The 202,140-nt window shown below is 54.7% G+C and overlaps 15 protein-coding genes, 2 long non-coding RNA genes, 2 other non-coding genes and 3 pseudogenes across 51 annotated transcripts; 11 read left to right on the top strand and 11 right to left on the bottom strand.

The window, feature by feature from the left end:
- Nucleotides 1-1,052: 1,052 nt before the first annotated feature.
- Nucleotides 1,053-7,690, bottom strand: HS3ST6 (heparan sulfate-glucosamine 3-sulfotransferase 6). Its single transcript, XM_016136598.2, has 2 exons — nt 7,278-7,690; nt 1,053-1,806 (listed from the first exon to the last, which is right to left on the bottom strand). The coding sequence occupies exons 1-2, from the start codon at nt 7,688-7,690 to the stop codon at nt 1,191-1,193; spliced, it is 1,029 nt and encodes a 342-aa protein (XP_015992084.1). The 3' UTR covers nt 1,053-1,190.
- A 10,170-nt stretch (nt 7,691-17,860) lies between these two features.
- Nucleotides 17,861-22,125, bottom strand: MSRB1 (methionine sulfoxide reductase B1). The gene is made up of 4 exons (XM_016136596.2): nt 21,989-22,125; nt 20,138-20,286; nt 19,707-19,821; nt 17,861-18,767 (listed from the first exon to the last, which is right to left on the bottom strand). Exons 1-4 carry the CDS (start codon nt 22,041-22,043, stop codon nt 18,736-18,738), a joined length of 351 nt encoding a protein of 116 aa, XP_015992082.1. The 5' UTR covers nt 22,044-22,125; the 3' UTR covers nt 17,861-18,735.
- Nucleotides 17,861-29,485, bottom strand: RPL3L (ribosomal protein L3 like). Its single transcript, XM_016136595.2, has 11 exons — nt 29,373-29,485; nt 28,694-28,886; nt 27,327-27,495; nt 25,923-26,058; nt 24,431-24,617; nt 24,177-24,337; nt 23,883-23,984; nt 23,264-23,359; nt 22,945-23,064; nt 21,989-22,642; nt 17,861-18,767 (listed from the first exon to the last, which is right to left on the bottom strand). The coding sequence occupies exons 1-10, from the start codon at nt 29,373-29,375 to the stop codon at nt 22,586-22,588; spliced, it is 1,224 nt and encodes a 407-aa protein (XP_015992081.1). The 5' UTR covers nt 29,376-29,485; the 3' UTR covers nt 17,861-18,767; nt 21,989-22,585.
- Nucleotides 29,486-30,005: 520 nt separating this feature from the next.
- On the bottom strand, nt 30,006-30,114 carry LOC118607041 (annotated as a pseudogene).
- A 1,478-nt stretch (nt 30,115-31,592) lies between these two features.
- On the top strand, nt 31,593-34,044 carry NDUFB10 (NADH:ubiquinone oxidoreductase subunit B10). The gene is made up of 4 exons (XM_016136593.2): nt 31,593-31,858; nt 33,156-33,294; nt 33,479-33,618; nt 33,876-34,044. The coding sequence occupies exons 1-4, from the start codon at nt 31,711-31,713 to the stop codon at nt 33,977-33,979; spliced, it is 531 nt and encodes a 176-aa protein (XP_015992079.1). The 5' UTR covers nt 31,593-31,710; the 3' UTR covers nt 33,980-34,044.
- A 104-nt stretch (nt 34,045-34,148) lies between these two features.
- Nucleotides 34,149-36,137, bottom strand: RPS2 (ribosomal protein S2). Its single transcript, XM_016136590.2, has 7 exons — nt 35,911-36,137; nt 35,732-35,821; nt 35,318-35,425; nt 34,891-35,064; nt 34,647-34,806; nt 34,349-34,440; nt 34,149-34,263 (listed from the first exon to the last, which is right to left on the bottom strand). Exons 1-7 carry the CDS (start codon nt 36,085-36,087, stop codon nt 34,183-34,185), a joined length of 882 nt encoding a protein of 293 aa, XP_015992076.1. The 5' UTR covers nt 36,088-36,137; the 3' UTR covers nt 34,149-34,182.
- Nucleotides 35,131-35,264, bottom strand: LOC118607185. Its single transcript, XR_004952724.1, has one exon. It is a non-coding gene; the product is annotated as a small nucleolar RNA SNORA64/SNORA10 family (small nucleolar RNA).
- A 114-nt stretch (nt 36,138-36,251) lies between the features above and the next one.
- Nucleotides 36,252-40,121, top strand: RNF151 (ring finger protein 151). The gene is made up of 3 exons (XM_036226225.1): nt 36,252-38,253; nt 38,570-38,666; nt 39,356-40,121. The coding sequence occupies exons 1-3, from the start codon at nt 37,997-37,999 to the stop codon at nt 39,836-39,838; spliced, it is 837 nt and encodes a 278-aa protein (XP_036082118.1). The 5' UTR covers nt 36,252-37,996; the 3' UTR covers nt 39,839-40,121.
- On the top strand, nt 36,569-36,694 carry LOC118607203. Its single transcript, XR_004952738.1, has one exon. It is a non-coding gene; the product is annotated as a small nucleolar RNA ACA64 (small nucleolar RNA).
- A 1,208-nt stretch (nt 40,122-41,329) lies between the features above and the next one.
- On the top strand, nt 41,330-51,233 carry TBL3 (transducin beta like 3). The gene is made up of 23 exons (XM_016136587.2): nt 41,330-41,466; nt 42,869-42,920; nt 43,004-43,099; nt 43,185-43,232; nt 43,343-43,484; nt 43,580-43,664; nt 43,748-43,918; nt 44,018-44,093; nt 44,175-44,268; nt 44,355-44,536; nt 44,624-44,765; nt 44,857-44,915; nt 44,999-45,102; nt 45,604-45,751; nt 45,843-46,073; nt 46,146-46,216; nt 46,302-46,458; nt 46,538-46,596; nt 46,866-46,969; nt 47,065-47,136; nt 47,224-47,382; nt 47,466-47,587; nt 48,134-51,233. The coding sequence occupies exons 1-22, from the start codon at nt 41,426-41,428 to the stop codon at nt 47,573-47,575; spliced, it is 2,403 nt and encodes an 800-aa protein (XP_015992073.1). The 5' UTR covers nt 41,330-41,425; the 3' UTR covers nt 47,576-47,587; nt 48,134-51,233.
- NOXO1 (NADPH oxidase organizer 1) lies at nt 47,377-50,116 on the bottom strand. Its single transcript, XM_016136594.2, has 8 exons — nt 50,051-50,116; nt 49,866-49,946; nt 49,602-49,677; nt 49,334-49,508; nt 48,976-49,157; nt 48,774-48,887; nt 48,299-48,416; nt 47,377-48,217 (listed from the first exon to the last, which is right to left on the bottom strand). The coding sequence occupies exons 1-8, from the start codon at nt 50,114-50,116 to the stop codon at nt 47,950-47,952; spliced, it is 1,080 nt and encodes a 359-aa protein (XP_015992080.2). The 3' UTR covers nt 47,377-47,949.
- Nucleotides 51,234-52,580: 1,347 nt separating the features above from the next.
- GFER (growth factor, augmenter of liver regeneration) lies at nt 52,581-55,689 on the top strand. Its single transcript, XM_016136588.2, has 3 exons — nt 52,581-53,439; nt 53,831-54,027; nt 54,935-55,689. The coding sequence occupies exons 1-3, from the start codon at nt 52,678-52,680 to the stop codon at nt 55,095-55,097; spliced, it is 1,122 nt and encodes a 373-aa protein (XP_015992074.2). The 5' UTR covers nt 52,581-52,677; the 3' UTR covers nt 55,098-55,689.
- Nucleotides 55,690-55,818: 129 nt separating this feature from the next.
- On the top strand, nt 55,819-61,929 carry SYNGR3 (synaptogyrin 3). 2 transcript variants are annotated; one of them, XM_036226224.1, is made up of 4 exons: nt 55,819-56,337; nt 59,772-60,009; nt 60,274-60,416; nt 60,508-61,929. In XM_036226224.1, the coding sequence occupies exons 1-4, from the start codon at nt 56,320-56,322 to the stop codon at nt 60,715-60,717; spliced, it is 609 nt and encodes a 202-aa protein (XP_036082117.1). In that variant the 5' UTR covers nt 55,819-56,319; the 3' UTR covers nt 60,718-61,929. The 2 variants fall into 2 exon arrangements, with proteins under 2 accessions (XP_036082117.1, XP_015992077.1); XM_016136591.2 differs by having other exon boundaries at nt 55,819-57,818.
- A 908-nt stretch (nt 61,930-62,837) lies between these two features.
- LOC118607355 lies at nt 62,838-62,956 on the top strand (annotated as a pseudogene).
- Nucleotides 62,957-63,990: 1,034 nt separating this feature from the next.
- On the bottom strand, nt 63,991-75,664 carry ZNF598 (zinc finger protein 598, E3 ubiquitin ligase). 4 transcript variants are annotated; one of them, XM_036226223.1, is made up of 12 exons: nt 75,413-75,664; nt 70,265-70,377; nt 69,416-69,545; nt 68,831-69,042; nt 68,503-68,720; nt 67,902-68,028; nt 67,087-67,274; nt 66,865-66,949; nt 65,979-66,754; nt 65,287-65,437; nt 65,020-65,170; nt 63,991-64,932 (listed from the first exon to the last, which is right to left on the bottom strand). In XM_036226223.1, the coding sequence occupies exons 1-12, from the start codon at nt 75,629-75,631 to the stop codon at nt 64,582-64,584; spliced, it is 2,721 nt and encodes a 906-aa protein (XP_036082116.1). In that variant the 5' UTR covers nt 75,632-75,664; the 3' UTR covers nt 63,991-64,581. The 4 variants fall into 4 exon arrangements, with proteins under 4 accessions (XP_036082116.1, XP_036082115.1, XP_015992070.1 ...); XM_036226222.1 differs by having other exon boundaries at nt 67,893-68,028; nt 75,413-75,663; XM_016136584.2 differs by having other exon boundaries at nt 67,893-68,010; nt 75,413-75,663.
- Nucleotides 75,665-75,770: 106 nt separating this feature from the next.
- Nucleotides 75,771-96,252, top strand: LOC107506060. Of its 4 annotated transcripts, none has more exons than XR_004952674.1 (5): nt 75,771-76,336; nt 88,609-88,833; nt 90,527-90,694; nt 91,536-91,610; nt 92,315-96,252. It is a non-coding gene; the product is annotated as an uncharacterized LOC107506060 (long non-coding RNA). The 4 variants fall into 4 exon arrangements; XR_004952675.1 differs by having other exon boundaries at nt 75,772-76,336; nt 91,536-91,597; XR_004952672.1 differs by lacking the exon at nt 90,527-90,694 and having other exon boundaries at nt 75,783-76,336.
- Nucleotides 96,253-100,486: 4,234 nt separating this feature from the next.
- Nucleotides 100,487-100,605, top strand: LOC118607069 (annotated as a pseudogene).
- Nucleotides 100,606-100,732: 127 nt separating this feature from the next.
- On the bottom strand, nt 100,733-104,390 carry LOC118606806. Its single transcript, XR_004952636.1, has 2 exons — nt 101,283-104,390; nt 100,733-101,159 (listed from the first exon to the last, which is right to left on the bottom strand). It is a non-coding gene; the product is annotated as an uncharacterized LOC118606806 (long non-coding RNA).
- Nucleotides 104,391-104,467: 77 nt separating this feature from the next.
- SLC9A3R2 (SLC9A3 regulator 2) lies at nt 104,468-115,325 on the top strand. 5 transcript variants are annotated; one of them, XM_016136574.2, is made up of 7 exons: nt 104,468-104,830; nt 107,293-107,493; nt 112,652-112,831; nt 113,108-113,261; nt 113,339-113,382; nt 113,924-113,986; nt 114,190-115,325. In XM_016136574.2, the coding sequence occupies exons 1-7, from the start codon at nt 104,618-104,620 to the stop codon at nt 114,346-114,348; spliced, it is 1,014 nt and encodes a 337-aa protein (XP_015992060.1). In that variant the 5' UTR covers nt 104,468-104,617; the 3' UTR covers nt 114,349-115,325. The 5 variants fall into 5 exon arrangements, with proteins under 5 accessions (XP_015992060.1, XP_015992059.1, XP_015992061.1 ...); XM_016136573.2 differs by having other exon boundaries at nt 113,924-113,989; XM_016136575.2 differs by lacking the exon at nt 113,924-113,986.
- Nucleotides 115,326-116,127: 802 nt separating this feature from the next.
- On the bottom strand, nt 116,128-122,649 carry NTHL1 (nth like DNA glycosylase 1). Of its 5 annotated transcripts, none has more exons than XM_016136582.2 (6): nt 122,537-122,649; nt 120,471-120,709; nt 119,565-119,735; nt 118,476-118,635; nt 116,403-116,508; nt 116,128-116,323 (listed from the first exon to the last, which is right to left on the bottom strand). In XM_016136582.2, the coding sequence occupies exons 2-6, from the start codon at nt 120,543-120,545 to the stop codon at nt 116,200-116,202; spliced, it is 636 nt and encodes a 211-aa protein (XP_015992068.2). In that variant the 5' UTR covers nt 120,546-120,709; nt 122,537-122,649; the 3' UTR covers nt 116,128-116,199. The 5 variants fall into 5 exon arrangements, with proteins under 5 accessions (XP_015992068.2, XP_015992065.2, XP_015992067.2 ...); XM_016136579.2 differs by lacking the exon at nt 122,537-122,649 and adding an exon at nt 121,761-121,985; XM_016136581.2 differs by lacking the exon at nt 122,537-122,649 and adding an exon at nt 121,852-121,961.
- TSC2 (TSC complex subunit 2) lies at nt 122,627-157,603 on the top strand. Of its 14 annotated transcripts, none has more exons than XM_016136559.2 (41): nt 122,627-122,795; nt 123,942-124,028; nt 125,607-125,717; nt 126,650-126,794; nt 127,832-127,949; nt 128,390-128,438; nt 128,863-128,988; nt 129,345-129,418; nt 130,568-130,694; nt 131,528-131,671; nt 132,571-132,708; nt 133,288-133,391; nt 133,805-133,904; nt 134,993-135,148; nt 135,622-135,738; nt 137,477-137,599; nt 138,478-138,584; nt 138,801-138,951; nt 140,177-140,299; nt 140,791-140,925; nt 142,267-142,456; nt 143,333-143,426; nt 143,640-143,742; nt 144,045-144,139; nt 145,401-145,529; nt 146,926-147,090; nt 147,353-147,505; nt 147,646-147,758; nt 148,237-148,452; nt 149,712-149,915; nt 150,635-150,703; nt 151,953-152,083; nt 152,683-153,176; nt 153,437-153,512; nt 153,755-153,841; nt 154,849-155,035; nt 155,413-155,552; nt 156,734-156,812; nt 156,881-156,972; nt 157,063-157,161; nt 157,295-157,603. In XM_016136559.2, exons 1-41 carry the CDS (start codon nt 122,658-122,660, stop codon nt 157,463-157,465), a joined length of 5,460 nt encoding a protein of 1,819 aa, XP_015992045.2. In that variant the 5' UTR covers nt 122,627-122,657; the 3' UTR covers nt 157,466-157,603. The 14 variants fall into 14 exon arrangements, with proteins under 14 accessions (XP_015992045.2, XP_015992046.2, XP_015992053.2 ...); XM_016136560.2 differs by having other exon boundaries at nt 133,802-133,904; nt 146,929-147,090; XM_016136557.2 differs by having other exon boundaries at nt 122,658-122,795; nt 133,802-133,904.
- A 43-nt stretch (nt 157,604-157,646) lies between these two features.
- On the bottom strand, nt 157,647-201,623 carry PKD1 (polycystin 1, transient receptor potential channel interacting). 5 transcript variants are annotated; one of them, XM_016136554.2, is made up of 47 exons: nt 201,216-201,623; nt 187,613-187,684; nt 187,423-187,494; nt 186,996-187,165; nt 186,043-186,714; nt 185,738-185,921; nt 184,647-184,867; nt 184,196-184,311; nt 183,641-183,767; nt 183,074-183,312; nt 181,734-182,489; nt 180,778-180,909; nt 180,665-180,673; nt 180,407-180,582; nt 180,043-180,176; nt 175,861-179,477; nt 175,484-175,633; nt 174,235-174,378; nt 173,827-174,106; nt 173,522-173,735; nt 173,283-173,442; nt 172,767-172,919; nt 171,942-172,086; nt 171,122-171,742; nt 170,799-170,955; nt 170,230-170,482; nt 169,931-170,126; nt 168,531-168,701; nt 168,305-168,448; nt 168,006-168,216; nt 167,780-167,906; nt 166,711-166,827; nt 166,567-166,616; nt 166,154-166,338; nt 165,954-166,047; nt 162,957-163,075; nt 162,672-162,874; nt 162,402-162,596; nt 161,853-161,992; nt 161,329-161,441; nt 160,937-161,084; nt 160,693-160,818; nt 160,321-160,495; nt 159,895-160,185; nt 159,666-159,800; nt 159,287-159,592; nt 157,647-159,191 (listed from the first exon to the last, which is right to left on the bottom strand). In XM_016136554.2, the coding sequence occupies exons 1-47, from the start codon at nt 201,419-201,421 to the stop codon at nt 158,724-158,726; spliced, it is 12,894 nt and encodes a 4,297-aa protein (XP_015992040.2). In that variant the 5' UTR covers nt 201,422-201,623; the 3' UTR covers nt 157,647-158,723. The 5 variants fall into 5 exon arrangements, with proteins under 5 accessions (XP_015992040.2, XP_015992038.2, XP_015992042.2 ...); XM_016136552.2 differs by having other exon boundaries at nt 171,942-172,104; nt 201,216-201,421; XM_016136556.2 differs by lacking the exon at nt 181,734-182,489 and having other exon boundaries at nt 171,942-172,104.
- Between the last annotated feature and the right edge of the window lie 517 nt (nt 201,624-202,140).

Raw genomic sequence — 202,140 nt, 5'->3', positions numbered from 1 at the left:
GCTGCTGCTCTGAAAATCATCCCTCATTCTGACCCTGAAGCCCAGGACAAGAGCGGCACCAAGTAGCCCAGGGTGGAAAGGCCGCATCAGAGCCAAGGATCTGATATGGACCCCAGGCCTAGGGTGCAGCAGCCACGGCCATGTCTTACAAGGCCCCAAGGCAGCACGAGTGTGCCAGGCCTGGACCTAAGGGACCATGGAGGTCATTGTCAGGACAACTGGTGGGGACCTGGCAGACAGCACTGTGGCCAGGAGCATGTAACAGTCATTACTGAGGAGCCTCACATTTCCGGGGAAGAGGGGTAGACAGGGCACCCCAGCCTGCCTCGGTCTGGCTCAACTAGGTTAGGAGCTGAGCAGGCAGCTGGGCTGCAGATGGGCTTTCATCCCTGCCCATCCCCACCCCTCCCAGCCGGGTAAACACAGAACTAGGGCGGGCATCAAGGGCCTGAAGGAGTGAAGGGGCCCATTGAGTAGGTGTGCCCTGAGGCATGGGCCGGGTGTGTGGATGGGGTCTGTGGTGCGGGCGTTGCCTATAGGCCCAGCCTGGCAGGGCTACGTGGGCAGCTGCTAGGAGGCCGTAAGAGGCACACAGGAGTCACCCTGCAGGCACTGTCCAGCAACTCCACCAGGTTTCCAGGAGGGAGCATCTACTGGGCACTAAGACACCGAATCAGCGGAGGTCGTGGGTACAGCCCAAAGAATAGGACAGACCTAGCTTTAATCCTGCCTCGGCACTCTGGTGGCCAACCTGGGGCCTCAGTTTCCTCATCCAGAGAATGGGACAACCCAGCTCCGTGTCTCAGGGCTTGGAAGAGAGCCATAAGATGGCCTCCAGAAACACTAGGGCTATGCTGTGAGTCCCTGGGCAGGCCCTAAACCTCTCTGAGCCTCAGTTGCTCATTCGTTTCACACCTCAACGGGTGTATAAGGGTCAGGTTTGAACCACTCCTGGCACTCCAACAGTGCCCATTAGAGTTAGCTGGTGTGATGATCATTTCCCTAGGCAGTGGCACCTCCGGCTCCCACCCTCCAACCTTTAAGGTCATGTGGAAGAACACAGATCCAAACTTTATTTTTTAAATAGTTTCCTCTACCCAGAATGTGCACACAGCCTGCTCTAGACGGATAACAGACATAAATTAAGATTACGGAGTGTCCCCAGGCAGGACATGAGCCGGCCTGGCCTTTCAGTCCCAGCCGAAGTCCTGGCCCGTCATCTGGTAGAACTTGTGGTTGAAGGGCCTATAGAAATCCCGCAGGCGCTGGACCAAGGCCTCGGGCACTCGGGGGTGGGGCCGACCCTTGGACTTGCCCAAGCAGCGGGGGTGGCTGCTCCCCTGGGCCTTCTTGAGGCAGGGGAAGCCTTTGGTGGCATTGAAGTAGAAGTGCTTGTCTGTGACAACCCGTTTGAGGCCCAGAAAATCCTGCACGCGGCCAACCTCTCCAGCTGGGTCACTGACCAGGCGCTCACCACTGACGAACAGAAAGTGGGACAGGGGAAAGTAACGCAGCCAGTTGTCCAGGTGCTGGGCATAGAGGCCGATGCGCACGGCACTCCAGGCTGTGTCCACTGGGCCCAGGCCATGGCGGAAGGCCAGGGCACGGAAGCTGGGCAGGCCTGGCGTCTTGGAGAGTGTCTGCGCATAGTCAGAAATGGCCCGAGTCACAGGGTTCCGCACTACCACGATCAGCTTCATGTCTGGGGACATGCCGTGGATGCGGCGAGGAGCCTCACGAGTCACGAAGTAGCTGGGAGTCTTCTCCATGGTGATCTGTCCGTCCAGAGTACGTGGCATCAGGCTCCTGTGGGATAGGTAGGTGGAGAGGTGGGCATGAGCCGATGCTAGTCCCCCTCAAGCCTTCCATATAGACCATTCCCAAGGATGGGAGACTCACCTCCACTTCCCAAGGAAGCTCCAAACCTCCAAGGTAGGCAAACCACCCAGACCAGACCCACCCATCCTCAAGTGTAAGAGTAAGCAGCCTGGAATGTGGACTATGAGAGCACCCAGCCCCAGCACAGGCCAGCAGTGGGTCCCATCACGCCGGGCTACCCACCTTAGCTAGAGTGTACCCCAATCCTGACTCTGCTATGCCTCCCACCCCAGAACAAGCCCTGAGAGGCCAGTGGCTTAAACTTGCTGCTCACAGGGCTCTGCCCATCCTCCCTACCCCTCAGGCCCCAGCACTGTAATTACCCCAGGTCACACTTTCATTAACTGGCTGATGCATCCCCTAAATTAGGCCATTAATTATTGATAAGTATCTGAAGAAGGGCAGCCACCCTTCCTCTCACTGTCTCCCCTGCATAGCCTCCCTGCCCCCACCCTTTGATTACAGCTAATTCTCATTCACTGAATGCCTAAAGTCCCCAGCACAGCCCAGCACATTGGAGAACAGTAAGGTGGCCTGGGAACCCATCCCAAGACTCTAGCCCCCCAGGGCCTCCCAGACCTGGCTCAGACCCCAGGATGCAAGGCTGTGACTGCAGCATTTCTGATGATTTTTCTCATTCTGACCACTGGGAGGACACTGAACCCATCCCAACATTCTGGGAGAGCTGGCTGATGACAGCCCCATGACTGCCCCAAACTTGGAGAAGCCCCTCCTGAACACCTGAATGGGACAGACCAAGTACCCTGAGCACTGTCCTGAGACCAAGCTTCGCCTGCCAGCCAGGTAGTACAGGGCGAGGTAGGGCAGTGCACTGCAGGGCCAGCTGAGCAAACAACTCAAGAGGGAGGGTTAGAGGGAAGGTTGAGAACTAGGTCAATGGAGGCAGAGGCTGTGGGATTTGTACTAGGAAGGGGCCGTCTCTGCCTGAGGCCTTGCCCCGCCTTCAGTCCTCTGAGGTTACTCTTCACCGCTCCCCCCACCTCACCCCCCCCACACACTGCACCTCGCCTCCACTGGCAGCCTCCAGGTCTGTCCTTGGCGCCCACCAGGAGGGTAATTAATAGGGCAAAGTTCAGGTTTCATACAATCTAAGGGACCCCCAGACTCAATCCCCTGGGAGGCAGGGCCCCCAATCTCCTCTTTCTGCTCAGACCCTCAATGAAATTCAAGCCTAGTGAACACACAGGTGAGCAGACTCACACCCTAAGGTGCCTGGCTTGGAGGATATGGCAGGGGTGGGGGGTGAGTCTCTGGCATGCCAGTGGCTTCTCTGGTACCACCCATGGCTTATGGGAAGATGGGTGGGCTGCATGACCTTCTGGCTCTGGAAGCTTCCCCTACCCCTCAAAACGAGGCTGTGGGCAGAGCTGGTCTAAAGGCATCATGGAAGACAATTTCGTTTCCCCATCATGGTGACAGATGGAGCTCGAACCTCCCTCCACCCCACTCACTGCCCCATTTCATTGACAGGAACATAGAGAGGGGGTGAGAGGTTCGGGGAGTGGGGGTAGACCCTGGCTCATACCCCTCCCACTCTTGTACTGCATCCTCTAGAAGGAGGGTGTCAGCTTGGTCTCTGGTCCCAGAGCCCCTGCATTCACACCCTGCTTCGTGCCCTGGGAATCAGGTGGGAACAGCACCCAGGCCTCCTGGGATAAGTTCAGTAAGACCAGGGGTGAGGGGGTGTGTGCAGTAAGTGACAACGCCAAGGGCTGAAGCCAGGGCTGCAGCCTGCAGTGATCAGCTCAGGGGACCTCCCCTATTCCATGAGAGGGAGTCAGAAGAAGGGGAGTCTCCCCCACTGAACCTCACCGCTGAGACCCACGAAGAGAAGCCTGTGCCAGGACAGACAGGCTGCCAGGTGTATTAGAAGTCACTGTCCCTCCCTTCATTGCCCTCCTCAGGAAAGAAACCAGCACTGATTACTCTCGGGCCCTTCTCTCCCATCTTTGACACCCCTTTCCCATCCCTTTCTTTCCCGAGGCACCAAATGACCCCAGGAGCACACCATCTTTACCCTCCCAGACTGGGTACTTTGAGTCGTGAACATCCCACACACACACAAAACGCTTCTGCCTGGGGGGAGGGAGCTGCCAGGAGGAACGCTGCCGCGGAAGTCAGAGAAGCAGAGCGGGGGAGGTGCCTCCTGAACCCAGTCGTGGAAGGGGGACGGATATGGGGAGGAGACACAACTTTCTGGGCCCACTCTTACAACAAACCAGCTTTGAGATCTAAGATCTTCGGGATCAATTATTTATCCTCCCAGGCCCTCAGCAGACTGTCCTGCCAGGGTACAGAAGAGGGTGGGGATGGGGATTTGGGGGGATGAGAGAAACAGGACTCTGACCTCCATACAGCAAACATCTGACAAATTGTTCCCCAGACCCTCCCTCCCTGCTCATCTGGTCTGCATTTCCCTGCGGCTTCCATCCAGCCCCCAGCCACTCTCCCTCCTCCCTCCTCCTCTGTCTCATCCTCCTCATGCCCCACACCTCCCCTGGGCTCCATCCAACCCAGCCTGGGACCCAGCAGAAATCAGTTAGTGTTCCTGTGTGGAACCATAGGGTGCTGAGGGTGGGGCATTGGTCCCAGTTGTAGGAGCCTCTACCCTAACACAGGGAGAATAGACCCATAGAAGCCAGGGGCCCACCCCCCACCTACTCAGACTCCCACTCCCTGTGTTAGCCCCAAGGGGTTTCCACAAGTGCACCCCTCCTGTCTCCTCTCATTTTTCCCAAATACTATGGTCAAAGTACAGCCTCACCTGCCCCCAGACAGGGCAGTCCTCCTGATGAGACATTGGGGTGCTTGTACAGGGGACCCAAAAATCTACTAAACAGAAGATGCTCAGTGAGTGAGTGAATAGATGAGCAAAGGCTCACTGAGTGTGGGGGTACTTGGGGGGTCACAGTTCCCAAGTTAGAGGACCCTCAAGAATCTGAGGGGTGGGCTAACTGAAGTCCAAGGGCAGGGAAAGATTCGGGCAAAGTCAACTTTGGGCAGCCTCGGGATCCACCTGCTCAGGCCACAGGAAGGGCCAGTGTCACTTCCTGGAATGAGGAAGTGGGGGAAGGTGTCCCAGAAACTCAACTGGGGGCAGTGCCACTCCTCCCCTACTCACTGCCCCAACCCCCCCCCCACCCCCACTTCACCCCCACCCCACCCCCACTGCCCCCCCCCCCACACACACACACATCCAGAACAGGGCTCTGCACTTAGAGGAGGTTTACCCAGCATCCTGAGAGCAAACAACGCTGCCAGACTGTGCCTGGGGGCTAGGCACCCTCTTTGCAGCTGGGCAAACTGAGGCAGAGGTGGGCATTTTCAGAGGCTCATTGCACGCTCAGAGTAGGTTGAAGGACAGACAGTTTTAGAGACACAGGACACCTGTGAGAACACCAAGTCCACACTTACACATGTCAGCACATGGCCACCGTCCCTTGAGGGCGCAGGGTCACATGCACTCCAGAAGCTCAGCCAGACTGACTCCCATTAGCTCTGCACAAGCCAGTAAGGGGTAGGGGTTAGCCAGCCTTACCTCAGGGACAGCTCTGGATTAATGGGGTGAGACCACCAGGACCTAACCCTCTATATCCTCTGTACCCACTCCTCCCCCCAGTGGAGGTGGCTCTAAAAACAAGGAAGGAGGTGGTCTCTTCTCCACTAAAGTTAAATACGCTGGTGAATCCCTCGGCTCCCATCTTGGGCACTCCAGTGTCCCAAGAACCCCTCCCCAGAGCTAAGAATCTGAATGTCAGTCTGGGTCTGGTGCCTGCTGCCTCTCAGGCCCTTTTGTCCTCCCAGACTTGTCCCTCAGAACTGGGGCATATGCCCAGGGCAGCCTGGAAGGGGTCTCAGGATCCCCAGCTCTTTTTAGGACTAAAACCGGTTCTAACCTTCCCTGCAGCTATTCATTAGTCCAGTTCAGTGTCTCCCTCCAACTCTTTGTAGTCAAAACTCTTGGGATAGATCGCTGTGGGCTGCGAAGTTTGCATTACAGTTAACAGTGTGTCTGTCCTTCACCTGCCCCTTTCTCCCCACCTCCTCCTCCTTCTTGCTCCATCCACTTCCTCCTCTGTCCTCTCCACCTCATGGAGAGATTGGAAATGCTTTGAGATGCCAGTGACACTGTCAGAGTGGGCAGTGAGCGGTCTCACTGAGCTCTGAAGATGCCAAGATTCAGCCAGTAGGGCCCATGGATGGACCAGCTTTCCCGCATCACCATCCAAATTCCCTAGAAACCCCAACGGCAGCAACCCTTCAGAGCTCAGGAGCCAGGACCCCTGTTCTCACTGGGGCTCCTCCAAACCCATGAGTGGTTTTAATGAAAAAGACAAAGATAGCAAATGGGGGTGGGGTGAGGAATCTAGAAACAGAAACTGTGCACCTGGAAGTCAAGAGTCTGGGTCCTGCCACTCCCCTCGCCACTGCCCCAAACGCCCCCCCACACACACACACACACCCCGCCACTACCCACTAATTCACCAGGTGACCTTGAGCAGTATCCTCTCTGCCCCATAGGGGCTGATCCCAAGTCTGGGGATGAAGGAGAGTCACAGGGACTGGAGTGACTCACACTCCATCTGTAAGCCCTCTGTCTGCCCGCAGGAAGGGATGGCACACCGCGGGCCGTGCACATCTGATGAGGCAGCCGGCAGGGTCTCACACTCAGGCCTTCAGTGAGAACCTCAGCAGGGTGCAGCTGGCGGTCCACCAGCCCCCAGAGCAGGCTGCTTCAGCTGGGGCTGGGTGCTCCCCCACATTCCACACCGCACTCCAAGGCCATCCCGGGTTGGGGGCGGGGCAGCTATAGAGCCCAGGACATGAAGCTGGGGTCCCAATTCCCACCCCTGGGCACTGACTCAAAGGCACTTTTCTCCTTAAAGCCCAGACTTTCTCCAGACGCTCAGGACCACTGAGGATTCCTCTTCCCAGAATCGGAAGTCTTGCGGGGCAGTTGCTTTCTAGGAGGCTGCAAGAATCCTGGAGCCCCCGTCCTAGGGTAACTGAGCCTGACGCATTTCTAACGCTCCACAAACCCCACTGCCTTGAAACTGCTTTCTCGGTTGGATCACACCCCCTCCTCTTCAGTCTTACAGAGAGACCTCTGAGCAGCCCTGAACCAAGACTTCCCCTGTAGTTTTTTAAGTTTCTGGGAGACCTCCGCCAGTGACCGCCCCTCCTTTTCGTAAAACCCGCAGTAGGAGGGCTCAAGCCTCGGCTCCCCTACCCAGGCTGGTCTCAACCCGCGATGCTCGCTCGGACCTCTCTCTGCCGCGTCCGGCGTGAAACCCCAGGAGCGCACTACACTGTTTTCGGGAAGGCACCCGCCAGGGCGCGCACGGAAGCTGATGGGGTGGAAGGGCCCGGGCGCTCACCGGTACCAGGCGAGGCCGCGCTCGTACCACCTGTCGAAGAAGTGGGGCTCGGAGCCGAGCGCGCGGACGTCAGGGTGCAGGCGCAAAAACTCCAGCAGGGCACGCGTGCCGCCCTTCTTCACACCCACGATGAGCGCCTGCGGGAAGCGCCGGCGACCGGGGCCGCTGGCCACCGGCAGGACCAGCGCCCCCGGCGTGAGGGAGGCGCGGGGCGGCTCGGCGGGCGCCGGGGCAGGCACAGGGACGCGGGCGGCCGGCGGGCAGCGGCCTGGGAGGGCGCAGAGGCAGTAAACGCCCAGCACCAGCGCGGCGAGCAGCAGAGGCGCACGGGGAGCCCGCAGCACCGCACCCGGCCCTGCCCCCGCGCCATGGCCGCCTCCAGCCCCGCCGCCCAGGCCGCCGCTACCTGCCATCGGGCCGCACCGTGCCCAGGACCAGGAGTGGGGGCTGCAAGAGGGCTCGCATCCCGGTCCGCGCAGCGCTCAGCCGGCTGGCGCCCGGCTTCTGCTCTGCGTCCAGCAGCCCCACAGTCCACGAGCGGGCGCGGGGCGGGGCCGGAATGCCCCGCCCAGACCAGAGGCCCCGCCCCACCTGTGCCCCTGCCTGGCCTGGGACACACCAGCACCCATGGACTCCGCAGCGCGACTCCGAGCCTCAGAGAATACCTGGACGCCCCCGCTGGAAGACCCTGGGTTCCGGCCCTCTCGGTTCCAGGTCTTCGCCCTTTCGTTCTGGGATGAGACGTCGGTCCGGTCTGAGGGCAGTGACAGGAGTGCGCTGTGGGCCTCAGCACCCGCTCTTAGAAGGCCGATCCCTCCCCTCGCTCACCAGGGAGGCGCGGTTGGTTCACTGGCTGAGCAAGTGAGCCAAGGAGGCACGTGGACACAGGCCTATTGCGCAGAGGGGTTCCCTGAGAAGTCTGCGGTGGGAATGAGGGGCACCTTACTGACAGCTTGCCATTCGTCAGGGTCACAGCTCTGGTGGCTGAAGAGGGCTAGCCAAATATTATTACTATTTCAGAGTTGGGAGACAGGCTCAGGGAGGAGAGGCGTCTTGTCCAAGAGCGCAGTGAAATTCCAACTTCAGTCTTCCGACCCTTCTACAGTGTCACCATCTGTCCGCACAGCCTAGTCCACCTGAGGTTGCGCTGGGGTGTCAGTGACCCATCTCTGACACTGGCAAAATGGCTCTGATTGGAAATGTGAAAGACTCAGGGAGACTTGTGCTGGGAGAACTAGAAGGAGGAGCCCAGGGACTGGCCTAGGAGCTCCCTCTGAGAGGCAGTGAGATTCAAGGGCCACTCACAGTTATGGAACTTGCTGGGCACAGGGCAGTCTGCAGGAGATTTATGCACCCCTAAGTTCACTGAACCTCCAGCATAGCGTAGAGAAGGAAGGCAGGGAGGAAAACTGGGTGGGGAGAAACTGAGCCACAGTCCCATGAAGAGACAGACTTGGATTCATGTCCTCTCTCCGCCACTTCCTGGCAACATAGTTGGTGTTGGGTGTACACGTGCCCACCAAAGAGGCCAGCCTCTCTTCAGCTGATACTCAGGGGCTTCTGCTCTGGGTTCTGCTCATTAATGAGCCATTCATGGGCCTAATGGCATTTGGGCATGTCCCAGCAACCTGGGGCACCTCCAAGGGACAGGGAGCCTCCATGACCTATAAACATTTTCAGAGCTCCCATGCAGAGGCAGCCCTGGCCAGAGGAGGACATGCAGAGCCAATGGGGTAAAGACCACTGACCGAGGCCCCAGCCAAGGTTCCAGACGCCAGGCCTGCACCAGCTTGTCAGGGAAGGACTCAGCCAGGAACCCTGTAGGCGGGTTGTTGGTACAGCAATATCTGGGGTGCATGCTGGCACACGCAGGGTCACAGGAAGTTCTCGTCTAGCAACACTCACCCACAGTCCCATTCAGGGTTCTAAATCCCAGCATTAAACCCTGGTGGCCTCTCCATCTCCCTGCCCCAGCACAGGCATGGTCGTTTCCACCTTCTGGCTTTTGCTCATGTTGCTCCCCTTGCTGTGATCGTCTTTCCCTCAGGCCCCTACACCTGTTTGAGGACAATCCAGGAGGAATTTACCAAGAACAGCAAGACACCAAATACACTGGGGCTGGAGGAGGATGTGGCAAGAGAGTGATGTTCAGGGATAAGAAGTTTGGCTCAGAGAGTTGGGCCGCTGACCCCTCTCCTTCCTCCCACCATCTGGTTCTTAGTTGAAGAGTGGATGCTAATCTGGTGATACCTAGGATGACAACCTTGGGACAATTTTTCACTAGTGTCATCTCAGCACCTAATAGAGTCTGGCACCCAATAAGCCACTAGTGGAAGAATATAAATGGAGGGAAAGGTCAAGAAAGGCTTTCTGGAGGGATGATGGTCAGGTGAGGAGCAGGAGGACAGCATCCCGGTTGTCATGGGGAAAGGCTCAACAGCAGAGAGCACAATGCAGGGAGCGAGTGAAGGACGGAGGACAGAGTCTGAGGCCCATCCTCAGTATGAGAGGGAGTGACCCTCGGAGTCCAGCCTGAGGCTAGTCCCAGCCCCACCTTCCTCTGGAATGTGCCCTCAGGTTCCTACCACTTCGAGCCTCCAGCTCCTTTTTTAACATTAGAGAGCTCAGTCCTGACTCTGACTGAAGTAATAGCTTCATTTAAACGTAATTCCTACACCATGCCATTCAGTCACTCAATGAGCAGAATTTAGAGGCTTTCAGTATATTTACAATGTTGTGCAACCCTCACCGCAATCAATTTTAGAATATATCCATCACCCTAAAAAGAAATTTCATACTCATTAGCAATCACTCCCCATTTTACCCTCTCCCAGCCCCCAGCAACCACTAGTCTACTTTTCGTCTCTATGGATTTGCCTGTTCTCCACATTTCATATCGGTGGAATTACATGTACAATACATGGCCTTTTGGGTTGACTTCTTTCACTTAGCATGGTATTTTTGAGGTTCACCCACATTGTGACATGTGTCAGGGCTTCATTCCATTTTTATGGCTGAGTAATACTCCTTTGTATAGATAGGCCACATTTTGTTTATGTACTCATCAGTTGATGGACACTTGGTTTGTTTTCACCTTTTGGTTATTTTGAATAATGCTGCTGTGAACATTCATTCACAAATTCTTGTGTGAATATGTTAGGTATATACCTAACACTGCAATTGACGGGTCAGATGGTAAGTCTGTGTTAAGCCTTCTATGAAGTCTTTTTGAAGATTAAACTTGAGAATTTCAGAATCTGCCTTCCCTCTCCCCAGGATATTCACACTCCCTCTGCTCTGCCTTGCCATCAGGGTCCAGCCCCAGCTCCCCACTGGCTTCTTCCTGTAACCTAGGGATAGTGGATTCCCCTCTCTGAGCCACATAGTGAAAAGTGACTTTGGGGTCCCAAAAGAAACCAGGTAATGGGGGCACGGAGTGGGTGGCTATCCCTGCATCCTGAGAGGACCTACCTTCTTCCCTGTGTGTTCGGGACAGGAAACAGGAGTCAGCAAGTCCCTTCTGCCCAGTCAGATCTTCCTGGATACCCTTGGCTTTGAGAGTCCAGCATAGCCCAAGATCAATTCCCTTCTTACCTCATCTGGACGCCCTGCCCACACAAGATGTCCAGGGAGAGGTTTGTCTTTCCATCCTCCTTACATTAGCTATCAGACATGCAGATAGTCAGGTTTGATATGGTGGCCAAGAGTAGGGGGAATTTGGGAGAGGGGGCATGCTGAGCTGCTCAGGCCACTGAGCCAAGTAAACACCATCCCTGGGGGAAATGACAAGGAGGACCAGAGCAGAGGGGGACAGAGCAAGTAAATCTAAGGAGGGAGTCCTAGGGAGCCAGGTCATGGTGGGAGGAAGACACAGCCTATCCTCACAAATTTGTGACCCAGCTGTCCAGCTATGTTTGTGTCCCCTTCACATACTGTAATTATTTCTTTGTGGGTGATTTCGATCCCCATCTGTCTCCTTCCCCTACCCATGAGCTCTGCAAGGGCACAGACAGGGTTAGTCTTGATCCCATCTCTGTGCCTAATATGGTGAGTGCACATAGGTGTTTCCTGAGTGACTAAGTGTGTGTTTGTGTATGCGTGTGTGTGACTGAGAGAGTCTATATGTGGGCTCCTTTCCCATGCTCTTCTCCACCTTTTTCCTAGCCTGTCTCCTTCCCCAAGGTGGGCGCCCCCAGCCTGGGCGCCCACAGGGCAGGATGTGCAAGCAGCTGCCCCATTCAGGAAAGTGATTAATAAGCTCCTCCATGGGGGACAGCTGGGGGAGATTTCACACTTGTGGGGCTTCCAGGAACTCCTTCCCCTCAAACCACACCCTCACCCCCCAGACCCACTCCCACAGCCTGTTGGGATTCCAAGGGGAGGGGACTGCAGATGAGGGCGGGCCCAGCTGTCCTTGATTTATGTGAAGTTTTTCCACTTCAGATGCCAGATTTGCCTGAGCATATAGAGGATGTGGTTTCCTCCTGGGGAGGGGCCCCTCAGAGACGTCTACCCACCTACACGACCCACCCGCACAGCCCAGTGTTCCCAGTTCCCGCTGGTAGGGAACGAGGGCGGGGGTGGGGGGCGCGGGTGGGCAAGAGCCCATTCCTAGGGGTGGAGGCAGCAGCACAGCACAGTGCTGACAGCAAGGACTTAGGAGGCTGATATAGGCCCAACTCTGACCCCCTCTGCTGACCCAAGCAGGTGACCTTGGCAGATGTACAGTCTCTGAACCTCACTTTTCTGCTTCAAACAAAAGTAATACTGGCCCCTACATCTCTATGTTCCCAGCTTCTAAGCTTTTCATGAGAAGGAGGCAGTAGACATGTGACAATGACCCTGGCACAAGAAGGGGTGCCCTGAAGCTGCTCCTACACTAGGAGACCTGAATACTTCATAATTCATCTTCTTTGGTGACAAGTCTGGAAAGGAAAGCCTTCCCTGGTCTCAAAGTGGCCAGCCAGCCTGGCTTGCCAGAACCTGGGTCTTATTCTTAGTGACCAGCTAGACCTAGACACAGACATAGCTAGACACTCTGGCACAGAAGGGTTTACCAGGGAAGACAAGATTCCCATTGTCAGGAGGGACACATGAAAAAGTTCCTTTGGCCAGGAATGGGAAGAAGGGATGACTTACCCAGCTCAGTAGCCACCCAGATCAGCCACATACCTGCAGGGAGACTGCCTGGGGCTGAAGTGTTTGCCAGAAGGAGCCAGACCCCTCTCCTGTGCAGGGATGGGCTCCAACTTGCTTTCAGCTACCCTCACTTCATTCCCTTTGGTCTTCCTGGAGGGATCAGAATAGATAGAGGGCCGTTTGCCACGGGCCCCTGCTTCTCCAGAAAAGGTCATGCATCCAGGTTCCCAGGATGCATAACTGGGCCCTGCAAATTGCTTCTCACCTACCAGCCTGGCTCAGCTCAATTTATAACAACGTAGCAATCCTTCTAGGCTGGCAATCCCAGCTCTGAGAGAGGAGAGGGCTAGTTAAAGTCTTTATCACCAAGATGAGTCTAAAGAGGCATGAAAAATAGGACTTTCTCTGACCCCACCCCATCCCACCTTCCCCAGCTTCACTTTCCCAAGCCAGGCCTCTGAGAGTAGAAATCCCTGAACATTATTGGGAAGGCTGGGTAATGTCCATGTGGTCCCACATCAGGCCACTGGGGCTCTGTGGCCAGGTATGTTCGCCATATCCTGGTGAGCGTCCCCTTGGACAGGAAGGTGACTGTGAGCATGTTCCATCATGAGCAAAGGGCTTGATGCAGGCTGAGGAATGCTATGCTCTACATAGGGCATAGGACCATGTGTGACTTGTCAAGTGTGTATGTGTGTGTGTGTGTGTGTGTGTGTGTGTGTGTGTACAGGCAAGAAAGGGAGGTTCAGAGGCATGCTGCCAGGCCCCAACCACAAACCCCCAGTGTGGAAAGCCCTAAGTTTGAATCTCCCCACACACTAGTGATCTACTTCCAGGAGTAAGTCCAGCCTGGCCAGCAGACAGGACCCACATGGAGGGCCACACTCCATTCTCCCTCACTTCCAAGGGAAGCACCCCATTCCCACAGTTTGCCAGACAGACATACAGACAAACCTGGAGTCAATCTTGTTTGGCTCGGCACTCAGAAAGACCCAGAAGCCAGAATCCTGGGGCACAGAGCATCTTGGGATAAGTGCCTTCCCAGAAGACCCCCCCACCTTAAGCTGCTACTCTGATAACAGGACTTTCAAAATTGACCCCTACTCCTTCCTCAGAGAACAATGACTCCATCCATGTCCCCTATATAGGTCATTGCTGTCTTCCCTCTGACTCTAGCTTCCATCCTGCCCCCACATCCAGACACATACCACGGGCTCCCGGTTTCGGAGATGGAGGCCCAGCAAAGAATCACACTCCCAAAACTAAAAGAGCAAAAAGTCACTGGAGTCGGAAATGGAAGAGAGCCCAGGGCAACAGGCAGCCTGCATCATAGGGAGCAGACCCTCCAGGACCCTGTCTCCTTTCCTCTCTGTCTCTCTTCTTTCTGGAAATGCTGCTGCCAAGCCCTTTGAAACCAAGGATAGCTTGTAAATGCCCTGGTTGGAGATGAAACATAAGACATGAAACCAGGAACTGAATCATGGATAATCTCCAGGGTTTTACAAGGAACAAATCATTCCTGGAGACAGGCGCTGGGGGGTGGTGAGGGACTGGGGTGAAAGGAGTTTATCTGCAGGTAACCCTGAGCTCTCTCCCCAGCAGCTTCCCTCCTGCCTGCCACAGGGGACCCGCCAATTGTCTTCCCTGTGCTTCTTGCCCCCAAGCTCCTTTAAGCAGACCCCTAGTGCCCAGAGCCAGGGTAGGATGATTAAGTGGTCCCGGGGTCCCTGCATCCCCCAGACCATGGACACACTCATGCACATGGGATACAGAGGAAGTGGGAAGAAGGCAGTGCAATCTGACACACCTACATTCATCTGATGCTACTACGTGCAGCCTCCGCAGGCTCGGGCGTTTGGGGAAAGAAATGAATGAGATGAATGCACCGTGGTCACTGGCATTAAGGAGCTGTTGACTTGGGGTGGGGTGAAACTTGCAAGGGGATAGCAGGAACCCAATCTATGCACACATATGGGAGACTCGCCCAGGGCCTCTGCAGTATGGGGTAAGGAGAGAGACACTAATCGGGGTGGAGCGACTAGGAAAGGCTTCTAGGATTCTGGCACATGAGGAAGGGATGAGAAAGAAGGAACAGTAACTCTAGGAGGCAGGAACTCAGGGGCATGTTTCTAGAATAGAGCTTGGCTTGTCTAGACGAGGCCCAGCTACAGAGGTTTAGGTAGAGGGGGCGTGGATAATAAAAGCAACATAATTATGACAAATAATACTGCTATCATTTATGGAGTGGGAAATCAAGCTGAAGAGGTGGGGTGTGCAGGACCAGAGCAAGCAGAGCCTATGGGAACCACTGAAGAAAATTACCTGGTCTGATGACTATTTTCCTAAGATCACACTGGTTGGGGGAGGCTAGCTAGGAACTGTCACTGTTGTGGGGGAGACCTACTGACAAAGATGCGTGGGAGGTGGGACCCCAGGAACTGGTGCCCCAGGGGGGCCACGGTGGAAGCAAGTGCAACTTGAAGGCATAGAAAGGCCACAGGAGGAGGAGGCCCGGGCATCAGTGCAGGTGGGTGCTGCGCAGCTGCCCTGGAGAAGAAGCTGGGGCTGGGCTGGGGCCAGGAGCGTCCTGCTTCCACCTGCGTCCGCCCAACCCCTGCGCTGTTCCCACTTTCTTCCTTCTTTCTGCTCCCACCCAACTCTGTCTCACTCCAGGGGACTCAAGAAGGACCACCCTAGACCTCGACAGCTCTCCCTGGACCCGTCACTTTCGTGAAGCCCACCAAATGGGGCCCCGCCACCACTCCCCAAACCCTCGGACGCCAGGAGACCTCGGCCTGTGTCCCGAGACCCATCACATTGGGTGGGCGTGACCGAAGGGCTGGAGCCCTGGTTCCAGGGGCCTAGGGGAGAGGCGGGGCGCTGGGATCGCTCACCCACCCACCCGCATTATCGGAGCTGTCGCCGCTGCGCCTCCGGTGGCACCTCGGGGAACTGCAGCGGCACGCTGAGCCGCCTGAGAGCATCGGCGACGCGGAGCGAGCGCGCTCTCTGCTGGTAGATTCTACTCACAGTCCCTGCGACCACTCTCCATGCAGAGGACCTTGGAAACCGGAGAATCTGGTAGGGAGTCATTGCACTGTGCCCCAACTAGGACTTCGTATGGGGGTGGGAGCACAGTGGTTCTAGTCTGGCTTGGTGGTGACCTTCGCCGACTACCTCAGGCGCACTCTCCCACTTGCATAGTCGGGGGCTTCCCAGGACCAGGGTGCGCTGTCCTGCAGTGCCCCAGCCTGCTGCTGTGGCTGTTGGCTAATATTGGTAGAATACCAGGATTCTCCTACTCCCTGAACGCTGCCCTTGATTGGCAAGATTGTGCAAGAAGGGGGCATTGGAGGGGAAGCGGCTGGGCTCTCACAGTCTTTTGCTTCTCAAGGAGAAACTGAAGCTGCAGGCCAGAGGTTATGACGTAACCCATAGGAAGAGGGATGTGGGGGGGGGGGGGTTAATTTAAGATTCCACATGAGACACCCATCCTGCACCTGGCCCCTAGCAGACAGACCTTGTCCATGGGGTCTGATGTCAGGGGATCTCAGAATCCCTGCATCCCACCCCCCATGCATGGCTCTCCTTTGCCCTCATCCAACAAGGAAGTAGGCTGGGTTCCCTGCACAGGCAGGTGACCCCACACCAGAGCAGGGGCCTCTGATGGCTGGGGATCAGGGGAGGGGCAGAGTCCTATCACTGAGATATGAGCAGGCCAAACAGGCCAACGACACTGGAGGCTCCCCGTTCTCCTCCCTCGCCAGCCACTCCAGCCTCATTGGAACACCTTTGCCCTCACACCTGCAGGTCCCACTCCTCCCTCCTTCCCATGTGGGGGTACTCCCAGCTACTAAGTGTGTCTATTCCAATTATGCATTCAGAACTGGGGAAATAACCACAGGAAAAGTTTGGGAACCCACTGGACGCACTGTGAGATGGACCTGAGCTAAAATTCCATTGATCACCTGACCTCCACAAGCCCCTACTCTGACAGTGACATTTATGTCTCCTAGGTGGTATTAGTGTAGAGCCAGTGTCCAGAAGTTCCTGAAATGCCTGATTATTTCCTTTTCCCCAATATACGCATTCTGCTATAAGACTATGTCACCTTGGGAAAGGCTGGAAGGAAGCTTGACAGTATGCATTTTGTCAGCATACTAAAGTTCTTCCTTAAGGAATCCCTGCCTCCCCTTCATTCAAGTAGTTCTGGGTCTGTAAACTGGTTCAAATCTTGGAATTGATTGAGAAATCGTGACTGTTTTAATGATTTAAATTAGACTTTATTTACTTCACCTAGAACTCTTCTGCTCATACAGATCAATAATTCATTAGGCTTCCCTTCTATTTCACTTCTAGGGACACCATAATCAACTAGCCAGCACCATAAGTCAGAGAGAGTCACACTCTTCTGATTGCTGCTTTGACTCTGCTGTCCATTAGGGTAACCATGCCCACCTTGACTTTGGTGATACAATTAGCCTCGTTGCACTTAGGTTTCCCAATTCCACAGCAGGAAGTTATTCTAAGTTCTGGCTCACAGAAGTGATCACGAGCTCCCCTAGGATGCTGAGGTTCCCCTCACAAATTTATACCTCCCAATGGAGGTGAATGGTATGTCCTCCGAATCCTCCCAGGGTGGGTAAACTAATCTTAAATCACAAATCCACTCTAACATTCCAATCTCCCTAAGCCTTTGGATCCCTTTCTCTATTAAACCAAGGCAGATCTGGCATTTCAACTTCATTTAGTGTGGGCTACATTTTGGTCCATGTTTCAACTAACTAAACAAACTGTTAGAACCCTTTCTAATCTACTGAGCTGCAATGTAAATCCAGAATCTGTTTAGTGATCCCTATCAATAAATTCAGCCTGATCCAACTTATGTTCTCCTGCACCATTATCTTACCCCTTAATATCCATTCCCATACACACTCCTCAGATTTCTGTTAATATGAATTGAAAAAATCATGTAGTTATTTTAAATATATCATACTTCCTCATAGGTCACATTTTGCACCTCTCCCTACAGGGCCTGGAGCGAGTTTGTTGCTGTCTCAGGGACTTTGCATGTGCTGTGCCTCTCCTTGTTGCTCTCACCTGTCATTGCTGAGTTAAGATGACCCCTCCCCAGCATCCTCCTCTCTGGAAGCAAAGCACCAACCCCCAATCACCCCTTCCACACATCCTAGTATCATTTCTCTGCGGTAGTTGCTCACAGCCCTTCTTATCATCTGACATGAATTTACTTTCTCTTCAACTACGCCATAAGACCTTGAGGGCAGGTTTCATCTGTCTTGCTTACAATGGCGTCCCCAGCACCAATGCTGGAATGTGGCATAAAACAGGTGCTCGATAAAAATTTGTGGAACAAATGAAACAACTGTGAAAAGCCTGGCCCTTGTATTCTGGCATCTCCAATGTTGTTAATAAACAGAGCAGGCTTATATTTCATTTGTTTATTCATCATCTCCTGATTACTTCAGAGAGCATTCAAGATGGGAGGGAGCATCACCCGCCCTCTCAGATGGTAAGAATTTCAGCATGTGTGCAGTAAGGCATCGTCATTGTGTCCTGGGAAGGTGTGAACTGTAGTAGGCTGTGAGCTGCAGAGTCCCCAGCCTTGTGTGGTCAAGGTGATGGAGCAATCACTGCTTTCTTAAGCCTGAGTGAGGTAAGCAGCAGCCACACAGATGGTGAAACAGGGTTCAGGATTACTCCTCTCATTACTGAGAGACCAGGGTCTGTCCTCTCGGCCCACTCTCCCCATGGGTCACGGATCGTCAGCACTCTGGCTGCCTGGAAGGGTTGAGCCAGAGCAAATCATGTAGTGACTGGGGTTAGAGCAGCTGGCTGGGGACGCCTCCGTTTGCACTCTGTCTCCTAGCACAGCGTGAGGGAGATGGACACCAGCTTTGGCAACAGCCACAGCCCATCTCAGAATTGAACCCTGAAAGAGTAAGTCCATACAAGCAAAGAGGGGGGAGTGGGCTGAGAAGTGAAAGTGGGGGTACACTATCATTCCCAGATGAGCCAGGCCTAAACCCACGTCCCTGAGGCTCCTGTGTAAGTCAGAGGCCAAGATAAGCCAACAGCTGGGTCTACCAGGCTTGTCCTGGCAGTGGGATATAGGCCACAGGTAGCGAACCAGTGCTTTTCCCAAAGAGAGCCTGTGCAGAGCCAAAGCCTTGGGAGCCTTTGTGATGTTTCGGCCACCTCGACTTCCCTGTCTGAATGTCTGGGGTTCTAGTTCCAAGTGGGGAGAGCCAAAGTGTGGCTATCCCATAGTGCGCATCCGGGGTTGGTGAAGGCTGCCCACCTACTTCCTCTGGGAAGCCAAAGTTTCTTTGCCTGAAAGAAAAGAAGGAGAGGAGAGAAAAATCAGCCTTGCTCAATTATGTCTCGGACACCATTCCTTGTGCTAGCCCCCTCCGCTCCAGCCTTCAGGTCAGGAAATCTGGGAGAACCCAGGCACCCAGCTTGGAGGATTCTGTGTACCCCATCCCAAGATCTGCAGGAGAACTCAGAGCCTCTTCTTCCCTCACATGGACAGGAGATGAATACTACAAAAGGACAAAAGCGTCATTGTAGCTTATCATGCGCCAGCCCCTATGGACATCCTCGTTTAGCTCCCACAATGATGGCAGCAAGCAGGTGCCATCAGCAGCCCCATTTTAGAGAGGATGAAACTAAGATTAGAGACTGGCCATAGTCTCGTAGGCAGCAAGCAAGGAGCTGGGAGTTGAGCTACAAAGCTTGGGGAGGAGGACCGAGAGTGGCTAGATGTGCAAACAGACGTGTGTTGATTTGTGAGTTTTTATGTGAGCGGGAGAGCGAGGCCACAGAGAAAGCTGAGCTCAAATAAAATGCACAAAAATGAAATACAGCTCCCCAAAACAAACTACCAATAATAAGAACAGGAACGCATATTTGAGTTATTACAATGTGCCAGGCCCCAGCTGCACAGCCCCAGCCTTCAAACTCCACCCCCCTGCCTCCCACTCCAGTCATGAACAAGAGTCAGGCCTCTGGATAAAACCCTTCAACACATCCACCCTCAGATGTCTCCTTTTGGGGACACGTGTGGTCAACCAGTCACAGAAGGCAGAAAATCTGCCCTCTTGTCCCCGTCCTGCAGCCACCTTTTGGGGTGACCCTGGGCAGTCCTGGGCAGCATGCTTTGGTGACCCCATGTCACTATAAGTGGATGAAAACAGTGTTGCCCCACCACCACCGAAAGCTTCTAAAATACGTGACAGGCCTGTGCCATCTGCCTGATGGCAAGCTCACCTTTAGGGACAAACTTCAGTGAACTGCTGAATATTCAGAAGCGGGACTGCCCCCGCTTTGGGCCATCGTTCAGAAACTCATGGCCCAAACCATTGCCACACCTGCCGCAGGAGACCTAGGAAGACCACAAAACAGCCACATGAACTTCTGGACACAAAACAGCCACAGCAATGGTCCCTCCTGCCACTAGCATACAGTGTCCTCCCCATGCCCATTTCCCAAGGTAACTATTGTCAAGAGAGGTTGACCTCCATCCCGGAGCCTGTGCAGGAAAGTCGTCCTGTTTCCCTCTCCCCACCGGGACCCCAAGCTCCCTGCCTGAGGCCAGAGAGGCCTGGGATAGACTCTAAGCCTCTAGAGCTGTGGGAGTAACAGCAGGAAGGAAGGGGTGGCCAACACCCCCCTCCCCTCCCCCTGCTGCTACCACCCACCTTTAAGGCTTCAGGCCGATTATGCTCTGGACACTTGGCCACACTGTCGGCATGGATGGTCTCGGTGAAGGCTGGCCATGGAGACGAATGTGCATACTTTGAGCGGCTGGAGAAGAGCTCATAGCCACACTTGGTGCACACGTAAACACCTGGAGGCGGAAGGAGAGGCAGAAGCAGAGACACTGCCTTTAGCCTCTCTGGGGTGAGCTCCCAAACCCTCAGACCCAGGACAATACAGCACTGTCCCCCTTTGCAGAGTGACCTGCACCTTCCCCACATCTCCAACTACTACCACCAGACCTGGGTATTGGCTCTGTAGAGGAGACATCACTGCGCTCACATTTAGTGGTTCTTAGCATGTGCCAGAGACCAGAGAGCCACTTTTCACACTTATCTCATTGATTCTCAACAGCCCTGTGATGCAGACCTATCCATTGTACAGACGAGGAAGTTGAGGCCTGGTAATCCAAAACACTCAGCTAGAGGGTGTGCAGCCAGGAAGGAACCCAGGGAATCTAATCAGATCACAGCACTCTCACCCCTTGCAGGCCCCACACACACAGTGGGTGCTCTGACATGGTCAGCACCGCTACCTAGCCCTCCTCCTTCCCAAGTGGCTTTCCTGCTGCCCAGTGAAGCCTTGAGCTGGACACCCATGCAGGCAGAGAATGGTATCAACAAAAAGGCCTCCATGCCAGACAGAGAGCCCAGGTAAACAGAGGGTCCAGGTAAACAGAGGGCCAAGAAAAAAGTTTTCACCTATCTTCAAAAGGGTAGACAGGATGTTGCAAAACTGACTTGCAAAACAGGAAGCAGGTACTCCCCAGCCTGGGGTCAGCCTCACCCTTTACCAGTAACTGGAGGAGGAAGCAAAGAGGAACCAGAAGCTGCTGTGGGAGTGAAGTTTCCAGCTTGGCAGAGCAATCTGAGGGGCCCGTAGCCAAAGGGTTTCTGGGGAGGGCTTTGCCCAGAGGGTCCTCTGTCACAGCTGACATCCATAGATGCCCAGTGTCAGAGCCCAGCCACCCAGAGAGGGCTGACACCCAACAGATCCCATGCCAAGTAAGTTGCTTCCTTAGTATTGCCTGTAGCATGTTTTTACCAAATTAGTCCACTAGCAGGCAGCACAGCCCAGAAGGGGACTCACCACAGCTTCTCCAAGCCTGGGGCCAGGGCTGAGGGCTGGCCCTGCCCCAAGCTCCCCACCCCACTCCCACTCTCCCCTTCCAGCCCTATCCTGTCCAACTTCACTACACTAGTCACTGGTGGCCTGGTAACACTCCTGGTTACCCAACACCAAGGCCTCTGGGCAGATGAGAAAGGCATCTAAGCCAGCATATTCAGACCAGAACAGGACATTCTGTGCTGGGAGCTTACGCTGCACGTCCCAGGAACAGGGAGGGGAAGGGCAGAGGTAACATCTGGAAGCGGGAGCTGCCACGAGGAGGAGCAGCTCTGTCACATGAGCTGCCCCTGAACAAGATCTTCCCTCGTGTCCCTCTGAAGTCCAGACCTTGGCCCGTATCGCTCCACCGGCGCACCACGCCCATGTGCCCTGATCCCACAGATTCCCCCCGGAAACGGATATGCTCGCACTCAAGGCCTTTCCTCCTGGAGGACAGTAAACCCCCTTCTAATGTCCCCTCCTCTCAGGCAGCCTACTCTCCGAGCCCCCCAGACTCCTCCCTCCTCCATGATCCCCTTTACCCATATGCGCTCCTCCCCATGCGGTCACACTCGTCCCCCTCCCATTCCCGGGTCTCCAGGGCTCCATTACCACCCGAGGGCAGCGACGCCCCCGCTAATGTGTGCCCTTGCCCCTCTGCCTTCCCAGAATGTCACAGACTGTACCCGGCTCAAAGTGGTTCTGGAAAACCTCGCCCCCGAAGAAGCTGCAGAACGACATGACGCCGACAGGATCGCTTCACGCTCACTGCCTCTCACGGATCTGAGGCCACACACACAGATCACCGGCAGGCGCCTGGCCCCGCGCCCTGAGGCTCCGCCCCCTCCAAGGAACCAATCCTGTCCAGGGGCGCTGGGAGCGCGGTAGGGCCTGCTTCCAGAGACGGTCCCTTCCCCGGTACCAATAGAGACGAGGATGCCGGCTTCCCCCTCTAGGAAGCTCCGCCCCCTCCCAAGGACTTGCCCTTTCCCCTTTTCCCAGCAGGCCCTGCCCATCGACAGCTCCTGAGCTGCGTCCCCGAGGCCTCGCGCCAGGGGGTGGCGCTGAGCTGCGCTGGGTGTGGAGTGGTGGCCACACCTCACCCTGAGCCGGGCGCGCTCTCCCAGCCCAGGAGCTAAGCCCCGGCCACTCGCCGTCGACTCTCCTTTCCAACCCCTCAACTCAGACACCGCGCGAAGAGTTGCCTCCAGCCTTTATTAGACAAGGAGGAGGACAGAAGGAGGTCGTGCGCCCTCTTTCAGCCTCCCTCCATCCTAAGCCGCCTACAAGTCTCCCGAGGTATCCAGCTTTTCCTTCTCAAGATGCTTCTTCTGGGGACCCTGTGTGGGTGGGGGGCAGGAGAAGCATTAGTCACAGGGGACTGGCTCAGAATACTGTCCCTGGCCAGCTGCGTGTGTCACCCAGAGCAGGCCCTGCCTCCCCCCCACCACCGCCACCACCAGTCCCTCCCCTACCTTTTCTAGCAAGAATCAGTGCTCAGGGCTGGACTCCCAGAACCCCCCTCCTATGGATAAGTGCAAGGGGCCTCCTGCTACCCCATCTGCTCCTGCTTCCCCATTCTGGGACAGGTGGGATGTGAGGTTCCTCCCCAGAGAACAAGAGGGGGGGGAGTTGGGCTCACCATGAAGACCCTCTTCTCTTGGGCTGTCTGGAAGCAGCCATGTCCAAACTTTGAGGTAGTGTCAATGAACTTGAGTTCAATATTCTCCAGGGCCCGGCGACTGTGGTGCACCAGGAGGGACTGGGACCGTGAAAGAGGAGATCCTCAAGTCAGAGGTCCCGACCCTCAGGCAACCCCCAGTCTGCTCACCCATCTCCTGCCAGAATCCCTCCCTTTCTTTGCTCTCCCCATCTCCCACCCATCTCCTGTCAGTCCCCGCCCCTCCCACATTCCATGGGGCTGCTGCTCCCCAGCTTCCTAGCCCACCGCAGGTGCTGACCTTCCTTAGTGTGATGACCCGCTTCTTGGTTCCTGCGATGCAACCCTTCAGCATGACAAAGTCGTTGTTGACTTCCCCATAGTGAGGGAAGCCACCCTGCGGGGAGGCAGGTAAGAGTCCAGGCCAGGAAAGGAGCTGATGAGTAAGGGGATGGCTGGGAACCCTGGCAGAACTCCTATACTCACTGTGATTGGAAGGAACCAGTGCTGGCCCCCTGGCCAGGGGTGAAACCCTCAATCACTAATCAGAGCAGCATCTGAACCACATCCTAAGTCCTCCTCTACATTGTCTCATTCAACAATCTGCACTTTACCTGGGGGGGCGGGGAGGATGGAGGCTCAGAGGGGTGGAGTCACCTGCTCCAGCACATGCTGCGGCTAGGGTTCAAGCCCAGGCAGCCTGACTCCAACGACACAGGGCTGCTGCACTCCACACCCTGCGACAGCAGCTGGAGTGTGAGCTGTCTGCAGAAGAGGCTCAGAGGGTGTGGGAAGGCAGGGGTTTGTTCCACCAGACGGCTGCTCACGGGGGCCTGAGCTCTTGGGGCATGGCAACACCCACACACCTGCCCACACATGTACGCCAGGCCCCCTCAAACAAACTGGCTTCCCACCCTTACCAGTGGTGTGATGGACTTGTCAGTCACGTCGTAGCTGGTAGACGCGTTATTCTTAACCATCTTCCCGTCCTCCATGTGCGGCCCCTGGCCAATGCGGTAGATCTGCCAGGAGAATAGAGCATATTGGGGGCAGCAGGTGGACTCTAGGGCCAGAGATGTGTCCACATCCTTCAGCATGTGGGCTTAGACCCAGGCACCAATGGGGACATTTCAGAGCCTTCAGGGAACCAGGTCATATACCCCACCGACAGGTCTGGTCACAGCACGCCCCCCTCACCAGCACTGTGGACACACCTTCTTGTTGAGCTCTGTGCGGTGGTGGTAGCCCTTTTGCCCAGCACGAGCAATAGAGCAGCCCACGCGGGCAGGGTGCCAGGCACCAATGCAGGCCACCTTTCGCAGCCCCTTGTGGGTCTTCCGAGGCAGCTTCTTGGTGTGCCAGCGGCTCGTGACCCCTGCAGTGGGGAGGAGCTAGTGGCTGAGAGGCCAGTCTGGACCCCATCCCCTCCAGGCAGCCTACTAGGAGCTGCCATCTCGCCTGGCCCTACCTTTGACGCCCCGGCCCTTGGTGACAGCGATAACATCAATGACCTCACTCTGACTGAACACGCTGTGCACCGGCACTTGCTTCTCCAGCCGGGCCTGAGCCCAGGCCACCTTCTCAGCCACTGTGCCACCATTCAGCTGGATCTCCATGATGTGGGCTTTCTTCTGCCGGAAGGGCAGCAGCTTCATCTGTAGGACACAGCACAGCCGGTCGGTTCCCAGAGGGTCACACCCCCCATTTGCAGACATGGCATGACCAGCTGGCGACCCTTGGCAGGCTTGCATGCCTTCATTCATCCAGCAGATGTTCCTGTGCCTGGTCTGGCTGTGTGCCATGTCCTGTGCTAGGTACTGGGGTACAGCATGGAATGAGGCAGACAGGTCCCAGCCCACATGGAGCCACCATCTAGTTAGGGGACAGAAGTCAAGTAAACTCTCGGAGAGAGCTAAGCATTCTGATGGAGTCCTAGGGGGTGGAGGGGACAGTTATTGTACATGGGGTGGTCAGGAAGGGCCTCTCTGGGGACGTGACACCAGTAATAAGACAGAGCCACTGGGCGAAGATCTAAGAGCTTTTAGGGCAGAAGAGACAGCATGTGCAATGTCCCTGAGAGAGGGAAGATCCTGAGGAGTCAGAGGTATAGAAAAGAGACCAGAAGGTCTAGACCACGGGGAGCAAGGAGAGGGGAGTGAGTACAGGATGAAGTCAGATGTGAATGGGAGCCTAGCCAGACATATCTTATAAGGCGGAACTCGAGGTTTATTCCAAGAGCGGGGTTTGACAAGATTATATTCACATTTTTAAATATCTCTGCCTGCTTCTGTGTGAGGCACAGGCTGTGCAGACACACAAGTGGAAGCAGGAACACAGTATAATGCTCAACAATGAGTATTTATGGAGCACCTACTGCATACAAGGCTCTTGGTAGGTTCTGGGAGCACAACACTTAACAGGCAGCCGTGGCCCCTGCCCCATGGAGCTCAAGGAAAAAGGATGTTAACCAATGACGCAAGTAGCCAGGAACTGCAAGAGTGAGCATTGGGAAGGGAGGTGTCCCTGCTCAGGGACTATGAAAGGTTTTTCTGAGGACAAGACACCAAGGATGTTCTAGAATAAGCCAGAGGGCGTTGGTAACCTTTCAGCCAACATCAAACCAGATGACATGTACGTTTCACATACATACTTGTACCTAAACCCACAGGGAGGCAGCCAGCCCGCTACACCAGACACTTGGCAGGAGATCCAGGCTCTTCAGGGCATTTCAGGGCCTTGTCTGACCACTGGGCACAGCCAATGCCCCACAGCCCTCAGAGCACTCTGATGTCCAGCATCCCATCCCTGGGGTTTAGGGAGGCCAACATTTTGGGCCTGTGCCTGAGGCTCTTGGTATTTTTAGGCTGACATTTTCCAGGGCTCCAAGAAGCTGGAGTGGGGGAGGGTGAGCCTAGCGGGTGAACAGGCAGATAGTGTGGACAATGGGGTAAGGGACTGACCTGGGTGTGGACGATGACCCGAATGACCTTGCAGTACTTCTTCATGGCAGCAAAGTCTTTCTGGAGCTGCTTTTTGCCATCGGCATCACGCCACCTTTTGCAGGCCTTTGTGAAGGCTTTTTTCTTGCTCTTGTGCCTGAGTCATACACAGAGGGTGCTGAGAGGGGCCAGCCAGCAACTCCCTGGACCTGTCCTGCCCCTGCCTGCCAGCCACCCACAAAGTATGGGTCTTAGAATAATAAATGTCTCCTTCCTTCCTTCCTTCCTTCCTTCCTTCCTTCCTTCCTTCCTTCCTTCCTTCCTCCTTTCCTTCCCAGGGGCTGGCTCCAGTCACCATCTTTAAGCACAGACTGTCCCTCCCTCTCTGGGCCTCTGTGGGCCTCTTCTGTAAACCAGTCACCCTCCCTGCATCCCGAGGCCTGAGGGTGGGTGGCAGATGCACAGGAGTTCGGGGAAGGGATGTGCCAGTCACCTGCCTACATTGCTACAGCTGCTGACCCCACTTATGAAGTGAACAGCTGGTACTGGTACATCGTTCCTAACCCTCGCTAGAACTCTGGGTGGACACTGTTATCCCCATTCTACAGACGAAGAAGCCAAGGTTCAGCAAGGTCAAAGCCCTTGGATGGGGGACAAGTTGATAACAATAGAAACAAGGAAAACAAGGCCAGCAGAGCACTTCTTCTGTGCTGAGCCCTTGACCCACTTTGCTCGCCTAACAACAGCCTCAAGATGCAGGAACTATTCCCATCTGCATTTGATGGTGTCTGTGGCATGAGGGGCAGAGGTGATATGAGGATCTAAGAGGTCAGCCAGTTTGTCTTGGTCACACAGCCCACACTGACACTAGTGACCAAACTTGTCACCTCCCATAGAAGGCCAGGGCTGGGCTGTGTCTCTGCCGCTGTAAGAAGGGTGATATCTGTGAGTTTCCTCAGACAGAAGGGGCTTCCCTTTCGGGACCTGTGCCAGGAAGATCTGAAGCCTAAGAATGCCTTTCTTTCTGTTAGTTAGCTGTTTCTCTTTTTACCCTGGCTGTTGGAAGCTCGGAGCCAATTGCGATATTTTGTCAAATTAGTCCCTTACTTAACTTTGAAGATTAGAATATTTGTTTCTTCTTTTTCCTCTACCCCAATTTCCTCTCCTGCCCACTGAATTTCCTGAATTTACTGAATTAAAGGCATCCCTTCATGCACACGTGCATGCATGCATGCGCGCGCATGCGCACGCGCACACACACAAACACACACACACACACACACACACACACACACACACACACACTGTCCTGTCTTCCACACATTATTGACACTTCTCCTCCTGCTCACCCCCATCATTCTAGCACAGGTCTGGGGAGTGAAGTGGTCCCACCAATCCACACACAGTCTACTCTAGGGCGCTCACCAGTCCTTGTAGAATCGCCGGCGACACTCGTCACTGAGGTGCTCTGCAAAGATGGTCTTGAAGCTCCGCAGGCCTCGAGGGGTGGCCACGTAGCCCACGACACCCACCACCACCAGGGGCGGTGTCTCCACAATCGTCACAGCCTCCACTTCCTCCCGCTTGGAAATTTCTGGATAAGACCCAGAGACATGGGCATAGAAGGGAGCCTCCAGGGCCCATGTGTAAGGGGACAGAGTGGAAGAGCCAGCTGGAGCCCCTCCTGCCTGAAGGAAGATGGAGCATCACAGCCCCAGGGCTGCTGGAGACAGAGGCCCTTGTGACCAGGGCCCCAATCAACCTCCAGCCCTCAGCCTGCCCACACCCCGTCCTTCTCTCCCTTCTCTGCCCTGGGCATGGAGCAGCTGCTGGTCCGGACCCCACAGGTTGTCCATGCTGGCTCTGACTCTAAGATCTCAGGCAAGACCTGACCTGCTTCCTGCCTCAGTTTCCCCACCAGACCATCCAGGAATGGGCTAGGAGAGCAAAAGCCAAGGCAGCATCTCCCAAAAGGTAGAGTTGAAACTTCCTTTAGTGGGGCACAAAGGACTCATTTTTTATTTTAATTTATTTTATGAATGTATGTTGATGAATTCTAGGGAGAAAACCTATAACTTGTCCAAAACCCATGATTTTATAGATGTTATTACTGAGGCTGATACAAAGTAAAAGAAGCATATGTTTAAAAAATACATTAGGAGAAATGAAGAACAGGTGAGTGGTTGCCAGAAGGTTGGGGGGATAGCTGTGGCTATAAAAGGACACAGGGAGACCCGGGAACAGATGGAATGTTACAAAGCACTGCACGTAATAGAGCCATGTAGAACTAAGTACACACACGCGCACGTGCACACACAACTGGGGAGACGAGGGTCTGTATCTGGTTTTGACATATAGCCTTACGAGAGTTTTCCATCAGGGGAAACTGGGTGGAGGGTACATGGGATCCTCTCTGCATTGTTTCTTATAACCACATGTGAATCTACAATGATCTCAAAACAAAAAGCATATTGAGGGCCTGCCTTTGACTCCTAGCTCCGCCACTTACCACTGGCAAGTTTCATAATTGCTCCATTTCCTAATCTGTAAACTGGGGGCATTGAAAGAACCCACCTCAACGGGTGGCCAGCTGTCAGCACTTAATGACAGTGAGCATTCTGACTGCAATTCTCATAAGCAGGGCCTCCCTCTTTCTGAGGCCCTTTCCCATCTTGGAGTCCAATTTTGGCTCCTAGCATCTGGAAGTTTCTCCAGATCTTCTGGTGGTCAGGGATGCTCTGTCCAACCCCCCACCCCCACTCCCAGCTGTGTATCGCTCTGTGGGCACTCACTGAGCCCCGGACGGTGCACCTCTCGCAGAGTATGTGTCATGCCAGCCTTGTAACCCAGGAAAGCCGTGAGGTGCACAGGCTGGCTAGGGTCATCCCGAGGCCATGTCTTCACCTTGCCCCTGTGCCGGTGGCTCCTCTTATGGGGCAGGAAGCCCAGATGTCCATGCCGAGGGGCAGAGAACTTCCGGTGGGACTGGGAGCAGGAGAAGAGGTTTGGTCAGAGTTAGAGTTGCCCTGGTGGAGGTGGCTGGATAGTCCCAAAGCCCAGACCCAGAGAATTGAACTAGAGACCCCAGACTGAGGCCTGATGGTCTTTAGGGCCTCCATCTGTCTGCAGGAAAGGAGGGAAAGGTTCACCCAGTAGCAGTGTCTTAGAGATGGAGCCAGCCTCGAACCCTTCTCACCCACAAGTTTCCTGCCTCAGTGGGCTCAGCTTGGCTGGGCCTAGGAGGAGCAGGCCCACACTGTGGCAAGGGCTACAGGGGCAGGGGGCCACTGCCACCCATCTATCTTCCCTGTTCTAGGCCTGGCATCCTGAGCTCTGGTCCCTGCCGTCCCCTCCAATCTTCTACTCCCTCACAGGTCCAAGGATTGTCCCTGCTGGAGGAGACTCCAAAAGCCCGCCTACTCCTCCCCAGGAAGCCACCTTGCTCCAGCTCCAGCCCCCCAGCCCACTGACCATGGTGGCTGGTCCCTGCAGGTCAGGAAAGTACGGAGCCTCCCTGCCAGGCGCTGGAGGTCGAGTGGCAGGGCCAGGACACACAGCAGCCAGATCCCAGATTTAGCCCCTGGCAGAGGAGCTTGGCCATCTCCTGTGGCGTGCCAGGAGCAGGCCTGGCCCAGGGTGGGGCAGTGGAGGGAGGCATTAAATGGGCAGCCTGGGGTGGGGACACCTGGACCCAGGGTTGGCACTCCTTTACTCAAGGGCCCTGGGACAGGGTCACACACCCACTTTGTTTTCTGCCTCATGAGCCCCCATCTTAGGACAGGAACAACTTGGCCTGGTAGAGGGCAAGGAATCCCAGCTGAGGGCTTCTCTCAAGCAGCTGCCCACAAGGAGGGTCCAAGTCCAGTTTGCTGGCATTGAGGCAGAGGGGATTCCTGTCCTGTCCTAAGTGGTGTGAACCTGAGCTCCACAAAGAGGGGAGGGATGGGTAGGGTTGACTCTGCTTACAGGATCACCAGGTCCCTGATTCAATATCAGAATCCCTCATAGCTGTGACCCAAGAACATTTAGATCTTTTATGAACTTAAGTTTTGAATTAAAAGGAGATTAAAATTTCTTATTATTATTATTATTTATTATTGCCTATGCCTACGGCACCTGGTCTTCCTAGGTGGTCTCCTATCCAAGTACTAATCAGGCCCGACCCTGCTTAGCTTCCAAGATCGAGCTTGTTCAGGGTGTCATGGCCGTAGACCATGGAGCATGGCTCCACTGGGGTGTGAACCCAGGACGTTCTGTGTGTAAAGCAGATGTGCTAACCGCTACACAATGGAACCACATCCATCTTATTTTTGTATTCAAAGATTCTATGGTTATAAAGTTCTGTAGCTGTAGAACCAGTTTTATATGCCTAAGATGTTTCTGAGGGTCTTTGGCTTTTCCATCACTCAATGCTAAGATTCCATGCTACTAGAATGTCACGATTCTCTGTTTCCATTTTTTTTTTTAATGAATTACAAAACTACTTTTAATACCTTGGGCTGAGCCCCACAGGAATGAGGCCCCTTCCACTTCAAGAGTGGCCCCAGGGAGAGAGGCTACCTGAGGGAAGGAAACTCTGAAGGGACTGCTGCAGACTCAGGGCAGAGGGAATGCCATCAGTGCTGGAACCCATGAGTGCTATAGGACACTTGGGTGTGGCGAGACTCACTCCAGAAACACGAGCCAAGGACCAGAGGGTTGGACATGGAGCCACAAAGCTACTTGGATGGGCTCCTCTCTCTCGTTTGCCTTTTTCTGCTTCTGCTACATGATCTCCAAGTCCCTCTGCTCCCAGGCAACAGCAGAAAGCCATCATCTTGGCAATGACAGGGCATCATGGTGATGGGAGAGGCTCTGCCTTGTCTCCATTGGGTCCCCTCATTCAGTCCAATGTTACAGGCCAATGTTAGGATTCTTGGGTCTGACAATGTCTGTTTCTAAGAGTTCATGATTGAAGATTTGACATTTCTGTGATTCCAGATTCTATGTGTCCATAGAGTTGATGGCTCTGTGTCCATGATCCCAGGCTCTGGGCAGGAAGAAACCCATACCTTCCTTGGTGCCAGCCATGGGCCATGCCAGGTATGGAGATCACAGAAGGCAGACAGCAGGACCCTGATCAGTGGAGCTGCCTTGGGGGCACAACAATGCTCCAGGCAAAAATGGAACCATCAAAATGCCCTGAGCCCAGGGTACCAGGGTAGGAGCCACCTCTCCCTATAGATGGGGACTCCAAGAGGCAAGCCCCGCCTTCTGCTCTGCCCCAGGCAGGTTCCCTAAGCTCAGGGGCATCAGTCAGTCCATAAGGGGCCCTGGCAGGTATAGTGGAGCCCAGAGAGGACTACAGGGAATGGGTAATCCAAGAAGTCATCTGGAAGAGTAGTTGGTGTTTTATGATGTGGTGTTATTTGTTTGCTCCACCAGCCTGAGTCTTCCAGAAGAGCCCAGCTGTGTTCATCTTGTTCCCTGCTGCACTTAGCACATGACTGCACGCCGCTGGAACTAAATAAATAAATACCTGTGTGAGTCTCCTTTTAGAATGTAAGCAGGGGTGCTCCATAGAAACCCAGGGAGGCCACAGGTGCAACGGCGCTTTGGTCCCACGAGAGGGCGCCCGTGCCACAAGGAGTTGTCCGAGCCCACCATGGGCGGGTGAGGGGAAAAGTTCCATAGTGCATCGCGCGCGCCGGACGTGGTGCGCAGGCGCGGCCGCTCTCCGGCGTCCTCCGTTGCGGACGAACTAGGCCGCGGGACAGATTTGGAGCCCAGGGCAACGTGTCCGTGAAAGACCCCGTCGTGCACCGCCGCCATGCCAGACAGCTGGGACAAGGACGTGTACCCCGAGCCCCCGCGCCGCACGCCGGCGCCTTCCCCGCAGACCTCGCTGCCCAACCCCATCACCTACTTGACGAAGGCTTTCGACCTCCTCGTGGACCGGCCTGTGACCCTCATGAGAGGTACGGGCCCCACTCGGTCCTCGCCGCTTCCCAGGGCCCTCACTGCTTCTCGGAGCCCCTGGCACCTCGAGTCCCATGGCCCATCCTGGACACCCCTCTGCACTGTGGGCTTCATCCCTGTGACTACCCCCCACTGCAACCCGGGCCCCCATCCGGAGACCTGCGGGCCCCGTCGCCTTCTTGGACCCCCACTGCACCCCAGGAGGCGAGGCCCCCTCCTTTACCAGGACCTGTCAGTGCTCTCCGGCCCTCGCCGCTTTGGGGACCCTCTACGCACCCCTAGCCTCCTACCTCACCTAAGTGTTAAGGGTTTGCATATCGCAATCTGTGTCCTGAGGCTTGTTGTTAAGACCCCAGTCTCCCTGCACGCTTTGCATCCTACGTGCACAATAGGAAGTCAGCAAACGGATATTGAAATGAAGGGTTCCCCGCTAACCCTTTGCACATCTGCAAAATAACAGGGGTGGTCAGGTGTGATGGGTGAGGGGTGAGGCCCCTAAAGCCTAGATGTGCTGTGACTTGTCCTCCTTGTTTGCCCACCCTTGAAAGCTGCCCAAATTCCCCCATCTCTGGTCCAAACCAGGGGAATGTTCAAGGCAATTCTTTCTTGCCCAGTCTGTGGTTCAGCCAGTCTTGTGTGGCAACCAAGCATGTTTTGCCCTAGTCACTAGTGCTAGGTGATTCATCCATGCATTTAATTCATTCAACAATAAAACATTTGGGGTGCATAGCAGACTCTGGTGGCTCTTTTGTTAGGGAGGATAAAATCAGCAAACCAGACCCCCAAGGTCTGGAAAAGGCATTGCAGTGGACCCACTCCCTCTTTTTGTAGCAGTTTCTTAGGAAATGTTTTATAGGTCTGGATGTATCAGATCTCATTAGGTCCAGTTACCAATGGGAAAATTGAGGCCAGGTCAGCTGTGGCAGAACTAGAATCCCTCCTGGTGGCTCAGTGGATTCCCTGTGCTGGGAAAGGGCAAGGAGGTGGAGATTGCTGATAGGCAAGGCCTGTAGTAAGGTATGGACCTGGATTCTGAATCCTGCCTTCCCTCTGTCGCAGTCCCATCTGTAAGTGAAAAGGGCCTCTTGCAGGGAGCTCTCCATAAACCTAAGACATCAGTGTGTAGCCTAATCTTTACCAGGACCAGTTATGTGCCTGTCCAAGCTTCCTGAGTCCAATGCCAGCTGGGAACATTTAGGAAGTCTTCCTGCTCCTACAGCTTATAAGAAAGCTGGGAGCCCATCCAAACTGGCCTGTCCAAACCAATGGGCCCTTTGTCTGGGGTTTTCTTTGCAGAGTTTATAGAGCGGCAGCACGCGAAGAATAGGTATTACTACTACCACCGGGAGTTCCGCCGAGTGCCAGACATCACCGAGTGCAAGGAAAAGGATATCATATGCATGTTTGAAGCAGAAATGCAATGGAGACGAGACTAGTATGTCCTGTCCTTGGGGATGCCATGGGATGGTTGTCAGCTAGAATGCTTCCTGGGGTTGGCCCAGATCTTGGGGATGAAGGGGGTCGAACCACAGTACTCAAAGGTCCTGCTTTCATTCTACTCTCTGGGTACAGGAATGGGATTCCTTGTACATCATCTTTCTTGTTCCTTTTTCTTTCAGCAAGGTTGATCAAGAAATCGTCAACATTATCCAAGAAAGGCTAAAGGCCTGTCAGCAGAGGGAAGGTGAGAGCTACAGGCAGAACTGTGCCAAGGAGCTGGAGCAGTTTACCCAGGTGGCCAAGGCCTACCAAGACCGCTGTGAGTGAGCCCAACCCTAGCCTGACCTCTAGGTCCTCCTCCTTGCTACCTGACTCCCAACTCTATTTAGTCTCCACAGGGTATAGGCTGAAAGTTTTGCTAAAACGAATTCTCAAATCTACGTATCTGTGGTTTTTTACAAATATCACTGCTCAAGGCTAGTCAGCTTTTATGGGGTGTAACTGGAATTAGTAAAGACCCCTGTTCCCATCATGGCAGAAGTGGTCCATGACTTTCCTCTCCCCATTTCTCTCCAGATCACGACCTGGGAGCCCATTATTCTGCCAGAAAGTGCCTGGCAAAACAGAAGCAGAGAATGCTAGCAGAGAGAAAAGCTGCTAAAGAGGCTACTGCTGCCTGAGGGAGCTTCTTGAGCCCCCATCACAAGACTGTCACTATTACTAAAATAAAAAATGATGAAATGTCTTTTTGGTGTCATTTTCAGCCCTCAACCTGGACACATCTGATTGGCCCCATCTACTAATTTCAGCCACCACATGCTCATGAAATAAATAGAAAGCAACTATTAATAGATTTAATTCACTTTATTTCTCTTGTATAAAATTATGTGGTGGCCACTGCCGGAGCCTGGGTCCTCTGCACAGAAACTCTAGTGTGGGTCTTTACAAGATGGTCAGTGAATTCCTAAAAAGACAGACAAGGTTTTAGTTGTAGCCAAACATACTATCACCTTCTACTTATCTAGCCTGAGTTAGCAGGCAGGCACTACCTGATAGGGAGACTTAGTGAACACGGTCTCTTTCCACAGGTCAGGGGTGAGATAGCTGTAGGTCTTAGAGATGGCATCAAATGTGGCCTTGGCTAGAAAATGGAAAACATCAGATCAGTGGATTCATCTGAAACAAGACCCCAGGTGCAGAAAGAAGCTGTTGCACTCTTAGGAAGAGAGCCCACTTTGGGCTGGTCTGCCACGCATTCTAAGTTTTCTTCTGAAAATACACCAACTATATACTAAGTTTGATAAAGCAGAACGAAAAAAGGCCACAACTTGTACGTAGGATACCTACCAAAGTTACCCAGGGTAGCAGTGCAGCCCCTGGCTGAGGTGTAGCAGTCGTCAATACCAGCCATCATCAACAGCTTCTTGGGCACAGGAGCTGAGACAATGCCAGTGCCCCTGGGGGCAGGAATGAGGCGCACCAGTACAGAACCACAGCGGCCAGTCACCTGGAAAAGTTGAGGGAATCAGGAGACTAGGGCTGGAAGGAGCCTACCACTGCAAGTCCCATCATTCACTACCACTGGGCCTACCTTGCAAGGGACGGTGTGGGGCTTGCCAATCTTGTTCCCCCAGTAGCCTCGTCGCACAGGGACAATGGAAAGCTTGGCCAGGATAATAGCCCCACGGATGGCAGTGGCTACCTCCTTGGAGCACTTGACACCCAAACCGACATGTCCATTATAGTCCCCAATGGCGACAAATGCCTGTGAAGAGACTGAAGTGGTTGGTGGTCCACTAGCTTACATGATTATCAGTAAACACTGCCCAGGGCTTGTTGTGCCCCTCAAGGAAGGAGAGGCCACCATGAGACCAATCTGAGATCTTGAGGAGATCCTTTCTCTCTCTCCCCATTACGAAAGTTACACGTATGAAAACAAGTGTAACTATGCAGAGCTGGGAGAGTCTTACAAAGCCCCTTGGCAGAAATAGCTCTTTAAGATAAGATAGCTGGGATACCTTGAACCTGGTCCTCTGACCAGCACGGGTCTGCTTTTGCACGGGCATAATCTTCAAAACCTCATCCTTGAGAGATGCCCCCAAGAAAAAGTCAATGATCTCAGATTCCTGTAACAGATTTGTGACAAAAACACTTAAACCAAAAACCGCCTGTGAACAAGTCACTGGGAGCCTCCACCTGGCTTGCTAACAGAACTGGTATTCCACTTGCCCGACTTTTCCTCTCCAGGTTGATTACCCGACATCAGAGATAGAAAACCAATGCACTCGAACAACCAACCTCTCAAACTTGGATCCCTGGGCCCCTCAGCAGCGGAGCAATATTGAATCTTATTCCTTGTCTTCAGTACAACTGAGAACCCCCCACCCCATGGCTGCACCTCCCCAATGCCCGAAAATAACCCCCCACGTTACCTTGATTGGCAGGGAGAAGAGATAGATCTCCTCTAAAGACTTGATCTTCATGTCCTTGACCAAGCGGCCCAACTTGGTGACGGGAATCCACTGTAGGGAAAAGATGCTGATGACAATAACAAAGTCTGCTCGCCCGACCCCGCTTACCAGCCAGCCTCACGCGCATGGCCCGGACCTACCTCCTTATCCTCAGCTTTGCCTCCGCGAGCTCCGCGGCCTCGGCCCCGGCCACGACCCCGGCCACGACCTCGACCCCGGACGCCGCTGCCGAATCCTCCACGGAAGCCGCCACGGCCTCCAATCCCAGGGCCCCCGGGGCCTCCAGGCCCTCCCGCAGCACCGGCGTCATCCGCCATTTGCTAAAGAGAGCAAAAAAAAAAACAGCCAGTGAGATCCGGGCTTCTGCTGCTGCCCGTACTGGAGCTACCCCCCGAAAATGGGGGCACGCCAGCTCAGGTACAGCCCGATGTCCACGGATTCCTCGCTCCCTACCCCCCAGCCAAGGCCAGCGCTGCATGAAGGACCACACTCACGTGATTTTTTGGAGAAGAACGACAGTCTCCGGGAGCGGGTTTTTATAGCGCGCCAAATGCCGCGAGATCTAGATTGTCCCGCGGATGAGTCAAGGGCCTGTAAAAAAGCTGTGATTGGCTTCATAACCCGCCTAGGATGGAGTGCGCCTGCGCATCTGAGGGTCCACGGCCCCGGAATCTGTGTGACGTCGGAAGTGCTATAAGTGCTGCTCGCGACTGCGTTGGGCCCTCTCCAGTTGCAGGTATGTCCGGCCACTCTCTTTCCCGGTCCCTATTCATCGCTGGGTGGTGGGCGGAGATCGGCGTTGGTTGAAAATCACCTGCGGCTTTGTCTGTGGCCGTGGGTGAGATTCGGCGCCCAGAGCCACCGGGGACTCAGCTCACCGCCCACTTTTCGATGTGGGGAGGTGAAACCCAGGCCCCGACATGCGTCGCCATTCAGGCTCCGGTTCTCTGGCCTCTGATCCCTGTCCCCTGACCTTGTTTTCTGCCCGCAGGACGCCTGGATCCCTCAAGCCTGAGGCCAACGCCGCCAGGGCCGCGGGGGTAGGAGGACTCGTCTCTCTTTCAATAAAGTTGTTGGTCTAACTCATCTGCGTGTAAATGTTCTTGACTACCTTCCCGTAAGTCTGGAAAATGCATCTTTTAACGCTGGTACCAAGGTGGAAAGGATACCCTTGTGGGCCTTAGCCTCTTGCCAGTCAGACTACCTCTGCTTTGGATACCACACAGGGGTAGATCTTGGGTCTGGAAGTTAGAGGATGTCTCTGAAGGTCTCATACCGGGTACCTTTCACCTTGAGCTTGATGGGAGTCAGGCTGGGCCTGTAACCACAAGCCGGGATGGGAGTGTAAGATTCACAGTTCAAAGTTCTGCAGTGGCTCATTATTTCTCTCAGGACACGGTAAGGGTCTTTAGGTTTTGACGAGGTCACCACACTGGTACTGAACCTGCATTTCTCTGTTCTCTCACATTTGGGAACATGCTGGTTTCTCATTGGCCTGCCCAGATGGTCAGAGCCTACCTACTACAGACTACTTCCCTTAGTGTGGTACTGCAGGTTGCATGGGAATCTGGTTCTCATTTCCCAGATCTGTACCCAGGAGCTAGCAGCATGGGTCTTGGGCGATAAAGCTCCTGAGCTTCTGCAGATTTTAGCCACCTGGGCAGCACTATTTGAAATTAAAGGGAACAATTTCTGCATTCGTTCTTAAGTCGAGAAAACTGCCCAGAAGCTTGGTTCCTGGCCTAGTGCTGCTTAGGTATTAGCCACCCCCATGGCAGGGGCTCCAGGTACCTGTCCCAGATCGGGGATACTATACTCCATCTGTGACTAGATAGGGGAGCAAGGTCAGGGTAGTACAGGGTCCCACTGGGACCCTGTGATTGGCCTGAGCTGGACAATGCCACTATGATGTCAGTGCACTACTGCCATGAAGTGGAGGCTCCTCGACACCTTATGATCACTGGAGCAGCCATACAAAAACAGATCATGGTGAGTGCAAGACACTCTTTGCCACTGGCCCTTATATTTGTGCCTAACTCCAGAGACCCGCCCAGAGCTGGCCCCCCATTCTCTCACTGAGAAAGGATAGACAGTGGGTTACGAGCTTGCAAGTGAGAAGAAAATCTTTCAGAAGGCCAGCTTCAGCTGGGGATTGGTAGTCAGAGGTCTTGACGCTCATAGCTGCCTCCTCGAAGTGGGTGCTGACCCAATCCACTTGGGGTTCTCATGTGGCCCACCTCCCCACCCAAAGCTTCCTGGGGTCTCTCTCTGGGCCTGTGGAGTGGGGGACTGGAATCTGGTTCTAGCCAGGCCCTGATGCTGGCCTGGCCTTTGCAGAGTGGAGGGTATGATCTCAGCCTCTTCGCCAGACCTCCTGACAGCAACTTCCTGTGTTCTGTCTGCCACGGGGTTCTCAAGAGGCCGGTGAGGTTGCCATGCCACCACATCTTCTGCAAGAAGTGCATCCTCCGGTGGCTAGCCAGGTGCTACTGGGTACACAAGAGGATGGGAGGGCAAATGTAGAGATGAGTCCATTCTTGTAACCCAGAACAGAAAGGAAGGTCTGCAAAGCACTGAGTCATGATGGCCATAAGGATTTGGTTACCAAATCTGGGACACTGAAATATGGGGGTCCTCACCCTGTGATATCTGTAAGCCCCTTGCCCCAGCCTCAGACCTGAGAGCTCCCTATAAAGCTCTCTCGTGCCTCTAACAGATACAGAGACGGGAAGACCAGAGGCATGTTGCTGCCACTTGCTACCTCCCCAATCCCAATGTACCCCTACCCATGCCTCCTAGACAAAAGACCTGTCCGTGCTGCAGGAAAGAGGTGAAACGGAAAAAGATAGTCCATGTGAATAAGCTCCAGAAGACCATTGGCCGCCTAGAAGTCAAGGTAGCTTAAAGCACCCACTGCCACCACCTTCCTTGTCCCTTTGGAGGATGGGGCAGGGCCAGGAGAGGGGGTAAGGGGAATCCCATCCTCAGAAGGGATGATTTCTGCTTCAGCAACACAGACTGCAGCGTGGGGGTATCAGACCTGGCTGAAATGTCTCATCTCTACCACTTACTTGCTGTGAAACTCTTAGCAAGTTACCTAACCTCTCAGCCCCTGGGGCCTCAAAATGTAAAATGGGGATTTTAGAAAATGAATTGTTTACTGTGCTGGCTAGTACTCTCCTATCCTCTAATTTTTTTTTTTTTCAATTAGAGTTGACATTAAACATTTTTTAGGTATACGGCATAGTGGTTAGACATTTATATAATTTACAAAGTAATCCCCCTAAGTCTAGCTACCTAATTTTATAGATGAGGAAATGGAGGTCCAAAAAAAAAAAAAAAAAGAGCCTAGTATACATACGACTTGCTAGACTAATCCAGCCATGTACCTCCCTGTTCTGTAAGCCTCAGGGCCGGACCCCCTTCTCTCAGAAATCTAGATTCTTCCCACTTCCAAGCATTTGCCCAACTGCTCCTCTCTCTCCACCACGTCATTGGTGTCATAAGAGCCTGGGAGGCTCCCAGTTAGTTTACTGTTTCTTGCCCAACCTGGTTTGGCTCACGGGGTGCTCTCCCCACTCCCAGTGCAAGAACGCTGAAGCTGGCTGCTTGGTGACATGCCCCCTGGCCCATCGCAAGGGGCACCAGGACTCATGCCCTTTCGAGCTGATGGCCTGCCCCAATGAGGGATGCACAGAGCAGGTGCCGCGTGGGGTCCTGACTGAGCACCGGCAGCAATGCCTACATGGTATCCAGCAGCGCTGCCCCCTGGGCTGCGGAGCCACCCTGGGCCCAGCAGAACGTGCACACCACAACTGCTACCGCCAGCTGCGCGAGGCTTGGGACCAGCGCCAGGAGCACAGCCGGACCCTAGTGCTGTGCCTGCTACGGCGACTACGCAAGTTACACCGCACTACCAACCTCATCCGCCGGCAGCTGGCCCAGCTAGGAGACTTCCTGGAGGATGACACCCTGCTCATGAGCACTAGGCAAGAGGAGACCGAGGCCACCCCAGAAAACAGCAATGGGGCTGAAGTGTGGAGGGGCCAGAGGCAAAGTGGCATTTAAATATAGAAGTAAATAAACGCGAGCACTTGCCAGGTCCCCGCTGTCTCTGTGCTTGCTGGCCTCACAGCCTTATCTCATTTTCCGCCCCCCTCCCCACCTCTCCAGGCACTACTCCCTTCACTCTGTGGGGATACTTTGGTCTTTCTCCCTATTCTTTTCCCCCTCTCTAAGTTCTTTCCCACCACTGTGTCTTCGCACTGGCTATACCCGCTGCCTGAAGGCTCTTCTCCGTCACTCTTGTCTGGCTTCTTTCTACTCAAAATGAATGTCTCCTAGCAGAGGTTTTCCCAGTTACTTTCTACCAATCTGCTTCCCACCTTCATAGCCAATAGCACCAATGGCTCAAAACTGAGCTGATTAAAACCCAACTCCTCACAATGATCCACGAGGAATCCCGTTATCTCTGACCATCTGCCCTTATATTCTCTTTCTTACTCATTCCCTGCAACCACAGGAACTTCTGTTGCTCCTCCTAAGGCCAGACCTGTGTACTGGCTGTTCCTTAGCTTGAAGCACTGTTTCTCTAGATGATAAAGATGAACTGGAACTTTAAGCAAACATAAGAAGTGGGGACAGTGTATGGGAAGACCTAGGGCTTATGGAAGATCTCGCGCTCTGAGAAATCGCAAAAACCCTACAGTAAGAACTCGTTTATAATAAAGGTCTATGGTTCCAATTTCCTCTTCCATTAACTTCCTTTTCCATTATTTAAATACTCCTCCTCTTTGGCAGGCCGGTCATAATGTGCGCGTGGCTTGCCATGTCTGTATGTTATGGGTTGCAGTCATTTTTTCCCGAATAAATTATTTTGGCGATTAAACACTGTGGATATTATTTTTCAGTCGACAATAACCACATGGCTCCCTGCTTCACCTACTTCAGGTTTTTGCTCAGGTGTCACCTCCATGAAGCCTCCTCCACCACCCCATTTAAAATTGCACCCCCTGAACTTCGCTCCACTCCTCGCTGATTCCACAGCCCTTCAAACCAGCTCTCACTTAACTAACGGGCTACTCGAACACAGTATTTTTTTCCTTCTCTGGTGTCTCCCAAGTGCCTAGAACAGTACTTTGCACATAGAATATGCTCGCATACTTAAACGACTCTGAAGTCACTCGATTTATTCATCTACATGCATTATTTCTCATACCACACCGTGAGCTCCAAGGCCTGGTTCAAGGCTCTACTCACGGACACACGCGACCGCGCTCGCCCCCAAATACTAGAATGCCGAGAAGGCAAGACCCTTGGGATTACTTTAATAAACACTTCTCAGGGAACGCCTTTTTAAATTTCCATTAAAAGACCAGACAGCTAACGATTCAGTCCACTGTTAGTCTACCCCATCCGCTGGAGCCACTTCCAATCCGCTCAGCTTCCCAGCCAGGCTGCGGGCCGGAAATGCCTCGGCCGGGTTCCGCTTCCTGACACGGCAGCCACTAACCACAGCAAAGATGGCGCCGAGGTCGCAGTGCTAATGACGTCACATCGGTAGTGGACGGTGACGATACCGAAGTGCGCCGGCAGTGAGCAGTAGCGCACGGGTTCCCCTCACGCGGCGGTGGCAGCTGCGGTGGCGGCAGCGACATGGAGGAGGCTGCGGCCAGAGTGGGCCGCTTCAAGGCCAAGTGAGCTGGGGCGCTGGGGCTGTCGGCGCCGTCCGGGGAGAGAACCGGGTTCTCAGCGGAGTAGCAAAGGCGCATGCTGTGAACCGGGTGCTCATTCGAGTCTGGAGGGGCGGTGAGGGATGTGTACGGACTGGCCCTCGAGGTCGTGGCGGCTGTGGCGTTGTAAGGTGGAAGAGCCGGCGCCGACTGCTCTCGGGGAGGACTGGAACCCGACCGGGGACAGCCAGCCTCGGTTGCTTAAACTAGCAGCCGGCTTGGGGGTGGGGTCTAGAAATCCCAGAGAAGGAGGAAGGGGCGGATTGAGCACCAGTGGAGGCTGATCCTGGAGAGAAATGCCACCCTTCATCCCTCCGGTAGCGGGAGAACCACCTCTGGGGCAGGCGACCTATGAGCTTTCACTTGTTGCCCCTCTTCTCCAGGGAGCAGGAAGAGAGGTCAGGAGATGGGCCCAGTCAGCAGTGGCCCAGGAAGCCCTGAATCCCGTGCTTATTCAGTCCCCAAAGCTGCTGAACATCTAAGTGCTTAGTGTCCGGAACGGGACAGAAGCAACCCCGCTGCGTGCAACGCAGTTTGGCAGGATAAACATATTAAGCAACGGGAAGCCCTGGCACTAAGAGCCACCTCTTTGGATGGTCAACTGGGTTTGGGGGTTGGGAGGCTTTGTTTCATATTGGCAGTAAGGCTTCCCGCAGTGGAGTTAACCAGGTGCCTTTGAAATCTGAAAAGAGAGATTTAGGCAGTGTACAGGGAACAACCTGTGAGAAACAAGAAAGATCAGCAGTGGCCCCTTCAGGCAGGATCTTGGTTACATGTAAGGAGAGGGGAGGGTTTTAAGTTGTGATGGTGATGTAAACAGATGTGCTAAAAGGATTTTAGTGAAGATACTGGAACAGCTGCCCAGAGGGGAGGGTGCAGTGGCCTGGAGGCAGCTGAAGAGGGAAGATGGCTACTTGGAGGCTGGGATGCAGGCCAGGCTGGTGGTGAGGAGCGGGACCTCAGGGTTGAAAATGTTGAGTATCATGTTGCTATGGGCTGGTGGTACCCAGGTCTGACCTCCCATGGCCAGCAGGGGCCCCCCAAGGACTGGCCTACTGGGCTCTGGGGAATCTGGAAAGACAGCTATTGGACTGCCTGTGCTGTCATGGCACCCCTTATGGATCAACAACCAGCTTTGGGTCTCCAATTTTCTGTACAATGGGAGTACTAACACTTACTCACAGTTCTGTTGAGAGGTTAAAGAAGGTACCAGTGAGAAGACACTCCCCCTCCCCCCAGCCTATCCCTGTTGCTGCTGCCTATAATCACAGGGGCCTGTTAGGTTAACCCCTGGGAGAGAACCCAGCACTGGGCACTGGGGACCAAGGAATGGGTGATTCACTCTCTCCCTTTGTCCTTCCTCCAGTTATGCTGTTGAGCGCAAGATCGAGCCTTTCTACAAGGGCGGGAAGGTGCAGGTACCAGCCTAGGGAGGGGCAGAGTGGTGGGGCAGGCAGGGGCTGCAGAGTGTTACCTTTAGCTGAGGCCTCTCTTTCACCAGCTGGACCAGACTGGGCAGCACCTCTTCTGCGTCTGTGGTACCAGAATAAACATCTTGGATGTGGCCTCGGGGGCCATACTACGTAGCCTGGAGCAGGTGAGGAGAAGGAGAGCCAGGGCGAGGGGCTAGTGTGGAAAAGCAGCCTATTCTCAAGCACTGTGTGTCCACTCTTGCTCCCTAGGAGGACCAGGAGGACATTACTGCCTTTGACCTCAGCCCTGATGATGAGGTATATAGAGAAGGGACAGGAGGGGGTTCCACCACCTCCCAACCAAACTTTGAGTTTATGAGGATGGGTGGCTGTGCCTTTACCCCCAACTGAATTGCATCCTCCTCTAGGTGCTGGTGACAGCCAGTCGGGCACTGCTGCTGGCTCAATGGGCCTGGCGAGAGGGCAGTGTCACCCGCCTGTGGAAGGCAGTACACACGGCCCCTGTGGCCACCATGGCTTTTGACTCTACCTCCACACTACTAGCCACAGGTAGGACCCCAGCTGGGTGGGTAGGCCAGCTATAAGGCACATGGGTAGGGGACTTTGGGTACACCAGTCCCCTTACCAAAAGTACATTCCCACAGGTGGCTGTGATGGGGCTGTGCGCATCTGGGATATTGTGCAGCACTATGGGACACACCACTTCCGGGGCTCCCCAGGTGTCGTGCAGTGAGTAGGAGCAGCAGAGGCTGGGCGGGTGGGGCATCACTCTGAGGTGGCACAGCTCACTGACCCTGCCCACCTGCCTATAGTTTGGTGGCCTTCCATCCGGACCCTGCACGCCTGCTCCTCTTCTCCTCAGCCATGGACGCCGCCATCCGCATATGGTCACTACAGGACCGGTCATGCCTGGCTATACTTACTGCTCACTACAGTGCTGTCACCTCTCTGACCTTTAGTGCTGATGGCCACACCATGCTCAGGTCAGTGGCCTTCCACCCAGGCCTTGGCAGGAATTGGGTGACTGAGTGGGTGGGGGGTGCAAGACTGAGAGTAGAGAATAAAGTGGCTGTTTCCCCCAGCTCGGGCCGGGACAAGATTTGCATTGTCTGGGACCTGCGGAGCCACCAGGCCCTGCGGACTGTGCCAGTGTTTGAGGTGGGTGTACCAAGGGGTCAGGGCTAGTGAGTGGGGTAGGGTTAGGGATGGGTCTGTCACCTCTGACCTGCTCCTCCCCAGAGTGTGGAGGCTGCAGTGCTGTTGCCAGAGGAACCAGCACCCCAGCTGGGTGTGAAGTCCACGGACCTGCACTTTTTGACAGCTGGCAACCAAGGTGTGTGGGGCCAGGCCAGGGTGGGCAGCAGGAACTTACAATAGCCCATGGACCTGTAAGTCCCAGCAGCCTCTGTCCTTGCACAGGTGTACTGCGTGTGTGGGAGGCAGCCTCTGGGCAGTGTGTACACACACAACAGCAGCTGTCAGGCCCTGGGCGGGAGCTGACCCACTGCACTCTGGTCCGAGCCGCTGGCCTCCTCCTCAGTGTCACCGCTGACCACAACCTGCTGCTCTATGAGGCACGTTCGCTTCAGCTGCAGAAACAGGTGAGCACTGCCCCTGCCCAGTTTATGGCCTGTGGACACCAGCCCTCCATTCACAAATGTCCTGGTTTGTGTCTCTCCACCCCCCAGTTTGCTGGTTACAGTGAGGAGATATTAGATGTCCGGTTCCTTGGGCCCGAGGACTCCCACATTGTTGTGGCCTCCAACAGCCCATGCCTGAAAGTATTTGAGCTACACACTTCAGCCTGCCAGATTCTCCATGGCCACACAGGTGAGGGCACCCCGCCGATGCCCCTGGACTCTCTTCCTGGACTGAACTGCTTCTCCTTTCCCTTAATTGGTCTCTCTCCACTTCATCCCAGACATTGTGTTGGCCCTCGATGTGTTCCGGAAGGGGCGGCTATTTGCCAGCTGTGCCAAGGTGAGGTACCCCGAGGTGTGGAGGCATGGGTCCCAATTAGGGAAGCCCAGCCCAGCACCTGTCCTCACCCTTCCCATCCCCAGGACCAGAGTATCCGTGTCTGGAGGATGAACAAGGCTGGTGAAGTGACCTGTGTGGCTCACGGCTCTGGGCACACACACAGCGTGGGCACCATCTGCTGCTCTAGGTATCAGATTAGGGCTAGGGTCCAGGGTTGTCACGGAGGCAGAGGCTCAGGCCCTACTGATGGGGTTCTGTTTTAGGGAGATGAAGAGAAGGTGGCTTTGGCCTTGCTTTTTGACACTCCAGCCCAGGGATGTGGAACAAAGAATGGGCCAGAGGCACACCCAGGTGCCATGGGAGGGGGGGGTTTCTGAAAGTGGCCTCGGGGCTGGGTGAATAAAAGCGGTGGGGCATTGGGGCAGAGAGAATGACCCTGAACAAGGCCCAGGTGAAAAAGGTGCTCCCTGCATTTAGAGCTGGGGGTTCCATTTTTGGGACAAAGTCACCTGGTGTGGCAGCACCAAGGGTGGATGGTAGAGTTTTAAGTTGGGGCAAGTGGTCTTGGAGAGTTCTTCTGGTCTGGACCATCCGTGGTACTACAGGCTTGAGCTGTGATGCATTGGCAGACAGGGCTGGTAGGGGCTCAACAGGTGTCTGTCTCTTCCTCCCCCTCATTGGGCCTTAGGCTGAAGGAGACCTTCCTGGTGACCGGCAGCCAGGATTGTACTGTGAAGCTGTGGCCCCTCCCCGAAGTTCTGCTGTCCAAGAACAAAGCCCCAGACAGTGGTCCTGTCCTCCTACAGGCCTTGGCCACACAGCGTTGCCATGACAAGGTGACCACACATGGCACGTTGGGTCAATAGTGTGGCGGGGCCCTTGCTGGCATAAGGATCTGAGTGAGCTGCTGCCTACTCCCCTCACCAGGACATCAACAGTGTAGCCGTTGCCCCCAATGACAAACTGCTGGCCACAGGCTCACAGGACCGCACAGCCAAGCTCTGGGCCCTGCCACAGTGCCAACTGCTGGGCGTCTTCTCAGGCCACCGGCGTGGCCTCTGGTGTGTCCAGTTCTCACCTATGGACCAGGTGCTGGCCACAGCTTCAGCCGATGGTACCGTCAAGCTCTGGGCACTGCAAGACTTCAGCTGCCTCAAGGTAAGCTGACCCTACACTAGACCTGACCCCTACCTGATGCTATCTCATGACCTCCCTGTCCCAATCCTGCAGACATTTGAGGGGCATGATGCTTCTGTGCTGAAGGTGGCCTTTGTGAGCCGTGGCACACAACTGCTGTCCAGGTGAATGGGTTGGGGACAGGGCAGTGGGTGGAGTGAGCTGGGGGACAGGCCTTGACACTGAGCCTCCTCCCAATCCCAAACCCAGTGGTTCCGACGGGCTTGTGAAGCTCTGGACCATCAAGAACAATGAGTGCGTGAAGACACTGGATGCACACGAGGACAAGGTCTGGGGGTTGCACTGCAACCGTCTGGATGACTATGCCCTCACTGGTGCCAGTGACTCCTGTGTCATCCTATGGAAGGTGTGTGGGCTTGGGTTGGGTGGGTACAGAGTGGGTAGGGCAGCATGGGGGTACCAGTCTGACCCCCGTCTGACACTAGGATGTGACCGAGACTGAGCAGGCAGAGGAACAGGCCAAGAAGGAGGCGCAGGTGGTCAAGTAAGTCTGGGAGTTCCCACCTTAGCCTCCCTGTGAGTGTCACCCATATGTCTGGTACATCCCATGTGTCAGCGTCACATTCTCCGGTTAATGTAGGGTATATTGGCATCACCCCTGCTTTACAGTGTGGGGAAATAGGCTCAGAGCGGCGACACAGCTCACCATCAGTGAGTGCTCAGACCTGGGCTGCCAATTCCCAAGCCAGCCCTCTGGTGGCTCTGCCTTCAGCCACAGCCCTATGGCCCTATCCTCCCACCTTCCCCCACCAGGCAGCAAGAACTGGATAACCTGCTTCAGGAGAAGCGGTACCTGCGGGCATTGGGCCTGGCTATCTCCCTGGACCGGCCCCACACTGTGTTGACTGTTATCCAGGGTTAGTTATGCCTCGGGCCTGACAGGTGGTGGAGTGGGGGGCCTCTGAAGTCCATTATGCCCCTTCCCTAAGGCTTATCTTCTCTCCTTCCACAGCCATCCGGAGGGACCCTGAAGCCTGTGAGAAGCTGGAAGCCACAGTGCTCCGGCTGCGGCGAGACCAGAAAGGTTTGGGGTGGGCCGGTAGAGGCTGGACAGTGGCTGATCTGGGTGGGATGGCCAGTGGGCATATCTGACCATCTCTGTTACCTGCAGAGGCCTTGTTACGTTTCTGTGTCACGTGGAACACAAACTCAAGGCACTGCCACGAAGCCCAGGCTGTGCTGGGTGTGCTCCTACGGCATGAGGCTCCTGAAGAGCTGCTGGCCTATGAAGGTGTTCGGGCCTCACTTGAGGCCCTGATGCCCTACACCGGTACGTAGGCATTGCCCCCGGTGGGGGTAGGAAGTAGCCGGGCCAGACTGTGCGGATCCCTGACAGCCTCTGTCATCCACCAGAGCGGCACTTTCAGAGGCTCAGCCGGACACTGCAGGCAGCTACTTTCCTCGACTTCCTATGGCACAACATGAAGCTACCCACCCTCCCTGTGGCCCCCTCAGCCCTCTGAAACACGCAGAAGGTGTACTTTTCTATTCTAGCTCCCTGTGTCTGTCTGGGCATTGTCTCACTTTGGGTCCTGGGTCACAACCTTGGCCTGCCCCATCCCTGTGCTGTGGCCTGGATATGACCCAACAGGCCTGCCCCTCAGCACAGATACTGGATATAGGTCAATCAGTAGATTTTTTTACTTAGAGGAAATAGAAGAGTATAGCCTCCTGGCCCTGTCAGTCAGGGAATCCCATACCCAAATGCACTTCCTCCTGAGCTGGGGATGGTATATGGCTGTCATCAGGCTCCAGACTCCCTGGGGTCTGGAGCCTCTGGCCTGCTGCTCCAGCTGTGGGGTGCACAGCACAGCCCTCAGTGTGGTTCTGCATACCCTCAAGGGGATCCCTGACCCCCTGGATCCCTCCCCAGTGCCCTTCGTGTGATGGTGCAGCAGCGGCTCTGAATGGCACTGCGCAGGGGGCGGGTGGGCACAGTAGGGGGAAGGATTGTTGCCTGGGGGGGCTCAGGGCAGCTTTGGGCCTCGTCCACCCTGTCCTCCCCACTCTCTGCCCCACAGTGGAGCCCTGGCCCACTCAGGAGCACGCCCAACCCATCTGGCTGCAGCAGCACGGAGGGGAGAAGACCTGTGCGGTTGCCGAACCTGTGATAAAAATGGGGTTTGGTTAGCACAAGGCCTTACCTCTGGCTGGACACCCCCTGCCAAAACCCCACACCTGCACACCTGCATAGCCACCAGCCACGGTCTGACATTTCCAGCACGCGCACACGCGCCCCTGCAGGTACTGACAGCTCGTCGGCCTGGCTGCTTTCATAGGCACGGGAAGCACAGAACTGGGACCCTGGAAGTGGGGTACTTGGGAGGTCACCTTCGTGTGAAGGTGCAACAGCGGCTCTGAATGCCACTGTGCAGGGGGCGGGTGGTCACACAAGGCTTCTACCTCTTGGTCCCCTCATTCCCCACTGAATCACCAACTGTGGGATTCCTCTTTGTTTGGATCTCTGCTGACACCAAGGACCACTCTAAAGCCCACTGGATCTCCACCCTCCTATGGGTGCTACGCACAGGCTACTGCCACCACCTAGTCATTCCACAGCTTCTCTCCCCTGGGTCAGGTGGTATGTGTGGCCCAGCCTTGCTGTATGCTGCCCAGTGGTGGTGGTGAAGGGCATAGGGAAGAAGAGGGTTAGTCTCATACCACTACTCCCCAGGGGCTGTCCCTGCTCTTGTCTCTGGCCTGGGGCCACCTCCTCCAGGTAGGGAGCAGGAAACCATGCTATCTGGCGGTCTTCATTCTCTACCAGCCACCAGCCTGTGTACAAGACAGGGGTTCAGCTCCCCAGGCCCACTGGGCTCCTGGGGGCAGAAAGTTGAAACCCCAGACTCCTGCCCAGCCCTACCTGAGGGGTGTTGCAGCAGCACATTTAGGGCCTCCTGGGCCTGAGCATGGAAGGGTCGGCCCTGTGTGTCCTGGGTGCTGAAGGGCTGCAGGCAGTGCAGGCTCAGAGCCTCCAGGCTGTGGATGGAAAGGCTGCCCACAGGGCCAGGTAGAGGCTCTTCCTGGACAGGCAAGATCACCAGGCTGGAAAGGGCAGCAGGCACGGGCAAGAGATGGGTGGGTGGGAAGTGTGGGGATTGGCCTGCCTACCCTCAGAAGTCCCTCAGCTGCCCTGCCTTTGGACCTCTTAGGCCCTTTCTCCACTATGCCACCTCCACCCTCCAGATACTTCCCATGGGGAGTTTGGGACAGTCAAGCACCTGCCAGGTGGCAGTGTGGACTCCAGGTCCCAGGGTTGTGGTGCAAAGAAGCTGGTGAGCGCCGGTGCCCTAGACACATGGTTCACCAACAGCAATGTCTGTAAATAGGTCTCCAGCAGCTGCAAACGTGTCAGGCCTCGGCCCGTTCGCCCCCCGCGCACCAACAAGGAAGTGTCTGTGGGCATGACAGACCAAATGTCTAACCCTCCCCCAGGGTGTCCCCCCACCAGGCTGCCCCTGCCCCTCCCAGGATCCCTGCCGGCCTGACCTGGAAGCTTGGGGAGAACCCGGTCAGATCTCTGCAGCAGGCCCGCCTCTACTGGGAAGGTCTCCTTGAGGGTCTTCTAAGGGCGAGAACCAACCAGTCTATTGGTCCCAAGACCAGTAGGTCCCAACGTCCACTGGAGTTCACTTGGGAGGGTGGGGTTCCCTTGCCAAGATTATAAGGACAGGAAGCCCTCCAGGGTGTGAGAGCAGACACTCCAGTGGGGGTCAGGGGTGGGTCAAGTTGGGTCACCCCAGGGTCACTCACATGAAGCCTCCTGAACTCATCCCAGCTCCTGCGCACAAAGGTGTTGCTGTTGTCAGACCAGCGCACAGAGAAGGCAAATGTCTGTTGGAGGAAAGGCTGGGGGTATCTGGGAGGGGCCAGGCCATAAAAACTCCCTCCTAACCTCCCTCCCTTCTCAAGGTTGTTAGGGACCTGTAGGGTCATACCTGGAGCCTCTCTGTCTGCACCAGAGCTGCTGCGCGTACTGATGCCGGGTGCCGAGGGCCCGCCATAGCTGTGGCTTTCTGAGTCGCAATCCTGGGCCTCTGAAGCCGGCAGTGAGCAGTGGAGGGTCCTGCAGCTTCCTTGTCCGCACTGGGTGGGGAGGCACTCGCGGGCGCCCGGAAGATTGGTGGGAATTCCCCTGTGACGCCTCACCTCAGACCTGCCAGGATCTCGCAGTGCTGCCCTACCTGCTTCCTTCACAACTTCCTCACTACACCCCAAGCTGAAGGTTTGGGTGGACGGGCAGAAACACAAGGCTTGAGAGTGAGAGGGGGAGCACAGATGTGATGGAAGGGCTAGGACTGCTGCCTGAGGCCCTCCTACCGAAGTCTGGCCTTGAGAGAAGGAAGAATCATCAAAGTGCCGCCAGGCCTGGCTCATCCAGCTCTCCCACGCCCTGTGTTGATACTGATGAGAGCCTGCTGCCAGGGTGGGCCCCACTGCTGTCTTTGAACTCACCTGGAGAGCTCACAGGCAGTTATCAGGAATGGCTTAATCAACTACCTTGGAGAAAGAGCTCTCAATGTTACCAAGTCACAAAGGAGGAAACTTATGTTAAAGGGCTAATTATCAGTTTTTCTGTATGTGTTGGGAAGGGGCAGACCTCATAGGGTCACCCCAGAAGTTCCTCTATGGGGGGCAGACTTAAGGCAGAAAGAAGGGAATCTCTCTGCAGCCACCCGGCATTTGGAGGTGGGGAAGGTTGTGACTGGGACTGTTTTAAGAGCAGTCTCTGAATTCATGATTTATTATAAGTTACTGCATCCTCTGAGACCAGGAGTGACTATTCCCCCCACTAAATGGGGCGGTGACAGAAGGCCCTAGAATCTCGAGATGGTATGCCTGAGTGCCCCACATTTCTGGGCTGCTTCCTTATAGGGGAGATTTCTGCAGACCCATCTAACCTTGGTGCATGGTGATTTTCTGCTGTTGGAACTAATGTAGGGAGGAGGCCCTGAACGCACCGAGTCCCTCTCAGTGCCTTTGTCTCTCACTGTCTCTCTAGGTCCCTCTCAGTGTGTTTACTGTCTCATTGTTTCTTACTGTCCTCATCACTCTCTGCCTCTGAGAGGAGACCGCACTGTGAAGTGTTATCCTTTTTCTAATAAACTCCTTTCAACTCTACCTTTGGTGTGTGTGTTGAATTCTTTCCACACTCTCCACCAAAGGACTGTCTTCTCTTGCTGCAGGGATTGGTACCACCCCCACTCAGGGAAATTGCCTTGTCCTCCATTAGAACCAACAGCTCTGTGTTGGGAAACCCCTCACTCAAAGCCCTCCAGGGAGCACTTCTAGGGCATCCCTCCAGGAAACCACCCTGGCCTGGACCAAAGGCTTTTGTGTGTCCAACCAGCAACTCTCTCTGAAACTCTCAAATCCTCCCTAATCTGGTCCCAGACAATGAATACCTGCTGACATAGGCCTGATTTGCAGTGCCTTCAGCCCAAATGTCACACTCCCCAACCTCAGAGGGAGCCATGCTGAAGGTCCTGCTGGCCTGGCAGGGTCCAAGGTGGGACAGATCCTGCCTCCATGGAAGATGGAAGAGAGAAGCTGGGGAAGGAAATTTACTCACAGCCAGGGACCTAGAAGAGCCCCTGTCCCAACTGACAGTTCCTGCTCCACACCTCCAGCAACCTTGGATCCTTTCCACTCTTTCCTTCTCTATAGCCCCGACCTTCATCTCTCACCTGGATAACTACAACAGCCCCCCCCCCCCACTCCCCAATGTCCATGCTCCTCACTTGTTCCCATGAAATGGGCTCTCCAGAGGAATCTTTGCAAAATAGGAATAGGACCAGGTAGAAGTAGCCCTGCTCAAAACTGTCCAGTACCTTCCCACTGTCCTTAAAGTAACTTCCCAATTCCCTGGCAGCTGATGAGGTCCTTGGTGGACCCCTGCCTACCTTTGGATCTCTCCTCCCTAGGTCCTGTCCCACTGGCCGGCCTGCCCATGCAAGAGGCCAAGACCCACTTTCGCCTTGACCTCCACCGCTCTCAGCTGATTCCCCATCCTTCACAGCTCTAAGTGTCACCTTTTCAAGGAGGTCGTCTGGATTTACCACACCCCCCCATCATAGTTTGTAAGTAATTATTTATTAGCGTGACTCCTTTTGTTTATTTCTATCTTGACCATGACTATGAGCTAAGGAGGTCAGGGTTGGATCTTGTTCCTCACCGTGCCCGGCGCCTGGAACTGTAACAGATTACACACAACACAAATACCTGCGGAATGAATGAGTGTACGTATGGAAGCAAAGGTATCCCTAAGGCCATTCTACATGGGTTTAACCCCTCCTAGCAGGGTGTAGGATCACCGGCCGCTGGGTGCACTAAGGAGCCCAGAGACAAGCACCTCCTCTTTTGAAGCCAAGGCTCCACCCCGCGTTGCCGCGGCTGGGGCCGCAGAGGTGGTTCCCGGGTAGCCGGCCCTAGCGCACACCGCCCTCTGTGCGCTCACAGTCCCGCCCCGCGTCGCCATGGCGCCGCGCAGCTCTCCCTGCGGCGCGCCCTCAGTTGAAAGCACAGAACCTGGCCGTGGGTACACGGCACGGTTGGAGTGGAGCGAATGGGGGCGTCGAGGGCCGCAACACGGACTTCGCCTCAATCACAGCCCGAGTCCACAGCGCGACTGCGGCGCACCTTCCACAACACTCTCCTCTTCTACTGGAGGAAGCCGGAGAGCCGCCATGGACAACGCAAGCCAGGCGCGGGCCGCGGAACTAGGTCCAGGGGCGCGGCCAGGACCCGGGCCTCCGGCCCCGCCTCCGCCCCCGCTCGCGCGTCTGACCGGCCTTTGGCCGGGACCGCAGCCTCCGGCTCTGCCTCCTCCCGGGTGCGGACAGCTACTCTCAGCCCCGCCTCCTCGACGGACCCAGCTCCCGCCCCAGACTCCGCCTCCGAGCCCGCCCCGAGTCCCAGCTCGGGCCCGGCCTCCGCGCCAGAGCCTGCGGCGCGCACGCTGGGTTCCTATGGCCGTGCTCTGGCGGCTGCGCGCGCTCTGGCCTGGAGGCCGACTTGGAGGCCCATCTGGAGGCCGAGCTGGCCCGGCAGACATCGCGCGGGCAACATGGCGGCCTCCAGCGAGCGGGGTCGCTTCGGCGGCGGCAACTTCTTCTCCTTCCTGCCCGGCGGCGCGCGGTCTGAGGCGATGGAGGACCTGGTGACGGACGCGCGTGGCCGGGGCGCGGGACGGAGAGATGCTGCTGCCTCCGCCTCGAAGCTGACCCAGGCGCCTACTCCTGACCCTGAAGTTGCTAATGACACCTCTCGGAGGCGGCCCTGCCGGGCCTGTGTGGACTTCAAGACGTGGATGCGGACGCAGCAGAAGGTGCACATGCCCGGTGGCGCCACCTCCACGCAGAGGCCTGCGAGCCCTGCCCACCCCTAGCCCCGGCCCGCATACGCCTCCACTTTCCCCACCCCTGGCCCTTGGTCCCCACTTCTTGTTTTCAGGGGCTCCGGGAAGGTCTCCTAACGTCTTGGCCGAGCGGCCACAGGTCCTATGCCTAACAAATTTTTGCCCCACAAGGTTGGCAGTTTCTGAACCTTGTCCTCAAGGTTGGCCTGGCCTTTGGGCTTTCAGCCACACGTGGGCAGATCCGCATCAGCACTCATGTCTCCAGTCAGTGAGCCTCCGGCTGCGGGGAGCAAAAAGGGAACTTTGTAGTCTTCTGGTTCTGGGGAAATTGAACTAACCCATGGTTGGTCTCCTTCCGCAGCGGGACGGCAAATTTAGGGAAGATTGTCCTCAGGATCGCGAGGAACTGGGCCGCAACAGCTGGTCTGTTCTTCACACCCTGGCTGCCTACTACCCTGATCTACCCACCCCAGAACAGCAGCAAGACATGGCCCAGTTCATACATTTATTTTCCAAGTTTTATCCGTGTGAGGAGTGTGCAGAAGACATAAGGAAGAGGTAAGCTGTGTATGCACCATCTGCAGGCAGTAGAGCATTCCGCCTGGACCCTGGGTCTGTGGCCCCTGATTGATGTCATAAACGGGAACCTGGATAAGTAGGTGCAGAGGTGGCAGAGAGTTGCCAAGAGCAGGGACCACCAACAGAGTGGGGATTCTGTCATCTGAGCCATCTTGAGGGCTGGGGCTCCTGCTGGGCACTACTTTCTGTAGCCACAGGCCAGCCAGGAGGTCTTCCCTCAAGAGGTCCCTTGCTTAGCACTGATAGAGGTTCCCATAGGTTAAAGAGGACTCAACTTTGCCTGACTTCTGGAGCAGGATTGCTGGTTTCAGGACCTTGAAAACGCATTGCTTTTGCTCTCAAGAGCTACCTTTATCTTATTAGGGAGCCTAAGAGCCATTGTTTGGCTCCCATAGGCATTTCTGAGTTGGATGTGGGGGGCAGGGTAGCTTTGCTGTTTGAAGTCTAGGCAGTTTGAAGGAAATCTTCCTGAACTGAGGCACCAGCCTCCAGGAGCTAAGAAACAAGTTCGGTTTTCAGTTATGCCTTTGTATAGGCCCCACCCTTTCCACACTGCCCAGGGCCAGGGAAGCTGGGGTGAGGCTTCCTGATTGTTATGAGGTTGTAAAGTTGCTTGGCCTATGCCTTAATTTCTTGCCCTGGGCTCTAGTCAGAATTTGCCAAGCTCCCTGAGTGGGGTTTTGCATGGGCCTAAGTTCATATGTGAATGCAGAGTCAGCCCTGTTCTGGGAATTCATTTCTCAGAGCATGAGGACACTCATGGGTGTATCTTACAACAGTGTCCCATTTCTCCTCCTTGGATCAAGCAGGCAGGGAGCTGGTGGGGCAGGGGCAGGGACAGTGGGACCTCTGCCTACCCCCATCTTCCATGTATTGCCCCATACAGGATATGCAGGAACCAGCCAGACACAAGCACACGGACATGTTTAACCCAGTGGCTGTGCCGCCTGCACAACGAGGTGAACCACAAACTAGGCAAGCCAGACTTCGACTGCTCCAAAGTGGATGAACGCTGGCGTGATGGCTGGAAGGACGGCTCCTGCGACTAGAGGTTGGCCAGCCGGAGTCCATGGGACAGCCAGCCAGGGCCTAAGGGTGACCTGACTTGAGAGGGGCAGGATACTTATTAAAGTGCAGCAGAGCCAGAGCCTGTTGTGTTTCAGTTGGGTGATCCTCAGGTTTGGAGTTGAAGTGGTGGTGTCTGCTGCAAGCACCCGTATGGCTGCTGCCTCAGCTGAGGCCCCATGGGGCTGCAGCCAAAGGAGTAGGAATAACCTAGGCTGTCCCTTTCATTCAGGATGTGGCCTCCTGCCCACCTCACGCCTGGTGCCCATTTCCCCACACAAGAAAATGACAAGTGTGGCTGGGCTTCCCTGTCCCACATCCCTTAAAGCCAGGCCATTGTGTCCCCACTGTGTAGCTAGGGACAGCTGCAGTGATTATAGCTCCAGAAGCTGTATGCTCAGTTCCTACAGGGAGGAGAAACACAGACAGGGTTCTTCACTGCGGGTTCATCGACCCTGCTGCCAATTTCCTGTCCAGCACATGGCTTTCCGTAGCTGTATCAGGCCTGTCAGAGGCTTCCTATGGCCAGCTTCCTTGGAGCTTGAGACCAAAATAAAATGCCAGAGAAGTGACTGAGGACCTGACTTCAGTGTGTTTTGTGCGGAGATTTGACAGAGATGGACAGGGGTTGCCCTTGCTCTTAAGTGGTAAGCTGCTTCCTCCTGTCCTGACTCTGGCTCCTGAGGAGTAAGGAGAGGTCCCAAGGCAAGAGTGGGCCAGGATATTCCAAAAACAGCAAGGAAACAGTTGCTGGAGCCATGGGAGGGTCAGATGGCATGAGGTCATCAAGGATTCAGAAGGACATGATTTTAACACGCAGCTCCTGTGACAGGAAAGTCTTGGAGGATTTGGAGCTAAAGAACGGCAAGATGTGACTTTTGAAAGGTTCCTCTGGCCGCTGGGATGAGCCAGGCATGGATGGGAACAGTGAGGGGCAAGCATCCATGTGGCAGCTGAGAGGGAAGCTCGCCCCAGAGTAGGTAGAAGATGCCAGATATACTCTGAAGATAGAGCCCAAGGTGACTATGTGGTTTCAGCCTGAGCAGCTGGAAGGATGGAGTTGCTCTGTGTATCAGTGAGATGGAGAAGGCTGAGTGGAGCAGGCTTGGAGGTAAAATGGACCCAGCTTTTGAGCCTTCCTGATCTGCTCAGCCACACCTGCTCCCAGACCTTGGCTCCCAGCCAGAATACAACAGCTGGAGGGGAATGGAGTCAAGAATGAAGGTTTGTTTTTAAAATAGAAGAAAGCGTAATATGTTTGGTTGCTGATGCAAATGATCAAGTAAAAGGGGGAAATGGATGATACAAGAAGGGAAACATTTGCTGACAGATGAGAGGCAGTGGGATTAGATACACAGTGTAATGGATTTGAAAGAACACTGGTGGGTAGCACCTCTGGCCACACTTGCCCTGGGATGGGTTCCCCAGGGGGCTGGGCCAGGCACCACCCTCCTCACTGAAGTCATGATGGGAACCTGGATTTGAATCGCAGCTCTTCATTTTCAGTGATCCAGGAACTCAACCAGCCTGCCTAGTTATTATCTGAGAAGTGGGGATGATAACAGTCCCTACCCTAACAGGTCATTGTGAAGCACTTGGCACTGTAAATTCTCAACAAATGCAGATTTGTCATTAATGCCCTAGACAGAAACATAGGAGTCATCCAGGCTCCTGTCAGGTTGACCTGGAAGGGACCTGGAAGGAACTTGAAGGAAGGGATACTAACTGGGGGCCAGGAGATCTGTGGAATAGACCCAACAATGGCTTGGGGCAGTTAGGCCCCCACTTGGCCAAACTCTCAAATCTCATGCTCCCCAACCCTTGACCCCAAACTAAATGTCAGCCACAAGGGAGATCGGGAAACTCAGGAATGTGGAAGGCTCAGAGCACCCTTGGAGCAGAGATACCCCAAATCCCACCCATGCTGGCCTATGAGCTCTGCCCACCTGGACAAGTGCTCCTGGGGACAGAAGCCATTCTCCCTGCCTGTCAGGGAGGCTAAAACCCTCTGGAGAAGCTAGGGTACATTGGGGAGTCAAGGGAGAAAGGCTCCAGTGACCTATCTCTGGTCTGCAGGGGACTGGGGCCCAGGGACTCATGTTCATTCCCCTTTCCTGAGGTCTGGGATAAGATGCTGGAGCCCTCGGTTACCCCCTTGCTCATTCACAAAAGGGCCCTGCTCAGGTCTCCCTGTCAAGCCGCCTGGCTACAGCAAAGACTGAGTCCAGTGTCCACCTGCCCTGCTGCCCCCTGACTCCCTGTGAGGGCCTGTGGGGGCCCGTCAACTTGGCCCTGTTCCCTGATTGTGATCTGGTGGGTGGTCTCCATCTCGGACCCGGATCAGGCAATGATAGTGAAGGAGTGGAAGGTGGGCAGGGAGGAGGTAGGGGAGGGCTCCAGTCCAGCTCGTGGAGGAGTGACGGGGTGCAGGCTCGGCCCCGCCCCGCGCGCCCCCGCCGTGGCCGGCGCGCGCTCCCTGGAAGAGGCAGCGGCAGCACCAACCAGCAGCATCGGCAGCAGCCCCAGACGGCCTCGGGCGGGGCCGGCCTGACGGACGGACAGACAGACAGAAGGCGAAGGGGTCGCGCGGCCCGCCGGGGTTAGCAATGGAGGGAGCTTCATTCGGCGCGGGCCGTGCAGGGGCTGCCCTGGACCCTGTGAGCTTTGCACGGCGGCCCCAGACCCTGCTGCGGGTTGTGTCCTGGGTGAGTGGCCCCCGCCCCGATATCCAATCCCGCCTTGCCTCGCATCCCTCGTCCCTCTCCCCAGCCCCTCGCCCCCATTCTCATCCTCACTGACCCCTCCCCCACCGGCCGCAGGTTGGAGTGACGTCACCCGACTGGGCGCGCCCACCTGCGGGCGGGGGAGGGGCTGGCAGCGACAGCCTGGGACCTTGAGAGGTCACCACCGGCCGCCCCCTACCCCCAATTCCTCTTTAGGTCTAACTTCTCTTTCTCAGCCCTCGCCCCAATTTTCCTGTCCTCACGATCTAGAAGCAGGCATAAGACTGGGGACAGGATTCACCGAGAGGCTTGGCCACTCAGCCTCTACCCAAGGAGGGGGCTACAGGAGCCTAGAGGATCAGGCAGTCTCCCCGTGCTTCCACACGCACATCCTCCGGGCTCCTTCGAGGGAGCTGGCCCTTCCCAGGTCCCCAGTTGCAACTGTGAGTTGGGGGAATGTTCTGGGATTCTTCTGAGTGAGGCAGCCAGAAGGGGCTCTTCTCTGGGAGGGCTTCCTGGAGGTGGTGTGGGAAGGGCAGATTTGGGGGCAGCTTAGCCTACTGGGGTATCCCTAGGCCCTGTGGCCTGCTCCTCCTTTCCACCCCTCCAGGCAGGAGAGATGGGGAGGTGGGGTGCTGAATTTTGGGTTTTGTCCAGCAGCAGCAGCTGATGGCAGCTGCATCTACTTGGTGGTCTTCCAGTAGAGCAATGCCCAGGGTGGAGCAGTGGGCCTCCCCCTCCTGTGTGGAATGACTGGCCATACTGGGATGTAGGATCCCTATGTTCTGGTTCCAGCTATGGCCTGACCTGTGGGCCACTCTGGGGGTGTGAGTCCATATCTTGTGCCTTGCTTTCTCTCTTGGGTAGGTCTCTAGGAGCTAGAGAAGGAAAGGAGAAAAATTAAGTTGAAATTGGAGGTCTTTTTTTAGAAACATAAGGCTGCTCAGAGCTAAAAGATCAGCATCTGGTGTAAAATGGTCCATCTCCTACCTACCTTCCATTCCTGGTAGGAACAGGGTGCTGAGGTTTGACCGAACCCTAGAGGTCAATCATGGCACCTTTTGAACCCAAACTCTTATAGGTGATATTAATAATTAATGTCACCTATATTATTATTCATTAATTAATATTAATAATTAATCACAGCACATGGGGTCATCATCCTTGAGTGCCCACCAAGTGTAGGACACTGGGTGAGATATTTTTCTCAGTCCCCAACATCCCATGAGCTGTGCCTGTTACTACATTTGATATGCTGGGAAACAGGGCTGCCTAGCTCACAGATGCTGAGGGTGCATTCCACACAGGGCCTAGTCCTCAGCTCTATGTAGCTGTCCCTCTGTTGCGCCCCTTACCTTCCAGTGTCTCTCGGCCTTTCTCTCCCTGCCGGTTGCACATCTACCTTCCCCAGACCCTTTGGCTGAAGCCTAGAATCACTGGATCCAGTTGAAGGCTCCTGTTCCCATACTCTCCAGTGGGCGGTGAGAAGACACTACAGGCCCCACATGATGCAGATGACCCAGTTTGAATGTCAGCCCCAGCTCTTATCAGCAGTCTGACTTCAGACAAATCACCTGTTGGAGCCCTAATTTCCCTATCTGTAAATGGGATAAGAACAATGGCACCTTCGTGGTTTTCTGGGAGGATTCTATGAGCGAACAACCTATGTACAGTAGTGTTTTTAAGCACCTTGCCTGGGGATAGGAGATGCTCACTAAATGGTACATGTTATCCATAATTACTAAATAGCTGAGGGAAGTATTAAGGGAGTGCCCAAAGACCTTCATCCAGACACGTGCTTCGTGCTGCAAGGGTGCAAGGGAATGCAGGGATAGGCCCGAGGGCGTGGCCGCTCGCGTTGGGCCACGGAGACCTTGGCCCTCGGCGAAGGAGGGGAGTCACTCCCAGGCCCTGAGTGCCACCCGCTGCCCGCAGGTGTTCTCCATCGCCGTCTTCGGGCCCATAGTCAACGAGGGCTACGTGAACTCCGACAGCGGCCCGGAGCTGCGCTGCGTCTTCAATGGAAACACGGGTGCCTGTCGCTTTGGTGTCGCGCTCGGCCTCGGGGCCTTTCTTGCCTGCGCCGCCTTCCTTCTGCTCGACGTGCGCTTCCAGCAGATCAGCAGCGTCCGCGACCGCCGTCGCGCGGTACTGCTGGACCTGGGCTTCTCAGGTGGGCGTGGCCGGGCGGAGAAAGCGGGACCCTGGAGGGAAGCGCGCGGGACTTCTCGGGTGAGCGTGTGGGGAATTTAAGGGGCGGGGCCAGAGGGAGAACGTCTTGATTCTGAGGTGAGTGGGGCAGGAACAGGTACGAGCGGGGTACAGGCGGGGCCTGGTGGTGGGTGGGGCCTCCATGCGTACCGACGCCTGTTTCCGGTGTTTTTGGGCGGAGACCTCAGATGCAGCACCCTTCAGCCGCCCACCCACTCTCCCGCAGGGCTCTGGTCGTTCTTGTGGTTCGTGGGCTTCTGCTTCCTCACCAATCAGTGGCAGCGCACGGCACCCGGACCCGGCACCAAGCAAGCGGGAGACGCAGCGCGGGCCGCCATTGCCTTCAGCTTCTTTTCCATCTTCAGCTGGGTGAGTGCAGCACAAGGCCAGTGAGGGCTAGGCCCGTCCAGGCTTGGACCGGGGCAGTGTCGGCTCTGAATGACCCCGGGTTCCCTCTCAGGTGGCGCTCACCGTGAAGGCCCTGCAGCGGTTTCGCCTGGGCACCGACATGTCTCTCTTTGCCACCGAACAGCTGGGCACCGGGGCAGGCCAGGCCTACCCCGGCTACCCGGTGGGCAGCGGCGTGGAGGGCACCGAGACCTACCAGAGCCCGCCCTTCACCGAGACCCTGGACACCAGCCCCAAAGGGTACCAGGTGCCTGCCTACTAATGGCTCGCAGGCTTGGACCAAGGCTGGAAGGCTGCCCCATTAGTGCAGGACCAAGGCTTTCTGTGACCTCCCTCAGGTCTTCCTGGCCCAGTGCCGGGAATGGAGGGATGGCCACTATGGGCCATCTGGAGCCAAGAGAGGGTAGCCTCCGGAGTGCCTGGGCTGTACTCCCAAGTCCTCCCTATACCTTTAGTCCATAGCCCCAGGTCTGAGGTCTTGACGAGGGAACAGCACAGCACTGGACATGTGTCCTCCAACCTCTAGTGGTCCAGCCTGGGCAGGGGGCCATTCCTCTCACAAGGCAGCCAGCTCCAGGTTCACCTGTTCACTCCAGTCAGGGATCCAGCTGTCCCTCCATAGCCAGGTGTAGGGGCTCCTCCCACCCCCATGCTGTGGCCCAGGGAGTATGGCCACTGTTCCCATCCCATGTTCCCATGGGTAGTGGCAGTCCTTGTTCCTGTCATGATGGTTCACCCTGTAGGGGCATGTGCTCATTTCCTCTCACCTGCCACTAGAGTAGCCTGGCCCTGTCAATGTTGTGATTGTGATCAAGTCTTCAGTTTTCATCTGGTAGTTCCCCCCAAGCAACCCTTCTGTCTGTGGCCCCTTTTCCAGCCCCTCCATGCCTTGGCCCAGACCCCTGCCCAGGTGTGGGCAGTTCTGGCTAGGAAGGCATAACCTGGCCATAGGCCTGGGCACCAGCCCTTCAATAATACCAACGGAGGCTTAGGACACCTGTGTGCCTGGCAAGACAAGCCCCATGTGAAGAGAAAGGCTCTATTTGCCCACGGTGCCCGGGAGACAGCCATTCCATCTAAACCCCTTTACCTTGGCTTCCTGGACCAATCCCTCAACTCCCCAACCTGCACCCTGTTTTAAGATCCAGTCCAGCATTAAGGTCCATCTGCATAGCTGACCACTCATGCGTTTCTCCAAGCTGGCTTTTCATATTATGTCAGTACCAGATGCAGTTGCCACATTTCATTCTTACAGACAGACACCTCTCTCTGGAGTTGCAGTTGAGTGACAACCCTGAACATTGTAGCATAGGTCAATTATGTGTGGATATTTAAGTGAACATGTTTACAATTTTTGTATATATGGATCTTTTCCTTCCTCCTCTGAAAGAACAATCCGTGATTGTGTAATTTCAGTGTCCCATGTTCCAACTGCAACTTCTTTACAATAAAGACTATAAATGAGTTTACTGTGGCCCAGACACTCTTGGACTCATTTCTACCTCTGCCCCTCCCAGTGCTAGAGGTTGGGATCTGAAGGGCACTAGGGCCCAGAATCCCGGAAGGGTCAGGCAAGTGGAAGCCAGGTTGACCGCTGCCTGGGGGCCCCAAGTCCATAAGCCCCTCACCTTGTCACACTGATCTGGAACTGGGTTGCTCAGAGCAGGCACTCTGAAATGTTGAGATCCCCATCTCATTTATCCCTTTTATAATAGCAAAAGTACTAAATATTTCTCGTGGGAGTCTATCTTTAGTAGTTCTTTCATCAGTCAATGGTTGTACACTTTGAGTCTCCATATTACTCCCATTCTTAAAGGATAGGTTTACTAGGTATATAAATGATAAGTAATTTTCCTTAGAACTTTAAAGGTACTTCTGTTTTAGGATCCTACACTGTGAGTGAGAGCATTGATAACAGTACAATTTGCATTCCTTTGTAGGTTTTCTTTTCGTTAAGTTTTAAAATTATTTTGAAGTTGTGTGTCTAGATGTGGCTGAAAAATTATCCTGCTTAGTGCTTGTTTATCTTTCTTTAGCGCGTAGGGAATGCAGTCATTTCTCCAAATATCCCCTTCTCACCACCTTCTGCTCCTGGGACCCCCCATCAGGTGTAGAGCTTCCAGAACCACATTCCATGACCAGCTCCTCTTTAGAGATTTTCCCAGCTTGGTCTTATTTAGTTTTGAACCCAACTATTGGGGTTTTTATCACAGTTTTTCATTTCTAAACTTTCTAATTGGTTAGTAACCTAGTTGAGTGAAGCAGTTAAGAACCATCTCTGGAACTGGAATGCTGGCTTTGTCACATTCAAGCTTGGTCACATTGGGTAAGTTTCACAACTTGTCTATGCCTCATGTTCTCCTATAAAAAGATAATAGTTCGGTCTGTGGCCATGCCACCTGGAACGTGCCCAATCTCATCTGATCTTGGAAGCTAAGCAGGGTTAGGCCTCGTTAGTACTTGGGTGGGAGACCACCTAGGAAGACCAGGTACTGTAGGCATTTTTAAAAAAAGATAATAGGGTGGGGTGATAATGTGTGTAAACACATTAATGGTAACACATGTAAAGAGCTCAAAGCAGTGCTTGTCACACAACCAGAACTACTTAAATGTCACATAGTACTATTATGGGTTTTGTTTCTTAAGAATAGGTATTTGCAATACCCTTAACAAGATATCCCAGTTTCCAGCTTACTCTTCTGTGGGTTGGTTGTACTCAGGTCTGCAGAGGGCATCAGCTATGAGGTACTTCTCGTGTGGTAGGAAATGCAGGTGGCCTCTCTGCAGCCTGGCAGCTCAATGGAGGGTGAAGAATGGAGGCTCTCCTCTCCATCACCCAGGGACATCACTTTAGTTCCAGCCATGGGCAGTCAAGCAGCACTGTCCAAGTCCTCAGCTTCAGGTGGCAGTGGCAGTGCAGCCACGTGCCTCCAACCTGGCCCCCATACAGGCCACTGACTTTGGCCCCTTCATCACCATGGATACCCCCTTCTGTTTATTTTAGAAAGACATCTCCATTTCTTCTAATCTATGGACGTTTCCCTTGTCTTATTTGGATGTGGCTATGTGTTTAGAATTTTTTTTTCCTATCTGTATGTGTTCGGGGCAGAAAGGGGAGATTTCAGTGTGTCTGGTCCCCTTCCAAAATACTAGATTCAAATAATTAAACAAATTATTTTATTCTCCCCCACTGTTTCTAAATTGTTCTTGTTGAGGTTCACCTTCAGTAGTTCTTTCACACATCTATGAATGTACACCTTGTGTCTATGCCTCCCATGTTCTGGAAGAATAGTTTTACTGGGTACAAAGTATGGGTCAAGTATGGCTGTGTCTACTCCTGGAAGACTGGGTAGTGCCAGTCCTCAAGGAGCAGGGCCCCAGGCTGCCACTCCCTGTGAGCAAAGCCTGGCTGCCCAGCTCTCCCCACAGGTCTTCTTCCACCCCTGGTTGACCGCCTGAGCTGTAGCATCTAAAGACTGAGTCTCCCTTGCTGCTGGGCAACCTCAGAAGACAGAGAAGCTCAGAACACCATCTATGTGCATTATTGCAAAATAAATTTATTTGAAGATAAACTTTTATAAAAGGTCAGAGGCAATTTGAGATCCCAGATTCAGCTTGTCTCGTAGAAAGATTTAACTTCAAGTAGCACAATTTTGTGTCTGCTTTTAATCCTGAACATTCTTGAATCATGAAACAGCCAACTGTTTATACAACACACTCAAAATCTGGCTCCGGCACCAGTGGACCCATAGCTTCAGGCTTGAGGCCATGGTGCTTAGGCTCAGTAGGTCCTAGATCTGGCCAGTGGCTCTGACAGCACAGACAGGTCCCTATATTCCGGCCCTTCTCTCCCCTGGAACCTTCCAAAGGCATGAGATACAAACCAAGATTGGCCCACCACTGAGGCAGGGGTCTCGGCTCAGTTTCCAGAAGAAAACCAGATGGACTCCTGCCTGACTGTGCTGACACAGCAGGGTGGGCTGTCCTTGTGATCTCTGGCAGACTGGCCAACTGAGGGGCCTGAGCAGCTGGCCTCACCAGGGCCTTACCTGGCTGCCTGGCAGCCTGTGAGGACCAGGAGAAAGGAGACTCATGAGTGTGGCCACTTCTGCCTACTTGGCAAGAGCTACGTGAGGGTCCTGGCAACAGCTTGCAGGGAGGGGAAGTCATCGTCCCGGGCAGTGTGGAGAGCCTGGTGGCTGCTGACGTCACCATGTGCAAGCACCTGCTGGCAGGTGGGGCACACACAACAGTCCAGGCCTGTCTGCCAGGTGCTGGCTTGCCACGCATTCTTCTTCTTCTTGGCCTTGGTGCCAGGAGGTCTCTCTCGGCTTTGGAAGTCTGTGTGCGCAGACAGTAGCTCCTGCTGCTTGGCTGTATCGGGCAGGAGCACCAGCAGCTCATTGAAGATCTTCTGGAAGTTGTCCCCAAGCAGGTCCCGGCAGCTCTTGTAATACTGGGCTGCAGATATCACGCCCTGCCACCCAGAACCAGGCCCAGTCACACCTAGCCCAGGCCTGGACCCCAGGTGGTGGGCTGGCCCCCCTCTCCCCCCCAGCCTGACCTGTCTGAACTCCCCCGAGTGGCTCTTGAATTCACTGAAGCGGGCCTCATCACTCTGCAGGAAGTCCTTGATGGACTGGATAAGCTGCAGATTCCTCTCCCGGAAGTTGTCAGGGACCAGGTAGGTCTGTGGCACCGGTGTCAGCTTGGGTCTGGGGGTTGAGGAGACAGGGAGGAGGTGGAGGCTTCAGTTTTGGGGATGGTTCAAGGTTGAGAGCACTCTCCCCGGCTCCCAGGGGCACAAGGCTAGGCAGCCCACCACACTTACGCTTTTGTGGTGGTGGTAGTGCTGGGGACACAGGCTGGGTGGGGGCTGGGCAGAAGGCCAGAAAAGCCAGGGGGCGGCTTGCTGACAGAGGGCACAAGACCTGGCGGAGGTGGGGGTGGAGTGCCCTTCAGGAGCACCACAGTGCTGAAGCCTGCAGGGGCGACATATCAAGACCCAGAACATAACCCTTGATGGCCAGGGATGGCCAGACCTCATCCCCTGCTTCTCACAGGCTACCCAGCTCACCTGGATCAGGTTTCCATCCTTAGACCACACCTCCCATCAAGAGCAGGCCAAGGGCCCAAGGGCCTGACAATGCCCAGAGCCAGCACACATGCTGTGCTCCCTCGTGGCAAATCCTGGCCTAAGTTCGTGGCAAATCCTGGCCTAAGTTAACTTATTTGTCCAGACCTTAAGAAGGGGTTAGGATTGCCCCATTTCACGGAGAAGAAAGGGACACAAAAAGGTTAAATGGTGGAACAAGGTCACACTGTTCACAGATGGTGGCGCCCATGTCCCAACTTCTAAGCTTCTAAAGCAGCTGGAAACCACTGCACAAGCTCATTTCTCCCCACCCAGGTCCTGTGGCTACCTACACTACATAACCTTGGGCCCTGGGGGCACCATCCCGACTCTACAACCCCAGCTCCTTCCCACACACCCAGATGCAGGCCTGAGCCAGGTGCGCCTACCTGGGGGAGGGGGCATCCTGGGTGGGCAGGAGCTGCTTAGTGCTGGGAAGTCTTCCTGGGGCGTGTGGCAGGGGAGGGGCCCCAGGGGTCGTGGGAGCCCAGGGGGTTCCTTGGTGACACTCCGAGCTGGGGTCGATCCTTCTGTGTGTCCATTGACGATGACAGTGACTGGCCCCTCAGCTCTGCCTATGGGGACCGGGGGGGCCTGCTCAGCCCCAGGGGGGCCATTTTTGTCAGGGAGCAGTGGCGGGGGTGATGTGGCACCCAGCTTTTCAGAGCCCACCTTCTTCTTCTTGCCGACTTTGGTGAAGGTCTGGGTGGAGGCCAGCGCCAGCAGGGAGGAGACAGCGACAGTGGTGGGCCCACTCCGAAGCTCTGGGGCAGTGAGGCTGATGCGGCTGTCCTCCTCTTCCTCCTCCTCTGTGATGGGCGGCCCACCCTTCTTGCTGCCCTTGCCCCCCTTCCCAGCCTTCCTGGGAGGCTGGCTGCCTCCACTGGCAGCCTGGGCCCCTGAGGTGGGCTGTACCACCTTCTTGCTGCTGCTGCTGTTCCAGGCAGAGATAAGGCTGGTGGGGGTAGTGCTGGGCTTGGGGGTGGAAGACACCAGGGCAGGGAAGTCATCCTCCTGGAAAGTGCTCCTACTTCTGATGGGAACAGGGTATGCCAATGCCAGCCCCACAGGGCCCAGGGCTGCTGCTGCAGAGCAGGAGGAAGTGGAGGTGCAGAGACTGGGGAAATCTTCGTCCTTGAGCTTCAAAGTGGGGGGCAGGAGGGTGCTGAGCCCAGGGAGGGAAGAGGGGTCAATGGCCTGCCAAGCCTTGGCCTGCCCCATAACCACCCTCCATAGGAGCTTTGCATCCTGGCCCCAGTTTGTGTACATGTGTACCTTGGAAGTGTGGCCCCTGAGGCAGGGCTGGTGGTTGGGAAGGTCTCTTGGCTTACAGGACCATTTGTTGAGGCTTCCTTGGGGCCTACAAGACACAAAAGGATCCTATGTCAGCGCCAACCAATGCTGAGGGGGTGGGAGCAGGCTCTCCAGGATAACCAAGGAGCCACCCAGGTGGCTCTCAGGCCCAGTTAGAGCTGCCTGCAGGAAGGGCTGGCTCACCTGGGCCTTCACCCTGAGTCCGAGGTAGGCGCCGGGGCCCCCGGGACTCCTCTGGCCCCTGCGCCCCTGCCTCCTCCTTCTTGAGCCTGCTTCCCTCCTCTCGGTCCTTGCTCCTGTGCATCTCCTGCTGCTGCTGCGTGACCACCGAGGCCCGGATGGCAGCTGCCACTTCTCGGTCCTCTTCTTCCCTGGGATGGGGAGACCTTCAGGCTGGGCAAGGCCCGAGACTACAGCAGTGTGCAGGGCAAGGGGCTGGGGAACTGCCTTGTTCCCCGGAAGCCTGGACAACAGGAGGCTGCAGGGAGCCAGGCCTGGGGCCAGAAGAGTTGGTGCTGGTCCACCCTCACTGGCCAGGAGACAGCACTTGTGGAGCAGCAGGAGTCTGCTCTGCCCCCCACCCCCAACCTCAGGATATAGCTGTGGGTAGTACCTTGGCCCAATGCTCTGAGGTAGCATTTGGGGTCAGCAAATGCCTGGCTCCTGCCTGGCATCAGCATTGGGGGCAGCCCCTGACTTGAGCATGTGCCTGTCACACTAGTGTAGTGTAGTGTAGCAATGAACCTATAAATGACATAGGCCTTTCTCACCCACCCCAACCTGCAGGTCCTGGTATATCTGGCTGAAACTAGAGGAAAGAGGAGGAAATCTCTGCTCACTGAGGACATTGAAAGCCTGGCTGCCATTCCCAGCACACCAGATTCCAGAAGGACAGAGTCTCCATGCTTGTTCCCAGCCCAGCTTTGGGCCACTGCCACTGCCTGAGGGGTGGCACCTGGAAAATATTGGTGGCATACAAATCCTCCCACCTTTTGTACCTCCAGCTTCCTCGGCGGTTCTGCTGGGCTCCACGGCCACTGGCCCGGCTTGCACGGCCCTGGCGGTTGTACCTGTCCACCTCCTCGTAGTCCTCACCACTGACAATCCCTGTGGCCAGCATATAGCCTATCACGGGCCCAAGCCAGACTGAGGCCAGTGGACTGGCTTGGACAGCAGAGACTTCTCTGCACCCCACAGCATGTGAGCCCAGGGGATGGGTTCAGATACCTCAAGGGGTCCATGCCAACCCCAGGCCTTTAAGGCATGAGCACCAGGTCAGAGAAAGAAGTGGGCTTAGAGAGGGGCCTGGGCCTGCTGGCCATACAGCCTCAGGTGGGGACCCACACAAAGCAGGCACTGAATAATCCTCTGACCTTGGGGAGAGTCCCAGGGACCCCAGAACACAGACCCGAGTCGCTGTTGGAATCAGCCAGGGTGAAGAGCTCCCTACAGTCACAACATGCTCACAGGAGATGCAGGTTCAACATGTATGTGTCCCTTGTCTCCGCTGACACACAAAGGTCGGATTGGGATCCGGGTCTGAGGCCTCTAAAGCAGGGCAATGTGAACCCTGCTTTGCAGAAGGGAGGCCCTGCTCACCTTCGTTCCGGCGTGAGTGCCGTGGCGTGTAGCTGAAGTTCAGGTCTATCTGGCGGTTCTGGCGGGCCTCGGCGCGGCTCCGGCTATGGCAGGCCGTTCTGTGCGCCTTGAGGTCAATCTCAGTGCGGAAGGCATGGGTGAACTGTTCAGTACTGCAGCGGCCTTCCTCGCACAGGAAGTGCTTCTCCCGGAAGTGCTCGCGAAGATATGCGTAGTCGCTGGTGGGGCGTCAGCAAGAGCCTTGTCAGTCCTACCACCCTAGCCAGTAGCTTCTGCCCAACCTGCTCTGGGTGTTCTAGGGGGCCACCCTGTACTGTCCTGAACCCACCTGTAGTAGTCCTGGGCCCCATCCGAGTCACAGAAGTGGCAGAAGTAGTGGTCTCGACGCAGATGCTTGAGCAGCTCGTCATTGTCTAGATAGCGTTCATCACAGAACTTGCAGAGTGGGTGCCCACGGTGCGACGTGTCATCAGGGTCCCCCTGCATGCGGTGCCGTGCCAGGTCCTTGCGCGAGTACCACTTGCGCTCATATGTGAAGATCTGTGGGGAATGGGTAACTGGGCACAGGGTTCAGGCTCCCAGGCCTCTTGTCCCCTCCCATGGCCAGACAGTGGAGAGAGCCCCTGGACACCAGGAGCCTGGCAGGCCCACACAGTCACTGGGAGGCCCTCCCTGTCCAGACTGTATGCAGCCTGATTCCCAGCCCCTCTCAAGGTTCTATGACACAAGAGAGCTGGGGGATGCTAGGGGGCTTCAGGGGTCTGGTCTGACCAGGGGCAGAGGCAGCAACCAGCCTCTCACAGCTGTTTGGCTGAGCCCATGCTCCATGGCGCTTGGCCACCATCCACCTCCACCCGGGACTCCCTGGGTCCCTGAGACCCTTAGGTGGGTACTGTTGGGGGTAGGGACACACCTTGAGGTGTTTGAGGCACAGCTTGCAGCAGAAGAGTTCATGCTGTTTCCGCATGTGCTGCTCCAGGTCCCCGAAGAGGCCGAAGGGCGGTAGCTCAGGGCACCTTGGGCACTCGTGGTGCAACAGCTGCCTGGGAGACACCGAGAGCCACCCACCCCCTCAAGCATTCAGTGTCAGCATCAGGAGTGAGCACTGGCACCTCCCCATGGCCCCTTGCTCCATGCCCCTGTAGATGTCCTAGGAGAAGCCAGGGAAGGGACTCCCACCCATGCCCGCCATGGCTCCAATCTTTGAGTCAGACAGTGCTGGACCCAGGGTCAGGAGCTGCTCCCCACCAGGGCCTAGATCAAACAAGGCCATAGGATGAGTTTGGGTCCATGATCCAGGGGAGAGACCCCTGCGTCAGGTGGACATAATGATGAGTCTACATAGAGGCTACCCCTCACCTGGAAGATGAGGACCATACCCATGACAACTGCACCCCTTCATGGGGTTTTCATACCATGGGCCAAGAGCATGACTTGCAGGAGCTCACGTGTACCTTAAAGGGACCCAGAAAGCAGGTGCTATGTGCTATACGAGGAGCTCTTTTTCTGAATTCACCCCCTGCCACCCATCTCTACCACTTCATGAGGAGTGCTATAAGCATCCCCAGTTATAGGAGAAAAACTGAAAATAGGACTCAAGCCACATGGCCCTGACGTTTGTGTCACATCAAGTGCCCCCACCCTCCTGAAAACTGTGAGCACAGGAGGTAACAGGGATACACTCATGCCTGCCACAAAGTGTCACACAGGATGCAGGCTGGCTACAGATCCTAGAAGCCCAGGCTGAGGCATTCTCTCTCACCTATACAAGGCAAACACTTTCCCATCAGCAAAATAGATGTCATACTTCTTCTCATGCTGCAGCTGGTGGATGGGGATTGTGGCAAAGGCGGGAAGCTTCTTCCCAAAGACCACCTAGAACCGAAAGTGAGAAGACCTGGTGATCAGGGTGGATGCCCACTGGAGGACACTGTCAGTCTGAGAAGAAAGAGAGGTACTCAGGGCCCCTTCCAGAAGGCCGGAGGCAGGCCCAGCACCCTCTGCCAGGCCAACTTGGGGTTGCCTTGACAGATGCAACACCTGGCCTTGCCACTAGGGGGCAGCTGGCTCCCCATTCACAACCAAACTTGTACCCCAGGGGCAGTGACCCCCAGGAGCAGTGACAGGGAGCAAATGTCCAGGCAAACCAGGGTTTAATCACATGAGGGCTGCGCACAGGACAGTTTTCATGGGGAGAGACAGAGTCCAAGAAGCAGCTAAAGAAAAAACAAATGCTGCCAGGCCAGAACATATCAGGTGACTGTCAAGGCCTGGACACCCTGCACCCACCCACGATGTTTCCACGATTGCACAGGCGAGGGGCTTATCCACAAGATTCAGTCATGGCCCTGGCTGTTCTTGGCCAGCTTCCTGCCTGTTAACTGGGCTGTCTGGGGGCACGAAAGGGATGAGCTGGTAGTGTGCACTGGACGGGGATGGACGTGGAAACCTCCACAGCCCAGCGGCTCTCAGGGGTCTCCAGCACTCTCAGGTAAAGCCCGCTGGGCCTACTTGGCCTGGCTACAGACCCTGACGACAACCAGACCCCTGTCCTAGTGCCCAGGCGTCCCCTCTGAACTAACAGGGCACTGTTCCCTCCAGGACTCCCTCGTTCTTTACCCAGCTCCCCTCTCCTGAACCAAGACCACAGCAGCCCATCTTCTCCACTCTGTGCTCCTTCCTGCTCCACTACTGTCCCCGGAGTCTGGAACTGGTTTCTTGCCTCAGCTCAGAGTCCTCAACAGCACACGTGGTGGTGGCAGGGAAACAGGACGATTCATCTTCACTTTGGGGAAGGCCACACCAAGGTCATTCCTATTATGTTTCAGCTCAGCCAGGAAGGATGTCTGGGACCAGAATGGTCATGAACTTGGGAAAGCACAGGGCTGGCTGTCCCCAAGTAGCAGGGTAGTTAAAATTTGTTCCCTTGGAGGAGCCAGGGAGCTCTACTTCTGAGAACACCCTAGGGGTAGGGGCAGGTTGACACCCAAGCCTGCCTCCCACTCAATCCCCACAATAGCACAAGCGAGGCACTGGGATCCAGCCACACCTTTCTGGGAGGCCAGGGTTGAGCAGGACCTCAACAGGCCTTTCTTCCCCTTGTCCTCATGTCTGGCAAGGCAGGGGCTCACACATTGAGCTCGGAAGGCTGCTTCATCCTAGCTGCACTCCCATGTCTTCAGGAAAAAGTCATGGCCCTGCCACCAAAGGGTCACCCTCCACACCCCTCCTGGCATATCCTCAGTCCGGAGCCTCAAGCTGGCTTCTTAAGAAATGTGCCCTCCTAGGGCAAGCCCTTGCCCAATCCTGCCTTATGACCCCTCCCAAGGATGCCTTTCCAGTTCAGACCCTAGTTCCTCCTGCATCCTACCCAGGGACAGGTACTCACAGGCATAGGGCCACAAACCAGGCAGGATGCTCCTGGAGGAGCTACCAGACACCAGACTTAGTGTCTTAGCTAGGCTGAGGCAACACAGAAGGCAGAATTAAGAGCCTGCAAAGGATCCCCCAAGGCTGCCAAGAAGCATGTAAGCCCAATAGACTCAGCAGAGGAACAATTTCCTTCCCAAGAGGAAACCCATGCTGGGACACCCTGTCATACCACCTCCCTGCTCCAGCGCCCTCCTTTCAGTTTCAGAGGTCAACACCAATCCACCATGGGTGGTGTCTCCTTGGGCTGTGGGCGCCCTTGCCATGGACAGAGTCAGGGTGCAGGTCTCAAGACTGAATGCCAGGCTGCTTGGTTGGGTGCTCGTCCCACCTGAGTAGCCTGGTGCGGTAGCCCGGGCTGGACACACCTGAGCCAAGTCAGGAGACGGGGACATCAGGTTGGCTCAGGGAGGGATCAGAACCAAGGGAAAAGGCTTGGGAAAGGAAAGTGACTGCGCTTTTTTCAGAAGAAGGGTGAGCAGTTATCAAGCCAGGGGGTGAAGTGGGGAAATGCTAACTGCCCCTCCCGGACAGGCTGTGAGACAGGTGCTGAGTGCCCCCAGGGCTGCAGCAAAGGCTAGGCCCAGCAATGAGCAGACTAGGGGATGGTAATGCAGCCTGGTATGGCTACTGTCTCTAACCCCAGCACAGAGTGAGGCAAGTGATGAGATCAAGTGGCTAGACAAGACAAGGGAATGGTGGCCTGGCCAGGAATAGGCAGGAACCCACCAAGGATCCAACCAGTGTGGTCACAGACACTTCCACCCTGGTGACCACCTGATGGGACGGGGTCATGGGTCCTGGGTCCAAGAACAGAGACAAGGCCATCCTGGGCAGCCACCGGGTAGGCCCAGGATGGCCAGGCCAGTCCCTGAGGAGAGAAAGGGGGAGATAGGGGTTAGAGAGACCCCCTTGGAGCACTCCACAGGGACAGGTGTGGGTTTCTGTCTCGGGCCTTGCTGCTCTAGTATGCTCCTGGTATGCAGTGGGCACTAAGAATGAGCAGATGAGAAGACAGGTGATGCTAGCAGTGACCATGGCAAGAATGAGCCAGGTAAGTGAGGGGTGGGCAGTGAGGACAGCCCTGGGGCAGGGGAGCGAACATGGTAGGATTGTCCTATCATGGGGATTGTCCCACAGGCACCCAAGGGGCCCAGATGATAATCTTAGAGGAGGTCCAGGACCAGGGTGGTGGGGAGGAGGCACTGTCAACAGAAAAGCATGACCTGAGTCAGCAGGTCCCACCTCCTGACCTGCCTTTAGCCTCCCTCCCACTTTCTGCCTGTGAAATGGGGGGTGGGGCTGCACTAGGTGGCCTACAGGGCCCCTCCTAGCTCAAACACATCCCACTTTGTACAACAGCCCCATCAAGCCTCTTTGATATCTTTAGGGATCAGAGCAAGGTGGAAAGCAAGACAAGAATCATTTTTCGTAAGAAAGTAGCCTCTGGGAAAGATGTGACCAGGGAAGGAATAGGAACCTGGCAACTTGACATCAGTGTGAACCTGCATGTGGTCAGCTGGGACTTAGCCTCCATCCCGAGCACCTGCCAGGAATCTAAATTGATCTAGCTCCTCACCTGACCAGCAGCTGCAAGACTGAGCTGCATCTACTCTTCCTAATGCCTGTTTCCATGGGATGGCGCAGGGAGGCACTCAATCAAGGCACAGAAATTAACCAGCAAATGGAGCTGGCCTGTTCCATACAGCATCTTGGCACACTTTCTTCCCAATCTTCTCCAAAGACTAAGTCCCATAAGGGAGGACAGAGCAGAGGCAGGGTCAGGGGCTAGAGGTCCCTATGGGATTCCAAGTGGATATGGGACACAGGAATTCAGAGGACTCAACAAAGAAAAAGGAATAGGGTAGAGCTCTAAGTTTAAGAGTGGGAGGGAAACAGGATGAATAGAGAGGAGCATCATCTCAAACTTCTCTGGACACCCTCTTGCTGCCCAGCAATTTGGGGCAAGCCCGAGAGGAAGGTCAGGCTCAACCAGGGGTACCTCATGCCAAACCACACCCCACTGGAGCCTGCTGACAGCTCATGTCAACACCCCTTTGCCACAAAGCAATTAGAGGGCGTAGGACCCACAAGCACCGAAAAGCCAGATGCTGGTTATAGTAGCCATACATAGGTATCTGCTTACTTCTAGTGAGACCCACAGTGCCCAGGGCTGGGGTCCCTATGGCACTTTCCTTCCTGGAAGGAAGCTACAGGTGTGCTGGGAAACCTGGCTGTTCAAGAGTTATATCATGCTACGTAACACTGACCAGCAAGGCAGGCTCTGGCAAAGCCGGGAGGTGCCCTATGAGTAAGCCACAGGCCCAAGATTTCCCCAACTGTTCCCGAACTGGATTTCTCTCGTATCCATGTACATCTCTGTCCACTCCATTACAGGTTTACAGCATCCCTGTCTTTTTCCAAAAAGGCACAAAGTAGGTGCCCACAAAGAGCTTATGGAATTACAACATCCACTTGGCTTAACATAAATATCTACTTAAAAAAAAAAAAAAAAAAAAAACCTATTCCTCAACAATGCTTTTTCGGCATCACTTCTAGGAAGAGGAAAGTCAGAATTCCTTGGCAGATGTCACTAGCCAAAGCTTTTCACGAACAAACCAGAGGAATTTCACAACACTGGAAGCAAACAAATCTCAAAGCACAGCAACCCAAGGGAGCTCCAGCTAAGTGCTCCCAGCCAGCAACTGGCATTACCCGGAGGATAGGGAAAGGCTTCCTGGTGCCTTCTGACCCCTCCAGGGCTTCTGAGTCTGGACAGAGTCAGAAACTAACCCCTGTACTCTGGAGCTGAACCCCGCCCCCCACACCCGCCGTCGGAAGTGGCAAGGACTTCATGACATTTTTATCACTATCCACCAAACACAAGGAGAGGCCAATGGTTCTGCTTTCCCCTCTGGAGGGCAGGTCTGAGTGCGACTACCATTCAACATATTAAAACTGAAGTTCTAGTAATCTAGGGGGGGCCCAAAACATTGCTGGGCTGGAAAAGCCCAGTTCGACCCTCTGCTTCCAAAACAGTTCGCCTATGGAGGTGCCCACTTTCCCTGTCTCTTCCACCAGAATGAAGATCCCTGAAGGGTAAACCCAAAGACGAGCAGATGGAGCAGTTCTTGTTCTGATCATGTCCATTTCTGTAGTTCGGCAGGAATTCCCGGGGTGCAGGAGAAAAGTCCCGAGGCTCTGTCCCCACAGAGACCGCTCCCTCCTGGACCCAGCTCGGTCACCTCCTGCCTCCCGGCCCCAGACGTCCCACAGTAGGCCTCACGATCGGGATCTCGCCCGGGTGGCCTGCCAGGCCTCTCTTTTGGAAGCTGGCGCTGCCAGGCGCGCCGCTGGACATAAGAAAAGGAAAGTCGCCTTCCGGTCCCCGGGTGCCCTGCCGCCTAGGGCCGCCCCGCCCGGCGGCGAACCAGTGTCCGCCCCGGCGTCCCTAATGAACAGCCCCGCCGGCGCGACGCACCTGGCGCAGCTCTTCGCGACACACGGCACAGTATCGTTGTTCGCACAGCACCCGCATCTTGGTAGAGCAGCGGTAGCACACCGGGTGGTCGCAGCGGCCCAGGGCCGTGGCCTCTAGGTCCCCACAGCACAGAACGCAGCTCCCACCGCCCCGCTCCGGCGCCGCGGCCGCCGCCTCCAGGGCCGCGCGCCGACTTTCTGTGCCCGCCGCCGTCGCCATGGTCCGGGATCCGGCCCCCTCCAGGCCGGCGCGGTGCAGCCTGGCGCCCGGCTGGCCCGCCCCTTCCGGGTTGACGTAAACGCCCCGTCCGGCGACGGCCCCGCCCGCGGGAGGTGCCAGCTAGAGTAGCGCTGGGGACGTCGGGCGCTCTATCCGCAGCTGGCACCGCCGAGGCCTCGGATCTCTCTCTCTCCCTGGACCCTCGTTTTGGGCAGCCCTACCCTCGTGGAGATCCAAACAAGGGCTCCAACCACCAAAGTTGCCAGTCTCAGAAAAAGGTTGACAGAGACCTCAACTTAGACAGGAATCGAGAGAGCCTGTAGGAGGCGCTGTCACACCCTGTCAGGAAAGTCCTACAGGAAGTTTCCTAGGGTTACAATACAGCTCTATGGTTAGATCAGCCCCCTCCCCTTAACTTCTTATGCTTCTCTGTAAAGTACTTCCTCCAGCTTTGTCCTGGCAGGACTTGCGCGTGGTTCGCCACGTGCGTGTGGTAAGGATTGCAATTCTATCCCCACTCCCTCCCCCAAAATCCTTTTTGGTGAGGTGATGCTTAATCTACTTTTGTTTATGGGCAAAATTTGGAGTCCTCTGGAATCCAGAGAAGAAACCCTTATACCTCTTAGCTGGGGAGCAAACAGGTGCTGGTGCCCACTGAGCTGTTTTGAGCTCACTGTCTCCTCTCCAATTCGGGAGCTTGAAAGGGTAAGTCTTTTGGAACGGAGTTTCCGCTGCTTGTTCTGAAGCCCTCCAGGCTTTACTTGGGCACCGTTTTGAGTTCTTTGTTTTGTTACAAAGCCTTGTTTGTGAGGTAGTGCCATACTCTGGCTGGACTACCTAACCTAGGGCAGTGGTCCCCAACCTTTTTGGCACCACGGAGCAGTGCTCCTATGAGAATCTAATTCCTGAGGAGCTGTGGTGGAGCTGAGGCGGTGATGCTAGCGCTGGGGAGCAGCTGCAAACACAGATGAAGCTGCAGCCGGGTTTCTAACAGGCCATGGACTGGTACCCATCTGCTTCTCAGGGGTTAGGCACCCTTGCCCTTGGGGGATTAGGCTGCTTCCGTGGTTTTTCAGGTTGTATTGAAGTTCTGCCTCAGCCTTTGTTGTTTGTCTTCCTGGAGTAAATTGTCTCGACTAAGTTTTTTAATGTGTAGGTTGCTTGAGCTGTTTTAGGGTGTTTGGGGTCCTTCCTCTAGAGAAAAGCCTCTGAAAATGGGAACTCAGTTATCTTTAGAATGTCTCTCTTAAAGGCACTGCCGCTGGAATTATGTTTAAAGGCTGTGGGCACTCGTCCTATGCATATTTAAGTAAATGGACTTATTTTGTAAGAGTGGAAAATTCTCCAGTAAGCTAGTTACAGGGAAGTGATAGGAAGTGGTATCTTCAGGCACCGGCCCCCAGGAAAAGAACTGACAGCCGCCAGGATGCGGATAACGAAACTACCTACAAGGCCCTGTTTGATCTAAGATTTAGAAGTCCCCCAGAAACATCTTTGTACAAGACGCTAACAGCCAACTTCTGCTTTTGTAATCTGCTTGCTTGCTTGTTCAAAAGCCCACCAGGATGTGGTTTTAGGCTTTATAAGCTGCCTCCTCTGGAAGTTCGAGGCTGATTTCCTCTGACCCTGCGTGGTAGAGAGTCAGTCACCGGCCGGCTAATAAAGGCTCATAATTCATCTCAATTGGCACCGTGGGTCTTAGAATTGATCAAGCCACAACAATTTGACTAAAAGTAATTCAGAATATCAATGGCTGCTGTTACGGGGAACCTTTGAGATTGCCCAAACTTTTTTTCTTAAGACCAAATTAGACCATCTTAGTGCTAAAATTGCCAAAGATGAACGGAATGCCTAGTTTGAGTATTATTTGAGGTTTACCAAGAATTTGAAGTTCCTTCATTATGCAGTAAAATTTTAGAATTAACCGAAGCCACTGAATTTTTAAAGAGACAGAAGATAGCTTCAAGAGCCTTGTGTTTCTCTCTTCCTGGATTGTCTTGCCTTTTCCCCTCCACTCCTTTGCCTCAGGCTCCTGCTCCAGAGCCCTTTGGTCCTTCCCCAAATTCTCCTTTGACACTGTCTGGCCGTGCACTGCAGCTCCGCCTCTGGTGCCTTTCTCTGAACTTAAAATGCAGCCCTCTGAGGATCCTTAGAGACCTCCAGTTTCACATGCTCTTTGGGCTAAAGCTTAATTACAAGCCACAGTTTTAGAATTTCCTAAGATAACTGAAGAAACCTATCAGCCTGGGTTTTCTGATTTATATAAGCTAGTTTATTTGCTGGTCAGTGAAGACCAAGCTCTGCATTGGATGAGACTGGCTAGATGGGAACATCCTGAAAAGGATTAAAAAAAACCAACAAAACCTCCAATTTTGGCAAAATGCTAGAAAACTCACTATAGATCTTCACTGAGCAATTCTAGTAGGCTTTCCAAAGCCCATAGATTGGAACAAAATTCAGGATTGCTCACAAAAGCATAATGATAAAAGCATATTATAATCTATTTCAGATCGTCTTTCAACAAAATTCTGGCCTTCCTTCAGATATTGATTCCACTCGGGTAGCTTTTAACTGTTAATGGGCCGAACAGAGACCTTTCCCTTTTAGGTAAAAGGACCAGGATGGAATGGGAAACCAAATCCACTCTAGATTTGGTCAGTTAGGCAAGTAAGCTGTCTCACATCCTAAATGAGTCACCTAGAAGTAAAAGTGCTAAGAATTTTGATTTTCAGCTCCAGCAGATGAAGGCCCCTATACAAAAGCAAAAGTGTCCTGTCTTATAATGTTATTGTAAAGAGCCAGGACATTGTAAAAGATTTCAGCGCTTCAAGCACCTTCAGCCTTGTAATCAGCCTTTCCAAGGTTCTCCCAATCCCCAATGACTTGGATCCAAGAACTATAGGGATTTTTCTCTGGATTAGGAATGAATCTCTGTCCTGAGCTCAACCCCACTACTGTAAAGTAGCCCTGCCTGGGAGTAATAAAACAGTTCTAATTGTTGGATCTTAAGTAAACCTCAACAGTTTCTGAGCCTGTCCCTTTTATTTAGGCCTTTTAAGAGAAACATACCTGTTAGATCCAAGAGGGCCCTATCCCCTACCCCTCATGTGGGGAGTGGACCTTGCAACATCCAGGTTGGCAACAGCTACATGCCCACATCCTGTTTCACTGGACTAAGACTTTCCACTATTCCTGCCAATTTACCTGCCCAGAAAACTCTCACCGTACAAGCCTGCCTTAATCTCCATATGAATTTCAAGACTCTTCACATTCGAGGCCCTGCTGTTACTATGCCACAATAAAATTTACTTAATCCCTTTGGCCTTATGCGTTCCTCCTTCAACAGACACAATATTTGGTGCTGAAACCAGGGAGAATTTGATATAGGCTTAGTGGCCATTCCTCTGGGTCCCGAGGTTATTGGTTTGCAACCCAGAAAGCAGTGGGCTGTGGCAGCTTGCCCGGGCTTACCTTGGGTCCTACCTCTTCCTTGGGCACTGAGGGGTTTTGTCCTAACTTTCCAAATCCTCCTCGAACCCAGCCAGGGAGGACAGCGAGTCACGAGCTTCACCTTTTCATTGCTGACCTGCCAGTCCGCATCGGTCACAATTTTCAGGTGAATGGTTATCCACCTCTTCTCAGGTCTTCTGTCTCTCATTCTCTGGCAAAGCCTAACACTAGGTCAGAAGACTCTTCGGCCTCCTGGCATGATTCTGAACTAGGGACGTCCAGCTCGGAAAGGACTCCTCTTCTCTACCAGATAGACTCTTTGGCCATCCACCCAAAGAGCTATTTCCTCTATTGTGGTCTTCCACTCGCCCTTCTCTTTTTCCTTATTGTCCTCATTCTCTTCATCATGGGGAACGCACCCTTAACCCCCTCTAAAACCATCTCTCTTGGTTGCCTTTTAAGAAACCTATCAACCTCAGCCTCGAGGGTGATATCAAACCCAGAGTCTCATCTTCCATTATAACGCTGCTGGTCTACAATATAAATTGGATAATGGCTTTCAATAGCCTGAGAACAGGCACTTTTGATTTACGAGATCTTGACAACTTCTGTCGCTGCAATGGAAAGTAGTCTGAAGTTCCCTATGTCCAGGCCTTCTCTTTGTAAATCTTGCTCTATTTATCACATTTTACTTCTTCACTCCAGACTATTTCCCTTAACTTTGAAACCAAGACTTCCTCTTTCGATCCCACCGATTACAGGCTACCAACCCCTAGGCCTCCCACCCCCCATGTGTTCCTCTTTCAGCCGACTCCCCCACAGGAGACTCCCCCATTCCTTTCTCCCATATTCAGTCCAGATCCGTCAGAACCTTCCTTCCCCCTACACACATTCTCAGACTTGTCCCCAGGAACCTGCCGCTGTATTTTCTTTGAGGAAGGTTGCAGGAGCTGAGGGTATTATCCGTGTTCCTATCCTTTTCTCCATGGCCGACCTCTCAAATTGAGAAAAAGTTGTGGTCTTTCTGCATCGACCCCACCACTTATATTAAGGAATTTGAATATCTTACTCATTCCTATGATCTTACCTGGCATGACCTCTACATTAACGTTTCCTCCACTCTTTCCCCTGAAGAAAAGGAGAGAGTCTGGCTAGCCGCTCAGGGTCAAGCTGATAACCTCCACCAGCAAGACAGTCAACAGCCAGTGGGAGCAGTAACAGTTCCTAGACAAGATCCCAACTGGAACTACCAGATGGATTCCCCAGGCCACCGACATCGAAATCACATGGTAACTTGCCTCATAGCAGGACTCCAAAAATCAGCACATAAGGCAGTATATTATGAAAAACTCAAAAAGATCAGCCAAGGTCCAGCCAAGAATCTCTCCCTCTTTTTTTCTTGCTTAACAGAGGATCTCCAAAAATACACAAAACTAGATCCCTATTCAGCAGTTCTCTTCTTAAATCCTCATATCATTTCCCAATCTCCTGACATCAGATGCAAATTACAAAGGCAACCCCACAAAGGGAACTCTTAAACATTGCCTTTAAGGTTTTCAATGATAGAGATGAGGAAACAAGAAATAAAAAGCTTAAAAAAGATCAGGCTAAATGCCAGATGCTGGTGGCAGCTATTCAGGGCTCTTGCAAAAATGAGCGACTCACTAAGGCAGAACCCACCAGGCCCCTACTTTAAGTGTGGCAAAGAGGGACACTGGGCCATAGGTTACCCTAATCCTCATCCTCTTCTGGGCCCTTTTCCACACTGCGGCAGTAAAGGTCACTGGAAAGTTGACTGTAACCTATCCCCTCAAGGGAGGGTCACATCTATTCCCTCTGAAAAGCTGGAACAACAACCTCAACCTCCCCAGCCTACTAGGCCTTGCCACTGATGACTGAGGGTGCCTGGGCCCCATGGCCCCTATACCAATCACTTCTTTGAAGCCCGGGATAACTCTGCTAGTAGCATGTAAGCCAATCTCCTTTCTTATTGATACAGGGGCCACTTACTCTGCCTTACCTGAATTGCAGGTCCTGTCTCCCCATCTCAAGTCTCCATTTTGGGGCTTAATCTTATCTCCAATCCTCTAACCACACCCTTCCTAAATTGTCTGTTACTAGGAATACTTTTCAGTCACTCATTCCTAATCCTTCCTAGGTGCCCAACACCAATCCTTGGCAGAGACATTGTATCAAAATTCAGAGCCTCCCTTACGCATCTCTGTAGCACTTCTAATTCAGACCCATTCCTCCTCACTGAGCCCAAACCAGATACATTCCCTGTCCCAACTTCTCCAGTCACACCCAAGGTCTAGGATATGTCCACTCCTTCAGTAGCTCAGCACCATTCTCTTATCCACATAAACCTAAAAGACCCTTCAACATCCCTGTCAACCCTAATACCCCTTATCCTTAGAAAACAGACGAAGCCTCCAACCCATTATACAGGGCCTTCTATCCCCAAATCTAAGACCCGCTCACTCTCCATACAACACCCCTTTCTTACCTGTCAAAAAGCCAGATGGCTCAGATCACCTTAGTCTAGGACCTCCGCATCATAAACCAAGCAGTTCTCCCAAACCGCCTAGTACTACCCAGCCCTTACACCATCCTATCCCTTATTCCCCCAGACACTTCCCGTTTTACTATAATTGACCTAAAAGATGCATTCTTCACCATTCCTTTACACCTGGACTCAGGATCTCTTTGCTTTTACCTGGACAGATCCTTTTACTCGTCAGTCCCAATAACTTGCCTTTCCCAGGGTTTCCAGGGTAATCCCCATTTCTTTGGACAAGGTTTAGCATCAGATCTAGCAAAACTAGATCTCCATCCCAGCACTCTTCGCTATGTAGGTGATCTCCTTTGTAGCCCATCTTATTCTTTCTTATAAACACACAGCTAGTCTCCTAAATCATTTAGCTGAAAATGATTATTGAGTGTCTCTTAAGAACACCCAACTTTCTTCCTCAGGTCATTTATCTTGGTCTCTCCATTCCTGCACAACATTGTGCCATTGCTTTAGACAGAAAGGACCTCATTTCTTTCCTTGGTTTAGCTGGGTTTTTCCGTATTTGGGTCCCTAACTTCAACATTCTAGCTCGCCCTTTATATCAGGCCTCTAAAATTCCTTCAATTGAACTGTTAGATCCCAGCATTAATATTAACCTTTATTTCTGGAAGTTACAGCAGGTCCTTATATCAGCCCCAGCTCTTGCCCTTCCCAACCTCATCAAACCTTTTAAACTTTACAGAGAGGGAAGGAATAGCACTTAGTCTTTTAGGACAAGTTCAGGAACCTGACACTTGGGTAGTCACCTATCTGTCAAAACAATTAGATACCACAATTAGGGGCTGGCCAGCCTGTCTAAGTGTCGGTGGCCGCTCTTCCAACTTGAAAGTCAGAAACTCACATCCAGACAGCCCATCAGTCTATTCTTCAAATAACCTCTCTGACCCCATAACACAAAGCTACCCAAAATCTCCTTCCCTGTAGGATACAAACTTTTACATAATCTTTATTAAATATGCCCCCATGTTACCCTAGCATAGAAATCCTCAACCTTAAGATTCCCTATTTCCCAAAGATAACAGATTTTTCCTTACCCACTGCCTCACACACTTGGTTTAATAATGGTAGTTCTCCCAGGACAGGAAAAGGTTGGCAGGCTACACAGTAGTCTCTCTCACAGAGGTCATAGAATCTAATCCACTTCCTGTAGGGACTACCTCTCAAAAGGCAGAATTGTCTTCACAAGAGTGTTAACCTTAGCATTTGGACAAGAGCTTAACTATACAGATTCCAAATATGTATTCCATATTCTCCATTCACATACCTCCGTTTGGGAAGAAAGAGGATTTTTTACCACCAAAGGCTCTTCTATAACCGATGCCCCCTTAATTCTTAAACTTCTTAGGGCAGCTCGTTTCCCCAGGTCAGCAGCAGTAATTTGCTGTAAAGGGCACCAGGCAGGAAACGACCCCATCATAAAGGGCAGCGCAGCAACTACCCCCTTTCTCCTAACTCTTAGCTCTTCCTCATCTCACACCACAGTACTCTGGTAAAGTATCAGTCTCTCCTCAAGCTTGGATTGGGTAAGGAATACCCTTGGCTAAAGGAAAGCATATTTTACCACAAGGCCAAGCTCAAAATATCCTATAAGATATTCATAACTCACTACACATTGGATTTAGGCCACTTTTATAGCTCCTAAAACCCCTCATCTGTAATAACTAACACTCTCCTTTGAGATATTATAAGAAATTGCTCTATCTGCTCCATAGTCTTCTCCCAGGGATATATACACCCTCCTTCCTTTCCATCAGGCTAGAGACAGCAACCCTAGACAAGATTGGCAAGTCAGCTTTACACACATACCCCCTCCCACACACACACAAGAAAACTTAACCAACCCTTGTAGACACCTTAGGATGGGTCAAGACTTTCCCTACCACCTCTTGAGAAGTCTTCTGAAGTTACCCAGGCACTTCTAAAGGATATTTATTCCTCACTTCAGACTACCTGCTTCACTACAGTCAGGTAATGGCCATGGCTTCAAACTCAAATAACACAGGAAGTCAGCTTCACCTCAAGTATTCAGTGGAACCTACACACTCCTTATTGACCTCAATCCTCAGGAAAAGTAGAAACTACTTAATAAAAACTCAGTTAACTAAATTCAGTCTAGAGATTAAAGAACCCTGGAAGAACCCTGGACTTCACTTGTACCCCTTGCCCTTATGCACATTAGTGCCTCCCCTCGGGCCCCCTGTTTTCTCAGCCCCTTTGAACTCGTGTACCGAAGACCTTTCCTTCTAGGGAACTCCTCAACCACAATGTCCCCGTAGGAGGTTACATACCCAAGCTAAATCTAGTTAGGCAAATACTAAGAGAACATGCAGACCACTTCCTGCCAAAGCCATTCACAGGTGATCTCCCACCTATTCCTGTAATTCCTGGTGATTGGGTCCTACTTAAGGATCTCCACTCAGACATCTTAATCCTAGATGGCAAGGCCCCTATCAGGTACTTTTAACCACCCAACGGCAGCTAAGATTACTGGACACCCAACCTGGTTTTATCTTTCCAGGCTAAAATGAATCTCCAATAGTTCACCAAGGGAACAAGTACGACCAGACACCCCCAAATACTACAGCTATTCCATCAGGTCTACAAAGCTTGGCCTAACCCAAATTCCTGAAGAAGAAGACAAATGAGTAACTTTACTGTCTCTATCCCCTCTGTTAGGTTCAGACTTTCCCCTTTGTTCAGAACAGATAAGCCACTACCTCAATAAATTCAGCTTTCAGCCTTAGCACTGCCTCCCCTTTCTCTCCGTCTCAACATTTTAACCTTTTTTTTTTTTTTAAATAGGAATCACTTTTACAGGGACGCTTTGATTTCTCATGGACCAGTATCACTCACTTAGTAGATCCTTAGGGCGAGGTTCCTCATCCTGTAGATCAAGGACACCTCCCATTTCCACCCTATTAACTCATCTCTCCCATCAATCATTTGCCTTCTCTTCAACTTTCATACAGAGCTTTCTCACTTCTACTCATCTTAAGTGCTTTCTCAATCCATCTATTCTCTTCTCCGTGAATCCAGCCCTACATTAGCCAAGGACTGCTGACTTTTCCTTTCCCCTGCTTCATTAATATATTTCGCGCTCCCCGTTCCTCTCACAAAATGGAATCACGTACAGACAGCCCTTTCCTATCAAAAAGAAAAAGGATCCATTCTCCTTGGAAGGGCAGATACTCTACTTAGAGGTTACTCCACAGCGTAGGGTGATCAAACCTCTAATCTTTTCAATACCTATTCCCAATCTCTTTCAAAGGTCACACATCCCTCCATACTGGTAACAGGACCCACAACCCTACATACCCATTTAATTTCCAAGGCTCCCCTTTGTTTCACAAGGACCAGTAACAACATATCTGTAGGACACCTACCCGCCAATCTATGCAACCAGTTACAACCCAACTACCAAATGGACACTGGACTCAACCGATAGACTACCAAGTCTCCCTAGAGGCTAATGGTCTCTTCCTACAACCCGTCTGCTTCACAGGTTACCCTATGGTCCTTGCAACCTCTTACAACTGTTCCATACCCTTCCTCTCCCTTCCTTGAATTACAACTCTCTATAGTTCCCCAACACTTTCATTGCAAGCCTACTAATTCTACTCATATATCCCCCCTTGATTGGAACTGCTATGGCTATAACTCTTAGGACCTGGAGTTCCGAGCCCCAGTGAGGACACACAGGAACAACCTATCTTCTTACTCATTTTATTCTCTGTACATGTTTCCACTTGCGTACCCAACAAAGGGGTCTTCTTTCTATGCAGAACTAGCATTTATCCCCACCTTTCCACTACCTGGACTGGAACTTGCACTCTAGTCTACCTCTCTCCGAATATAGATGTAGCCCTCAATAATCAGTCCCTACCAGTTCCCATCACACACTAGAGATATAAGGCATAAAAAGGCTATTCAGGTCATCCCACTCTTAGTCACACTGGGTGTTACTACTAGACTTGGAACAGGCATAGGGGGACTTGCCAACACTCTATCTTTGAAGCATTATCCAGTGATCTCCAGGAAAGTCTAGATGAAGTTGCAAAAAGTATAATTAAATTACAGGATCAAATTGACTTCCTAGCGGCCATCACTTTACAAAACAGAAGAGGGCTAGACCTACAGACGACTGGAAAAGGAGGCTTCTGCCTCTTTTTAGAGGAATAATGTTTTTATGTTAACCAATCAGGACTAGTAAGAGATGCATCTAAAAAACTAAAGGACAAAACCACAACAAGATTAGAGAATGACAGATGAAATCTTGGGATACCTGGCTAGAAAACAACTGGGTTACCTGGCTCCTACCCTTTATAGGGCCTCTAACCCTCACTTTTTTCATTTTGGTTTTGGGACCTTACCTACTATGCCAGATTTCTTCTCTCCTTCAGGACCGTTTTCACATGTTTACCAACCAGTCCTTAGCGGAAGTCATGCTACTTCACTCTGGGTCACAATACCAAGCCCTCTGGATGGCAGATACTGCCAGTCACTACCACACTCCTGTCAACCATTCACTACCAAATCCCACCGCCCCTATTCAGCAGGAAGCAGCTACGGAAGGAAGAGTCACCACTCCTATTCCATAAAACAAAAAGCCGGAATGTTAGGTCCAGGAGGGCCCTATCCCCTACCCCTCATGTGGGAACTGGACCTTGCAACATCCAGGTTGGCAACAGCTACATGCGCACATCCTTTTTCACTGGACTAAGGGACTTTCCACTATACCTGCCAATTTACCCGCTCAGAAAACTCCTGTCGAAAACGCCTGCCTTAAGCCCCATGTAAGCTTCGAGTCTCTTCACATTAGGGGCTGACACCTTGTTAGGCTCAGCCTGGCTATTATATGCCACAGTAAACTTAATCCCTTTGGCCTTGTGCATTCTTTTTTTCGCAAACCTAGCAATACCCTTTCTTTCCACTTCTGCCCCTATTTATTCATTAGACTGAGCCTTCTAGAGAAGTATCCTTTTAGAATTTCTCTGGAAAGGAAGAAATAACTCTAGAACTTGACAGTAGCTGTCAAAATAGCCAATCAGGTGAACTTAATGACCCTTCAACATTTCTGACCACACTGTAGCTGAATCTGGGAGCACTAATCATTTGTCCCTTTTGGACCAGTTGGGTAAAACTGTCAACTGATGGCAGAATCCACAATACACCTAATACGATTCAAATAGATCTCTCAAACCCTTTCCCATAATTAAGACCCCATAAGTAATGAAGCCCTTTGAGACATTAAGCCTATAAGAGAAAATCACAGGATTCGGGGCCTCATTATCCCTCGTACTAGTCCCAGCGACATTCCATTTGACCTGTAAAAAAACAAGAGATGAGGTTGGCAGTTTGTCCAGAACCTCAAAGGAAAATTACAATATGTCTAAATTCAGGTTCAATATTTGGGACATCTGCTATCAGAGCAAGGACTATGCCTGGATCCAGGTAGGCTTCATGGTGCCAAGTTTCCCAAGGCCCAAAACAGTGTTGGTTGAGAGATTTTCTTGGACTAGTTGGCTGTTGAAACTGGATCCCAAATCTTTCTCATGACAAAACCTCTGTGTGTTTTACTAAAGAATCACAGTCCTGACCCAATTTATGGGAAGAATAGGACAACATAGCCTTTAAAGCCTTAAAGAATTCACTGAACCCATCAGCTCTTGGGCATCCCAATTATCAGATTCCCTTTTTGTACATAAAAAGGAAGGGGCACTCACCCCAAGAGAGTGATCACCATAAACCCCTAGGGTATTATAGTTAGCAACTAGGTACTCCCCTGGCCTTAGATATGTTATTGATACTGCTCTCTTGATTAAACTCACAGAAGAAATTGTGAGATCCCCTTTAACCATCTTCATAACCCATGCAATAGAAGCTCTCCTGGGTACTCATCACACCCAGCATCTTTCAGTTAGTCACTTCACATAACTTTCACATAACTTTAATCCAGCTGCTCTTCCCTTCCAATACGAAGCTCCTTTTGACTACCTGGCACTAACAGATCACCTCCTGACCCCTGGTGAGTATCTGTCACATTCCTTTTGGGTAGTGCTGATTTCTCATGGTTTACAGTCAGCTCACATTTAAAGAATAAAAATTGTAGGTAATGTGCTGGATGTGCTGTTTTAACCCCTTTTGAAGTGGTTGAGGCAGCATTTTTACCTTTGGCTACTTATATGAATTATATGTCCTCACTTGGGCTTGTATTTTAGCCAAGGGCAAAATGCCAACATTTATACTGACAAGTCGATATGCCTTCAGAGTTGCTCATGATTTTGAAATGTTATAGAAGCAACATGGCTTCCTTATTTTCAGTATAAATAAAATTAGACATAGCCCTATGTTTAGGAATTATTGGATACATTAGCTATTAAGAGCCCAGGGCATTCTGAACTTGACCCTTTGGAAGCTATAAGAAATCATCTTGATGACATTTTTGTATGGAATCCTGCCCTTAAAGGAACCAACAGCAGTCAAACCTCTGTCATGGTCCAAAGGGATATTTCCCCAGCTGATAATTAAGGAAAACTGGCCAGAGACACCCAAGAATTGGCTTCAGAAAAAAACAAGATTGGAAATTTGACAATTGGTTTGATTTAAAACAAACAAACAAACCTCTGGTTTGAACCCAGTTCTACTGGAGACTCTAAAGTTTCCACTCCTAACTACTTACTGGTCCACTGACAGAGTGATAGCATTTATGAATCAATATTGATGAAGAAATATTAAGGTCATGAAAAGCACCAACCGTACTTTTCACGCCTGTCCACAGTATAACCCAGAAAAGCCTGTTTGCGCTGCCCCTGGACGTTTTAAATTGCCTAATGGACCATTCAGGGTTTGGCAGATAGATGTATGTGATTTCCCCTGTCTCATGGATGTAAATGTTTTAGTCATGATCTGTTTTTTTTTTTTTTTCCCCCCACTAAACTGAAGCTTTCTCTTCTAGACGAGCTACTGCCTCTTCTATGGCTAAAGTTCTGGTGGAGGAGACAAGGCAAGTGGGAACCTCCAGAGGCAAACTGTTTTGGAAGCAGAGGGTCAAACTGGGTGTTGCCAACCCAGCTGTATTTCTGAGCCCCTCTGGGTTACTGAGACTGGTTGAGTGGCAGCTGCACTGAGACCTGCTTGCCAGAGGAGAAGGCAGAGCCTCCGAGGTCTCCTCGTGGTGCTGGTATGTGGGGATAAAAATGTTAGGAAGTTCTTGCCAGTTCTGACTGGGGGCTCAGCCTCTGAGACTCTGTCCAGACCTGGAAGCCCTGGAGGGGTCAGAGGGCACCAGGGAGCTTTTCCCCATCCTCCGGGCAATGCTAGCTGCTGGCTGGGAGCATTTAGCTGGAGCTCCCTTGGATTGCTGAGCTTTGAGATGTTTGCTTTCAACATTGTGAAATTCCTCTGGTTTGTTTATGGAAAGCTTGGGCTGGCGACATCTGCCAAGGAATCTCACTTTCCTCCTCCTAGAAAAGACATTGTTGAGGAATAGATTTCTTTTTCTTTTAAAGTAGACATTTATGTTAAAGGAGTCAGTGGATGCTATGATCCCATGAGCACTCCGTGGGCACCTAATTTGTGCCCTATTGATAAAAGACAGTTGAGGATGCTGTCATTCTGTAATGGACAGACAGATGGACACAGACCTGGGAGAGATCTGGGATGCGGGAACAGTTGGGGAAACTTTGAACCCGTGGCTTGCCTACAGGGCACCTCCCAGCTTTGCCAGAGCCTGCCTTGTGGGCCAGTCTTGCATAACATGACGTAACTCTTGGACAGCCAGGTTTCCCAGCACACCTGTAGCTTCCTTCCAGGAAGGAAGGTACTGTGGAGCTTGCCAAACTTAAGATTACATAAGCATTCTGACCACAGACAGCAATTAGGCCAACTAATCAAGTTAAAGATTGACAAAAAGGCCCAGGTCCCTTGGCTCAATCCCTCACTGGGGGAACTCATAGCCTTTTGCACAAAAGTGGGTAAAATGGTCAGGGGTGCAAAAGAAGTTTCTAGGATTCCTTGATAAGGAATTCCCGTGAACTATGGTATTAAAGCCTATTGCTGAATCTCTGACTCAAAGAGATTGAGAGAACATGAAAAATGAAATGGTTGATAGGATTATGAAAGTTGGGATATTTAAATAGGCTTGATATAAAGAAGTTGTGTCGCCTTTACCTAAGGTTTTGTAGAGAGGGATATTATGTCCTATTGGGGGATACTTCCCTACCTAGCATTGTAAAACCAAGACCTGTTGATGAAGTCCTAATAGGGGCTACAGTTAGAAACATAAGAGGTGATGGAATTCAGGTAAAAGTTAGTAGGAGAATTGGTACATTTGATCAGACTTGATGTGAAGGGGCTGTATCTCTTTTACCTGATTATATTATGGGGATAGACATTGTATCTGACTGGGGATCATCTACCTAATCTTGTAAAACAGGCACATAAATCCACCCATCAAGTCACATTAATTGGACGTGCTTAAATGGGAACCTGTGCACTTGCCTGAGCCTCCACAGTGTGAAACAGAAGCCGAAGTGCCAGTGGGGACAGATTTCTTGGCAATAGTCCATGTGAAGTGCAGACTGGGGCTGATGAACACCTCCTAGTGATGACTACTGTGACTCTGGACAAGATAATTTCCATTTGAGCAGCATTTACTACCTTGCTTTTAAATATAAATTTAAACTACTCCCTATGACTAAATGACATAAAATAAAACCTGCAATACCTACAATGTCTTCAGTGATATCAGAGAAACACTCTAATGGGTACTGCAGTGCCCCAAAGAGTTTGATAATAAAATGGGAATGGTTTGTACAGAATCATGCTGCCCAGGAACACAAGGAGATATGAGCAGGGAGCCTCTTTTCCCCTAGGACCAACTTCGGAATGGTGCAAGGAGCTGCTGGATTCTATTGTCACCTAGACAGTGCCCTATAGATAGCTCTTGACAGACCAACAAAGAGCTGTTTGGTTCATGGATGGCAATTCCACAGTGAATGGGCAATATCCTGTTTGGAAGGCCACCACTCTGATGGAAGAAGGTAAAAACAGATCAGCCTTGCGGGGTCAGTGGCCAATGGCGTAGCCATCCAATCAGGGCACAACTGTGCAAGTTCTTGTGGGACTTTGAGGGGTGCATTAAAGTAGGACATGTTAATGCCATCTGAAGAACCCCCCTCCCAAGTTTGGAAGGTTTGGAAGGTAGACCTTTTGGTGTGCTCACTTTAAGTGGCCACCTGGGCCCATGACATGAGTGGACATGGGCTGCAGCAGTGCAGAGATGGTTTGAATCTAGACATAGTCTTCTTGTACCCTTTGAGGCACAAAATGCCTACAAGAACTGTTTTCTGTCAACAACAGTTAGACAGCAGTTAGACAGCAGATGGCTCTGGGGAGGATACTTCAAAGGAAGTGGATTACATTGGACAATGCCAGTAGCCTGGGCGGGGGCGGGCTATAAATGAGTCCTAAGGGACTCTTAACTGTGAACTAAGTTTTGCATTTTCAGTGGCAAATACAAATGTTCAAAATCCTATTAAAGGATTGAAACAGAAAATACCGCACCAGTTTGTACCACCAGATTACATTTCTTCAGACCAAGGGACACTCTTTATAACTGATAATGCCCCACAAGGGGCAGAGAGGGGTCCTCCTCAGTACAAGTTTGATAGAGAATCGAAATGGGCAATTAAAACATTGGTTGTCTAAAACAGTAGGAAATAAAGACATGGCGGGCTGGCTTACACGCCTTCTTGAATGTGTGCTCACACTCAACATGAATCGGGGCTTAGGGATCTAGGGAAGGTGTGGGAGCAGATGCTGATTTGAGTTCTTTCCCACATCACTGTGACTCTTTTTTCCTTCCCTTTGCTGTGGTCCCAGGACCAGGACTTCAACTGCGGGTGCTGGAAGCAGGGAGGATTCTTAAGAAGCTAACTATACTGGTAAACCTTTACAGTATGTACATACAATGGAATATTACTCGGCCATTAAAAAAAAAATGAAATCTGAACATTTGCCATGATATGGATGAATCTAGAGGGTATTATGCTGAGTGAAATAAGTGAGAGAAAGATAAATACTATATGATTTCACTTATATATGGAATCTAAGGAACAAAAGAAATGAACAAACTAAACAAAAACAGACTCACAGATACAGAGAACAAACTGGTGGTTGCCAGAAGGGAAGAGGGTTGGGGGGCTGGGTTTAAAAGGTGAAGGGATGAAGAAGTACAAATTAGTAGTTACAAAACAGTCACGGGGATTTAGAGTATAGCATAGAGTATATAGTCGATATTATTGTAATAGCTGTGTGTAGTGTCGGATGGGTGCTAGGGTGATTGGGGGATCACTTTATAAATAATGTAAAATGTCTAATCATTGTACTATGTACCTGAAACTAATATAAAATAAAAAAGAACAGAAACAAATTTTTGGCAAGTGAAAACTTAAGTTTTTTTTCATGATAATAAGTGTTCTTCCTGGTGCTCTGATTCATGGGTCTTGCAAGAAGTGGCTCTTAGATTCATGTTCTTACTCTATTTAATAACGTCCAGATCATCCGATCTTTGTTGGACCTTTGTTATGCAGATATAAAAACTGCCCAGAGTTTTTTGGAGGCAATATCTAATGGGAGAATAATTTTTCTCACTCTCTCAGGACAGGTTCCCAACAAGTGAAAGCTCTGGAAAATCTGACTGGTTTCTGCAGGCTGCGGGAGGGAGGCAGAGCAGCAGAACTCAAAGAACCGATATGTCCATAGAGGAGCTGATGGTTTCATGGACCACTGGATTACATCAGAAGTCCTGGAGGGGTCCATTTCATCTTAAATTCATTCAAGAAATATGAGTTTATTATCTCTCTCGTGGGTTGAACTGTGTCACCTTAAAAGATATGTTGGAGTGCTACTCCCCCCAGCTGTGAATATAACTTTTTTTGGAAATTGGGTCTTTACAAATGTAATCAAGTTGAGCTCGTGCTAGGTTAGGGTGGACCCTAATCCAATATGACTGTTGTCCTTCTAAGAAGGAAGAGATGCAGACTCGGACACAGAAGAATGCCATGTGAAGGCAGAGGCAGAGATTGGAGTGATGTGGGGCCTGGGGGTAATTTTATGTCAGATTTATGTTGGGGCAGGTTGTGCCTTCACCCTATCAGGCAGAATTTGGGCCGACAGTGGATGGTGCTGTTTTGCCTAGTGGTCAGGAGAGCCCATGAGTTCTGTACCTGTATGACCCTGCCCTGTGAAAGTGGCCTGAGGGGGAGGCACTGCCTAGACTAGCATTGCCTCCTGCAATCTAGGCCAGCACAGGGCTGAACCTAACATCCCTTCCAAGGATAGAGAAATCTGAGTAAAGATAAATGACAAATGGAGAGAAGAAGAAACAATAGCAGAGGGCAAAAAGGGATGAATAACTGGGTTATGCAGCAAGGGAAAGCCAACATTTTATTTATGCCTTGAGAGAGGCTCAGCCCAAGATGATACTGCCTCTTAGCTCCATTATACTAGATGCCTGAAAGGGTGAAGCCATGTGTTTGCTGAGACCACCCATACTGTTGGAACATGACAGAGTTGAATGGCAGCCTGCAAACCTCAGTGGCATCGCCCTGAAAGATATTTACATATGATGATAGACTGGATAAGTATTAATGACTGAATGAGATTCTAGAATGAGATGCCAGTATCTTGACTTATATGATTGTTTTGCTGTGAGGGACCAAGTTCTAAGACCAGGGAGTAGACTGCGATATTGTGATTTGTAAGCTATTTCGTCTTTATCCATAGTTCCTGGCTCACAGCTCCCCAAACCCTTGGAATTTTCTAAATGTACCTTGTTAGGTCACTGAGGTGACTTTCTGAAGCACCTAAGGATGGATGCTGGTTGCCAATGGAGCTAATCATGTGATTAGTGGATTGGACTTTCTGTCACCACACACACACCTTAGGGAAAGGAGAGGGGCTGGAGGTTGAATCAGTCACCAATGGCCAATGACTTAGTCAATCATGACTCTGTAATGCCTCCATAAAAGCCCAGGTAGACAGCACTTATTCTTTAATAAGCCCGCAACCTAGTAAGTAACATGTTTCTCTGATTTCTGTGAGCCTCTCTAGCAAATTAACCAAACCCGAGGAGGGGTCGTGGGAATCTGACTTATAGCCAGTTGGTCAGAAACTCAGGTAAGACTCCTGGCTTGCAGCTGGCATCTGAAGTATGTTGGGAGCAATATTGTTGAACTGAGCCCTTAACCTGTGGAATCTGATGCTGTCTCCAGGTAGATAGTGTCAGAATTGAGTTGAATTCTTAGACAACTGGCTGGTGTCTGAGAATTGCTTGTTGGGTGGGGAATATTCCTTCTTTCCAATTCAAACCTGTAAGAAGTATTGAAAATCAGACTTGTAATCCTGGAAACTAGAAGCTAGAAGTTTCCTCAAATTTCTGAGAGAATGTAATTTCCATTCAGAAATTCTGTACCCTGAAGAACCTTCCATTCAGCATAAAGCCATTGATATCAAAAGGACAAATTACATAGCTCCTATATCTTCATTTGTATGGTGCTTGTGCTGGAGCTTAGAAAATGGATGTCCATATTGGGGCAGGAGGCTACCAGCTCCCAGCGGAAGGAAGGTCTCCAGATGGTAGGTGATCTCATGTGCTTGAGGATCAGGGAAACTTATTGCAAGGAGCTTGACATATCTCTTGGAACATTTGTGAGAAAATAACAAAGTAAATATATAAAAAACAAGTAAAGTAAAATAGTGACAGCACAATGAGAAAGGAAATGTAATCATGGTACACTATTTGGCTTAGCAGAGAACAATGTTTATTTGGTAATAATAGAAACACTGGGATAAAGTGATTCGGAGGATGGAGAGATGAGAAGGGTGTTAGGGGTGCAAGAGAGCCAAAGCTTCTTCCAAATTAGGAAGCCATTTGATGCTACCTAAAACAGATAGAAAATAGCAGTTTATAATCTAAGTCAGTGGTTCTCGATTGGAGATGATTGTGCCCCCAAGGGCACATTTTTGTTTGTGGAGTGGGAGTGTTAGTGGCGTTGCATTAGTTTCCTATTTGCTGCTATAAAAAATTTAGTGGCTTAAAACAACACAAATTTACTATCTTATAATTTGGGAATTCAGAAGTTCAAAATGGGTCTCTGATAAAAATCAAAGTGCAGGTGAGCTATATTCCTTCTAAAGTCTCTAGGGGAGAATCCAGTTCCTTGCCTTTTTCAGCTTCTAGGGATGCTTGTATTCTGTAGCTCATGGCCTCTCCATCCACAAGGCGCATCTTTGCAACCTGTTCCCCTTGTCACCTCTCTGGCTGCCTCCCTCCTCCACACTGAAGAACCCTAGGGATTACATTGAGCCCTCCTGGATGATTCAGGATGATGTGCTTATATGTCAGCTGATTAACATCCTTAATTTCATCTGCAACTTTACCATGTGCAGTGACTATTCACAGGTTCCAGGGATAAGGGTGTAGATATCTCTGGGGAGGAGTTATTCTACCTACACCAATGAGTAAAGGCCAAGGATTCTTCTAAACATCCTACCGTACACAGGACAGCCTCACAGATGTCAGTAGTGCTAAGGTGATAGATTTGGCTTCTGGCTAGGAGGAGGCAAAGGGAGTCCCCTGGGGAGCTGAAATCTCTATCTGGGCTGTGGACACAGATATATACATATGTAACATGTAATTATTAGTTAAGTTTACGGTTTAAAATTAGGTGTATACTAGAAGAAACAGCTGAAGGAGTTAGAAGCAGTTGTCCATGGAAAACAGGACTAGGATGTGAAAGGGTGGCACAAGGGACAGCTTTATTTTTTCCCCTTTTACTAGCATTTGATGTATATCTTTTTTAATGGCAAAATAGATTTGCTTATACACTGTCATTAGGACAGAGTTTGTATTGGGGACCAGGCTCTGTGCTTGGGGTTGGGGGCACAAGTAGGAAGCAGACATTGTCCCAGCCCGTCGAGGGCTTGGTCTGGTGCGTGTGGAAGGCATGTGCCAATAGTCTGGAGCCATGATCAGTCAGTGTCTAGAAGGGGGATGTCATGTGGATGAAGGGAGAGGTGAGCCCCAGAAAGGAGAGTTTGCTCTCATGGGCTATTAGGATTGTCACCGGCCATGAGCTTTGGCTCCAGACTTCTGGCAGTGGAAATGAGGACAGAGACCTCTGGGATCAGGGTTGGGCAGGGTACTGAGCTCTTCTTTTGTCCCCCAAATTGGGAGACCCAGGGACCATCAAGCTATTTTGCATTTTGCTCCCCCAACCCGGCTCTGGGCTCCCTCTGCAGGGTGCCTTTGGCACCCCTCCACCTGACAGGCACCCCCCACCCTTCTGTCCCAATGTGGCCTTAATCCTTCTGCACCCTGACATTTCACTCCCAAGGGTCTACAGCCATAAACAAGCCAGAGGTATCTCTGGTATTTAAACTTCAGACACTGAACATATATCATTGTTCAGGGTATGTCCTTCTTTGCTCATCATTGTGTTTTCTAGATTTTTCTGTACTACTCATAGCTCTTAAATATTGTAACTGCCACAGAGACCTCCATTACAACAGACCACAATTGGTCAATTTTCATGTTGACAGTCTCCTTGCAGAAACTTCCTGAGCTACCTCCAGGGGGCGCCCTAGATCCCTCCCTGGGCCGGGCCACGGTCCCCCCAGGTTCCAGGGGTACCGCGGCCCCTCAAGAGGGAGGGAGTGGCAGCGCCAGACATCCCGTGCCACCCCACCTGTCCACTGCGCACTCCAGGCGGCTCTCAAGGCCAAGTGGCCCCAGGGGAGCGCAGCAGTGGCAGCTTTCTAAGCTGTCCTCCAGGATTCTCAAGCTTGGCTTCCTCAGCACCCCCACCCCACACCTGTCCCTGCACCATCACCCCTCCATCAAAGTGTTTTCACTGGCGGTTTAGGGGGCCTGGGCAACCTCAAACGTCAACAGCAATAGATGGTAGCCACGACCATTTATTGAGCACCTCTTTTGTACCAAGCACAGTGCCCAAGACCCACATCTGTATTATTAATGCTCAGGGCAAGTTGACCAGATGGATACTATCATTATCTCCTGCTCACAAATGAGGGAACTGAGGAAAGGTTGAGGCATTTACCCCTCCCCCACCACCCACCATGTGGGCTCCACGGCCTTTGAGGGAAGGGCGGCTGCTGCTGCTGCTGCTTTTAGACCTCCCAGGACCACCAGAATCTATGAGGGCCCCTCATGCCTCAGAAGCAGGTTTCAGTCTCTACACACGTGCCCACCCCTCTAGACCTGGAGACCTGAGAGGAACAGCGAGCCCAGACTGTGTTCCCCCAGTCCCAGAATCACCTCTTCCTTTTTATTGAACAGACAGGCAGAGGGTGAGGGGAAGTCTCCATGGAGAGTCCCCAAACTGGAACTCGGCTTGGGGGTCTAGGTTGGACCCCACTCCTCCCACTGCTTGTCCAACAGATGATCTGGAACAAGTCAGTTCGCCTTAGTTTCATCACTGGTGAGTGGAATCAATAATTGTCCTATCTTCTGGCATTGTTTAGAGGTCAAAATAAGGTATATCAAGATCCCTGCCTAGTGTCTGATTTAGAAGGTGCCCCAGGAGTGGTGTTACTGGGTGAGATCTAATTATTTTTAGGGCTAGGGCTCAGGCAAGAATGAGTCAGGCTCTGCCCTCTGGAAAAGGGGTGGTAAGCCCAGACAGGTGCAGAGGAGTGCTCTGGGGGACTATTCCAGTGTGGGCCATTTCATTTAAACAGGATCCTGATGAGTAGGAGTTCACCAGGTTGAGAAGGAAGGCAAGGACATTCCAAGGCACAGAACTGACAATCATGGGTTTGGGGGAAAGGCCAGAAAAAGTGAGACTGACTCAGAGGAAGTGATCTGAGGTGGACCATGACCAGAAAGGAGGCTAAAGATTAATAGGGCCTTATCCTGCCCAGGCCAGGGCTGGGGGTATAAGAAGGGGGGCTGACTCTGTTCTGGAAGCCTTGGAGAACCACTAACTATCTTATGGAGGGTTTGATGTGGCCAAACTTGTGTTTCCAAGCATCCATCTGTCTGCAGCTGAGAAATGGGTTTGTAGGGAGAAGCTAAGGGTAGGAGAAGAGAAGAAAGGATGTGGGGACAGATTTGAGAGCTGTTAGGTGAGGACAAGGAATAATAGTCCCCCAAGGATGAGATAATAGAAGGGTCTTGAAATGGTGCAGAGGGACCCCCAAATCAGCTCTGCTTTACTTATCAGGGCTCTGCCAGCCTCCTTGTCTTTGCTTTGCTGGTCCTCTACTTGCAAAAGCCCTGGCTAAGGGGCATTTCTTTGCCTTTGTGCCCTGGTAGTTCCTCTCCTTGCAGAGAGGAGGGGACCCCCAAGGGAACATAAAGATGAGTTTTAGCTAAAGGCTCACTCAGGTAGGGTGCTCCAATAACCCAGGTCCCTGACACAGCAGCCTGGGCTCTTCTTCTCCATCCCTCCTCCTACCCTTGGGAGCCCAGCAGATACCAAGGAGGTGAGCAGGGCCAGGCCATCGAGCAGTTATAGTTGGATCCACCGGTCACTAAGTCGTCGCCTGTAGCTTCCTGCCCTGCGGCTCCCAGACCCACCAGTTTTGCCGCCTGCCCAGACTTAGCTGAGCCAGCACCTGGCCCTCCACGTGGGGCGGCCATCGACGTGAGCATCCTGGCACCGGGCAAGGGAGTGCGGGGCCTAGGGTGGGGAGGCTCCTGTTAGCCGGCGGCTGCTCGCACTGCAGCTGCTGCTGCTGCCGCTGCCCACAGGCGCCTGATAAAAGCACGTAGCAAGTCTCAGATGCCAAACAGTGGGCTGCGCCACTGGCCCTACGTGTGTCGCTGCGGCCCGAGCCCCAATACTGAGCCCCTTGCCTGGGATACCCTCAGCCTGGACGTACCGCCCGCCCCGGCTTTCTTCCAGAGATACCCTCTTCCTGGGCCCGCTGCCCGCGGTGCTGTCCTGCCTCCCCCAGGGTTCAGGGACTGGGTTCAGGGACTGGGTTCAGGGACTGGGGGAAGGCGCGACGCAGCAACGCAGCAGTCCCCGTGCAGGGCTCCCAGTCAATGCGCTCCGGAGTCTGTGCGCCCGGGAACCCGCGCCTGAACCGGACGCGTGGCTGGGCGCCTGTTCCTAGATCTTAGCAGAGCAGGCTAGGTATGTGCAGAGAGGAAGTGTGGCTGGGATGGCAGCTGGATCGGGGGGCTCCGGAGATCTGAGCCTGGAAAGCCCGTCCGCGTGCCCACCAAGCCCCCTCGGATCTGTACGCACCTCGCTCTGCGGAGAAAAGGGCTTTCTTCGAGCACGTTGTTCCCTTCCAGCCTGGGGGTGAGTGGATAGTGGAGGGTGCACAGCCTTCTCCCCACGATCCTACTTTTTTTCTAGAGCTTTTGGAAAGTTTCTGGCTCAGCCGTAGTTCTCTCGACTCTTTCTGAACGCAGCCCCTACCCACGGAGTCCTGCACCTGATCTTTAGTCACTTTGGCCTCCAGGACACGCAGTTCAGGCTAGGCTGGGGCACCTGGTCAATAAAATTCGCCTGGTTCCTACGCCTCACATGCAATCCTTTTCATCCTCAATGTGTACTTCACCATCTAGCTTTGGGGCGCAAACAGCTGTGCCGCACCCTGGTAAATGTCAGGAGCCCTCCCTCTCCCTGCCCAGTAGAATCTCACCCCCACCTCACCTCCACCATAATTTGTATGTTCAAGCGGGGCAGAAGTGGGGATAGAGGCAGGATACTTCCCCCTTCCCCCTTCTCTGCCAATGCTGCCTGCCCCTCCTGTTTGGAGGTGGAGACATCAGACGAGGTCTCAGGGTCCCCCAAGAGAGAACGGTTCTTCACCTGGGGGAGGAGTTAAGTCAGCACCTGGGTCCTGCTGCTATCCACCAAAGTGTACAGGAGGAAAGCAGAAGCTTATATCTCACTACTGAGCTGGATCCCCCACCAGAGCCTCCAGGAAGCCTCGCACAGTGCCCCCTGGCCAGGTTCAGGAGATTGTCATCCCCAAGAGAGTGAGACCTCAAGACCTGGTAGCCCACCCCAAATTTTTCCCAACTCCCAGTATTCATTTCAAACCTGAATCTCCTAGGAACCCCTCCCTTCCTTCAGCAGAAAGCTTCTGGAGAAATGGGAACCCCTGCCTCCTTCTTCATGGCCATGCTCTCCCCCTAGGGAGAAAGAGCCCCTTCCCCTGAGTCTCCTTAGCTCCTCAGGGACCCTTCCACCTCTTATCCCCCTCTGTATTTCCAGTTAGTGATTCCAGTCCCCCATGTAATGTGCTCTGCTATCTTGAATAGGAAAGACCTCCCTCTCTCTGGGCTCCCTTCCAGCTGTCCCCTCACAAGTGTCTGGGTCTTTCCACCTTCCTGCTCCCTCTTCAAACTTTTTCAGTGTAGGCTGCGACTCTCACAACTGTCCTGAACCTTGAAGAGCCTAAGCACTGTGCTCTGATGCTGTCTGCCCTTGGAGTCCTCCCTTGGCCATGGGGCAAGGTCTTCCCTTGGGACATCCAGCATAGACTGGAAGAGAGGTCCAGTGTCTGTCTAGCCAGCTAGCTTTGAATGTCCATATGGAACAAAACCCCCTCACTCTCCCCTTGGCCTCTGGAAGTCCTCATCTCTCCTCACTGGCAATCCCTTCTCACTCCACTCTCCCAGTTTTATCCTAAATTTACTTACTCTGATTCTACCCGATTTTCTTCCCCAGGATCTGCACTGGGGGCAGGGGTGGTCTCAGACCCCTCCAGTCAACTCATTCTCCCCTCTGAGCCCACTCTTGCCCCTGCTCGTCCTCAAATTTGGCTTTTCAAAACATAGTGTCCTAGTCTACAGCCATGCCACTCTGAACAAACCCAATCCTGTCTGATCTTGGAAGCTAAGCAGGGTTGGGCCTGGTTAGTACTTGGACGGGAGACCACCTAGGAAAACCAGGTGCAGTAGTCTTAAAAAATAAGTGATTATAAACTGACAAGGTCCTTGCAATGTGTGAGGTCAACCAAGGGTTGCCTCGCCTAAACATAAATAAATAAACAAATATTTTTTTTAAAAAATTAAAACAACAACAAACAACAACAACAAACATGGTGTCTTGACTTTAGATTCCACAGTACATACACACTAAAGGGCTTCCCACCGTTGGTGGGATGAAACTTGTGTTTTGGTTCTAGGCCATAGGGCTGGACCTGCCCTCCATTCTCGTTGCTCCCTCCCCTCACCAGACAGCCTGATGACACTCTGTATTCCAGAACAACTCTGTGGTCCACCCTGAGAGACTTTAGGGCTCCAAGGGCTGGTTAAATGCCGCTCCTTTGGGGCTGCCCCAACCCTGGGCCTCCCCTTGCTAAGGTAGACAAATCCTTGTTTCCATGGATTTCAGAGATGTTTCCCCAGTGCTCGCCGCCAAGTTGTCTGCAAATATTTGGTCACGAAAGCCGGAACACTTGGAGAGGGGCCAGAATTCATGTCACCTGAAGGTATCCAGTCTGAAAAGGTTGGTGCTAAATCCAAGGTGAGAGAGCATAGCTGATTAGGAGCTCGGCAGAGCTTCGGCTTCTCTGCCTATCACCTCTATTCCCCCTTGTGCCCCAGTAGTGCAAGCAGCCCTAGAACGCCGATCTTACCCCAATCCCCATCTGGCAGGACTGGACAGAGTCAGAGCCAGAGGGGCGGGGACCGGGGCAGCCCCTTGGACGATGTAATCCCAGCCAAAGCCGGCAAGCGGCGCTGCGCGGCTGCGCTGCTGTGCTACGGCCCCGGTCAGAGCCTCCGGCATTAGGAAGGGTTGGGGGGCCTCATGGCAGGGGCCAGAGCCGGAAAACTGGGCAGCGCCTCTGGGGCGTTCTCGTCAGGTTTCATTCGCCTCTTTCCCCTTTGGTCCTCTCGGTTCTCTTCGTCTCTCCCTTTGTTCTTAGGGTCTCGTTCTCGTCTCTTCCCGTCGCTCTAGTCCCTCTTGCTATAGTTTCGGACTAGGAAGAGACCTGGTGTCTGAGGGAGGAGGCCCTAAGCAAGGCCTGGTCATCCCGCGAAGCCATTAATGCCTTTAAGGGAGGCGGTGCTAGCCGGGGAAGCTCTGGGCCGTCACCGGGCGTCAGACCAATGGCCTTCCTCCAACTGTGACCGGGCCTCTGCCCACCGCCACACCCCAAATCCCCGCCCAGGCCCAGGCTCTGCTCTTCGCTGGGGGTGTTGGAGCTGGCAACTGGCCTCAAAGCTCAAGAGAAAAGCCCCCTGCTTACCCCAGGAGGACCCTCCAACAGGCCAGGGAAAGGGGGCTCCAAAAGGTCTCCTCCCCTTCTGTCGCAAGGCCTACACAGATAGGTGGCAGGAATGGGATGAGGAGGTAGGGTGTGGGTATCACCCAGGCTACCTCTCATCTGACTTCCTTCCATCTACTGCAGGTCTCACCTCATACCTCCCTTATCCCTTCCCCAGCGACCCCAAACAGCTCACAGCCCTGTACACCTTTCAGTCCACACTCCTGAGCCTCTGCCTTTGCCTCTTTCTCTGTGTCTTTCACCTCCATCACCTCCATCACAGCTTCCCAGGCTGGAGTCTGAAGGAAGTGACAAGAGAGAGTTTGCCCAGGAGAGCTGCTGGTTTCCCTTCCCCATGGCTGTTATTCAGGCCCTCCACGCTGACCCTGCTTCTTCTCGTTTATTCCTGCTCCCCCTTCGGAATTTTTACCTGCAGTTCTTCCCTGGGCCTTTGTTTTCTTGCTGTTACCCAGTTCTTTTTTTACCCACTTCCTTTGTTACCCACCCATTTCATTACTCTGTTACCTTCCTTGGTCCTTTCCTGCCTTTGGGGTCTCCTTTGTTATTCTGGGATGCAGTGTTTGTTCCTGGCCGCTGGCTGTGACCACATGCCCTGTTACCCCTCCTTCCAGCTGTGTGTTTTGTTCCCTTCCGCTTCCTTCTTCCCTCACAGGCCTAGTCCTGGAATGTGGAAGGTGAAAGGGCCCAAGGCTGACCAAGAACAGCTGTTCTAGGGATGAGGGAGAAGATCCTCAAACCCCTAGGGCCAGGGGACCCTACTTTCTCTGATGGTCTCCCATCCAGCCACCTCCCTAAACTCTGGTGTGTCCCCAAAGCTACAGTCTGGCAGGTCCTGGGTGATTTTGGTTACTATGGGATAACCCCTTGGGATGGTATGTGGTGAACCTGCCTGCCTGTGCCCATCCTCATAGCCTCCTGGGGGCAGCAGCACCAACCTAGGTCCAGGGAGGCCAGCCACAGGTCAGACAGGCTGTCTCTGGACAAGCAAACAGACAGATAGAGATGGCTAGCCAGATGGGAGCCTACTGCAGCATCAGCCAGGAACTCAGAGGTGGAGGTGGGGGAGCAGGCATGCAGTTTCGTCCTAAGTGGCTTTTAAGGGCAGCCGTTGGGGTGTGGACACCCAAGGGGCTGCGGCCCAGGAGGTTGCCCATAGGCGGGCCTTGTGCTTGGGTGGGGGCTGGGAGCCCGAAGCAGCAAGGACTGGGCCTGAGCTGAGTCTGCTTCTTTCCTCATGGGGAACTGTCTGGGCTGGCTATACTTGACCCCCAAGGACCAGGTATGTACGGGGGAGGAAGAGGGGCTGGGCAGGTTGGGGAGGGGCAGACTGAGGGGATGCCTGCAACTAGTTGTCTTCTGTATCTGAGGGTGTGAAGAGTGTGGACTTAAGATTCTCACAGCCCTAGCACAAGAGGAGCTGGGGAACCTGGACTGGGTCTCTTTCCTCACCAAACCTCAGTCTTATAATCTGTAAAATGGCCTGAGCCCCCTAGGGTCGTTCCAGGTTAAATGTACTTGGAGGCACTGACAAAGCATAAATGATTCTTCATTGTGGTCAGTGTCCAGCTGGGGGAAGGCGGCACTCATACTGGGAGGAGGTAGAGGCTAGGGAAGGGGGAAAGATGGATGGAGGGGAGGACTCTGGGCAGAGGAGGGGAGATACAAAGGTTCTTGCTCATGGAAACAACTCCTGTGAGTGCTGACCACAGGCCAGAGCTCAGAGGCCAAAGTACTTAACACATTTCATCCCAGGTCAGGAGGAGGTAGAAAAGACCCTCTCATCCCAAACAAACATTTCCTTCCCCCACCTTTTCAGTCACTGACCAGGGCTGGAATGAGCGGGGTCATGAGTGAGGGTCTTGGCACAGGGAGGGGATGAGGAGGGGAGTGTTTAAGGGATATACATGTCTCAGGTTGGTACAAACACTCCTGGAGAGAGCCAGGGAGTCCTCCAATCACTGGCCTCCGGGATACATGGAGAGGTTGCTGCCATGTCACTTTCAAATCCCTCTTTTTGCCTCCTGGACCATCCTGGGATTCTGCACTGGGCCAGGGTAGCCATGGGTGCAGGAAGGATATAGATGCGTGGACAGCGGTGGTGGTGGTGCAGCTTCCCGAGGAGGATGGGAAGAGCTGTGGCACTTGTTGTTACCCTCTGTCCCTTCTGTGGGGATCCATTGGTCCTAGAACCCTTTGTTCACCCCTCCCTCAACCTTAAGAGTGTGTCTCTGTGCTGTGCCCCGCATGCTGTAGGTGTTCAATAAATGTTCCTGGAATTGGAGGCAAAGGCGCTGGCGCCAAGGAGAGTGGTGAGAGGGAGTGTGTCCCGGTGATTCAGGGTATCCCTTTCCCTGCAGCCTCCTCCAGGATCCCCGGGGCTGACAGAGCGCAGGGACAGGGGCATGGCCAGAAAGGCTTGAACCCAAGGCGGGGGCAGCAGAGCGCGGAGGGGGCGGGGAAGGGGCGGCGCGGGGGCGGTGCCGCAGCCCGAGTTCCAGCCGGAGCCGAGGCGAAGGGAACCGAGCGTTAGCCGCCGAGGCCGCAGCCGAGTCCCCACCGCAGCCGCCGCCACCACCGCGTCCCAAGCACCGCCGCGGCCGTGCTGCCCCGCGCTCCTGCCTGCCGGCGGCGGCCCTCAGCGCCGTGGCCAGCTCGTGGCCGGCCGGTGGGCAGCTGGCGCCATGGCCGCATCAGAGTCGCTGCGGCCGCGCCTGTGCTGCCTGGTGCGCGGCGAGCAAGGCTACGGCTTCCACCTGCACGGCGAGAAGGGCCGCCGCGGGCAGTTCATCCGGCGCGTGGAGCCCGGCTCCCCGGCCGAGGCAGCCGCGCTGCGCGCGGGAGACCGTCTGGTCGAAGTCAACGGCGTCAACGTGGAGGGCGAGACGCACCACCAGGTGGGTGCATGCGCCCGGTCCCGGCCCGGCGGGGAGCGCGTCCCTACCCCGCGCTCGCGGAATAGCGCCAACGACCACTCAGCCCGGCGTTGCCTGCGCCCAGGCCTTAGCTCCCTGCTCGGGGCCAGGAGGGGTTCTTCCCAGGGCCTGCGTGTTCCCCTCCTGGAGGTGGTAGACGTAGTAGCCACGGAGGCAGCGGCCGCCGGCCTCCTTCCTAGCACTCCCCACACCCCCGCCAGGAAGCTCTGTCGTGCACCACGGAGGGGGGGATCCTGGCAGGGAGGAGCCCGCACTGCGGCTCCTCAACTTGGCTCTTGCTCTTCAGGCTTGTTCTGGCCTCAATGTACCAAGTATTGGAGATGCGGACACCTTGGGGACGTATCCGTCGGTGCAAGGGAAGACCCTTGATGATGCTTTCTGCATGCGTACAAAACTGGGCTTGTGTGAATGTGCAGTTCCCTCTGAGAGGTCACCCATGTGCACACACATCTGTCTGTGCCTGCATCAGTGAGTGTGTGTGTGTGCGGGACTGTGTATGTGAATATACCAGTCTGCACCCTGGGTTTGCGTGTGTGGACAGATCTTCATGCCTAGATGTGTGTATGTGAACTGGGTTGTGTGTGTGAAAATATACAGGTCTACACATCTAGATGTGTGTGTGAGTTGCGCTCTGCGTGCGTGTGTGTATGCAGGCCTGTGTGTGTCTACCTGCCTGGCTGTGTGCTGTCGTCAGTGTAGTGTTTGTATGCCTTGGCTGGCTGATAGTGTCTGGGTCCTGGTGGGAGTCACTGCTGGTGGCAGCACATTCCTTTCTTTGGAGGCTGCCTGGCCCTTGAAGGGATCACCAGCTGCAGCCCCCTGCTTCCTGCAGCTGGAGATGAAGGCCAGAGGGAGGGGAGGGTCTCCTCTCTGCAGGTTCTGACCCCTGGGGGTGTCCATCTCCCACTGGCCAGGGACTTACCTGGGTTGGATCCGGCCTCCTTCCACTCCTTCTGCTTAGGGTCTTTTGTGTCCCTCAAGTACCTTTGCATCCATGACCTGTTTGTGTGGCCAACCGTGGGCCCTAGAGATTAGTATACTGGTCCTTGACTGGGTTGGGAGCTGAGCTCCTGCTCTACTGCTGGGTTCTTGTTTGTCTCTCTGTCTGCTGTCCTGTCTCCCACCCAGAATGTCAACCTGATAAGGCTATTTGCTGAAGGAGGGAGAGGGTCAGGGCCAGAGGGCTTGGCTTGACAGGCCACAGGGAAGCCTGGCAGAGCTGGTGCCTGGCCTCTGTTTAACAGTCATTGCCAACCTTGCCCCTTTATCCCAGGCCTCTGGATGGTAGTCTAAGAACTTCACATACAAGACCCTGTGGAACCCTTCCATTGCCTAAAAAAAAAGGGCATGCAGTTATAGCTCCCATCTTACGGATAAAAAAAGTGATGCTTAGAGATGTTGGGTGACTTGTTTCGGTTCCACAGTCAGGAAGCAGCAAGTTGCTGGGGTCCTGCTGTGGCTCTCAGAGTCACCAGGAGAGGAGGGACAGAGGAGGGCTGGGGGAAGATGGGCCTCGTTCAGATCCTCCTCTCTGTTGACAACTTTTGCCAAACAGCTGGTGGTGAGCAACCCCATCTGCCCTCCTCTCGGGGGTGGGGGTGTTACCCTTCCTTCCCAAATTCCCAGTGGGTACTTCTCCTTCTTCCCATAAGGCATAAACTGGCATGCATGACCCATGGCCACCCACATGCTCTAGATACTTCACAGGCACCTGCATAGACACACAGATGGCCACATGCCACACTTGTCCCACAGTTGGACCTGCCCCTCCCTACTTCCACCTGCTGGCTCTGAATCCTGTTTATCAGGTCATGTGTGGTACCCGAGTAGGTGCCTTGCCACAAGGACCCAGGACTTACACCCTCTGCCGGCCCAGTAGGAATGGGTCTATGCTCATGCTCTGTATTGAATGGAGGGCTTAAAGGCAGGGGTATAGAATTACATGCTCCACCACTGAGGACAGAAAAGGGCACAGACACACCCAGGATGACACCCAGGGAGACGCCTCTCTCAAACCCAGACTGAGAGACAGACCCTAAAATAGAGGATGGGCACACATGCAACCATGCACATACTAGCACACCGAAAACCCGAAACTCAGCTGTGTACCATCATTGTCACTTCCACACAGGCTGCCTCACCTACCTTCCTGGTCCCTCCTGTTGAAGATCCTGAGCTGAGGCCCTTGGGATCCCTCTGTGGCCCATGCAGCCTGGGCCCTAGTGTCAGGAGCCCTGGGAGAGGAAGGAGTGAGCTGCTAGAGCCCGGGGGTGGGGGGTGGAGCTCGCAGGCCTCTCGGTACAGCTGCCCACCCCTGTTAGGCCAGCCGCCTACCCATGAGCCCTGCCAGGCTTGGGTGGTGCCACTATCCATGTGCTGCCCAGAGAGCTGGCTGCTTACCCACCACCACCTGCCTGTCCCAGGTGGTGCAGAGGATCAAGGCTGTGGAAGGGCAGACTCAGCTGCTGGTGGTGGACAAGGAGACGGACGAGGAGCTGCGCCGGCGGCAGCTGACCTGCACCGAGGAAATGGCCCAGCGAGGGCTTCCACCCGTGCATGACCCCTGGGAGCCAAAGCGGGACTGGATACATTCAGGCAGCCTCAACTCTGAGGCTGGCCAGAAGGTATGGCGGGCTCTACCCACAGGGACCACCCTGGCCTCTCCCAGAAACACCATCTTGACTTCTTGATGGCAGTTTCTGTTTCTGCTCACCTCCAGAAGACTCTCTTTCAGTCTCATCTACATCTTGGGGCCCTTTTCTGCCTCTGGTTGACTACCCTCTTTCTGCTCTCAGTCTGTTCCAAGCTGGGTGAGATCAGGGCTGTCTAGTCTCTGGCTCCTGTCTCTGTCCCTCTCCCAGGGTCCTCATCCGAGCCACCTGATCTAGGAAAGGTCACTCTGACAAGCCCCTCTTTCCCACCTAGGGGCTGAGGAATCTGGACTGAGTGTGCCCAGCTCTGTGCCTGTGTGGGGGTCTCTCTGTCTCTCTGTTCCTGTGTCTGTCTGAGGAGCCCGCTTGTGCTGTGAGGGTGTTGTGGGGTAGGGGGCTGGCCCTCTGCGGGCAGTGCATGGTTGGGGGCACCCAAGGGGACTTTCTAAGTTGGGTGCTCACTGTGCAGGTTATATGGGTGGCGGACATCTCTTTTTGCCTTCTCCCCCAGGCCAGAAGAGCTGGTAGAGAATGGGGGCACAGGTTTCATTTCCTTCTAGGTAGCTGGGCCTGGGGGGTGGCCCTACCTGGGCAGCACTTGGAGGCCAGGCGGAAGAGCCTGAGACTGCCTCATTCTTCTCTCCCGAAAGCCCCATGTTATTCTCTCTCACGTCTTCTCCCCACCCCACCCCTGCCTTTTTTTTTAATAAAGAAAAACAAATTCCTTTGTGGGATTCAAGCTTAGGGGTTCCCCAGATCTCAACTGTGAGAACCACTGACCTAGGTCCAGTGGAGATGTGAAATCTGAAGTTTCTGGGTGTGCTGGGGACCCTGACGTCTGCTTTGTCTCATGCCTGTGACCTGAACCCCACAGGCCCTGTCCTGGGGGAGACGGCATTCCAGAGGGGGAGTCAGCTAAGGCACAGGCCTGCAATTTTTTGTTCTCTCTGGCTCAAGGGCAGAGAACCTCCGGGGTCTCAGTGCCATGGTGCCAAGCCCTGGAGTTCGCACTTTGCCCTAGGGCCACAGAAGGCTGGAGTAGGGGGGCGTTAGGGTCATATTTGTGATTTCAGGGATGATGGGTTGGCCGGCCCCTCCATGCCTCACTCTTTCCTAGGCATATCATCACCCCCCAGGAAGAGCCCCTCCTCTCAGGCGTTTGTCTATTGATTTAAACATAAATGGCTAAGTTCACCTTCCTGTGGAAAAACCCGCCCTTGGGCCTTATCTTCAGGGTGGAGTGGCCAAGGCACCTTGTCCTTGGGTGGGACCTTCCCCCTCCGCTATTTCAGGCTCTGGGGCTGCAGGAAGCCCTGGGAGGGGGCTTCCTCTGGGCATATTTTTAGAGGAACAGAGTGGGGCCCAACTGGAAGTAGTGGGGGCTGGCCTGGGGACAGAGACCCCCAGAAGGTCAGGGGAGGCCCAGGGAACAGGGTCTCCCTATTCCTCCCAACCAGAGACCCACCCTTTAGTTGGCTGAGCTCAGAGCCTTAGAAGGAGGTGCTGGGTCTGGCTGACCTCCAAGAACAAGGCTTACCTTCTGTCTACCATGGACTGTCAGAGAACGTGGGGGGCAATGCTTCCATGCTGGGCTGTGCTCTAAGGGGACAGTAGATAGTGAGGCGGGATGTGAGTGGTTTGCATGATGAAGGGCCCACACCCTGTGCCTGTGGGAGGTAAGGACTGAGGTGGAGTCAGGGCCATGCAGGCCACTTACACCCTCTCAGCCTTAGTTTCCTCTTGTCCCAGGGGTGGGAGGGGAAGAGGTGGGGAAAGGGAGGATACCGATGTGGGTAGCGCCTCCATTTGGGGGCTGTTGGGGCCTTGTCAGTGGTGACTCAGCCCTGGGCCAGACTGGGCTCGGGGTGGCTGCAGCTGCAGTGCAGCTGATCCTGATAGTGACGATTAGGGACAGCCCCCAAACAGCAAAAGCAACTAGCGGTGCCAAGCCACGGGGGCAGTAATAGACCCTGGGCCCTCCTTCCCCTCACACCCAGACTGTGACCCGTCCCCTCTGGTTCTGGGGATGAAAGTGAGGTGACAAAGTCTTGCAGGAGGTGACTGCTTGGCATAGGACCCAGTGCCTACAAAAGAGCTTTGGGGGCTTCTTGGCTCCTCCTTCCTGTGAGCTGCAGCAGGACCATCTTCTGTTCTAGGGCCAGGGTCTCCTCCCTTGTGTCTCTGTCTCCCCAGCCCTGGGTCCTGGGAGCAGGGCAGGGCCTCCCAGCAGCTTCCTTCCTTCCCTTCTTGGGACGGAAACCTAGCTGGTGGGGGAGCACCAGGCTGGAGCCTGTGCAGGGGAGGGGGACCCAGCCACCACCCTGCTCCCCAAGGTGACTCAATCCCCGTGTCCCCACCCATCCGTGGGGAGCCCAGGCAGCAGTGGGAGGTAGATAAATGGGGTAGCAGCCTGGGCCGGTTGGAGAGCTCATACCACTCCAGCTGGATGCTTGCTGTCTGCCACTTCTGTCCAGCCTCCATGGCCCGCTCGGGGAGTGCCACACCACCTGCCTGGGCCCCAGGAGCCCCTCCACGGAGCCCATCCCAGGGGCTTGTGCAGGTTAGGTGGGGTTGGTGCAGGGTGGGCAGTGAGGATCCCAGCAGCCAGCTTAGCCTGGGTCCCCCAGGGTCAGGAAAGGGGACTCAGAAGACCCTGGTGTGAGCCTGCCGGACCCTGAGCGACAATGGGGCCTTTCTCTGCCGGGGCTGGTGAGTCACTATCTGGGGCAGGGGCGAGGGGGGGCGCACAGCCTGGCTCCCAGGGTATTTTCATGCCAGCCTGTTTGTCTGGTTACAGGCAGGGCTGGGAGACCAGGGCTTGTACAGCTCTGGGGCGGCCCTGCTGGGAACCGTGGGAGCCTGAGGGTCTGGCTTGGAAGCTGCAGGAAGTGTTCTGAGCCAGTGCAGCGAGCTAGGAATGTGAGCAATGCACTGGTCCGCCTGCGCCCCCTCCAGACACACTGCTGCTGCTCTCTCAGCCAGGTCACTGCATTGCAGCCCCTCAGCTTGAGGGTCTAGTGCCAGGCTTGGTGCTCCGAGGACACTGGTCAGTCGTGAGGAGTGAGATGTAGGCTAGATGTGAGGAGAAATCCACAGCTTATGTGGTGAGAGGCAGCTATGCTTGGTTGAAGCAGGATGAGCAGTATGGTCACGAACCCGGATGTGACTTCAGCCTGGACTCATGGCCCCGGATACCCTTTCAAATCCTCTTCCCTTTGGGGGCCTTGAGAGACCCCGCCCTGGAGGTCACTGTGGAAGGCGTGAGAAGAGGCCACAGGGTTCCATGCTATGGGGCTGTCCTTTCGCATATGTGCATCACTGTGTGCGTCCATGTAGTTTGTTTGCAAGAGTAGGTTTGGATGTTTGGGTGCTTTGACCATGGGATGTGCCTCTGCCACCTTGGCCCATGTCCACATACCAGGTTTGGTTATGTCACACTTCCAGCTTCTGTGTACAGTCCTGGCCCAGGCTCTGCTCCACCCTGGCCAGTCTCAAGGGCCTGTGTTCTGATAGCCTGTACCTGAGAGGAACCTCTGGGGAGGTATGGACCCTCTTCAGAGCCACCAACCTGTACTTCCAGGTGTATGTGCTTAGAGAGGGCACATGTCTGTACCGTGGGTCTCTGGAGAATTTAGGGGTTTCACCCCATGCTTCCAGTTCAGACCACGTTGCCCAGCTGAGCCCCCAGGCAACCAAGGAGAAGCAGCTCTATCCCTGGAGTTCCTGGGATTATGGGGCCAGATGGTGGCCTGCAGTGGGAGTTCCCAGGGTGGTGTCTGGGAAGGCTTTGGGGGTCAGGAAAGGGGCCCCAGAAGAGGGGTACAGGCTGGACAGGAAGAGAGGGTATACCTGATAAATAGGAAGGCCCAGAGCCTGGGGCAAGGAACCCACTCTGTGAGGAAAGACATGTTTGGTCCTACAGCTAGGTGGCCATCAATTGGCAGGCCAGAGCATTCAAAGTCAGCTCTGGGCTTGGAAGAAGCTTTCAGGCCCGGAGGCTGGAGTGGTCCAAAGGGTGACCTGGGCTGCAGGGGGACAGCTAGCTGCCTAAGGACATCTGGAGACCTTTCCTGAGAGGCAAGAGGCCCTCCATTTAGTGCCGCGCCCAGCCCAGACTGGCCTAGGGTCCCTCAGCCACTAGTAGGGAAGTGGAGAGTAAGGGAGGGGCCCGGTGAGCACCCCTAGCCGCCACACTCTCACCTGCACGCACACTCGAAACCTGAGCTGCAGCCTGCCTGCCCACTCTGGCCACCGCCATGTTTAATTGAGCACCAGCAGCCGCTGGCCACTCAGCACTGTGGCCACTACCCCAGGCCCCAGCTGGGTGGGGGTCCTGGGGCCTGGCCCCTGCCTGCACAGCTCCCCGGCCCAGAGCCCTACTGCAGGATGCCAGAGGTAAAGCAAAACAGGACTCTGGGGTGTGGACGGGGTACCCTAAGGGCACCATAGGTCTCCCTGTTCCAACAGGATGGGTGGGAGGGCAGACCCCACCCCCGGTCCTCACTGGGCTCCTGCCCCAGCCCCAGGATCACTTGTCTCTGAGTTCAGAGTGGAGGAGGGGGTGGGGGCAGCTCCAGCTTGCTCTGGAATGTGAAAGCAAACACTGCAGCACTGCCACCGGTCCTGTGGGAGAGAAAACAAAACTGCTTAGGCCTTGGCTTCTGCCAGCCCCGCACTCAGGGAGGGGAGTGGGGGAGGGGGCACTTGCAGGCAGGCCCATGGAGATAGCCATTCAGGGACAGGACACTGTAGTGAGTGGCAACTCGCCATGCCTAGTCTGTCTTAGGACCCCTAGCCTGAGCTCAGCACTGTCTTTGAGCCTATTGATTCTCTCAACACCCGTGTAAGGCCCCTGGTCCCTGGCCCCATCAGAAGTCATTTTTGAGTTTGTAAACTGGGGCTTTACCCAAGATGTCACAACTGGAGCTCAGTCACAGGTAGCCTAATGGGCCTCTAGGGCATGGGCACACAGCATTTGTCTCTGTCACTGGGCTGGAGCTGATGCCCAGTGTGGGGTCGGGGCGCCCACCCTCGCATCTCCACTGCTGTGCTGCATACTGGGGCCTGGAGGCCTTGGGGGTGGGAGATCAGAGATGGATAGAGTTTGGCCTTGAGTCTCCTGTGCTTGCAGGATGTCAATGGGCCCCCAAGGGAGCTGCGCCCTAGGCTCTGCCACCTACGAAAGGGCCCCCAGGGCTATGGGTTCAACCTGCACAGTGACAAGTCCCGGCCAGGACAATACATCCGCTCTGTGGACCTGGGCTCACCTGCTGCCCACTCTGGCCTCCGAGCCCAGGACCGACTCATCGAGGTACTTGTCACTGAGGCTTCAGGGTGCTGGGTGCCCGGTGTGTGTCTGTGCCCATGTCCCCATCTGCATGTCTGTGCCTGTGTCACTGGTGTGTGTCTGGGCCCCAGATCCTCCCTGGGAGGAGGGGAGATCCTGGGAACCTGAGCTGGCATTCCTCTTGCTGCTGTGGCTGGTGACAACACTGATTAATATTTGATGCCACACCTGGCTGGGCAGCTCTGGGGGCTGATGGGGGCCTGCCTTCGGGCAGTGCTGACCCTATGCCGCTGGTGGCAGGTGAATGGGCAGAATGTGGAGGGGCTGCGCCATGCAGAGGTCGTCGCCAGCATTAAGGCGCGGGAGGATGAAGCCCGGCTGCTTGTGGTGGACCCTGAAACGGATGAGTACTTCAAGCGGCTGCGGGTAACACCCACCGAGGAGCATGTGGAAGGTGGGCTGCTGCCCTGGGAGTCTGGGGGTGGGGTGAAGCATGGGTGCTGGGCAGCCATTAACACACTGTCCCTACAGGTCCACTGCCGTCACCAGTCACCAACGGGACCAGCCCTACCCAGGTGAGCATGTGGGTGGAAGTTGACAGGGTTGGCCCAGGAGACCGCAGGGGCACCTCTGGGGGTCCCCAGACCTGTCAGATCTCTATCTTTATATATTTGAAGTTGGAACACCCAATCTGGTCCCATCACCCCCAGCTTTAATGTCCCCTATGGATTCTATCATTGGTCAGCCATACCCCAGCCTCACAGGACAGGCAGGCACCTCCAACCTCAGGGCTGCTGCCCTTGCTCTTCCCTGTGGCCAATACTGTCTGGTTATCTGGAGTTTTCCTCAGGCCCTAGCTGTGCTCCAGGTGACGCTCATGCGGGTGACTCCTGCATTAAAACTGCTCCCTATAGTGAGCTGGCCAGGGCCGGGCTACCTGCTGGTTCACTGCTGTCACCATCCTGCCTGGGCTGGTCCTAGAGTGTAGTAGAGGCTTGGTGCTCACTGCCAAATGGAGGAATAAATGCAGCTGCAGTGGGTGAGTGTGTATATGTGTGCACACCAGCGGCTCCTGGGCGGGGCTTCTGAAGCTACACCTTGCCCTTGGTTTCCCAGCTCAATGGTGGCTCAGCGTATTCATCCCGAAGAGATCTGCCTGGCTTAGACAAGGACAATGAGGTAGCGAGTGTCTACCCACACATTGGGGGACCAAAGGCCTTTGGGGTGGGTGTTTGTGGAGCTGTCAACCTGGGCAGTGGGGCCGCTGACTCCAAGAAGCCCTCCTGGGCTTGTTGCCCCAGCCCCACCAAGTGGTCTCTGGTGTGAGCTCCCTGGGAAGAGTCAGGGTTCAGGGTTCACTCTGGCCACCTGCCCACCCTCAGGATGGCAGCACCTGGAAGCGAGACCCCTTTCAGGAGAGTGGCCTCCACCTGAGCCCCACGGCAGCTGAGGCCAAGGAAAAGGCGAGAGCCACCCGGGTCAACAAGCGGGCACCACAGATGGACTGGAACCGAAAGCGTGAGATCTTCAGCAATTTCTGAGCCCCTCCCTGCCTGTTTGCTGGACCTGGGCCTTCTCCCCGCATGGACCTTGGGCCTCGCGCCTCGGGCCTAGAGCTTCCCAAACCTCAGTGGACCGGAGAGGGTGCATCTACCACCAGCCAGGAACCAACCCACGCCCCAGTGAGTCCACTTCCTGGCCCCCTACTGGTGGGTGCCAGGGGACCGTGGCAGCAAGACTGGGGAGAGCGAGCCCTCGATATGTGAGACAATGAGAGAGAGGGGAGAGGGAGAGGCAGCCATGACCCAAGGGGCCAGGCCTTTGCTGCTCTGCCTGGGCCTGCTGACTTAAAGGAATTTGTGGTTTTGCTTTTTTTCCAAAAAGAGCTCTAGTTCCACACATGTTTCCACTTAATACCAGAGCCCCCCCCCCCCCCGCTCGCCCCAAGACACGCTCTCTAAATAATTGCAATAAAACAAACCTTTCTTGGCAAACCATTTCCTCATCACTCCCTCCCCCTCAGCAGCAGCCATCCTGAGTGGGAGTCTCAGGGACTTCCTGGGACAGAGTGAGGGGAAGGCCCAGGCTGTTTGTGGGAGCTTCAGGCGAGGCTGGGGAGGCCAGATGTGGCTGTAGAAGTTTCTCCTCAGCTACATCTTTGCCCTCTCTGGTATTTGGGGGGAGATCTTTAGGTCAGGCTCCCTGTGTCCCTGTCATAACAGGGATCTGGGGGCAGAGCCTGGGCTCTTCAAGGGGCCAGAGGATGGAGGCCCCTCTGCCCCTGAAAAGGGCAGCCTCTGGACAGGCCCTTTGTTCCTGTGTCACAGCCCCTAGGCCTGGGAAAGGTGGCTGTGCTAGAGCCTCTCCCAGGAGGGGCTCTAGGCTTTAGGCTCAGCCACTGCCTGGAGCCCTCCCCTAGGAGACTCCACCAACTCTGCCCTGAACCCTACCAACATTGTTGTCTGCTCTGTAAGCCATAGCGCATGTGCGCCCTTGGAATAAACAGGCCTTCCTTGTACCCTTGGTTGTCTCTGTTCTTCCTGAGCCCTCAGTTGTGGGGGGGTGGGGGTGGGGGGAGGCCGTGGTTCAGGCTGGAAAGCAGCAGCCTGGCAGCTCCCTCCCCAGGCCTCAGCTGTTGGACACGGGGTCTCATTCCTAAGCCTCCCTTCCCTAAATCCCTCTACTGGGCTTCCAAACCCTGACTCCTCTCAGCTCATGCTCCCCCACCCTCTCAAGCCCACTAGGACCCCTGCCTTTTTCTCATTTTCTTTGGCACACACTGGGGCTCTTGCCTACCTCCTCTGCCTGTGGAGGCCTGGCCATTTGCTAGCACCTCTTTTGTGAAGCCTTCTGGGCCCCTGGCACCTAGTGCACAACCACAGCTCTGGAGCTGTCCCCAATTCCCCCTGCCAGCAGGCACATAAGTCAGGCCCCCAGCCTGGGCCTACTGGTGTTCCTTTGGAGGCCAGGTGGCTCTGCAAACACTGGGGTATATGGGGCCTCCTGGCAGAGGTCAGGCTCAGAGTACACAAGTCGGTGGGGGTGAGTGTTTCCAGGGCCCCAGCCAAAGGCTGAGGGAGGGAGAAGGCCCAGGCCTTCAGCATCCCCAGTGGACTTCCCGGCAGCTGGTTGCAGCTGGCTCCCACGATCCTTCTCCTCCGTCATGGCTCCTGCACTCCTGCACACACCCCTCCCCCAGTACACAATTCAGTTTGTCACGTCCCCATCCCGGCCTTCCAGGAAGCCCTGTTCCAGACACACGTGACAGGCAAATGCAAGCTTATGCATCTCCTATGGGTAGAAGTTAGACAGACCCCAAATATTGCAAACCCTCAAGCTTTATTACGAACAGACTGCAGCTCCCCAGCAAAATCACAGAACAGATACAGCCTTCAGAGCCTCTGTGCAGCTGGACACATGGCCTGGTTGAGGCAGGCCTGGCAGCGCGGACGGACAGGAAGACAGGTCTGTTGGCCAAAGCCCACCAAGAGTCCATTGATCTCGCTCCATAGGTTCCTGTGGGTGGGAATGGGTAAATTTGGAGGGAGGAAAGGAGAGAAAGGAGTCTTACCCCACCCCCATACTGCCTCAGCACCTGGGCAGCCACTCCTCCAGGGCTCTGCGGGTCTCCTCTGGGGACTTGGTCACCTTCTTGGTCCACTTGAGTCGGTTGGCGATTCTGTGCACATGTGTGTCCACTGCTGCTTGGAGATGGGGCAGGATAAACCATGGCACACTAGCAGCCCCAGACTACTTGACCCCTGCTTATGGCCCCACCCTGAGCCTAGGCTGGTGGGGAGCCTGAGTCTCCCTGGCTTCCCACCCTGCACAGTCCTGGCCACAGGCATGAGTAGGTCACCAGGCCACCCCTGCTCTTGGGCAGGGGCTGCAGCCAGTACCCAGAGGACTTGGGTCCTCCATTTAGGGTACTGGGAGCAGAGCCTCCTGGCCCAGCCACTGGTTGTGGGTGCCAGACTCAGTGGCAGTAACTCAGACCAGCCTGTAGAGCCAGCACCTGCTACTGCATTAGCAGAGAGAGTGCAGAGCACGGCCAGGCCTGCTGCAGCTGTCATCTACCTGGACTGAAGCCCCTCCTCCTTTTGACCAGCCTGGGCACCTGCTCACCAGGGCCTCCTTGCCCAACCAGCTCTAGTCCCTGCCTTCTTCTCCACTTTGCCAAAGAGGAAGCCAGTCCCTGTGTCAGTTCCCTCCCCTACTGCTAAAAAGCCCAGGTAGAGGAGTCACTGAGCCTGTTTCCTCCTTTTTAACATGGAGGTGACCAGGTGACTGTGCTCCATATCACCCAGAGGTCTAGCATAGGGCCAAACTACACTTGTGGGCCAGTCCAGGAGGGCAACTGCTTCCCCTGCTTTGTGGCTGAGGCTCAGAGAGGCCAAGTGCCATGCCCAAGGTCACCCAGCTGGTGGAGGGCAGAGCTGGAATCAACTTTTTTACTGAGGGGGCTTTTCCTGGAGGAAGTCTCTGGGAAGTGAGGTCCACTCTCCCCAGGGTGTCTGGGCCCACAGACAACCAGAAAGGGTGACATTCTGACACTCCTTGCCTGTGTCTGCTATTTCCAAAGCCCTGTCCCCTGTCAGGGCCCTAGGCAGGGGACCGTTTCCCCATAGACCTGCCAGACCACTTCCATGAAGGGGCAGCTAAGGACAGCTGCCCAGATAAGCTCAAGTATCTGCTGAGAGGCTGGCAGCTTCCGGAGCCCTAGTGGGGGAGGGGGGGAGGCTCTGACCTCGCCCCCTCCGTGCCTGGCCCTGGCTATCTGGGGCTGCTAGCCCTAGCTGCTCTCTGTCCCATGGGCAGTACAGGAAAGGAGCCACCACCCTGGGAGGCCAGCTTCGCAGAAGCTGGGGGGATTCTCACCCATCTCCTGGCCCCCATACAGAAGTCCGAGAGAAGCACTAGGATTGGGGGGGGGGGCACATGGAGGTCATAGGTTAAGCCCTGGTTTCTGAGCTGGCTGGGCCTGCTGTTGTGGTGGCCTCAGAAGCTCCAACTCTCTGGACAAAAATTAGGAAACGGCCACACCCTGACCCACAGTCTGTCTCTATAAGGAGGTCCTCCAATGCCAGGATGTAAAGCCTGAACCCAGAAAAGGGATTCCAGAAAGGGGCCTCCCCAACCCCAGCTCTTCCTTCTCACCCCCCCAGCCCCTTCCTCCTCTCCCTGAGTTCCCCAGCTTTCACCATGCCACCCCGATCTGCCCACACTCATTCCAGAGCCCCCTGCTTCTGTCCTCTCCCACTTCATGGCTTTACAGATGTTGTTCCACCTGGAATGCACTTCTCTTGGCCTGGCTATCCCCGCCTCAATGCTGCAGCTTTTGGCTGAGTTATCACCCCCTCAGGAAGTGTTCCCATCAGGTTTCTATCCCACTGGTAAAGAGTTGTGCGATGTCCCTCCCCCAGGCCTCTCACAGCACCCAGCACAAGACAGGTGCCCAGCAAATGAGAGCTCCTCCCACCTCCCATTAGAATGTGTCCCAGGGTGGGGCAGGCCTAGCTCAGTGCTGGGAACACCTTTCTGACCCTTTGGGCTGAGCTGTGGATAAGGAGACCCGAGTTGGGGGTCACAGGATGTAGGGAAACCTGACAGCAGTCAGCAAGCTCGGAGCTGGCCCCTCCTTCCTCATGGGCGGGTGCATGCCACTCACCGATGCCTGACACAGTGCCCCAGGCCACAGCCATGGCTAAGTGTGCCATCTTGGGCCCGACACCTGGCAGTGCTACTAACTCTGCCACAGAGGCTGGGATGTCCCCACCGTAGCGCTGCTGCAGGATGGCACTGGTCTGTTTGATGTACTTCACCTTGTTCTGAAAGATTGGGGGGGGGGGGCGGTCAGCCCTGGAAGTGGGGGTTGGAGCCCACCCTGGGAGGCCAAGGCTTGAGGGAGACCCACAGGTATAGAAAACTGCCTGTCGCCTTCCCAGGACACACTCAGAGGCACCTGCTTGCTCCTGTTCCCCCAAGAGGTGGGAATGAGCTAAGGGCAGCAGGCAGCCTGGAGGAGGCCCAATGTAGGCCTGGACCCCTGCCTTCCACTTGTCTGGGCCAATTACATGTGTATGGGGTCTGGTTCACTGCCATCTCCCAGACCCATCATTCCCCCCAGAGGCCAGACAGGCTAAGCAGGGCCAGTGATGCCAGGAGCTGGGCTCAGTAGCACCTGGGATTTCAGGAAGGAAGGCTGGAGCCTGGGACTCCCCCGCCAGCCACTGGGCCAGCCAGGCGGTTCCCATCCTGAGCCTGAGCAGACAGGGCTATTTAAAACCCATCTGACACACTGCAGCCCACGCCACTGCCAAGGGGAAGCAGCCACACCCGCCTGACTGCCTTCAATAGTTCTGCCCACCCGCCACCCTGTGCTTTGTGGCCTCTTGGGGTTCCAGAGGGGAGGGGGTGATACACTCTAGGGAGGCCTGAAGTACACAAAGGGAAGGTGGGTGGGCAGCCTCAGCAAGGAAGGGAAGGGCCAGGCTGTCGGGTGGGGAGTGGAGGAAGGAAGGGGTAGGCTACAAACAGGAAAGGCCAAGGAGTTCCAGAGCCTGGCTTGGAGGCCCCACAGCCCAGCCCACTACAGGCTTGTCAGAGGAGCGGGAGGCTCCAGTGAGAACTCATGTCTAGACCTCTATGGCCAGAAATATCTGACCAGCCTCCTGCACCCCAAGTCCCCTCAGCTATGTGACGTCTTTCCCAGGTCACTAGCATCCCCGGCCCCGGTCTCACCATAGGCTAGGCTCACCCTCCAGAAGCCCACGGGGTAGATAAGTGTGCCCAGCGTGCTGTCATCTGTCTGTAGGATGCTGTCCACTGTCAGGCCCCGGGCCCGCAGCCGCTGCATGGCACCCGCTGTCACCTGGTCTTTGGTCTGGCTAGAGAGCATCAGTGACAACAGCACCTGGTACCTCTGCACCTGCTCCCAGTGACAGGGACCAGAATGGTGGTGGGTCTAGGGTGCTTACTGTGGGCCAGGCCCTAGCCAAGCCTTATACCCACCTGGGAATGTATAGGATGTCAGCCTCCCACCCACCCTGGCCAATTGGGGGTAGGGTGGGGTCTGGTCTGGGCCTGCTTTTCATCTGCAACATGGGGACAACAACAGTACCTGCTTCACAGGATCATTGTGAGGCTTAAATGAATTGTCAGTGTACTGATTTGTACCTGGCACGTCAGTGCTCAGCAGCCATTGGCTGTTATGGTTATTGCTTTGTGAATGATGCTCCTATCCATTGTACAGATAATCAAACTGAGGCTCAAAGAGGCATGTACCCAAGTCACCCATTGGCGGAGCTAGGTTTAGAATCAGGTTGGTTGAAAGACCAGACTCCGGGCCAATGAAATTCAAGAAACTCTTTTTCTCTCTGCAAATATTACTGAACGCCCCTGATGTGTCAGCACTGTACTGGCAGAAGGCAGAGCCTAAGTCCCCAAGCCACAGGTACCCTTGACCGCTGAGTGGCCACAATTAAGCAGGCAATGCTGTCCAGTGCTCTGGGCTCCAGGTGTGCATCCTTTTGGGGTGCTACCTGCAGGGAGGGGGTGCCAGCCAAGACCGTTCAGGTGTCAGGCTGTCTCCTACTGCAGGCTTGAGAGGAAATAAGCATCTGGTTCAGAAGGGAGTCACCAGGCATATGGGGCCCCTACCTACCTTTGGGGGTGCACTGGGGTCATAGCAGTGCTCAGCCCCCAGCTGGTCTACAGGCGCATCCTTCCCACTCCTCATACTGCGGATGTTCGCCAGCTGCTGCTGCCAGTCCTGAGGCTCCCAGCTTGGCACCTTGAGCAGCTCGGTCCCCTCCCCTTTCTCACCATCTGAGACTTCGTAGGCCACATTTAGGCTTTGTGCTTTCCGCTGACGCTTCACAGGGCGATGGCTTTTCCTTCCTTCTGCAAAAAAATGCCACTGGGTCCCTTCAATGGGGGCCACAGGTGTGGGTGTTGCCCTACCCGCTATCTCACCCTTCATCATTCATTCGATAGGCATCCATCATCTCTCTACAGCAGGGGGTGCTCTGTCCTCTGTAGCATGCACTCCAGGGTAGGCCAGTTTTTTGTGCCACTGGCCCCCTGACCAAGTCTGAATTAGCACATGAGGACTCTAGTAATAGCCTTGGCTGGTGTCCCCCAATCTAGCCTCCACTGTCACAGAGAACTAAGACCCAAGTTGGATGTGGCACTTCCTGTTTAAACTCTTCATTGGTTTTTCCTTGTACTCATGAACTCCAAACTCTGTATAGCTGGCTGGCCTTGTCACCTGTGTATTCCCTGCAGCCCCAGTTCCTCCTGCCATGCTTCTGTCCCAGCAGGTCTCTTTTTCTGGATTACCCCTGGGTTTCTTGGATGCCTATAGGAATCCCCCTTTGGCCAATCCTGCAGACGTCCCAGTGAGACAAGTTGCAGGGGCCCTGTTAGTCTTCTTCACTGCTCAGTCCTTTTGTTAGGCACGCAGTAAGTCCCTAATGACTACAGCACAGACTAAATGAAGGCTATGCCCTTCCTGTTTTCTCTCTGAGGTACCTTCTAGCAGGGGGAGAAGACCTGGCTGGGGCTGTCCTGGGTACCCCGCCTAAGAGGAAGCAACCATGAGAACAGGACTGGTCTGCCCCACAAATGGCACAAGTGGAATATCCCAGGGCAGGCTAGTGGGACCGGAAAAACTTTCTTGTTCAGGACATGGTGGGGAGGTGTGAGTGCCTGGAATCCAGCCCCTGTGGACCTCTGCACCTGCGTCCCGGTAATAGGGCGCGAGGTGGGAACTCAGGTCTGCACGTGACACTGAGGGACTTGCTCGCTGCTGCCAGGTCCGCCTCATTGTGCCTCGGGTCCGAGGCCGCGCGGCTCAGAGCCCTCGAGGGCCACCCAGGACCTCAGCCCCCAATCCCTTGCAGTCTCCTCCTCCCTCTTCTTCTCCCTTGCCCCAGCCCGGGTGCGGCGCTACCTGCAGCCGCCTCTCCCCTCCCGAGCGGCGCGGCCTCCTCCCCAATCCCCCGCGGCCCGGCCCCAGGTTCCCGGCTCCAGCTGCGGGTCACCATCCTCATGCCAGAGGCTTTCATGCCGAACTCCAGCCGACAACACATCCCAGCAGCCCCGGCAGCCCCAGCGGTCCTCTCACGTGACTCGACGCTCGCTCAGCATTTTCGCCAAAGCTGAGGACTACGACTTCCAGCAACCCATGCGGCGGCCCTGCGCGGCCAGCTACCGGAAGTGCGGGTCGCGCTTCCGGTGTCAGCTCGGGGGGCCGGGGGTGTGCTCCCTTCTCCGCGCCGGGGTGACCTGGCGCGCAGCCGGCGCAGGGGGTGAGTGGCTTGTGGTGCCCGACTTTTGGCTGTGGTCTATACAGTGGTTCGGCCTATCCCAACGGAGTGTGAGGGAGGCAGCAGCGCCAAGCCTGCTCAGTGCTGAGGCGGCGGGGGCGGACCTCGGCCGCGCCCACCTTAGCCTGACCCTGGGGCTCCAAGCACTCTGATTTTAAGTCATGACAGGTGCGAGGGAGTCCCTGCTACCGGCGTCCCTGCGATAGTCCTTCACACGGGGGAGGAGAGAGATGGCAAACGCCAGGGCTCCCTGGGCCGACCCTCAACCCCAGTTTCCCTCCCTCACCCTATGCACTGAGTCAGGGGCGGGCTGCCTGGCGTTTCCCAGATTTATTTCTGCCCAGGACAGCCTGGGGGCGGTTGAGTTCTCCCCAAGGGCTCTGGGAGAAAAGATACCCACCAGAGACCTAGGATTCCCAGCAGCTGGAGACCCGAAGGGGCAGGTGTGTGGAGTTGTTCCTGAAATCCCTGTGCTTGTTTCCTAGGCACAGAGGGGGTCCTCTGGTGCGTTCCTGCCCACAATGGCCAAGCCAACAAGCAAAGATTCAGGCTTGAAGGAGAAGTTTAAGATTCTTTTCGGACTGGGAACTCCAAGGCCAAATCCTAGGTCTGCGGAGGGCAAACAGACGGAGTTCGTCATCACAGCGGAAATCCTGAGAGTGAGTGAGCTACTAGTGTCTTTCCTGCTAGACTGTGGGAGGTGCAAGGAAGGCTGGGTTTGGTCTGTCAGCAGGTTCTCTGGGAGATAGGTTGCTGGTGACCTGTACCAGGCTGCTGTTCCCAGTACCATGGGAACATACATGTCTTTTTTTTTTCTGGTGATTCAGAAGTCAGAATCTTGGTGATTTGGTTCAGCACATGAGTTTGTATTTAGATGTTGAGGCAAGAAAACTTATTAGATGGGGCCTGAACACTGATCTCCACAGGTGATTAGGATTATGGCTAGCTGTTAACTGGTAATTCGTGAGTCCCTGTGAGAAGTCTTTCTTTTTCATCTGTGTTTGAATCCCCCTGCCATATCCCTGGCACCATGTTTTGCTCATGAATAAATATTGAATTTTAACACTTGAAAAGTTTCCCATTCACAACAACCGAAATGTATATTTATCAATTGGTGAGTTTACCCTTGAACAACACAAGTTTGAGCTGCACAGGCCCACTTAAATGCAGATTTTTAAAATCCACATATACGTGGACCCTCACAGTTCAAACCCGCATCGTTCAAGGGTCAGTCGTATTAACAAAATGTGATACATTCGTAAAGAAGAATTATTTGTCAAAAAAAGGAATGAAGCAGTGATACGTGCTACAACATGGATAAACCTTGAAAACATGCTTAGTGAAAAGCCAGTTACAAAGACCCTTGTAACATATGATTCCATTTATATGAAATGTCCAGAATAGGCAAACCAGGAGAGACAGATTAGCATTTGCCAAGGCCTAGGTGGAGAAAGGAATGGAGAATGACTGTTAATGGATGTAAAGTTTCCTTTTGAGGTGATGAAAATGTTCTGGAATTAATGGAGGTGGTTACAAACATTATAAATCTACTAAAAATTAAATTGGTTTGAAATGGTGTGTTTTATATGATGGTGTTTTTATCTCAATAAAAGTATGCAGTGATCGGGGGGGAAGTCTGCCCTCAATTTGGTGAGATGGAGTAGTAAACTGGTGATTCCTCGTTTCAGAAAGGTCTGCTGCAAGTCTCCAGGGTGGGTACAATTCTTAGGGTGGTCTGTGACTGGCATTTAAAGACATCTGTTGCCAGAGCCTGGTCCCCTTTTCCTTCCTTCATCTCTTTCCAGGAACTGAGTGTTGAATGCGGCCTCAACAATCGCATCCGGGTGATAGGGCAGATTAGTGAAATCGCAAAAACAAAGAAATTCGAAGAGGTAAGTCTGTCTCGGTGCACTGAAGAGATGCATGCAGGCTGTTTAGAAGCCTGATTTGGCTCCTTCTAGGAGCAGGGTTGACAGCTGACTTTGCTAATGAACTTACATACACCATTTTAGGGGATTTAATCTTCATCTTAGTGATGGGGAAGTGTTTGGAAATGCTCTGAGCACAACCATGTAGGGCCAGTCTTGTGGGTAGGTGGAAGCATATCGTTTGTAGCAGATCTGAGAAAGGGTTTGTAGTGGCTTACAGAAATGCATGCTTGCTTGTCCTCTCATTACAAATTCAAGGGAAGGAAAAATAGAGGAATGTCAGGAAAGAATATGGTTTCACAGAGAACAATTCAAAGCACACCAGTCTCGGTGTCTTTTTTGGAGATGCGTGTCTGGTTGGTGATATCAGGCAGCCTTAGAGACACAGGCATATTTATTTCAGCCAACTGCTTCCAGGCTCTCTCCTGACGTCCTGTGGACAGAGTGGGAAGTTGTCATTAGAGCACTTCCAGGGCTCTCTCTGCTCTAGTTCCATGTTTGTGTGAGTGACTCAGGAGAGATGTGGACCTCAGACCTAGCAGATTTATATCTGCTAAGGGGGAGAGTGACCACTACATTCTCAGCAGATCATCTGAAACACACAAGCTGCACATTACCAAGGATAAATGTGAAATAGGCATCTGCATTCATAAAGTCGCTTGTATAGATATAGAAAGGTGAAGTATGGCTGGGCTTCCGTCATGTGAATAGACAGATAAGCCTAAGAAGCTTGGGACAGTCCACAGGCTTGCTGTGTTTTTGCGACTTAGAAGTATTATGAATGGGACAAAAGAGGTGAAAGTTCTTGTGTATCCCGAGTTTGTCAGAATATTGGTCAGGTGACTTCTGAAAGAAGTTTTAGTCCCACGTCTAAGAAGAGTGAGCCCAGAAAAGACTGAGTGGTCTGAAAACCCAAGTTGAAGAGAGTCTGTGGTGGTTAACATGGAGAAGGGAATGTGACATGAGAGGTGATTCTAGGTAGCTGTGGGGAATAGGACTCAGCTCTCCCATAGGCTGGGTGAACTTAGAGGAGGCAGATTCCAGAAGTCTGCCAGAGTTCTTGGCAGGTCAGGCTGGGCAGAAGAATCAGGGAAGGGTGTAGTACTGAGTGGCCTGTGGCTGTGCTGATGTGTTTACACGGAGGGAAGCCAGGGAGTGAGTTTCTGGGTCAGGCTGCAGGCCCAGGGACCATTGTCATGCTTCTGGTTCTGAGACTCTTTCAGTGACTTTCCCCACCAGAGTCTGAGCAAGTTCTCAGGGGAACTTCTTATGATCTCTGGGACAGCCAAGACCGCTCTGCTCCCCTGTCCTGTCTGCTCTCCAGGCCTGATGAGGGTTAAAGGTATCTACTAGGTTTTTGAAGTGGCTTGATGCTATTCCATTCGTCAGGTTCATGGTCACCGTGGGCTGTGACAGGTACACAAGCTAGGGGCTTGAGAGGTGCAAGATCAAAGTCAAAAGACCCTGTTGTTCTCCTCTATCTTTTCCTCTCAAGTTGAGGGGGCCAGCACACCCTAATTGCTGTCCCTTTGCTGGTGGCAGCATGCAGTGGAAGCACTCTGGAAAGCCGTTGCAGACCTGTTGCAGCCAGAGCGGCCACCAGAGGCCCGGCATGCAGTCCTGGCTCTGCTGAAGGCCATTGTGCAGGGGCAGGTAAGGGGCAGTGGGCCTGTGCACGGGTGGAGCTGGGATGGGTGTGTGGGATGATGTCGAGCTGCCCACCGATTGTTCCTGCTGGTCCCACTTGAACTCCTGTCTTTGGTGAAGGCCCCAGGCATAGGGTTTGTAGTTCTCAGGGGTTCTGCAGCTAGATGGCCTGAGTGGGCATCCTGACATTGCCTCTTGTATTTGTGTGACTCTGGGTGAGTCAGTGGAGCTCCCTGAGGCTCTACCTCCTCACCTGTAAAAGGGGATGCTCATGCTTCTTCCTCCTCTGGGATATTTTGGGGAGTAAATGAGGCAACTCATGCAAAATGATGAGAATGGAGCCTGGCACAAGTGAACCACTGTGCTTTTGCTCCAGTTGACTTCGTTCCCCCTCACCCTGGGGCACTCACTGCCCGTGGTCACTGTGCTCTGGCCATGCCGATCTCTGCTGTTCCTGGACCTCCCAGGTCACCACTTGTCATTCCTGCCTGGAAGGCTCTTCCTCCCACCCCTGCCACTTTCTCTACTCTTTCATACCCAGCTGCCCAAGAGGCTCCGTCACTTTTGGTGCAGTTAGACCATTGTCATCCTGGGAGCACAAATGTGTCCACCCTGGGCTATGCGTGTGGTGGGGTGGAAGGTGGAACTGCACTGTTCCTCCTGTGTGCCAATTCAATTCCTGTGTCCAGAGCTGGGCACATAGTGGGTGCTTCACACACACTAGTCAGCCAATGACCAGTGCATCTGATCTTTTACCCCAAGCCACTCCAATGTTCTTAGTTTGTCCCTCACAGCCAGTTCCTGTGGGAAGGAGAAAGGGCCCCAGAATTGGGAGTCTTGGAGCCCACTGCACTTCCTGGACTTCTTACAGCTACTCAGGAATCCCAGGTGGCTAGAGGATCCCAGCAGTACTACTGACCTCGTGGTTTTGTCTTCAGGGGGACCGCTTGGGTGTTCTCAGGGCCTTCTTCTTCAAGGCTATCAAGGATTACCCCTCCAACGAAGACCTCCACGAAAGACTAGAAGTTTTCAAGGCCCTCACAGACAATGGGAGACACATTACCTACTTGGAAGAAGAACTGGGTAGGTGCCACACTGAGTGTGAGGTTTCTCTAGCTTTAGTGATTAAATCTAATCTGGGATGTGGAAGACTTCTAGGGCCCAGAGGGAGTACTGTAGTTCAAGGGATGGCCTGCAGAGGGTGATGTACCACACGGCTCTGTTTACCTGTGAGCAACCTGGATCAGCCACCTGAATCTTCTGTTAAAAATGCAGTATGACCTGGGATTCGCTCCAGACCTGCTGGTTCAGAACCCCTGGGGAGTGGGGCTTAGATGTGCCTTTTAGGTGGGCAGGAGGTAATGTGAGCCTTGCTGTGGGGAGAGTGTGCTGCTAATCTGGGCATCAGCCCTTGTCTTTCCCAGAATGCCCTGAGGTTTCTGGGGTGCCAGGGCTGCCTTGCCATGTCTTCCTCCTTGCCCTGTCTATTCCCTGGGCCTGACTTCCAGCCCTCCTCTTTGCTGGCCTTCCTTTTTATTGTCCTGATGGTCTGAGGTTTTCATGAGTCTTGAGATTTCACATCACTACTGGGGAGAGAAGAAGAAGGAGAAGGAAGAAGTAAATCTGACTCAGGCCTTGCTGTTCTGTTGCCCATAAATGGGTCTCAGCTATTGATCTGCCTCCTAGACAGGTGCTGACAGGGGGCCATGGTCAGGTTTTCTGTCTTAGTTTACTTGGCTAGCAGCCAAGCATTACTTGTGTCTTTGAGAGATTCTCTGTGGGAGTAGGGGGCCAGGAATCTGCCTTCTAGACACATGCACCAGTGATGTTGGCACCTCTAGCATCGGGGTTGGGCCACTGAGTGTGAGATGCAGAAGTAATGCTATTGCCTCTTATTCCAGATCCCCCTCAGTGCATCCTGGGGGTTGGTGAATTCTAGAGTCCATGACATACTGAACTGCTCAAGCTCCAGAGGACCCTTCCTCGGTCCTGTGTGTGCATGGCCTGCCTGTCATTGCACAGGGACCAGTGATGGGGTTTCCAGCAGTGAATGGGATGGGATATGTTTTCCTGGGGAGGAGGAGGTAGTAGGAAGTACACTGCTCTCCTCTTCTCCCCAGCTGAGTTTGTCTTGCAATGGATGGATGTCGGCTTGTCCTCAGAATTCCTTATGGTGCTTGTGAACTTGGTCAAATTCAACAGCTGTTACCTCGATGAATATATCGCATCAATGGTCCAGTAAGAAAAGCATTCCAATAATATTACTCTGATCATAGTACCACTGTCTTGGGTCTTCTTTTTAGTTCTGCAGAGTGAATAAAGCTGTTGAAATCATCAAATAAATGGGTTGGAAGTGGTCATAGCTACCTTCCTTTTAAAGTGATATTTTGAGGCTTGAACTGGTGCTTTATTTCTAACACATATACTATCACTCGATGTTTTATTTGTTGTTATTTTATCATTTTTTAAAAACACTGATAATCCATGAAGGCAGGGATTTAATCCTGTTGGTGCTACACACGCAGCACTGAGCACCTGCTTGTCTGTGGTTGAGTGGGGGCCCTAGGTAAGACAAACCTCTCATGTAACTGACTCTGTAGAGTCACCAGAAAATAAACTGGAGCCATGCAGCCTCTGGGGAAATGTCTTTTCAACTGACTTTACGCTTCTTCCAACAGCATGATATGCCTGCTGTGCGTCCAGACTGTGTCTTCTGTGGACATAGAGGTCAGTAGTTGCCCCTCTCCAGGGACTGTTCCTTTCACCCTCCTTCCTGGCAGCCTGGGTAACATAGCAGTTGAGACCCTGGGCTTCAGGGTCAAGCTCTGTACTTCTTCTCACTGGCTGTGTGGCCCCAAGCAAGCTGCTTGGCTTCTCTGAGTCTCAAGACTCTCCTGTAAGTAAGGGTGGTCGGATAATCTCTGCTGTCAGGTCATAGTTTGGGATGGGATGATCCACAGTGGCTGGGAGGTAGAAGCACCTCCCAGATGCTTACTTGCTCTTGTGGTTACGAGGAAGGCTGCTTTGGCATTGGGGGGTGGGGTGGGGTGACTCACTGACCAAAGGAAGGTGGGAAGGAAGCTGGAGGTGTTACTTCCCTGTGACAGGAATCAGGGCAGGGCCAGCATGACCCCTCTCTCCACCCCACCAGGTCTCTCTGCAGGTGCTGGATGCTGTGGTCTGTTATAACTGCCTGCCAGCGGAGAGCCTCCCCCTGTTTATTGTCACCCTCTGCCGCACCATCAATGTCAAGGAGCTCTGTGAGCCTTGCTGGAAGGTGGGGGTCTGAACTGTTACCCTACAGAGTTCTTCCCTGGATGAAATTATAAGCCAGGCACATGGATAGGACAAGGGCTGTCTTGTCTTCAATGAATGGCCATCTCATTCTCAGTGTAGTCAGACAGCGATCTGTTGAGGGAGTCCAGTGGCATTTTCTCAGGTAGTTGAGCTGAGGTCAGGGTTTTGGTGGCATTTTGAGAACTCTGCTGGCTCTGTATTTGGAAGGAGACAGTAGAGAGCTGGCTGGACACAGAGGACTTTGAGGCAGTGGCTATGCAGGTCTGGCACATGGGGCTTGAGTTGGGGCCCTCACTCTTGTATCTGCCAATCTAACTGGTACATTTTGTTGCCCAGCTGATGCGTAACCTCCTGGGCACTCACCTGGGCCATAGTGCTATCTACAATATGTGCCGCATCATGGAGGACAGGTGAGTGCGGGCAGGGCCTGGGGTAGACGGTGAGGGAGAGGTGGCAAGATCAGGTGCTGCAAAGCCTTTATGAAGTGGCTGTGTGTGTTGGCTCTTGTGCGGCATAGGCTAACGGGGAGGTTTCCTGTTCTTTTGGGGTGACTGCTTCAGGAGCTGGCACTAAAACTAGAATATACGTCTTATGCTTCTGATCTCTTCTCCTACTTTTGTCAATAAAATCAGAATGTTCAAAACTGGACTGGTAACCTCCTTCTCACACTTGGATCTAGTCCCCTTGGGGTGCCTCACCATTGATCCTGTTATGAGGCCCTCGCCCTTACTTCCCACATCACAAACCCTGTTGCTTCTGCCCCTGAGAGGTGGCTCAAATCTCTCCAACTAGGGCCTCTACCCCACTCTCTCAGCTCTTACCTTCTCTCTCATCTCCTGCACACACTCTTCTTGGCTTCTTGAAGTTCATTCCTCCACAGAGCTGCCACGTGTTCTTTTTCCAATACAGATCAGTGTTACCCTTTTCTTGAAGGCACAGTGGTTCCCAGGATCAGAACTCTATGCTTAACCACAACAGGGCTTGGGTGGCCTGGCCCTGCCCCAGCCTGCAGCCTTTTGTTGTCTTCATCTTGCCATGCTCCCACCCACCCAGGGCCTCTGGATGTGCCCTTTGCCCTTGCCGGAATGTCCTTCCACTTTGATCGAGTTTCTGAGTGCTCCATGACACCTTGGCACTGTTGTTGATTCCCTGACTGCCCTGAGCTGGTTTTGCTATCTCATCCTCATTTTCTTAGCTGTGATTCGAAGTATAAACTTGGCATTTCCTCGCATGGACCTTTCATTCACGTCTGTGTATCTTGGATCGTAAGCACTGTGAGGGCAAAGGCCTTCTCTCTTTCACCTCTGTATGTTGGCATCTAGCGTAGCTTTGTGGTCAGCAGTGATGACTGTTGAAAGAATGCATGAATGAATCAAATAGTTGTTGCTGACCTCTGTTCCCTGAGCAGTGCCCCTCCCCTCCCCTCGCCTTGCTTCTGCCCCATAAGTGCAGGCCATCAGGAGCTTGGGCCCACCCCAGGCCCACCATTGGGCCCCGCAGAGGGCAGATGCTGGGCCCAGGCTCTATTCACATTTCATCTTTCTGGGGAATGCTTTCAGAGCCTACATGGAAGATGCCCCGCTGCTGAGAGGAGCTGTATTCTTTGTTGGCATGGCTCTCTGGGGAGCCCACCGACTCTATTCTCTCAAGAACTCCCCGACATCTGTGTTGCCATCGTTTTATGAGGTAACTTATTTTTCTATTTTTATTTATTTTTTTGCCACTGTGAGCTGGTGAGAGCTGGGGACCTCGCCTTAGGCCCGCCTACTTGGCCAGAATAGGCCCATGGGACAGGGGTTCTGTGTCAGGGGCTTTGAGGGTATTTCCAGTCATTTGCTCTGTAACTGGAGATGAGGTTTAGGGCCATTTGAAGGTTTTATGCTTGAGTAAACATTATATCTTAGGAATTTCATCTCCTGCAAATTAACATTAGAACTGTCAAGATTCTCCCAGGGATAGCGACACTTATTGGTGTCAATTTCATTTGGTAATTTCACCTTTGCTCTAGAATTGAGGCCAGTGATAGGGCTTCTGTTTTTATGGTGCCCCGTGGTGTTCTGAGCACTTCCTGTGTGTGTTCTCATGTAGTCATCGTGGCATCCCGGTGAGCTGGGCCATCATACCATCCTCATCTTACAACAAGGAGAACAGCTCAGACAAGCTGTGTCGTGTCCAGGGTTACACAGAATCTCCTGATGGGCTGTTCTTTCTGCCCTTCCCCCACCTCACAGGGTAGTGGAGCATGCGCTCTGTGCATTGCTTATATCAGGGTAGCCTTCAGGTTTCTCCAAGTTGATAAGCCAGGAGTCTGGAATTCAGCCAAGCAAAACTCTTTGACGCTAGTGTCAAAAAACACTTCCGGGCTCCTGTGATAGTTATTTGGCCTGTGAGATGTGCATAGGGAGTGTGGTCTTCTGAGGCATCTCATACTGGGTTCCGAGGGCAGCGTGATAGAGGGCTTCCTATGCATGAGTGAGAAGTGGTTGACCATTGCCTACTCCCTGGGCTTTGTGTTCTAGGCCATGACCTGTCCAAATGAAGTGGTGTCCTATGAGATCGTCCTCTCCATAACCAGACTCATCAAGAAGTACAGGAGGGAGCTCCAGGCTGTGACATGGGACATTCTGCTAAATATTATCGAACGCCTGCTTCAGCAGCTCCAGGTGAGATCAGTGAAAATACTGTGGGCACAGGGAGGACAGACAGGAAACATGGACAGACAGGTCTGACGGCCCTTCCTGGGGGGATGTGGCAAGCTGGTCTTACCAGGAGAATGGCTTCTGTACACCTGGGACCTTCCCTCAGAACCTCCCGGGCTTGTTCCCCAATGGTTTTTAGTTGTGTCGGCTAGCCATCCAGTGAAGATGGCTGAGTTTTCAAACCTGCTCCATCGTGGGGAGCAAGAATGTGTAGTAGATGAGCAAGGGGGCGTCGCTGGCATTGATGAAGATCAGCAGTTACATGCCAGGTCATCTCCATGGCCTGGAAGTAGACCCTGACGACAGTTCCCTGAATGTCTAGAAATCTGGCCACAGCTTTGGCATAACTTTGGAGAACACAGCTGACCATAGCAGGAAGTGGGGGGATGCTGATGCGGGGGCTGCAGAGATGACAAAACTGTGTGTAGCATGGGGTCAGAGCTGAGCCTTCTGGGGGACTGGGGTGGGCGATGCGCAGGTGGCCAGGCCAGAAGGAGGAAGGACTGCGACTCAGCAGGGACTGGAGTCTCATCTTTCATTGTCACTGACCAGCTGGCCAGGCGATACTTCATCCCACAGTAGCCAGCTAGGAGCCATGCCCCTGGGGCCTCCAGAAGATGCTTGAGCCTGGAGGAGGCATGAAGTGCTGGCAGTTGATCTCTTTGAGGCCCGCTATGTGGGCATAGCCAAGACTCCCTGGGGGTGGGGAATGAATAGGAATAGTCCTGCTGCCCCAAGTGCCCCAGTATAATGGGGGTCATGCACCCTGCCCAGCAGGAGGGCTTGAAGGGGTGTCTGGATGTATCTGGTCTTGAGTCCTTGAAGGAAGCCAGAAGTCACCTCTATGCACTTTTGTGTTGCAGAGCCTGGAGAGCCCAGAGCTCAGGGCCATCGTCCATGACCTACTGACAACAGTGGAAGAGCTGTGTGATCAGAATGAGTTCCACGGCTCGCAGGAGAGATACTTCGAGCTCATTGAGGGTTGTGCAGACCAGAGACCTGTAAGACCATCTCTCCTTCCAACCCGGTGGGGCCTTTGGTGCTCAGGCAAGAGGGTGGTTTAGGACAGGCTGCTGGGGAGGGGTGGGACTACTCAACTCTAAGAGCCCTGGCTGTGTAAGTCTGAAATTGAGTTCCATGTGTTTGAAATAAAGGATTGGGAGGCTCCTGTTCTGGTGTTTGCACACCAGCAGGGAAGTCTGACAGGGTGTCAGCAAGCTGAGGATGTGTGGGGCTGTCAGCACAGTGCTGGCCTGTCAGTTTCCTCCCACCTCTGTGGAGGAGGGTGCCGGCCAGCGCTGTGGAGACTTGTTGCTCGGCACGTCTGCTCCCTGGGTGGCAGGCAGTCCTTGTGCCAGAAACGCTCAGCTTGATGCCAAGGCTTTTATGTGGAGTTTTAAGTGAATTTTTAGCATTGCCAGTAGAGCTTTTTCTTGGTGGACTCCCCACCTGGGCCTTGAAGTGGCTGGTCTCACCAAGTGAACTGTTCTCCTTGGCCAGCAGCATGGGGCTGTGTTTTTAAGAAAACCTCAAGGAACATCAAGTGGCTCATTAACACCAGGTTTTTCTCCTTTTGACAGGAGTCCTCCCTTTTAAACTTAATAACCTACCGGGCTCAGTCAATCCATCCCGCAAAGGATGGCTGGATTAACAACCTGCAGTTACTGATGGAGAGATTCTTCAGGTAGGGAGCGTCTGGAGGCCTCTTGGGCCCTGAAGCCTGACCTTGGGCCGGAGTCTAGGACATTAAGAGTCAGGGCTTTTCTTTCTGATTCTTCAAAGTAACGATTCAGTAGGACAGTCCTCTGAGGCCTCTGCTTCCTTCTTCCTGTGGAGTGGCTGTTTAGAAAGATGCTGTCTCTGAGGTCTGAGCACTGTGCCTCTTTGCCCAGTTTTTGGTCTGGATGTTGACAAGCTGGGCCCCATGTGGGGAGAGTCATCTGGTCTTGCCTGCTACCTGGACTGGGGGGCTTTGGTTTCTTGTGGTGGGCCTGGGGTCTCAGTCTCCAGTGGAGCCTGTGGAGCTTGGGATTCAGGGGGGGGGGGGAAGGTGCAGGGGGTGAGGCTGGCAGTAGTGCTCCCACCCCACCCCAGCAGGTGTGCCCCTGCCCCCAGGAGTGAATCTCGCAGTGCTGTGCGCATCAAGGTGCTGGACGTTCTATCCTTTGTGCTGCTCATCAACAGACAGTTCTATGAGGTGCGTGTCCTGTGGCTGGTGGGGTAGCCCTGGGGCCCATAGAGGGTGAGAGAAAGGCTCACCCAAGAAGCACTGCATGGCTCTCACTGGGCACCAAACCTCCTGGGGTCTACCTGAGACTTGGGGTCCGACACACTCCTCTGTGTCAAGCTTTCTCATCAGGCTTTATCTGTTTACTCCATTGTTCATTTGTTTATTCATTTATTCATCTGTCCACCCATCCATCCATCCTGTGGTGCCCCCTGCCAGTTCCTGCCTTGTTTGTTACCCAGATTACAGAAGAGGGTCCGGTCCGTACAGGGTCTTGCACAGGATGTTTCCCTTTTACCTTGTAATCACACTCACTGTTTGGATCTCAGCCCAGCCACTAGCTGTTGGGGCGGTGCCAGGCCCTACCTGTCTCTCTACTGTTAGTCTTATTCCTCCAGTCCACCCTTCACTGGGTTACCAAAAAACTAGCGTGCACCCGCCTACCGTGCCCTTTCCTCCAGGAGATGCACCTCAGGCTCCGCGCATCTTCCCTTGCTTTCCAGCAGGCCTCCTGGCATTCCTGGTGTTCTCGGGGCCTGTCTACCCCCTCCTGCCCTCCTAGCCTTCCCTTTCCCTGTCTCTTGGTATCCCATCCTCTTTCAAAGTCTAGCTCATTTCTTCCTCTTCTAGGAAGCTCCTCTGGATTCTCAGGTCCCTCACATCAGGGTCAGTCTTGTCCTGCCTCTGTGAAAGCTCTTGTCACACTGCCCCACTGCAGTGGATTCCACGATGTCAGGGATAAGATCTTCCAACAGGTTCACACACAGAGGGCCATCCATATGAGGTCATTCTTAATTGTGACATTGAGTGACAGAGTAAGAGGGGATATTTACTGCTGCATCATGTCTGAGCCTGTGGACCTGCGCTAGGCTGGGTCATTGTGCAACTGTCACCGTTCTCTTGAACTGAGAGATCATGTAGAGCACCCTGGAAGGGGCTTTGGCTCCTCAGACGCTGACATATCCCTGCTACGGGTTTTCCCATCTCGAGTAGCACCTTAGCTGCTTTCAGGCCTCTGTTGTGGATGGCTCCCTTCACTCCACTGTGCTTTGCTGCAGGAGGAGCTGATCAACATGGTGGTCATCTCGCAGCTCTCCCATATCCCTGAGGACAGAGACCATCAGGTCCGGAAGCTGGCCACCCAGTTGCTGGTGGACCTGGCTGAAGGCTGCCACACCCACCACTTCAACAGCCTGCTGGACATCATTGAGAAAGTGAGAGCTCCTTGTGCTTGGGGTGCTTGGACTGCCAGAGGGACCCCTTGTCTTTGTGGCAAAGCCCTAGGGGCAGCAGCATCCTCTGGACTCTGTCCCCATTCTCTGCAGTGACTGTCTGGATGTCTCAGAAACAGGGCTTCTCTCTCAGTAATGATGGGTGATGTCTGAAGACCTGGCCGGGCCTGCTCAGCTGTGTCCTGGTGCTTGGAGTTCTGGGAAATGGCTATAGTGGTGCTCCAGAGGAGCTGGGCTGGAGAGGGCTTAGCCTCTTGTCCTTCTACACAGCCTGCATCCTTTTCTTTTAATTTTGAAATGCATTTCAGTGTCTGAATGGTCCCTCAGGTGCATCAAGTGCATCACTCTTTTTGAGAAATAAAGGAGAAAGTGTGCTGATAGGAAGTACTGGATCTGATGGGTACTGCCACTGGGAGCCTGGAGCTGGGATTTAAATACAGATCTTCACTCCAAAGGTGATTGCCCGCTCCCTCTCTCCACCCCCTGAGCTGGAGGAAAGAGATGTGGCGGCATACTCAGCCTCCTTGGAGGATGTGAAGACTGCCGTCCTGGGGCTCCTGGTCATCCTTCAGGTGGGTCTCTGCTCTTCTGGGAGGGTGACAGCTGGCTGGGTTGGTTGGAGTGCCACTTTTTGGGGGCGATCTGGGTATTCCCTCGGGGGCCGGAGAGGGCAGCTGGGGTGTAATCCTGACTCTGACTCTTCCTCACAATGTGGAGATCAGGTGAGAAGGAGTGGACTCAGCCTGGCCAGTGCCAGACTGCAGAGCCGCTCCTGAGTCAGTGCCTGAACCATTCCCTCGGCTCTCCCAGCAGCTGCGGAGGGTAGGGCTGCTGTCCATTGAGCCCCAGGGTTGTTTGATTTTTTTTAAAATAACTTTATTGGGATGTAATTTATATACCATATAATTCATTCATTTAAAGTGAATTATTCAGTGTTTTTCAGTATATTCACAGATTTATGGAGCCATCACTACAGACGATTTTAGAATACCTTCATCAACCCCCAAAAGATACTCCATACCTATGGGTAGTCACTCCCCGTTCTCCCCTCATCACCCCCAGCCCCTGGAAACCACTAGTTTGCTTTCTGTCTCTATGAATTTGCCTGTTCTGAGCATTTCTTAGAAATGTGTCATCTGCCATCTTTCATACGGAATTTATCTTTCGCTAACTTACTTCACTCAGCACAGTATCCTCTACATCTATCCATGTTGTTGCAGATGACAAGATTTCGTTTTTTTTTTTTTTTTTTTTTTTTTTTTAATGTGTAACATTCTGTTGTATATCTGTACCACCGCTGATCTGAATTGTTTCTTAGTTGAGGCAAAGACCTCGGCCAGGCTGCTTTCATTTCTCTTTTTTTTTTGTAATAACAAAGCAGTATATTCACCCTGTTAAAACATGCAAATAGCATAAACAGTAAAAAGTTAGATTTCCTCCCTCTTTCCTGTTAAAACAAGTAGGCAGAGCAGCAGCTATCCCTGTCCTCGGATGTCCTTCCTGAAACAGCCTAGCCATTGTCAAGCATTGTGTCAGATTCCCTTCTCTTTTTCTTTATCTTTTTTTTTTTGGCGGAAGACATGGCCAATGCTTTTACGTTTTTTGGAGCAAAGAGAGACAGATTTGTTCATCATGTCTTCTTTAAAAAGAATAACAGAGAGATGATTTTTAAGCAACCACTGCTCTCCCCTAAGGCTGAGGACCTCAAAGGGTCCCTCCTGCCCCTTGCTGGCTCTATCCTGCAGTCGTCCCCTACATACTCAGGCTTCTGGCAATACCAAGGGCTCTCGTACCTAGGCTCATCTGTCCGGGAGTAGCCTTGGTCTTACTGAGGTGGGGTGGGGAGTGGGCTTGCAGTGGGGATGACAACTCCAATAGCTGGGGGAGTAGCCCCCTTAAGAAACTCCTTAGGGAGTGCACCAGGTGCTTATTCTGTCCTGGTTTATTCTTTGCTGGCATCGAGAGTGTGTTCCTTCAGCCCACGTGGTTCTCATCTCACACAGGGTTGCATGGTACTCACCTGAATGTACTTTTCTAATTTAGTGACTGATTCCCTTTGGATGACAGAGACATTTGACCAACTCTGATTTTTTTTGCTGTTACTTGGAATACATGCGTGTGGGGTTATTTGTGGGGTGAAGCTCTGGTAAGGAACTGCTGGCGTGAATGGTTTATGCATTTTAAAGAATGACAGATGCTGCCCAGTTACCTCCAAAGTTTGTGCTGGTTCCTTCTGGGAACCAGGTTGCCAGCTCCCTGGCTGCATTGTGGCCTCCTGCCCTTGCAGTGACCAGCACACTCTTTCTGCAGACCAAGCTGTATGCCTTGCCTGCCAGCCATGCCATGCGTGTGTACGAGATGCTCGTCAGCCACATCCAGCTTCACTACAAGCACAGCTATACCCTGCCTATTGCCAGCAGCATCCGGCTGCAGGTATGACGGGCCGGCTAGGTGGTCAGTGGCTGTGGAGGAGCCTAGCCACACCTCAGGGCTGTCCTCAGTTAGATTTCCTGGGGGGCCCAGCAGCTGCCTCAGTTTTGGTGGGTAGAGTGACTGTAGACTAGACAGGTGGCCCTAAAAGGGATCTTCAGCAGACTGTTCCTTCCTTTAGTACCAGCTGTGGCATGTGCTGCCTTTCCCTTTCCCTGTAACCCCTATGCCTCTGTGGCATGTCATCTGAGTCACATGGTTGCCTGGGATGGGGACAGAGAAAGAGTGTTGCACCGACTTACAGGGTGGCACATGTTCCTATCACTCTTGGTGCTGCAAAGTCTCAGTAGTCTGCAGCAGAGGGCGTGGGCTGCGTAGCACAAATTGCCTAGAGCTTCCACTGTGGGCGCTGGCACCAGGTGAGCAGAGGTCACTGGGACAGAAGCCCTGGTCCCTCCCAGAGCATCATCCTGATGGAGCAGCCCCCTGTCATTTGTGGACCCCAGTTAAGTGGCCCATCATTCATTGGCAGAGGTGACAGTGTCCTGAGCAGAGGTCTGTCTGCTCTCTGGCATTTGGGGCTGTGCAGCTGTCCATCCAGTGTGCAGGGCATCCATCCACTCTGTCTTGGGGGCAGGACCAGGTATCTGTGGTGTGAGAGGCCACAGCACTGTCGTCTGCTGTGGGACTGTCACAGCCCTGTGGGCTCTGAGGGAGAAGCCCGTGAATGCTGCACTTCACCGTCTACACCACTCTCTGCGTAGAGAAGTTGGAGTGTGTTTGCTGTTAGTGGGAACAGCCTTTGGTGAGAGACGTGTGTGTCTGCGTGCATGGTTCGGGTGTGTTCCTGTTCTATGAATGGTGCCCTTTGTTCCCTGCAGGCCTTTGACTTCCTGCTGCTGCTGCGGGCTGATGCGCTACACCGCCTTGGCCTGCCCACCAAGGATGGGGTTGTGCGGTTCAGCCCCTACTGCCTCTGTGACTACATGTATGTATGGGACAATGTCTTTCCTCACTGCCACTGTCATTCCTGTTATCCCCCGGTTCTGGGGCATTAGGGTTACAGGGCAGGTGGGTGGAGCCAGCTGCTCTTCATCCCAAGGGCAATTGTCTGTCTGAGGAACACTCCCAGAAGGATCCCTGTTGGTCTTATTTTATAGAGCAAGGGATTCAGCCTCATTGCTTTTTCCACATGCTTCCACAGGGAGCCAGAGAGAGGCTCTGAGAAGAAGGCCAGTGGCCCCCTGTCACCTCCCACTGGATCACCTGGCCCAGCACCTGCAGGCCCTGCTGTGCGACTTGGCTCTTTGCCCTACTCCCTCCTCTTCCGCGTCCTGCTACAATGTTTGAAGCAGGTAAGGTGGCTGGTCCCTTGAGGTGCGTAGTGACTGATGCTGCCCAGAGGGCACAGATCCTTTCCCTGTATTAGCGATCTGGGAGGTTCGCTCCTGGTTTTCAGGTGTCTGCCCCAAGGTTCCACAGCAGTTCTGTAACTGTGTGTTGAGCATCTGTTATGTAACCGTGTGTTGAGCAGCGAGCGCATCATGTGGAGCTGGGTGTGGAGCTGAGGAAATGTTCCTGCCTCCAGGAGATGGTTTTGGTGGAAGGTTAAGGTATATAGACAGATAACTGAAATTGTAGAGCAGGGCTGGCCTCAGAAGGAGACACGGATGCGCTCCGTGGGACTGCAAGGGGGTGCAGTCACACTGGTTGGGGGCACCTGGAGGGACAAGTGAGGTCAGTCTTGAAAGGAAGAGAAGGAGTAAGCAAAACTTGGAAGTATTGTAGGTGCAGTCCTGTCAGTAGAGATATAGCTGGGGCTGAGATGGGGTTGCAGAAAAGTTCAGGCCTGTTCCCTGACTGGGGTCAGTGAGAGAGAAGAAGTGGTCAGCAGTGGCCTAGAGGAGCTCCCCAGGGTCAAGGCGGAAAGCAGGGATGGACAGAGAGGCAGGACCAGGTTCCCTGGGGCAGTAGGGATTAACATTAAAGAGGTCTGCATGAGGCTCAAGGCCTTTGTGCCACAGGTGGGTTCTGGGGAAAGGCTTTCAGGACTTGTGGCTGTTGGTGTAGCTCATGGGAAGTAGTCCCCCTAATAGAGGTTGGGAGGGCTCACTGCCTTGGTCCTGCAGCAGGTACCTGGGCTCGCAGATTGTGGAGGGTTACTTGTTGCTGTTCCTTTTGAGCTGGTGTAATAGCTCTTTCCTGCCATACCTCATCATGCTCTAGGTAGCATCAGTTAGGGCCCCTTGGGTTCAGCATCGTAGTAGGCAGTTTTGGCAACCCCGTTGGGCAAATGGGGAGAATGGAGCCAGGTATGCAAAAGTTCCATATCCAGCTAAAAAAGAGAGAGGCGATGTCGGCTCTGCACTGGGCCTCCTGCTCAGCCTGGCATTTGGAGGGCAGCTACCACTCTACCCAGCTTTACTTAGTTCTCCCTTTCTAGCTTAGGAGTGTGCAAAATAGGAGAGGGGGTCCAGAGGCCCCCCAGCTGTCCAGCTGCAAACAGAACTTCCAACTCAGAAACTTCGTCTCCCCTCTCCAGGGTGCAGATCTCACCCTGACCAAGCCCCTTTCCTGCAGGAGACTGACTGGAAGGTGCTGAAGCTTGTGCTCAGCAAGCTGCCCGAGTCGCTGCGCTACAAGGTCCTCATTTTCACCTCTCCATGCAGTGTCGACCAGCTGTCTTCTGCCCTCTGCTCCATGGTAACCTGGCCGCTTCCTGTGGGGTCTGGGGTCATGGGTGGGGCTGCAGCATCTTTCTTCCCTCTCCACAAGACTGTGAGGCCCTGGCAGGCAAACTGGCGAAAAACGTTATGGCATTTCCTTCAGAGATGTGATTCTTATCTGGAGTGCAGATTTTCCCAATCTTTTCTTTCCCATCTTATGGGGCAGAAAATTGGAGATCCCCAGTGTAGGGCCGGAACTCGCAATGCTGAGTGTGATGTCTTCGCTCTCTTTCTCTGGGGCTCCTGTGACAAGTGCATCAATCACATTTCCTTTGTCTCCCTAGCATCAGGGTGGGTGCCTTTCTATTTCTGTGAAAGGTAGACCCTTGGCCAGAAAAAGAAGTAGAAGGCTCTTGACCCCTCCTTCCACTGGGCCTAAGTTTCTCAGGGCCTTCCTTGCACCCTCCAATCACCTAGCAGTTGACCTAGCTGCTGGGCAGGGCTTTACGTCTGGGCGTTGGTCATTAGCTTTCAGGTCCCAAGACCCTCGAGCGGCTCCGAGGCACTCCAGAAGGGTTCTCTAGAACTGACCTCCATCTCGCCGTGGTTCCTGTGCTGACAGCTTTGATCTCTTACCACAACTACTTGGACAAAGCCAGACAGGTACCAGATGAGAGAAGGAAAGTTGAGCTTTGTGGTACCTAGTCCTCAGGATGTTTGCTTCAACCAATTGGGCTCAACATTTTCCTTCTAACCTGGGTGGCTACTAGGCTAGGATGAGCTTTGCTTTGCTAGGGAGCTGGCTTTGCTTCCTCATGTGCCCACTTAACCCCTACCTGGAACCACAGACATCTGAATCTGCTTGTATTCCTGAACACGTCTCTGTGGGGTGCATGGGCTTAATACAACACTTGATTGTCCTCCCTAACACACACATAGCAGCATCTTTTCTTTGAGGAGCATTGCTTGGCTTGTTCTTGCTACAGCTTTAGAACAAGTGGCTGAGCCTCTTGGCAGAGCTGGACCTGTTTTAAGAGGCAGTATGGCCAGGCCAAGGCCCCTGCGCAACTCTCAGCTACCTACATCTGTCATCAGGTGCATTGAGCATGCATAGAAATGCTTGTTTCCTTTATTTCTTGCTGCAGGGAATGGGTCCTACACTGAGCCATCATATTTACTGACTCAAATTTCCAACATCTTCCTCTGTCACTCTGCCTTAGAGAGGTCTTGTAGCCCGCTCAAGGTCATGGCCAGCAAGGAGAGGGGCCTACACTCAGACTCTGGGTTTTCTGAGTCCTGAGCCCTCTCTGCTGATCACAGCACTGTTGGGAACTTACACACAACTTCCTGTTCTGCTCTCTTCCTGGTACCCTAGGGGGACGGCTGGCCATGCTGAGCTGAAGGTTCCCTGAGAACTGTTGAGGCCCGAAGTATTTCTGAAGGGTGGGGCAGCTGCAGGAAATCAAAATCATCTATGGGGCCTTGAGCCACCAGGCAGTTTGCCCTGAGGCTGTGGCCTCACTTGTCTCACTTGTGGCCACACAGCCCACTTGTCTCCTGCAGGCACAGCTACGCTATCTACATGGAAGACACTGCTCAGAGTTGGTGTGGGTTTGGCGGCCTTGTCAGACAGAGCCTCCTCTTGCAATAGTGCCGACCATTTGGGGGCCCCAGAACCAAGGGAGTGATAGGCCCAGCATGTCCTGGCTCCAGGGTGTTGGCTGGTGTGGTGGTGTCAGGAAGCACCTGACTGGAGAGGCCTCCCTGTCCTATTGGCTCATGTGGGGTCAGCTGTGGGTGGCTCTGCTGCTTAGATACTCAGGGACCTGAGTCAAGGTACTTAACCTTTGTAAGCCTGGGACTCCTTCTCTGTAGAATATTCTATAGCAAGGTGAGGGCAGACAAGGCCTTGGATCACCAAAACAGCTGTCAGCAGACAGAGGCAGGGGTGCGGGGAGCTGGCCTGTGGGGGGCTGGGTCTGAGGCATCTGTGCTTTTCCATAGCGGGAAATGGTGTACTGCCTCGAGCAAGGCCTCATCTACCGTTGTGCCAGCCAGTGCGTGGTGGCCCTGGCCATCTGCAGCGTGGAGATGCCTGACATCATGATCAAGGCCCTGCCCATCCTGGTCGTGAAGCTCACGCACATCTCAGCCACGGCCAGCATGGCTATTCCACTTCTTGAGTTCCTGTCGAGTAAGTGTGTACGGTTCCATGTGTGTATGCATGTGTATGGGGTGGACCCTTGACTTTGGGGCTTTCCCTGCCCTGGCTGAAATAACCCATGCTGATTTCTCTGAGCTCATCTTGTGACCTCTCTCTGGCTGCATGTAGGTACACTATCCTCCTGGGCACCTGGGACATGCCATCCTCTGCTGCTTCATTGGCCTTTGCGTCTTTTGCCTCGTGCCTTGAATGCGTTTTTCCTTCCTGGCCCTCGAGTGTTTGGGTCCTTTCCTCCTCTTAGTGTCAATTTAAGACTTCTGTCTCCTGATATCAGTCCCAGCACTTGGCCTGGCTCTCACAGCCTCCTTTTTGTCCCTCTCAAAGCACATACCACAGCTTAGCGAGGCTTTGGTGACTCAACTCAGATATGAATTCCAGGAGCTCAGGGTGCCTCGCTTGCCCCTTCATTCCCAGTACCCTAGTGCATGTCTGGCCCTTAGCAGGCCCTCAGGTGTGTGGACAACAGGAGCAGAGCAGGGCCAGCAGTTCTGTGAAGGACTACATACGGCCTCTGCTGCACATTCTGTTTACAACCTTTTAAAAATGTAAAAATAGTTCTTAGCCCATATAAATGGACATACAAATGCAGGCCACCGGCCGAACTGGCCTAGGGACCATAATTTGTTAGCCGATGGAATAGATAACCAAGGCTAAAGGCCAGGGGAAGGTCATGTTTGGGTGGTCTGCGACCTTTACTCCTTTGCAGCCCTCTTGGGTCAGGGTAGCTGCACTGGCTTGCAGAAATACAACATAGTACCCTGGTGACACCAGCTCCCTCTATAGCCATGGACCTGTCTTTGCCTTGCTACCCTGGACTTCCTTACTGGCTTTCTCCTTGTGTCACAGCTCTGGCCAGGCTGCCTCACCTCTATAGGAACTTTGCAGCAGAGCAGTACGCAAGCGTGTTTGCCATCTCCCTGCCATATACCAACCCCTCCAAGTAAGTGCTGGCCTTTCGTCCCTTGGGAAGCCCTGCCCCTCCTGGTGGTGGCCCAGGCTAGACCGAGGTCTCTGCTTGCTGGAGGCCAGGCCTCTCAGGGCAGAAAGCCACACTAACCTCTGTGCCCTAGATTTGATCTGCGTTTCCAGCCCTTGGAGAGTTTTCCTCAGATTCCAGGATGGAGCTCCTGTATCCCTTTTCTTTTTGCCACAGGTTCAATCAGTATATTGTGTGTCTGGCCCATCACGTCATAGCTATGTGGTTCATTAGGTGCCGCCTGCCCTTCCGGAAAGACTTTGTTCCATTTATCACTAAGGTAAGCCAGTGCTAGGGCTGGAACCAGCTTTGCCATTGGCTACCTGTGGTTGCAGCAGAATGGTAAGTAGGGAAAGGGGCTGGGCATCGTTTGGTGCTGTGCTTATGGTTTCCAGGGGCTCTGCTGAGCCTGGCCCATACTTGCTGTGAGAGGGCAGGAGCTGCCACCTTTGTTCATCTGCAGCTTGTCCCAGGCTGGCAGCATACCTAGGTGGGGCTGACTGGTGCAGAGGGAAGAAGCATATGGATGCCTTGAGGGCCAGTTCCCTCAGCCTCCAGCTCAGGTGTGCTCCACTCTGCCAGGGCCTGCGTTCCAACGTACTCCGGTCTTTTGATGACACACCAGAGAAGGACAGCTTCAGAGCACGGAGCACCAGTCTCAACGAGAGGCCCAAGAGGTGTGGGGCCTGCCTTGGGTGTGGCTGGTGTCAGGGTGGGGTGGGGCAAGTCTGCAAGCTATGACCTGTGACCAGCATGGTACTTGGCAGGGCCTAGGGCTGACTAGCTGTCCCTAGGCCAGTGAGTGGAAATCAGATGTGTGGCTGAGTGTGTGCACCTGTGCAGGCTGTGCTGGGCATCAAGGGGCCCAGAGGTTGTGAGGCAGGACAGAGCCTGTGAAGGCCAGTGCCCCACACTCAGCTGGAGAGCCCAGTGCTCTCCTCGCCAAGCTGGCTGCTGTGACCTGTGGCATCTCGGGGTCTGTGTGCTATGTTGTGACCAGTCCTGGCCTGCCTGGGCAGCCATTGCAGGAGGCACTGAGTTGGGAGGCATTGTGGTAGGTGCCAGCTGTAGGGCGTCTGGGTTTGGGTCTGCCTCCACTGAATAAGCCAGGGTTATATCAGGGCAGCTGTGACTCCTGAGAAGCCAAACACTTGGCCCAGATGAAGAGGAGCCCCAGGGCTCAAAGACTCCCCACCATGGGCCAGGGCCCTGCGGTCAGCCCAGCTTCGGGCCAGGGTACCCCTCCTCTAGAGCTCGCTCCCTAGCACCTTGCTGAGTAGGGGACATGCTCTTCTCTCCCATCATAGCTGCTTCTGCCAAACTTGACAAAGAGTTGAGTTGTGCTAGCCCTTGTGTTCTTGTTTGCATTTCATTCAAATGGCTATCCCCTTCCCCTCCCCCACCTTCCCCCCTAAGCTTTTTTTGGCTCTCCCTAGGTGGGGATACGGCATTTTCCAGAATGACCAGGTCAGTGTGACCTAAAGTCAAAAGCTGTTTCCTCAGGCTCCTGGTAGCTGGGGGCCGGAGCCTTGAGTTAAGAACTGGTCTCTTTGAACAGTGACCTTTAGGACCTCAGTGCTTCCTGGTCTCTGAGCTAGGCAGTGCTGGTCTTCTGCAGGTTGGGCGGGACACCTGGTCAGCACAGCCTGGAATCTGCCGTGTGGCACAATCCACACATGTTTAGTTTGCACTAGTGTTCTTTGGTATGTGTGAAACCTGACTTTTTCTCAGTCATGTTTATAAGATATATTTTCATGCATTTTTGTTTTCTGTTTCTTCCCCCTGCTAACTGGCTTCTGGCATGGTTTTTTGTTCATCTCACCCGCGGGCTCTCCATCCCGACCCTGTGGCCTTTCCTCCTCATCCCTCCAATGGCTTACTCTCTCCTCCTGGGAGCTGGGCTCTCTGGGGCTTGGGCCTTCCTTCCTCATCTGGTAGTTTGAGGATAGCCAGACCCCCCAAACAAGGCTTGAATAACTCTCCACCCGTCAAAGAATTCAAGGAGAGCTCTGCAGCCGATGCCTTCCGGTGCCGCAGCATCAGTGTGTCTGAACATGTGGTCCGCAGGTAGTGGGCTTTGTCGGGTGGGGGGTTCAGACCCTGGAGCTTGCCCTGTGAAGTGGCACTGCCAGGCGGGAGCACCCGGGTGGCGGTGCATGGGGCTGCTTGCATGACCTCGTTGCCTGCCCATGCCCTCCCTGGCCGGACCTGGAGGAGAGCCCAAGTGGCAGCCTTCGGCCATAGGGGCCCACCCTGCTGAGCCCAGCCCTTGGTCCAGGGAGCCTGGCAGTGAGCAGTGGGAAGGTTGCATTCTGTCCCCAAGCCTCGTAAGAGTGTAAGAGCACGGGCTGGCTGCACGGCGTCCTCACGGCTGAAGCAGGGCGGCTGCTTTGAGAAAGGGTCTAGTGGCAGCTGCCTGTAGGCCCGTCAGCACTGGTCAGAGCCCTTGCACATTAAAGCAGCGCCCATGCAGGCTGGGTGAGAACATGCTTTTCATATCCTCTGAAATGGACTTTCTTTTTGAGCTTTCTTCTAGAAAAGGCCTGGTTTCTGTGATAGCTGAAAGAGAATGGGGACTTTTGTGTAGGACAGTGGGGATGGGGGCTAGCTTGGGAGGGGCTGGGCAGGGGAGGCCTGGATTTACGAAGGGTGAAGTCTTAGTCACTCCTCTCTGCAAGTGTGCAAGTGTAGGCTCTCGGAGGTCACTGCTTTGTTCCTGCCAGGCAAGGCTGCACTGCGCAGGGGGTACCTCTCTACTCACCTGGAAGTTTCTTCAGCCCTCGATATCCTGAAGCTCAGAGACCTACCTCCTCGCCGATCCTTGGCTTGGGCTCCAGCCTCAAGCTGGCTTCCACTGAGTGGGATTTGGCTGGAGTGGGGTGGGGGGATAGGGTTCTCTTCTTAACTCTTTTCCAGCAAATTCTTTATCATGAGCAAAAATGGCAAAAGGTCTATGGAATTTGTTTCAGAATTAAACCTACATTAGCCCTTCCTTCTGGTCACTGGGGTGCATGTGGAGCACAGGGTGGCCCAAGTATGAGGGTGAAGAGCCACACATGAAGCCCAGACCCTCTCTGTCCTTGATGGGAGGTGGCCCTGTGGGCAGAATGCAATCTTTGTGTGTATGTCCCATGGTCTCCCTGTCTCTGCATGACTATTTTAAACTGTTCTGCCATGAAGCCATCGCCTAACTCTTCCATGCTTTGATGAGGGGATGTTCTCTCACCTCCTAAGCCTCTGCTCCAAGGAACGGGCCTGGGTCTTTTTCATGAGCTTCTGCCCCTCCTGTCTCAGGGGTGATGTGTCCACTCTATTTGCCAAGCTGTGGCTCAAATGGCCATGTGTACCGGCGGGGTTTTTCTGAGCTTGGCTCTCAGCACATGCATGCCTCCATCTGTGGTCTCCGGTGGTAGATCAATCTGCTTGCCTAGTGTCCTGATCTCGCCATGGCCCCTCCCTCCAGCAGGATCCAGACGTCCCTTACAAGCTCCAGTTTGGGATCTGCAGATGAGAACTCGATGGCTCAGGCTGATGACAATTTGAAAAATCTCCACCTAGAGCTCACAGAAACATGTCTGGACATGATGGCCAGATACGTGTTCTCAAACTTCACGGCAGTCCCCAAGAGGTATGGGCCAGGGCTAGGGCAGAGTGGGAGGCACAGGGCCCAGCTTTTCTCCTGTATCTGTACTTGGTCAAAGCAGTAGCAGCAGGAATGGCCTGCGGGTCTCTTTCCGGCAGGCCAGCCCCGACAGGGCAGCTCTGCATGTCCAAGCCTCCCTGTTTGGGGACATGGGCCTACTGCGTGTGGTTAGGGGGCCTTTGGAAGCCAAGATGCCCGTCCAGAGCCACCCGTTGGTGTGGCATTGCCAACACTCCTGTGCTTTCAGGTCCCCTGTAGGAGAGTTCCTCCTGGCCGGTGGCAGGACCAAAACCTGGCTGGTTGGGAACAAGCTTATCACCGTGACGACAAGCGTGGGGACTGGAACCCGGTCGTTGCTGGGTCTGGACTCAGGAGAGCTACAGGGCAGCCCAGATTTGAGGTGACTGCACCTTCCTTGCCCTGCCCGCTCATCCTTGACTGTGGCTGTCTTGAGCCCACACCTGCATAGGATGGTGCTGTGCTGGCCTAGAGCCAGTGGGGCACCCTAGTCACTCTCTGCATGGGCCCTTCTGTCCTCAGCTCTGACCCCAGCATGCACGTGAGACAGACAAAGGAGGCACCAGCCAAGCTGGAGTCGCAGGCTGGGCAGCAGGTGTGCCGTGGGGCCCGGGACCGGGTCCGCTCCATGTCTGGTGAGCCTCTGCTCCACCCCATGACCTCACAGATGCTTCTGAAGGTCCCAGTACCCAGAAAGGCCCTGGGAGCCAAGGGACAAGGTGGTTTGTTTTAGGCCTGGCCCAATTCCTGAGTAACTGAGGTGCTGTCTCTGTGTGCCCTCATCACGGGTGTATGGGTAGGGGATGCACCTTGTGCACAGCTGATGTTGAGGGCCTGTTCTCACGGTGAATGTTTCCTACCAGCCCTTGGGAGCCCTGGCCCTCAGCTCAGCTCAGCCCTGGAGCCATGGTTCAGCTATGGGGCAGGTGTGGGGTCTCCTTCCTGAGGCTGTGGGTCCACCGAGGCCGATACCATAAGAAGGCTGAGCTATGCTGGGCACTGACCTAGGGCTTCTTGGCCAGACAGACCTTGGGTAGAGCAGCCAGGTCTGTGCAGGTGGCTTTGCACTGGGCAGGTGGTGGTCACCAGCTCTCCTGCCCTCATCCCCATCAGGGGGCCACGGCCTTCGCATTGGTGCCCTGGACACTCCAGCCTCCCACTTCCCAGGAGGCCCCACTTTGCCATGCCCACAGACTGCAGTGGTCAGCAAGCCTGAGAAGGCGTCAGTTGGCACCCAGCGCCCAGTGCAGAAGGAGAAGACGAACCTGGCAGCCTACGTACCCCTGCTGACCCAGGGCTGGGCGGAGATCTTGGTCCGGAGGCCCACAGGTACCGAGGCTTGGCCTTTCGCTCTCCAGCGTGAGCCTGTTAGCACATTGTGAGTGTGGGACAGTTACCCCTAAGGACTCGGCACACAGGGGCAAGCAGCAGGCAGATGGCCACAAGAGCCTTTGGGAGGTGACTTTTGAGTTAAGTCCCTAGGGGTGAAGAGTAGGGGAGGGCGATGTAGGTAGCTAAGTGGGGCCATAACAGCTTCCTTGGAGGCCGTAACAAAGCACCGTAGACCAGATGGCTTATATAACAGAAATGTATACTCCTAGAGTCTGGAAGTCCGAGATCAAGGTGTTGTCAGGGCTTGTTCCTCTAGGGACCTTGGCCTGTAAATGGCCATCTTCTCCCTGTGCTCCCGTGTGGACATCCCTCTGTGTGTATCTGTGTCTATATCTTCTCAGGATACCAGTCAGATTGAATAGAGTCCACCAATGTGGCCTCATTTTACCTTAATCACCTATTTAGATTGTATCTCCAAATAGTCATGCTCTGAGGTCCTGGGGATTGGGACTTTAACTCGTGAATTTTGGGGTGCAACTCAGCCCATAATGGGTATTTCAGGCTAAAGGAAGGACTTATAAGCCAAGGCCCAGGGCCCAGAAGGCACCTCAGTCTCAGTGTGGTGACTGACTGGTGAGCGGAACTGTACTGGTCCTGTCGGAGGTTTTGAGCGCTAGGCTGCAAGGCAGTGGGGGCGGAGGTCAGCAGAGGCTCCTCATGCATGTTTAAGCCAAGTCCCCCTGGTTCCTGTCAGGGAGTGGGCAAGCAGGAGGCAAGAAGACTAGGTGAGAAGGTACAGGAGGAGGCGGATCTGGGTCAGATGAGATACTTGGGATGTAAGGATGCTCAGTAAGGAACGCTGACCCACAGCATGGGCCCTGCAGCTAGTGGGGAGGAAGACAGAGCCCAGAAGCCTCCCCAGGTGGGCACAGCCTGGGCTTCGAGATGCCTCCTGAGCCTGGGCTGGGTGCAGTAGCTGACCTGGGGCAGCCGAGTGCTCATTGTTGAGGCAGGTGACAGCTGTTGCCCTGACCTCAAGGTCTGGGGGTAGCACATCAGAGCAAAGCCAGGGAAGCACCTTGCATAGGGCTTGGCCTTTCCCCTTGCCGTCATTCCCTGCTTGAGCATGAAGAGCCTACAGGCCTTGGGGACTTGCCCTTGATGGTGTATCGGGCTGCCCAGGGAGGGCTGGGAGGGGGTGGCTGGTTGGATGCATGGGGCCTGCAGCTTGACGGGGTACTACCTGTCCTCCCTAGGGAACACGAGCTGGCTGATGAGCCTGGAGAACCCGCTCAGCCCCTTCTCCTCAGACATCAACAACATGCCGCTGCAGGAGCTGTCCAACGCTCTCATGGCTGCCGAGCGCTTCAAGGAGCGCCGTGACACAGCTCTGTACAAGTCGCTGTCAGTGCCGGCGGCCGGCTCTGCCAAGCCCCCACCACCCCCACGTTCTAACACAGGTGAGCACTGGGCCATCTCCCACCTGATGTGCACCATCTGATAGAAATGTGGTTCACCCCAACTGTGGGGGTACACCTGGGACTGGGTGTTTGAGCCTTCCCTGGCACCACCAGCCTTGGGTGTTAAGAGGAGGCAGGCCTGTGGGAGGAAGCCTGTGCTCCAGACTCTGACATTTGGGAGTGGGGCCTGCTCCAGCAGAAGGGACTCTAGAGACGTGCTACCAGTGGAAGGATGGACTTGATGTCCCCTCAGTTAGCCCCACTCACGATGCAGATGCAGGCAGGGCTGTGAGGAGCCTTTGCCCTGCACCCTCCCCTGGGTACCCAGTGCACAGGGCTCCAGGGGTGGCTGCATTTCTACTGGGGTGTGAGTTTGGATGTGCTGAGCACACAGCTTGAGTCTGCCTGTGTCCTCTCATGCCCCTGCCCAGCTGGGCTAGGGCTGTCCTTCTAGGCCATCCTTTGGCCACAGATGGTGCTTAGAGGCCAAGGACCTCTTTTCCTGAGGATGAGGGACACACTCTCCTCCCCAAATGTCCGCGCAAGCAGCTTGGAGAGCTGGGACCCCATGTGAGCTCTGCCCACCTGCCCGGACGCCGCTGGCCCTCCCCTCTCTCTCTCCAGGCTCGGGGTCTGTGCAGGACTAGTGGTGCCTGTCCTCTCTGCTCGACCTGTGCATAGTCTCTCTGCTGACTGGCCACTCACGGCTTCCCTTGCAGTGGCCTCTTTCTCCTCCCTGTACCAGTCCAGTTGCCAAGGAAAGTTGCACAGGAGCATTTCCTGGGCAGGTATTCTTGCGTCTCCTTAGAAAAGTGATATGTCCTGCAGAGCCCTGCTCTGCCTTATAGGTGCTATTCTCACTGTCCCTCATTCGCTCATCTCTCCATGATCCTGTCAGCCTCTCATCACCGTCTGGGAGCAAGGCCCTGACTCGCATGAGGATGTCGCGCAGAATGCCTTTGCTTTGCTGGCAGGAATCCTCTGCCTTGCACCTTTGTGGCTGAGCTCTGTTTCCAAGCCGGACGGGCCCTCCCAGCCTCTTCTTCAGGCCTGAGGAGGTGACATTGGGTAGCTGAGCCACAGATGCTGGCAGGGGATACCTTTTTGGGGGGAAGCCTGGCCCTGGGGCTCAGCTGAGCTGTCCATGCCCTGGCCTCTCGTGGTCTGATTGGCTTTGTGAACCCACAAATCGGGCTGTGCCTACCTTCTGTCATGGGCTGGCTGAGGGCCCTGCAGACTGGCCTCTGGCCTGTTGCCCCAAGGCCCTGGCAGGGAGGGTTTAGCCTGCTTGGCACTCTAGCCTGTCTGGATTTTCACATGCAGGCAGGAGCTCGTTAGAAAAGGGCAGTGTGCAGATGCGCTCTGGCGATAGCTAATGGACTGTGCGTGTGCAAGTGGCCGTGGGCTGCGCTAACCCTCAGTGGCTTCTCACTCTGCCTCCTGCCCTGATGCTGGCACAGGAAATGCTGCTTTGGGGTATCATGCCCTCTCCCGAGCACACCTGGCTCTGGGTTTGGCTTGGACTCAGATGGCGAGCCTCTGCTTCCCAGAATGGGCTCCCCAGTCTGTGTGCACACAGGGACTTCTGTATCAGTCTTTCCTTGGGTCCAGTCAGGGAGGAGCTCAGGCCTTTTTTCCCGGTTCCTGAGGCTGGTCCAGCTGCTCCTCCTGAGCCCAGGCTCCTTCATCACGGGGTCTGTCCGCCCTCGCCTGTCTTATTGAAGGAGCAGACGCAGCTTCTGTGGATGTCAAGGCCAGGCGGGTGGGGATTAGTGGAGCCAGATGCCCCCTGATCCTGACCCCTTGGGAACCTGTGTAGGAAACCTCTTGTGTCAGGGCTCACACCCAGGCCCCTCAGAACAACCTCCAGCTGGTTTGATGGGTGGGAGTGCCTTAGAGCCACAAGCAAGGAGGGCTTGAGTGAGGCTCTCCTGGGGATCGCTGTACCCTCCTATGGGGGAAAGGCTTGTACCTCTGAGGCCATGCGAGCTCTCAGGGCTTGGCCAGCACCCAGCAGCCCTGCCTGTTTCCTCCCAGACTCTGCGGTGGTTCTGGAGGAGGGAAGTCCAGGTGAGACTAATTTGCCAGTGGAGCCCCCAGAGTTGGAGGACTTCGAGGCAACATTAGGCACAGACAGACGCTGTCAGCATGCTGAAGCTTACAGCAGGGTGAGTACAGCTGGGCAGCAGAGCTGCCTGCGTAAGGGGCCTTCTGAGTGCCTCCTGGGCCAGATGAGTTCCTAAACATCTCAACCTGAGCCACTGGGAGGGGGAGGAAGGGTGAGACTGAGGCGGGGCTTAGGTGGGGTCTCAGGTGGAAGAGTGGGCTGAGTCGGGAAGGGGCGAGGTCAAGGGGGACAGGTAGAGTCTGAGGCGGACAGAGGGCCAGGCCCTCTACTCCAGGCTTTGTTGCACAGCCCAGACTTGCTCTGAACTTGGGCGAGTCTTTTACCCCCTATTTTTCATCTAAAAAATGGCTAGCTGTTTTTCCCAGGCTCTCCTGCTTAGACAGTGGATTTCCCAGGGCTCCATGTAGGGATAGCTCCTCACTGGTGACATCCTTTGGTGTGTGGGGCTCTTGGCTCCCCGCTCAGTGTGGGGCACTGGCAGGTGCTCTCCTTGTGGGGGTTAGGACCCTCAGCTTTGTATTGGGCAGCTCTGTGGCCCGGGGCTAGAGAACATATGAGGCCTCTTTGCCTCCAGGTAAACCCCAGGTGGGCTCAGGGCCACCTCCTTAAGAAGGTTCTCTTTGGATACATTTTTTCTAGTCATCTTCAACCTCCAGCCAGGAGGAGAAGTCGTTCCACGCAGAGGAGCTGCATGCTGAGGGGATCCCCATTAAGCGAGCTGTCTCCTGCAAGGCAGCCAGGCCCTCTGTGGACCTCTCCTTCCAGCCCTCACAGCCCCTGAGCAAGTCCAGCTCCTCACCAGAACTGCAGACCCTGCAGGACATTCTTGGGGACCCTGGGGACAAGGCTGATGTTGGTCGGTTGAGCCCTGAGGCCAAGGCCCGGTCACAGTCAGGGATTCTAGACAGAGAAGCTGCTGCCTGGTCAGCCCCAGGCGAAGATAGTCAGGGCTCCACCCAGCCCGAGGGTCCTTTGCCTTCCAACTGTCCCCGCTCCCCCAGTGGCCTGCGGCCCCGAGGCTACACTATTTCTGATTCAGCCCCATCACGCAGGGGCAAGAGGGTGGAGAGGGATTCCTTCAAGAGCAGAGCTGGGGCCTCCAATACTGAGAAGGTACCAGGCATCAACCCCAGGTGAGCCTTACCTTTCTTGCTGGAGTTCCTGGACACTCCCATGGGGACATGGCACTGAAGGGTCCCTGGGCAGATCAGGCTGGGATACAGGTCTGCATGTCCTTTGCCTTGGAGCTGGTCAGAGCCATGGGAGAGGGCAGTCCTTCGGTGACGGGGCGAAGGCCCTGCTGTTTTCTGTGTGGGCTGTGATCACAGTGGCTATGACCCCGATCTGGGACTTACAGTGCCAGGCCCAGCTCTCACCATCTCTTCCTCTGCAGCTTTGTGTTCCTGCAGCTCTATCATTCTCCTTTCTTTGGTGACGAGTCCAACAAGCCAATCCTTTTGCCCAATGAGGTGGGCATGCCTTCTTTCCCTTGCAGGGGCCCCCTAGAGCCTGGGGTGGGCACAGTGGGATGCCAGCTCTGGGTAATGGTGGCCACAGCCCAGGCTTGCAGAGGGCTACAGCCTCAGCTACCTGTGGCAGCCCTTAGTAATCTACCTGGGTGGGGAGAGCCTTCCCCTGGGCAGGCATCTGGCTGAGGCTGGTGGCAGGGGATAGCCTGTGCCCTGGACTCAGGCAGGCTTTGTGTCTACAGTCCTTCGAGCGGTCAGTGCAGCTCCTTGACCAGATCCCGTCATACGACACGCACAAGATTGCCGTCCTGTACGTGGGAGAAGGCCAGGTGAGGCTGCTGGGATGGCAGGGGCCAGCCTAGGTGCCAGGCAAGAGCTGGGGGGCCTCCCCGCCCAGGGTGGGGTTTGGGGATCAGGGCCCTCATCCTTCACAGAGCTCAGTCACTGCATAAGCTGCTAGAACATCAAGTGATTATTGAGCTCTGTGCCAGGTACTGTTCTGGTGCCAGGACATGGGAGTGAGAATGACAGGTCAGTGTGTGAGCACATGTACATCAGAGAGTGCTTAGGACTGTGGAGGGGAAGGGAAGGTGGCAGGTCTCATGAAACTGCTGGTGTGAGCAGGGTGCTGTTCACATTAGTGGTCAAGGGAAGTGACAGCAGAGATGTGATGGAAGTGAGGGTGGTGAACAAGTGTGCAGGTGTGTGTAGGAGTGTCCTGTGTGGGAACAGCCAGTGCAGAGGCCCTGAGGGGCACACCTTTTGTGCACAGGGCCATTGCAGAGTGCGCTTTGGGCAGCGGGTAGAGAATAATGGGGACGTGCCAATGAGGGACAGACTTGTAGGCCTCCGTAAGGCATGCTTTTGTTTCAAGTGGTATGGGAGGGCCTTGGATGATTCCGAGCCAAGGGTTTGACATGACTCAACCAAAGTCTCAAAAAGCATTTGTCTGGCTGCCATGTAGAAAACTGGTGGAATTGTGGTGACAGTCCAAATGAGAGGGGTGGGTCTGAGGAGTGGGTCAGTGGGGTGCTGAGGAATGCTAGGGTTCTGGGCATATTTCAAAGGTTGAGCAAAAATTTGCTGGCAGACTAATCACGAGAGAAAGAGGAAGTCAAGGGCGTCACCTGGGCAACTGCTGGAATGAAGTTGCCTTGCACCAAGTCTGGGTTGACGACAGAAGCAGGGCTCTCTGCTAAGCCACACCAGTAATCCCTCCCTACCCACCTGGCCCCCAGCAGCAACAAGTCCTCGGGGCTCTTAGAACTTTGAGAAGGGGCAGGGTGTGGAAGAGATTAGCCCGGGAGAGGTGCCATCATACTCTTTCTCCCTACAGAGCAACAGTGAGCTCGCCATCCTATCCAACGAGCATGGCTCCTACAGGTATACGGAGTTCCTGACAGGCCTGGGCAAGCTCATTGAGCTTAAGGACTGCCAGCCGGATAAGGTGTACCTGGGTGGCCTGGATGTGTGTGGCGAGGATGGCCAGTTCACCTACTGCTGGCACGATGACATCATGCAAGGTGCATGTCTTCCCGTGGCATGTGCCCTCCTGTGGCATGTGCCCTCCCCAACCCCATTCCTACTGACCCACCCTCAGAGGAGCAGTAGAGGTGTCCAATGTCCCAAGTTCAGCAGCCTGGGTACTGAGCTAGTGAATGAACTGGTAGCTCTGCTTCAAGAAGCTCTACCTTTGGGGAACCAAGTGCTGCTGGCTTGGCATCAGAGGATGTAGCTCCTACAGGCACTCTGGAGAAAGCAAGAGGTGCCCCTGGTGAGAGGCACAGAGTGCCTGCTGCCTCCTGACCTTGGCTACACCACTCCAGCCCAAGAAGCCCTTGCTAGCTCCCTTCCTGGGCAGTGCCAGGCCTGCTCAGCTCAGCCCCTTTCCACCTCACAGCTGTCTTTCACATTGCTACCCTGATGCCCACCAAGGACGTGGACAAGCACCGCTGTGACAAGAAGCGCCACCTGGGCAATGACTTCGTGTCCATTGTTTACAACGACTCTGGCGAAGACTTCAAGCTGGGTACCATCAAAGTGAGCAAGGGGCCCTCAGGGCAGGGATAGATCTGGATCTCTAGACACCTTGGCCAGAAGCTGCACATCTCTGGAAAAGTGCCCACTCATGCATATTGAGTGGAAGCAGTGAGCACCATTGGGGTCAACATGGTGACAAGCAGGAGCACTGACCCACTTTAGTGACCCCCGCTGCCAGTTGAGTGGGTGGGCTTCCCTTCAGAGCCTGTGTCCTTCTCTTTAATGTGGATGACAGCCCTGTCAATTTCCTCATGGAGCCTGGGCACCTGCTGCCGTGGTTTTGGAGGAATAACAATGTGCACCTGTACTTCGCAGGGTGCGTGGCACACAGTCCTTCGTGTGCTCGTAGCAGTGAGCTCTTCTCCCTTGGTATCTCCTTGTATCATTGTACAGAGGTGGAGGGTGGGTGTAGGCCCTGATATTCACCCCCATTCTTGACAAGGACTCGTGGGTTTGATGTACTGCAGGGAGGAGGTGGGTTTCATCCAGACGACTTGTCACAGGATGGGGAGGTGGAAGACAGGGAAACAAGGCAGGGAGCCTGGCACAGTTCAGGCGGCTGAGGTGCTGGCTATCAGAGGGTCACTGGACACACTTCTGGGATCTCTGGGCAGAGAACCTGGTGGACCCCAGTGGGAAGGCCAGAGTCCTGTGCTGCAGAGCTAGGAAACCAGAGGGGCCCCGAGTTGTGGTTGGTGAAGCCGCTTCCTGAGGTGGGGTGCTCGGGCGTGCTGTCCCTGGAAGGTGAACAAGGACTTAGACGAGCAAGTTAGGCTCTTGGGAGCTGTCAACTTGTGCATGGCATCAGAGCCTGCAGAGCTCCACGTGCTGCTCTCAGTTGACAGTGAGGCAGGTGTCAGTAGGTGCCCCAGGTAATGTGTTTGTACTGGGCAAGGGCTCTGTGACTGAGGTTGTGACAGTGAATTTAAACTTTGGCAAATTCAGGTGCTGGGATCCAGGTGTGAAGTAGGTGGGGTTTTAATAGTGAGGCAGTTAGGGAGAGAGATGATGGCAGCCCTGGCCCCTAGCTGGATAGAAGTAAATGTGGGTGCAAAGATGGTGGTTAACATGCACACTTGTGGGGTTAGCAAGTGTCTTAACACCAATGAGCTGCTGCCCTCATGAGGAAGTGGCAGAAATTGGCCCTTGGTGCTGGGATGACCCTGCTTTTGTCCGGGCAGGGCCAGTTCAACTTTGTCCATGTGATTATCACCCCCTTGGACTACGAGTGCAACCTGGTGTCGCTGCAGTGCAGGAAAGGTGAGGCCCGGGGCTGGGTGGGAAGGCCCTCAGGGTCCTGAGCCTCACGTGAGCACTTGTTCCCCTAGACATGGAGGGTCTTGTGGATACCAGTGTAGCCAAGATTGTGTCTGACCGCAACCTGCCCTTCGTGGCCCGCCAGATGGCCCTGCACGCAAATGTGAGCAGAGATGGTGTCTAGGGTGGGTGGGACAGGCCATAGGTGCCACCCATAGAGGGCTTACCACTCTGCCCACCCTGTCCACCCCAGATGGCCTCGCAGGTGCACCACAGCCGCTCCAACCCCACTGACATCTACCCCTCCAAGTGGATTGCCAGGCTCCGCCACATCAAGCGACTTCGTCACCGGGTAAGGAGAATGGGCCCTGGGCACCTGGGCTCCTCCAGAGACTTGGTGGCTGAGCAGGGTGTGTTGGCATCTAGCTGGGGAAGAGTGTGTACTGCCATTGAGGGCTTGCTGCTGAGGCCCCCTCTTTCCTCAGATCCGTGAGGAAGCCCACTACTCAAATCCCAGCCTGCCCCTGATGCAGATGCACCCCCCAGGCCACGCCAAAGCCCCAGTGCAGGCCCCAGCCGAGCCCATGCCCACCTATGAGACAGGCCAGCGGAAGCGTCTCATCTCCTCCGTGGACGACTTCACAGAGTTTGTGTGAGACTGTGATGCTGTGGACATACCCAGGGTTCCTTGTGGATGCTGTCTGAGCAGCCACATTGCTGGACCTTCACAGCCCCCTCCAAAGCACTGGGCGGTATTTGTGTGAATGTGAATAAAATGGTTGTGTGGCCCAGGCCTGCTGCTGTGCCCACTCGCCCTCAATACTTAGACACAGCTAGTGGTCAGCCAACTCATTTATTTGACTTTGTCAGGGGTAGGGGCAGGATCAAGGCTGTAGCTTTGGCTATGGCCACAGAAGCGGTACAGGGAGATTGTTGGGCTGCCATCAAGGCCTTATCCCTTCAGGAAAGCCTCACACACACACTCTCACACTCACCTTCCCCAGTCCCAGGAGCCAGCCCCAGGGAGGGGGTCTTACCCTCAACCACCCTGGGCTCCTCTGTCACACACTAGGTCCTGTTCCTAACCTAGACCCGACACCAGCAGGCCTAGGCCTGGCCTTGAGCAGGGCAGGAGAACAAGGCCGTGGTGGTGATAAGAACTGCCTAGGGGGCAGCTGTGCCCTCCAACTACTGTATGTCCAAGCACCTGCCTGAGGCCAGGCTTGGACCCTCGAAGCAGCTGTCACTTCCTATACCCCGGGCCATGTAGGCAGGTGTCTGGGGAGGCCAGCTCTCTAGTCCCAGCTCCCCCTCAATGCAGGTTACAGTGGGCATAGAGCTGTGTCAGCGACTAGGCCCCTTGGCCCTAGTGAAAAATATAGCGACGTACAAAAATATATACATTTTGACCCCATATAAATTATTGACGATAAGACACACAGATGGCAGCTGGAAGTGAGTACACTCAGCAGGGAACAGGAGAGGTAATAATAACTTAGGGGGAGGGTACTGGGGGTGCAGGTTTCCTCCCCGCAGCCTGGATCCTTAGCAAGGGGAAGATGTTTGCCCAGGAAGTGGGGCCGGGCACAGCCCGCTGTACCTGAGGACTCGGGAAATAAATTAGTGTCTCAGAGGCTAGGCACTTGGTCCAATACTGCTGTGTCCTCCCACAGGGAGCCGGGGAGGGAACCCTGGGTCCTAGATGGCCACATGGCCTCTTTAAAGTGCTGAAGCCCACAGAGAGACTCAGACAAGTGCTGCCCGCTCTCTGGGGGACCTGTGTGCAGCTGTTCTGCCCAGCCCGACCATGAGGGCGGCAGAAGGTAATACTGAGTGGTCTCTCTGGCTCCAAGAGGCCAAAGAAAAGCCACAGGCTTATCCTGGAGAAGAGGCATAAGCTCAGCCCCCCTGGGGCTAAGTGCTGCTGGGGTGGACCTTATTTTTGGCCCGCAGAGAAGCCTTGCTTGGGCCTGTAGCCAGGCCAATGCCTCGACTGGCCCGGGCAAGGCGAGTGGGCAGGGCTGGCCGAAGCCCTGGGGAGAGGCCAGCAGGAGGCGAGGCGGGGGGCCGGCTACTCCTGCGGCCGCGCAAGCTCTGTAGCCGCCGCTCCAGCTGGTAGACATCCTCCGTAGCCTGGTTGAGTCGGTCAAACTGAGCGAGCAGGGCCTCAAACACAGCTTGGAGGCGGGAGGGCTCGGGATCCCCCCGTGGCCCAGGCCGGCCCAGGCCTGCACTCAGCCCCTCCAGTTGGCTAGAAGAGGTGGAGGGGCGCGAGGCATCAGAGTCTCCGCTAGGTGGGGGCATGTCCGGGGATGACTTAGAGCCCCTGGATGAGCGAGAGGGCAGCGGCTCCATCCCTTCAAAGCGAACTTTGTGGCGGAACTGGGGGCGGCACAGGGGCTCCGTCAGTCCGGCTGCACCCTGGGCTCACCTGGGCCCAGGGCGCGTCCCTCTCCCCCCCACTGGGCCGTACCCACCTCCTTGACCTTGCTGAAGCCCATCCAGAGGCGTAGCCTGCGTAATAACAGCTCGACCATCTCATAGTCCTGAGGTTCCCAGGCTGGGCGGTAGAGCTCCCCACGCAAAGTGTGGTACCTCCACCGCAGAACGGCCGCTCCCAGCCTCAGGGCACCCCATAGGCGCAGTACCCAGAGCCCCGTGCACAGAAGGGGGGACAGGCGCCAGGACTCAGCAGGGCACAGGGCGGGACCCCCAGCCCCTGGGCACAGCACCCAGAAGGCCTGGGCAGCACTCTGAAGTGAGTCCACACAGGATGATACCAGCTGCAGGGAAGGTGGTAGGAGTAAGGGGTGTGCCCAGGGCTAAGCCTCCCCCCAGGGACCCATAATCACCTACCAGAACAGCCAGCTGGACGTAGGCCACAGCGAGCACCACCAGGCCTAAGGCTGCTCCCAGGAGCTCCGGCAGGGCCCGGCACAGTGTCTTGCCAAAAACCGACCACTGGCGCACAAAGCGCAGCTGCTGGGCGGCCTGTGGACAAGAGACATCAGGCGACCAACACTGGCCCAGCCAGCCCAGCCCAGCCCAGCCCAGCCCCACCCCGGCCTGTGGGGCTGGTTCTCACCTTGACCAAGAGCAGGAAGAGCAGAGAGGCTGCCAGGCCCCGGGCCGCAGCGCTCAACTGTGCGACCTGCTCAAAGCTGGTGAAACGGCGCGGACGACGGCGAACGAAGTGCGTCCACTGGCTATCGGCGGCGCCTAGCTGGGCCAGGCGCACGACCGCTGCTGCCGCAGTCAGCGCCACCAGCAGCCACCGCGCCCAGGCCCCAGGCCGCGCCAAGCGTGCACGCCCCTCCCTACGCCAGGCACGCACTTCCGCCAAAGAGAAGTACAGCGCGAACAGCAGCAGGCTCACCTGCGGGGGCGGGGCCGGGTCAGGATGCACTGGGGGTGGGGCGTGCCCAGTATTCCCTCTGCTGGGGTCAGGGCGGGGGTGGGGCTGAGGGTATGGGCGGGATAGGGAGAGAGGGGCCGAGAGGGTGGAGCATACCGTGGTGAGCAGCTGCAGCGAGAGGCCAGCGCTCAGGCGCCGCAGTGCAAATGGACGGATGCTGAGGGCCGCCACGGCGCGTCCAGCCACGGGGAACTCGAGGCGCAGTGTGACGGCGGCGTGCAGCCCCACGGCCGGGCTGTAGCGCGTGAGCTCCACGAACACGGCGCGGCTTCTGTCCAGAAGGCAGGGATGAGGGGTGGGGCCTCCCTTAGCAAGGTTTGCATACACTGGGGAGGAAGGCCGCTTCCAGACTGATCGGAAACAGCAAAGGGGGGGTGGGAGTAAACTGGGACCACTGATGAAGGGGACCGTCGAGGACCAGGTAGGTAGACAGTGGCAGACTGAGGCAGCCTATCTCCTGCGCGTCACCTGTTGTCGATCCAGTTGTGCAGCTGGAGGAAGCCCAGCTGTGCGCGGCTCTCTTCCAGGCTCAGTCCCAGCTCCTGCACGTAGCCCCCGCTGTCATACACGGCACAGTACCCCCAGTACCAGACGCTGCAGGTGAGAGGGGCAGAGTTAGAGACGGCCCAGCCCTGCAGGAACCTGGGAATCATGCTAGCTAGGGCAAGGAGACTCTTTTGGAGAACTCTCCAGGCCCTCCCTCTGTGCTCACCCTAGCAGGTCTGGTGTGGAGTAGGCCCACGTCTTAGAGCTGTTGTGGACAGCACTCCCCCAGCCAATGCCGTAGTCGCTGGTGCTGAAGCCGCCTGAGGTTGCTGAGCACACATGCACTCCTGTGCCAGGAGGGTCTGGGCAGAGTGCTGAAAGCAGAGGGCTTCAGAGTGATGACCAAACCAGGGGCACTTACTCAGTCACCTGGGCTGAGCTCCACATGATCTCCCTGAACCCTCCCAGCAACCCTGAAGGTAGATGTCACAGTCTCACTGACATAAGGAAACTGAGGCAGGGAAAGGGCAAAGATCGCACAGCTAGGGAGAAGAACCAGAACCCAAAGCCTTCTTTAGAAAAGAGCAGGGACAAGTGCCAGAGCGCCCCCCAGCTCACCTTCCTGCAGCCGCACCTGCCGCAACCGTGGGGGCCCAAGCTCTGGGCTGGACAGGTTCCCGTGGACGTATGGAAGCAGTACATGGGACATCCATGGCCAGAACTCATCAGACCTACCCACACCAAACAGTCACATGTTCCGCCCCTCAGCTCCCTGCACCGCTGGGGGTCGAAGGCCCAGGAAGCACAGCTACTGCAGCCCTGGCTCAGCCCATAGGAGGCTGGCAGTGCTGCCTGAGGGGACAAGGAAGGACCTGGTTCCTCAACCTTGCATGTCTGGGAGCAAACAACTCTATTATGGGCTGCCCTCCCTGGGAACAACAGGAGGTTTAGCAATATCTCTAGTCTCTACCCATTGCCAACAGCACCCATTCCAGTCCCAATCAAAAATACATCAAGATCCTTCCCAACATCCCCTGGGGGTTTGGCTGGACCAAGGGCAGGATTAAGATGGATTGTGGTTGGCTTCAGTACTGCCCTGGCCCAGCAGACAGATGTGTACAGGTGTACAGGGGTATCCCTACCGGGTGATGGCCAGGAAGGCCCGGCTGTCTAGCTCCTGCCTGATGGCGCTTTGCAGGCGGTAAGCATGGCTGTGGCATGAGGCATCCCCGTAGTTGGCCAGTAGCGTCACCAGTAGGAAAAGCATGTATACCAGGAGGCTCTGGAGGGAAAGGGACAGCCTTGGGGTCAGCCCATCCCAGCCTGGCCACTGTAACATGGCAGGGCTTCTGGACAGCAAACTGCCCACAGCCAGGATGCCTGGCACTGAGGGCGGCACAGATACCTTGCCAGAGCCCCAGCTAGGGGCAGACATGCTGTCCACTGAAGGCCAAGGAAGCCATGCCCAGGGCACTAGAGCTGGGCACGAGAAGGGGCAGAGCAAGGACTAGGGGCAGTAGAAGTCAGGGTAATGGGAGTCAGGCCAGAGCTGCAGAGCCCTAGACCGCCTTTGGTGGAGAGGAACAGGTGCACGTGAGGTTTTTGAGAAGAGCAGGACCTCTAGGAAGAGGCTATACTGGCCAGGAGGTGGAGCATGTGGGCAGGTGCTGGCCATGATAGCCTGAGCTTACCCTCAGCATCCCATGCAGCCTCTTGACCTTTCGGGCTTCTTCCTTTGCCAGAAAGAGCGCAAAGCCATGGGGTGGCCGTACTCGGGGCACACGTTCACTCACAGGTGTCACGGCTGGGCTCTCCACCAGGGTGTCATCCTCATCAGGGTGAAGCCGCTTGGCCACCAGTGAAAAGTATAGGGCTTCCAGCAGGACCTGGGCCAGGGGTGGCATCAGAAGGGCCCACAAGTGCCAGAGGCTGACAGCCTGGCCCTCCTGCATCCTACTCACCTTGAGTGGCTCCCAGCCAAGAAATGAGGCCAGGAAGCTGGAGCTGCTCGAGAGGAGCCACATGACACTCACGCCGGGGGGAAAGCTAGCACCTACCCACCCTGAGACCCCTATGGCCACAGCCACCAGCAGGAGGCTGAGCCCATGGGCCAGGAGTGCACACCAGGCTGGCAGCAGTTTCTTCCGCAGACCTTCCACCAGCCCTGGAGAGGCAGAGACAGACAGGTGACTGGCAGCCCACAGGGAAAGACAGGGAGGGGCATCCTGGCAGACTCGGAAGCACACCTGTCCTGGAGAACTTTGCTGACTGGGGCTGCTCCCAGGTCAGGCCCAGGCTGGACAGCCCCCTCTCACCCAGCCTCTGCAGCATCAGGGTCTCAGTCTTCTCCCCAGGAGCGCTGGACCTAAGGCATGGGAGGAGGGGAGAGGCCGGCACTCACCTGTCAGCCCGCACCCTGCCCACCTCATCTGTGGGCCTGTAGCTCCCACACCCAGGGAAGGAAGTCATGTCAGCCTGTCCCTCTACGCTCCTCACTTCCTGCTCACCACAGTGACCTCGCCTCACATCTCTGTGACCTTTCCACCTCTCTCCTGTCCTGCCACCACTCCAGCAGCCATCGCCTCTCACAGCACAGCCTCCGGCTTCGTCCCGCTGCCTACACTTCACGCCAGCAAACTACGTCTGGCTCCCAGTGAGCACTCCCCATGCCTCGGGCCCTTCCCCTCAATCTCCCTGCTGCACACATAGTACACAAAGCATCCCTATGCTGATGCAGCTTTGTAAACTAAGATTAATTTGGACAAGGACACGTGTATGTCTTTCAGATTCGAATACTACACAGTGCTCCTTAGGACCTGGAGAGCACCCGCCCTTCCCAGCTCCACAGCTGCACCCCTAGAGACAGAAAGAGGGAGAAAGAGAAGACTGGGACAACTGAGAAGACAGTGCGCACACTTAGGGGGGCGGGGGCGGTCTGCGGGTTGTGCCCTGATTCCGGAAGCAGAAGAGAACAAGCTCCCAAGTCCCAGTCCCTGTCTGCTGCTACTGAGCTACGCTGTTTCTGGTTTGTGAATCTTCTAGAGAATAAAAGACACTACCATCTATGGATGTGGGAGATCACAGACAGAACACTTTTTTTTCCCCCTTAAAATGGATTTTTCTGATTATAAAAGTAGCATAAACTATTTGTAGAAAATAGGGAAATAATAGAGACCAGATATTTTAACATTAGCATTTCCATCATGCAATGGACAGTAGTCTTAATAGTTATTTCTAGTCCCTTTTCTATATGCATATGTTTGTATTTTACATATAGGTATAAACATGTTACATCAAGTCATACAGGTGATACAGCATAGGGTACATGGAATTTTACATTAGACTCTAAGCTGCATTAGGGCAAAAACTACGTATGTTATTTAATAACATTCACCAATTCCTTCGGTCACTCGACAGGTGTGTTGATCCCTTATGAAAGGCCAGGCACTGTTCTAGGCGTTGAGAGAAAAGAACAAAGCCCATGTGCTTAGAATGTTCACGTACTAGTGGGGGAAGCAGACGATAAGCACAGGCACCGCTTACTGCACAGGAAGCAGGGGCAGACCTGGGGACGGAGGCCTGAGTCGGTGCCTGCACGTGCACGCACGCGTGGGTCCATGTTACTGTACTTACTACGTTTGCATAAGACAGGAAGGAAGGTTTGGATTAGTAGCATTTGAGTGAAGACCTGAAAGAAGTACACCATGGGGCTCTTGTCTTGGGGAGGAGCCGCCTACGCAGAGGGAACAGCGAATATAAAAGACAGAGGCAGAAGAGTGAGGGACGCTGTAGCCAAAGGAAAGTGGGTGAAAGGGAAGGTGGCGGGAGAGGGCTTGGGAAAATGTGGGGCCAGACCGGGTACGGCTGGTGGAGCTTATAAGTACACCCCGTCGTGGTAGGCCACCTCCAAGAGGCCCCAATGACACTTCCCTCCTGCATAGTCTCCTCCCATGGAAACCAAGAGGATATTGTGGAATGACAGTGTGTGACCAATGGGGTTGGGCCATCAAAGAAACTGGCTTTTGCTTTGCTCCCTTGGACCACTCACTCTGGGGACGCCAGCTGCCGTGTTGTGAGGATGCACAAGCAGATTAGTGCTAAGGTCCAGTGGGAAGGAGCTGAGGTCTCCCACCAACAGCCCAAACCGAGGTGCCTGCCATATCAGTTGTTTTAAGCAGAGTTTTGGGGTAATGCATTATGCAGTGACAGCTAACCGGTGCCCCAGGAGAGCTGTGACAGGGTCTGTCTCAGGGATCAGGCTCTCTCTGGTGCAGATGGAGGAGCAAGTGTTCACTGAGGCAGCCCTGGACTATCCAGGCAGACGATGACACTTGGATGAAAGGCAGATAAAGAGAAGGCTTGTGTGAGGGAGGATGCGGAAGGGAGTCGAGAATGAATCCTGAGTTGTGGTCTTAATCAACTAGAGAAGGCCTTGCCCTTTGCTGATGGCGGTGGCCAGAGGACAGAACGTCTCGGCAGGGAAATCGAGTGCTCTGTGAAGCTATTAGGTCTGCACCACACGCTAGACATCCACGAGAAGCTGTTTAGCAGATAGTGTCTAAACTGGAAGGGTGTGGGCTGGAGATATTTGGGGCAGTCAGCTTATAATTACTACCCCAGGGTCACTCTATAGTATAGGTTTTAATCAATTGGAAATTTCTTTATAAAAATGGCATCATGTCACAGTTCTCTGTCTTCCTAAAATGACTGGAGAAGCTTTCCTTTTTTCTCTGTGTTCTGGGACAGTTCATATATCTCAGTAACTTTTGGTTGCTTGAAAATTAGAAGAGTTAGTTAAAAAGGAACGGAAATGTGGATATTAAGATACAGATGAGAAAAGCAGAAGATACTACTTAATGAATCTTGTTATCAAATTGGAAATCAGCCAAAAAACTGAAAAATTCTTAGAAATATAAAATTGTCTAAAAAGAAAAAAAAAATGAGATATTTAAAAACCCAATAATTATTCCTCATCACAGCCAGGCCCTGAGCCTCACACAGGTTGCCTTTATTTTCCTCAACGTCCCTCATTCCTATTGCACTAAGGGAGCGGTTTCCTGGCCCCTGGGCAACCCCATGAGGTCCTCTCAAGAGACGAGGGGCTCAGAGGTCAAACAACATCTTCCCAGCCCCACAGTGGGGACACGGGGCTGGACAACACAAGGCCAGTCCCACATGGAGAGCAGGGCTTCTTGGCCTGGCCCCCCTACCCATGCTTCCATCCCCAGGAGCTGCGCACTCACAGGCCGGTGAGCAGGTCCGTTTCTACTTGAGTGTCCTGGGTGGGGGCCAGGCTGCTGGTCCCTTCAGCCAGAATCTGCCGGATCAGGTCTTCATCTAGAGGGAGCAGAATGTGTTGGGGAGGGCATGGGTTCCTCCCACCCCAAACCTTGGAACTTCTTGGGGAGAACTGGTGGATACCATGCTCCCCACCCTGGCTCACCTGAAGCTGAGAAGTATTTGGTAGGGGAGGAGGGGCTGACCAGGGAGAGACCGTCTTCTTCTGGGCTCAGCATGTGGCCCATCCGGCCCCGGGCCAGCCGCTGCAGGGTGCTGCCCATGATGGACGGGTCGCTCAGCAAGTCTGGCCAACTGAATGTGCCCTCACTGGACGGCCAGCACACCAGGCTGTAGATGACACAGGTCGGTAAGGGGAGCCAAGGGGAACACATCTGCACATCTAGTCGCACACAAAGATGTGGGGCTTCTGAGCAAACACACCCTAAGGCAGCATGTGAGAGCACGACAAACGCTGGACGGGGACACGTGACGCGGCACAGGCACTCCGAACACCCTAACGCAGCGCACACGCAGCTGACCTACGGCAAGGCTCACGCCTTCTCTAGGGACCCCCACCTTTTGGAATCATCCAGAAGTAAGTCACTTTTCATTTGTCCAGCAAAGGCCTATTGAGAAGTACAGACAGAGCCTCAGACCCTGGGCTCCCCAGAGGCAGTGGGACCCAGCCAGCCCAGGCAGGGCCCCTTGGGGAGCCCTCACCTCAGCACGGAGCCCAGGGAAGGCGAGGAAGGAGCTGTCCAGCACAGATGAGTCCAGGTAGCTGTCGACGTCTAGGACGTGCTGTCCCGTGGGGGTGGGGCTTGGGCCCCCAGCCACCTGCAGGAAGAGGCAGCTGGTCAGTAGGAGGCAGCTCTGGACCCTGCTCTGGGGAGGCATGCAACCTCCTGAGCAAGCAGTCTATACTAGTGTTGTCCTAGAGAATGTTCTAGAATGATGCACACATTCTATATCTGCAGTGTCTTTCGTGATAGCCACTAGCCACATACTGCTAAGGAGCACCTGAAATGTGGCTGGTGCAACTAAGAAACTGAAGTGTTGATTTTATTTAACCTTAACTACTTTAAATATAAATAGCTCTTTATGGCTAACATCACTGTACTGGATTCCTAGGGTACATGCCTCTTGGTCACATGTACTGTCTTTTCTTATTAGTTGCTAGAGTTGATTTGCTGCTGCTTTGTTAAGGATTTTTGCCTGCATCTTCCTAAGGTCTGTGGTTCCCTCTTCTCATGACGTCCTCGTCTGGCTGTGGCATCAGGGCTGTGCTGGACTTGTGGGATGAATTAAGAAGTGCTCCCAACTCCTGTATGTTGTTGAGTCTAGGAAGAATTGGTGTGAACTCTTCTGTAACTGCTTGGTATAATCACCAGTGAGGCTGTCCAGCTTTTCTCCATGGAAGGTTTTAAATTACTAATTTAATCTCTTTACTTGCTACAGGTCTACTCAGATTTTCTCTCTCTCTCCTTTAGTCAGTTTTGGTAGTGTGTCTTTCCAGGAACTTGTTTCTTCTAAGTTATCTAACAGGCTGGCCTACAGTGGTTCATGGGACTCTCTAATCAGTCCTGTTATTTTCTGTGCTATTGGTAGTGGTGTTACCTCATTCACTCATGATTTTAACAATCTATCTTTCTCTTTTTTCCCTGTGTCAGCCTAGCTGGGAAATCTTGCTCATTTTCCCTCTTTGGCTGCCGTACAGGACAGCACAGCCTTCAGCAGAGGAAATGAGGCCCATGCTCCACTCTCAGGAGCACCATGGTCCCCAGCCCACCTTGCTCCGGGACATTCGGAAGAGGAACAGGATGACCAGGTAGATGGGGTAGACAACCACGCTGGACACCAGGCCAACGGCGATCGTGTCAACACTCAGTGGGATCAGACTGGACACGGGTCCCACACTGTGTGGCAGGAGAGGAGAGACTTGGCTGGGTTAGGCTGGGAGGGGGCAGGAGCGGTTAAGGCAGAAGGAGGCCATCTGAACCCCCACAGGCACCCACCTGTAGGCAGTATCTCCCACGACCCCATACCACATGGCATTGGCACCCAGGAAGAGGCAGAGGAGGAGGACACAGCAGGTAGCCCGCTGGACTCTAGTGAAGCGGCTTCGAGGTGGCCGGTCCCATATAGAGAGCCAGATGTGCTTGTCAAAGAAGCCACGCTGGAGCTCAGCCACCAGGAGGCGCTGGAAACGCCGAAGGGCCACGTCACCTAGGGAAAGGGCACTGTGAGGGATTTCAGGAGGCCAGAGGGCCTGGCATCTCCTCTAGCCTACTAGGACAGGGAGGCGGGGCCTTACTTGCTGCCAGCACCTCCTTTTCCACCAGGCCCCCATTAGCCTCAGTCTCCACTGACAGCCAGTCGTTAACCAAGAAGAAGGTGCTGCGGGCGGTCTGCAGGTCTCTGACAATGATGTGCTGCAGGAACCAGGCAGGGCTGAGCCCTGCAGAGAGGGCGGGGCTAGGTCAGGGCTACAGGGTGCCAGGCAGCGGGAAGGAGGGGAAGCAGCAGGTGCCCACCCGGACCTTTGTTGTCGTGCCACACACGGATCTTCCACACACTGCCTAGGCTGTGTGGGGTAGCGATCTGAAAGATATCCAGGCTGTTGCGGTGGAAGGCTCTGTCCCCATCCAGGTGCCGGTGGCCACTCCGGCTGTCTGCCCCATACAGCATGATGCCCACATGTGCCGTGGTACCTAGAGGATGGAAGGAGAGGTGGAAGGACTCGGGGTCTGCTGCCTACCAGACATGAACTCAGCAGGTTTTCTCCTCTGTGGACCATTCAAATACAGCCAATCCTCACTCTGCTCAGCTTACGACACAAATCTCAGTTACCAAAATTTGTTAAATAAACACAGCCCCCAACGACATGATTCAAATGTCAGTTACGATGGTATGTTAACTGTGACTAAATGCATAAAATAGAAACTTGGCTGCTAGCTCTTCAGACTACTACGTACATAAGGGATACACATCCTGATGGGTAACCAATCACGTCACTTCTGAAGCCTACTGGTGACGGGTCTCCGTGCATCCATCAGTTCCCACACAGGCCGCTAAGCACGTAGTGGTGCTGCCTCCTCATCTCTCAGTGATAAACCCACATGGCATTTTACAAAAGAGGGGACTGGCCAGCAATGACAAAAGCACAGCAAAGAAATAAAAATAAAAAATGGTACTGCTGGACTTAAAATCTGAATCAAAGATAAATGGACTACTGCAGCAGCAGCCGTAGGAGCACTGTCACTGCCTGAGAGGCTCTACAGAGGTCATCGATGATAAACCTACCAGCATAAAAAGGATAGTGGTTGGGACAAAAAGGATTCAAGATGTAAGGGCGACTGATGCTGGCAAAAAACTTCACATTAGAAGAACCCTCCGAGTACTTCACCATGTGGAGAATGCAAATAAGAAACGTTGAAATATGGCAATTAGCCAAGGCATAGAAAAGATGTTCACGCCATATCATAATTGAGAAGGAAACACTGTTCAAACTATTCTCGATAAGTTTTTCACAAAGAAATAAAACACTTTAATTCCCAATATGTCTAATGTGTCAAGTTACGCTGTACTAACTGTACGCTTATAACCAACAGTTTCTGCTGTCTTGGAAACATGTTATTGTTTTCACAGTGACTTATTATCATTCAATAATCACTCGCTTTTCAACAAGCTCGCTTTTGCAGAGTGCACACACTAGTAGGTCCTGTGCACAAAGCGAGACCACCCATGTTGACTGCACCTACTTCTGGAAGGAACTGTTCTCATTCTCAGGAAAGATTAATGAGCTACTACTTCACACAGCAGTCAGTAAAGTGAACCCTTGTTTTATGTCATCTATTATTATGATTACTATTAGGGAAGTTCGCCAGACAGTGCAAATGAGACAGCCTGGGGGCCTGGACGAGGCGGCCCCTCCCCTTACCTGAGCCTCGGCCCCATCCGGTCTTTACCAGGATCTCATACTTGAAGCGGCCCCCTTTACCACAGAAAGGGATGACACGGACCCGGCTGATGTCCAGCTGGTCCAGCTTACGCAGGATCACAGCCATGACTGCGTAAGTCACCAGGCACACGGCACATGTCAGCAGGACGATGTAGTTCATGCCGGAGGCCGGCTCCTGGGGAGACAGAGCTGTCAGGCTCAGGAGGCGCGACCATAACCTCACCGGCTCAGGATAAAGCTGGGGCCTCCACACCACTTAGGAATTTGGTGCCACTCACAGGAAAGATGAAGTGGACATGGCTGGGGGGCACGAAGAGGCTGGCTCCAAAGGCAGTGAGGTGGCGGGTGAGGCAGACGGCCTGGCTGGGTGAGGTCTCCTCTAAGGGCACAAGCCCTTCCGTCCGCCACATCATTTCCTTCTCGCTGAAGTACTGGCACAGAGACGTATACAGACCCACGGACACTTCCAGCGCCGACCAGTGGAAATGGCTGGTCAGGTTCAGGTAGTAACTCCCACCCAGGTCTCTGGTCCTGAGAGAAGCAGCAGGAGTGTCATGGCCACACCCTGCCCAGTCCTAGGTCCCAAGTTAGGGAGGTGTTCTGGCCCAAAGACCTCTCAGCTACAGCCAAGCTTGCTATTCGTGGCCACGCCTGACCACTCCTCAATCACCCTGCTGCCACGCCTGCTCCCATAGGAAGCCCGCATGACCTTGGCACATATGGATCTGACCATGTCCGGTCTGCCTTCAGAGACCAGCCCCGCCCATGCCCACGAGTGACTTATCCAACCCAGAGTGACTTATCCAACCCAACGACCCCAGCGCACAAGCCACTCCGAGATCCTCACCCTGGAGCAATGAAGAAAGTATAGGGCCTATGGTCCTCGCCGGCCAGTGCCTCCAGGCTAATCCTCCTGCTGGCTGAGCAGTTGTGCTCGTTGGGCCAGGGTGCCAAGTGCAGGTAAACAGTCAGGTAGGGCTCAGGCTCCTCAGACAGGTAGTGCTCTAGGGGTGGCATGTGCAGGGTTGGACGACTACCCATCTGGGAAATACCCCTGGGAGCCCTCCTGAGCCCTCCTTGCTACAGGGGCCAGAGGAAACTCCACGCTAGAAGTGGAACCTGCTCCCCCCTGGTACCCCCTGCACCCAGTGCCCCACCCATGGCACCCACCATTCAGCACTGTGTAAGTGAGCTGTAGGTGCAGCCCGGCCTCGGGGTTGCTGTGCTCGGGGGCGACCACAGCACTGACCGAGGCCCGGGGTGGGATGATGGCAGAGCTGGCAGGGATGCGGTGGCCCCGTGCAGCCTGGTCGGAGCTGTTGGGCACCTTCACAGTGATGGCACGCTCTGAGGCCAACCGCCCAATGGGGATCTGGGCACCAGTCTGCGTCTGGAAGGCCATGGACGCCACCTTGGTGGAGACAGTGTAGTTGCTGATGTAGCCGAAAGGAAACGGGTTGGAGTCAACGAGAAAGATGAGCTGCACCACATCGCTGAGGTTGGACAGGGCCCCACTGAAGGCAGTGGGGATGGAGAAGTGACAGCCAGGGACCGAGGCATTGCCCTGGCACAGCAGGCTCAGCGGGTCTGAGCGCTTGCCCTGTGCCACGATCTCCTCACCCGCCAGGGTCAGGGGCTCCTCATTGAGCACTCGGGAGCGCATGAGGATGCACATGAGGGCTGATGACAGGTGGTAGGCCCTGGATGCCACCATCAGTGAGGATGGCTCAGCCCCTAGCCCTGTGGGCTGCGAGTCCTGCGCATCAGAGCTGGCCAGGTGGATGAGGTCGCCTACAGATGGGGGGAGACACAGGGAGAAAGGCTGGGAGGAGAGGCAGACAGAGGGGTTGGGGGAGCAGTTGGTAGGGGAGATATTAGGGAGGAAAGGGGAGGTTAGGAGAGAAATGGAGAAGAGATTGTAGGGAAAGAGGTCTGGGGGAGGGATGGAAGGTGCGGGGAGCACTGTGCACCCTCCAGGCCCCGCCCATACCTGTGATGTTGAGGATGCTGTCAGCAATGGCGGTGGGCGTCCCGGTACCCGCAGCGGTTTCGGCCTGCAGGACACGCATCATGGCTTCCAGCTTGTGCAGTGTCTTCTTCAGGCACGAGTGGCACACGGGCTCCTTGCTGGACACCTGTGGGAAACCCGGGCCCTGCCCAGCCTCACTCGTCTGCTCACTCCCTCTTCCACCCCTTGCCCTAGCTCCACTATCACACTTGCAATAATAGGGTGGCCTCCCCACCTGTCGGAGTTCTCTAAACCACCTTTTGTGATGCAGCTGGAGAATGCTCCCCAAACACTGCCCCCCCCCGCCCCCGCCATGCCTCCCTGCTGAGAGCCTTTTGGGGGCTCCTCCCTACCCACAAGCCCTGCTGCTACCCTTGGCCATGGAAGCCACACACTCATGAAAGCCATGTGGCAGACATGGCGATCCCTGCGTAGAAGACCCTTCACTCCCTTCTCCTCTGCTGAGGCCCCTGCAGCAACGCCCCCCCCCCCCCGCCACCCTGGGCATAGTGCTCTCCACGTCAAGACTGTGTCCAGCTCAGTTCCTGGGCGAGAGTGGTGGGCAACCATTCAGGACTAGAAAGCCAGATTAGGTGGGACCACAGGCTCAGGGAGAAGGCACAAAAAGACCTCGTCATGTCAGCCTTCCCTGTACCTGCGCTGCTCCTTAGGCCCTAGGCCATCCTGCAGGGTTGTCCTGGGGGCATCTGTGGCTCACACTGGGCTCACCCAGGAGAAGGACATGGCCAGCCAGACTCTTGGGGTAGGGAGGCCCAAGGCTGCTGAAGGGTCTGGGTCCTGCCCTACCATGCATTGGGCCAGCACTGCCGAGATCTGCTGGATGTCGTCCACGGTGTTGACCCTCAGGGAGACCAGGGTCTCTGTGATGTTCTTGCGTATCTGGGCTCGCAGCTGCCACCTGGAATCTGGCTCTGCTGCCACAGCCGGGGCCTGCTCATACTGTGGATGGCGGGCACAGGGTGGCCATCAGCGGGTGATGGGCATCCCCACCAGCAGCGCTGCATAATGTGGGCAGTGACTCAAACTGTTTCTTCAAGAGCGAAGGGGGTCTTCCCCAGGACCCCCTTCAGGGGCTGGGGTACAAGAAGAGATGGGCTGGGGGGGGAGGCGGGGGCAGGCGAAGCCTGGTGCTGGGGAGAACCCACAGAGGGGTCTGCTGAGAACAGGAGTCATTTCAAGGAGGTCAGAGATTTTGTCTGTCGGGAGCCAAGGGACAAACCCTTCGCAAGAATGCAAGGGTCCAGTTGGGAGTAGTGCTCTGGGCCGACCCCCACCTGCTGAGGGCAGACCCCCTGCACTGACCTCATTGAGCACGGTGATGAGGGCCAGTGAGTACTCAATGACGTGCTGGGGGTCAGCCTGTCTTAGCAGCTTGGGCAGTAAGCTCTCCGTGAGGCTGTGCAGCCAGGGGGTGAGGTCCAGGGGGCCGCCCGGGGGCTCTGGCAGGGTGATGGCCAGAGACCTGTGCACAGAGACCACAGGTGAACAGGCAGCAGCCCCTGCTCCCGCCCTCCAGGCCCTGCTCTCACGACCCTGCTCACCTGTTGAGGGCGACCACAGAAGCACCCAGCTGGTCTTGCACCACCACGGCCAGGCCCACCTCAAAGTGGGGCGCGAAGCCAGGCGGCAGCACAGTCCCGTACGTGGAGAGACTGCCCTTGTAGACACAGAACTCCTCACACTGGCCCTGGCGGCAGCGCCGCAGCAGCAGGGCGTACACCAACGGGGCGCCTGCATCCTCCGCGTCCCGCCAGCCTGTGGGCCCCAACAGCGTCACCGAGGCCTCTCCATGTGTGCCCCTCCCTGGCCCCTCTGTGGCCTCCTGCCTCCCCCACCCCGCACTCACCTGTGCACTCAAAGTGCACCTTGGTGGTGAGGGCATGCACAGCATCCACTGGGAAGAGGTGGCAGAAACCCCCCAGCGGAGGGCGGTTGGGGGAGAGGCGGATGGAGGCGCAGCCCTCCTCCTCTCCAGAGAGGCCCAGCACGGTGAGCGTGAACGTGTAGCCCTCGCCGTCCCGCAGCACGCCGCGCCGCACCACCAGCCGCATGCCTGAGCTGCCTGTGGACGTGGTTGTCTCATCCAGCACCAGCGTCTTGTTGCTGAAGGTGCTCACGGCCCAGCGCTGAGGATGCAGATGCACGCTCAGGGGCAGGATTGGCACTGCTGCCACCTCCAGGACTCAGACATGCCCCACCCGAGCCTCCTCGTCCCTACACCCAGCCCAGCCCCCAACCGACCCGCCCGGCTCACCCCTCGTTTGGAGCCCCCACTGCAGTTGTCACAGCGGCCCTCCAGGTACACATAGGAGCTGCGGCTCACTGCATACACTGCCTGTGCCTTGCAGGACACGCACTCCAAGGACACTATGGGCACCTGACCGTTCCGGATCAGCACCTGGGGATGGGGTGGAATTATAGGAAGGCCATGTCCTGAGATAGGGGGGGCCTCTGCTTGAGGCTCAGACCCAGAGTCCAGCCAAGGTAGTGGGATGGTCACGGGCCAGACAAGAGCCTCTCCCTCTGCACATGTTGCCCCAGCTGGGAACACTCCCCTCGAGGCCCTACCAAAGTCCAGGTTCCTAAGGGTCGGTGAGCTCAGCCCTCATCCGTTGTGTTCATCTGAGTGTCTCCCCATCTGGGGATGGGGGGCGGGGTGTCATCTAAAGCAGTGGAGACTGGCTTATTTTCTGTAGTATCCCTCCCAGTCCCAGCTTGGGTCTGGCATATAGGAGACACCTGATATATACTTTTATGTCAATGCACCCACAGGGTGAGAGCTGTGCTCTACGTATCCCCCTCGAGGTTCCTGCTGCCCTAGGGGGTTGGGCCACAGCAGAGCCAGGCTGGACCCTGCTCAGAGCTCCCACCATCCCAGGTACTCTCTCTAGGCAGGCCTCCCCTTCCCCACACAGGCCATCCAGGAGAAGCCGGGCATTGGGGAAAGACCCTCCCCCCATCCTGGGCATCAGCAAAGCCTGGCACACCTGCTCCCACCAACAGGCCCCACCCAACAGCAGCTGGAGTGGTTGCCATGGGGTCCTAACCCATCTGGCTGGTCCAGGGGAGGGGAGCAGAGTGCATGCCAACAGAAGTGGGGAACAGGCCCTCGCAGTTTGGAAATGAGGACAGCCACTCTCAGGGAGCAGACATGTTTCCTCGCTGTTAGCCTGTGGGCTATTGGGGCACTTCATTTCTCACAAATCACAAGAGCTGCAAAGCTCCTCTAAGGTTTGGAGCACAGCCCTAAACCCTTGGGAAGGAAGCAACCCTGAAGCAGGATGACTTGTTAAACAAAATTTGTACTAGTAGTAGTAACTCTGGAGTAACTGATAGCCTCTAGAAGCACTAAAACAAAGAAAACCTTTAAAAAAGGGTACTTGCCACGATCTGTAAGAGGCGACCCTGTGCCCTCAGCCCTTCCTAGCAGTACCCTGCCCACCTTGGGCCTTTGGCTCCACCTTGTTAGGGCAAGGCCAAAGCCAAGGCCAGGTGGCACCCACCGTTTGGTTGGTGGCCTCCTCCTTCCGGCCAGCTTTCCACACAGTCAGGTTGAAGGTGTACTCCACACCAGCTTGCAGGCGCTCCCGAGGGATGGTGACCACACTGCTGCCACGAGGCCCGAAGTTCAGCGCACATCCACCAGTCCCACTCTGTGACCCATGACAGGGGGCAGTGAGACCCTGGACCTGCCTCAAGGCAGAGCCCGGCCCAGGGATAGCTGGGGATACCCCTTCCCCTGCTGGACTCAAGCCTACGAGGACTCGGTCAGCAAGCAGAACCCCCTCCCCATGCTGGGCTCGTTAGTGCGAACAACTCGAGAGGGGCTGAGAGGACGCACCCTTCCCCTGGCCCCCCCCCCCACCACTGTGGGGCTGACCTGCGTTGAGGCCACACAGGCCCAGTGGAAGCTGAGTGGTGTTTGGTCCCCATCCTCCAAGTTGGGGTCGTAGGACTTGCTCCCATCCAGTACCAAGTCCTGTGTGTTTGACCACACTCGGTACGAGCCGCCCTCAACGATGGGCACTAGGCGCTCGGGGGCCACTGTCACATTGGCTTGGATGCTCTGAGCCAGCGGTGTGTCCCCAAATGACACCACGAACACAAAGCAGTAGTGGCCCACAGGCAGCACCAGGCGAGGCACGACCAGCTGGGGCCGGCTCACGTCCACGCCAGGCAAGGCCACACGGGTCATGCGTCCAGGCCGCTGGCAGCTGGTGGCACGGTACACCTCCCAGTGGTACTCGGTCTGGTATGTGACACAACCGCGCAGATCGACGTGGGCCTCAAGGTAGTTGCGCTGGGAGCGCCGCATCAGCACTTGGGGGGGCAGAGCTACCTCTACCTTGGGCTCTCGGCAGGCCAGCACGTGGACAGTGACAGTGGCCTGTGCCACAAAGAAGCTCACCAGGTTGGAGGCATTCACCTCCACACGATAGTCCCCGGGGTGCAGGTAGGAGTGGTTGGCCCACGGATCCTCTGTATCCTCTGCCAGGGCCCCGTCCCCAAAGTCCCAGTGGTAGGCCACATGCCGAGCACTGGGGCTTGTGACAGCCTCAAACCGGGCTGAGCGATTGGTGAAGCAGCGGCCGCTGCGCAGTGCCACGTGCTGGATGATGTCCTGGACCTCAACCACCAGCGTAAGGTTCACACCACCTAGCTCATTAAAGGCACGCACGTGGATCTCTAATAGCCCCGCAGCCACCGGTGTGTAGGTGACGTCACGGCCTGACAGGATGACCAGCGAGTCCCCCTGAACTTTCTGTAAGGAGAAGTACCATGCATAGGCAACGCGGGATCCCCGCTGTACCCGGGCTGTGAAGTTCTTTTCAGTGCCTGTAGCGATGCCTGGCTCACAGCAGTTGGGCACCTGGAGCCCACCCACAGCCTCCAGCACCAGTACGTGCACCTGTGCCTGCGCTCGGCTCACATGGTTTTCAGCCTGGACGCTCACCGTATAGTCCCCAACCCGGGGAAAGCTGCGGGAAAAGTGGGGCCCTGGGAGTGCCTCGAGGCTGGCCCCGCCAACCTGCAGGCGGAAGCTGACGGCTGAGCCAGCGGCTAGCAGGATCTGAAAGTGGACCAGCTGTCCAGGCTCTGCCACTTTGTTGCTGGCCCACAGCACCAGGCCCACGACGGGTTCCTCCACTGTGAGGTTGTGTGTGGCTACGACCCAGCTGACTGCATTGGAGGCGTTGAGCTGAATAGAGAAGGTACCAGCACTAGGGAAGACCACAGCAACATGCTGGCCGTGCCTGTTGCCACCTGGAACAGCCCAGCACCAGCTCACATTGGTGCCCGAGGCCAACTGCCCCCAGAAAGGCACAGTGGAGCCGGCTACCACAAAGCTGCCATCTAGCTCGCCAGCCCTGATGCTGAGGCCACTCACAGGCACCTGCACAGCTATCTCGATGGTGGTGTTGATCCAGCCCAGCTGATTCTTGGCTGTGACTGTGACCAGGTACAAGCCAGGAGTGGAAAAGGTGTGGGTGGTGGATGGCTCTCGGGTCTCCCAGCTTAGCCCTTCCTCCAGGGACCAGGTGTAAACAACACCGCTACCGCCAGCCAGCTCGGCGTAAAGGGTGACAGTTGCATTGACAGCGGCCGGGTTTGGGGAGGCAGCCATGGCCAGCCACCCCATGGGCTCCACAAAGTACACAGTGCGGTTGGCCAAGGCACTGCCCAGCATGTTGGTGGCCCGCAGCTGGACAACATAAGTGCCAGCCTCAAGCACAGTGAGTGAAAAGGTTTTACCACTGCCAGCCAGGGTTGGGCCACTGTCCCGCTGGGCAATCCAGCTATAGGAGATGTTGGTGCCATCCCTGACCACAGCTTGTAGTTGAAGCGTGCGGTTGGTGGGGAAGCAGCAGCCACCACCGCCACCAGCCACCTGCAGCCCCTCAATGCGCTGCAGGACGTAGATGAAGATGCTGTCTTGGGCGGCACCCACCTCATTCTCAGCCGTGACGATGATGTTGAAGGTGCCCACGGAGCGGAAGGTGTAAGAGATAGTGGGGCCCCCAGGGATAGGTGTGCAGCGGTCACACAGCACCCAGGAGTAGTGCATGTCGCTGCCCGCCTCCAGTGAAGTGCTGAAGCTCACACTGCCATTCAGGGGCACCACCGTGCGGCTGGCATTGACGCCAAGCCCCCGCACACGCTGCTGTACTGAGACATTCAGCCGGGCCTCACCGCGACTCACTTCATTCCAGCCTGCCACCCTGAGAGTGAAGTGGCCCGTACTGGTGTAGGTGTAGGTGACTGCAGGGCCTTCAAGTCGCCCGCCATCCCCCAGCTCCCACAGGTAGGTGGCAGGACGCCCGCGGCCCACGGTGGAGAACAGGTAAGGCTGCTGCAGCTCCAGCGCACGGGATGCGTTGACCCTGATGCCCACGAGCTCCACAGGCTCCTGCACCTCCACGAGTGCCGAGTCGTTGGCAGCCGAGATGTTGTTGGACACGGTGACTGTCACCAAGTAGGAGCCCACGTCCCAGTAGGTGAATGTGGCCTCAGGGCCGCCAACACAGGGTGTGTCCTCAGTGCCAAAGTCCCAGATGTAGCGGTAGGTGAATGAGGGCCAGGTGAGGGCTACCAGCCGGGCCTCATCTCCAAGTCTCACAAATTGCCTCTCAGGCAGCAGAGTGACATTGCCCACCTCGGGCTCCACGCACACACTGGTGAAGTAATGTGCCTTGTTCACACGGCTTGACAGGATGAGCACCAGGGGCAACGTGCCACTCCGTGTGAAGTTGTGCATCACTGTCGGATCCCCCCAGACGGTCGTGTTGGATGAGCCGTCCCCGAAGGTCCAATCGAAGACATAGTGGGCAGGGTCCCCAGTGACGTGGGCCATAAGCTGGGCCTGGGGTTGCACAGGTATGCAGGCCGTAGGGTCAATCCACAGCACCTCCAGGACGAAGACCTGCACAGGCAGGCTCTGGGCCAGGTGGCCAGCAGGGCTCGATGCGTCCACAGTCACCGTGCAGTTTTGCGCCTGCAGGTACACGTGCTCTACCACGGCCTCGGGGCCCGTGAGCACTGTGCCATCCCCCATGTCGAAAGTCCATGTGACGTTGTCGCCTGACTCTAGCGTGGCACTGACCACCACAGGCATGCCCTGCTCCACAGCTGGGCTCAGGCTCACGGCCAAGCCTCGGAGCTCCTCGAAGATGCGGACACTGGTGCACGCCGCCACGCTGCTTACTGTGTTGTTGACCTCCAGGTGGACGTGGTATGTGCCCCTCGAGGTGTACGTGTGGTTGATCATTGGCTGGTGCTGTGTCACAGCTGGGGAACCATCCCCAAAGTCCCATGTGTACAGGACACCCCCAGGTGAGGGCAGTGGGTGTGGGGAGAAGGTGACGGGCCGGCCGGCCACCAGGACAGCACTGTCCACAGCCACGGCCACAGCAGGCAGAGTGGGGCGCACACTCACAGGCACCAGCTGCGTCAAGTTCTCGAACGTGTTGGACACAAGCAGGGTCAGGTTGTACTCACCTGAGGGACAGGCCCAGAGAGGGAATGGCACTGGGGCCACTGTGCCACCTGCTCGGCACAACCCCTCCCATACCCCATGAGGGCTGCTGGACACGGGAGCCTCTTGGGGGAGCAGAGCAGTGCCCCAGTCAAAACATGAATGGAGAACAACCTTGGGTCCCACCACGGGGGTCCTCATAGTGAGGCATGTGTGGGGCACCAACAGCACAGAGCAAGATGTGGCTACAGCAGAAATGGCAGAGTGGACTGTCTCCAAGCATGACTGCACTCAGATTAACAGAATGCGTGCCAGTGTCGGGCAAGGATCGTGGGGGCCCTGCTGTTTACTTTGCATCCTGTGCATGAAACTTCTGGAATTTTAAAAGTAACTAAAAGGCGATTCTCCTTCTCCTCAAAAAAAGGCTCAGAAGAGGGGACAGGAAGGGACAGAGAATCTAGTTTCTGACCAGCAGCCTCGAATCATAGAGTTCAGCAGCCTAGTCCACCCTTCACCCCTGGACACCCTCCTTCCCCCTAGAGTAAGGCCCCAAGCGGGGCTGGCCCCAGGGCAGTGGCCCACCCTCACCTGGGATAGTATAGGTGTGTGTGGTGTTGTGCTCCACTAGAACCTGGGCCACCATGGGGTCTGGGACCTGGAAGGACTCATCATATGGAGGCTTGAACTGGCCGATCATCTGCTCCCCATCCCCAAAGGTCCACCTGCCAGAGAACAGGGCAGGCAGTGAGCAGCTGGGGGATATGGGTGGGAGAGGCTGGCCACTCTCGTAGGAACATGCCCTGGCCTGGCTGCAGTCACTCTCTCCTTGTACCTCCACTCGGGGCACCACCCAGCCCTGAGGCAGCCCCCACCCCCTCCAAGATCCCACATTACCCAGCACCTCCTAACAAATGAGGTGGGGGACTGCAGGGTCTGGGCCTGGCACACTCACAGAAAGGCCACCTCCACAGCCGAGTCTACCAGCACAGTGGCCGCGACCGCCAGCGTGGCATTGGGGGGCAGCACGGTTGGCACTGCAGACACCTGTAGGCCCCGCATCCTATGCATCCGCTCCACAGTGACGTTGTAGTTCACAGTGACATTGCTGACGTGGTTGGTGGCCGTCAGCTGTGGAGAGAGGTGGCAGTGAACAGGCTGCCAACTAGCTGGGTAGCAAGGCAGTGTGGGCAGAGCCCCACCCTGCACTCACCCATGGCTGCTGCAGGGTCCTCGGGAGCAAAGGAGAACAGAGGGCAGAGGTGAACACCAGAAGTCTGCCCCACCCCCACCCTGCCCTCGTCATTCCCTCAGCCCCCCACGCACCGAAAGCTTGAAGACAGCAGCACTCTGGTAGATGACATTGAAGACCACATTATGGAAGGTCAAAGACTGCTTATCATCGATGGTCCAGCGGAAGACCACATCTGAGCCGGCCTCCACCATGGGGCTATACCTCTGCGAGAAGAAAAGAGCATCAGCTATAACCCTGCCCCAGCCCAGGGTCTTTGGAGACTAACTCTACCCTGAGCCTATCTCTACCTGCTTGGACATGCCTCCCCATGGGCTTCCGGCAACAGAATTTGGAGACTCTGTGATGGGGGTGAAGGAGGGCCTCAGGGCTCACTCTTGACTAGAGAACCACATGGTACAGGACTGAGTCACACCTTGACTTCTCTATACGTTTCCCCACCTGTCATCTCTGGGTCTGGACACCCCTTCCGGACCACTTAGTTGGACTACACAGGGTGATTTGGCAATGCACTTAAGTCTCACAAAGACTCATGGCTGGATGTTTACCTGCATCACCAGGGGAAGCTAGGGGACAAAACTGTACAGTAGCAGGACTGTCAGAAACAGCCCTTCCAGAGGCCCCTGCGCAAATGGTGCAGGGTGGGCACCCCAGGCCAGAAACAGCCCCCTCCCCAGAAAGGCATGGACAGTGGCCCAGGTGGCATCAGACTCCACCTCAAAAAGCGCTTACTTTAGCCAGGTGGGAAGACAACAGGAACCCAGAAAACACACCCAGGCTTGTTGAGGTCAGATGTGGGTGAAGAGTTTGACAATTTCATGAAATGTGAGAGTGAAAAGAAATGTTCTAGTGATGACTTTTCAGTAATTTAGAAATGAATGATCAGTCTAAGGAGCCTACTAACAGGATCTGATCAGTAACTGAGCCCCTTGGCCTAGCAGCCAAGTTCCTTTCTCACTGGGGAGGGGTCACTCTCTGCACAGACACCTTGTCTCAGGAGGGGTCTGGACAGACCTGCAGCCACACTCACCACCAGGACACCCTGCAGCACGCGGGCCTCGGGGCTGGGAGTGGCTCGGAGGCCACAGATGGGCTCCTCCGCCTTCACCCACAGGCTGAGGTTGGCCTGGCCGGCACTGTTCTCCACCACCACCTCCACTGAATGCTTGCCCTCACTGAGCCTGGGCAGCGTCAGCACAGAGAACAGGGTGTCGTTGGCCTCACTGGCACAGCTGGGCACCAGAGCAACCACTGAATCAGGGCAGGTAGCCTCGAAGGGTGCACTGATATTGTCCCCAGGCCAGCGCACTGTGGCTGTGGCATTGGAACCGGAGTCCACCTGGAGCACCAAAGTTGAGCCATTGGTGGACATGTAGAAGAGGCCATCATGGGGGATGGGATAGATGACCCGCAGCCCAGCCACCGGAGAAAGCACGTCAAAGCTGCAGGACAAGTTGCGCCTGGACACACTATTGCCCACCGAGGCCCGGACCTCATAGTGTCCCGGCCGCTGCAGCCCTGGGTTGGGCCTCACGCCCAGCAAAGGAGTGAGCCTCTCTGTGGCAGTAAGCAGCCGCAGGGCACAGGCCTGGCCAGCCCAGCCAGCCTCCAGTTGGGTGGGCAGGCAGGCCAGCCAGGCTGAGGCATTGGTAGAGAGGTATGAGGCCTTGGGGCCTGGGTGGCCGAATGCTGGCGTGCAGCGCAGGAGGGCGCCTGGGCCGGCATCATGTTGCAAGCCTATGAGGTCACCAGGGAGGAGGGGGCCATCCTGGCCACGGAAGGCAACCTATAGGAGAGGGAGGTGGGGCTGTGTCAGGTCCTCACAGTGGACCACCACTGGTCAGGGACCTGTAGGGGAGCACTGAGCCAGGGGCTCCAATGGGTGGGCAGGATCCTCCCGGGGTAACCCAGAGTTGCTCCCCAACATGGGTCTCAACACTCATCTATCACACTCCACCAGGCTTCATGGGGTCCCACCCAGGCACTCATGCTAGGGACAGAAGGGACAGCCTCAAATAGAATACACATGGGGCAGAGGAGAAGATGCAGGCAGGCATGGGGCTTTCCCAAACAGGGAGGGACTTCTGAGGAACACTATAGCCAAGACCTGAAGGACAGGAAGGAGCTACCCATCCCAAGAGAGGTGAACGGAGTCCTCAGAAAGCACACTCAATAAGTACACAGGCCCTGGGGCGGGAGCGTCTCATGTTAGGAGATGAGCGAAGGCTCTGACATGGCCAGACGTGGGCAACGGACTGGGCAGGAGGCCTGGTGGGCTGTGCATAAGAATCTGCATTTTGCTTGTTTTTTGGGGAGACCCAGATCTTGGGCGGCTGAGGGGAACATGGCACCCAGGCCAGTGACACACACCGAGTACTGGGCAGGGGGACCCGCAGGCACAGAGAAGAGAAACTCCCTCCACAGTACGTAGGAGGCCCATGGCCCTGATGTGGACCCATTGGCACAGGTCTGAAGGTGGCAGGGGCTGTCCAGTGGCAGGCAGATGTTGGATTTGGGGCACCAGAGACCCTCTGGCGTGCACGCAGGGGCTGGCTCAGTCCTGTTATTTAGGGACCTACTCTCGGGCTTGCTGCTATTTTCTGAGGCTCCTGCAAGGAAAGAAAGGGTGTTGGGGCCCTGATTTGCTAACAGACCACAGTCAGGGATGCCCACTACTACACGAGGTCCTGCCAGGCAGTGTCCCCAGCCCCCATCACTTCCCTACCCCTCTCGACACTGCTCCCCCCACCACACACACCCAGGGAGGCCCCATCTAATCTGTCCTTGGGATCCCAAGCATAAGTCTGTGTCTTTGTGGATCTCACCCTGTCCACCCTAAGGCTGGAGACCAGTCTAGTGGCCAAGAGATCAGCAGACATGATAGCATGGAGAGGACACCCAAGTCTCCCAACTCCCACCACCAGGATGGGGTCCCACCTGCTTCTCCTATAGGTCGGTACACCTGCAGACGCATCTGGACAGGCCGGCCAAGTTCCTGAGTCCCAAACTCCGCAGTAGTGAGGAAGGCTTCGTGGTTCAGGCCTAGGCCAGGGAACACCATCGCCTGGTGGAGTGGGAGTGGGGCGAGAGGGGTGGAACTCAGTTCCACAGACCCTGGGCCCAGCCCCGGTCGGCCAAGAGGGGAAGGAGCCACAAGATGGGGCTTCACGAGGCCCCCGTGAGTTTCACTCAGGAAGAAGTCAGGTCAAAACCATCTGTGTGCAGCGGGACCCCCAGCACAGTTTAAAAAAAAAAAAAAATCAGACATGGAGAGAAAAGACTCAGGAGCCTCAGAGCTCTCCTGGATACTGGGATGGGGGCTTTTCCTCCCCACAAGACAGCATATTTTCTAAACCATCTCTACTGGACACAAAGGATGTTAAAGAGACCCAGAAAAAAAAAAAAACAGTTTGTTTTTAAAAGAGACACACAGCAGCCAAGGTAAGCATGATCTCCAGACTATGTCCTGAAGCAGGGTCATGGCCAACCTACCTCGACGAGCTCCTGGGGGGCTGAGAGCGCCTCCTGCTGAGCCAGGGGTCTCAGGGGTTCCTGCAGGTCTCCACTTGGCGCCCCCACAAGGAAGTTCTCCGAGTCCCACACAGGCCCTGGGGTGGCAAGTGTGCAGTGAGGCACTGGTCCCCGGCCAAAGAGGAGAGTGTCCTGGCAAGGGCGGGGTTGTGCCACCTGGCGGCAGCCCCCAACTCCTTCCACCTTTGCCTGTTTCTTACAGTGCGAGCCCAGCTCAGGAAGACAGTAGGTGCTCAGCAAACACCTAATGAACACTGACTGGCTAAGGAGCCTTGGGGGGAGGTAAAGGGGGCACTGTCCTAGCCAAGGGTAGGAGGAGCTCCAGGGCAGCCAGGAGACTGTTTTTTGAGGGGGCAGTTGTCCTGGTCCAGGGCAGAAGGCACTCCCCAGCCCCCCAGTGGCCCCATCGCACCTCCAGGCCGCAGCTCACAGACATAGCTATGTGACGCTGAGCACAGGTCCGTGTTGCACTGCCCAGCAGGTCCAAGCCTCACACAGCGCTCTGCTGTGGCGGGGTGTGGCTCCCCGGGCAACCAGTTCTGGCAACTCTCCAGGCTGAAGGCCTCACCCTGCGACAACGTGCCTGCCTCAGTGCCTTCCACAGCCGAGAAGCCAATCCACACGTCCAGGCTCCTGCAGATGGTGGGGAGGGTAGAAACTCAGGGGGCTCCCTAAAGATGCGTGCCTTTCTACCCACCCTCTCTCTGGGGGCAGGCTCCTCACAGCAGCCTGTCGAGTGGGCTCTGTCCCTGTTTCTGCTTTCCGGATGGGCAAACCAAGGCTCAGAGATAAGACCTGGCAAGACCTAGTGCCCATCCAGACGCCCACACCATACAACCAGGGGCCTAGCCAAGGAAGCTCTGCCTCGATCAGACCCACAACTGTGCCCTGTGGGGAGGCCCTGGGTGTAGCATTTGGGAACCAAGATACCTACAAATCAGCCCCCAAACGGGCTACTCCCCACACCTCTGCCAAGGTAGAAAGACCCTCCTAGAAACAGGGCTTATAGACACATGGGAAGGGATGGATACAGGGATAGACAGAGGAACAGAGGGACAGGCAAGAGGACAGGGATGGATAGGAACAGACATAGAGACATGCAGAAAGACAGACAGAGGAACAGGGATAGGCAGAAAGAAAGTGATGGACAGGGACAGGCCGAAGAAGAGGGACAGATACAGGCACACGGAAAAAAAAATGAGGTGCTGTGTTAAGAGCCAGGTGATAGGACCGAGCTACTGCCCACTAACTGGTGACCCTGGGCAATGACCTTGACCACTCCAGGCCTCAATTTCCCCTTCTTGACACTGAGTATGTACAGGGTATGCTTTCACAGTCTGACTGACCCCTTCCCACACAGGGATGAGGATCTGGCCTTCACCACCACACCCCCAAAAGCCATGGCAGGTCCTGAGGCCTCTCCAGCCACTCCCACCTCTCCTCATGACAGGGTTCTGGGGATCCCTCCAAACCTCTCAGCCTATTGGGGGTGGGGGCAGGCACCTGGTGACCCGGGAGACCAAGAAGTGCTGGATGGCAGGGCTGTCCACCATGGCTAGGGCGGCCCCGGCCCAGGCCCGGCACTGCTCCTGCGCCTGCAGCCAGGCCGCCTTCTCCGCCACCAGGCGGTAACAGTGCCCATTTCCTGGGAAGACCTCGGTGTCGGAGGGGCACAGCGGATGCACCACTGGGGGCCGGCGGGCAGAGAGATGGGGCATCAATGTGTGCCCACTCTGCCCCACCTGCCCCCAACCCTGGGGTGATGAATAAAAAGGGTGGTTCAGGCCCAGTGGCAGGGAGGCACCCACCTTGGGCCGGCTCCTCGTTCAGGGCCACAATGCTGTAGGTGGCCTCCAGGCCTGAGCCACCACGATTTCGGATACCAAGCTTAAGGGTCTCATCGCTGTGCACTGAGGCTGGACATACTAGCTCCAAGGCAGCAGGAGCTGCCTCCACTTGCACTTCTGTCCCTAGCCTAGCTGAGCCAGCCCCCAGGGTCAGCACAGCTGTCACTTGATAGTGCCCAGGTAGTACATAGCGGTGAGTGGCAGTTGGACCAGTGATGTCCACTTTGGGGGAGCCATCGCCGAAGTCCCAGTGTGTGGAGCTGATGGGCAGTGAGGCAGTGACATGGAAGGCTGCTAGCTGGCCAGAGGCCAGGGGTCCTTGGGGCCCCACCAGGGTGGTCCCTGGGGAAGCAGGGAAGACATTCTGGAGAAGGGTGGGGCCCCTGCAGGCAGGGGTATGGGGCAGCGGGGAACCAGAGCAGAAGGGCAGGCAGGCGGAGGAGGTGTTGGGGGGTTGGGCCACCCCACACAGGCAGTGGCCCCGCTCTGAGAGGGCTGCGAGGTCCTGGCCAGAGGAAAAGCAGAAGGCGCTGCAGGCCTCGGGCAACAGCGGGCCCTCATGGGCAGCTGAGAAGGTCACCAGCGCCATAGCGCCCAAGCTGTTGTTGGGGAGGCAGGCAACATAGTCCTCACCTAGAAGAGACAGACGGCTGCCTCTCATCTCCCATTCTAAATCCCAAATCACCTCCCACACTGTCCCCCAGGTCCAGAGGGCCTTCCTGACCCCTACCCAATCAGTCTGTCTCTGCCCTGTAATTATTTGCCAGTGCATCTGTTCCCTAAGTTCCCATCGACTACACCCCGCCCCCCACCCCTGATCCCAGACTGGCGATTCCTGAGCGCCTGTGGGGTCCCTCCTTGGCTGAACTGCCTGCAGGGAAGGACCAAGCTGGCTCTGCCACACCCATACTCACCACAGCCACTACCAGACAAGGGGACTTGGAGAAGGGGCCGGCCAGCCAGGGGGCCAGGCCCCGCGCATGTGGCCGCCTCAGGCTGCACCACACGAACCTGCTGCTCCTCTGCCCAGCGCGGCAGCCATGCCAGTCCACAGTCACACTCCAACGGGTTCCCGCTCAGGTTTCTGTAGGAGAAGCAGGGCCAGGAGCTCAGCGGATGGCAGGGCAGGTGTGCAGGACTAGGCCTGAACCCCCTGACAGGTACAGCCTCCTACTACCCCTGTGGCAGCTTGCCGGGCCCTGCTCCAGCAGGCAAGCAAATGACCCAGGATCTGGTCTCAAACTAGGGAACAGGTATAAAAGGCCAGGACAGGAAGGCAGAAGATTGTTGGGAGGGCCACAGGCCCAGCCACTGACACCCACCAAAAACAATGCAACTTACATTTCACTTAAATTAAATAAATTAGCAAATGTTCCTTCTTCTAATGTAGAAATCCTGTTGTTGCTTATGTCCCTGGAAGAAAGGGGATTTGCCAGGATCTGAGGGATGCCCCAATAACCACAATGGTGACAAGTAGCTGCCACGTGCCCATCCATCGGAATCCCACAGCTGTGCTGAAGAGTACACTCACAGCTCTGTCAGTGCCGAGAGGTTCGCCAGGAGCCCAACATCCAGTGCCCGAAGCAGATTGTGGGAAACATCCCTGAGGAGCAAAGCAGTCACAGGTCGGTACTAGAGCCCTAGGCAGGGCACAAAGCCGACTACAGGCTCATCCCAGATGCTTCCCAGCATCCCCGCGCTATGGCCTCCCATTCTTGGAGGTCCCTATTCCCAGGGCCAGAGTGGGGAATCGGAATGAACTCTCATCTGGGGAAACAGAAGCAGGAGAGGGCTGGGGCCCCCACTCATGCCCCGTCCCATTCCCCTCTCTGCAGAGCCACGGCCCTGCTCTGTCCCCTGCCCCCTGGCCAAGCAGGACCAGTCCACACCACAAAGGGAAGACTTCCCCCGCCTCCACACAGGGTTTAGAACACACCAGGATAGCCCAGGGGGGTGTCTCCTGGGACAAGGGCCCAGCTGCTGCCAGCTGGGGGCAAGGGAGCTCTGAATGTCCCTGAATAACAGGAAGGAGGACCCTGTGGACGACCCCGTATCATAGCGATGATGACATATTAAACCTCAAGATTAACACATGAAAAAAACCCCCACATGGCCAACTAGATAACGTATGGGTGCCATGGGAAGCATAACTGGGCAAGAACCTCAGAGAAAGGTTGAAACATTGATTGACACTGAAATTGTGCTGCATGTGTTGGAGTGGATGGACTAGCCAATGAAAGCAATGAAACAGTTACCCTGCAAGAATCTGGAGAGGGAGAGACAGGACTGACACGTCGAGGACACGTTCTTTAGCCAACAAACCTATTTTCCCACCTGGCCCAGAAGTAGAAGTCACAGTCGCCCCTGACCATCTACCGATTCTTAGACCACCCTGACTTGGTAAACACTTCCAGTAACCTGACCCACCCCACCCTCCTTGTCCACTCCTCAGGCTCTAAGTCTGTATACCCCGCCACAATAGTTTCCAAATAGATGAGGCCTGGGCCTCCCATCCACAAGCCTCTGCCCTTCTAGAGGTCACTACTTGTCTTCTGATGTCCCAGAATACCTCCTCTCACCAGCCCTGTCTTCCCATCATCAATGACCACCCAGTCATGCAGATACCAGAGGTCTACCAATACCTCCAGGCCTGCCAACTCAGCTCCTAAAATACTCAGCCTTTCCCCCCAATCCCAGCTGCGGCCTGGTCCAAACCCCCATCTCTTGCACCTGCTCCTCCTATCTGAGCTCCCATGGTAGTCCAGATTGGGGAGCACTGGGGTGGGGGTGGGGGGTGTCCTGAAGCCCAGCTCCCATTCGTCACTCTCTGGAACAGGCCTTGCTTTCTCCAGCCTACTCCGAACATAGCAGGAACTTACTAAGAACAGGCTGGTATGAAACGGGGACCTCCTGGGAGCCAAGGCACTGAGCTAGGCCCCTGGGCCTCCACACATGCAGGCCCCAAGGACATGGGGGGCCGGGGGAGATAAGGCCCCAGGGTTTGGCAGGCTGAAATCCATGGCACAGTCCTTCTACCCAGCTCATGATGTCCAGGACCACCTTGGAACCAGGCTCAGGAAATTACCCCCACCCCAGCCCCTGACCACTGCTCCTCCTTGGAGACCTGCTGACCACAAGGGGCCTCATGGTGACCAACACCCACAAATACTAACTACCTGCCAAGGTCAGGGGCTGGGGGCTGTACCTCAGCTAGGCTGCTCCTACTGTCCTGGCTCCCAACATAGGCAGGGAGCACCTGAGGGACTTTTAGAAGGGTATCACTGGCCTTCGAGTGACCAATGTGGGAAGACAAGCCTAGAGGGGTTCCTGTCCCCTTGTGTCTTCCACTAAGGGGGTGTGAGGAGGTGGACTATGGGCGCAGTCAGCCAAATCCTGGGAGCCAGTTCTCTCTCTCCAAAGTGCAGCAACCATTGGGGGACTCAGTGCTGAGCGGACGGCATGTGGACATGGAGTGCTCAGCGGATGCTGGCCTCAGCCTGCCTGGGGAGGCAGGCCACAGGCAGCCTCAGGAGGAGGATGTGGGCGGCAAGCGAGCAAGACTACAGTCCACTAGTAAATCAGGGGCTCCACAAGAGGGTCTGCTAGTAGAACCTCAAACATTATTAGACGAGCTGGCAGAAAAGGGGGTGGGTGGGTCCTCCCAGTGGTGGTGAGAACTCTACAAGACTGGACTGGGGTCCTATGAAGTGGAGGAAGCACTGGGAGGTGACAAGACTCATGTCATCTTCCCAGACACCAGGGATAGGGCGAGGAGGAGTGATGCCCGCTTTAAAAAAGAAGGAACATGTGGTCTCTCTCAGCACAGGCCAAGGCCCTTCACTGCTGCACACAACAGTGTCCACAGCTAGAATGCTGGCATGTCCATACTATCCCCGGGGAGGGATGGGACAAGCTGGACCAAGAAAAAGCAGCCAGAGTCCTATTCCTTGGTCAATGACATCCTGGAGTTCAGTTACACCTAAGTAAGTAAATTCCCAGTGGCTGAATTAAGGACAGTAGTAGAATCTGTGCCTCTGAGAATAGGGCTGCAGGAACCAAGAAGCAACAGCCTTGGGGAGTATGATGATCCAGAGAGATGGCCTTGGGGGGACAGAATGGCAGCACAAGCGTGAGTGCAGGCATGAGACACAGGCTAAAGGTGCCAGGAAGAGCTTCCCAGCCCAGGCCTCGAATAGAAGAAAGAAAAATCCCTAAAATGTTTTTCTACATCTGTTTTCTGAAAAATTCATCATGAGTGGCAGCTGCTGGATGCCACCTGTGGTGCCTGAGAAACCAGGGTGGGATGGGGGCAGGTCACCCTAAGTGTCCCAGCTACTTGGCCAGCAACCACCTGCCTAGCGAGACACAAACAGGCTCATTGGCCCTTGGCTCCAGCATAGCCTTGAACCAGTTTAGCCCTCTGTCTGGCTCTGCCTAGCCCAGCAGCCCCATCAAGATTTCCCCACATGTGCTGCCCAAATGCTCCCTGTATGCCAAGCCCCCGAGCCCCTTTTCTCCAATACTACCTGGTCCTAGCTGGCCCATGGTGCAAAGCATATGACAATGAGCCTCGGGAATCCTGCTGGCAAAACTACCCCCCTCCCCAGAGGGCAGAGCCAGGGGCCACGACACAAGCCCCACAACTTCCCCCTTGTGCAGGAACATCTGCATGGGGTAACAGTGTATGCTGGGAGGGATGGGGGCCAGAGAGGACACTGGAGAGGTCACTGGAGGGGGAGTCACTAGGAGGCGGAGTTGCTGGAAGGGGACATGGGTGGAGTCCTCATCCAGCTCCATAGCTCTGAAGCCCTGAACAGCCACTTTCCACATCTCCATCTGTTTTTGCCATCACTGTTCTGGGGGAACGCCAAGGTGGCCACAGGCCAGCCTCATATCCCCTCCAGCCCCTCGGGCTTCCTCTGCACCCCCCCAGGTGACATCATCATAGTCTGAAGTCCTGCCCCCACACTCGGGGGTGGAGAGGACACAGCAGGCCCAAAGAGCAACCTACAGGAGCCCGCACAGTGGGCAGAGGCTGGCCAAGCAGTTAAGCTGCCAGTCACACAAAAAGAGAGCCAGCAGCCTGGTTGGACAGCACCCTGAGAGGTCCTGGGCCAAGCAGGGCCCACCCGCTAGGACGGCTGAACATCCCCCCTCCCCAGATACCTGCAAAGCTCAAGCCAGTAACTTCCAGGGAACCCCCTCCTCCCAGACCAAGGCTGAAGAGGTCAGGCCTGCTGGGCCTGGGAAGAAGGGGTGACCTGGGGACAGGCACACAACCATGACAGCACAAGACACATGTCACCTTCCAAGGAACTGGGGATAGGGCTAGGAGGGGTCTCACTGTCTGTAGCACTAGACATGACCCCTATGGTCAGATATATGGGCTCTCACACCCAGCTCAGTCCTCTACTGTCCCCTTTTCTGTTTGGAGAGAGGCAAGTGTGTTAGGAGAAGAGAGGAGACCCCTGGTCCACCTCACAACCTGAGCTGTCCTTCTCCGACCCCCACGGTGCCCAATAATCATTGGAAAGCCCAGTCTATCCCCATGCAGGGGTAGTCCCAACTCCCCCTGCTTTCCAGATCAAACATTCTCAAGGGGAGGGCACCAGCCTTCCTTGGGCCTTCATCCTTGAACTCAGGGCTCAGGTACCCAACAGCGCATCCCTGTGCCTCTGGCTCTGATTTTCCTGATGCAAACAAGAGCTGAGGCAGGGGGATGCCTGCTTCTACCGCCAAGCTGAAGGTGCCCAAGATAAGGTACTGGGGGCCCCCTACCTGATGGACAAAGGCAGCTCCCTCTACCCTCCCCACACAGAGCTCTGCCCCTGCTTACATCCCATGCTATGAAGAGGGGATGGAAGGGAGGGGAGGGGAGGGGAGAGGACAGGAGTCTCAGGGCTCCAGCAGGGCAAGATGGAAGAGGGCTGAGACTATAAATGTGAGTTGGTGTTAGAGGTGGAGGCCAAAGAGAAAAACCTGGAGACAGCAGGTCTGGAATATTCCTTGGGCATAGCTGAGGAAACAGAGCCCCCAGACAAGCCAGGACCCTGTTCTGCAGTCCAAAGCCGCCTGTTTCCTCTTCTGCCAAGCAGGAGAGTGGCCTGGGTGCCCACTCCCCAGTCCAAATGCTGGGCGGGGTCTGGGGGCCAGCTGGAGCCCCCAAGGAAACATCTGCACATTCCAGACGCATATGGTCAGCGACGGGGGCCAGTGCCAGGCCCCAGCCTAGCACCCCCACCCCGATGCTGGCCGCCTCACTGGAAACAGAGCTTGAGAATGAGCTCTGGAGGGGCCGCCTGCACATGTTATGTAACCTGCTCCTCCCAATCCAGCAGCTGTCTCCTCCCTCTGACAGGACCGCGCAGCGGGTGGCAGGCATCCCACTCCCCATCCAGGGCCCAGGACTCTCCACCTCCACCTCCAGTCCTCCTGGCTCCTGAAAATGCAGCCTCAGTGGGCCCTGCTGCTGTGAGCTGAACCAGTCTGTCCTTTCCCTGGAGGCCCCACAGGCTCTTAGGAAAAATAGTTTCCCCTTGGTCCAGCAAGGGGGATACCTAAGATGCCCCCTAGAAAGCCAGACCCAGGCAGAAGGGAAGAGAGGCCACAATGCTAGTCTCGGGCCCCTCAGGGTACCCCTTCCAACACCTTGGCCCTAAGGCCTGACAAGTATCACCACTTGCCAGCTCACAACCTCACTAATGGCTTCTTTCAGCGCCAGGGACAGGCGGCCAGGAGCTCAGCACCCGCACCAGTTTGAGTGTAATAACCTCATTCTGTTTTCATTCCCTTCTATTTATGGAGAGTGAGGCTAGCTTCCAAGGCCGGAAATGATGACGTTTAAATTAATAAATTCAAGTTTTGGAGAGAGCTGATTTGAAGAAAAACATGCGGAGATGAGCTGGGGAGGTGGGCAGGATGCAGGCCTGCCAGGGAAAAGCAGCAGGGAGGGCCCACCAGAACCACCTCAGATCGATGCCCAAGACACCCCAACCTGACTCCAAACTAGGGCCCAAGGAATGAGAAGCAAGATGTCCCTCCACAAGCTCCAGGCCCCAGGGCACTGGACCAGCAGGAGGTACCCATTTCATACGGCATTTTGTGGGGCTCCCGCATGGAGCTTTGCCATCCCACAACTGAACTGTCACCAGGATGAAACTTGGGTATCTGATGCGTTGACTATGCCTGTCTGCCTGCCTAGGATGCCCCTGGGACCACAAGCCAGAGCAGGGAGAAGAGCCTCAGGCAGAGATGAAACTAGGGGTATACTCCATAGCCTGGCCCTGAGGGTGGGTGTTCTGAGATCAGCTACCATGGGGGCATTAACAGACCAGGGTGGGGGCCAAGGTCTGGGAAGGAGGAGGCCCACTCAGGAGAGGGGCCCAGCTTACCTTTCCACCTGCAGCTAGAGATTTGGGACCTCCCTTATAAGGTAAAGGGAGGAAAAGGATCAGTACTTGGGAGCCCCAGGGTACTGCACTCAGCTGATATGTCCCTCTGAACTCTGTCACAGCCAGCCAGGGCAGAGGCTGTCCCACCCCCTCGACAGATGGGAATGCTGAGGTTCAGGGAGGTCGCCCTCCTCAACCCCACTTTTGCCTCCTCAAAATCTGAAGAGTAAAGGAGAAAGGCAGCTGGGGCTTTCCCTCCTCTGGCAGGGAGATGGCACAGGGCCTCTGGCTTTCCAGGGGAAGAAGTATCAGTCCAGTGTAGCCAGCAATCCCAGTACCCACTTGCTGCTGGGCATGGCCAATGGCATGACCCAGCCTGATGTCAGGGCTACAGGGTAATTTGGAGGCACAAGCCCCTGGAGTTACCAGTGCTATTAGCCTTGTCCTGAGCCCTGGCCATCCTTCTCCTTCCTCGACAAGAAGGAAAAGCTGGCTCTGCCCTGTCTCGGGTGGCCCCACGGGCTACAGGAGTGGGTTCTATGCCTTCAGGGCATGGGAGCTGTTAAAATCAGGGTCGCCACACTTTGCCAGGCCTGAGCCCACAGGGTACCTCAGGGAGAGAAAGAGCCCTACCCACCTTGGCTCCCAAATGCAGCCCCCTCACTGGCATCAGCAGCTGGGCACCACTGGGCCCCTTAGCAGAGACCGCTGCCAAGCCATAAAGAACGAGGTGTTCCGGGAAAAGGACGTGAGCTGCATTTTCCAGCTGCCTTTCACTCAGCAGCACCCCCGCCTCACGCGGCCCACCCCATGGAAGCTCCACCGCCTTGGCCAGCTCGAGATGCAGGCACTCAGTACTCAGGGCCAGGCCCAGTGTGCCTGAGCCCCGATGCTGCTCACCCCAGACAGTGGCAGGAGAAACAGGATGTTTTAATTCCAGAATGCACATTGGGCTGGGCTCACTGGGTTCTCGCTATTGGCGCAGGCCACCACACAATGTTCCAGAAAAGAAAACCTGTATCTCCATCCAAAATGGCTTCTTTACTGGAAACCAAACCTCAGCCAGGGTCTCCCTCTGGGGCTAGGGTCTCCACTCTCCCTACCCATGTGGCACAGGGGCAGCTGGGAGGAGTTCCAGATGGGATCATATCTGGCAGCACTGCCCATCCCAGCCAGTTGTCAGAGGTGGACCCAGGGCATGGCCTATGGAGAGAAAAGGAGACCCCAATAGAAAGCCTACAAAATGACACCCTGGCCTCTAGCCTGTGGGGCGGTGGGGTAGGGGAGCCAGAACTACAGGATGAGCCAGCAGAGAATCAGGTAGGAGAAACAGTCTGGTGGGCACCAAGTGCACCTTCTCTGAAAGCACCTGCACCAGTTAGTTCCCCCAGTGAAATCACAAAGATGTGCCATTTGTGCGACAGCTGAGGTGGCAGCAGGGCCGATGTGCTACGGGGGCACTGAGCAGCCTGCATGCTCACAGGCTTCAAGGGTGCCATGTCAAGAACAAGGTACACACGAGAGCTCACAGCACTGTGTTCATACCTCATAACTCCACTGTGTTACATATTCCTACTTGAATGCATCAAAAACACAAACACTTAAAACTGAGATAAAAACACAAAAGGAATGTTTCAGGCATGATGAATCCAGACAGCCGTGTGGTCCTGTGTTGAAGGCACCTCTGAAATCAGACCGGATGGCTTCTGGACGTGGGGTCTCCCTGACTGGGTGCTAAGGGGTGTGCAGGCGTCTGCCTGCTCAGACTGTGCTTCTCCTGTCTGCTTCGGTGTTTGGTCTCAGTAACAATCACTGGCAGGTGTGCACTAGCCTGGGGCATTTCTCCTCAGGCTTTCCTGTCCCGTCTGCTGTGCAGCACAGCAGGTCGTTAGGAGCCATCTCTCCTGGTGACCAGTACCTGGGGACAAGGTGATGAGCTCTGAGAACATGATGGGGGAGAGCCACCTCAGCACCATACACCATCACCTCTGAAACCCCACACCCATAAAGCACATCCACTCATGGTACCCATTTCATAGGTGAGGAAACTTGGCCAAAGTCATAAAGAAAGTACAAGACTGAGATGTGAACCTGTCTGACCCAGGACCTGAGTCCCCTACTCCTGGGCTCCCATACCTCCCTCCTTGAATCAGACAGGAAGTCAGGAGGAAGGACCAGAACAGAAACGGCAGAGGAAAGTGCGCAAAAGCTGTTAGGAAGAGTATGACAGGGATGAGCAAGCATCTGGGGCCTGAGTCTAGAGCCTACCCAGTCTTACTTGGGGATAGACACCCCCATTGCTACCTCTCTATGGTTTTACAAGCCAGGTTGCTGGTGCTGTACCCCAGGCCACTGCATGCAGTTGCTAGGATATGCCCCAGCACATGCTGATGAAATCACCTCTCTGCTGCAACTTGCCAGCCATGTGACTCTAGGAAATGACTCAATCTCCAGGAGTCTCAGTATCCTGTTCTGTATAATGGGCCCAAAAGTGGTGCCAACCCCACAGCATTGTGTGAGGCACCCTAAGACTAAGAGCAGAAGGGGCCTAGCACGGAGCCTGGCACTTGGCAACCATGGAGGGAGAGGATGAGGCAGTGGTGGGGAGGGGGCCACCCCCCTAGGTATTTTCCTCAGAGATTTGTTCTTTTAATTCAGACATAATTCACATACTATAAAGTTCACCCTTCAAAAGTATACAATTCAGTGGCTTTTAGCATATTCTCAAGGTTGTGCAACCATCACCACTATCTAATTCAACATTTCCATCACTCCAAACAAAAACCCCACGCTCCTTGACCATCATCCCCTCAAACCCATCCCTCACCCCAGCTGTAGACAACACTGGCCTGCTTTCTAGATTTCTCCATGAATTTCCCCATTCTGGACATTGCATATCAGAAAAGTAATTCGATATGTGGCCTTTGTTTCTGGCTTCTTTCACTTAGCATCAAGTTTGTAAGACTCATCCATGATTGTAGCATGTGTCAGTACTCCATTCCTTTTTACAGCTGAGTAATATTCCACTATATAAATAGATTGCATTCTGTTTACTCATCTGCTGATGGATACTTGCATCGTTTCCACATTTGGCTACCATAAATAATGCTGTTAAGAATGTTTGTATCCAAGTTTTTGTGTGGACATATATTTCATTTCTCTTAGGTAGACACCTGGAAACAGAATTGCTGAATCCTATGTTTAATCATCTGAGGAATTTCCAGACTGTTTTCCAAAGGGCCCATTCCGGGTTCAACATCAGCAACAGAGGAGGGTTCCAATTTCTCCACATCCTCACCAGCACCCATTATTGTCTATCTTCTTGGTGATCACCATACCAGTGGATATGAAATGGTATCTCATTGTGGTTTGATTTGCATTTCCCTGAAAGCTGGCCATTAAACATCTTTTCATGTGCTGATTGGTCATATCTTTTTTGAGGCTATATCTGTTCAGATCCTTTGTCCATTTTTTAATTGGAGCATTTGTCTTTTTAGCAGAGTCATGAGAGTATTTTATATATTCTGGCTACAAGTCCCTCATCAGATAGATGATCTGCACATGTTCTCCACCCTGCAGTCCCCGTGTGGAGGACCACATACAGAAGGCTTATGTACCTTCCTGTCCACAGTTCTGGCAAATTTGCATTCCGTGTCTCATCAGGAAACTAACATTACATGCGCATTTTTAGTCTGAATTCTCAAGTGCCAGCCTTGTGTGCAGCTCAAGGAACTTGAAAGTGAGGCCAGCTGAGTGTGCTGGATGCCCGAGTCCTCCCAGTACCCACTATCTTCAAGTAGCAGCCAGTTTCTTTCTAGAAAACGCCAAGCACCACTCTTTCCTGAATCATTCAATGCTGTCCCCACCTCCTATCCCTCTATCTGAGACTCTGCCAGGCTGTCCCTTCTATCTGGGAAACTCTCCCCAGCCCTTGGATGACTCCTATGCAAACACTGAATCATGGTTTCAATGTCACTTACAGTGGGGTCCTTCTGGGCAGCCCCTCCAAAATGGCCCCTGCCCCATCATCTGTGTCTTTGGTTTAACAACGGCTCCCCAGTGATAACTGAAGCCTCAGAAAGGTGGGCCTTGAAGATCCCAAGCACAGGACCAGCATACAGTGGTCAGGCCTCCAAATGCCAAGGGCTCACGGAAGGGCCCTAGGGCTCCTCTGTGGCCAGCCCAGCCCTTAAGGCAACAATGCATGTGGCACCTGAGGTCTAGCATATTATGCACACACCAGGCCCAGGCCAAGCCCAGGGGTCTGTCCCTCCCTCAATATCCTCCCCACTCTCCTATTATTTAGGGACAAAGGCAAGGAAGGGCAAGGCCCTGACTACTCTCAGCCAACAGAAGACCTTAAGGGGCCCAATATCTTAATCAGTGAACCAAGTCCCTATTGAGTCCCTGTTCCAAGCCTAGACTCAGACTCAACATATGCATGAGACAGTACATAAAACCCAGTATGGGCCTCTGGCCAAAATTAGCAGTACACAACACCTGAGATGTGGTCAGCCAAAATCACCCTCACCTGAAACTAACTGATCAACAGACCACACCTGGAGAACCACTTTAAGAACTAAGAACTTTCTGCAGTGACAAATATTCTATCTCTGTGCTGTCCTATGCAATACAGTAGCCACTGGCCACAAGTGACTCTGGAACACTTGAAATATGACTTGCCCCACAATGGAGCCATGGACCCAACTGTCAATCTACAAGAAACACAGAGGGCAGAGGGACACATTGGATGACACCATGGAGGTGACACAGAAATGCAACCCTATCCCTTTAACAAACTGCATGAGGAAAAAAAAGAGATGAAGGGGAAGCCTATACACCAACAGAGATTTAAAAGACGCCAATTAATTGTATTGTGTGGACCTTATTTGAATCCTAATCCAAACTTCCTAAAAAAAAAAAACAACAAAAACAAAAAACAAAAAATCTGAGACAACCAAAAATTTGAACACACTAGACATGTAATGAGATTAGGGTGTTGTAGGTACGATCATGGTGTTGCCATACACTCCAAAGTGCTGATAGATCAAAGAATAAGATGCTGGAATTTAGTTCAAAAATGGGTGGGGGTAGAGGGGCAGGACAAGCAACAGGGCAACAGGGTGGTGGGTCTGTGAGGTTCACACTATTCTGCTCGCTTCTGTATATGTTCAAATTCTCCATAATAAAGCTTTTTAAAAAGTCACAATTTTCAGGCTGCCAACCCCCTGCAGCATCAGTTAACCCAAGAAAGAGTGGGGTCTGGGAACCTGGAATCCTCCCATAGACCAGCTTCCCTCCCAGGTCTAAACATGGCTGTCTTGTACCACCTCAGGCTGGCCAAAGGGTCTCAAATGGAGGGGTGGTTGCAAGACACTGATGACAGAGGTACTAGGCCCAAGGCCCTCGAGGAAACTGCTAGATCCCCTGCACATGCACACTCTCACCCAGAAGACTCCCTAGCTTCTCTAAGCTCAGCCATTCTCCCTTGGAGAAGACTCACCTATTTCCCTCTCCCTGAGGAGGGAATATGCAGGGTTGATAGGCAGAATGGCCCAGGTAGCCCATAGAGTACAGATGAGGAACCAGTGAGGGCCTTACCATCTGCACCCAAAGACCCAGTTTCTCATAGGTCTTCACCCCCAGCTTTCTGGAAATTTCAGAAGTAGCTCTGAGGTGTGGAGAACATGGAGTCTTCTCTACTCACTATCCACTTGCCTCCCAGGGTCTCGATGCACACTCAGAGGGGCCAACAACCCTGGCAATCCTGCCAGTTCAAGCTAGGCCAGGCTGCCAGATCTCAGGACTTCCAAAACCCAGGAGCAGAGCCTAAGAGGACACATGCAAGGTAATAGGCTCGGGCTCCATCACTGTCTCCAAGAGCTGCCTGAGCCCTGCTGCAGGCCTCAGACCTACTGGCATTGTTTATTCCCTGGACAGCTTCTGGAAGCCACCTGAGACTAACCAGCAAGAGCTAGGCCTAAATCCCAGGGGCTCCCAGCCCACCAAGGACAGAGGTAACCCTACCACAGCATCAAGAAACAAGGGGTGGGGTGTGTCTAACATAATTATAGGAGTGCTAGTGACAGACAGGAGGCTCATCTCCACTGACACAACCGAGATGGCAAATGCTTCAGTGATCAAGAAGCAAGACAATAGGTCCAGAGTGGTCTACATCGCTCCTGGCTGACCCTGGAGAACCTGCTTTTCTCCCAACCCCAAGTCCACCCAGCAAAGCCCCAAGAATATCCAGAGCACTCAGGAGAAGCACCCACCCCTACCTCACCCCACCCCCAACATCCAAATTCACCTGAACACTGACCACTGGGCCCCTAATTAAAAGTGGCCACATACTGGAGTCACTCAGGGAACAATGTTACAAAACTGAATGCCAGGGCCCACCTCCAGATTTAACAGTCTGGCCAGGAAGAGATGGAGTTCTGCCTTAGGTGCCTGGAAGTGCCCAAGAAATCCAAATGGGGCCAGAGGGATGTGGATTAAGAAGCCCTGAGCCTGCCCCTAGTCCCAGAGACAACTGTCTGCAAATCTCAGTCCCCAGCACTTTTCTCATTCCAACTCTGGGTCCTGGGCACCTCACAGACAAAATCAGTTCTACCATGTACAACCAGCTGCTATTTGGTACTTGTGCTTGAACAAGTTACATCACCTGCATCTCAGTTTTCTCATCTGTAAAATGAGGATCTTCACCGTACCTCCACCTCAGAGTCACAGAGAGAGTTAAGCATGATGACCACAACCAGAGTTAGGCACAGTACCTCACTCAAGGAAAGCTCTCCATAAAGGATCTTATTACTACTTCCAAAATTCAAACCTGACAACAGCTCTTCAGCGTTTTAAACCCCTCTGTGGCAACCCTGTTCACTCACTGTTCCCAGGAAAACATCAGAGCCCTAGACAGGACACCTGAGACTCTTCGGGACCCATGCACACCTCCCACTGTGCCCCAAATCCCTCATATTTCCCCTGCAGCTGCTACACTTGAGGTGTTCCCTACATCTACACACCACCAAGTCTAGCCTCCAGGTCGTTGTACACATGATTCCCTTCTCCATTCCCTTGGACGCACCTTCTTGCCGGTCCTTAAGTTTCAGACCAATTCTTAAATATCCATCAACCCTTGTCCAGTCACCTCTACTGAGAAGCCTTCTCTGCCATCCCACACAGAGCTCTTCACCTCCTGGCTTCCTTCTCCTGGACTCCCATGTGCAGGGGATCATCAAGCCAGGCTGCATCCTATTAGTCTCTAATTAGAGTTTAAATGTTTGCAGTCTCCCTTCAGAGACCGCCCTACCCCGCCCCCGCACGCTGCCACAGGCCCCCTATCAGCTCACGTTTGCAGAGCCCCACCGAGTGGGATGTCTCTGCTTTCACAGAAACCGGGATTGTTGTTTCTCTCTGTCCATGCTAGGCGGGCTGACAGCCGGCCATGGTCTCAAGTTTTCCTTATTTAGTCGGGCGGACCTCACAACGCTGGAGCTTCGCCCTGGGAGAGGCCTGGCCGGCACTCCGTTTCCCCTTCTAGAGGCCTGGGACGCGCCCACGCCCTGCGAGGCCCGCCAGGCCGGCGTACTGCCCGGCGGGGCCTCTCCCACGAGGGTGCAGACGCGGTGAGGCCTCCCCACGCCCTGCGCCCCGCCAGGTCCCCACAGCCCCTCAGTCCACCCGCCCGCCTGGCGCCATGACAACCGCCCGGCCCGCGTCGCCCAGCGGCAGGATACTCACAGTGCGGTGGCGTCTGCGGGGATGCGCAGCGCGGGCCCGAGCGTCCGCAATCCGCGGCCAGAGCAGTTGACGCGGCAGGCTGCGCCGGGCGCTGGACCGCAGAGGCAAGGGGGTGCACAGGGCCCGCAGCCGCGCCCGGGTATCCCCGCCAGCGCCCCGAGCCACAGGCCCAGGCCCAGGGCGAGCGCCAGGCGGGCGGGCGGCATCGTTAGGGCAGCGCGCGCATGGCCCCAGCCCGGAGCCCGCCCGGCGCCGGCGACCGCGGCTCAGGAGGGGCCCATGGACTGCATGGTGGGGCGCGGGGCAGGATTTAGGGGCGGCCGCGGCCTGTCTGCCTGTGCGACGCTCGCTCGGCGCTCGGGCCCGGCCGCGTTCCAGGTCCACGGCCGCCCGCTCGCGCGCTCTCGCAGCAGTGCGGGCCGCCGCCGGCTCCTCCTCCTCCCCGCGCGGCGGGGAGGGGCGGGACGGGGCGGGACGTCCTCAGGTCCCGCCCCCTACGCCACAGAGTCTGGGAGAGGTGGCGTCCTCAGGCTCCGCCTGCGCCACCGTGTCGGGCGCGGCAAGGGAGGGGCACCGGGGGTGTGGTGTCTTGAGGCTCTGCCCCTCCTCTCTCTACTGTGGCTGCTGCGCGGGTGGGCGCGAGGGGCGGGCGTCCTGAGGCGCTCTGCCTGCTCGGGCTGCGCGCGCTCGCCTCAGTTCCCCGCGGCGTCCGAACCTCGGAGACCTACGCAGTCACCACAGTCACAGCCCTGAGAACACCAGCACTAGTAACCACCGCAGCTGGAGATCTCCGGGCGCCTGCTACGCGCGCTCATCCACTCCCAGCACTTCTGTGCGCCTGGCGTACAATAGTAGTCGCTCAATAAATACACATCGCGTCCTCTCAGAGGGTTCCGCTGGAGCGCAGGCGAGGTGTGACTGCTAG

This window comes from Rousettus aegyptiacus, unplaced genomic scaffold (assembly GCF_014176215.1).
Source record: "Rousettus aegyptiacus isolate mRouAeg1 unplaced genomic scaffold, mRouAeg1.p scaffold_m13_p_8, whole genome shotgun sequence".
NCBI lineage: Eukaryota > Metazoa > Chordata > Mammalia > Chiroptera > Pteropodidae > Rousettus > Rousettus aegyptiacus.
The sequence above is the reverse complement of the archived record's forward strand: the minus strand, read 5'-3'. Positions and strand labels throughout refer to the sequence as shown.

Bases quoted from the DNA above. Each gene is read 5' to 3' on its own strand.
- HS3ST6 (XM_016136598.2), bottom strand. From the start codon at position 7,690: ATGGCAGGTAGCGGCGGCCTGGGCGGCGGGGCTGGAGGCGGCCATGGC. The intron at 1,807-7,277 runs GTGAGCGCCCGG...CCTATCCCACAG, and splicing joins CGCGGCCTCGCCTGGTACCG to GAGCCTGATGCCACGTACTC.
- RPL3L (XM_016136595.2), bottom strand. The intron at 23,065-23,263 runs GTCAGCACCTGC...TCACGGTCCCAG, and splicing joins GGGTCATCACACTAAGGAAG to TCCCTCCTGGTGCACCACAG. The intron at 22,643-22,944 runs GTGAGCCCAACT...CCACCCACACAG, and splicing joins AAGAGAAGAGGGTCTTCATG to GGTCCCCAGAAGAAGCATCT.
- NDUFB10 (XM_016136593.2), top strand. From the start codon at position 31,711: ATGCCAGACAGCTGGGACAAGGACGTGTACCCCGAGCCCCCGCGCCGC. The intron at 31,859-33,155 runs GTACGGGCCCCA...TTTTCTTTGCAG, and splicing joins GCCTGTGACCCTCATGAGAG to AGTTTATAGAGCGGCAGCAC. The intron at 33,619-33,875 runs GTGAGTGAGCCC...ATTTCTCTCCAG, and splicing joins CAAGGCCTACCAAGACCGCT to ATCACGACCTGGGAGCCCAT.
- RPS2 (XM_016136590.2), bottom strand. From the start codon at position 36,087: ATGGCGGATGACGCCGGTGCTGCGGGAGGGCCTGGAGGCCCCGGGGGC. The intron at 35,822-35,910 runs GTAGGTCCGGGC...TTTTCCCTACAG, and splicing joins GCAAAGCTGAGGATAAGGAG to TGGATTCCCGTCACCAAGTT. The intron at 34,807-34,890 runs GTAGGCCCAGTG...CAACTTTTCCAG, and splicing joins CCCACACCGTCCCTTGCAAG to GTGACTGGCCGCTGTGGTTC.
- RNF151 (XM_036226225.1), top strand. From the start codon at position 37,997: ATGTGGCCCACCTCCCCACCCAAAGCTTCCTGGGGTCTCTCTCTGGGC. The intron at 38,254-38,569 runs GTGCTACTGGGT...CATGCCTCCTAG, and splicing joins ATCCTCCGGTGGCTAGCCAG to ACAAAAGACCTGTCCGTGCT. The intron at 38,667-39,355 runs GTAGCTTAAAGC...CCCCACTCCCAG, and splicing joins TTGGCCGCCTAGAAGTCAAG to TGCAAGAACGCTGAAGCTGG.
- TBL3 (XM_016136587.2), top strand. From the start codon at position 41,426: ATGGAGGAGGCTGCGGCCAGAGTGGGCCGCTTCAAGGCCAA. The intron at 44,269-44,354 runs GTGTGTGGGGCC...GTCCTTGCACAG, and splicing joins TTTGACAGCTGGCAACCAAG to GTGTACTGCGTGTGTGGGAG. The intron at 45,103-45,603 runs GTATCAGATTAG...ATTGGGCCTTAG, and splicing joins GGCACCATCTGCTGCTCTAG to GCTGAAGGAGACCTTCCTGG.
- NOXO1 (XM_016136594.2), bottom strand. From the start codon at position 50,116: ATGGCGGGCCCTCGGCACCCGGCATCAGTACGCGCAGCAGCTCTGGTG. The intron at 49,947-50,050 runs GTATGACCCTAC...TTCCTCCAACAG, and splicing joins TGCAGACAGAGAGGCTCCAG to ACATTTGCCTTCTCTGTGCG. The intron at 48,218-48,298 runs GTGTGCAGGTGT...TTTTTATCACAG, and splicing joins CGTGGCTGGTGGCTATGCAG to GTTCGGCAACCGCACAGGTC.
- GFER (XM_016136588.2), top strand. From the start codon at position 52,678: ATGGGGGCGTCGAGGGCCGCAACACGGACTTCGCCTCAATCACAGCCC. The intron at 53,440-53,830 runs GTGCACATGCCC...CTCCTTCCGCAG, and splicing joins GGATGCGGACGCAGCAGAAG to CGGGACGGCAAATTTAGGGA. The intron at 54,028-54,934 runs GTAAGCTGTGTA...TGCCCCATACAG, and splicing joins GCAGAAGACATAAGGAAGAG to GATATGCAGGAACCAGCCAG.
- SYNGR3 (XM_016136591.2), top strand. From the start codon at position 57,720: ATGGAGGGAGCTTCATTCGGCGCGGGCCGTGCAGGGGCTGCCCTGGAC. The intron at 60,010-60,273 runs GTGGGCGTGGCC...ACTCTCCCGCAG, and splicing joins GCTGGACCTGGGCTTCTCAG to GGCTCTGGTCGTTCTTGTGG. The intron at 60,417-60,507 runs GTGAGTGCAGCA...GTTCCCTCTCAG, and splicing joins TCTTTTCCATCTTCAGCTGG to GTGGCGCTCACCGTGAAGGC.
- ZNF598 (XM_036226222.1), bottom strand. From the start codon at position 75,631: ATGGCGACGGCGGCGGGCACAGAAAGTCGGCGCGCGGCCCTGGAGGCG. The intron at 70,378-75,412 runs GTGCGTCGCGCC...TTTCGGTTCTAG, and splicing joins GTCGCGAAGAGCTGCGCCAG to GTGGTCTTTGGGAAGAAGCT. The intron at 66,755-66,864 runs GTACACATGTAC...CCCTGGGCTCAG, and splicing joins TCAGGGGCCACACTTCCAAG to CACCCTCCTGCCCCCCACTT.
- SLC9A3R2 (XM_016136573.2), top strand. From the start codon at position 104,618: ATGGCCGCATCAGAGTCGCTGCGGCCGCGCCTGTGCTGCCTGGTGCGC. The intron at 107,494-112,651 runs GTATGGCGGGCT...CTGTGCTTGCAG, and splicing joins ACTCTGAGGCTGGCCAGAAG to GATGTCAATGGGCCCCCAAG. The intron at 113,990-114,189 runs GCGAGTGTCTAC...GCCCACCCTCAG, and splicing joins TAGACAAGGACAATGAGGTA to GATGGCAGCACCTGGAAGCG.
- NTHL1 (XM_016136583.2), bottom strand. From the start codon at position 121,899: ATGTGTTGTCGGCTGGAGTTCGGCATGAAAGCCTCTGGCATGAGGATG. The intron at 120,734-121,760 runs GTAGCGCCGCAC...CCCCCATTGAAG, and splicing joins GAGGGGAGAGGCGGCTGCAG to GGACCCAGTGGCATTTTTTT. The intron at 118,636-119,564 runs GTGAGCCTAGCC...CCAATCTTTCAG, and splicing joins ACCCCGTGGGCTTCTGGAGG to AACAAGGTGAAGTACATCAA.
- TSC2 (XM_016136557.2), top strand. From the start codon at position 122,658: ATGGCCAAGCCAACAAGCAAAGATTCAGGCTTGAAGGAGAAGTTTAAG. The intron at 128,439-128,862 runs GTCAGTAGTTGC...CCACCCCACCAG, and splicing joins TGTCTTCTGTGGACATAGAG to GTCTCTCTGCAGGTGCTGGA. The intron at 138,585-138,800 runs GTATGTATGGGA...ATGCTTCCACAG, and splicing joins TACTGCCTCTGTGACTACAT to GGAGCCAGAGAGAGGCTCTG.
- PKD1 (XM_016136552.2), bottom strand. From the start codon at position 201,421: ATGCCGCCCGCCCGCCTGGCGCTCGCCCTGGGCCTGGGCCTGTGGCTC. The intron at 172,105-172,766 runs GTAGGGCAGGAC...GAGGCTGGGCAG, and splicing joins CAGTGCTGGCCCAATGCATG to GGCCCGGGTTTCCCACAGGT. The intron at 166,617-166,710 runs GTGAGGGCTCCC...ACTTCTCAATAG, and splicing joins TCCCTGGGCTCCGTGCTGAG to GCCTTTGCTGGACAAATGAA.